Source organism: Macaca fascicularis, chromosome 18, assembly GCF_037993035.2.
Source record: "Macaca fascicularis isolate 582-1 chromosome 18, T2T-MFA8v1.1".
NCBI lineage: Eukaryota > Metazoa > Chordata > Mammalia > Primates > Cercopithecidae > Macaca > Macaca fascicularis.
Genome location: NC_088392.1, coordinates 77,122,863 through 77,411,220, shown reverse-complemented (window position 1 = coordinate 77,411,220; position 288,358 = coordinate 77,122,863). Strand labels below are relative to the sequence as shown.

The 288,358-nt window shown below is 44.9% G+C and overlaps 1 protein-coding gene, 3 long non-coding RNA genes and 1 pseudogene across 51 annotated transcripts; 2 read left to right on the top strand and 3 right to left on the bottom strand.

Annotated features, from left to right (window-relative positions):
• Positions 1-100: 100 nt before the first annotated feature.
• LOC141409062 (small ribosomal subunit protein eS4, X isoform-like) lies at positions 101-1,058 on the bottom strand (annotated as a pseudogene).
• Positions 1,059-71,999: 70,941 nt separating this feature from the next.
• LOC102121719 (uncharacterized) lies at positions 72,000-130,788 on the top strand. 8 transcript variants are annotated; one of them, XR_010582953.2, is made up of 8 exons: positions 72,000-72,286; positions 75,783-75,914; positions 92,898-92,995; positions 96,193-96,327; positions 110,313-110,511; positions 111,075-111,522; positions 111,780-111,931; positions 128,647-130,788. It is a non-coding gene; the product is annotated as an uncharacterized lncRNA (long non-coding RNA). The 8 variants fall into 8 exon arrangements; XR_010582951.2 differs by lacking the exons at positions 92,898-92,995; positions 128,647-130,788 and adding an exon at positions 115,464-116,026; XR_012427336.1 differs by lacking the exons at positions 92,898-92,995; positions 96,193-96,327 and having other exon boundaries at positions 110,401-110,511.
• LOC141409060 (uncharacterized) lies at positions 94,090-128,898 on the bottom strand. Of its 2 annotated transcripts, none has more exons than XR_012427337.1 (3): positions 128,730-128,898; positions 97,878-97,973; positions 94,090-94,226 (listed from the first exon to the last, which is right to left on the bottom strand). It is a non-coding gene; the product is annotated as an uncharacterized lncRNA (long non-coding RNA). The 2 variants fall into 2 exon arrangements; XR_012427338.1 differs by lacking the exon at positions 94,090-94,226 and adding an exon at positions 97,520-97,656.
• A 27,059-nt stretch (positions 130,789-157,847) lies between the features above and the next one.
• On the bottom strand, positions 157,848-283,389 carry MTCL1 (microtubule crosslinking factor 1). 40 transcript variants are annotated; one of them, XR_012427324.1, is made up of 18 exons: positions 282,232-283,389; positions 271,430-271,654; positions 269,588-269,746; positions 212,382-212,441; positions 211,173-211,250; positions 205,517-206,830; positions 204,264-204,419; positions 197,026-197,148; positions 193,500-193,730; positions 191,642-191,839; positions 182,901-183,068; positions 176,754-177,008; positions 171,430-171,726; positions 169,114-169,145; positions 166,141-166,447; positions 164,366-165,899; positions 161,670-161,726; positions 157,848-159,018 (listed from the first exon to the last, which is right to left on the bottom strand). XR_012427324.1 is itself a non-coding variant. In XM_015439859.4 (17 exons), the coding sequence occupies exons 1-16, from the start codon at positions 283,282-283,284 to the stop codon at positions 161,688-161,690; spliced, it is 5,922 nt and encodes a 1,973-aa protein (XP_015295345.3). In that variant the 5' UTR covers positions 283,285-283,389; the 3' UTR covers positions 157,848-159,018; positions 161,670-161,687. The 40 variants fall into 40 exon arrangements, 32 of the variants coding, with proteins under 32 accessions (XP_015295345.3, XP_073878971.1, XP_073878970.1 ...); XR_012427325.1 differs by lacking the exon at positions 161,670-161,726; XR_012427326.1 differs by lacking the exon at positions 197,026-197,148.
• On the top strand, positions 180,880-183,750 carry LOC141409061 (uncharacterized). The gene is made up of 2 exons (XR_012427339.1): positions 180,880-181,284; positions 182,582-183,750. It is a non-coding gene; the product is annotated as an uncharacterized lncRNA (long non-coding RNA).
• Positions 283,390-288,358: the final 4,969 nt, after the last annotated feature.

The following is a 288,358-nucleotide window of genomic DNA, read 5'->3' as shown; positions in this document are numbered from 1 at the left end:
CCGAGTAGCTGGGATTACAGGCACAAGCCACCATGCCTGGCTAATTTTTGTATTTTTAGTAGAGACGGCGTTTTGCCATGTTGGCCAGGCTGGTCTCAAACTCCTGACCTCAGATGATCCACTCCCTTTGGCCTCCCAAAGTGTTGGGATTATAGACTTGAGCCACCACACCTGGCCCATATTATTTTTAATTACATACAAAGATCTAACATGTCACTCAGAGACCATTTCACCCACTGCTCTGTTTGGTCACCAGTCTCTTGTCTGTCTCTTCAGCAATGGTGAAGTGCATACCCCTTCCTTGGGGAAGAGAAATCCAGGGTTTGTTGAGGTTGCTGTTGGCATCTTTCCCATGAACCACATCAAAAGAACCAGGGTGCCTCTCTCTGTTGGTGACCACACCAATTCTTCCCAGGTGAGCACCTCCAGTCACCATACACAGGTTTCCAGTGTCGAACTTGATGAAACCAGTAATCTTGCCATTCTCCAGATCAATCTGAATGGTGTCATTCACCCTGATGAGGGGATCAGGGTAGCAGATGGTGTGAGCGTCGTGAGTCACCAGATGAGGGGTTCCTTTTGTGTCCACAAAAATTTTTCTCACTTTGCACAACTTGTACTTGGCCTCCTCAGGTGCAATATGATGTACAGGAAAGGGAGCCTTGGTGTCATAGATCAGAGGGAAATTCTCCACATCTTGTCAGTGCTCATGACATCCATGAATCCAGCAGGGTAGGTTACATTAGTTCAGACCTTGCCATTGATCTTAATGAAACTGTGCATGCAAAGCTTCTTTGCTTCATCTCGTGTCCGACATACTTAAGTTTTGCTCTTTAGGAAAAGATGAGGGAGAAACACTTTCTTAGCTTGTGGGGATGGGTGGATTGATGAGGAGCAAACACACGGGTCAATTTATCCAGCATCAAATGCTATGAAGCTGCTGCCCGCTTCAGCTGCTTCTTGGGACCACAACCATGACTGCGTTAGGCAAGGAAAGAGCTTTTATTTTTTTTATTTTTGAGACAGGGTCTCTGTTGCCCAGGCTGGAGTGCAGTAGTGCCATCACAGCTCACTGCAGCCTCAACCTCCTGGGCTCAAACGACCCTCCTACCTCAGTCTCCGAAGTAGCTAGGACCACAGGCATGTACTACCACACCTGGCTAATTTTCTTTTTTTCGGGGGTAGAGACAGGGTTTTGTCATGTTGCTAGGCTGGTCTCAAACTCCTGAGTTCAAACAATCCACCTACCTCAGTCTCCCAAAGTGCTGGGATTACAGGCGTGAGCCAACATGCTCAGCCTTGTATACATTTCTTATTCACTTAGTCTTGTGAATTTGGAATAATAAATTTTAAACTTAGTATTTTTGTTTCATTATTGTTTTCTATCTTTGATCAGAGATACTGAAACAAAAAATAAAATGTGCTATTTAAAATTCACAAAACTAAATAAGCGTAAAAGAGATTTATACAATAAAACTTCCAAGTGATGTTTGTAGCATTTATAATTCTGAAGTTATTAATGCCTAAAGTTCCACCAAGGCTTTTGGGTTACCCTATACAGGGTATGCTAACTTTCATTAAGAAAAAAGTGGATTCCATATCTTTGCTATTGTGAACAGTGGAAACAGGGTACATACACACCACGGAGTACTATGCAGCCCTAAAAAGAAAGTGATCATGTCTTTTGTGGGAACATAGATGGAGCTGGAAGCCATTATCTTTAGCAAACTAATGCAGAAACAGAAAACCAAACACTATATATTTTCATATATAAGTTGGAGCTAAACGATGAGAACACATGGACACAAAGAGGGGACAACACACACCGGGGCCTACTTGAGGGCGGAGGGTGAAGGAGGGAAAGGATCAGAAAAAATAACTACTGGGTATTAGGCTTAGTACCTGGGTGATGAAATAATCGGTACAACAAACCCCCATATCACGAGTTTACCTACATAACAAACCTGCACATGCATCCCTGAACCTCAAATAACAGTTAAAAAAAAAAAAAAAAAAAAGAAAAAGGTGGAAATAGTTGTGTTCATTTCCTGTGGTGTCTGTAACAAGCTACTACTAACTTAGTGGTTTAAAATAACACAAATTTGGCCGGGCGCGGTGGCTCAAGCCTGTAATCCCAGCACTTTGGGAGGCCGAGACGGGCGGATCATGAGGTCAGGAGATCGAGACCATCCTGGCTAATACGGTGAAACCCTGTCTCTACTAAAAAATACAAAAAACTAGCCGGGTGAAGTGGCGGGTGCCTGTAGTCCCAGCTACTCAGGAGGCTGAGGCAGGAGAATGGCGTGAACCCGAGAGGAGGAGCTTACAGTGAGCTGAGATCTGGCCACTGCACTCCAGCCTGGGTGACAGAGCAAGACTCCGTCTCAAAAATAAAATAAAATAAAATAAAATAAAATAACACAAATTTATTCACTGCTAGTTCTGGAGGTCAGAAGTCTAAGGAACGCTGCCTTCCTGGAGGGTCTAGGAAACAATCCATTTTCTTGCCTTGTTAACTTCTGGAGGCTGCCTGCATTCCTTGGTTCGTGGCCCCTTCCTCCATCTTCAAAACCGACAGTATAGCATCTGCCAAGTTCTCTTTTTTTTGGACTCTGACCCTCCTGCCTCCCCCTTAGAAGGTCCTCTGTGGTTACATTGGGCCCACTGGGGTAATCCAGAATAATCTCCAATCTCAAGATCCTCAGTTCAATCACATCTGCAAAGTCCTTATTCCACATAAAGTAACAAACAGGTTTTGGGGATTAGCACAAGGACATTTTTGGGAGGCCATTATTCTGACAACCACAGAAGTATATTGATTTTTGTTTATATCTGCATAATGATACACTGGAAGGATGTATTAAAAAGTAGTAGAGGCCGGGCGCGGTGGCTCAAGCCTGTAATCTCAGCACTTTGGGAGGCCGAGAAGGGCAGATCACGAGGTCAGGAGATCGAGACCATCCTGGCTAACACGGTGAAACCCCGTCTCTACTAAAAAATACAAAAAACTAGCCGGGCGAGGTGGCGGGCGCCTGTAGTCCCAGCTACTCAGGAGGCTGAGGCAGGAGAATGGCATAAACCCGGGAGGCGGAGCTTGCAGTGAGCTGAGATCTGGCCACTGCACTCCAGCCTGGCCGACAGAGCGAGACTCCGTCTCAAAAAAAAAAAAAAAAGTAGTAGAAGTGGTTACTTATGGGGGCAGAGAGGAATGGGAACAGAATGGAAGTGAGAATTCTTAACGAATATCATTTTATGAGGATTTGATATCTGAATATATGAGTGAATTATCTATTCAAAAATAAAATGAATAATACGTAGGGTCTGTTTAGTTTCAGGTATCTCTAGCTTAGAGACACTTAGATTTTTGTAAATTCAGATGTCATGGACATAACGCTAAAATGGCTGAATTGATCCTATAGATTTGGAACCACATGAGTTTACTTACATGCAATGAACTATACATTCTATGCACAGCAAGTCTGGAATCTGTCTTCAGTTCCTTCTCACGAAGGAAATGTGAAGTCAGTGTGACTAACCAGTGGCTCCGGTTCACCCTGGGACATCTTAGCATGGTTCAGGCTTCCCAGCTCTTCCTGTGGGCACGGTGTTTCCTGCCTTCAGGATTTCAGGATAAGCTGCAACCCGGGCGTGGTCTCTGCTGTGCACTCACCTATGCTGGGGTGATTTGCATTTTCAGCCTCTGCCTGTCAAATGAACTGCACTGGGCCAGGTTTCAGGAACTGTGGGCCCACCCCACTGAGATAGGGGGAGGGAGGATAGGTCCTCGTGTCCTTAAAGCACTTTAGTCCCTAAGGCTGCTGCTTGGTGTTTGTGTGTGAGCCAGCTCTGACTCACCACATCGAGAAGAAAAAACTTCCACTGAGGACAATTTGCCAAGGAAATGTGCTCAGGCCCACGCGGCAGTGAGTCCAGCAGTTAGGACGGAACCTGAGAGGAGGCAGTTGGGGAAATAAACAGAGCGTCAACTCAACAATCAGAGCCTCTGTGCTGGCAGCCTGCGATGGGAGAGGTTTCTCTGCCTTCATGGCTGCTTGCTTCACAGATTCATGCAAGCAGGTGACCTGCGAGCTCTCACATGCGTTCGGTGGGCGCCCCGGGGACTGTCTTCCTCCCCGCCTCCTCCTTGGGCAGGAGCCTGGTTTGTGTTTATTTTTGGTTGTGCCAGAGGGAAACTGCACTTTGAGGAAGAAAAACAGTTGCTGGTTGTTTAGGAGGGGCAGTCTAATCCGAGACGGCCTTGTCTTCTGCAGAAAACAAGTCGGGCGCAAATCAACCCAGGCGCAGCCAAGGGACCGCGGTCCCGCTGAGTCACAGCCGGCTCAGCGCTCAGCGTGACTCAGGGCCGGCCGCCTCCCTGAGGCATCTGTGAGTGATCCCAGGCAGAGGAAGCGGCAACTCTTTCGTCTACGGCATCTCCAGACTCATTTCCTTCCTCTGGAGGTCAGGTGCCCCGTGGGGCGCGGTTGGGGGTACCAGGCACCTCTGCATGCAGCTCCCAGAGAGCGGCCATCCGGCAGGGCCCTGGGGCCCACGGCCTGGCTTGAGGGGCTGGGCCTGCCTGGCCCCACCTCCGCCACAGGCTGTACCCTCAGACCTTGCCAGCCTCTTTCCAACACACCCATTGGTCTCAAGGTCAAGTCGGGTAAGAGGGCCTGGAGGGATTACAACAATAGAAATGTAAGACAAAGTAGCAAATATAAGAAGTCACGTGTGCTGCTTTCTGCCTGCAGCAGAATGTCACAAAGCCCCAGCCCCGTGGCAACTTGCTGCTCTTGGGGAAAGATGCTTTGAGGACCAAACAGGCTAGAGCACACGACCCCCAACTCTCTTGCCTGAGTCACTATATTCCTCAAAAGATAAATGAGGCCAGGAGCAGTGGCTCCCGCCTGTAATCCCAGCACTTTGGGACCTGAGGCGGGATGATCACTTGAGACCAGGAGTTTGAGACCAACCAGCCTGGGTGACAAAGTGAGACCCCCGCTCCAATCTCTATGAAAAACATTAGCCAGCCATGATGGCCCACACGTGTGGTTCCAGCTACTCAGGAGGCTGAGGAAAGAGGATTGCTTGAGCCCAGGAGGTTGAGGCTGCCGTGACATATGTTTGTGCCACTGCACTCCAGCCTGGGCAACAGAGCAAGACTGTCTCAAAAAAAAAAAAAAGATAAATGGTCCCAGTCCTTGCCTTTTTCTACACATAAGATCATGTCTGGCAAGTTAGTGATTATGCCTATGTAATCTATAACCAAATGCACTTTACACCCAATGCAACTTCTAAGGAAGTTTGATGAGATTTTGCAGAAACAAAATCTCCACACCGGTATATAAGCAGTGAGCTGAAATGCTGCTGCTGTAGTTTCATGGACCTCTCTAGAGGTCTGCTTCTGGGCTGTAGCCCTCAGTGATACGTCTGAATAAAACGGACTTTAATTCTTCTTCTTTTTTTGTTTTTTTTTTTTTGTTTTTTTTTGAGATGGAGTCTTGCCCTGTGACCCAGGCTGGAGTGCAATGGCACTGATCTTGGCTCACTGCAACCTCCGCCTCCTGAGTTCAGTCGATTTTCCTGCCTCAGCCTCCTGAGTAGTTGGGCTTACAGACGCCCACCACTACACCCAGCTAATTTTTGTATTTTTAGTAGAGATGGGGTTTCACCATGTTGGGCAGGATGGTCTTGATCTCCTGACCTTGTGGTCCGCCCGCCTTGGCCTCCCAAAGTGCTGGGATTACAGGCGTGAGCCATCGTGCCTGGCCTCTCTATTTTCAACAATACAGGTGGAATCATGTTTTTAGAAATTTGATTTTATGCAATTTAAAGGCCTTCTGGTGATTTCAACATTTGGGGTCTCCTGTAGTTGTTCTGTCTAATCAATTCCTTCTGAAGAAAAAGAATAAAAGATGACATTTCCCCCTCTACATATTACTTAACCCGGAAAGGTTTCCCTTAGAAGCTAAGAAATGTTCTATTGCTTAATCACTTACCATGACAAACACCCTTTCCTTTAAATGGAAATCTGTTGGACAATAACTGCTTTAAAGGCATCCTAATGGTAGCTAAAAGTGACAAAAATGCTATAGATGAACTTAAATATGAACATAGACTGTGCTTTCCTGACATTCTGGATGCTTAAGTTTTACTCTTAGGTCAGCTGTTTGCACAAAAGAACTGGAGAAAGTGACTGTTCCCCATTGTCCTGAACCTCTAAATCGACCTGTGCTGTTCCACCACCCTGCCACAGAATGACAATAAGGTTAATGAGTGCTTTTGATGACAAGGATAGATGGCAAAAGTCCTAGCTCTATCTCAGATCTCCTGTGTCACCTTACTTACCCTCTTCGAGTTTATTTACTTGTCTGTAAAGAATCTGACAAAAAAATATGAGGCAACCACATTCCAATCCAAAGAGCTAATGCTAGGAAAAAGAAACCAGCACCAAACAAGATTAAAGACGTAGAATTCACTAGGGGCTGAAAGCATCCAACATCAACAGATGCAGAGGAGCCATCGCAGTGGATTAGTGACTGTGAGGTTTAGGGGGCTACGCACTAATCCGGGATTCTAGAAACTAGGGCTGCAACTAAAAGATAATACATGTTTTGCCCTATGCTAGTTAAAATGCTTTTAAGCAGCACAAATATAGAGGCATCTGCAAAATGAGGGCATCCAACCATCTGTTACCACTCCTGATCACCTGAATACAGCATTCCTCTCAGCTCCCTCGAAGCTCGGCAGTCCTGCAGCCTGCAAAAAGAGGAGAGGCTGGGGGAAAGAAGAGCACAGAGAAGAGGTGGTTTCTAGAGTGGTCTGGATACATTTGTGTATGTACAATAAATATTTTTGGCAACTTCTATATGAGACAAATTAATACTGTGCTTCATTTTCCTGGAAGAAGAAGGACAAATATGGTATCGGTCTGGATATACTTTATCTACCTTTACCCAAATGTCACTTACTCATTTACTGATCTACTCATCTATCCAGTCAATCAATATTTATTGAACACCTATTATATGCCATGTTCCATTCTAGGTGCTGGGGAGGCAGATACAGATGTAAAAGATACTCAAATAAAATGCTGTGAAGAAAAAAAAAAAACAAGATAAAGGGGGATAGTAAGTGACAGGGGACATATCGCAGCATAAGGAGGTGGTTTTATTTGAAGAAATATGATATAGATAATGACTTGCATAACAGCTGATAGGGAAAGATTTTGTGTTTTTAAATAACACTCAACTTTTTGTGTTTGTATTCCAATAATTGTTCTATAAAAGAACCAGTTTCCCCTATGAAGAAACATAATACATTATTTTCAAGAGTAATGCATTTATGTGTAGAGGTATATAGATAGTATATCAATTACAAATTAAGCAATTAATTTCCAGGATGTCACAGGTTAGGTATTCTAGAAACAGATGCCAGGTTGAAATTTGATGGGCACTGTGTTTGTTACAGATCAACACTTGTGGAAAGGAGATGAAGGAAGCAGGGTTTCTCTAGGGGAGTGGTTGAACTACAACGCAGATCAGTAATGCTACCCTGTGGAGAGCTCGGGAGTGTCAATGGCTTGCCAGAACAGGACCATGGTGGGCTGAAATGGCTGGACCTTTACACCCTACAACAACTGGTCCATGGATATGGGTCACAGGAAGAGCATACTCTTGGGCAAGGCAGCTCTCTGCAACTGAGGCAAGAGACAGCTGGCACCAATCTTCCTTGAAGGGGTTGTAGGCAGTACATCTTCATGTCCCCCACATAAGGATATCTATGTGGCAAACTAAGAGAAATACTTGCCACATAGTAATAGGCAGATATAAGATGCTTAAGAGCCAAATAGACCTTAGGAATCAATGAATGAAAAAAATTAGCACTACAATTTAACCATGAATATATATATACACAGCATTTGATCAAGAGATACAGAAAACAGATAATAAATACATGAAAAGTGTTCAACCTCACTGAACTTTAAAACTATATAAATCAGAGTAATAAAATAAGATACCATTTTCTATCAGAAAGAATAAAGAATATCAGAAAGAATAAAGAAAAAATGTAGCACTTAACAAGAGGAAGGACTGAGAACATGAGCACTCTTATGCAATTCTTCCTGGGAGTGTAAATTGGCATAACATTTCAGGAAGGCAATTTTGCAATCTACATGAAAAGCCTTAAACTATACATACCTGATAAGCCAGCTGTATTCGTTGTCTATTACTGTGTAACAAATTAACCAAAGCTTAGTTGCTTAAAACAAAAGCATGTATTATTTCACAGTTTCTGTGGAATTTGAGAATAGCTTAGCTGGGTTGTCCTAACTGAGGGTTTCTCACGAGGTTGCAGTTGAGCAGTCAGCTGGGGCTGCAGTTATCTGAAGGCTTGACAGGGGCGGGAGATCTACTTCCATGATCGTGCCCTCATGGCTGTTAGCAAAGGGCCTCAGTTCCTCAGTTCCTTGATGGCTGTTGGCGGGAGGATGCTGTTTTAGGCCCCTCCATAGGGCCACTTGAGTGTCATTGAGACATGGCAGCTGACTTCCTTTAGACAAGTGTTCAAAGAACAAACCAGAAGTCACAATGTCTTTTATGACCTACCCTCAGAAGTCATGCTCTGTCAGGCTGGGCGTAGTGGCTCATATCTGTAAACCCAGGATTTTGGGAGGCTGAGGTGGGAGGATCACTTGAGTCCAGGAGTTCGAGACCATCCTGGTCAACACTGTGAAACCCCTGTTTCTACAGAAAATACAAAAATTGTCTGGATGTGGTGGTGTGTGCCTATAATCCCAGCTACTTGGGAGGCTGAGGTGAGAGGATTGCTTGAGCCCAGGAAGTTGAAGCTGAGTGAGCTGTGATTACACCATGGCACTCCAGTCTGGGCCACAGAGTGAGACCCTGTCTCAAAAAAAAAAAAAAAAAAAAAAAAAAGAAAGAAAAGAAAAGAAAAAAGTCATGCTCTGTCATTTATGCCACATTCTATTCATTAGTAATGAGTCACCAGGTGACTCACTCAAGGGGAGGGGAATTAGCTCCACAGAAGGGAGGGGTGTCAAATAATTATTAAAAACTCCTCTGCCCACTGACCCAAAATTATTTATATTCCCCTACACATACAAAATGCATTTACCCTCTGCTAAGACTTCCCAAAGTCTCATTTCTGAACAACATGCAGTCAAAATAGGACATTGATATCTTAATTCATTCCAGGTGCAGATGAGCCTCCTCAGTGATGGTCAAGGAAATACAGCTTCTCCAGCATAGTTGTTCTTGGTCTGAAGATATGTGAGGTTCTGAGCCAAGTTCTATTTCTGGTAATTTATTCTGTCAAAGCATAATTTTCAAAAAGTTAAAAACATGACTCTCATACAAATATACAATTAGAACATGTCAAATATTTGTTCATTAGTGAGAGATTCAGTAAGGTGGTAAAGCTGGTTGAGAAAGCATTTTGAGGAACTGGGCATTCAAAGGAATTTTTTTTTTTTTTTTTTTTTAATTGAGACAGGGTTTCACCATGTTGCCCAGGTTGGCCTTGAGCTCCTGAGCTCAAGTGATACACCTGCTTCGGCCTCCCAAAATGCTGGGTTATAGTAACATTTTTAAAAGAACGTTCAAATAGGCCAGGTGTGGTGACTCACACCTGTAATGCCAGCACTTTGGGAGGCCAAGGTAGGTGGATCACTTGAGCTCAGGAGTTCGAGACTAGCCTGGGCAATATGGCGAGACCCCGTTTCTATTTATAAAATTATTTCTTTAAAGAAATAATTTTTTTTTTTTAAAAAAAGGATGTTTAAATAACATTGCTAAGTTACATACATAATTGCATCATATGGTGCAGGACAATGGTACCATCACCTTTGGAATAAGACCTTCTACTGGATGGAAATATATAAGGCCACAGAGACCTCCACAGTGTCTGAGTTATATTCAAATAGTAAATACTAAAGGCAAACACAGGGACATTCTGTTAGAGAATTAAATAATCTTCAGTGGGCTTTTTAGACAATGCTCCAGCATGTTGCTGAAAGGACATGCACGCTCCCTATTAATATCCTTAGAATAAAACAATTTTAGGGAAATTTTTTTGCTGACACACATTAATTCAGTGTTTAAGGATGTTCATCACAGTTCTCTTTGCAAAGCATAGTTTGGAAACTGGCACCCGGGAAAAGGAGACTTTTTCTAGTGTGCTAGCTTGAGCTCTTGCCATCTTTACTCCCTGGAACCCTTTCATCTAACCATCTAGTCTCACCAAGCTATTTTCTTTATTTTTGCTTCTATCATTTCTACAAAAAGGAAGTGGATATGGGCCGAATGTGGAGCACTTTTGTTCTTTAGATTTTCTTTTGAAGGTCTTCCTTAAATCCTGAAGAAGCATGGATACTTTTGGATATTATCCCATCCATACCTGAGAGGGTTGCTCTCACCATTGTTTCAGAGAAAGAAAGGCTAAGATTTATTTATTCTGTAAATATGTGTTAACTTGATGTTGGTCACCTTATAAGTGTTGGAGATACAAAGATGAATAAGAAGGTCTCAAGTCCAATACCAGGAAGACTAAGTATAGCAACACACACAATGACTCACATTCTTGCCACCAAAGTGTGGTTCCTGGACCAGTAGCACGGATGTCACCTGGGACATGGGAGCTTGCTAGACATGCAGAATTACTGGCCTCGTCCCAAATCTACTGAATCAGAATCTTCATTTTTAACAAGATCCCAAGTGATTTGTACACACATTTGCTATAGGTTGGATCTGTGTCCCACCCACATCTCATGTCAAAATGTAATACTCAATCTTGAAGGTGGGGCCTGGTGGGAGGTGATTGGCTCTTAGGCGTGGATCTCTCTGTTTAGTGCTGTTTCTGTTCTCATAATAATGAGTGAGTTCTCATGAGATCTGGTTGTTTAAAAGTGTGTGGCACCTCCCCACTCTCTCTCTTCCTCCTGCTCCAGCCATGAAAGACATGCCTGCTTCCCCTTCGACTTCTGCCATAATTGTAGGTTTCCTGAGGCCTCCCCAGAAGCTGAGCAGATGCCGGCAGTGTGCTTCCTGTACAACCTGCAGAACTTTGAGCCGATTAAACCTCTTTTCTTTATAAATTACCCAGTCTCAGGGATGTCATTACAGCAGCGTGAGAATGGACTAATACCACACTCAAATTTGAAAAGCCCTGTTAGTCCATTCTGAACCTACTTGTGTTTTCTACTTATCACCTCTTATTTAAAGTGCAGAGATGAATCCACTTGTTTTTCAATAGCTGGTTTGCAGAGCCCCCACCACCACTGGTCTACAATTTTAAAGCTTATATTTCGACATGGTAATACTAGAATGTCTTACCAGCATGTGAAAATAAGAACTTCCCCTCTTCTTTCCCAAGTTAGTTTCTTGGACCTGTAGGATACAGAGAGAGACTGGAAAAAGAGCAGTAACCAAAATGTAGTAACAGTTACTCTGTTAAGCTTAATTTCCTACAAAGTCTTTTAATAAAGGGTGGTTAATTAAAAAAATACATTTATTTTTATTAGACTTTATTTTATAGAGAAGTTTTAAGTTCACAGCAAAATTGAGAGGATGGTACAGAGATTTCCCATATACTGCCACCCCACACACCCACAGCCTCCCCCGTTGTCAACATTCCCTACTAGAGTGGTACATTTGCTACAATTGATGAAACTACATTGAGATATCATTATGCAAAGTTGATATTTTACATTACGCTTCACTCTTGGTGTTAAACATTCTATGGATTTGGACAATTGCATAATGACACATATCCACCATTACAGTCTCATAGGGAGTATTTTCACTGTCCTAAACATCCTCTGTGCCCCACCTGTTCATCCTTCCCTCCCTGCTAACCCCTGGCAACCACTGATTCCTTTACTGTCTCCACAGTTTTGCCTTTTCCAGAATATCATATAGTTGGAACCATAGAAGATGTTCAGATTGTCTTCCTTCACATACTAACATGCATTTAAAGTTCCTCCATATCTTTTCATGGCTTGATAGCTAATTTCTTTTTGGTAATGAATAATATCCCATTGTCTAGATGTACCACGATTTATATTTATCCATTCATCTAAGGACATGTTGTTTGCATCCAGGTTTTGGCAATTATGAGTACAGCTGCTATAAATGTCTGCATGCAGGTTTTTGTGTGGGTATGTTGTCAACTCCTTTGGGTAAATACCAAGGAGTGCAATTGCTGTATTTTATGGTGAGAATATGTTTAAGTTTTGTTTGTTTGTTTTTGTTTTTGTTTTTGTTTTTTGTTTTTTGTTTTTTTGATATAGAGTCTCACTCTGTTGCCCAGGCTGGAGTGCAGTGGCATGATCTTGTCTCACTACAACCTCCGCCTCCCGGGTTCAAGTGATCCTCCTGCCTCAGCCTCCCAAGTAGTTGGGACTACAGGCATACGCCACATGAAAATGTTGCTTGTAGAACTTTAAAAGCATCTCTGGTATGTCTCTAAAAAACAAGAAACTGTTTCAGGATTTTTTTCCCCCTAAATAGGGCAAATCTGCAAAGATGGAAAGAAGAGGAAATACTAAAAATAACTTTCCCCAATTAGTGAGAGCCGAACACATATGGTAAGATGGAAATAGTTTTAGATGGCCCAAAGTAACACTGTGATGCAAAATGAACTCCCCAGGCAGAGGGGATAATTAGAAACAGCCACAAAAATTTACTCAAGACGTGATGGGAACAACAGCTGAATATGATATTCAGGGGATGTGGAGACCCTGAAGAGGTGAGTATGGTCTTGCAGCTTTTTGGAACCTGGAGAAATTGAGGAACTGGTTCTGAAAACGTTCCTGCCTATTCCTTCCCATGAAGGTTCCTTCTTGGGAAGTCAGACATTCTGGATCTTTTACTAGAAATTCTAAGGGGTATGAGATCAGAGTCGCACATTTCATGAAACCCACAGGCAAGTGGCTGGGCCGCTCCTTCTCTGCTGGCAGGGATTCTGTTTCCTCCGGCATGCAGGAAGAGCCACCTGTGGGCTGTGGGCTGTGGCCTGATGCGAGGGCACAGGACTGCCGAGATCGGGCTGCAAGCCTCAGCACTCTGGGCTCCGGCCCAGCTGGCCAGCTGGCCACCCTGCCCCGGACACGTGGGCTGCCGCTCAGCCAGCCGGACAGGTGCTCGCTGCCAGGGCCACCTTCCCCGGCAGGGAGGGTCACCGGTGGTGATGACAGGAGCCTGATCTGACCTAAGAGCAGCTTCTCCATGCTGTGCCACATTCCCTTTTGTCACTGACTGGCGTGCATGTCCTTTGGTGACCTCGGGTATTCATGTTTCTCTCTCCTCTTGCCTATACCCCGTGCAGACGTTCAGCCAGTGTGCGCCCCGTGAGAGCAGCGGTGGGTAAGACCCCGGGCTGCTCCATCCTGGTCAGGAGCTGGTGCCCTGAGCTCCCGAGGGCTCCAAGCTGCTGGGCACCTCTCCAGGTGTCTGACAATCTGTCTGACTGGCCTGTGTCCCATGCCCACGGTCATTCTTAGTGTGAATTTTTCTGTCTACACCTGTTATTTCTTTCCTTTCCTTCCACCCACCAATCTTTAATTTCCTATCTAATCACCCCCAAACTCTGCTTTTGGGCACCCCATTAATCCCACGCTCTCCTCACACAATCTCTGGGCCAGGACTCCTTTCTCTCAGAGTCCTGGGCCTCACTCTTCACTTTTCCCATACTGACATGATGGTCTTGCTTTCCTCTGCATGTCCCAGCAGCGACCTGCGAGTGCTCAGTCCCCTGCTGAGGAACCTCATGCAGGATGGTGACGATGACTGAAGGTGGAGAACCCGGGACAGCCTGTCACTTACAACATAGCCACACTCCCAAGAGTCAGCAAGCCTGGCCTGGTGCAGTGACTCATGCCTGTAATTCCAGCACTTTGGGAGACCAAGGTGGGCGGATCACCTGAGGTCAGAAGTTCGAGACCAGTCTGGCCAGCATGGTGAAACCCTGTCTGTACTTAAAAAAATATACAAAAATTAGCTGGGCATGGTCATGGAGGACTGTAATCCCAGCACTTTTACAGTACTGGGCGTGGGTGGGGGACGCTTGTAATCCTCAGCCTCCTAGCACCTGTAATCCTGGGAGACTGAGGCAGGAGAATCACTTGAACCCAGGAGGCTGAGGGTGCAGTAAGCCGAGATCGCACTACTGCACTCCAGCCTGGGCGACAGAGCAAGACTATGTCTCAAAAAAAAAAAAAAAAAAAAAAAAGAAGAAGAGTCAGCAAACCAGTGACATTGTTTTCCTTGATGCCTCTACTCAGCCTGCTCCAGGATGGAGCTGACGGAACTCTTTGCTCCCTGCCTGCTGATCAGTTTCCTCAAAATATGTGAACCAAGACTCACTGTTCCCAGGTGGTCCTGCCTCCAGTCTGGCTGCAGGTCTCTCTTCCCCTCTGCCTCTCTCAGTGGTCAATCCCACGTCTGCCTTTGTTACATAGAGCACCACTGGTTGACCATCCTCCTCCTATGAGAACAGATTAGAATGCAAATAACAATTCCCTGGGCTGTTGTCTGACACCAGGGATCCTTATATACCTTGGGAGATACCACCTCAGAATGACTGAAATAGAACAACAAATTGAAGCTGCTGCAATTTCACAACCTGGATGAATGAATCGAGTAACCACCTCAAGTGAGAATCTGTGTGTGCACACACAACACCGCAAAGGACGATGTCCCTCCTGGAGTTGGAGTCTCTGGTTTAGAGAAAGAGAAAATATAATCTGAATGGCATTAGGAGACAGAAAGGAAGTGCTTGCAGAGCAGAGAGATGACACTTTGGCTGGGGAAATCAAGAGACGCTGGATGAGAGGAGGGTCATGGGCCTGGGGAAGAGACCAATTGGGTTCAAATCCCAGCTTTGCCATGGACCAGCTCCAGGACCTCACTGTGCCTCGGTGCCCTTAACCATACCTACCTCAGAAGATTTCTGTGAGAATTACATGAGAAAACACTCATAAAGCCCCCAGCACACGGCAAGTGTTGATTAAATGGAAGCTGTTGCTTCACAAGTTTCATGGAGACCACATTTGATCTGGATATGGACATGTGCACGGGGAGGGTCCATGGCAGTGTCAGGCACTCCCACAGGAGAGGGCTCTCAAAGGAGTAACAATCCCCTTCTTTTGTGCGGAGAAGCCTTAATGGTACCAATCCTCAGTGATACCAATTTTCAAAAATTTATCTTTAAATGTAATAGGCCTTGGAATCAACTGCTAAAGAAAGCCACTAATTAAAAAAAAAGACAGGGCGCACAGGCGTCCATTGTGGGAAGGACTAAGGACTCTCCAAGTTTCATGGTCTAAAGCTACCCACCTGTAAGTGGGCAAACAACATTCAAGTCTGGATGGACTTGCCCAGAGAGGGCATTTCTCCCCGAGGTGGCTAGGTGGCGATAGAAGCACGCTGAAGCAGCGAGGATGTACCGGTCCCCAGACGGCTCTGCAGCTCTCAGGCTCAGGGTAGCAGGCATCCCCCACCCCCCAACACACAGCCCACCAGCACCCCACACATCCCCACCGCCTTCCTCTCCTCTCATCCTGCCTTTCTGTCTTCAAATATTTCCTGAAAGACTAATATGTCTCAGGCAAACACATGCACTACGATGCAGAAATGTATGAAAAATTCTATGGAAGGCCGGGCGCGGTGGCTCAAGCCTGTAATCCCAGCACTTTGGGAGGCCGAGACGGGCGGATCACGAGGTCAGGAGATCGAGACCATCCTGGCTAATACGGTGAAACCCCGTCTCTACTAAAAAATACAAAAAATTAGCCGGGCAAGTGGCGGCTGCCTGTAGTCCCAGCTACTCGGGAGGCTGAGGCAGGAGAATGGCGTGAACCCGAGAGGAGGAGCTTGCAGTGAGCTGAGATCCGGCCACTGCACTCCAGCCTGGGTGACAGAGCAAGACTCCGTCTCAAAAAAAAAAAAAAAAAAAAAAAAAAAGAAAAGAAAAATTCTATGGAAATACCAAGTTTTATGTTTAATATGAATGTTACGTTGTCATGTTTGAGAAATGCATATCTGTTCAGAAGTCTCATCAAAACCCTAAAAGGTCCCCTCAAAGCTTTTACCTACCTAAACGCTGTTCAACGTTGTTGGGACTACACTTGGTTTAAGAAAACAAAACAAAACAAAACAATTTAACAGTAAGTATGGAAAGAGGACGGCTTTGCCAAAACACAGTCTTGAGTTCAACTCCTGGCTGCAATACCAACAGCAGTGTGACCTCAGACAAGCAATCCGATCTCTCTGAGCCTCAGATTCTACAACTATAAAAGGTGATAGATCATTGCACGTATATGGATATGACATTTAGTAGGTGCCCAACAGACTGGAGATCCTTGCACTGTGCTCTCTAGAGTAGGAAAAGCTCAGCATGTGGCTACCTGCATAGAGAAAAGAGGGAAGTGTCTGAGCCAATGAGTAGAGATACTCACTCTCCAGGCTCACCTGGGGAGAGACTGAGGGACTAAATGCACACAGCTCTGCACGCATCAAACATCGGTTAACTTAAGCACCCCCAGCACTTGAAACTTAGGGGGAGAAGATTAAGGTAGTCTGAGATGTGCTTATTACCAAGCAAGAAGAGTTCACGCCAAGATTTTTCTTGAGTGCTTAATCTGGGTGAGGCCCAAGTCAGGCAAGAGAAGAATTATCACCAACTGAGTGGGAAACTGTCCAGGTGGCGAAGCTTTGTGAGCAATGGTGTGATGCCTGGGCAAAGACAGAGCGGGGGCAGAGAGAAAGGAAATAGAATCGAGTCAGGAGATCTGTTCCCTGGCGTGCATGCCATTATTAGTCAATTTTGTCAGCTGGTTTCTGGGTAATTGATGGCACAGGCTCAGAGTTGACTGACTTGTACCGAGGGGGGACTCCCAGGGGAATCTGGGTCTGGATTGAGCCGCAGTGAATTTGACATGTAGTAAAGTATTAGGAACTGCAGGTGCTCCAGATGACCTCATAAAGGGTTCATTTTGAGATTGTGAAGTTTGCTGTTAGAACAGAGCTGTGATGTGTAAGAAGAAACTTAGACTTGTCTAGAAAGGGCTATTTCTCCCCAAGGTGGGTTCAGGACCTTTGCTTGAGGGAAGGTCCAGTGTCACTATCTGTCCCCCATGGGACTTTAGACAGGTAACTCATGACTTCTAAATCAGGCTAAAGCAGGGCTTGTGGTGGGCAGAGTCCTGGGCCTTCCTCCTGGTATACACCCCCTGGATAACCCCCTCCCCTGAGTGTCATGGGACCTGTGAATATGGTGGGACATCACACCCATGATTATCTTTCATGGTATGGCAAAGGTGAAGGGTTTCTGCCACTAGAGTATCCAATCTGTTGATTCTGAGTTAATGGAGGGGAGGTTATCCTGGGTGAACCTGTCCTAGTTAGGTGAGTCTTTGAAAAGAGGGTCCAGAAGCCAGAGACAAATGAGAGTCAGGAATACTCTCCTGATGGCATTTATTTATTTATTTATTTATTTATTTAGAGATGGGGTCTCACTCTGTTGCCCAGGCTGCTCTCAAACTCCTGATCTCAAACGACGCTTCTGCCTCAGCCTCCCAAAGTGCTGGGACTGAAGAAGCAAGATGCCTTGCTGTGGAGACCACACAGCAGAGAATGATAGGCAGCCGCTAGGAGCTTAGAGCAGCTCCAGCTGACAACCAGCAAGAAAGCAGGAACCTCAGTCCTATACCCATCAGGAACGCTGGCTGCCATTGCAGGGGGGGCAGGTCATCTCTGGAACCAGCCACTAGTGGGCTTGGACGAAGACTTCAGTGAGATGAGATGAGATGAGACGAGACGAGACGAGATGAGACGAGACGAGACGAGACGAGATCACAGCCCAGCTGACACCTTGGTGGTGTCTCAGCCTTGAGAGACTCTGAGCAAGGGACCCAGCTGAGCCATGCTGGACTCCTTGACCCATGAAAACCATGAGATAATAAATGGGTCCTATTTTAAGCCACCAGGTTTGTGAGGATTTGTTACATAGCGATAGAAAACTAACACAGGACCTGTACTGCCTACTTTGCAGAGTTGTTTGAAGATTAGGAAAAAAGTATGTAAAGTACCTGGCATGAAGAAGACTACAATAAATGGTAGCTTTAAGTCACGCAGTCCATAATGATCCAGTTCTTTTTTTAGAGGGAATGTAAATTTCTTTCTTTTTTTTCTTTCTCGAGGCAGAGTCCTGCACTGTCGCCCAGGCTGGAGTGCAGTGGCGCGATCATGGCTCACTGCAACCTTTACCTCCCTGGCTCAAGTGATCCTCCCATTTCAGCTTCCCGAGTAGCTGGGACCACAGCATGCACTGCCATGGCTGGCTAATTTACGTATTTTCAGTGGAGATGAGGTTTCTCCATGTTGCTCAGGCTGCTTTCGAACTCCCAGGCTCAAGCAATCCTCCCATTTTGGTCTCCCAAAGTGCTGGGATTACAGGTGTGAGCTACTGCACCTGGCCAAATCTTTTCTTTGCAGAATAAATCTTGTGAAATGCTGAAAACTGTTGAGAGGACTGAATGAGATCGTATGTCTAACATGCTCTAGTGCGGAGTCTAGCACACAGTCAACAGTAGGTAATAGCAACAATGAGGATGATGTTTGTAGTGGTTTTTATCCTGGTAAAAATGAGGCATGTATTGTAATAGACATAGATCTTTTTTTTTCCCCTTAAAACCACTTTTGCCTTGCTTTACAAGTAGCACTTCTTGCAGAAGTTCCAGAGACTGTTACAGAATTATCCACTGTCTGAATAGAAATGAACCTTAGATATAATGTGGCCCAACTTCGCTTTTCAAATGAGAAAACAGTGAGTCTGAAGTCAGCTTGTTTGACGCCACAAAACAAATTAGTAGCAGAATCAGGATTAGAATTTAGGTATCTTGATGTCAAGGCCACTTCTGTAGAACCATATATAGTTGTCCCCTACTATCTGTGGGGAATTGGTTCCAGGGACCCTGAGAATAACACAATTCCTGTATAAAATAGCACAGTATTTGCATATAAGCTATACAATTCTCTAGTATACTTAAATAATCTCTAGACTACTTACAATAAGAAATACAATGTAGGCCGGGCGCGGTGGCTCAAGCCTGTAATCCCAGCACTTTGGGAGGCCGAGGCGGGCGGATCACAAGGTCAGGAGATCGAGACCACAGTGAAACCCCGTCTCTACTAAAAATACAAAAAATTAGCCGGGCGCGGTGGCGGGCGCCTGTAGTCCCAGCTACTCAGGAGGCTGAGGCAGGAGAATGGCGGGAACCCGGGAGGCGGAGCTTGCAGTGAGCCGAGATCGCGCCACTGCACTCCAGCCTGGGCAACAGCGTGAGACTCCGTCTCAAAAAAAAAAAAAAAAAAAAAAAAAAAAAAAAAAAAAAGAAATACAATGTTAATGCTATGTAAATAGTTGTTGTATTGTTTAGGGGAAAACGATAAGGAAGAACGTCTATATATCGCAACCATCTATGTTTTTAATTTTTTTTTTTTTTTTTTTTTTGAGACAGAGTCTGGCTCTGTCACCCAGGCTGGAGTGCAGTGGCGCGATCTCGGCTCACTGCAAGCTCTGCCTCCCGGGTTCATGTCATTCTCCTGCCTCAGCCTCCTGAGTAGCTGGGACTACAGGCGGCCGCCGCCGCTAAGCCCGGCTAATTTTTTGTATTTTTTAGTGGAGACGGGGTTTCACTGTATTAGCCAGGATGGTCTCGATCTCCTGACCTCATGATCCATCCGCCTTGGCCTCCCAAAGTGCTGGGATTACAGGCGTGAGCCACCGCACCCGGCCTTTTATAGAATATTTTTGGTTGAATCTGCAGATGTGGAATGCAGTTCTGGAAAGCCAATTGTATTTATTTCTCTTCTGAAATGTTTCCTCTATTTAAAACTCAATGCCATCTTGACTCATAAGGTATCAATATTCCCTTGTAAAACTCACCCTGCACACAATTTATCAGTCACGAACATTTTTTTCCAGCTACCTCTCCTGAAGTATTTATCATTGAGAGTGATTCATTCCATTAATGTTGATTGAGAGCCTACTTTGTGCTACATTTGGAATCAAGCTTGTTAAACTGCAGTCCCAAATCACTCCAAAATTAGACACCAAATTTATTGCAAGCCCATGGGCCATAACGACCCTATAAAGGAGGTCTGCTGTGACTAGTATTTTGACAGATGAGGAAATTGAGACATAAGGAGATTCAGGGGCTTGCCTGGGCAGGTCCAACAACTAAGAAGACATGGAGTTGGGATTTGTACGCAGAGCTGACTAGCTGCCACTTTTAGCTTCTGTCTACTTTTAATTAGACTGCTTCCCAGAAGCTGGTTAGGCTAACATTTTATAATAATAAGTAGGATGGGTCTAGACTCCCCTCCCTTTGGCCCCATCACTAGTAGCTCTACTGGATCTGGGCTCATGTTGCCTCCTTGGTCCTAAGGGCCAACAGCACAAAAGCTCACAGCACTAAAGACGCATGATGAAGGAGCTGAACTTTGCCTTCAAGAAAAGGTCTTTCTTTGGGCCTTTTCCTCTTGTTGGGAGAAGTCTCAGTATCTTCTTCTTCCCCTTCTCCTTGCAGCTTTGTTTTTATTTTTTATTTTTAGAGAGAGGATCTTGCTCTGTCACCCTGGCTGAAGTGCAGTGATGTGAGCATAGCTCGCTGAAGTGATCCTCCTGCCTCAGCCTCCCAAATAGCTGGGACTACAGGCATTTGCCACCACACTTGGCTAAATTTTTTTTTTTTTTTTTTTGTAGAGACAGGGTCTTGCTACATTGCCCAGGCTGGTCTTGAACTCCTGGCCTCAAGTGACCCTCCTGCCTTGGCCTCTCAAAGTCTTGGGATTACAGGTGTGAGCCACCACACTGGCCTCCCCTGCAGAATTTAAGAGAGAAATCTGAACTCCCCCTGTTCTTGGTTGCTTTGGTTGAAGCTCCTTGAGATTGTCTGAGATTGTCTCCACAGTGGTCCCAGCTGCCTTCTCGGCCTCTCTCTCAGTTAGATATTGAAATACTTCCCCAGAGTTTTTAGCTCCCTTTTAACCAGAATTCTCCTTTTTCCTTGGCAGGCATCTCAGACACTCGGTCAGGCAGCAGCTGGAGTGTCTGCGATGGTTTCCCCGCCCCTCAGGAATGACCTTGCCTCTCTGCAGATGGCCTCTCAGACCTGCCTTCACAGGAGGGCGGCCTTTGTTAGGTAACCATGCCCTGGCTTCAAGGTGGGGTTAAGCTTGTCTGTAGTGAGAGCAGGTGTTCAGGTGTCTGTAGCGAGAGCAGAAAACAAGTGCCAAGGGAAATGCCACTAAAGAATGGAGAGGAATCTTCCAGCCCCAGGGGCTCATAGACCACTCCCTCCTGCCATAGGCCCCGTCCTCTGAACGCGACTCCCAGGGGAGGGGCCCTTCCTGTGAGTCCTGCGTTTATGAACCTGGACAAGTAGGAACAGGAGCAGAGCAAGCCTGAGAATGATTGAAATGTTGTCTTTCCGTCCAGCAGAGCAGAAAACCTGTGCTTGGGGAACTGAAGTTTGAGAAACGCAAAGCGCCTTGGTGTTCCGGGATGAGCACATTGGAGCTTAGGTCCCTCCATTCCTGGTAGTAGAGAAAGCAGTGGAAGGTTCAGCCTGGAGGCAGACAAAGAGCCCAACAATTACAGGGAAGCTCAAGGTCAGCACAGGGATAAGGCCAGAATCTAACCACAGATGCATATGATTTCAGCTTTCCGCATGCACTTGTGTTGAAAGTAACTGTTGGAAAATTGTAGTCTGCTCATTCCAATTGTTCTTTTAAAACCATCCACATGTTGTTCTTAGCAAAGTCTGTGTCTGAAAACCCCTGTGAGGCTCATCACGCTCGAATGCCACCAAGTACATCTGTAGGCTGAATTGTACATAGCGTGTGAGGGCGCTGTTGCCATCTGTAAAACACAGCATTCATTTTAAAATGTCACTTGTCAATCACATCAGTGCACTCCAGCCTGGGCAACAGAGTGAGACTGACTCAAAAGAAAAAAAAATGTCACTTGACAATAGGATTTTTAAAATGAATGATACAAGCGCTGTTAATGAGACCTATGAAGTTTCCTAACGTTACAATGCATCTCATACTTGAAAAGGTGGGGAACCGTTGCCTTAAAGATCTAGCTAAGGCCGGGCACAGTGGCTCATGCCTGTAATCCAGCACTTTGGGAAGCAGAGGCAGGCGGATTACTTGAGATCAGGAGTTCGAGACCAGCCTGGCCAACATGGCGAAACCTCGTCTCTACTAACAATACGAAACTTAGCCAGGTGTGGTGGCGGGCACCTGTAATCCCAGCTACTCAGGAGGCTGAGGCAGGAGAATCACTTGAACCCAGGAGGCAGTGGTTGCAGTGAGCTGAGATCACACCATTGCACTACAGTCAGAGTGACAGAATGAGACTCTGTCTCAAAACAAAAGCAAAAACAAGTCTAGCTGTGGAGGTTTCTGGAACTAGGTAGAACTGCCACTCGTCCACCTTCATCGTTAAGCTACTGTACGGACAAGGGAAGCTACCCCTTAAGTTTGCATCCGCATCTCATGTTCCCTAGTACCTGGTACTGCCCTAGGAGAGGTGTCTCATGTGGCACCTGATATATCTGGTCCCCCTTCCCGGCCTAGGAATTACCAAGGCAAACTATAAAAAAAATTTTTTTTACACTGGATTTATAAGATTTATTATAAAAGCACATAGAAATACATTTATATTTCTGTGCCAGTGTTAGACTGATTAGTCCTCAATGGTACTTATGAGAAGTGAACGGCCAGTGAACAGCAACAAAAGCCACATTAACAGGGAGCCTAAGTAGCTATTGGAACAAAAATCAATGCTAGCCTGCCTGGGTGCGCTGGCTCAAGCCTGTAATCCCTACCTTTGGAGGCTGAGGCAGGCGGATCATATGAGGCCAGAAGTTTGAGACCACCCTGGCTAACATGGTGAAACCCTGTCTCTATTACAAATACAAAAATTAACCAGATGTGGTGGTGCATGCCTGTAATCCCAGCTACTCGAGAGGCTGAGGCACGAGAATCGCTTGAACCCGGATGGCAGAGGTTGCAGTGAGCCGAATCGCGCCAACTGCACTACAGTCTGGGTGACAGAGTGACACTCTGTCTCAAAAAAGAAAAACAAAAGCAATGCTAGCCTGCATTGATGGAGGTGTGAGGGGGTTCTGTAAGGCATAAACTGGTCTGGGCAAGAGATAGTTGGGACCACTGATGAATTGTTTGCTTTCTATTACTGCAGACAAGCATGGATGATTAGCTCCTTATTATTTCTGCTCCCAGGCTGTCTCCAGGGCAAGCTGTTTCTCCCGCTCTCTGTACAGTCCATGAGACTAAGCAGGCCCTTGACTTTAAGTGAGGTTCCCTCAGTTCTCTCCTGTTCCTTGAAGTCTGGGTCCATTGGGTAGACTTGGCCTGTTCAAACAAACCATTAATGAGCACACCTCCGGCAGGGCATTTGGAAATAAAGTCAGAAAGCCAGCGAATGGTTTGGCCTTTTCTTCCCATCTTTCCATCCCCTGCTGGGATTCACCTCCTCCTCTTGCCCTGGGGCCTCCTGTGCCCTTTCTTCTTCTCAGCCTGGTCTTACCCTCCTCCAACCGCTGCTGTTGCAAGTAAATGAACTAGGAGTGGAATCTTTGTTTTCTACCTCAAGGGTATTTGCTTTGAAAACCTTTTCTCTTGCTGTGGATCAAAATGTCCTTTGCTCCTTGTTAAAGTAGGTTTAGGCTCAGTGGCTCTGGTAGAAGAGGTTGTTTAAACTCCACGAATCACATAGTTACCAACTTTCTCTTTCTCTGTGTGCAGTGGTCCAATGGACAAAACTCAAGTGAGTGACAGTGGTGGTGGTGACTCTGTGGGTGTTCATCTGAATCAAGTGCTGTGTTGAGCACCTTGTTCCATTGTGGCTGTGACCCTGAGGCAGGTACTTGTTTCCTTTTATGGAAAAGGAAAGGAGGCCTAGTGAGGTTAATATCGTGCTCAAGATGACTCCAGAATTGAAAATTCCAATTGTCCCACCCTGAACTTTTAATTCCCTTCAGGTTGTCCTCTTCTTTTCTGAGTAGCATTGATCACATCTCCTTTCTCCTTTAACTTCCTTGTTGATTGGTTTATTGCACACGGTCAGTCTCTCTGCCTCTTCCCTGTGCCCCAGTGAGAATCCACCTGCCCTACAGAGGCAGGGATTTTTGTCAGCTCACTGGGGCATCTCAAAGGCATAGAACACACACACAGTAGGGACTGAACAAGCATTGTTAAATGAATAAACCAAAGTAGCCAAGGTAAGATTTTACACGTTAGCAACAACTTAGATAAAATAATGAAAAATAACCTAAAATAATCAAAAGGGTCAGAATCTAGTTTTGAGCACAAAGTTTGAGGACAGCCACTCAGGAAGCACAGATTCCAAAGAATGGGAGTCAGTGTTTCAAAGTACAGAAGTTTGGGATCATTTATATGGTCAAAGTTTAGGGAAGCTTAATAGAATTCCACTATCTTTCTATATAAGGCTGATTGCATAGTTACAATAATCCGATTTGTCAAGGTAATTTTTTTTTTCTTTTTGGGAAAGGTATATTTAACATTCCATACTGCAGATTTAACAGTCAGGGGTCTTTTGCACCGCCTGGTCTAAGTTTGATACAGGATAATAAAGGAGGCAGTTAATCTATAGTGAAGAACAGTGATTAGAAGCAGGGGAGGTCTGGTCTCTGTTCTCTTAGTCATTTACAGAACAAGAACAATGAAGCAGAGAGTTCATCTTACTCTAAGAAACAGAAGTTGCAAGCACCTACTATGTGACTCAGATCACAGTCATAGCGCTCTCAAAACTTAACGTTTTTTAAAAGCTTTTAAATTTTATTTATTTTCAAAGCTATCACCAAAAGCCCTCAGAGTCCTCGTTTTCTTTTCTTCTCCTCTCTTCTCTTTTCTTTTTCTTTCTTTCTTTCCCTTCCTTCCTTCCTTTTCTTTCTTTTCCTTTTCTTTCTTTCCTTTCCCTCCCTCCCTCCCTCCCTCCCTCCCTCCCTCCCTCCCTCCCTCCCTTCCTTCCTTCCTTCCTTCCCTCCTTCCTTCCTTCCTTCCTTCCTTCCTTCCTTCCTTCCTTCCTTCCTTCACTCCTGAAAGATATGCAATTTATTTCTTCTGTCCTGTCAGAAAATAGTGTTTGGAGATTTTACGCAGTTGAAGGAACCCATGTGGCCTTCAGCTGAATGAAGTCACCAGCAGCTTTGGATTTCCTTCCACCCACCTTACATGGAGGCGTTTTCCATTGCTTATGGCCACAGATAACCATATTCATTATAAGAATTGAGCTTGGCCAGCAAGGTGACTCATACCTGTAATCCCAGGGCTTTGGGAGGCCCAGGCAGGATGATCGCTTGAGCCCAGGAGTTCAAGACCATCCTGGGTAACGTGGCAAAACCCTGTCTCTAAACAAAACATGGACAAGAAGAGTTGAGCTCTTTGAGCGTCACTGTGGAATGCGTTGGTGCCACCTAGGGACTCACATTGTAATTTTCAAGACCCTCTTATGGGCATTTCTCCTTTTTGGCATTGGATTTTTCCACACTGCCACTGGCTTATGTATGTTTCTGCTTCCAGTCCCAGTCACGTTTGTAAATAATCTCTCACCTCTTCTCCAGGCCTCCCTGCCAACTGCCTTCCAAAATGAACCTGACTCTGTGGTTTGAACACATTTATCTGTGTGCACGTCCTGTGCTATTTTTCTGTCTGTTCCTTCTATAGGGTTGTTCTAGAATTATTTTTCTCTGTATGTGGGAGTCTGTGTCTGCTTCAATGCTCTCTTACATAATTATTCTCTCTAGTCATAGAGTTCTCTATTCATATCGTTAGCTTCAAAAAAAATTCTGCATACAGTCTCCCATACAACTCTCCCACTGCCCATGGGGCTGGGCAGGTCAGGTACAATTATTGTATTGTTTTACAAATGAGTAGCCTGAGATGAAGGAGGGTTAAGTTTATTTTCTAAGGTAATAACGCGAGGAAGAAGCAGAACGGGGGCCAGAACTCAGTTCTGCGGAGGCCGACCTCCAGGCCCTTCCCACTACACTGGTCCAGCTCCTCATGGCCCCTCGGCCATGCTCCTTGTGCAGTGGTATGCACTGTCAGGTGCTTAGTAAATGCTTTGCAAAGCGGGCGTTTCCTGAAGCTGAAGTAATGGTCCACGTGAACGGTATAAAAATAATCAAGCTAAAGAACAAAAATATGATCCAAGGCAATCAGAGAGGCTTAAGGGCATCATGTGAGATGCAAGGAATAAATAGATAGTAGATCAGGTGGAAAGCAGATCATTCTGACGGTGAAAGGCCAGGGATGGGCTGAATGGGGGAAAAAAGACTTACACTGGAATAGTGATTTTTCACTTTCAGGTAAATTATCTCCTTTATTCCTCAGACCAAACGTGTGGGTAGATGTTAGCAGAATCTCCATTTAATTTATAAAGATTTTGCATATCTTTATACATTTTTATAAAGAGTTTAGTACTTTTTTCTCCCTCCAACACCACTCAACTAATTAGAAAGGCCCATATTCAAAGCAGCCCCTCTGACTCTAAAGGCTGAATTCTTTCACTCTAGGGCAGGACGTAGATTGTTTTGTCCCCCAAGAATGCTAAGTAAGCCTGGGTCCTATGTTAGACCTATGTTGTTCTTCTATAGCAAAAATGGCTACCTCTTTGGTTTCCCCTTTTTTTACAGTAGGTTCTAGAGGGGCTGGAGGGACTTAGTAGTACACATTACAGATATGAGTTCAAATCCCTGCTCTGCCACTAACCAGCTGTGGCAGCTGTGTGAATTCAAGCAAGTTATTTCCTTTCTCTGTGCCTCAGTTTTGTCATCTGTAAAATGGGGATAATCATGTGTCCAGCACACAGGATTATTTGTAAACCAAAAGTAAAATTCTAAGTGCCCGCCAACCAACTGAATGGATCCCTCCTCTTGGCGAAAGGCTTTCTAAAGTAAACCTGAAACAGGCCATGATGAGAAGGGGGATCAGACATTCCTCATTGTACCTTCCTCCCTTTGGAATTCAGGCATAGCTGACCAACAATATTAACATTAACTGAGATGTTAAGACTGACAAAACAGACTCTTTGTAGCAATAAGATACCAACATGACAGATAGTAGGCCCTGATACAGATCAAAGTATTTTACCCCAAAATACATTTCTTTGACATATTTTGAAATGGTCTTGCAATACTGCCTCTGGGGAAAATCTGCATTCAGTACAGGATCTCTTTCCTTTTCCAAGTCTTTTTCCTGACCCAGGAGAGAATTAACTAAGAGTCTAGCACCTTTTCAAGGCTGATAAGAAACATTTACCACCTATTCCCTCTGAGGCCTGCTACCTGGAGGCTTCATCTACATAACAAGAACCTTGGTTTCCACGATGCTTCTTTCAACCCAGACCCTCCCTTCTATTGATTAAAGGTCTTTAGATAAACTCTTTCAACCAATTGCCAATAAGAAAATAAGGAATCTACCTAAGACCTGGATGCCCCCCACTTTGAGTTGTCCCACCTTTTTGGGTTGAACCAATGTACATCTTACATGTACTGATTGATATCTTGAATCTCCCTAAAATGTATAAAACCAAGCAGTGGGCCACACCCGGCCACCTTGGGCACATGTTCTCAGGATCTCCTAAGGATCAAATGAGATGTATATAAAGTGCTCAGCACAGAGTTTAACATCTAGAAAACCATCAATGAATATCCACTGTTGTCATTGTGTTGTATAATAAAGAATGTGTCTAGTTTTTGTTTTAGGTTCCAGGGACATGGCGTCTAAATCCCTGGGGTTTCCTGAGTAATAGCAGTATCTGTTATTCATCATGGGCCCTTGGACCACAGCAGAGTTGATGCTAACAAGGTGACTCAGGATGGGGCCAGTCTTGTGGAAAAGCCAGTCCTGTGATTAGAGGGTTGGGGCTTTGAGTCACTTAATACAGGCCCGACCTCCTGACCCCTGGAGAGGGGTGCTAGAGATGGAGTTTTATAACACGGCCAATGATTCAGTCAGTCATGCCTACCAAATGAAACCCAGTCAAAGCTCCAGACACCTGATGATCTCCCTGGGTATTGGTAAACACATCCATGTGCCAGGAGGGTAATTTTGCTCTGATGCTGTGGGGAGAGGGCACAGCAGCTCTGCATTCAGGACCCTCCAGACCTCATCCTGGGCATCTATTTATATGGCTCATCCTGACTTGTATCCTTCGTAATGAAACTGTAATCCTAAGTGTAGCGCTTTGAGTCTTTCTAGTGAATTATTGAAACTGAAGGAGTCATGCAAACCCTGAATTTGTGGCCAGTTGGTCAGAAGTGCAGGTGGCTTTGGGATCCCCAAACTTGAGACTGGTTCACAGTAAGGGGTAACTTTTTTTTTTTTTTTTTCCCAGAGAGGATCTCTGCTCTATTGCCCAGGCTGGAGTGCAGTGGCAAGATCATAGTCACTGCAGCTTCCAACTCCTAGGCTCAGGCAATCCCCCTGCTGCAGCCTCCTGGGCTGCTGAGACTACAGGTGTGAGCCACCACACCCAGCTAATTTTTTAATTTTAATTTTTGTAGAGATAGAGTCTCGCTATGTTGCCCAGGCTGGTCTTGAACTCCTATGCTCAAGTGATTGATCCTTTAACCTCAGCTTCCCACGTAGCTGGGACCACAGATATGTGCCACCATGCTTGGGTAATTAAAACCCATATTTTTTTTTTTCAGAGACAGGGTCTCACTATGTTGCCCAGGCTGGTCTCAAATGCCTGGGCTCAAGCAATCCACCTGCTCCAGCCTTCCAAAGTACTGGGATTACAGGCGTGAGCCCCTGCACCTGGCCAGTGAGGGCTGTCTTGACGGGGACTGTGCCCTTGGCCTGTGGAATCTGTGCTAACACCAGGTGGTTAGTGTGAGACTTGAACGGCAGTAGCACAGGTTTCTATCACTGGATGAGACAGTGCCTGACTGACAAGAGAAACTAGATTGTTACAGAAAAAGAAACACTTCCAGAGGGCCAGGTCCTAGATTGTAAGGGAAGGAAAAACAGGCCATGTTTTAGTCAGAAACTCAAATTCCACAGAATCAAGTCCTCAGTCTTCTTTGGATGAAGAAAGAGGGTCTCTTCTTGGATGTTTCTAGGAGCGGAGATGGGAGGGTGGGACAGAGCAGGGATAAGGAACAATATTAGAACTGTATCCCAATTTAATTTCTCATTTTTATTTATAAGTAATGTAATATTCTGAGGACACAGCAATTTTTTCTAGAATTAAAATAACTATGATATTATTATCTTATTTAAAAAATTTTAAAAATTCTTGTGAGTACATAACAGGTGTATGTATTTGTGGGAGTCATGAGATGTTTTGATGCAGACATGCAATATATAATAATCAGATCATGGAGAATGGGGTGTCCATCACCTCAAGGATTTATCTTTGTGTTACAAACAATCCAATTACACTCTTTTCATTATTTTTAAATGTATAATTAGGTTTTTGACTATAGTCACCCTGTTGTACAGCCAAATAGTAGCTCTTATTCATTCTTTCTATTTTTTTTGCACCCATTAACCATCCCCACTTCTCATCTACCTCCTACTATCTGTTCCAGCCTCTAGTAACCAACTTTCTACCTCTATGTCCATAAGTTGAATTGTTTTGATTTTTAGATCCCACAAATAAGTGAAAACATGTGATGTTTGTTTTTCTGTGCCTGGCTTGTTTCACTTAACATAATGACCTCCAGTTCCATCCATGTTTTGCAAATGACAGGATCTCCTTTTTATGGCTGAATAGTACTCCATTGTGGATATTATTAATAATTAATAATATTTATATATAACATATATAAATACTATTAATAATTTTAAAATCCCCAAAGTGGCTTATTGAAAATTGAATGTATTTTGAACAATCCGTATTTGCCTGGGCATTGGGCATCCTTTTAGGCTCTCTCATCTCCAAAGCAGGTTCTATTACCAAATGATGGTCCCCACTTCTCGGACCCCTTCCAAATGCTCCTAGTTGTGCTGTATTTTCCAGTCATGCTTCCTTTTAGAGGCCTGCTTATTCCCTGAAGTTGACCTGGCTCTTACTGTGCAGGATGAGGCAGACATTGGGAAGCCTGCTGTTCTCCCAGAGCTTATCCTCTTGCTTTGCTTATTTCTTCTTTTCACAGGGTTTCAGGTCTGCTCTCTGTAGCCTCCTGCCATCCTTGCAAGTTCCTACACGTGGAAAAAGCCTTCTGTGGCTTCTGTGCCAAGTCTCCTGCTTTTCCTCAAGTTCTGCCTTAAGACATGTATCTTTTCTGAAGTCTTTTATGGAGATTTTCTCACCAGAGTCTTCCCATGATTTGTAGCAACTGAGCAGTTGTTTTATCTTTCAGATTCATCTTGGAGGATAAGCAACAGCAAGAGCCCATGGAGGCAGGGAAGAAGCCTCTGTCAAGTGGTGCTGTTTACTTTTGTAGTTCTCTAATAAAAATGAAGTTTTCAATCTCTATCAAAATACCAATGACATTCTTCACAGAAATAGAAAAAACAATTCTAAAATTTATACGGAACCCCGAAAGACCCAGAATAGCTAAAGCTATCCTAAGCAAAAGGAACAAAACTGGAGGAATGACATTAACTGACTTCAAATTATACTACAGAGCTATAGTAACCAAAACAGCATGGTACTGGCATAAAAACAGACACATAGACCAATGGAACAGAATAGAGAACCCAGAAACAGCCGGGCGCGGTGGCTCACGCCTGTAATCCCAGCACTTTGGGAGGCCGAGGCGGGCGGATCACAAGGTCAGGAGATCGAGACCACGGTGAAACCCCGTCTCTACTAAAAATACAAAAAATTAGCCGGGCGCGGTTGTGGGTGCCTGTAGTCCCAGCTACTCGGGAGGCTGAGGCAGGAGAATGGCGTGAACCCGGGAGGCGGAGCTTGCAGTGAGCCGAGATCGCGCCACTGCACTCCAGCCTGGGCGACAGAGCGAGACTCCGTCTCAAAAAAAAAAAAAAAAAAAGAGAACCCAGAAACAAATCCACACATCTACAATAAATTCATTTTCAACAAAGGTGCTAGGAACATACACTAGGGAAAAGACAGTCTTCAATAAATGTGACTGGGAAAACTGAATATCCATACACAGAAGAATGAAACAAGACTCTTATCTCTCACCATATACAAAAATCAAATAAAAATGGACTAAAGACTTAAATCTAAGACCTCAAACTATGAAACTAATATAAACAAAATTGGAGAAAATCTCCAGGGCATTGTTCTGGGCAAAGATTTCTTAAGTAATATCCCACAAGCACAGGCAACCAAAGCAAAAATGGACAAATGGGACCACATCAATTTAAAAAGCTTCTGCACAGCAAAGTATACAATCAACAAAGTGAAGAGACAACCCACAGAATGGGAGACAATATTTGCAAACTACCCATCTGACAGGGGACTAATAACCAGAATATATAAGGCGTTCAAACAACTCTAGGAAAATGTCTAATAATCCAATCAAAAACGGGCAAAAGATTTGAATAGACATTTTGCAAAAGAAGACACACAAATGACATTTGAAACAGGCATATGAAAAGGTGCTTAACATCAGTGATCATCAGAGAAATGCAAATCAAAACTCCAATGAGATATCTTCTCATCTCAGTTAAAATGGCTTATATCCAAAAGATAGATAACAAATGCTCTTCAGAATGTGGAGAAAAGGGTGGGAATGTAAATTAGTACAGCTACTGTGGAGAACAGTTTGGAGGTTCCTCAAAAAACTAAAAATAGAGCTGCTATATGATCCAGCAATCCCACTGCTGGGTGTATTCCTAAAAGAAAGGAAATCAGCGTATCAAAGAGGTATTGGCACTCCTATGTTTGTTACAGTACTGTTTACAATAGCCAAGATTTGGAAGCAACCTAAGTGTCCATCGACAGATGAATGGATAAATAAAATGTGGTACATAAACATAATGGAGTACTATTCAGCCATAAAAAAGAATGAGATCCTGTCATTTGCAACGACGCAGATGGAACTGGAGGTCTTTACGTTAAGTGAAATAAGCCAGGCACAGAAAGACAAACATCACATATTCTCACTTATTTGTGGGATCTAAAAATCAAAACAATTGAACTCACGGAGACAGAGAGTAGAAGGACGGTTACCAGAGGCTGGGAAGCGTAGTTGGGGGAGGCTGTGGAGGGGAAGTGGGGATGGTTAACGGGTACAAAAAAATAGAAAGAATGAATAAGACCTACTATTCGATAGCAAAAATTGAGTGACTATAGTCAATAATTACTTAATTGTACATTTTAAAATAACTTAAATAGTATAATTGGATTATTTGTAACTCAAAGGATAAATCCTTGAGTGGATGGATACCCAATTCTCCATGATGTGCTTATTTCACCTCGCACGCCTGTACCAAAACATTTCAGGTAACCCGTAAATATATACACCTACTAGGTACCCACAAAAATTTAAAAATTAATAAAAAATCACACATACACACACACACACAAATGAGGTTTTCCTTGAAGACAACGATGTTGAGAACTAGCAAAATGCACGTTCTCATCCTAAGGCCAGTCCACCTTCCCTGAGCCCCTGACGAGTTGTTCGGCCGTGAGCGGCAGGTGGGAGACACTTACCATGGAGAGAAGGAGGTCAGCTGTGGCCATACCCAGCCTCCAGCCCCGGGGACAGATGCCTCAGTTCAGCCACAGAAAAACATCCTTAATCCTGAGGGGCAGTCACACTCGTTTGCGGCGTAACCGGAGCCTCTTCACATTAATTGTGAAACCCATTTGAATCTGTTTGACAACAGTACTTTCGCGGCAAAAATCAGAGCAAGGACCAATTTCCAAGAGACTTTACAGTTGTCTCCTCAGTCAAACACACCCTTGAGAACCCACCTTCATGGAGGAAAGTGTTTTTCTTTTTATCCTGCACCCAGCCTTTCTCCTTTAACCGAGGGAAACCTGCTGAAAACACTTTGCGTGAGAGAAGCTGCTCTTCCGTGTCCAGCAAGCAATCAGCGTAGCTCTGCTGTTCCAGCTCTGGCTATCTTGACACAGTTTAAAAGCTGTCTCTGTGACCTCATGGGACCTCACTGAGCCTCAGTCCTCTCAGACGGGGGTGACATGACAGTACTTTCCTTAGAGAATTGCCTGAGGATTAAATGAGAGAATCCACGTAAGCACTAAACACAGTGCCTGGCATATGTAAGCATTTTGTAAATGTTAGGGGGAAAAGGAAATAGCCATTAAAAAACAAAATCCACTCGGGAAGCTGGGGTAGGATCTCTTGAGGCCAGGAGTTCGAGACCAGCCTGGGCAACATAGCAAGGCCCCTGTCTCTACAAAAATAAATAAATAAAATTAGCCAAGTGTGGTGGCAGGCGTCTGTAGTCCCAGCTACTCAGGACGCTGAGGTGGGAGGATTGCTTGAGCCTAGAAGTTCCAGGTTGCCATGAGCTATGACTGTGCCACTGCACGCCAGCCTGGGCCACAGAGTGAGACCTCATCTCTTAAAAACCAAACCAAACCAAAAAAACAACCAGAACTCCCTAAAGTGACTGTTTGGCTTCCACACCTGTGAGCAGTACACGAGGCTCTGTCATTACCCACGGTGTCTTCAATTCTCCTAATGCCTGTCAGGAAATTCAGAGTGGGTGTGATGACTATCACCTGCCAATGAGGAGACCCAAGCGATGAGAACTCATAGATCTTCACCAGAGGGCACACAGCTAGTTAGTCGCAGGAAACCTCTTACCTAGCGTCACCCACCTGAGACTGTGGAACTCCACGCTCACTGGAGAAGTGAGGAACAGAAACAGACAAGTGTGGACAGGCGGTAGAGTTCACTCTGCAGGCCTGGGTCATTCAAACCCTGCACGTCTAAGAGAAAGGTCTGGCCTTTGCCTGGTTCCTGGGAGATAACCTCCAAGCCCTTGGAATATTCTGCCTGATAGGAGTGTCTTTGATAATCTCAGACCTTGGGCCACGCTACCTAGTCTAGCCTAACAGTGTTATCTATGGTGGGACCTTGGGCCACACTGTTCTGCCTCTGGAGAGGCTGAAATTCAAATAGCTAAAGTCAGTAACGAGGCACTCATGCCTGAAAGCCTAAGCCCAGCAAAATCCCTGGACACGGAGGCTTATGGGAGCTTCCCTGGTTGGCGATACTTTGTACATCTTGTCCACAAGGTTCCTGGCGAATTGAGCACCATCTGCATGACTCCACAGAGAGTAAGAACAGGAGGCTCACCCCCGCCACTCTCTGTGCTCTGGCCTGTGCATCCTTTTCCTTTGACAACAGTCTGTATCCTTTTACTGCAACAAACCATAACCACGAGCACAGTGGCTCTTCTGAGTTCCAGGAGTCCTTCCAGTGGATCACAGAATTTGAGCTTTGTCTTGGGGACACCTGGCTAAGTGGGGAAGCAAGGATTTGCCCCCTTAGGATGGGGACGAAAGCTCTGGAATCTGGATGCTGCATTTTGGTTTGGGACCATCTGTCTCCTCCTTCAGCAGTGGGCTCCTCCCTTCCTCCTTCCTTCCCCCCTCCCTTCCCCCCTCCTTCCCCCCTCCCTTCCCCCCTCCCTTCCCCCTCCCTGTCGTGCCTAGGTTGTCCAGCCTCAGGCCAGAGGCAGCCCTCTAGGGTGGTTTTCCTAAGAATAACCATTTTTGAAAAGGGCTAGGGAAGACAGGAAGCCTGCCTTTCTTGCAGCATATTTGGTTTCACTCAGGAAATGGACTAAACTGAATTTAGAGGACATGTATTTGGTTGTTGAGTCAAACTCTGACCCAGGTATTTATTGCAAACATGGTATTTATTTCCCTGCTCTTTGTTGAGGCGTGCAGAGGGAGAACTGGCTCTGACTGTGCAGGCATTGAGAGGATTCAGAGGCTCTTACACCACTGGCATTTTGGCAACCCATACCAAGACGATGTGAGTACTAACCTGCAACCCCAAGCTGTGATATTTATATGGCATGACTGATTTTACTCCTGGGTAACATCTAAAAACAAAAGCTAAGATATCTGTGTGATCTGAACCTCACCCAGCAATTTCCTTGGCTGGAACAAGGAGGGAAATGAGGAATGAGGGGAAGGACGTTGGTGGGCAGAGGAGAATGAGGATTGGGCAGGGGTTGGAAGGGGATGGCAGGGAAGTAAGAAAGATGAAAGGGCCAGGCATGGTGGGACCTGTAGTCCCAGCTACTCGGGAGGCTGAGGAAGAAGGTTTGCTTGAGCCTAGGAATTCGAGGCCAGCCTGGGCAATGTAGCAAGATCCCTGTCTCAAAAAAAAAAAAAAAGAAGAAAGAAAGGTGGAAGGGAGGGAAGGGTGAGGAAGGTGTGACACATCAGGTGAGTTTGGAAAGTGGCTTCTCAGTTTATTGATTTCGATTCACTTAGATGCTAAATAAAAGTGTTATGTTTTTGTTTTTGTACAAGTTTATTCTTTGGGGACACATTTTTCCCTTTTAAAATTCCATTTCCTTTTTAAAGCACAAGATTTTTCCAGACAACGTTTCTTTTAATGGGATTCCAGCACTCTGGGGAATCTCTCCCTTTCCTCCATCCAGCTGCCTCCTGATCTCCTTTGGGCCTTGGCTTAGACGTCACCTTCTCTTTGGAGACCTGCCCCAACTCCAAGTCCAGGCTAGTTTGCCATCTGTGGTGGCTTTACAATGTGTCAGCGTGGCAAGGCAGAACCGCATTTTCCAGAATTCCCTTCCCTCCACGTTTCCAGTCACGGTCAGCACTGAAGAGAGTTTTGCAAAAGGGAGGCAGCGGAGACAGAGCAGCCGCCATTCCCGGGGCTGCCACAGGCGGTCTCGCCCCCACGGGCTCTCCTCCTGGGCATGAGGCCTGGTCTGGGCCTGCCACTCCACCCTCCTGGGCATGAGGCCTGGTCTGGGCCTGCCACTCCACCCTCCTGGGCATGAGGCCTGGTCTGGGCCTGCCACTCCACCCTCCCGGGGACCTCCTTCAGCATCTCCAACTCTGGGGCCAGGTGTGTGCGTTTTGGTCCATGACAAAGAATGCTGGCTCATGCCTGACACCCACATCAAGGACGGGGCAGTAAGGTGGACGTGGACATTAGTCCCTCCTTGTAGGCTCCAGTTTGTGCTATGGGTTCCAGCATGTTCTACATCTCCCCAGTCTGCAGCCATCTTTCCTTCCCCGACTCCCTGCCCCATGGACATTAGACTACAGCCTCAGACGTCAAGGTAACAGCCTCACAATGACCGCATAAGGCCAATCCCTGCCACAGTTCTATTGAAACCTCTTTGTGTCTCCCTTTCTCTATCCATTCACCCACCCACCCACCTACCCACCTACCCCACCTACCTATCTCCTATCTCCCACGGGTTCTCCTTCTCTGAGTGAACTATCCTAATTGCTGCCTAAGCTCTCCAAACTTTCCTCATTTTAACCTTTACAACACCAGGCTTTGATTTCCTGTAATTCCCAAATGTTCCCCAAGCTCTTCAGCCTTCCCTTAGTGTGACATTCTTCGTACTTGACTGAGGACAGCACTTCATGGAGGCAGGAACTATGCTTGGCTTGTTCTCAGCTATAGTCTCTGGGCTAACATAGTCCCAGTCCCTGGCATATAACAGACACTGAATAAATATTTGATGCATGAAACACTGAATGAGTTTTGTTTCTGTTGAATCTTTTTTCCCCCGTTCGGTAGGAATTTGTTTTAATAGGATCTGGAAAATAGGCCCGTTTCTTGTGCACACACAGGGTAAAAAAGGTCAATGTGCAGCAATGGTGGGGAGAGGTAAGCATTTGGTTCTGGAATCTTCTGGCAAACTAAAATGGTTTAAATCATTGTATTGTACTGGAATCACATGCATAAATGATTCCCATGCTGTTACCTTTGGTTAAGTGCACACGTGCACATACTGTTCTGTCCACTTTGCTCTCTCCATTTTCTTTTTGAGACAGGGTCTTGCTCTGTTGCCCAGGCTTGAGTGCAGCAGTGCGATCACAGCTTACCATACTCTTGAACTCCTGGGCTCAAGCAATCCTGTCACCTCAGCCTCCTAGGTAGCTGGGACTAGAGTTGTGCACCACTATGCCTGGCTATTTTTTTCTTCTTTTTCTTTTCTTTTTTTTTTTGTAGAGACGGGATCTCACTATATTGCCCAGGCTGGTCTTCAATTCCTGGGCTCAAACCATCTGCCCACCTCAGCCTCCCAAAGTGTTGGGATTACAGGTGTGAGCCACTGCCCCCGGCCTGCTCACTCCATTTCTTAAGTGTGTTGTAGAGGATGAGTCTAGCCTCATCCTGCCCATTCTGTTTCTTAAGTGTATTATAGAGGATGAGTCTAGGCAGGCAAGTCGAAGTTTAAGTATCATGAGCCATCAAAGCCTGACTTCCCCCACTGTGTGACCTCACTCAGGCTACGTGAACTCTCACCTTCCACCTCTGCAGAATTAGCAGGTAGAACTAGTAGATTTCTAATCTAGCTTAAGACATCCTGGTTCTGCCCTCAGAAAGTTTCTATTTATTTCTTCAGGCTGGCTGCTTCTACCTGCCGGTCTTGCAGAAGAGCATCTCATGACCACCTAGCAGAATAACATCATGTGAGAAAAATACTTTGTGTTCACAAATAGAAGAGGATATTTAAGGGAAAAATCTAAATTTCCGCCCTTGTGAGTTTTCTTTTTTTAATTGCAGTAAAATATACATACCATAAAAATTATCATTTTAATCATTTTAAGTATACAGTTCAATGGCATTAAGTATATCCAGATTGTTATACAACCAACACTATCATCCGTCTCCAGAAATTTTTCATCATCCCAAACACAAACTCTGCACCTGTTTGTGCACACTAACTCCCCATTCTCCCTTCCCTAATCCTAACACCATCGTTTTACTTCCCATTCCTATGAATTCGACACTCTCAGGCTCTCATATAAATGGAATCATACAGTATTTTTCTTTTTATAACTGGCTTATTGCTCTTAGCATAGTATCTTCAAGGTTCAACTATGGTGTAACCTGTGTCTGAATTTCCTTCCTTTTTGAGGGCAAATCATATTCTCTTGTGTGGACACATCGTATTCTGTTTATCCATCCATTCACCCATTGATAAACCCCAGAGCTGCTTCCGCCTTCTGGCTACTGTGAACAAAGCTGCTATGAACATGGGTGTGCAAATATCTGTTTGAGTTTCTGCTTTCAGTTCTCTTGGGTATGTACTCAGAAGTTAGATTGCTGGATCATATGGTAATTCTATGTTTAATTTTTTAAGGAATTGCCATACTGTTTCCCACAGCAGCTAGACCAGTTTACATTCCCATTAGTGATATATAAGGGCTCCCATTTCTTAATATTCTCACCAAAACTTGTTATTTTCTGTCTGCTTGATTTTTAGAGACAGCATCTCCCTCTGTCACCCAGGCTGGAGTACAGTGGTGTGATAATAGCTCACCACAGCCTCGAACTCCCGGGCTTAAGTAATCCTCCTACTTCAGCCTCCCAAGTAGGTGGAACTATAGGCACACACCACCATGCTCAGCTAATTTTTAATTCTTTTTTTTGTAGAGACAGGGCCTTCCTGTGTTGCTCAAGCTGGTCTCGAACTCGTGGCCACAAGCCATCCTCCTGCTTATCTTCCCAAAGTGCTGAGATTACAACTGTGAGCCACTGCATCCAGCCTCTGCTTTTTTGATTATGGACATCCCAATGGATATGAAGTGAATTTTTTCTTTTTAAATTCTGTGGTGTTTCTACATTTCTGAGCAAAGCTGGGAAGTTAGGGTCAGGAAAGCTGTGGCTCTCTGGACCCCAGCTGCCCATTAGAGAGGCTCTCCTTGCATCCACTTTAGACTTTAGACTGGTTGTAGCTTCCAGTTTTCATCTTTGCTAGAACAACCTTCTTAGTCATTGTGTGAGCCATGGCAGCTGTTCATGCAGTAGATTCCGGATAAAAGATAGATGCTCTATTCTCAGAAAATGAATTTGAAAATCAAATTCATCTATATTTATATTTCAGTAGAACCAATGATATCAACCCCTCTATTTCAGAAGCTCTTGCTGGCCTTAATCCTCCTGCAAGGGTATATGATTTACACAACCCATTTCTTTCTACATTCATTTCAAATTTAAATGAATATACTAAATGCCTACTTTGAGCCAAGCACTATGCTAGATGCTGCTGTATATATTATCTCAAGGAATTCTCTCATTAAAGGATGATTATTCTCATCTATAAGAGAGGAAAATGAGATTCAAGTCTGTTGTTTCTCAGAATATGAGCGCCTACATCAGAATTCTTTGGGAAGTGTGTATTACGAATCGGGCACCAGGACCATCTCAGATTTTCACAGGTGCCCCAGTAACTCTTGTGCACTTGGAAGTGTGAGACTTATGGCTCAACTGGTAAGTGGGGGCTGGACTGAAGCCCTGGTCCTTTCCAGAGCCTCCTCCCTTGATGTGGGGTGCTGCTAGCAGCGCTTGATGGGGTAAGGGGTTGTTGACAGATGCTGAGAAAAGCAGCTGCTCTGCAAGGGCAGGAGAGGACACCGCTGAGATGCTGCCACAGAGAAAACTGCATGGCGAGGGGGCTGGGATCAGAGCCAGGCAATCTCAGGGTGGTGGGGACGTTGGGACTGCTGTTGCAGCCATGAAGTTTCATGGAAGAGCATTGATGGGTGGAGCTTGGGAGGGTCTCGGGGTGAGAGTTCAAGCAGGCAGTCTTGCTGCACCGTCAGAGGACAGTGGTGTCCCAGCCTGTACACGTCCCTCTGGAGAGAAAGCTTCTCTTCCACAGGTTGTAACTTACCCTTCCTGGGTGAATATTTGCAGATTTGTTTTCTTTTCTTAATTCAATGCCTCCCTAATACATAACACTCAGGGTACTTGTAGTGTGCACATGCCCTGCTGCTCAGTCGGGTAGATTTTTCTAGGTTTCTGGGAAGGGTTAGACCCAAATAGGCTGGGCAACCCCTGCCTAGCAACCCACACTCATGTGCTAGGTGGAGCCCCTGAGTGCTGCATGCAGTTCCATGATTGCATCTGAAAACAGGCCTGGAATTGATGATGGTGCCAGAGGGAGCTGGAATATCAATCACGTTCATTAACAGGAAGCTGGGATCCTAATTTTCAAAATATTGTTATTGTGATAAAACATATATCACATAAAATTTACTATTTTGACCATTTTTAAGTGCACAGTTCAACAGCTTTAGGAACATTTACATTGTCACATGACCATCACCACTAGCCATTTCTAGAACTTCTTCATCATCCCAAACCGAAACTTTATACTCATTAGACAGTAATTCCTATTCCTTTCTTCCCCTACCCACTGGTAACCACCATTCTACTGTCTGTCTCTATGTATCTGACTACTCGATGGACCTCTTCTAAGTGAAATCAAATAAGAGTTGTCCTTTGGTGTCTGGCTTAATTCATTTAATATAAAGTCTTCAAAGTTCATCCATGTCATAGCATGTATCACAATTTCATTTCTTCCTGAGGCCAAACAATATTCTGTTGTATGGATAAATCACATTTTGTTTATCCATGTATCCATCAGTGGGCATTTGGGTTGTTCCTACCTTTTGGTTATTGTGAATAATGCTGCTATGAACATTGGTTTGCAAGTATCTGTTTGAGTTTTTGTTCCCTTTCTTTTTTTAAAAATTTCTTATTTATTTATTATTATTTTTGAGATAGGATCTCACTCTGTTGCCCAGGCTGGAGTGTAGTGGTGGGATCATAGCTGACTGTAGCCTTGAACTCCTAGGCTCAAATGACCCTCACGCCTCAGCCTCCCAAGTAGCAGACACTACAGGTGCATGCCACCATGTCAGACTCCTGCTTTCAATTCTTTTTTTTTGAAACGGAGTCTTACTCTGTCTCCCAGGCTTATCCCAACTCAGGAATCACAGAAGCAGATTTTGAATAATGAGTGGGATGTCGATTTGTGGAGAGTAAGGGAAAAAGGAACTCCACATAGAAGAAATAGCAAAGCAAAGAGAAAGAGTCATAAAAGTGAATAGCATTGCCGGTAACCACAAGTGAGATAGTGTGGCCAGTGTAGGTTTCACTGGTCAACGTCATGAGAAAACCAACAAGGTGGTTTGGGACTATGTCATGGAAAGTTTTGAACCTGAAGCTGAGGAAATCTTAATATTTTAAATTAATAATCTGCACCTTTTATTTCCAAATTATATTGAAAGTTAGGGGATTTACTTATATTTAAATACAATTTAACAATTGTAGAGTGCATTGTCATAAAAGTTTAAGCCTGATGCTTTTTACTTGGGTAAAAATGATATTTAAATGACAGTAAGAAATTTTTAAAAACCTTTCTTACATAGTCATCTATCCACAGTGAGTCTCTCTGTGTGTATGTATGTGTGTGGTATGTGTGTGCAGTGTCTGTATGTGCCTATCTGTGGGGGGCATGCAGTGTGCATGTGTCCGATGTCCATGTCTGCATGTGTGGTGTGGTGTATGTGTGTGTAGTCTGTGTGTGTGTGTATGGTATAATGTAATGTGTGTGTCTGTGTGTGTGTGGTGGGTGGGTGTTCAATGTCTGTGTGGTGTGTGTGTGGTGTCTGTGTGTGGTATGGTGTGGGGTATGTGTCTGGTATTTGTGTGTCTGTCTCTGAAGGGTGTGTGTATGTGATGTGTGTGTGCTCTGTGTGGGTTTGGTGTCTGTACATTCCTGTGTGTGGTGTATCGTGTGTGTGAGTGTTTGTGTGTGTGTGTGGCAGCTATGGGAAGGTGTCCCTCAGATCTCCAACTGCAGGGAGTGTGACCGGGCAGCCCAGCTGCTGTGCTCTGAGATGCATTGCTACATCCACTCCAAGACCCTCCTTCCTGGACGGAGGGCTGCAGGTCACTAAGGCAGCCTTCCCTCGCAGTCTGATGGGCAAGCTTGGCTCAAGGATTGGGCAACAGCCTTGTTGAGCTCCTGAGCACTGCAGAGCAGCCTGGAGCTTCTGTCTAAACTTCCTCCCTCCCTTCTCCTTCACTCATGGCCCAGGCTTGCCTTGCAGCCTGATGGCTCTTCCTGTCTCCTCAGCTCCCTCCTCACTGCCTCTCACAGGCCTTTCCCCTAATGAATTTCTGGCACGATCAATCCTGTCGTGGCATCTGCTTCTGGGAGGACCCAGAAGACACAGTGGGGACAGGAATGAGTTGAGAAAGTAGGCACGGAGCTGGGATGTGGAACTGGCCCACCCGCCCTAGCAGGTGGAGAGGTTGCGTCCTGGCTGGCAGCTGGGTCACTTCGAGTCCCTGGCCTAAGGCTCCAGATTTGACCAGTAGTGGCCTGGCAAATGTTCTAGGAGGGGACAATGTGGCGCGTGCCATGATGTAGGCGTTTTAAGAATACGGGTGGAAAAATGCCTACAAAAAAAGGCAGAGCGGGCTGGATGTCACTCAGCTGTTTTGATGCACACAGAGGAAGGAGAGACAAAGGCCTGTTCATGCGGGGCCCTGTGACAGCTGACAATGAGGCCTCCAGCTCCTGCAGAGGAAGAACAGACGCACAGCTCAGAGGCAGGCTGAGGACCTGATTGTTAGAGTCATGGAGCTCCAGAGAGGTTTAAATGCTCGGCCAAGGCAGGTCTGTTATGCAAAGGTCAGGGCCCTTGTGGGGAAAAGCTAGGATCCTAAATATGGGACAGGGCTATGTAGGTGCTGGCTGCCAGATCGCCCCTGAAGATCTGGACTCCGCACTCTGCTCAACCCCTTGGGCTTGTGGAGGTGGCCCACCCCTCCCTAGGAAGGCCTAGCCTTCCCACTAAGCTGGCAGATGCTGGCAGGTTCCCCGCACCCACCAAGGCAGCAAGTGCCCGCTGAGGAGCCATGCCTGCCCTCCTCCTGACTTCAGGGAAGTGTATTAGCAAAGACATTCAGTGCCAGAAGAGAAGGTGAAGGAATGTAGTCTGACCATTAGACCTGCTCCTGCGTTAGACAATGCTGGGAGCAATCCTTCGCTACCTGCTCCATTAAATTCTTGCTCTTGGAAGATAACACTGTGAAGCAATTAAAGTGGCTTCTTATGAAAACTAACAGCTTGCTCATAAAGGCTCACTTCAACACCCTCATCTCAGCAGGGCACAGTGACTCACACCTGTAGTATCAGCACTTTGGGAGGCCGGGATGGGAGGACTATTTGAGGCCAGGAGTTCAAGACCAGCCTGGGCAACTTAGTGAGAACCCATCTCTACAAAAATAAAAACTAAAAAATTAGCTGGATGTGGTGCCACGCCCGTAATCCTAGCTACTCAGTAGACAGAGGCAGAAAGATAGCAGGAGCCCAGAAGTCTGAGTCTGCAGTGGGCTCTGATGGCACCACTGTATTCCAGCCTAAGTGAGAGAGTGAGACTCTGTTTCAAAACAAAACAAAACAAAAGACCCTCACCGCCTTGTGTTCACCTCTTCAAGCCTATTATATCTTAATTTTGCCAAATCTCATCTCGTTTCTTGCCTTGCAAGCATGTCTCAAAATCACATAATCTGGGCTGTAACACCCTCCAACACCCTTTCCTAATTTCTCTGTTTTGAGATACTTCTAAAACTCTGACACTGTAGTCTTCTCCCTTACTGCTATAGGTCTCATATACTCAGATTTGCTTGATCAACAGATTTTTCTGGTGGTCCCTTTGGAAAAACAATAACGAACACAAAATATACATAGATCATAGTAATATAGAATAAATGTAACATACTAGCCATTCTCACTACAGTGCTGACCTATTCTACCCATGGTGTGTCTGGCCTGAGTCAGTTCTGATCCGCCCACTTTCTCAACAGGGAAAAGGTAACACACATTTCAGAAATGCATATCAGTCTGAGAACGGAATCTAATCCTGAAATATATAAATGAACGCTCTTCACATTTCAGGTTTAAAGAAATAGTATTTGCCTCACCCGAAGGAGGAAATAATGACTTTTTTCCTCCTGTAAGGGTTCTTGGTTAACTCTACCCTGTTTGTTTTACTTAAAATGTTACATACTTTGCATTTATTCAGTTGATTAAGATTTATCTTGCTTAGTTAATGACTAACTTCTGGCTGGCCTTTTTAGGTTGTGAAATAGTTGTCAGGTCTGTGTTTGCATATATTAGAGATATGAAGAACAGTATCTAGTACACCTAGGCTATTTGAGCACTTAGAGCAAAGATCAGATTTTGACAGGAATGCCCCTGTTAATGGATCCAGAGTTTGGCCCCACTAACAAGAGGCTTCATTGTTCGAATTGGTCATTTGGGAATTATTGTAATTATTCTGACAAATGAAGAAAACAAACCTATCAAAAGACTTTATTTATTTGTTGCTGTTATTTATGATTTTAAAATGTGTTTCTATGTGTTTTAAAATATGTTCATACTATAATAGGTATGAAAACAGACATAATAACTTTTCCCACATACTGCTCCTGTCTCAAATACAAATTCTGCACAAACATATGCAAATTATGCACAAATTCTACCCCCTGCTCTGTAGATACTCCTTGAAAATTGAGTACAGATCCAGGGTTCACAAATCTGGTTTTCGTTCCTCTTAGTTTCCTTTATAATTTCTAGTCTCAGGCCAGGCACGGTGGCTCATGCCTGTAATCCCAGCACTTTGGGAGGCCGAGGCAAGAGGATCACTTTAGGCCAGGAGTTTGAGACCAGCCCGGGCAACATGATGAAACCCCATATCTAGCAAAAATACAAAAATTAGCGAGGTGTGGTGGTGTGCACCTGTAATCCCAGCTACTTGGGTGACTGAGGCATGAGAATTGCTTGAGCCTGGGAGGCAGAGGTTGAAGTGAGCCGAGGTCAAGCCATTGCACTCTAGCTTGGGCGACAGAGTGAGACTCTGTCTCAAAAAAAAGAAAAAAGAGAAACAATGTCTAGTCTTGTCATCATTTCTAATAAGAAATGTGTCCTGAGCATTTGCCATTCATTATCTGCTGCCTCCATCCCAGAGAGTCTGTAATGCAGTTCTCTGGTCCTAGTTCTCATTGCACATGAGATGGAAATTGTAGTTCAAAAGAGTAGGTGACTAGTGCCGGCTGAGTAGCCGGTCGATAAGGGTCTTAGTGCTAATTGCTAACCCTTGAGCTTTGAATATTTGTCTCTTTCCTGATGACCCAAGGCTTTCTGCCAAGTAGCTAATCTGTAAACATATGCTTAAATATACTCAAGGCGTTCCTATAATTAAAGCACTATTTTGATTGTACTCTTGATTCCCTGATCAAAACTTTCCATTGACTACTGAGAAAAGTCCAAAGCACTCAAGCTGAAATTTCCAGCTTTCTAAAGTCAGATCTCTATTTGCCTTTCCAACCTTATCTTCTGCTATTCTCCTGTGCACTCCAGAAATTTCAATCAAAAAGAGCTACTCAATACTCCCTGCAGTGCTGGCATTGCTCTGCCTAACCCTTGCTTATCTCTTTCAATATTTCAGCGCCATCCTCCCTCCCCTGAGAGGCCCGGTCAGGTGAAATGTTTAGGAAGAACCAGCCTGTGGTAAGGTGAGAACAGGGAAGGGGGTGGATCTGCGCTTCAGTTGCGATGGGATAATTAACATAAAAATGCATCACTCTTGAAGATCTTTCTCTACTTCTCTCATGCTCCTGTTTTCTTACTTTCAGTTAACATCGCTTTTTTTTTTTTTTTTTTTGAAATTGAGACAGTCTCACTTTGTCACCCAGGCTGGAGTGCAGTGGCACAATCTCAACTCACTGTAACCTCCACCTCCCAGGTTCAAGCTATCCTAGTGCCTCAGCCTCCTGAGTAGTTGGGATTACAGGCGTCTGCCACCACGCCCGGCTAATTTTTGTATTTTAAGTAGAGATGGGGTTTCGTCATGTTGGCCAGGGTAGTCTTGAACTCCTGGCCTCGAACCATCCATCCACCTTGGCCTCCCAAAGTGCTAGGATTACAGGTGTGAGCCATCATGCCCAGCCTGGTTAACATCTTTTTATCATGATTTTCACAAGGGTCGTGTAAGCATACCTTCAAAACGGATGGGGTGTGCTCAGGGAGAGTGCCTGCTCCTCTCACTGCAGCGCCACCTGCTGTGTTCAGCCTGCTTTGTCTCTGCTCATGGATGGCTCACCCTTCTCAGTTCCAGCTCCTGCCCCCACTGGATTCCCATGAACTTCCTTTGTAACCAGTGGTACGGTAATGAGGTCCTTCACACATGCAAATATTCTCTAAGTATTTCGATTCCTCCCTCACCTGTTGTTTGGGAGCTGGGATTCTGCTTTATAATCATCTGTACCTCTTCATCTCCTAGCACAGGGCTTTGCCTGTGGTACATGGCATTGAACCCATCAAATAAAAGCAACCAAAGAGCAAAATATTTTTGCAATCTGAAGAATATATTTACAATGAGAAACATCACTTGTAGCTGCCTGTAGTATATGGCAAACACTGTTGAAACAGAGCCACATGTATGGATGGTCGAAATGTTTTCCTGTTTGTTCACCCTGTCTCCATTTTTACCTAAGTATGGAAGAAGGCAGGTGTCCGCTTTGGTCCCATTTCATCTGGGCAGTGGTAGAAGTGGCCTGTAATTCATGCAGTAGGTTGCTTTGTCTGTAAAGCGCCAAAGAATTGATATCACTTGTTGTTGTTGTTTTTAATTAATGAGTTGACTTCAGCAAACCGTGGTTTGGGTATCTCAAAACAGCTTGAATCTGACCAAAGAGAAAGACTCACAGAAAAACAAAGAAATTTCATGTAGTGTATGAGGTTTCATCTTTGAGCAGGAAGTTCCCAAGATTTCAAGGCAGAAGCACAGAAGAGTAGGTGTGGAAACGTCAGCAGCACCAAATTCTTATCCTCATTCTGACCCCAAAACTCTTGGGTCTTCATGAGAGGAGTCTTTTCTTTCGTTGAGTCTCTTCTTTGCACAGGCAGTTGCCAGGAGGTCACTTTCTTCTGTCTCCTTTGCCCTTGAAAGGATGTTTTAGGAGGCCACGTCATGATAATCCGGTCCTCCTGAAGAACAGGTCAGAACAACATTAAATGGTTTATTTGCTTCCTGAACCTATGTTTGTTGCCTTCCAAGGCACTGGAAAACCAAAGGTTGCCTTTCTGCTGCTGTGAGAAATTATTCTGTTTCGAATATTTGATCACACACCCAAACAGGTGCCAAATGGAAAATATCATGCTAGATGTCAACCCAGGCAGCAGAAAGTTGGCCAGGACACTACATCTCTGAATTTAAATGGTCCAAAACTTCACATTTTTCCTGAATGGTCTTCTTATGCCAACTCTTCAGAGATCATAGAATCCTAGAGTGCTGAGCAAACAGATATCCTGCAGCTCACTGCATTCATCTTTCAGAAATCCAAACAGGTGAGATGATGTCTCTAGCAATTAATACCCAGTGGCAGATCCAGTTCTAGAAGAAACCTAGGAGAATCCAGGTGTTCTACCTGCAAACTGTGACCAAAAAAGTGATCTCTACTCATATGCTTTGTGTTATTTCAGAGCCTAGGATGGAGACATTTTATTTCAGAAGTGATGACCCACTCCTAGCCAATTTCAGCAGATAACATGGAACAAGCTAAATCTGTTGCAGAAAAATAGATAGTATTTGTCAAATACAGAAAGGGGGGTGTTGAATATGCATTAGGTCAGACTCCAAATTTTTCTCCCCAAATGGTTGGTTGAGAACAGTCACATGTTTTATAGTCATGTATCCCAGAACTGTCTATTACAGCAACACCTTCAGATTCCTCACAGGCTGGATGTGGAGGCTCAGGGCTGTAATCCCAGCACTCTGGGAGACTGAGGCAGGAGGATTGCTTGAGCCCAGGAGTTTGAGACCAACCTGGGTAACATAGCAAGACTCCATCTCTACAAAAAAACTGAAAAATTAGCCAAGCATGGTGGTGTTCACCTGTAGTCTCAGCTACTCAGGAGGGTGAGGTGGGACAATCATTTGAGCCTGGAAGGTCGAGGCCGCAGTGAGGAGTGATGACACCGCTGCACTCCAGCCTGGGCAACACAGCAAGACCCTGTCTCCAAAAAAACAAAAACGAAAACAACAACAAAAAACACTCCTTGCCTATCTTTAAAAGATTAACTACATGAGCAGGCTTTCATGAGCAGCTGAATTTTTACCCTGGATGCATTGTGAGCAAGCTTCTTGGAGTCTGGTGAGCCTTTTGACTGTAAACCAAAAAAAAAAAAATTTTTTTTAAATAAATAACTGAGGCAAGTCTCAATCATTTTTAGAGGTTTATTTTGCCAAAGTTGAAGACATCCCTGAGGGAAAAAAAGGGTAAAAACCACAGGAAACATTTGTGTTCTGTGATTTTTTTCCCAAAGAGGGTCTGAGGACTTCAATATTCAAAGAGAAAAAGAGCAGGCAGTAGGGGAAAAAGGAAGGAGGAAAAGAAAGGGAAAGGGTAGATAAAAGAGGCAAACAGTTGCATTCCTTTGAGTCTTTTGATCAGTGAAGACACTTTTTTCATGTAAGGAGGGAGGAGAGGAATAGTCAATTATGCGTTTGTCTTGGGCTCAGTGAATCTCCATTTTTACATAAGGTAAAATAAACATAGGAAGTAGAGGAAGCAGTTAGATATGCATTCATCTCAGTTGAGCAAAGAAATGATGACTTTTAGTTATTGGTTTTCGTTCCCTCTCTGCAGAAGACTAGCTGTTAATTTATTAACACATTGTAGGGTGAAATTCAACAGAACTGTCTTAGGGTAAAAATCTTGGGGCTCACAAGAGATTTCCTTGTGAGGAAATTGTGAGGGAAGAACGTAGCCTTTTATCTTGTAGCTATCTATTTAGGAACAAAGTGGAAGGCAGGTTGGCCTGACCCAGTTCCCAGCTTAATGTTTCCCTTTGGCTTAGCAAGTTTGGGGTCCCGAGATTTTATTTTCCTTTCAGATGCCACAGGAAACGTAACAACTGTAGAAGCGAGATTTCTGAGCTGGGCCTCTCAAGACCCATTTGACTACAAGGTCAGAGAGAGAATGCTGGTCCTCATAGGCCTGTCCTGAGTCTGCTCTGGACACCTGGAGGCCACAGCTGCAAGAGGGAGGGTGAGGTCAGTGACCAGAAGGAAGGTATCACTAGGGAAAGAGCATGGAACCCTCAATTCCAACTGTAACCCTTACCAGCCCTGTTATGAACTGGAAGCTTGTGTCCCCTGGAAATTCATATGTTGAAATTCTAACCCCCAACGTGATGGTCTTAGGAGAGGCATTTGGGGGTAAGTAGGTCATGAAGGTGGAGCCCTCACAAATGAGATTAACACCCTTGTAAGAAGAGATACGAGAGCTTGCTCACTCTTTCAGCTCTTCACCACGTGAAAATGCAATGAGAAGGCATCACCCACAAACCCAAAAGTGGCCTGGAAAGTCCAAGATCAAGAGGTTGGAATATCTGGAATCTGGTGAGGGCTGCTTCCTGGCCATCCCTGGATGTTATTTCCTTAGGCCCCTAGTCTACTAGTGGTACCCTGAGCCCTTCACTCGGGCACCCCAAGTAGCCTTGCCATCACCTGGTCCTCAGTAAAACCCCTATCCCCAAGATCAGTTAGGTGTTAGAAAAGAAAGATGTCTGATTGAGTGGGTCCACACTCAATAGCTATTAGCTTCAGAGTCCTCTGGGAAATATGCATGTTTTGAAAAAAAGGAGCTCAATTACCAAGATGAATCGCAAATCAGTTGAACTTCAGACAAGATAAAAAGTTCAAAAGGGAGTGTTCTGAGAAGCCATGATGGGCCAGGAGTGATGGTTCATGCTTATAATTCTAGGACTTTGGGAGGTCCACATGGGCGGTCTACTTAAGGCCAGGAGTTCAAGACCAGCCTGGGCAACATAATGAGATCCCCATCTCTATAAAAATTTAAAAATTTGGGCATGGTGGCTTGTGCCTGTAATCCTAGCACTTGGAGAGGCTGAGCCAGGCAGATCACGAGGTCAGGAGATTGAGACCATCCTGGTTAATACGGTGAAACCCCATCTGCACTAAAAATACAAAAAAATTAGCTGGGTGTGGTGGTGGGCGCCTGTAGTCCCAGCTACTCGGGAGGCTGAGGCAGGAGAATGGCATGAACCTGGGAGGCAGAGCTTGCAGTGAGCCGAGATCGTGCCACTGCACGCCAGGCTGGGTGATAGAGCAAGACTCCGTCTCAAAACAAAACAAAACAAAAATCTAGAAATTTAAAAACAATTAGTCAGGCATGATGGTGCACATCTGTGATCCTAGCTACCCAGGAGTCTGAGTCAGGAAGATCACTTGAGCCCAAGAGTTTGAGGCTGCAGTGAGCTATGATCATGCCATGGCTGGAGCTATGATCACTCCAGCCTGGGCAACAGAGCCAAACCCTATCTCAAAAAAAAAAAAAAAAAGAAAGAAAGAAAAGAAAAAAACCTACAAAAACAGAGGAACCATCACGACAGTTTCACTTGCGTCCATGTGAAGAGACTGCCAAAGAGGCTTTCTGTGAGCAACAAGACTGTTCATTTCACCTGGGTGCAGACGGGCTGAGTCCGAAAAGAGAGTCAGTGAAGGGAGATGGGTTAGGGCCGTTTTATAGGATTTGGGTAGGTAAAGGAAAATTACAGTCAAGGGGGTTGTTCTCTGGCTGGCAGGGGCAGAGGTCACAAGGTGCTTAGTCGGGGAGCTTTTGAGCCAGGATGAGCCAGGAGAAGGAATTTCACAAGATAATGTCATCAGTTAAGGCAGGGACTGGACATTTTCACTTTTGTGATTCTTCAGTTACTTCAGGCCATCTGGATGTACATGTGGAGGTCATGGGGGATATGATGGCTTAGCTTGGGCTCAGAGGCCTGACAGACAGCAGATCCAGTCCTGCCTCAGAGCCTAGAATATGTCATCAATCAGAATATTCTTGCTTTTCACATAGTCCTCTTCTTCTCATCCTTCTCTGAACACTGCATCACCCACCCCGCTTTGATTGCCAGGGCTCTGGCAGGTATAGTAAGAGGGTGCTTGCTGAGCCCTTTGATGGCAGGGGTCATACGTAATTCCTGGATTTGCATTTCAGGGACTGTCCAGTCTGTTTTCCTCTGGGCAGTCATTCCTCTGGGCAATCATTCTCCATCTTTTAGGAGACAGATATTCCAAGTGATGTAATTGCTTGAGTATGGGTGGTCAAGGTCTCAAACCTCACCTTTTCCATCCTGAGATATGGTGTCTTCTGATTTTGAGGGCAATTAATGTACTTTATATGCATCTATATCCATCACAAGGTCTAGAATTTAGTACAGGCTCAAGTAAGTGAATGAAATACTAAAATCTGATAGATATTACTAGTGCTCCTCTCCATCAGGCACATGAAAGACTATATGTCAAACCTCCCTGCCATTAAATGGGGTCATTTGAGTAGTCCTGGCCAATGGACTGCAAGAAGTGATATGTGGCCCTGTTGGTCTGAACTATAGATGTGAGCTGTCTGTGCAGGCTTTTCTCTTGCCTAGGCCACTGGCCACATTACAGACAACAAAGCCTCATTTACCCTGGGTTCCTGAGTGGCTATGTGGAGCAGACTACCCCCCCTTACCTGCTCACCTGTGCTGGAGAAATATCATGAACAAAAATTATACCTTTGTTGAAGGATTTCAGGGCCTGTTTGTTCTGCAGCATAACCTAGCCTGTCCTGACTAATACAGCCAATGGCCACTTGAAGGTACAGGCAAAGAGGCTGCATATTTTGTAAAAATCATAAGTGCTCTTGAGGATATTTTGTTGTCTAAACTTTGATTATTGTGAGGCTTCACTCTGTGAGTCACGAAGGATCTAAAGTTTAACAGCCCCTTGAAGAAGTTTACTCAATCTGCAGAGTCTTCCTGGTGTGAGCTGAAAGGCATGCTGCCCTGCAGTGATTGTGAGTCAGTTCCCTGGCTGCACCACTGGCTAGAAGAAGGCCAGATATCAAGAGGATATGCAAGACACTCTGACAACCACTTCATGGCATCCTACTCACATCCTTGGAACCACATTCTCGGTGGATCTGTGCATAAATGTTTGAAACGCATTTTATTTCATTTTTTGGTTTTGAAATAAGTTGACATTTGCAGGAATGAGCACCATATGTGCCTTGTCATTTCTCCTCAGCAGGGCAAGGCCATCCTACTGCATGGTGCCATTTACTTTAGCAATCTCCTGGGAAACCTTGTTTTTCATCCATGGACAGCATTTGGCCAGAGACTGCAAGCAGAAGGGATAGAAATGGGAAGAGTCCATTTTTTGGCAGTGTCTCCAAATTCACCTCACCAAAAATTCCAATTATTTTTGGTTTCTGCATTGGCAATGAATTTTGCTAGGATGGGTACCATATGTTCTAGTGTTTCTGAAACCATTCCAGTTTCTAATATTTTACTTGTCTCTGTAATACAGCAAAATGCCCCAGAAATTTCAATATTTTAGTATACAAACTACATCTATCCGACAACTTTTCACTCTAGGAAGCAATACAAAAATTCATTTTGAGATCCCGTGCCTCAACGTTTCGTTGAAACTAATGCACTTCACCTTCACATACCACAAACTGTATAATGATATGGTTTATTTCTGCCCCAGCAAATTCTGGTCAAAAGGGCAGTGTATCTTAGTCTGGAATATCCATTTTAGAATGTCATCTCCCTGGGTCACTTAGAGCTGTAATCTGTTCTTTAACAGAAAAGTATCTGCCCAGTTTACCATTAATTAGCATATTTTAAGAGTTTTATGAGATGAACCTTTCGGGCTTGAAATATCGCTTCGTCTTTCAGCAGCTGGGTCGGAAGTGTGTGCCGCCTCTCAGTTTCTGCCCGGTGACTGGGTGCGTTTGGTGTTTTAGGCTGATAGTCCTGTCTGCTCCAACACAACGCTTAGCACCGGAAGAGCAGGCCATGGGGCTCAGTGCAGGGTCCAAAGTGCATAGTGAAGACGGACTGCTCATCACCATCCTTAGGGTTCTGTCCCAAGTGTCTGAAGTGCTGTCATTAAAGATTCATCCTCAGGTTGAAAGCTTAAGCCCTGTGAAAAGCCAAGTGCCCCAGGGAGCCCCTCATGTTAAATCATGGACTGTGAACCCCTTGGCTTCAGGGCACTAACGAGCTCCTTCCCAAAGCACATCCTCTAAGAAGGAGCCCTGGAAGAATGGAGCTGGGCCAAGGCAGGAGGGCTTTCCAGAGAAGAGTGGAGAAGGACACATGAGCAGGGCGGTGCAGGGGTTGCAGTAGGATAGGACACGGGCTTCCAGGTGGAGAGTTTGTGGTCATGAAATGCAAGAGACTGAGGGAAATGACCTTTGTTGAGCCCTTATTCCATGCCGGCAACTACGCAAAATGTTTTCTATGTATTTTTATCTGCTTTAGTTCCCTCTGTCCCCTGGGAATTAAAGAACATGTTTCCTTTATAGGTGAAGACAGCACCAGTCAAGGTGGTTAAGTGACTTCCTGTATGGCAGGTGCAACTGATAGCAGTAACTAAAGCATACCCTGAGAATGACCCTGTGGTCTAAGAAGAATGTGTGTCTGGGAGTGGCCAACCCAGAGACTCACTCCTTATCTATGAGGGACATCCAAACCCCTGGTCCATTCCTTGGAACACAGGCGTACAGGGGATTGAAGCCTTTGTTTTCATTTAAACAGAGGTTGATAGACGGAGGGTGCGAAGTGAAAATTGCCACATAAACGGCATGCCTTTTCAAACAATGGCAGTTGTCATGTCTAGCCCCCTGTTCCTGGACTGCCCTGTACGTGGGTCCTCACTTAACTCTTTCTCTCGTCTGCTAGCTCTGGGTCTCTTCTTCAGGCTCTCGGACAGGGTGCCATCTTTGTTGGAATCAACAGGGGTCCGGCACAACACTTCCCCAGAATCATACACCTGGGATGTAATGGAGCCATGATCTGAACCCACGTCTACTTCTAAAACACTTACTGTCCCACCAACTAAATTGGCCTGGACCTCTAAGTCAATTCTAATAGAGTTGGGATGAGTTACTTCTCACTAGAACTATTGCTTCTTACTAGACCTTCTGTCCGTGAAGGGACAGAAGGGAAGCATTCACCAGGCACTTGGAATTGTGTTGGCCACTATCTCAGTCTGTTCCTGCTGCGATAACAAAATACCTGAGGCTGGGTCATTTGTAAAGAACAGAAACTTACATTTCACAGTTCTGGAGGCTGGAAGTACAAGGTTAAGGCACCAGCTGGTTCAGTATCTGGTGAGGGCCGTTGTCTGCTTCAGGTGGCAAACCTACCACCACGTTGGGGATTAGGTTCCCACACCTGCGTTTTGGAGGGAGGGACACAGACATTCACACCATAACACCACCTTCACATATCCCACGTAATCCTCACACCAACCCAGCAGAGCAAGGGCTATTATCCTTATGTTTACTTATTGTATCCATTTTTTATACTGCATAACAAATTACTGTAAACTCAGTGGCTTAAAACAACACACATTTATTATGTTTCTGTGGGGCGGGTGTCTGGGTCCTCAGCAAAACTGCAATGAGGGTCCTGACCAGGGCTGTGTTCTCATCTCGAGATGCTCATAGGTAAAGGTCTCCTTCCAAACTCACCAAGGTTGTGGAAAGATGTAGACCTCATGGTAGCTGGCTTCTTCAAATCTTTCAAGGAGACTAAGCCTTATACAACTACATAATCCTGAGAGTCACACTGCATCACGTTGGTCATATTTTGTTGGTTAGGAGCAAGTCACAGGGGTCGTGGGGCCACCTTGAAGTCTATGCCATACACATACGCACAAGTGCAGAAACTTAACCTCAGCTAGATGCTCATTTCTTTCAGCGTAGTTAGATGTCATGACGGGATGGAGATGGCGTGATGCTGAGGAACCTTTGACTGTGGTGTTCCTTATGTGCATGTCCTCTTCCAAGGCCTGGGGAGGGGCCCGTAGGTGGGCCTAAGTTTTGTCCCTGAAGCTTGTGCGTATACGCAAAATAACAAATATAAAAATTGCTAGTGCCCCTCCCAGGACTTACAGGTGACAGGGCTTACAGCTTAGGTTTCTTGGTAAGTCTGCCCCCTGGGGACACGTCATCACTATTATTCGAATTTCCTTGGGGTTGTTTACCATTTAGTCTATCACAGGGTCTGGAAAATAGCGATCATTCAAAATACTGCACATCCCTAAGTCAGTAGAGGCACTCTCTCCGTGCAACCTCTTCTCCCGCCGTTTGCTTCCCCCACCTCCCCTCTCCGCTGCCACACTGGCTTTTGGTGCCACCTGGTTGGAAGTGGTGCCGCAGCCTCTGTTTCTCCCACTCCCTCAGCCCTCACCTTTCTGTTTTCCTCTGAAACCAGCTAGGCGTTCACAGAACCAACTCCCTAGCTCATTTTTTCTTAGTGTTGTACTCATCTGGCAGAAACCCAATCCCAGATGAGACAAGAAGTATCATATATATGTGTGTCTGTGTGTCCACGAGTGGGGGTCTGTGCCTGTGTTTCTGTGTGTATGTGTGTGTTTCTGTGTATGTCTCGGTGTGTGTCTGTGCATGTGTCTCGGTGTGTGTGTGGGTGTCTGCGTGTGTGTCTGTTTCTGTGTCTGTGTGTGTGTGTCTGTGTCTCTGGGAGTGTGTCTGTGTGTGTGTCTGTTTCTGTGTGTGTCTGTGTGTGTGTCTGTGTCTCTGGGAGTGTGTCTATGCATGTGTGTGTGTGTCTGTTTCTGTGTGTGTCTGTTTCTGTGTGTGTGTGTGTCTGTGTCTCTGGGAGTGTGTCTGTGTGTGTGTCTGTTTCTGTGTGTGTCTGTTTCTGTGTGTGTCTGTTTCTGTGTGTGTCTGTGTGTGTGTGTCTGTGTCTCTGGGAGTGTGTCTGTGTGTGTGTCTGTTTCTGTGTGTGTCTGTGTGTGTGTGTCTGTGTCTCTGGGAGTGTGTCTGTGTCTGTTTCTGTGTGTGTCTGTGTGTGTGTGTCTGTGTCTCTGGGAGTGTGTCTATGCGTGTGTGTGTGTGTCTGTTTCTGTGTGTGTGTGTGTGCGCGCGCGCGCGCGCATACTTTCTCTCCACTCCAGGAGAGCCACACCCCAGCACGCAGGTCCTGCCATGCTCAGGGGTGTGATGCTTGCCCCTCGCTGTGTCTGTGGCCCCCTCGCCCTCTCACTCTGCAGAGCACCCATCGCGCCGTCCCTCTCCTGGCTCTCAGCTGCCCGCTCCTGCCCCCTCCTCCTCCTCCCTCTCAGCCACTGACTGAGCATCCCGCTTCACAGAGAAAATAGAAGCTACCAGATGGCTGTGCCTGTCTTTCTCCTACCGTGTCTGCGAGCCCCCTTTCACCCTCCGCATCCTGGTCTTCCTCTGGGGAGAAGTGGCTAACTCCACACCAGGCTCACTCTCCACCTGCGCTCTGGGCCTCCCTGCCCCCACCCCTGCTGCCTTCTCAGAAGCCTCACTGTATGGAATACCCTTTTCCCCTTCGAATGCTCTGTTTTATCTTTATATCCAACCCCGCCCCCCCGACCCCCGAAGGACTTTCTCATCAGTTTTTAGACATCTGGAAACAAAACCAATCTGAGTCAAAGGAGAGGAAGGGAAAATGACTCTGAGTTGTCCCTCCACACCCCTCACCCCTGCAGCTCCGCCCCATCTCTTTCCACCTCTGCACAGCCAAGTTTCTGGAAACACTTGATGATAGGCGCTGTCTTCATTTCCTTATTTTATATTCATTCTTCAAGGCTCCACTTCTGTGATGCATGGTTCAGCTTTGTTTAGGTGTCCTGCCATCACTAAATTCCGGACGGGTTCATTGTCTCTTTCAACCTCGTCTGACACTGCCAGCCTAACCACTCCCTCCTTGCAACACTGGCCTTCCTTGCCTTCTGAGGAAGATACTGTGGGCTGACTCATTCAGCATTCATTCTATTCCTGCTGTGCATACCTTCTTGACAGTGGGGAGAAAGCTAAAATTGACATTTTCCATATTCCCCCTCCACTCTTTCCAGTTGAGGTTTCAATTCCACCCGTCAGGCGCCCTCTCTGGGACTGTCATTTGAAACTGAGATGCTGGGCAGGCAGGCAGGGCTGGAGGCATCACTTTTTGCTGGTGTGCATTGCAGCGGGGCAGGAAGGTTCTCTGGCCAAGAGCAGGGACATAGCTTCCAGATCGATGACTGCCCGATGACGGCAGAGGCAGCAGCTCCTCTGACCGTTATTCCTGGAAGCTCAGCCTAGCCTCTGTGTCCTTGCTTTTCCTAACAATTCTATGAATTGCTAACGACTTTAAATACATGTATTTTATTTAAATTAGCTAGAGCGTATTCTGTTGTCTGAGACAGCATTGATCAAAGCAACGGCCGTAACACAGCACTAACTTCCTCTTCTTGAGCCTCATGGCTTCTCCTCCTGTTGGTGGCTTTCCGACTGGCCATGTAATGGAGCAATCCTCATGGCCCCGTCCTCACCTCCTTCCTTGTCTTCTTCTTGTCTTTTCTCCTACGCTCAACATTCCTATCCACGTTCATGCTGCAGTCAGCACCTAGATAAAATGATGCAGGGATGCGACGTCCAGCCAAACCACCTTTCTGTAAACCACTCAATTTGTGGCAATTTGTTAAGGCAGCAATAGAAAATTAATACATTGGTAGAAACTAAGTTTCTAAATAACCAATGTATTCGTTTTCTATTGCTGACCTAACAAATTGCCACTAATTTAGTAGCTTAAAACGATATCCATTATTATCTCACAGTTTTGTGGTTTCAAAGGGTGTGTGCAGTGGGGCTCAGCTGGGTCCTCTGCCTAGAGTCTCACAAAGCTGAAATCAAGCTGTCAGCAGGGGAGCATTCCATTCGAGGCTCTGCGGGTGAATCTCTGCCAAGTTCACTCAGGTTGTTGGGAGAATTTGGTTCCTTGTGGCTGAAGGACTGACGTCCCTGTTTCTTTGCTGGCTGCCAGCCAGGGCCTTTTACAGCTCCTTATGGCCACCTGCATTCCTTGTCATCTTGCCCTTTCCTTCTTCAAACCACCAAAGGTGTATTGAGTCTTTCTCTTGCTGTGAATCCCTCTGGCTTCTCCTTCTGCCTTTTTTTTTTCCTTTTTCTTTTTTGAGACGGAGTCTCCTTCTGTCTCCCAGGCTGGAGTGCAGTGGCGCGATCTTGGCTCACAGCAAGCTCTGCCTCCTGGGTTCACACCATTCTCCTGCCTCAGCCTCCCGAGTAGCTGGGACTACAGGCGCCTGCCACCACGCCCAGCTAATTTTTTGTATTTTTAATAGAGACAGCGTTTCACTGTGTTAGCCAGGATGGTCTCCATCTCCTGACCTCATGATCTGTCTGCCTTGGCCTCCCAAAGTGCTGGGATTACAGGCGTGAGCCACAGCACCCGGCTTCCTTCTGCCTTTTTTTCTGATTGCAGTTGGAGAAAGTTCTCTGCTTTTTTGTGTTGTGCTGTCTCTTTTTTTGAGACAGAGTATCACTCTGTCTCCCAGGCTGGAGTGCAGTGATGCAATCTTGGCTCATTGCAACCTCTGCCTCCTGGGTTCAAGGGATTCTTGTGCCTTAGCCTCCCGAGTAGCTGGGATTATAGGCGCCCAGTACCACGATCAGCTAATTTCTGTATTTTTAGTAGAGATGGGGTTTTGTCCATCTTTTTGTTGGCCAGGCTGATCTCGAGCTCCTGGCCTCAAGTGATCCTCCTGCCTTGGCCTCCCAAAGCGCTGGGATTACAGGTGTGAGTCATCATGCCCCATCTGTTTTTGCTTTCTTAATTCCCTTTTTCTTGCAGTTTTTTTATTGAGACAAAAATTCACATAACATAAAATGCATCATTTTAAAGTGTACAATCCCATGGTTTTTTAGTATATTCACAATGTTGTGCAACCATCACCATTGTCTAATTGCAAATCATTTCCATCACTGCAAGAAGAAACCATGGAAACCATAAGCAGTCACTTTTCCCCTCTGCCTGTTCCCTGGCAACCACTAATCTATTTTCCATCTCTTTGAATTTGCCTGTTTTGGACATTTCACATGAATGGAATAATTTGCTACGTGACCTTTACTGTCGGGCCTCTTTCACTTAGCATAATGTTTTTAAGGTTCATCTCTGTTGCAGCATGAATCAGCACTCTGTTCCTTTTTATAACTGAATAATATTCCATTGTATGGATGTACCACAATTTATTCATTCATCAGTTGATGGTTATCTGGGTTGTTTATATTTTTGGCTATTGCAAATAATGCAGCTGTGAACATTCATGTGCAGATTTTTGTGTGAACATACATTTTCAATTCTTTTGAGTATATACGTAGGAATTGAATTGCTGGGTGCTATGGTAACTTCATGTTCAACTTTCTGAGGAACTGCCAGACTGTTTTTAACAGTGGTTACCTCATTTTACATTCTTCCCAGCAATGCATGAGGGTTCTATTTCTCCACATTCTTGCCAACATTTGTTATTTTCCTTTAAAAAAATTACAGTCATCCTAGTGGCATCTCACCATAGTACTGAAGTGGTATCTCACTGTGGTTTTAATGTGCATTTCTCTAGTGAGTAATAACATAAACATCTTTTCATGTACTTGCTGACCATTTGTATAGCTTCTTTGGAGAAATGTCTATTCAAGTCTTTCACCCTATTTTTGATTGGGTTTTTGTCTTTTTATTTCTGAGTTGCGAAAGTTCTTTGTATATTCAGGATACATAGTTTCCAGTAAGTGTTGTTCAATAATTCAATAATGAGCTATTATTGCAACCATAATAGGTTTGTTGCCTAATGCACACAGCAAGTCAATATGCCAAGACACCAGTTGGCAGCAGAGGAAGAGGTTTAATTATAGAGCCACCTACTAAGGAGTTGGGAAGGAACCTTAAATCCATCTCCATGAAGAGTTTTAGACTAGGATTTTTAAGGGTTTGGAGTGAGCCAAAGTGTGGAGATTGCTGATTGGTTGAAGAGTGCAGGGTGAAGTCATGGGACAGGGAGATGAAGAAGCTGTGTTCTCATGCTGATCCCATTCCTCCATGGGGTCTTCAAACTGGTTGGCGTCAGCTGTTTCACTGGAATTTGGGGTCTGAGAAACATCTTAAGCATCCTTAAACAAAGACTTTATGATTCTGATGTCAGCGATCCTATGTCTAGGAGCAATGGAGATGCCAATCAATTCTTAGGCAGTCTTAGGACCTTAATGTCAGCAATCCTGTCTATGGGAGCAATGGAGATGCCAGTGGTCAGGTGACTTTCAGCAGCAAGGAAGTGGACCAGAGTGCAGCCTGATTAATGCTTCATTACAACTATATTTCTGTCTAGAACCCAGCATGCAATTCTTGTGGACCTGTGGGGACAGTGTCATTATGTTGCAGTTGTTGCTAGTGTCTGGATAGAGACAAAACTCCTTAAGGGTGCCTATGAGACCCTGTGTGGCTTGGTCCCTTCCTCTCTCTCAGACTTCACCTGTCATTGTCCCCCATGCTCTGTGTGCCCCATCTGGGCTCACCTTCATCCACACCCTCGTACACCCCATGACCTCGGCCTGGATTTTCCTTCTCTTTCCTCTTCTTCACCTGGTAAACTCTTAAGACTCTTCAAATCTCAGTGTAAGTGCTACTTCCTCGGGGAAATCCTCCCTGGGCTCCCTGACTTAGGCCAACTGTTTTAGGCACTCATGCATGGTGTATGGCGCCTCATCACAGCTGCAATTTTACATTCATTTGTGTAATTATTTAATGTACCAGTGTCTCCCTCACTAGGCTGGAAACTCACCAAATACCTCTAGCCTCTAGCACACTGACTGGCATTTAATTAGATTCACAGTAAATACTTGTTGACCAAATGTAAATTCTTGTAGAATCCAAAAGCATGAGGACACTAGATCAATCATTTAGTCTACCCTGTCTCATGTGGAAATGAATGAAGACCACCCAAATGAGAATGAGCAAAGGCTGTGTAGTCAGAACTTCTAAGGGAGTCAGCCACCATCACTTGCATTTTGGCAGAGATTCAAAGGCAGGCAGAGATGTGGAAAAGCTTTCTAGTAGAAAAAAGAAGGCTTGGCCAGGCACAGTGGCACCTGCCTATAATTCCAACACTTTGGGAGTCAGATACAGGTGGATCACTTGAGGCCAGAAGTTCCAGACCAGCCTGGCCAACATGGCAAAACCCTGCCTCTACTAAAAGTACAAAAATTAGCTAAGTGTGCTGGCTTGTGCCTGTAATCCCAGCTACTTGAGAGGCTGAGACACAAGAATTGCTTGAATCTGGGAGGCAGAGGTTGCAGTGAGCCGAGACTGCACCATTGCACTCCAGCCTGGGCGACATGAAAAAGGACAGCTTCAGATTGGAAGCTGTCACCACGGGGAAGGTATGAGTGGCTAAGTAGGAGTAGGTCATCCCATGCGATTGGTTAGGGGTGCATATTTTATTTTCTCTGATTGGTCCTAATTTGGGAGCAGGGACAAAAAGTAGGGAAGCTGCCAGTTAATTATTACGTCTTGAACATTTGGGGCCAATTGTTACAGGGGGTGATTGTCCAGTTTGGATTGTTTGCTGGAGAGAGTGATCTGACTTTCTCTAAGGGTGACTCGTAAATAGTAGGTTGGCTTCCTGGGCTGGTCACTGCAGATTGCGGGTCAGAGTTCTATGTTTATATGTGGTCTGGCTGTTGTCCATGTTTCTATTCAGTCTCTCACTCACATATACAGGAAACAGGATACAGCAAGGATGTTAACAGACTTGTCCAAGTTCACACAGCTTGCTAAGAATGAGTCTGGGACCTGTGTCTAGTAATGTACACCTTATCCTGCCACCTTTTTCCATTCACCCAAAGGCAATCTGTGCCTAGGACGTAAATGACCAAGTTGTGTCCTGTAACCTCTGAACCAAGGACCGAGAGTCTTTTATGGTACCCTTAAAATTGGCCGGGCACAGTGGTTCACGCCTATAATTAACTTTGAGAGGCCGAGGTGGGTGGATCACTTGAGGTCATAAGTTCAAGACCAGACTGACCAACATGGTGAAACCCCGTCTCTACTAAAAATACAAAAATTAGCTGGGCGTGGTGGTGGGTGCCTGTAATCCCAGCTACTTGGGAGGCTGAGACAGGAGAATCCCTTGAACCTGGGAGGCAGGAGGTTGCAGTGAGCTGAGTTTGCGCCATTGTACTCCAGCCTGGGTAACAAGAGTGAAACTCCATCTCAAAAAAAAAAAAAAAATTGTGGATAAACTATAAAATAAGAACCTTCAAGGTTGATAATATGGTCCTAGTGTTACGAAAAGCTCCACATGTTCCCTTGACAAGTGAGTTAGCTTCCGCTTTCCCTGGTTTGGTGAGAGGGTGTGGACCACTCATTTCAGTGCACTGCTTCCCTTTCTTTAAGCGTGTGAGACTCAAGCTAGCTGACGCTCAGGGCCTGTTGGGCACATATGCCCTTTGGAAGGTAATTGTGCGAGACATGGGAATAGAGAACTATAATTTTTAGACCTGGGAAGGATCATTTTTAGCTTCAGGGAATTTCTCAAGGAAGCTCTTGTCTGGAATGTAGGCTGACCGAAAGACGAGTGTATTGGAAATCTGAGTCCCTGTGATTATCATCAGAGTACGAGTGTCTCCTCGGTAGCCCCTGTGGCGTGGGCTCCCCCTGTGTGAACCACATCACTGGCCCATCCTCGGACTGTGTTATGGAGCTCAGTGGGGAGCAGTGAAGGCATCGAGGGAAGAGGCCCTGCAGGACCCTCAACGGTGTGCCCAGGACACAGCCAGGCCTCTGCTGGTAATGTGGCAACATCAACCTTGTCTGGCTGGCACTAAGGCCCAATGGAGACAAAACATTTCCAGAACTATTAATATTCTCATTTTAAAATAAATATTCTTTTAAATTTTATTTTAAATTATAATTTAATTTATTATATATAAATATATAAAATGCAAACACATAATATACAAATATAAAATTTTAAAATGAATATTTTAAATAAAAACACTATCAGCTCATCTAAATATATTTAAATGAATTATGCTATCAAAAGGAAGCTTTCCAGCGGAAGGAAAGAAGTTAGCAATATGGCAGGAGTGTTGATGTGTAGTCTTAGTCGGAGTAACAAAGAGAACAAAAGATAAAAGAAGCCAAATGCTGCTTTGCATGAGAATGGGCCAGACGTTTAGACTCGTCGGGGGAGACACTGTTTTTCTTAAACCATCTATTATGGAAAATTTTCAAAAGTGCACATTCTTCAGAATATTTTAGAGCAAATCCCATAAGTCATGTCTTTTCACCTGTAAATATTTCACTGCATATCTTTTTAACAGATGAATACTTTTTAAAGTAATAAAAATACCATTGTCACACTAAAAAAAAATCCAACAGTAATTTCTTAATACCATCTAAATCTCAGGCAATGTTTATACTCTACAGATTGTCTCAAAACTGTTTTATCAGGGTTAGTTTGTTTGAATTATGCACCAAACAAGATCCGTGTATTACATTTCGCTACTGTGTCAGTAGGCCCTTTTGAGTCAAGGGAAACGTTTTCTTACATTAGGTTGACACAGAGGATGAAACTCAAATACCTCTGAGAGTCAGGCAGTAACTGTAAATGAGTGAAGTTAGTTTTTAAAAAATAGTCTTTTATTACATGCATGCTTTGCATATTAAACACCTAGGAATACACTTTGCTTCCAAAGAAATCTGAGGAAAACATTTTCTTATATTAGGTTGATACCAAGGATGAAACTCAAATACCTCTGAGAGTCAGACAGTAACTGTAAATGAGTGAAGTGAGTTATAAAAAAAGTCTAATTACAGGCATGCTTTGCATATTAAACATCTAGGAATACACTTCACTTCCAAACTCCCCATCTCATGTCTTGGTCTAATCTTTTTTTTTTTTTGAGACAGAGTCTTGCTCTGTCACCCAGGCTGGAATGCAGTGTCGCAATCTCGGCTCACTGCAACCTACCTGCCACCCCCCTCCCCTGGGTTCAAGAGATTCTCCTGCCTCAGTCTCCCAAGTAGCTGGGACCACAGGTGCATGCCACCATGCCAGGCTAATTTTTGAATTTTTAGTAGAGATGGGATTTCACCATGTTGGCCAGGCTGGTCTCGAGCTCCGGACCTCAGGTGATCTGCCCGCCTCAACCTCCCAAAGTGTTGGGATTACAGGCGTGAGCCACCGTACCTGGCTTATTTTTGGTTTTGATTAAGATGTAGATGCAAGAATTTCCTGATATTGCTGCTGATAGTTAAGAAGCACATTCTTGCACTGCTATAAGGAAATACTTGAGACTGGGTAGTTTGTAAATTATAAGAGGTTCAATGGCTCACAGTTCTGCAGGCTGCTTAGGATGTATAGCAGCTTCTGCTTCTGGGGAGGCCTCAGGATGCTAACAATCCTGGCGGAAGGCCAAGAGGAAGCAGGTGTCTTATATGGTCAGAACAGGACGAAGAGAGACTGAGGAGATGACACACACTTTTAAACAACCAGATCTCACAATAACTCACTCATGAGAATAGCACCAAGGGGATGGTGCTAACCCATTCCTGAGAACTCCAACCCCAGGATCCAATCACCTCCCACCAGGTCCCACGTCTAACCATGGGGATTATAATTCGATATGAGATTTGGTGGCACACAGATCTAAACTGTATCACCCTCTGAAGGTTCACTGAAAAATCAGCTGACAGAAGGCAGATTTAGTCTTACAAAGATCTCAAAGCAATGGCCAAATGGTTGATGCTTTCACACCATTGGTGACCTAAATGGAAGAAGCTCAGGTAAAATGAATATAAGTAGAGAGTTTATTGGGGCCAGGTTTGAGGATTCCAACCTGGAAGCATAGATTCAAGTTGACCTGAAGAGAATCTCTGAAGTGCAGCAGTTACAAGTGGATTTTTATTTTATTTTATTTTATTTATTTATTTTTGAGACAGAGTCTCACTCTGTTGCCCAGGCTGGAGTGCAGTGGTGTGATCTCAGCTCACTGCAACCTCCATCTCCCAGGTTCCAGTGATTCTCCTGCCTCGGTCTCCTGAACAGTTGGGATTATAGGCATGCACTACCACTCCCGGTTTAATTTTTGTATTTTTTAGTAGAAATGAGGTTTTACTATGTTGGCCAGGCTAGTCTGGAACTCCTGACCTCAAGTGATCTGCCTGCCTTGGCTTCCCAAAGTGCTGGGATTACAGGCGTGAGCCACCGCGCCTGACCACAAGTGGATTTTTATAGGCCAAAAAAAGGGGATCTGGCAGTGGGCAAATGCAAAGTTGTTGTCAGGAATTCTCATTGTTTTATAGAAGTAACATTGATTAGTGATGGGTTATAATGGTTAAGCTATAGGGTGTGAGTTTTAGTGTCTGGTGCGATGTTATTAGGTTAATTTATAGCTACTTGTGGCAGTAGCAAGCAGTTTCAAGAGATGATTACATAGCTCAGGCAGGGAGTAGGATGTGATTGAGGTCTCATTTTAATGTCTCTCCAGGTGTGATAATTAAAAGGACTTGCATTCCTCAGATAAGTTCTTTTGTTTTCCTACCATCTTGAGGTTACAGAAAGAACAGAGGCTTGGATCGTGGCAAAACAGGTTATGGTGGTAAAACGAGTTTATGGGAGGGAGAGAAAAGGAGGCCTGGCTAGTAAAGGGGGTCTTGTTTTGTAGATGAAACCTCACAGGTAGCAGACCCCAGAGAGGATAGATGGTAAATGTTTCTCTCAGGTTTTCAAAGGTGTCAGACTCTCAGTTAATCTTTCCTGGATCTGGACAAGGCAGAAAAAGAGAAAGGCTGGCTGCATAAAAGCAGATTTTCTCTACAGATGCAAACCTCACCCACGAAAAACAGCTTTTCAGCTATTCTTGCATTTCTAGCTCTTCTGAAGAGTCATATTGAAATATGTCAAGGAAATATATTTTGGGGTGACATAGTTTGGTTTCCTTCACTAGTTGATTGTCCCAAAGCTGCACCCTGTCTCCACGCCCCCATGCTCCCAGGCTGTGCCTGTGTTTCGGGAAGTCAGGGACTCTGAATGGAGGGACTGGCGGAAGTCGTGGCAGAAGAACATAAATTGTGAAGATTTCATGGACATTTATTAGTTCCCCAAAAATAATACTTTTATAATTTCTTATGCCTGTCTTTACTGAAATCTCTGAACATAAATTGTGACAATTTCATGAACACTTATCACTTCCCCAATCAAAAGACAGGTACAGATGATTTCCTGCACCTGTCTTTAATCTCTTAATCCTGTCATCTTCTTTGTAAACTGAGGGGGATATATGTTGCCCCAGGACCCTGTGATGATTGCGCTAACTGCACAAATTGTTTGTAGAGCATGTGTGTTTGAACAATATGAAACCTGGGCATCTTGAAAAAAGAACAGGATAACAGCAATGTTCAGGGAACAAGAGAGATAAGACTTCTGGCCACCAGTGAGCCAGATGGAACAGAGCCGTATTTCTCTTCTTTCAAAGGCAAATAGGAGAAATATTGCCGAATTCTTTTTCTCAGCAAGGAACATCCCTGAGAAAAAGAATGCACCCTGAGGGTAGGTCTATACATGGCTCCCTTAGGGCGACCGCCTTTTACAATCGAAGAAGGGGTGAAATAAGCCCCGGTCTCCTGTAGTGCTCCCAGGCTTATTAGGACGAGGAAATTCCCACCTAATAAATTTTGGTCAGAGAGGTTGTCTGCTCTCAAACCCTGTTTCCTGATAAGATGTTATCAATGACAATACTGCCTGAAACTTCATTAGCAATTTTAATTTCGCCCCATCCGGTGGTCCTGTGATCTCGCCCTGCCTCCATTTGCTTTGTGATATTTTATTACCTTGTGAAGCATGTGATCTCTGTGACCCACACCCTATTCGTGTACTCCCTCCCCTTTCAAAAATCACTAATAAAAACTTGCTGGTGTTACAGCCGGGGGAACCTCACGGAAACTGCCGACATGTGATGTCTCCCCTGGACACCCAGCTTTAAATTTCTCTCTCTTGTACTCTTTCCCTTTATTTCTCAAACCAGCCTAGACACCTAGGAAATAGAAAAGAACCCACATTAACCATTGGGGGTGGGTTCCCCTGATACGCCTGCAGACCTCACCTCTCTCCAGGAGAACACTTCATCCTCCTTCCCCTGTCTTACTCTCTAAAGTCCTTGCCCTTTGTGAAATGAAATAATTCAAACTTAGAGCTGTTGGAACTTTAGATTCTTCTGAGCCTTGGGAGGAATGTGGCTATGTGGCCCGAGTCACGTGGCATGCAGCTGCAACATCTGCCCTTTTCTTTCCTATAAAAAACAAGAACCCCTTAGATCACTGCCCCTCCTCATGGAGTAATAAAGTAATCTTCCTTGGAACGTAGTGTAAACTAAAAATAAAATCCTAAGTCCCCGACCAACTGAACAGACACCCTCTTGACAAAGGGGACCCCAGAAAAACCTTAAAAACGGAATTCCCAGTCACAATGGGAAGGGAGGTTGGACACCTTTTCTTATACCCTCTCCTTCTGGAGTTTAGGCATAGTAACTGATCAGTATTAACGTTAAAATAGAGATTATACAGCTGACAGAACAGACTCTTTGTGGCAATAAGATACCAAATCATAAACAAGACTAAGGCCATGCAAGGCAACGGTTAAGTCATATCTGCAAGCCATGAATCTTGCTACATAGCATTCTCATCATAAAACATTACTTTCTGCTGACTCCAAGTTTTAGACAGAGCCTTACTCCTTTAACCAATTGCAAAATAAAGAATCTCTGAATCTACCTATAACCCAGAAGTCTCCACTTCAAGATATCCCACCTTTTCAGGCCAAACCAACGTGTACCTTCCATTCACTGATTTATGTGTTTGCCTGTAATTCCGGCCTCCCTAAAGTGTACAAAACAAAACTGTAGCCCAACTTCCTTGGGTGCACTTTCTCAGGACCTGATGAGACTGTGTTTCCCTAGGCTTCATTCATTCATATAGGCTCAGAATGGAACTCTTTAAAATAACTTAAAGAGTTTGACTTTTCCGTTAATAGTAGCAATCTGTAACCAAATTGCTATAACATTGATATAGGAGTTAAGAGGAAATTATCTAGGCAGATAGTGACATTACTGGAGTCCTCAGTAAGGTTTTTTTTTTTTAATGAAAAGCAGCCCCCAAATCCTTTTCTAACAAAGAGCGGCCTGTAAAATTGAGCTGCAGACATAGATAACCAAGCTGGAAGCTTGCACGGGTGAACGCTGGCAGAGAAAGCTACTTGGGATTAGGCATGTTCAAAATGGTGGCTCCATCTTTCCTTCTCCCTTTACCAGCCACTTGTACAGTAAGGAGCAGGCAAGATGGTGCTGGTCAACTGGAAAGCCCATTTGCATAATAAGATTAGGGTGGAGTGGCCAGCCTTCCCCATGCGCTATGTTACATCACACCTGATGGAACCAACCTGTGGGCCCTACGTAAATCAGACACTGCCTCCTCAAGCCTGCCTATAAAATCTAACGGACTCTTCCACCAGCCAGTCTTTTTCCTCTCAGGAGCCCCTCTCTCTTACTAGAGAGAACCGTTTTCCTTTCTCTTTCTTTTGCCTATTAAACCTCTGCTCCTAAAATCCTCATCTGTGTTCATGTCCGAAATTTTCCTGGCACGAAATGACGAACCGGGGTATTTACCCCAGACAATGCGGCCACTTCAACATGTGCACTGGTCTCCTATGGAAAATGTTGTAATCCTGCTAAAACTTCTCTGTCTCTGCCTACATAAGTGAAACCTGAACTTCTCCATCTTGGAAACACTAATCCCCGTCATTTGGAGTTGATGTCTCCCAGGTGGCCATCTTCAACCTTTGGGCTTGAATAAACTCCATACTTAGTCACATTTTCTGAACCTCATTATTTAAAATTGACTTAAAGCCTTATCTTTTACCCAACATTCACCCCTCCCATCTTTGCTTTCTTTATTATTTTGTTTGTTTATTATTTTTACCTCATCCTGGACTCCCCAAAGGCAACCCCTCCCATCTTTAAAGCCACCTTTGCAAAGGTTATGACTGACAGAAGCCTGGCATAGCTGACTCCATCTTGCTGCTAGCCCCACAGGCTGGCTGTCTTCGCTCATTCCTGGACATAGGCCAAGCTAATTGTGGGAGTAATTTAGTTTATAGTCTAACTTTGAAACAAGGATGATAATAGCTTCTCCCTAAAACTAACTTCCTCCTTGTTCAGGGACTGAAAACACCTTTGTAAAACTAATGAAAGGCCACAGGATTAAGATTATGGGCGGGGCCTGAATTCTGCTAAAATTTAAGCATAATTTCTATAATCCCTTACTGCTCAGCAGTCATGTGGCCAGGGGTCATAAGATTTGTGAGTTCCCCAATTGCTCCTATAGATAACATCACTATTGTAGAACCTAAGAATGGCCTTTTGAGGTGTTTTTCAGATTGACCCCACCTGGACCCAGGTCTCCTGATTCAACCGGTCCTGTGGCCCCTACCCAGAGGTGGACTCAGCACACAAAGACTGTTTTCCATACCTCTATTATTACTGGTGGAGGGTGTCCAGGTTCTTGGCATGTTGAACAAAGAATTGGACAAAACACACCAACAAAGCAAGGAAAGAATGAAGCAACAAAAGCAGAGATGTATTGAAAATGAAAAATACACTCCACAGGGTGGGAGTGGGCCTGAGCATAGGAGCTCAAGAGCCTAGTTACAGAATTTTCTTGGGTTTAAATACCTTCTAGAGGTTCCTTTTGGTTACTTGGTGTATGCCCTATGTAAATGGAGAGGATATTTCCTGCCATAATGGAAGCGTTTCCATTTGATTTAGTTCTAGGAAGTCAGCGTGAATTGGCCTTATGTTCCCCGCCTCCAGATCCTGTTCTCCTGCCTCCTTATGATTGCATCCCCAACCAATCTGCAGCACCCATTCTCTAGTCCAGTGCCCACCAACTATCTTTGAAAAACTAGCTTCTGAGCCTGTGGAGAGAGTGACTTGAGTTCTCCTATGTGGCTGGCCTCAAGTTAAACTCTTTCTTTACTGCAATACCATGGACTCAGTGAACTGGCGTTGTCTGTGCAGTAGCAGGAAGAACCTGTTGGGTGACTACATCTTTTTTGGATGTACTAGTCTTCCACAACAAAGAGAAGTCCCAGCATCCTGGTCTGGTCCGTGTCCTGCAAATTCTGATGCTTTGGGTGTTTTAAGGATTTCAAAGGCTTATTTCTCAGCTCAAGAGACTAGTGAGATCTATAACCACACCTATTTGTAGTGTTTGTGTCTTTGGTTTCCTTACTTTGTAATAAAGAAATTTCTTTTCTCTAACCTTTGCTACTCAAAGCGTGTCCATCAGCTGGTAGTATTGGCTGGCCTAACCTGGGAGCTTGTTACAAACACCAAGACTCAAACTTCATCCTAGACATGAAGATCCCAGGTGATCATATGCACATTGAAGCTTCAGAAAGTCTGTTCTAAACAACCAGATGAGGCCAGGGATGGTGGCTCATGCCTGTAATTACAGCACTTTGGGAGGCCGAGGTGGGTGGATCACCCAAGGTCAGGAGTTTGAGACCACCCTGGCCAACATGGTGAAACCCCATTGCCACAAAAAAACCACACAAACGTTAGCTGGGCATGGCGGCAGGTGCCTGTAATCCCAGCTACTTGGGAGACTGAGGCAGGAGAATCGCTTTAACCTAGGAGCTGGATGTTGCAGTGAGCCAAAATTGTGCCACTCCACTCCAGCCTGGGTAAAAGAATGAGACTCTACTAAGAAAATAAAAATAATACTCTGATGTTGAAACTTTTCTTTGAGTTAGTCCTTCATCCTCAAATGACTTGAAACTGACCTTCATGGAACAAACATTTAATTCTGACAGGCATCAGTGTTTTGCCCTGATGTAGTTCACAGAACACCCTTCTGTATGATTCTGGTTCCATGGGAGCTATTTTACAGTTCTGTAAATCACTGTAAATCACCCGCCCACTCCACAGTGTAGGATGCAAATTATGTCCCGTCTGCTGGAGGTTCAATTAACTTCCCTCCCACTGTGGGAAAACCATTGTGCCTCAATTTGCATATCAATTTTCATACAACTGATCCATAAATTTGCTCTTTGGAGTTTCTTTTAAACTGGCTATAGTATTTGTCTGCTTCCCTCATGGGTAAAATAGAATCTTTACCATGGGTTCATTTTTAATATCTGTATGAGAGTCATGATCTTGTCTTTTTTGAAAACTACCATTTAACAGTGATAACTGCCTTTCTTCTCTTAGGTTACAGAGCAATGCTTCTACCTCAACACCACTGATGTTTTGAGACAGATAATTCTATGTGGTGAGGGCTGTCCTCTGCATTGCAGGATGGTAGCAGTCTCCCTGGCCTCTGGCCACTAGATGCTCCTAGCACTGCCTCCCGCCAAATGTCTTCAGACATTGTAAAATGTCCCCTCAGGGGGAAAATTACTCACCCACTCCCCAGGTTAGAACCACTGGTTTATCGTTAATAAACACGACAACACGTGTCACCGCTATTGAACTAACAGGGAAAATGCAGTTACAGAAATAGCACATTACTTTTTGATAATGAAGGAAATAAAAATATTTTACTCTAAAATACATTTCTTTGACATATTTCGAGATGGCTGCCAGAGAGCCAGCATACAGAAGTAGCCCTGCAAAGCTGTCTTTTGTGGGGAAAATTTGCATCTACAGAGAATCTGCATAGAGGAAGCCAGGCTCTCACTTGTCATAATCCAGGAAAGATGAACTAAGAATCTGTCAATTTTAAAGGTCTGAAAGAAACATTTAGCATCTATTCTTTCTGAGGGCTGCTGCCTGTGGTTTTATTTACATAACAAGACTTTCTTTGCTAGCCAGCTCTCATTCCCCTCCCCTCCCATAACCAGATTCATCACCATAGCCTTGTTTTGACCATGCTCTGAGCTCACACAGAAGCTTCTGCAACCCATTGGTGGGTTGGGTAATCACTCTGTGATGCTCCCCATATTTTGTATGCTTTTCCTCCAATTCATCTGACTTTTGTAAGTTGATTTTTCAGTAAACCTTCAGAAGAAGTTTTCCTTCTGCCCCTATAATATTTTCCTAAAAATAGAGGAATGAGCAAGCTGCTGGGAATATCATGTTTCACACATTATGAAAGGTCATGAGCAGGAGGAAAAACAAATAATACTGAAATCCGAAACACAAGCCAAGTGATACCACCTTTTGGCAGAAGTCCTTGGCATAAGGGCAATTTGGAAGCTGTAGCACCCTCAGGTCCTGAGGAACTGGCTGGGGGAGGCCACTGGTTACCACATGAAGGTAAGTGTTTGCTTTGGGCTTAGATGGAATGAAAGAGGCTGAATGTCTGAGGTTGGTGCTGTGGGTGATATTCCTGAGCTTCCCTGTCTCCAGCCGTTCCTACCCCAGGAGACCCCCCTGGACAATAGGTTGATTTAACATGCATTCATTCATTCACTCATTTGCTCACTCATTCATTAGCTGACTCTTGACCAGGGGCCAGGAGCTGTGTGTCTGAGTGAGGGAAAAAGTGAAATCGCCTTTGCAAATGTTATGACAGTGACAGAAATCTAGCAGGGCTGACTCCATCTTGCTGCTAGCCTCACAGTCTATCCTTGCTCATTCCTGGGTGTGGGTCAGCTAACAATGGGAGAAATTTAGTTTATATTTTAACTTTGAAGTGGGGATGATAATAGCCCCTCTCTGAAACTAACTACCTCCTCGTTCAGGGGACTGAAACCATCTTTGTAAAACCAGCGAAGGCCACAAGATTAGGATTATGGAAGGGGCCTGAATCTGCTAAAATGTAGGCATAGTTTCTTCCTTCCTCCCTGCCTTCCTCCCTCTCTCTCTTTTTCTTTCTTTCCTTTTTTCTTTTTCTTTTTTTTTTTTTTTTCAGTCTCACTCTATCACCCAGGCTAGAGTGCAGTGGCACTATCTCTGCTCACTGCAACCTTTGCCTCCCAGGTTCAAATGATTCTCAGGCCTCAGCCACTGGAGTAGCTGGGATTACAGGCATGTGCCACCACACCAGGGCCACACTGTGGCCCAGGCTGGAGTGCAGTGGTGTGATCTCAGCTCACTGAAACCTCTGCCTCCTGGGTTCAGGTGATCCTCCCACCTCAGCCTCCAGAGTAGCTGGGACTACACACATGGGCCACTATGCCTGGTTAATTTTTCTATTTTCAGTAGAGATGGGGTTTTGCCATGTTTCCCAGGCTGGTCTGGAATTCCTGGGCTCAATCAATCTGCCCACTTTGGCCTCCCAAAGTGCTTGGGATTACAGGGGTGAGCCACCACACCTGGCTTGTAGGCATAGTTTCTATAATCCTAATCCCTTACTGCTCAAGAGTCATGTGCCAAGGATCACAAGATTTGTGACTTACCCAGTTGCTCCTATAGATAACATCACTATCGTAGAACCTAAGATTGGTTTTTTTGGATGTCTTTCAGAATGACCTCACTGAGACCCATGACTCATGACTCAACTGGTCCTGTGGCCTCATGAAGGAGTGGACTCAGCACATAAGGGCTGTTTCCACACCCTGATGATTACATCCCCAACCAATCAGCAGCACCCATTCCCTAGTCCCCTGCCCACCAACTATATCCTTGAAAAACTCTTCCCTTTGAGCCTTCAGGGAGACTCATTTGAGTGATAACTCCAGTTCTGTCATGTAGCCAGCCTTGCGTTAATTTAACTATTTCTTTACTGCAATACCACAGTCTCAGTGAATTGGCTTTGTCTGTGCAGCAGTCAGGAAGAACCATCACGCGATTACAAAAGGGGTACAGAGGTAGATATGTTCTTTCTAGGGAGGATTCAGTCTACTGCTATAAGAATAGGGATGTGGTCATCATAGCAATGATTATAGCATTTATTGAGTGCTCTGTGCTCGTTGTGTATGGCCCTTTAATAATGCTCAGAGCAATTCTAAGAGGTAGGAATGATTGCTCTGCTTTCCATATGAGGAAATTCAGGAAGGCTAAGTAACTTGTCCAAAATCACACAGCTTAGGACAGAGCAGGGACTGGAATGTAAGCTGTGCTTGGTCCACTCTGTTAAATCACTGTCCCTGCCCCACTCTACCCTCTGTAATAGACACACAATCATTCCACCAGAGCACAGAGCATGCAGGCTAAGAGAGGAGAGCTTCTTGAAGGAGATGACATTTGAACTGGGCCTTGAAACATGAGTACTCATTCATCAAACATTTATGGGGCATCTTCGTGGGCTCAAGGACCCTGCACTGTGAATTTAAAACTAGGCTTTAGGCCAGGTATGGTGGCTCATGCCTATAATCCCAGCACTTTGGGAGGCCAATGCAGGCCGATCACCTGAGTTCAGGAGTTTGAGACTAGTCTGGCCAACATGGTGAAACCCCATTTCTACTAAAAATACAAAAATTAGCTGGGTGTGGTGGCGTGTCTGTAGTCCCAGCTATCAGGAGGCTGAGGCAGGAGAGTTGCTTGAACCTGGGAAGCGGAGGTTGCAGTGAGCTGAGATGGTGCCACTGTACTCCAGCCTGGGAAACAGAGTGAGACTCTGTCTCAAAAAAGAAAACAAAAAGTAAAAATAATAAAAATAAATAAAACTAGGCTTTCACTCTTTCAGATTTTTGCCATTTAAGAGTCTATTTCCTATCCTCTTCCATTTTATGTGTAAGTCGTATAACTCAAAATTGGTGGTGGTGGGATGGGGTGCTATTGTGAATAATGCTGCAATAAACATTCATGCACAAGTCTCGGTGTAAATCCTTGCTTTCAGTTCTTTGGGTGTATATCCAAGAGTTGAATTTCTAGGTTATATATTAATTCTATGTTTATCTTTTTTTTAGTAACCACCAAACTGCTTTCCACAGCAGCTGTATTGTTTTGTATTCCCACCAGTAATGCACTTGCATTCTAATTTCTTTACATCCTGTCCAATATTTATTTTCTATTTTCTATTTTTAAAAATAATAGCCAATCTTGTGGGTATGAACTGATATCTCATCATAGTTTCAATTTGCATTTCCCTAATGACTAGTGATGAATATCTTTTCATCTGCTTATTGATGTCTATTCAAGTCCTTTGCCTATTTTTTAATTGGGTTGCTTATTTTTTGTTGTTGTTGAGTGCTTTATATTTTCTGGATATTAATCCCTTATCAGACAGATGACTTGCAAATATTTTTCCTCATTCTGTGGGGTTTGTTTTTTACTCTTTTGATAGTATCCTTTGATATGCAAAAGTTTTAAATTTTGATGTAGTCCTATTTATTTATTTATTGAGAAGAAGTTTCACTCTTGTTGCCCAGGCTGGAGTGCAGTAGCGTGATCTCGGCTCACTGCAACCTCCGCCTCCCAGTTTCAAGTGATTCTCCTGCCTCAGCCTCCTGAGTAGCTGGGATTACAGATGGCTGCCACCATGCCCACTAATTTTTTTTTTTTTTGTATTTTTACTAGAGACAGGGTTTCACCATGTTGACCAGGCTGCTCTCAAACTCCTGACCTCAAGTGATCTGCCTACCTCAGCCCCCCAAAATGCTGGGATTACAGGCATGAGCCACTGCACTTGGCCTGTTTATTTTTCATAGACTATGCTTTTGGTGTCATACCCATGAAATCATTGCCAAATCTAATGTCATGAAGGTTTTCTCCAGTGTTTTTTTCTGAGTTTTATAGTTTAGGTCTTACATTTAGACCTTTAACCCATTTTTAGTTAATTTTTGTTTATGTTGTAAGGTCTAAGTTCATTCTTTTGCATATGGATATTGTAGGTGTGGAAAAAAGTATTTTTCTCTACCCATCTTAGGTTCTCCAGCTGGGGTCCCGCAAATAAGACTGGACAATGGCAGATTAACAGAGGACCAAACAGAAGTTCATTAACGTGTTCGTTGCACAAGTACACATGGAAGCGCCTAGAGATGAATTACTCAAAAAAGAGGTTAGATCATGGTTTCAAATATCTTCTTAGGCTAAAACGAAAGGGGCTTTGGGCTTCTGAGTTGGGGAGGCAAGTTACAGAAACAAGACCAGTGAAATTATCATTGTTTAGTAAGGTATGTTATACAGATTTAAGTTGGTGCCATCTCCATTGATTAGAGTAAATGTCCTTTTCTTTCTGGTATAGGAGACTCAGAAGTCATCTCTGCAAGGGGAAATTTCCTTTAAAAAATAAAAGAAAAACTTGCACACTGTTTTTAGAGCTTTTCGTGTGTCTGTGTGTTCTCACTGGCCTTAGCTTGAGACAATCCACATGCCAAAAAGGCGTATTTGTGGTGGTATAATGCCACACTAAAATCTAGTGCCCTTTAGTGTCCAGCTTTTCCAGCATCATTTGTTGAAAACACTGCCCTTTGCCCAATTTAATGATCCTGGCACCCTTGTCAAAAATCAATTGACCATATGTGCCTGGGTTATTTCTGGGTTATCTATTCTCTTCTGTTAGTCTATGTATCTGTCTTCTTGCCAGTACCATATTGTTTTGATTACTGTAGCTTTCTAGTAAGTTTTGAAATTAGGAAGTGTGACTTCTCTAACTTTGTTCTGCTTTTTCAAGATTGTTTTGGCTACTCGGTGTCTCTGAGATTCCATATGAATTTGGGGATGAGTGCCACTACTGGTTTTAATGATGTAATTCCTAGGGTACTTTTTAGTATTCAGAAGTTCAGCTCTCATTTGATGCTTTGAATTCTCTCTACTAAATCATTATCAGGGCTCAGAAAATGCAACCCCAAACTTCTTTGAACTGAAGATGATGGGGTGGATCTCAGAAGCAAGAAGGTTACCCCAGCCTTTCTGTGTGACAGCTGGACATAAAGGAATTCTCTGATCTACCTTCCCTGGAAGGAGATCTTAAGACCCTCATGTGCAGGTGGCTTGCCCTGTACCTGGAGGAAAAGACAGAGAGGCCAAGAAGTACCTGAACAGACAAGCCTTGCTGAGTTCCCTACAGTTTAGTACCATTAGGTCATACCTGCTTTTTGTACAATCACATTTCTATATGACTGTCCATTCTTCATAACATCCAAGCATAAAAATACACTTTTCTCTGGTTCTTTGGGTCTTCCTTTCTGAAGGTTCCCATGTCATGTAAAACTCTGTTAAATAAATTTGTACCTTTTCTCTTATTAGCCTGTATTTTGCTATAGGGGTGTCATTTTGGTGAACTAAGGTAGCGTGAAGCTTTTTATCATTTGAAGAAATACAGGTAGCAAACAAGGGAGCAATAAGCAGGTTTCTATTCCTATTGTAACTCCTATTATAAGAGTTTTAAATCTTTTTAGCCCTGGGAACCATTTTCCAAACATGGCCCCAGGATCAAATCCATGCCACACTTGCACGGGCACATGTACCAGTTTTGTCATCTCTCTAACTATGTCTTCAACTACTTGCCCTTGATCATCTATGTGTAGACAGCAATTAGTAAGGTTAAATTTTCTACAGACCTCTCCTTCAGATGTTAGCAAGTAGTTGAGAGCCAATCTATTCTGATAGCATTTCTCATCTGAGCTTCTTGCCAGGCCAGAATAGTCAAGGCTCTGCCAGTCTTATTAGTGATTACTTCTAAGACAGTTTGTAACCGCATGATTTGGTTGAGCGTGTAAATGGGGGTCTGGCATCCCCATGAGCTATCTTGTGCCCAAGTACCAGGCTTGTAATATTGTATTATTCTCTCAGGGGGCCATTCATCATCTTTTTAATTTTTTATAACTATGCTTCTCTTTTTGCAGGAAGCCCAGACAGGGAAGCCCAGCAGTTCACCTGTTTTTATGGGCAGTAGGAAGAAAGATGGTTTAATAGTGCCAATAACACAACTACTTGCCCACTGGTCGGGTAATTTGGTGTAAGCTCCATGCCCACATGTCCAGTATAATCCAGTGGGGGCTGTCCAGTCCCGGTGGGACTCCGGGTGGGTTCACACAGTTTGCAACTTCGGGAATTTACTAAATGGATTTTTCTTAGTGTGGTTTGAACTCCACTAGGTGGCTGTTTTTGGAGTATTATTGTACAGTTTTTGCCTAAGGCAGCTGAATCTTCCTACAGGAAGGGTGAAGTCCTTCCTTACTCTTGCTATATACAGTATTGTCTAATGATTGAGGCTTTTAGGACCTAGAAGTTATCAGGTGATTCTTCTGAGCTGGGAATTCATCAGGAACTGGGTCTGTAGGTACAAATTCTCGGGCTTCCCATGGCCATTGATCTCCTATTACAGTTCTTCTACATACATAAAATGAAGTGACATTGAGAGACTGGGCTACATGCTCAGCTAATTGCAAAAACAAATTTTTTGTTTTTCCTGGAATTTCTGGTACTGGCACATTCAGTTCATCATAGAAGGTTTGACATATTGGCTCAGGAGAGCGTTTATAAACTTCTCCTCAAACCACGATATTTACTCGAGGATCTAGTCCAGCCCTCTCAATTTCTAGGGTTATACGCTCCCCTTTTTTCCAGCAAGAATCAAAGGGGTTGGTTATTACTAATTCTGAGGGGTTACACTGACCACTGGTACAGGAAGGGCCACTTTTCCTTTTCTGAAGGTGGACAGGATCTTTTTTATTTTTTATCCAAGTAGCCTAAATGACACAAGACCAGTATCCACATTCATTTCCACACAGTCCTAATTCTGAAAAATGTACCTATTTTCTGCCATATAGCCTCTTTCCTAATTAAAAGAATTGCATTCTATCCATAACTTATTACTATGAATGACAGCACAGACATCAAACTTCAAGGTGACTTGTTTGGGCACCCTTTTTTCTTTCATTTTGGCTAACACTTTACTCATATCATTTATGAGCCTCCACAAGTCCTCAGTCCTTAATCTTATTTAAAAAACTGTGGTCATGGGAGGCTAAGATGGGTCAAAACACACATCAGGTTGGTCATTTCCTGGGCTACATACCTTGCGTAGAATAGCATTATACAAACAAGTTTTTTTTAGAGTCCCGGTACACTTATAATGATCGTAAAATTATAGGACTGCAGCAACTTTTTGTCCTACCTCCATGACTTGGTGTATACACTGGGAACAGTCCTCAGTCTGAGGAAGGTCAGTTAAAGTCCTTACTGTACAAGTCTAAATTTTAAGGAAAATGAGTCCTGCGATGAGTTTTCTCATGCTTTAGCCGTGCGTGGACCAGTGAGCTTCTGAGTGTGACTGGAGCAGGGCATGTTGTCTTCTTCAGAGTCACTTTGCAGGGGTTGGCGAGGCTGCTCCCGTCCACATACCACTCACAGTCTACTGATGTTCAAGGATGGTTTCAGAGGTTGGGCCTACTAGAATAAACTGAGTCCAGCACTTCTACACAGCTATGTTCACCTGGGGTCTCTGATACTGGGAGCAAGGTGGCGGGGTTTAGGGTGTTACAAACTTCAATGGTTATGTGGGGATTTTCACATAGCAAGCTTTAGTACTTGGTTAATCTAGCATTTGTTAACCAATGATGTCCTTCGGTAGTCATTAAAGTTACCACAGCATGGGGGGGGCCCTTTATATTCAGGTTTTGCCCAAGGTTTAGTTTATCTGCTTCTTGTGCTAACAGGGCTGTTGCTGCCAGGGCCCTTAAACATGGGGGCCAGCCTTTGGAAACCTCGTCTAGTTGTTTTGAGAGATAGGCCACTGGCATTGGTCAGGGCCCCACAGTCTAACTGCCATTTTTTCTCTTTCTGACACATAGGGTGTAAAGGGTTTTGTCAGGTCAGGTAGCCCCAGGGCTGGGGCCGACATGAGTTTTTCTTTTAACTCATGAAAAGCTCTTTGCTGTTGGTTGTAATAGATGTAGTTTATCTAATTTACATTTTTATTAACTCTCACCTACCAAAATATTGACTCAAATCCTGCAGCTATTTGATTTCAAGCTTTAAATTGATCTGGTATTCCCCATGAGACTCTAATTGTGTCTAAATGGACGTGAGAGTCAAAAGACCCATAAGGGGCTTCTCTTGCTTTATGACATCTTATTTTTTCTCCCTCTGGTTGATGAAATGCCAAGGTGAAAGGGATAACCAACTGGACTAAAGCACAAGTGCCACTCCAGTTATTCGGCAGAGTGCCCAGTAAAGGTCCACCACAATACCACCACACATCACAGAAAAACTGGGTGATACCTCTTTAACTTTAGCTAATATGTTTACACACAGAATGTTTTTTATAATTAATGTTTTAAAGATTGCTTAAACTTTCAAAACAATTTTTTTAACCTTTTAATGTAGGTAAAAATTTACATTCTTATGCTGTTGTAACCAAGCGAGTTAGAGAGATGCCACACTTTGAGACAAATTCAGGAGTCCTTTATTAGCCGGTGACCGAGAGACAGCTAATGCTCGAAATTCTCTCGGCCCCGAAGAGGGGGTTAGATTTTCTTTTATATTTTGGTTTAGAGAGGGGAGGGGGATTTTAGCTGTAGCAATCTTACAGAAGTAAAACAGACAAAAAAGTTAAAAAGACAAATGGTTACAGGAAAACAAACAGTTCCAGGTGCAGGGGCTTTAAATTCATCCCAAGGTGATAGTGTGGGAGCTCTGGATGTTATCTGCTGGACACAAATGTGGGGGCTTTATGGTACTATCTCCTGAGCAAATTCCTGGAAACTGCAGGCATTACTTGCCTCAGTACCTTATCAGTTAATTACACTCTTTGATATGCTGAGAGTCAGCTTGCACAAGTTAAGTCTTTGAGGAAAGGGATGGGTAAGGAGCCCTTGATGTCTTGCAAATGAAGGAGCCAAATGGAGTCCCTCAGGTTTTCTCAGCTAAGGGTGAGTCTTTTTACATTAAAACAAGGTGAGGTATCTAACAAGGTGTGGTTTCTAAGGGAGAGTCTATTCATGTTAAAACAAAGTTAGGTATTACAATGCCTCCTTATAATCCTTTACCAAAGGTATATTTTACTTTTCGTATACACCTTGCACACAAACTGTTTTTTTCCCAATAGTTTTACATTCAGGAGGCCTAGTTACTTTTAAATTATACAATATTTCTTGCATAAATTCTTTTTTTATAACATTTTTCTCTTTAACGACTTTCATAGACAATTCTTCGACATGCCTCAACTTTCTGACTTATTGCAAACATTTCTTTCTTTAAACAACCAGTTAATTTATTTCAGGACAAGAATTTACCATATAACACTCTTTTTACATAATTCTTCCCCCCCCTTTCCCCACCTCCTTTTTTTTTTTTTTCGAAGATGATAACCATTCTTTTCTAAAGCAAACTTCCTTTATGTCTGTGGACTAGACTGTCTAAGGCCACAAGATTAGAAGTTACTATAATACATGTTACACCGTTAACTTTTAGCAAACTTTACTTCTGTTGAAAACCTTGTAAGTTTGGGATTTTAATTATCTTTTGCTATTAATAAGACCTCGTTTTGTCCAAATTAACTTAGATTTGGTATAGATGGCTTTTCTTTTTTCCCTCAATTACCTGGGAGGAACCATCGATCGTCCTGTCCTGAAGGGAGTTCCTCCTAGGTCTGGTCAGACCTTTTTATGGTAATTAAGATTTAGATTCCCTGTTAGGAAACCTGCTGGGTTAAGGGAATTTTCAGTGGTTAATGTTAAATCATCCTTTTTCCCCCCCGCCACCCCCCGCACCTTAGGATACTTCTGAACTGGTGAGGGTGAGGTGTACTCACAATGAGGTTTCCTCTAAAAGTTTTTTTTGTACTTTTTACTGTTAGCAAAGCAGTTGCCGCTACAGACTGAATGCATTTGGGCCACCTGTGGGTTACCGGGTTAAGGATTTTTGATAGGAAGGCCTCAGTGCTTTCAGGATATGCCCTTGTTTACACTGACAGCAGAATGGTATTGGAGTGTTATAGGGTTATGGAGAATACCTTCAATTATTAATTATAGGTTTTAAATTTAACTTGGCTTTTAAAGGAATAGGGTACACTGTTTTTTGGTTTTTGTTTTTTTTTTGAGACACAGTCTTGCTCTGTCGCCCAGGCTGGAGTGCAGTGGCATGATATCCACTCACTGCAAGCTCCGCCCCCCAGGTTCATGCCATTCTCCTGCCTCAGCCTCCCGGGTAGCTGGGACTACAGGCGCCCGCTACCACGCCCGGCTAAATTTTTTTTATTTTTAGTAGAGACGGGATTTCACCATGTTAGCCAGGATGGTCTCGATCTCCTGACCTAGTGATCTGCCCGCCTCGGCCTCCCAAAGTGCTGGAATTAGAGGAGTGAGCCACCATGCCTGGCCTGGTTTTTTTTTTTTTTTCATTACTACTTGTATATCTCTCTCTTTCTTTTTCTCTTTGGTTTTCTGTCTCTTCTTCTCTTTGACTTTCCTTTTGCCTCTGTCTCTTTCTCTTTCTCTCTCTCTCTGCCTCTCTCTCTCTCTCTCCCTCTTTCCTTGAGTTCCACTTTGTCTCTCTGTCTCTTCCTGTTTCTCTGTCTGCTGGTCTTTCCTTGCCTCTGTCAGCCCCTTATGCTGCTGTTCTCTCAACCACTGTTGGCGGAGGCTAAAACCAGCTGTAACCAAGTGTCTATGTATGGAAACTGGTCTAGGTACCCTGGCTTACAGGTTACCTTGTGCCATACCTTTGAAACAAGGGACCCATCCAGGCTTCCTTCTGATTGCCAACCCATCTCTAATGCTGGCCAGTCTATCTTACACAAAGTTTTAAGTTTTCCTGGTGTCATAGTACTCTATAGCCTCCCTTAAATCCTTTCTTGAAATTTTTCAGCATAGTTCTTAGTGGGGTGGGCTTACTTTGTGCCTGACTTATGCTTCTTCGAGACAAAACACCACGCTCACACCATAGGCACACCACAAAACAAAGAACGGGTAAAAAGGGTACACACACACTCTTACAGTTTATACCAAACCAGAATCAAAACCAAAATCAGAGTATCAAGAAATCCAAGCCAGGTCAAAACCAAAACCAAAGTATCAAGCAATCCAAGTCAAGTCAAAAACAAAAACCAAAGTGCCGGTACAGGCACACTGTGGGTGATCAGGCCACGCTTCCACTCAAATGGAGTGGGCAAGTTCCAAAGAGTAGTCTTACCAAGTTTCAGATGTCCGGACTCCAAGTACCAGTTCCTTCCAGGTGTTCAGCCACTGCGCTGATCCTCCACAGGGGCCTGCCATGCGCTGCTCTGGCGAGGCATTCCACTGGGGCAATTGTCTACTCAGGAGCACTCTCAGGATCTGCTTCGCTCAAGCTGGCCGGAGTCCCTCGCAGGGATGCTCCATAGGGCAGGCCTAAGCAGCCTAAGGGGTTGCCTCGACCATCCGTTAATCACCTCGTTTCCCAGTCAGGGAACCAAGAAATGTAGCAGGACAAGCCGCAGACAAAACCCCTCAGACACTGAGTTAAAGAAGGAAGGGCTTTATTCAGCAGGGAGCTTCAGCAAGACTCACATCTCAAACAATCAAGCTCCCTGAGTGAGCAATACTTGTCCCTTTTAAGGGCTCACAACTCTGAGGGGGTCCGTGTGAGGGGGTCTTGATCGATTGAGCAAGCAAGGGGTGCATGACTGGGGACTGCATGCACCAGAAATTAGAACGGAACAGAACAGGACAGGGATTTTCACAGTGCTTTTCTATACAATGTCTGTAATCTATAGATAACATAACCAATTAGGTCAGGGTTGAATCTTTAACTACCAGACCCAGGGTGTGGCTCTGGGCTGGCTATCTGCTTGTGAATTTCATTTCTGCCTTTTAGTTTTTACTTCTTCTTTCTTTGGAGGCAGAAATTGGGCATAAGACAATATGAGCGGTGATCTCTTCCCTTATTCCGAGTAGCTGGGATTACAGGCATGCACCACCACCACGTCCAGTTAATTTTTTCATTTTTAGTAGAGATGGGGTTTCACTTAAAATTTTTAGTGTATAAATAGGAAGGCTGAGTGTGGTGGCTCATGCCTGTAATCCTAGCATTTGGGGAGACCAAGGCTGGAGGATCACTTGAAACCAGGAGTTTGAGACCGCCCTGGGCAAAATAGCTGGACCTTATCTCAACAAAAAAATTTAGCTGGATATGGTGGCTCACACCTGTAGTCCCAGCTACTAGGGAGGCTAAGGAAGGAAGATCGCTTGAGCCCAGGAGTTCAAGGCTGCAATGAGCTACGATTGTGGCACTGCACTCTAGTCTGGGAAACAGAACGAGACCTTAACTCTTAAAAAATAAAACAATAAATGGGGAAAGTTGCACTTCTAAAAATAACCTCATATGTATCTACTTGTCAGATCTGCTAAGTATTTCTACTTGTAAGGGCATAACTATCCTTTTTCTCACTCATACATATATTTAAACACTAAATTAGTCAATGCTACTAGGCCTGCCTTTTATTTCCCAGAATAGTGTGTGTTTGGAGAAAATCTAGAGGCATCTGACTCTTACAACAAAATGCAAAAACAAAGCATTCTTAGGCCACTGGGTGTTTTAAAAAAGAATGAAACAACCAAACACAACTGTGGTCTTTGGCTAACTTTCTAGAGAAAAGAAAACAAGCCATCTGCCGGTAACAGGAGGCTCTGGGGATGGCTGATCACAGGGCCGAATGAAACATTCATAGTAATTAGTGGCAGCACCAAAATAGAAACTTCAGCAGTGCTTTTCCCGTTGTTATGGTGACAGCCCCCCAACAGCCCACCTCCCCACAAAGGGCCTGGCTTGGTGCGTTCTGCGGCCTTCCATCTGGTGCCCTCCCATTGAATGCAGGGAAACTAAACTCACTGCTCATTGGTCCCCTCGGGGTTCTGTGTGTGCTGGGCTGCCAAGAGGAGGAGGGCGTGGACTGGAAGATTCCACAGGGCTGGGCCAAGGCTGTCCCCTGTGCTCAGCCAGAGCCACAGGAGAGCAGCTGATCGCCCAGGCCGCCAGACAGGTGCTGCCAAGGGGCCGAAAATTCACTGATGTCAGGAGACGGCACCCGGGTGATGATGAATGAGGCCTGGCCTGTGGCCAACAGGTTCTTAACCTGCCGGTGCGGCAGGGGGGAGTGCTCCCTAGGGCTTCCAGTTACCTGAGCGGCCCACGCATCTGCACCCTCTCGTTGAGCAATTTCCGTAGGTCCTTCAGAAGTTGTTAAGTGTCAACATTCTTGTTGCTCTGCTAAAAATCTAAGAATTTGGCCAAAAAGTCTGGTTTGCTCCTGCTCAAAGATTGAAGAAATAGAAATTGGGCTGCTTATTTTCCTTAGTCTTATTAGTTTTGGAGGTCAATGTTTAAAACATTGACTTGAGCATATCAATATCACATGCTGCTGTCAATGCCCTGTCTCTGGAGTCTCCAGGGGCTGCAAATCGAGGAAACTGTCTGCAGTATTTGTGTAATGGATAGAATTGATATAATTTGTCTGCTGCCTAGTGAGATGATCTCATGACATTTCTGGGTAAAGGCTACTGACAGGAAACACACACTTTCTTTTTTTTTTTTCTCGAGACAGGGTCTCATCCTGTCACCTAGCCTGGAGTGCAGTGGTGCAATCATAGCTTACCGAAGCCTCAAACTCAAGGGCATAAGTGTTCCTCCTACTTCAGCCTCCTACATAGCTGGGATTACAGGTGTGCACCATCACACCTGGCTAAATGCTTTATTTTAATTTATTTTTGTAAAGAGGGGGTCTGGCTATGTTGTCTAGGCTGGTCTCAAACTCCTGGCCTCAAGCAATCTTCCCACCTTGGCCTCCAAAACTGCTGGGATTACAAGCATGAGCCATTGTGCCTGGCCTCAGGAACACAGGCTTTCAAGCCACAGCAGTCCCTATTTATATAAACCACAGCCTCAGGGTCTGCAAAGTAGGTGGCTAGCATTTTTTCTTTGCCAGAGCCTACCTGGGGGTTGATAATCTGCACATAGGCTGGATACAGTCCTGTGAAATAGAATCATTTTGGGTAGCAATTTACTAGATGATCGACTGTTAGAGCTGGAAGCTCTCAGGAGTTATCTAGTCACATTTCTCAGAAAAGCAAATGGGTCAGTGAACTGCTGCTTACAGGCAGAGCAGGGCTTGGGGTCCTAGCACCTCCCTCCATCCCAAAGCCCTCTATAGTCTAATTTAATTGGAGATGCTTGCACGTGTATAGTGTGTGTGTGGCGGGGCGGAGGATGGGTGTGTCAGATGGACTAAAAAGAGAATAGATGTGGCAAATTCTGGTCTAGTAGGAAAGATGAGACACAGGAGTATGTCCCAGCTGGAAAGTGTTCTAAGGCTGATGAGAAGCACATGTGGTGTCATGTGACCCTCTCCTCGGTGGGTCCCCCGTATGGTGCTGGAGAAAAATAGTGACAACCATAGGTTCTTAGTTGGAACAGATTCCAGTTATAAAAGACAGATTAACAAGAAAAAACCCAACAGTTTATTCACATGTTTGTTTCACATACACATGGAATCACTCAGAAATTGAGTAGTTCTCAAAGAAGTGGCTTTGATTTCAGCTTATATAGCATCCTCAACAAAGAACACTAAATTCATTTAAAAGTGAAAGCAAGTTTATTAGAGAAGTAAAGAAACAGAAGAATGGCTCCTCAATAGACAGAGCAGCAGTATGAACTGCCTGACTGAATATACTTATGGTTTTTCTTTATTATATGCTAAACACAGGGAGGGCAATTCATGGGTTTTTTTTTGTCTCTCCAACCCCCACTTTTATTAAAAACCAATCATGGTAGACTGATTTGTTTGCAAGATAAGTTTTAACCTGACTACACTTGGCCTGATTATTTGTATAAAGTGCATGAAGAATAATTATTCACCATACAGGCTCTTTTAAAACTGGCTTTGATGGAACTTTGTTCCACAAGGAATCTCAGATTGGACCTCTCAAAGTCTTGAGCCCAGCCACGGGTTTGTACTTGCAAATAACTGCCTGAGGGGTAAATTCCTCTCCTCTTGAGGTCCCAAGATAACTTGCAGCTCCTGGGCCTGTCAGAAAGTGACATTCTTTATTCTTTACCTACCGCAGGTCAGGAACCTTGTACAAAGACTGTGTAGACAAGGAATGAGACTAGCTTTCCCTAGGGGCTTTTATTGGCTCTATAAGTCAACTTTGATTCCTTAAAGCAGTCTGTTTATATTTAAAAGAATACCATTCCAGCCAAGGCCCTGGTAAAATAACCAGTTTCTCCAACTGTGTCCTGTTACAAAGAAAACAGATTTTTATTGCACTTATGCAAATAACTATATTGCCATAAGTTAAGAATACTCATGAATAGTTTTGAAATTCTAGAGAAATCAGGTAGAAGGAGCTACGCTCCAAATTTTGCTCATAGGTGTATGCTCCACTCAATTGCCAAAAGCTGTAAATAGTAACCCCCCAAAAGTTTTCTTGGCTCTGAAAAACAAAACAGAAAGGATTGACAATATTTCAAGCAGAAACCCACTCTGTGCGTTATCTGTTTACTGATTATTTCTTTTGCTGTAAAGAAACTTTTTAGTTTAATTAGGTCCAAACTATTTATCTTTGTTTTTGTTGCATTTGTTTTTGAGTTCTTGGTCATGAGCTCTTTGCCTAAGCCAGTGTCCAGAAGACTTTTTCTAGTGTTATTGTCTAGAATTTTTATGGTTTCAGGTCTTAGATTTTAGTCTTTGATCCATCTTACATTGATTTTTGTGTAAGGTGAGAGATGAGAATCCAGTGTCATTCTTCTACACGTGGCTTGCCAATTACTTCAGCACCATTTGTTGAATAGGGTTCCTTTCCCTACTTTATGTTTTTGTTTACTTTGTTGAAGATCAGTTGGCTGTAAATATGTGGCTTTCTTTCTGGGTTCTCTATTCTCTTTTATAGGTCAATGTCTTTATTTTTTATACCAGTACCATGCTGTTTTAGTTACTATAGCCTTGGAGTATTGTTTGAAGTCAGATAATGTGATGCCTCCAGATTTGTTCTTTTTGCCTCGTCTTGCTTTGGCTATGTGGGCTCTTTTTTGGTTCCCTGTAAATTTTAGAATTGTTTTTTCTAGTTCTGGTGATGGTATTTTGATGGGAATTGCATTGAATTTGTAGATTGCTTTTGTTAGTATGGTCATTTTCATAATACTGATTCTACCCATCCCATGAGCATGGGATGTGTTTCCATTTGTTTGTGTCACCTATGACCTCTTCTAGCAGTGTTTTGTAGTTTTCCTTGTAAAGATCTTTTACCCCCTTGATTATGTATATTTTTAAGTGTTTTTTTTTTTTTTTTTTTGCACTTGTAAAAGGGGTTGAGTTCTTGATTTGATTCTCAACTTGGTCATTGTTAGTGTATAAACAGTGTTACTGATTTGTGTACATTGATTTTGTATCATGAGACTTTGCTGAATTCATTTATCAGTTTGTAAGAGTCTTTAGGGTTTTCTAGGTATACAATCATATCATCAGCAAACAGTGACAGTTTGACTTCCTCTTTACTGATTTGGATGCCCTTTATTTTTTTCTCTTGTTGGATTTCTCCAGCTAGGACTTTCCGTACAATGCTGAATAGCAGGGGTGAAAGTGGACATCTTTGTCTTGTTCCAGTTCTCATGGGGAATGCTTTCAACTTTTCCCTGTTCAGTGTCATATTGGTTGTGGGTTTGTCATAGATGGCTTTAATTACCTTGAGGTATGTCCCTTTATGCTGATTTTGCTGAAGGTTTTAATCATAAAGGGATATTAGAATTTTGTCAAATACTTTCTCTGCATCTATTGAGACATTCGTATGATTTTTGTTTTTAATTCTGTTTATGTGAAGTATCTCATTTATTGACTTGCATATGTTAAACCATCCCTGCATGTCTGGTGTGAAACCCACTTGATCATGATATATTAGCTTGTTGATATGCCATTGCATTTTGTTAGCTAGTATTTTGTTGAGGATTTTTGCATCTATGTTCACCAAGAGTATTGGTCTGTAGTTTTCTTTTTCTGTTATGTCTTTTCCTGGTTTTGGTATTAGGGTGATACTGGCTTCATAGAATGATTTAGGGAGGATTCCTTCTTTCTCTGTCTTTTGGAATAGTTTCAGTAAGATTGGTATGAATTCTTCTTTGAATGTCTGATAGAGTTCAGCTGTGAATTCATCTGTGTCCTGGATTTTTTTTTTTGTTGGCAATTTTTAAATTACTGTTTCAATCTTGTTACTTGTTATTGGTCTGTTCAGAGTTTCTATTTCTTTCTGATTTAATCTAGGAGGGTTGTATATTACCAAGAATTTATCCATCTCCTCTAGATTTTCTAGTTTGTGTATAAAGGTGTTCAGAGCTTTGAATGATCTTTTGTATTTCTGTGGTAACGGTTGTAATATCTCCCATTTTGTTTTTAATTGAGTTTATTTGGATCTTCTCTTTTCTTTTCTTGGTTAATCTCACTAATGGTCTATCAATTTTGTTTATCTTTTCAAATGACCTGCTTTTGTTTCATTTATCTTTTGTATTTTTTTTGTTTCAATTTCATTTAGTTCTGCTCTGATCTTTGCTGTTTCTTTCCTTCTGTTGGGTTTGGGTTTGGTTTGTTCTTGTTTCTCTAGTTCCTTCAGGTGTGACATTAGGTTATCTATTTGTGCTCTTTCAGACTTTTTGATGTAGGCATTTAATGCTGAGAACTTTCCTCTTAGCACCACTTTTGCTGTATCCCAGAAGTTTTGATAAGTTGTGTCACTATTATTGTTCACTTCAAAGAATTTTAAAATTCCCATCTTGATTTTATTGTTGACCCAAAGATTATTTAGAGGCAGATTATTTAATTTTCATGTATTTGTATAGTGTTGAGGGTTCCTTTGAAGTTAATTTCAAGTTTTATTCCACTGGGGTCTGAGAGGGTACTTGATATAATTTCAATTTTCTTAAATTTATTGAGACTTGTTTTGTGGCTTATCATATTGTCTATCCTGGAGAATGTTCCATGTGCTGATGCAAGGCATGTATATTCTGCAGTTGTTGGGCAGAATGTTCTGTAAATATCTGTTAAGTCCGTTTGTTCTAGGGTGTAGCTTAAGTCCATTTGTTCTCTGTTGACTTTATGTCTTGATGACCTGTCTAGTGCTGTCAGTGGAGTATAGAAGTCCCCCACTATTATTGTGTTGTCATCTATCTCATTTCTTAGGTCTAATAACAATTGTTTTATAAATTTGGGAGCTTCAGTGTTAGGTGCCTATATATTTAGGATTGTGATATTTCCCTGTTGGTCTGATCCTTTTATCATTACATAATGTTCCTCTTTGTCTTTTTAACTGTTGTTGCTTTAAAGTCTGTTTTATCTGATACAAGAATAGCTACTCCTGCTCGCTTTTGGCTTCCATTTGCATGGAATATCTTTTTCCACCCCTTTACCTTAAGTTTGTGTGTCTCCTTATGCATTAGGTGAGTCTCTTGAAGACAGTAGATACTTGATTCGTGGATTTCTATCCATTCTGCCATGCTGTATCTTTTAAGTGGAGCATTTAGGTCATTTACATTCAATGTTAGTATTGAGATATGAGGTACCATTTTATTCGTCATGCTAGTTGTTGCCTGAATACCTTGATTTTTTTCCATTGTGTTATTGTTTTATAGGTCCTGTGAGATTTATGCTTTAAAGAGGTTCTGTTTTGAGGTTTTGTTTCAAGATTTAGAACTCCTTTAGCATTTCTTGTAGTGCTGGCTTGGTAGTGGCAATTTCTCTTAGCATTTGTTTGTCTGAAAAAGACTTTATCTCTCCTTCCATTATGAAGTTTAGTTTTGCTGGATACAAAATTCTGGCTGGCAATTGTTTTGTTGGAGGAGGCTAAAGATAGAAACCCATCCCTTCTGGCTTGTAGGGTTTCTGCTGAGAAATCTGCTGTTAATCTGATAAGTTTTCTTTTATGGTTTACCTGATGCTTTTGCCTCGCAGTTCTTAAGATTGTTTTCTTTATCTTGACTTTAGATAATCTGATGACTATGTGCTTAGGTGATGATCTTTTTGTGGTGATTTCCCAGTTGTTCTTTGAGCTTCTTGTATTTGGATGTCTAGATCTCTAGTGAGACCAGGGAAGTTTTCCTTGATTATTTCCTCAAATAAATTTTCCAAACTTTTAGATTTCCCTTCTTCCTTAGGATTACCAATTATTCTTAGATTTGGCCACTTGAAATAATCCCAAATTTCTTGGAGGCTTTGTTCATTAAAAAAACTTTTTTTCTTGGTCTTTGTCTAATTGGGTTAATTCAAAAGTCTTGTCTTCGAACTCTGAAGTTCTTTCTTTTACTTGTTCCAGTCTGTTATTGACACTTTCCAGTGCACTTTGTATTTCTCTAAGTGCATCTTTCATTTCTGGAAGCTGTAATTGTTTTTTCTTTATGATATCTGTTTCTCTGGAGAATTTTTAATCCATTATACTGTATGTTTTAAAATTTCCATAAGTTGGTTTTCACCTTTCTCTGGCCTCTCCTTCAGTAGCTTAATGATCAACCTTCCGAATTCTTTATCTAGCAATTCAGAGACTTCTTGGTTTGGATCCCTTGCTGGGGAGCCAATGTGGTCTTTTGGGGATGTTGTAGAACCTTTTTTTGGTCACATTACCAGAATGACTTTTCTGATTTCTTCTCATTTGGGTAAACTACTTCAGTGGAAAAATCTAGAACCCAAGGGCTGCTGTTCAGATTCGTTTGTCCACAGGGTATTCTACACCATCTTCCCCTAGGGATGGGGCTTCCTCAGAGCCAGACTGCAATGATTGTTACTGCTCTTCTGCATCTAGCCACCCAGTGGGGCTCCAGGCTCTTGGCTGGTTCTGGGGAATATCTGCAAAGAGTCCTGTGATGTGATACAACTTCAGGTCTCCCCGCCATGGATACCAGCACCTACTCTGGTAGAGGTGGCAGGGGAATGAAGCAGACTCTGTGAAAGTCCTTGGTTGTAGATATGCTTAGTGTGCTGGCTTTCTTGAATGTATGCTAGCGGTGAAGTTGTCATGTGGACAGACTCAGGACCCCTGGTTAGCCAGGATGTTGCAGGCAGTAGTATTAGCTATTGTATTCTCCTTCCTTGGAGCAGGGTTATTCTGTCATGAGTTGCTGTAATGGCCTGAGTTGGTTGGCCTCCAGTCAGGAGGTGGCACTTTTAAGAGAGCACCAGCTGTAGTTATAGTAGGGAATATAAGCTTGCCCTGAGTTGACCACAGGAAGTACTCTAGTTTCCCAGGTGATGGGTGGGGCCATAAATCTCCCAAAAGTTTATGTTTTTTTATGATTGGGCTATGGGGGCAGGTAGAGAAATACCATTAGGTGAGGCAAGGTTGTGGGGGTCTGAGCTCAGACTCTCCTTGGGCAGGGCTTGCTGTGGCCACTGTGGTGGATGGGGAGTGGTTCTTGAGCCAATGGAGTTACGTTCCCAGGGGGGATTATGGCTGCCTGTATCACCAGGGAATGAGGGAAAGCTGGTAGCAATAGGCATCACCCAGCTCCTACACAGCTGGCGAGGTCAGTCTTGCTCCTGCTATGCCCCAATAACAGCACCAAGTTTATCTCTAGGCAGCTTACATGCAGGACTCAGACCTTGCCCCAGGCTATAAGCTTCCCTTCTGAGAAAGCAAGCATTGCTTTCAGCGTTCTTTCCTCCCCGTCTACTCATACTGTCAGCTGTGGTTCCTGCACTCCTTTCTGTAGCAGTTCCTGTTCACCCCCCGGATTCTGCTCAAGAGAGTTTGCCCTTGTCAAAATTATTACAAAGTTCATTTGGGAGCTTTTTTCGTCCTGTAACCCCTCCCAAATTCTGCTGGCTGCCTTCCCCGAGGGCCCGTGTGAGATAGAGTCAGGGATGGTTTCCCCTGGGCTTGAGCTGGAGAATGGGAGTGCCTACAAGGCTCTTCCTGCCACCGCTTCTACATTTATGTTTCACACTGAATCCGTTTCAGCTCCAGGTAAGGTTAAATCTTTCTCCTGTAATCTGGATTTTCAGATTCCCCAGTGGGGATATGTGTTCAGAGGCAGGTTTTCCCCCTCTTACACTTTGAGGACTCACAGTTTTTTACGTGTCTTTCAGAATTTGAAGCAGCATGCTATTTACGTCAAAGGATCCGTGAATTCTTTCAGTTTTCCTAGTATGTTCCTGCAGTGATTCTTGCAGCAAAAGTCCACAGTGTGAGTCTCCACATGCTGTTTTGTCTGTTCCACAAATCTGTCTGATTTTAATCAGTTTGACCATAAGGCAAGATTCTCATAAACCTTTTATAACCCTTCACAATTTTCTGAAAATTGTAAAATTTACAGAAAATTTACTGAAAATTCTGTAAACTGTAAAAAAGAGCAGATTAGTGTTTTATGATAATCCTGTTGTGCTTTTATTTCAATGTTCAATTTGTGTAAAAACTAAATAATACCTGTTTAACTTTAACTAACGTAAGAACAGTAAACTTTTAGAGAACTTACAGGACAAGGAAAAAGACTTTGATTTTCTGGAGGTAAGATCTTGGAATAAGACAAATAAATGGCAGCCAAAGGTTGGTTAGCAAAGCATTCTTCATGTATCATCTCCAGGCCAATAAGAGTCCAAAGTTGTCTTCAGTGGTTAAACTTTGTTCTCTGTAGGAGAAGTGGTGGGTGGCCAGGATACCTTTTGTCTTTGGAAATCTATGTGTTGATTTTAGGCAAATAGAGGGAGAGCAGAAAGCTTTCCTGGGTCTGTTTCTTCCTAACTGCCTTCAGCTCAGCAATACTTCATACTTCGGGGCAGCATGTGCTGGTCTGCCCCAGTGTAGGGTCAGACCGCCTAGGTCCAAGTCACCATTGCACCTCTTGCTAGCTCTGTGTCCCTGGGAAAATAACTTGACTTCTCTGTGGATTTCATTTTTTTACTTGTAAACTGGGATTCGTAATCCTGAATCTTCTCTGGAGTTTTGGAGATTCGATGAGGTGACACAGAAAGTCTGGGCACACTGCTTGGTATGGAGTAAATATGCAGTAGATCAGTTATTCCCATTAATCAAGCAAATTCCTCATTGCTCCTTCCTGCCTGGCTTTTGCTCATGATTTCTTAGATCTGAAGCTTCCCCTTCAGACTCTTGGTGGAGAGATGGCACGCTTCTCCCTGCTAAGCAGCTGTTCAGGTTCCAGTGGCAGATGGCCAGCGTCCTCATGTCATTAGCATCTGACAGCCTTTGTGAACAGCAACGGCCTAGGCCTGCCTTGACCAGTAAGGCCCAAAGCATCAAACCCAGGGCTCCACGGCAGCTCCTGCATGATGGATGGGTCCTGCTGGGGAGGGAGAGGGCTCCCGGTGGCAGGGCCAAGTCGAATTTCTGAGAGTCTTGTTCTCTATGCTGCCAGCCTTCCTTCTGGAGGCCTCCCAACCTTGAGCCTGTCTCATCTTTACCTGTCAAGAGAAATTGATTCAACAAACATATCTGAGCACTTACCACATGCCCAGCCCTATGCTCAGCGCCAAAGACACAAAATCAAAACAATAGTCTGTCTTTGAGTTGCTCACAATCTAGTGAACTCGATGCCTACATAGCAAGATGGTAAAGACAGTCAGTGATACAAATTTCGTGGAATTATCATAGAAGGAATGGACACTCCTGCCACATTTAGGGCTGACCCTACTTCCAGCACTGTTCTGGAGAGATCTTAGTTCATTGAGTCCTCACCAAGTGGCTCTGATGTAGGTACCAATATCCTCACTTTATGGATGGGGAAGCGGCAACCTGGGGGGATTAATGGCCTGATCAAGGTCACCCAGCCTGAATGATTGCAGTGGGAGTTGAAATTTATGCAGTACGCTTAGATGTGCAAAACCAACATACCTCTATTATTTCTGTTTGAGCTCATCTGGATCTGGGTGAGATTCTTGCTGATGGGACAAACTTAAATGTGTCCTTTAAATGTACTTCTTCCAGCCCTTTGCAGTTTAGAACAGTCAATTTGAAGGACACTCCCTACCTAGCCTCTTTCCTCTATCTTCCTCCTCCTTCCAAAGGTGCATCTGAGTTTAAGGAAGAACTTCCTCCTGACATGTTTTTCTCTGTTGGCTCCAGCTGACCCCGGTATTGAAGTGATGGCCTGTGGTCTCTGCTCTTATATGGTGGCCTCACCTGATTTTTTTTATGTGTTGTTGTTGTTTTGAGACAGAGCCTGCTCTGTCACCCAGGTTGTTATGCAGTGGTACAATCATTGCTGACTGCAGCCTTGAATTTCAGAACTCAAGTAATTCCCTTGCCTCAGCCTCCTAAGTAGCTGGGACTGTAGGTGCATGCCACCACATCTGGCTAATTTCTTAATATTTTTTGTAGAGACAAGGTCTTGATATGCTGCTCAGGCTCTTCTTGAACTCCTGGACTCAAGCAATCTTCCTGCCTTGGCCTACCAAAGTGCTGGGATTACAGGTGTGAGTCATTGCACCTGGCCCCCACGTGACTCTTTTGGTAGCTGTGCAGGCCCTGGGCACTGATATATCTGAAGCTTATCTGTAATAAGTTGGGGTCTGGTGTCTTAGCACAGAGTCTGGGGCTTTTATAACTCACCTGTCTGACCCTACCCCAGCTCTGGGGAGCTGCAGGGTCTTCCCAGCCTCAGCCTGGACCTCCATCTGACCCCAGTGGTAGCGACTGCCTTGCTCCTGGTCAGCTCACCCATATGCACGAGCCCCATGGCAGGCTCCCCAGCTCTCTGTGAGCCTCCCCCGAAAGTCAGTAGGACTGTCTGGACCCCAAACTGTCTAGTTCAAGTCAGCCTGTAAGGGGAGTCTAAAAATCCCTTTTTGTCCCCAAAAGTCTGAATTGTTTGATTGTTGTCTCATGACAGGCTCCAGAAAGTCAGCCTTGACTTTCTGGTTCAAAGCAGATCAAGGACTTTTCTGTTCTAGGCAGTACCTGCTCATTCTTTTTACTTGAGTGAAATCCCTGACGGCTGAGCTTCTTCAGTGGTATAAAGCAAAGTGATGAGTGATAAGGGAGAGAAACATCAGGAGACACATCAAAGACACAGCTACCCCATGGCATGCAGCAGAAGCTACTGTGCCGTTTGTGTGCATGTGCTGTTCACCATGCCATAGCCCTCACAGTGTGTGTGGCTGTTCTGGGAACACAGGGGAGAAGTGGGGTGAAGAGCAGGGAGACACCAGGAAAAGGGAACTTCTAACTCTGACTTTTTCTTTTCTTGAGACAGGCTCTCGCTCTCTCACTCAGGCTGCAGTGCAGCTGTGCCGTCATAACTCACTGTAACCTCAAACTCCTGGCACAGCGATAATCCCACCTCAGCCTCCCCAGTAGCTGAGAAAGGTGTGTGCCACCATGCCCAGCTAATTAATTTTTTTTTAATTTTATTAATTTTATTTTTTTTAGAGATGGGGGTCTCATTGTGCTGCCTGGATTGATCTTAAACTCCTAGCCTCAAGCAATCTTTCCAGTTCAGCCTCCCAAAATGCTGGGATTACAGGAGGTTTGAGCACCACACCCTGCCCTAGCTTGGTCTTACAGGTAAGGAGTTAAGCTAATTAATTATAAGAGGGATAGTGTTGGGAGTAAAAAAGGCAGCATGAGAAATGGAAATATGAGAGTACAGGACAATTTGTGGAATGGCATCTGTTCGTTCATTTATTCAAGTGTTTTATCAGAAGGCCATCATTGCTAGGCCTGGGTATGTATTATCCCAGTCATCTCAGCTTTAAACCTAATGAGTTTCTCCCTTTCGTTCCAGAGGGCCACTGGGCAACTCTGTGGATGGTGGTACAGTCATTGTTATGAGGGCCACAGGAGTGGAGAGGGCATGGGGGAAATGATTAGTTCCATTGTGGGCAAGCTGAATTTGTGATGCTAGTGGGCAACAAGACAGACATGCCTAGCACATTTCTGATGAAATTGGTCTGGATCTGTGTCTCAGTTCTTTATTTCTGGGTAACAAACCACCTCACAACTCAGTGGTCTAAAGCAAACAATGTTTTATTATCTCTTGTGATTCTGACTGAGCTCAGCTGTGTGGTTCTTCTGTTCCATGTGAGGCCAGTGGCTTGCTTGGGCTGAAGAGGTCCAAGATGATTCATCCACATGCAGCCTTGGAGGGAATGGCTGGAGCTCCACTGGGCCTCTTCTCTCTCTCTCTCTGTCTCCCCACACACACACACTGCCTCTCTCCCTCCAGTCTTGGGACTTCTCTCCATGTGGTAACTTTTCATGTGACTTTTCACATGGTAGTTAAAAGTTCCTAAAGGCATGTGATCCAAAAAATGAGAAGCGGATGCTGCCAAGCCTCTTAAGGCTGGGCCTGGAATTGGCATGTAAGATTTCTACCAACATTCTCTTGGTTGATGTGAGTCACAGGCCAACAGAGATTCAATGTGGGAGAGGACTCTCCAAGACATGAATATCAGAAAGTGTGGTTCCCTGGAGGTCATCTTTGTAGGGTAGCTATATGTAGCTAAACTTGAAAATAGTACTCCTCATTCTTTTTTTAATTTTTATTTATTATTTTTTTGAGATGGAATCTTGCTCTGTCGCCAGGTTGGAGTGTAGTGGTACAATCTTGACTCACTGCAACCTCCGCCTCCAGGGTTCAAGTGATTCTCCTGCCTCAGCCTCCCAAGAAACTGGCACTACAGGCACGCACCACCACACCCAGCTATTTTCTGTATTTTTAGTAGAGACGGGATTTCACCATGTTGGCCAGGATGATGTCAATCTCTTGACCTCGTGATCCACTTGCCTTGGCCCTCCCAAAGTGCTGGGATTGCAGGCATGAGTCACTGCACCTGGCCTCCTCATTCTTTGAATCCATCACCAACTATTTCAGAGCTTGTGTCTGGGATAAGCCTGTTAGTAAAGTTGCTTTGATTAGTTTAAGTATTCCCTGAACAGGCTCCTCATCTCTGTCTAGTCCATAGGCAACTCAAGTGAATTCCTGGTGGTATAATCACAAACAGATCTTTCACTTGGAACCAAAGTGAGGGAGTGTATTAGTCTGTCCTTGCACTGCTATAAAGAAATACCTGAAACTGGGTAATTTATAAAGAAAAGAGGTTTAATTGACTCACGGTTCTAGAGGCTGCATAGGAAGTATGGCTGGAGAGGCCTCAGGAAACTTACAATCACGGTGGAAGGCAAAGGTGAAGTAGGCACATCTTACATGCCTGGAGGAGGAAGAGAGAAAAGCGGGGAGGTGCTATACAATTTTAAACAACCAGATCTTGTGAGAACTTACTTGCTATTACAAGACCAGCAAGGGGGAAATCTACCTCCATGATCCAATCACCTCCCACCAGGCCCCTCCTCCAACACTGGGGATTACAATTCAACATGAGATTTGGGTGGAGAGATAAATCCAAACCATATCAGGGAGTGAATATTCTCAATCTGCAAATGCATTCATTATGCTGTGATAAGAAGAGTAGACCGGGACCCTGTCAGGTCCTCAGAACCTTGGAGAGTGGCTGTCCCATTCAGCTCTACATAGCTGATGGCTGAATAGTTAATTTTGGAGGGGAAAGAAGAACTCTTTCATGTTCAGTTACTGTCTGTCATTGGAATTCTATCACATACTTCAGTTTTGGACTTTGTGGGTTTTTAGGGTAATCTGCAGATATGTATTGAAATATTCAATAGCATAGGCAGAAAGTAACACAGTCTTTATATTATTAAATACATTATATTATTAATATGTGTCTTTGAGAGTTTTTAAAAATGAGAATTTTTCTGTGTATTTCTCATGGTAAAGATAAAATGAAATAAAAACTCTCGGTATACTGCAATTATTGCTCAAAAAATAAACAAATATGTACTGTCTAGGAGTTCTTGTCTTCTCTTGCATGTTTTTTAACTTCAGGTTTGGTCCCTGAATCACATTTTCTTGGTATAAGGAGGACCCATCAGCCAATTTAAGAATGGTCCAATTTCTCTAAATTGGCAATATCTCTAGATATAACAAATACCACACAAACAGTCTGTGAATTTCATGAGCACTCAGAATCGATGCTGGCCATTTTTGTGCTATACCGCCTCATATTTTTTTCATGTATAAAATATGAGTCAAAATTTATCTTCAAATAATAGTTGGAATAAATGAGCAAGTGAAAAGCACTTTGAACATATATAGCACAAAACAACTGCACCACTAGTTATTATTACTATTCCTCAAAACATGTAGTATTTCTAGTCCTATTGTCTATACTTCTTTCACCTTTCTAAGAGGTGTTGGGAAATTTATTCTTAACACTGAGATTATTAAGGCATAGCTATTATTCCCCTATCTTGTGGCAATAAAGTATGTATTATTTCAGCTATAGCTACCTTATAAAAATGTTCAATTACTTATGTCTTAGCCCAAGTGAACATACATTATTATGCTACATTCTTTACTATTTGTAAAATAGTTGTCAGCTACAAATGCATTATCTTGCACATTGAAGTTAGTGATGGAAAAATGCTGCTGTCACAGAAAATTGGATTGTGAAAATAGATAAATGCTCAGGTGCTTGTCTTTAAAATAGGAAGCATTCATCTTGTGATAGTATTGGCTTCCAGTAGGTTTATCTCCATTACATAAGTGCCAGGCAGACAATTACTATCCTGGAAGAGTGTGAGGACTTGTTATTTCATCAGCAGATACACAGTCTTCCCACCAGATGCCATATATGGTGTGAAGTCCTGGACTCCAATCCAACTTCTTCATTTAAACAATTTTTAATTTGTATATTTTTAAATATAAACAATGATCCAAAATTCAGACACTTCAAAAAGGCATATAATGAAATGTCGCCCTTCCCTCCTCTCCTCCAGCCACTCAGGGCTGCACCTTGAAGGCAAATGATATTAATGGTTTCTTGTGTATATCCAAGATATTTTATGCATATATAGACATAGATCTGTATATCTATTTTCCTTATTGCGCCCTGTTATGAACTGAATTTGTATTCCCCAAATTCTTATGCTGAAGCTTTAATCCCCATTATGTCCTGCATTTGGAGATAGGGCATTTAAAGAGATAATTAAGGTAAAGTGAAGTCATGTGGGTGGGCCCTATGCCAATATGATGTCCTTATAAGAGGAGGAGACGAAGACAAACACATGCAGAGGGAAACCACGTGAAGATACAAGGAGAAGATGGCCATCTGCAAGTCAAGACGAGAGCCTCCAGGAAAAACCAAACTTGCTGACACCTTGATCTTGGATTTCTAGCTTTCAGAATTGAGAGAAAATTTATGTTGTTTAAGCCACCCAGTCTATGGTATTTGTTATGGCAGCCCTAGCAGACCAGTACGCCTCTGCTATTCTTTTTAAATTTTTACAAACTAGTAGCATACAACACCCACTTTGCTGGACCCCTCTTTTTCACTTACTATATTTTTCACGAAGTACATAAAAGCTTCCATTTATTGCTATGGATATAGGAATTATTTTTATTGTATGGTTGTCACGTAACTATCTGACCACTCTCCTATTGATGAATATTTAGAATATTTCCAATATTTTACTACTAGAAACAATACTGTCGTAAATAATTTGTATATAAATAATTTTACACACGAGCAAGTATATCCATAGAATCAGTTTTGAAAACTAACACAACTGCATATAAAGACATTTGCAGTAATATTTTGGGTTTAAAATTTTTTAAATTTTTTTTTTTTTATTTTTTGAGATGGAATCCCGCACTATTGCCCAGACTGGAGTGCAATGCTGTGATCTCAGCTCATGGCAACCTACGCCTCCCAGGTTCAAGTGATTCTCCTGCCTCAGCCTCCTGCGTAGCTGGGATTACAGGCGCCAGCCACCATGCCTGGCTAATTTTTTTGGCATTTTTAGTAGAGATGAGATTTCACCATGTTAGACAGGTTGGTCTCGAACTCCTGACCTCTGGTGACCCACCCACCTCAGCCTCCCAAAGTGCTGGGATTGCAGGCATGAGCCACTGCATCCAGCTTGCAGTAATATTTTGATAGTTATTGCCAAATTGGCCTTCCTGGAGGACATACAGACTTATATACTTCCTCCAGAAGGAATGAGAGTGCTTACTTCCTACTTCTTCCACACACAGTTTGTCATTGAACTTTTTGATTTTTACTTATCTGGTAAAAATTTTACATCTCAGGAAGTATCATTTTGCAATTTTTCATTGTGGTGATGTTGAACATCTTTTCATAAATTTAAAAGACATTTATATTTCATTTTTTGGTTAAGCTTCTTTTTTCACTGGGCTTTTCATCTTTTTTGTATTGTAGATGTTCTTTTTTTTTCCTTTCTATTTTGAAACAGGGTCTCACTCTGTCACCAAGCCTGGAGTGCAGTGGCACAATCACAGCTCACTCCAGCCTTGACCTCCCCGGCTCAAGCAATCCTCCCACCTCAGCCTCCTGAGTAGCTGGAACTACAGGTGCACACCATCATGCCTGGCCAATTTTAAAACAATTCTTTGTAGGCATGAGGTCTCACAATGTTGCCCACATTAGTCTTGAACTCCTAGGCTCAAGTGATCCTCCTGCCTTGGCCTCCCAAAGTACTGATGTTCTTTATTTGTTAGAAAAATTAGTCATTTTCAGTAATATGAGTTGCAAACATTTCCCCCAGTTTGTATTGGTCTTTTTACATTACCTTCTGAGGAGGTTGTGTAGAAAATTTTGAGTTTAATATTATCAGCTTTATCAGTCCTTTTTAAAAGAGTGCAATGGCTTCTGACAATAAGCATCCAGAGTGAGGATAAACTTCCTGGGGACCTAGGGACCCCTGGACTTGCAGCTGATGCCTGAAATGAGGCTCACGTCAGACATCAGCTGCAAGTCCAGCCCAGGGGTCCCCAGGCCACCTTCACTCTTGACCAACTGGTTACAAGTTCAGGGTTCCCACAATCCTCTCAAGTTTCATAATTCATTAGAAAGATAAATAGAACTCAGGAAAGAGCTATACAATTTTTAAAATTACAGTTTTATTATCATAAAAGGATTATGAATATGAATCAATCAAAAGAAGAGACAGATAGGGAGAGGTCTGGGAGGGTCCTAGATGGGAAGCTTCTGGTGGCCTCTCCCTGCAGAGTTGGGATGCATCATCCTCTGAGCACATTGGTGTGTACAATATGCAGAGTACTGTCAATCAGGATACACACTTGAGCCTCAAGTTCAGAGTTTTTGTTGGGTTTCATTATGTGTGCATGATTGATTGAAACACTGGTCACTTTCTGAACTCAGTCTCCAGTCGCCCCTTTCCCCTCCCTGGAGGTCAGGGCTGATATCACTTGGCTCAAATTCTAACCCTCTAATCACATAATTGGTCTTTCTGTCACCGGCCAGCCCCTGTCTCGAGTCATCTCTTAGAAACTGTCTAAGATCCTCCTATGAGTCACCTTATTAGAATAAACTATCAGGGCATACCATGAATAACAAAGACATTCCTATCACCCAGGAAATTCCAAGAAGTTAGATATTAACTCCCAGGAACCAGGGACAAAGCCCTTTATTATTTTTTCTCTAAACTTCTTTATTCTTTATTACACACGATACAGACTCCGGATTTGGTATCACACAGAGAAAGCTCTTCCTTTTCTAAGATTATTACAAAAACAAATTACCCCATGATTTCATCTAGTACCTGAATGATTCCATTTTTTTCCAACACAAAAGTGTGATTACAGATTCAAATATTTTTCTTTTTCTTTTTTTCTTTTTCTTTCCTTTTTTATTTTTTTTCAAGACAGGGTCTAGTTCTGTTACACAGGATGGAATACAGTGGTGTTATCACAGTTCACTGTAGCATTGAGCTCCTGGGCTCAAGCAATCCTTCCATCTCTGCCTCCTGAGTAGCTGGAACTATAGGCATGTGCCACCATGCCAGGCAAATTTTTAATTTTTTTTGTAGAGATGGGGTCTCCCTATATTGCCCAGGCTGCAAATTGTTTTCTTAATAATTGTCCCCTAACCATTTGTTGAATAAACTGTTTTTCTTCTACTGATTGAAATGCTAACCTTATCCTTTAGTAAATTTCTGTGTGTATATGGATCTATTTCTCAACTTCATAATGTGTTCAATTGCATTTTTAAATGTTTACACCACATTAATTATTATAATTTTATAATTTATTATTCAAATTAATATTAATAGTAAATTTCTTAAACTTCTAAAAAACATATTTTTGGAAGTAGATTTAAAATCAAATACCAATTAGAGGTGGTAAGACACAAATGTAGCTGTCAGAGGAGTAGACAGCATCCTATTGATCTGGTTTGTCAGCTGGTTAGCAGCTTAGCATAGGAATTGTTCCAATGAATTCACTTACTTTATTGCCAGAATTGAAGAAAACTTACAAAACTGTGCTCCATTTATTTGTGTTTTATAAGCAGTTATTCAGAATCAAATGGAAAATTTTCACTGCATTGGAAATAGTCTGGCCAGCTCCTCAAACTCCACGGGAGCAGTTTAGGTGTTTGGTCTTCTCAACAGTCAGCTGTTGGATGAGTTGGGCACGTGCTTTCCTCAATGACCACCTCCTGTACATCTTGACCTGGAGCCAAGCTACTCACTTTCTCCTAGCAGAATTAACTGGGCCTGACTCTGTTCTTGACCAAGATGAGTTCAAGTCAGCCAGTGCAACCAGATCCAGTGTAGACAGAATCTGGTTCTTTGATCATCAACGCTGGGAGGAATTATCATCTTCATACTAGTCTTTTCCTTCAGTCTGGGCAAAGAACATTTGTGGAATAGACCATATTTGTGGCTCTCACTGGTAAAAATGTAGCTTTGTAAGCTTGCCTGAAAACAGCATGAATGTCTGATCCTGGCTCAGCTGCACTGCCTAACTTGGGTAGATTTAGAAGTTACGCATCAGCAAAAAATGTCCCTGTCTGACAGCTTTGAAGAGAGTAGTGGTTCTCCCAGCACAGATTTTGAGATCTGAGAATGGACAGACTGCCTCTTCAAGTGGGTCCCTGACCCCCGAGTAGCCTAACTGGGAGACACCTCCCAGTAGGGGCTGACTAACACCTCATACAGCTGGGTGCCCCTCTGAGACGAAGCTTCCAGACGAACGATTAGGCAGCAACATCTGCTGTTCTGCAACATTTGCTGTTCTGCAGCCTCCGCTGGTGATACCCAGGCAAACAGGGTCTGGAGTGGACCTCCAGCAAACCACAACAGACCAGCAGCTGAGGGTCCTGACCGTTAGAAGGAAAACTAACAAACGGAAAGGACATCTACATCAAAACCCCTTCTGTATGTCACCACCGTTAAAGACCAAAGGTAGATAAAATCACAAAGATGGGGAGAAACCAGAGCAGAAAAGCTGAAAATTCTAAAAATCAGAACACCTCTTCTCCTCCAAAGGAACGCAGCTCCTCGCCAGCAATGGAACAAAGCTGGATGGAGAATGACTTTGACGAGTTGAGAGAAGAAGTCTTCAGATGATCAGTAATAACAAACTTCTCCAAACTAAAGGAGGATGTTCGAACCCATCGCAAAGAACTTAAAAACCTTGAAAAAAGAAAGATTAGATGAATGGCTAACTAGAATAACCAGTGTAGAGAAGTCCTTAAATGACCTGATGGAGCTGAAAACCACGGCACGAGAACTACATGACGCATGTACAAGCTTCAGTACCCAGTTTCATCAAGTGGAAGAAAGGGTATCAGTAATTGAAGAGCAAATGAATGAAATGAAGCGAGAAGAGAAGTTTAGAGAAAAAAGAGTAAAAAGACATGAACAAAGCCTCCAAGAAATATGGGACTATGTGAAAAGACCAAATCTACGTCTGATTGGTGTACCTGAAAGTGACGAGGAGAATGGAACCAAATTGGAAAACACTTTTCAGGATATTGTCCAGGAGAACTTCCCGGAGCAAGGCAGGCCAACATTCAAATTCAGGAAATACCGAGAATGCCACAAAGATACTCCTCGAGAAGAGCAACTCCAAGATACATAATTGTCAGATTCACCAAGGTTGAAATGAAGGAAAAAATGTTAAGGCAACCAGAGAGAAAGGTCGAGTTACCCACAAAAGGAGGCCCATCAGAATAACAGTGGATCTCTCAGCAGAAACTCTCCAAGCCAGAAGACAGTGAGGGCCAATATTGAACATTCTCAAAGAAAAGAATTTTCAACCCAGAATTTCATATCCAGCCAAATTAAGCTTCATAAGTGAAGGAGAAACAAAATGCTTCACAGACAAACAAACGCTGACATATTTTGTCACCACCAGGCCTGCCTTACAAGAGCTCCTGAAGGAAGCACTAAACATGGAAAGGAACAACCGGTACCAGCCACTGCAAAAACATGCCAAATTGTAAAGACCATCGATGCTAGGAAGAAACTGCATCAACTAATGAGCAAAATAACCAGCTAACATCATAATGACAGGATCAAATTCATACATAACAATATTAACCTTAAATGTTAATGGGCTAAATGCTGCAATTAAAAGACACAGACTGGCAAATTGGATAAAGAGTCAAGACCCATCAGTGTGTATTCAGGAGACCCATCTCATGAGCAGAGACATACATAGGCTCAAAATAAAGGGATGGAGGAAGATCTACCAAGCAAAGGGAAAACACAAAAAAGCAGGGGTTGCAATACTAGTCTCTGATAACAGACTTTAAATCAACAAAGATCAAAAGAGACAAAGAAGGCCATTACATAATGGTAAAAGGATCAATTCAACAAAAAGAACTAACTATCCTAAATATATATGCGCCCAATACAGGAGCACCCAGATTCATAAAGCAAGTCCTTAGAGACCTACAAAGAGACTTAGACTCCCACACAATAATAATGGGAGACTTTAACATCCCAGTGTCAACATTAGCCAGATCAACGAGACCAAAAGTTAACAAGGATATCCAGGAATTGAACTCAACTCTGCACCAAGCAGACCTAATAGACATCTACAGAACTCTCCCCACCAAATCAACAGAATATACATTCTTCTCAGCACCACATCGCACTTATTCCAAAATTGACCACATAGTGGGAAGCAAAGCACTCCTAAGCTAAGCAAATGTAAAAGAACAGAAATTATAACAAACTATCTCTCAGACCACAGTGCAATCAAACTAGAACTCAGGATTAAGAAACTCACTCAATTTGGCAGACTGAATTGACCAATTCTTAGGACCTCAGTTGCACACTTGAGTCAAGTTAATGTCCATCTTGGGCATCCTCTTTTCAGTGGAAGAAAGAGTAGCTCCACTTCTGCCTGTCCTTCCCATAGGGGAAAGGGAAGGAGAGGGAAGAACAGCAGCACAAGTGGCTGACAGAGGCAGGGAAAGAACAGCAGAGAGGAAAGAGAGAGAAAGAGAGGGGAAAGAGAGAGAGAGAGCAGAAAGAGAGAGACAGAAAGAGAGGCAAAGAGGGAGAGGAAGAGAGAGAGACAAAGAGGGAGTCAAAGAGAGAGAAAAAGAGAGACAGAAAGTCAAAGAGAGAAAGAGAGATAGATGTAGTAAAGAGAAAACAGTGCAATATATTCCTTTAAAAGCCAGGGTAAATTTGAAACCTATAATAGATAATTGAAGGTCTTCTGCGTGATCCTATAACACTCCAATACCACCTTGTTGTCAGTATAAACAAGGGTGTAGCCCGAAAGCACTGAGGCCTTCCTATCAAAAATCCTTAACCCAGTAACCTGCAGATGGCCCAAATGCATTTAATCTGTAGCGGCAACTGCTTTGCTAGCAGAAGAAAGTAGAAAAATAGCTTTTAGAGGAAATCTCATTGTGAGTACACCTCACAAGTTCAGAACTACCCTAAGTCAAAAAAAAAAAAAAAAAAAAAAAAGGCCGGACGCGGTGGCTCAAGCCTGTAATCCCAGCACTTTGGGAGGCCGAGATGGGTGGATCACGAGGTCAGGAGATTGAGACCATCCTGGCTAACACGGTGAAACCCTGTCTCTACTAAAAAATACAAAAAACTAGCCGGGCGAGGTGGCGGGCGCCTGTAGTCCCAGCTACTCGGGAGCCTGAGGCAGGAGAATGGCGTGAACCCAGGAGGCGGAGCTTGCAGTGAGCTGAGATCCGGCCACTGCACTCCAGCCTGGGCGACAGAGCGAGACTCCGTCTCAAAAAAAAAAAAAAAAAAAAAAAAAAAAAAAAAGCAAACATGTAGCTTACTAACTCAAAAATCTTACAGTGTGGGGCTATTTTCTGTTAGAAAAACATGATTTAACATTAACCACTGATAATTCCCTTAACCCAGCAGGTTTCCTAACAGGGGATCTAAATCTTAATTAATTACCACACAAAGGTCTGACCAGACCTAGGAGGAACACCCTTCAGGACAGTTCCCGAGAGGACAGATGGTTCCTCCCGGTGACTGAGGGAAAAAGACACAATAGGTATTCAGTAATTGACAGGGAAACTCTTGTAAAAGCAGAATTAGGAAAATTGCCTAATAATTGGTCTACTCAAATGTGTGAGCTGTTTCCACTTGGCCAAGCCTTAAAGTACTTACAGAACCAGGAAGGAACCATCTATACCAATTCTAAGTTAATTTGGATTAAACAAGGTCTTATTAACAGCAAAGGATAATTGAAATACCAAACTTACAAGGTTTTCAACAAAAGTAAAGTTTGCTAAAAGTTAACAGTGTAACATGTTATATCTCTCTGCTGTATCCCAAAGTCTGGCACCTTGTGACTCAGCCCCCGAGGGCCATCCAGCTTCCATCTCCCAACTCTTACGTTCACTTTGTTTCTCTCACGACAGGGAGGAAACTTAGCGTTCCTCGGAGACCTGAAGGGATGCAGTGAGCATAAAGAATTTTCTAGAGCTTATCAGTCAGTCAGCCCTTGTTCACCATTGAGTGGATGTGTGGTGGTATCGTGGTGAACCTTTACTGGACACTCTGCCAAATAATTGGAGTGACACTTGTGCTTTAGTCCAATTGGCTATCCCTTTCACCCTGGCATTTCATCAACCAGCGGAAGGAAAAATAAGACATCGTAAAGCTAGAGAAGCCCCTTATGGGTCTTTCAACTCTCATGTCTATTTAGACACAATTAGAGTCCCATAGGGAATACCAGATCAATTTAAAGCTTGAAGTGAAATAGCTGCAGGATTTGAGTCAATAGTTTGGTGGGTGACAGTTAATAAAAATGTAGATTGAATAAACTACATCTACTACAACCAACAGCGATTTATTAACTACACTAGAGATGCTGTTAAAGAAATAGCTGTACAATTAGGGGCTACTAGCCAGATGGCTTGGGAAAATAGAATAGCCTTAGACATGGTATTAGCAGAAAGAAGAGGAGTTTGCATCATGATTCAAATTCAATGTTGCACTTTCATCCCAAACAACACTGCCCCTAATGGAAGTATAACAAAGGCATTGCAAGGTCTGACTGCTCTATCCAATGAGTTAGCTAGCAACTCAGGGGTAAATGACCCCTTTAGAGGACGGCTAGAAAAGTAGTTCGGTAAATGGAAAGGAATAATAGCCTCAATTCTCATTTCCCTCGCAACTGTAATAGGATTATTTATTCTTTTCGGGTGCTGTGTCATACCATGCATCTGTAAGTTGGTGGAGGGGCTCATAGAAATGGCACTTACTAAAACTTCCCTTAACTATCCTTCACCTTATCCAAAGAAGCTTCTTCTTTTGGAAAATCCAGCAGAACAAATAAGCCAAGACATGTTTTAAAAGTTTGAACAGCAAAATCTGTAAGGAAATGCAAGAGGAGGGATTGTTAGATATAAGTTCTAAATTTCTCTTCAAAGATTCAGTATGTCAGTATGTTTAATTCTTTGCCTCCTACTTTTAAACTTAACTTCCTCATAAAGCAACCTTTTTCGATTACCTACTCCACCCTGGCTCATTCTGATTACCTGCTACCTGCCCTGCTCTGACTCATTCTTCACCCTGCATAACCATTTTTTTTTCCCTCCAAAGCACTCACCCCGTCACTCTCTTTAGCCAATTGGAATTAGTTTAGCCTGTGTGGTCTAACCCTAGCCAATAGGGGAATGATACAGCAGCAGGGGCCACGTGCGTCAGGGATGAGGACTTATTCCTCTCCCTTGTCCAAGTGTGCACTCGCTGCTGCTCCATCTGTAAGGCGCACCCTTATACAGAAGCACCTTGCCTTGCTGAGAAGTAAAAGAAAATTTTATATTTGAGTGCTATTTATTTTGTGGCACTGAAACTTTATATATAACATTAATCTTATTTGTGTATGCATATATTTATTTTTATCAGACATTCATTCACTGCCAAACACCTACTACAAGTCAGCAGCATGTGTTGGAGATACAGGGGTAGTAAGACAGATGGGAATTCAGGCTTCCCAAACCTTGGGTCAATTTGGGTAAATTAATGGGGACTAGACATTTAGAAAACAACCCCTATTGTATTTTATGGGAAGAACTGAGTTGGTAGTGTTATAAATAAAGTTTCGGTGCCACAAAAGAAATTGTGCTCAAATATAAAATCTTCTTTTTAATTCTCAGCAAGGCAAGTTACTTTTTTTTTTTTTTTTTGAGACAGAGTCTTGCTCTGTCGCCCAGGCTGGAGTGCAGTGGCCAGATCTCAGCTCACTGCAAGCTCTGCCTCCCGTGTTTATGCCATTCTCCTGCCTCAGCCTCCCGAGTAGCTGGGACTACAGGCGCCCGCCACCACGCCCAGCTAGTTTTTTATGTATTTTTAGTAGAGACGGGGTTTCACTGTGTTCGCCAGGATGGTCTCGATCTCCTGACCTTGTGATCCGCCCGTCTCGGCCTCCCAAAGTGCTGGGATTACAGGCTTGAGCCACCGCGCCCGGCCAAGGCAAGTTACTTCTATAGATGGGTGCACCCTTGCAGATGGAGCAATGGTGAGTGCACAATTAGACAAGGGAGGGAAAGGAGTTCTCATCTCTGATGTATGTGGTCCCTGCTGCTGTGCCGTTACCCTATTGGCTAGGGTTAGACCGCACAGGCTAAACTAATTCCAACTGGCTAATTTAAAGAGAGTGACGGGGTGAGTGCTTTGGTGGGAAAAATGGTTATGACAGAGCGGATAATCGGAATGAGTCAGGGTGGAGTAGGTAATTGGAATGAGTCAGGGTGGAGCAGGTAATCGGAATGAGTTAGGGTGGAGCAGGTAATCGAAAAAGATTGCTTTATGAGGAAGTTAAGTTTAAAAGTAGAAGGCAAAGAATTGAACATACTGACATATTGATTATTTGAAAAGAAATTTAGAACTCATATCTAACAGTAGGACTCCAGGTGTAAAATAATCCATGAGAACACATGAATATTTGATGCTTTTATTTCTCACTGTGTTCCAGAAAAGATGTGAGGGGGCTTAAATGTTTTACTGACATGAAAACACCCAGTAAAGTAGTATATGCACAACTAAAAAATCAACGAAATTCTATTATACATTAAATTAATAATAATGGATACTATGCATTTGAATATCCACTTTCCTGTGGCAGGATGGTTTGTAAAATATGAAGTCTTTTTTGCTAGCTCATGCATTGAAAATCCAACGTTCTTGGCTTATATATTCAAAAGGAAAGGCCCAATTGTGATGTGGAAAGGAGAACAGATGGGTGGAGTGGATATTGTTGCAGCGCTCACTGGTATCCCCTCTTCTGGACAGAGGCACCCATTTCCCAGCAACTGCGAACAGCAGGTATCTCTCAGCTGGGTCTGTCATCAGAAACTGCCCTCAGCCACAGGGAACTGATTAGGCATCAACCCCTTCCGTAAGGTAAGGCCTCACCCCCTTCCTCCAAGAAGTGGCTTGTGGCCAATGACTGGGCAATGTGGGGATATAAAAGCCCAGTCTCCTTGTCTCAGTTTGGGCCAACTGTGAATGGCCATCGGAGTTGGAGCTGCAGTTTACAACACACTGGGGGACAACTTCTCTTTCAGCCCCCAGTCCTGCCTTTCTCACTTCTGGAGGTTAGCTGGAGGTTACAGAGAGAGAGAGAGAGAGTGAGAGAGAGAGAGAGACAGAGAGAGAGACAGAGAGAGAGAGCAGGACTCAAGACTGGATGAGGAGACCCACCATCAGAAGGTATGGCGTGGACAGTTAAGGATGCAGCTGTGTCTCATGGAGACCATTGTAGGCAAACTTCTGAGACCCCATCGCCCCACCCTGGTTCCAAGTCCCTGGTATATATGCACCTAGAAGCTGCTGTGATGGCATTTTGCCGATGCCATTAAGTTACCACATCAGTTGGTGTGAAGACAGGGAGACGATCTATGGGGAGGGGGAAATAACCTAGTCACATGATCCCTTTAAAAGCAGTTTTCTCCCTCTGGCTACAGATAAGGGAGTCAAGTTTGAAGCCCATGGAAGATTTGATGCAGCCTTGCTGGCTTGAAAATGGAGGGGTTCATGTGTAAGGATGTGGGTGACCTCCCAGTTGAAGGCCAGCAAGGAAACCAGGACTACAGTCTCACAACCAAAAAGAATTGGATTCTGCCAACAACAGGAATGAGCTTGGAAGTGGATTTTCCCCCAGAGCCTCCAGAGGACTTTGCTCCCTTGAGCAGTGAAGCCAGCCATGCTGTGCAGAATTTCTGACCTACAGAACTCTGTGCTAACAAATGAGTGTTGTTTTAGTCTGCTAAGTTTGTGGCAGTTTGTTACACAGTAATCAAAAATTAATGCAGAGGGGGAAAATGAAATAGAAGGAGCTCAGATAAGCTCCTCCCCACCACCACAAGCTGCATTTAAGTGGATCACACCAGCTCCAGGAGGAAATCAGGGAAGGTATGTTCTGAATGTGATTAAAATGGAAATTTCACTGCATTTGATTAAATTTATCTGAGGCTAGGTTGAGTTTTCAAACTAAAGACAGAATGGGGGGGCTCAAGTTAAAAATTGGTAAAATGAAGTTACATTTTTATGCTTTTGAATCTATGACCTGTGAAATTTATACTCACTGTTATTGGTTGCTGAAAGTGGTTAAGACTGTCCTTGCCTACAATTTCCACGGGACAACACACATTTATTTTGCTTTGTTGCAGACGACTCATGTGCATTTCTCCTCGTGCCTGGATCTTCATTGGAACATGGATTAAAAGACTCAAAGGGAAACATCTACCAATTACAACACATGAAGCTTCATATAAGTTTTTGGATCCTGATCCAAAAAACCATCAGGAAAACAAATTATGAGGTAATGGAGAAATTTGAACCTGGTTGAATATTTTATAATGTTAAAATTATACACACACACACAGACACACATACAGATATGGATATATACATATACAACGAAAGGCTTGTAGGTGAAATAATGTAATGTCTGTGATTTTCTTCCAAATAATCAGAGGTGGAGGTGGGGGATTGGTGGGTTTATAGATGAATTGATCATGAGTTGATGATTGTTGAATCTGGGGTGGTGGGTTCCTGGAGGTACATTGTATTTGTTCATTATGACAAATATGTATTTTTAAAATTTGGTATATTTGAAACTTTTTGCTAACAAAAAAAGAAGCCCATTTTGGTTTCTTTCTGATTTCGATGCCTGAAGCCACAGCCAGGCCATGCCCTGCTGGGCACTAGAGTCCCTCAGCAGGTCCCTCCTCACCGAGCAGGAGCTATTCAAGGCACAAAAGGCCCTGCCGTCAGCTCCCTTCATTTCTGTCAAGGTTTATTCGCAAAATTCCCACTACTCTTCTTTTATATCATCTCTTTTCTATTTCCAAACTCCACTTTATGCTTTTTCTAATTATTCCCAAGAAAGAAGAAACTTGATATCCACATATGTTGAGACTAAAGATTGCATTGCCGAAAGGGCATACAGAAATAACCCAAAGATAGAATTCTTTTCAAGGAAAGTAGCTGGGAAAGGACTTCTGCCTTATGTTTCTTTAAAGTAAGGTTATTTAACATAGGTCTGAGGAAAGCATAGTGGGCCACATTTTGTTTCCCTGCTGACTGCATTTGAACTGAGAAACAAAAGTAAATAAAACGAAAAGTAAGCTCCTTGAAAATATAAATTTAATTTGTTAGACCCTATTGGAGCAGGGCAAAGGAAAAGTCTTTATTATGTAGTTTATTTCCAGTTGATTAACTGTAAAATAGCTAAAGTTTAACCAGAAGCCTAAAACTCCTACGTAGTTTGAAATATCTGTGTTCTATCTTAGAACCATTAGCAAGGAAGGCCTTCTTAGTACTGAAAAAACAGCAAGAACTGTCCCTTACAATACCATCAAAAAGAATGGAATACTTGGGTATATTTTTAACAAAAGAAGTACAAAACTTAAATGCTCTGAAGACTACAAAACATTGTTAAAGAAGATCTAAATAAATAAATAGACACCTCATGTTCAAGAATCAGAACACCTAATATTGCTAAGATGGCAACACTCCCCATAATGATCTGTAGAGTTATTTAGTGCAATCTCCATCAAAATTCCAGCTGGGTTCTTTGCAGACATTGATAAAATTATCCTAAAATTCATATGGAAATGCAAGAGACTCAGAATCGCCAAAATAATCTTGAAAGAGAAGAACAAAGTTGGAAGACTCAATTTCCTGATATCAAAACTTACCATAAAGCTACAGTAATCAAGATAGTGTGTTAGTAGCATTAGGAATGATATATAGACCAATGGAATACAATTGAGAGTCCAGAAATAAACCTTCAAATTTTCAGTCAATTGATTTTCAACAAGGGTGCCTAGATAACTCAATGGGGAAAAGAATAGTTTTTTTAATAAATGGTTCTGGGACAGTTGGATATCCACATGTAAAAAAATTAAATGGACGCCTTACCTCACATCATATACAAAAATTAACTCAAAATGGATCAAAGTCTAACTGTAAAAGCTAAAACTATAACATTTGTTAAAAACAATAGATGTAAATCTTTGTGACCTTAGATTAGGCAATAGTTTCTTAGATATGGCACCTAAAGCACAAGTAGCCAAAAAATATATAGACAAATGGGACTTCATAAAAATCAAAAACTTTTGGGGTTCAAAGGAGACCATCAAGAAAGTAAAAAAAGGGCTGGGCACAGTGGTTCATGCCTGTGGTCCACACTACTCAGGAGGCTGAGGTAGAAGGATTACTTGAGTCCAGGAGTTTGAGGCTGCAGTGAGCTACAGCTGTGCCACTACACTCCAGCCTGGGCAACAGAGCAAGGCCCTGTCTCAGAAAAAAAAAAAAAGACAACCCATAGAATGGGAGAAAATATTTGCACATTGATATTTAGAATATACAAATAACTGTTAAATATCTAGGATATACAAATAATTATAAAAAGACATACAACCCAATTAAAAAATGGGCAATGGATCTAATAGACATGCACCAAAGAAAATATGCAAATTACCAATAAGTGCATAAAACGACGCTCAATATCATTAGCTATCAGAGAAATGCAAATCAAAAGCACAATGAGATACCACTTCACTCACACTAGGATAGCTCTAAGCAGAAATACATATAATAAAATATGTTGGCTAGGATAAAGAGAACTGGACTCTTCATATATCATTAGTGGGAATATAAAATGGTGCAGCCGCTGTGGAAAACAGATTGGCAGTTCCTCAAATGGTCAAATATGGAATTACCATATGGTCTAGCTATTCTACTCCTAGGAAAATACCCAAGAGAAGTGAAGACATATGTCTACATAAAAACTTGTAGATGAATGTTCACAGTAGCATTATTCATAGCCTGGGGGCTAGTTGACTACTTATAAGATGGCTCACTTGTAGGGCTGGCACATTGGTGCTAGCTGTTGGCTGGGAGCCCAGCTGGGGCTATGGGCCTGAGGACCTGGGTCTCCTCTCCGTGGACCTCTCCATGAGCTGTTGAGCTTCCTCCCAGCAGGATGACTGGGCGCTGAGAAGGAGGAACATCCCAGGAGACAGCAAGTAGAAGCTGCTGGTTTCTTAAAGTCTGGGTCCAGAAACTGGTACCATAACTTCTGTTGCACTTTATTGGGTAAAGCAGTCACAGAGCCTAGATTCAAGCATAGGGGACAATGGACCCCAGCTCTTGATGGAAGGAGTGTTAAAATTTTGATGACATGTTTTGTAACTTTCACACCCCATGGTGATTTTCAGAGCTGGGATTGAATCTAGTTATGTCTGACTTCAGAGTTCAAAATCTTAAAAATTCTGCTTTGCATTTCAAGTAGGAGGGGTGAGAGACCCTCGGATGGAATAATGAACAGGCTATTTCAAATAGAATTCGTTGGTATTGAAAGGGGTGCTTGTTATGGCTATGCTACCCTGCTCATAAACCAGATCATTTTGAAAAAAGTGCTTGTAGTATTTATGGCAAATTTCAATGATGTCACTTTAATGCTGAGTTTCTGGAGGTGGGAAGGCTGCTTACATCAGAGATGAGGCTATTAAAGAACAAACAGGAGATGGGCTTGTTTTCCTTTTAGCAACAGATCTGTGGCTAGGAGTTGCCATTAGCGGAAAAAGCTCTGTCTTTGCTTTGGTTTAGGCAGAGAAGAGCATTCTCTTTACTGCCTTAACTCAACACCAGGTAACTCAGCAGGACTTTAATCCTTGGGCTACAATCAAGCCACTCAAACCCCCATTATTCCACCTGACAGATGGGCATGTGTCAGCATGATTCAAACTTGGTAGCACATCAAAACGGGGAGTCAGGGCTTCATTCAGCCGTTGGTGTTAAGATGCAAATAGAATCCAGCCTCTTTTTTTCTTCTATTTTGTCAGTGTTCCCAAAAGTTGCTGCCCACAGGATGGGGAAATTCCAGCCATCGCCTACATTTGATTTAGAGATCTTGGATTTTGATACCCTAGAGATGAAGATGTGCATAAGTCACAGCTGCTAAAAGATGGGTCTAAGAGAATACAACGTGGCAAATAGGATCTTGCTGCCTGGATAATAAGAGATGTTCCTGAGTGAACCTGTGTGGAGGGACTGGAGCCTTACCATGGAAGTGACCTAGGGAGTAGGTCCAGGGATGCGCTATCTTCCAATGGTACCCATTAATAAGGAGAACATAGTCATCTTTGCTAACCATAAAGCTTATTTTCTAGAATAAGGCATCCTTACTGGGATTTCCAAGAGCCATAATCCTGGAACCACACTGGGATGACCCCCTCCCAATGCAGCACGGCACAGGCTGTATCTATCCAGATGCTTCCTCCAGGTCCTCATCCTTGGAGTGGTCCAGCTTAAAGTGCTCTCTGAGGATAATTTGCAGAGTGGCTACAGACTTTGGGAGAAGGATGACTGTCTACAGACAGTACTATTACAGTAATAATCAAGAAAACTACTTTATGGGATGACTGCAAGGGGTTGTGTCCCTAGGACTAGGAAGGACGAGGAACCTGGCATAGGACAGAACCGTCTGTCAGAGGGCCCTGTGACAAGGTTTTTCCTTCTACTGTGCCCTGTTCTGAGTGACCAGAGAACTACCAAGGAATATTCCCAGAGTCTGTACCTGGCAGAGCTGATGGTGCAATTCGCTGCAGACTTGCACAGGCTGTAACTCTTCCACCTCTAATGGACCAGACGCCATTAGCATCATCGATCTCTGGCCAGGATGCAGACTGAACCCCTCCCTGGCTGATTTATGAGAAAGGTACTCAGACAAGAGCATCGACAGACTGGCTCCTGGGGTGTGGTCCAGGCTGTGGCTGGAATCCTTTCAACACCAGCCTTTCATCAGGAGCAAAGACCTCAGAAGTGAAGAAGAAGAAAAAAGCAGAGAAGTCGAGGCCGACAATTTGTCATCAGTTGGCAGTCTAAGGCAGCATAGGTAGAAAAAGCAGCCTGGAGGTTTAGGAGCACAAAGCTGGTAGAATGAGGACCATCAGGAGAGCAAAGGTTTAGGTGAGCAGCTCATCTGGAGAAGTCAGGGTCAAGAGTAAAAGCTTAAAGGCATCTGGTGGCCTCTGCCTTCCCACTCCTTGCAGATGGAACTTGCCTGTCATTTTCAGATCCAGCCCTGCAGAGTTCCTGCATCAGTCCTCACTGACCAGACAGTATTTCAGCAGCAATCTCAGCCCCTGACCCAGGGGATTTAGAATTAAGTCAGTGATCTGGGATACAGAGGCCTGGTCACAGTGGGCAGGCTCCCTCGTCTCTCTCAGGTATGATTCTCTTTTGCTGCTCTGCTGGCCCGAGCCCCAGAAGAGGTATGCTGTGTGCTTCCAGATTGGCCTCGTACATGACTTTGTGCCTTCTTTCTATCTTCTGTCTGATTATGTTACCCAAGGCCTCTGAATCGTACCCTGTGGGGGTTTGTAACCTGCTGCCTCCCATCAGCCGCCCATCTCCAGGCATTCATGGATCCCTGGGGGGCCCTGTGGTGGTAAGAGGTGTGTGCTGACTGTTACCCCCCTGCCTGACTGGCAGCTGGATTGCAGCCTGCAAGACCCTGAGCTGAGGACCCAGCCTGCTGTGACCAGGCCTCTATATCCCAGATCACTGACTTAATTCTAAACCCCCCAGGTCAGAGACTGAGATTGTTGCTGAAATGCTGTCTGCTCAGCAAGGACTGACGTGGGAACTCTGCCCCGGGCTGGATCTGAAGGTGACAGGCGAGCCCCACCTTCCATAGACTCCAGACCCATGGACGCTGTGCGATCATAAACACAGGTTGTTTTAAGCTGGTAAATATCTGATAATTTGTTACCCAGCAATAGAAAAAGAACCACCATGTTTGAGCTTTCTGCTGCCTCCTCTGGCCAGGCTGTCTTGTTTGTGTGTGACCTGGTCCCCCCAGTGTCATGTTCTATCCTTCCAGGGCAGAGTGTCCTTCCAGCAGCTGCTCTGGAGTCCGGCTGGCGGGACTTGCGCACCTCAGTGGGTGAGCTCCGCTTCAGACGGAGGACCCTGCTTCCCAGGCTGCCTTCCCCTCTGTTTGGGCTGAGATGAGACCCAGAGCATGACAATGTCCTCAGAGGAATGTAGCAACTCAGCCCCTGGTGGTTTCAGGAACACAATGAGAAATGATGTTTAGATCTCCGAGCCTCCCGCCGGTATTGCTCTTGCCACCCAAGTTCTGAACGAATTGAGAAAAGACAAAGGAGTTGGCAGACAGAGACCAACCTAGCACGTTTCCTACCGATGAGGATGGTATGTGAGGAGGAGGGTTAGATCTACAGGCATGGGGGCTTCTGATCACAACAGCCCAGCAACCAGGCAGCCCCAGGCCGAGGCAGCAGGCACGGGGAATGTGGAGCAGAAGGTGGGCTTCCTGCAGTGGGACTGCTCCCAAGCAGATGCAGACAGCAAGGGGCTGGGTACACGACGCTCTCCCTCACGGCAGAGGCCACTCCACTTTTGCTGAGCAGAAGTGAGGAAGACCAGAGGCCAGAATGGCCTGGTTGTTAAGATTGTTTCTGCGTGGAAGAAAATACCAGGACCAAAGAGGCATCTCCCCGACTGCCACTATTGGTAAAGGGGAGAAGCCTCAGACACACGAAGTCCTCTCTGGCTAACCTTGCAAAGCTGGGACAAACCATCCCACCCGCAGCTCAGCTGACAGGCTGGGCATCTTCAATTCCAACGGAAGCGGAGGCAAAGCCAAAATGGCCACAAAACACACCAGTAGATATACTTGCTGAGCACATAGTTCTTAACCTAATTGAGCTGTTTGGTCAGAGATTTCCTGGTGAGGGGAATGTCTATTAGTTACACAGTACCAATTCTTAAAAAAAAAATTGTGGTAATACATATGTTATTTTATATGACATAAAATTTAGTGTTTAGCCATTTTAAGTGTGCAGTTTAGTGACAATAAATACATTCACATTCTTGTGCAAACATCACCACTATTCATCTCCAGAACTTCTTCATCTTCCCAAAGTAAAACTGTATCCATTAAACACCAACTCTGTGTTCCTTCCTCTAGCCCCTGATTATCACCAATCTACTTTCTGTCTCTCGGAATTTGACTACTCATATGTCTGAGTCAGTTCAGGCTGCTATATAACAAAAATACTATAGATTAGGTAACTTAAACAACAAATACTTATTTTTCACAGTTCAGGATCTGCCCCCGCCTGCATTCATAGGTACCAAATACAGAGTAGACTTTCACAGGATTCAGGTTGTCTGGCCAGTACATGTGGTAAAAATTGCACACTGTTAGTATTGCCCCCTTGAGCTGAGCATCGGATGCAGTGTTTGACTTGCGTTTAGAGGCCATTTTATATGAAAAATTTGAATCTGTATCAACAAAATCACCTTCAGGATGGCAAGATGCTCACCAGGTGAACTGCCCCAGATGCTGAGACTGTCCTCGAAGATAGCAGAGCCCTAGCTCCACTCCCTGCTCATGCCAAGGCACAGGCCCACTGGGTGCAGGAGGTGGGTGGCACGTGCTGTGACATGGTCTTTTCTCACTCTCTGCAGGTCATAATGGGTTTAATTTGCATATTCACTCTTAAAGGGCATATAATGTGGCTCCACTCTCAGCCACAGGCAGCTGGTGGCAGCTGGTTTTCCTGCTGGTTCCAGAGTCTATCACTGCCTTGCTCCTCTTTGGTCCCATTGGCTGGGAGCACCTTTGCTTTCTGATCTCAGTGTGGCTTTTGGCCTTGGTTCCCCTCCTGGATTAACAGCTCCCAGTGATTTGGCTTCTGGATTGTCGGGGCTGTTTAGCCCTTACGTTGTGGTCTTTTGTGGCGTGGTTTGCTCTGGGGTTAACTTTTCAGCTTGGACTCGTGGACTTTGGGGTTCAAGTTCAAAATGAAGTGCCTTGTCCCCACCTCAGAGTGTTCCAGGCCACCTCTTAGCAGGGGCCCTCTCCATCGGAGGGCCAGGTCAGACACTGGAAAGTTCTCATTCTTCTGGAATCTGCTTACTAGTTTGGTCCTGGTTATTGCTTTGAATTTCAGGTCTGCGGCTGGGTTGCTCTTTCTCTGGGATATCCTGGCTCCACTCGAGTGAGGAAGGAAGTTTTCCACATCACTTCGGAAATATCTTCTGGGATCTAGGTTGTTGTGTGTACTCTGATGGAGTGTTGGAGCAGTGCATGAGGTTCATTTCCTGAACATCTCTGTGCGCTATTGTTATGCTCCATGCTTTCCCTGCCCAATGGAGGATGGCTCATCATCACAACTCCAGGAGCGTGGCGTTAATATCTCCCCACTGTGCTCAGTGGAAACAGATCCAGATAGCTCAAGCAACTTGCCCAGGGGCTCACAGCTGGTGACCAGCAAATCCTGTTCTGCCTGATTCCAAAATTCATACCTTAACACTCTACCACACAGTGCCCAGCAAAATCCTAAAAGTGGGTAAATCTTATCTTAGTTTCTGTCAGCATCTTTCATCCCTCTACACTCCATCCATGAAGCCACAGCTCAATACGGTACCACATGTTGTCCCAGGCTCTTGGGCAGAACCCTATAGTTTATTCCTTAATTTCTTCCCTCATTCTCAAATAATTTGCCCTAAGGCCATCTCAGCAGGCTTGGCACTGGGCTGAGTAATTTATAGGGAAAAATGACTGCAATGTTAGTAGGAATCTGTGTTTCCATACTCTTTCCTTCTGTTAAAATGTTTGCACTTTAACGAAACTCTAGCTCAGAGGACCAATGGTAGGAATTTGAAATGTGTCGTAACCCTGGAATGGCAAATACTTTTGGATAGGTGTTGCAGCCTGAACTGTGTTCCCCCAAAATGTGTATGTTGAGGTCCTAATTCGCAGTACCTCAAAATGTGGCTATATTTGTATTTAAAGAGGTAATTAAGTTAAAACAATTAAAGCACTAATCCACTATGACTGGTGTCCTATAAGAGAATATTACAACACAATTTGCACAGAAGGAAGATGATATGAAGACATAGGGGGAAAAATGGCCATTGCTAAGCCAACTCCAAAAATGGCCATCTCCAAGCTTAGGTAGGGAGAGGTGTCAGAAGAAACCAACGCTGCTGACAGGGTTGATCTTGGACTTCCCAACTTCCAGGACTGTGAAAATATAAGTTTCTGTTGTTTAAGCCAAGTCTGCAGTCCTTTGTTACGACAGCCCTAGCAAACTAATACAATAGGTCTTGTCAGTATACAGCAAATATCAAGTCATGCAGCAGAGGCTAATGCATATGGGCGGGAACCGCAAGCTCCAGCGACCCCTTGGCGGGGAGGGGAAAGGTACTAGCTCCTTCTTGGCTTCCCACCACTAAGTGCTGTAAGGAGCCGAGAAGAGCTTTGTGGTCAGCACATCTAAGCACTTTGATGGGATATATGAGATCAGAGACATCGTAATCACCTTCCGGGAGCCAGACAGAAAGGCAGGGTGATGGAGTGGTAGGAACAGCTTGGAGCCAGGCCTGTGTAAATCCAGGATCTGCCATTTGTGCTACACAACCAGGAACAGGTCAGCACCCTCTCTGGGCTGTGGTTTCCTAAGACAGGAATAACAATGCTGACCTCATAGGGCTGCAAGGGTTATGTGGGCGTTCCACATTATTAGGAACACATGTCCTTCAGGAGCAATCAGGAAATGAAATCCCATAAAGTGCAAAATTGGCTGGGTGTGGTGGCTCATGTCTGTAGTCCCAGCGCTTTGGGAGGTCCAGGCAGGAGGATCACTTGAGGCCAGGGGAGTTCAAAACTAGCCCCAGCAACACAGTAAGACCCTGTCTCTGCAGAAAAAAATTAAAAATTAGCCAGGCGTGATGGTGTATACATGTAATCTTAGCGACTTAGAAGGCTGAGGTGAGAGGCTGTCTTGAGCCCAGGAGTTTAAGGTTGCAGTGGGCCATGATTGTGCCACTGCACTCCAGCCTGGGCAACAGAGACTCTGTCTCAAAACAAAAAAAGTGCAAAATGGCAGAGTGACCCTATGGCTGTCTTTCCTTATTCCCAGATTAAGATAATTCACTGTGGGTGGCACCTGGCGTTTTGCTCACATCTCAGCCATACGTCCCAGTGTCAGGAGGTGCAGGCCTGGCCTTCCTTTTCTGGAGCCGCAATTTAGGACTTGTCCAGTCTGGGCCTCATTCTCACCCTATCAGTCACACATAGACCCGGAGAGGCAACTCTGACCTAGACAACAGCGAAGTTAATAAAAGATATGAGAATAAGCCCTTTGTGACTACTATGATGGGAAGGAAGCAATGCTTGCTCTTTTCAGCCCAACATACACTAAGAACCAGACCAAGCATGAGTCTGTTAGCCAGGAATGGCCTACTGCCATTGTCACCACTGCTGGGCCATGTGGCCTGGCAGAGGGGAGCAAGCTGACTTCAGGTGAGGTCTGGTGAGAATTCCCAGGTCGCAGCACGCAGGAGACTCCAGGGCCAGCAACCCACTGGGGGCTCCAGTTGCATTTGCCTCTTGCCAGAATTGATATGAGCCATAGCAGGTCATGGGTATGGAGGACACTGGATGGGTGACTTTGGCTGAGCCTCAGAGGGTGACCCACCCTCATCCTCAAAGAAGAAAAGCTGATTGGCAAAAACAAAAACAAACAAACAGAAACCAACAGTGGAGAGCACATCTTTTCCAACAGACAGAGCCAATCCGAGGGAACACAGAACCTTGAAGCTCAGCAACAGAGTCTTAGGGAGCTGGTAGGGAAGGCAGTCGGGAGACAGCCCTTTGCTGGCAATAGTGGGAAGACACATGGGCACTGTGGAGGAGGCAGAAGTGCTGGCAGAGAAAGAGCGACAGGGCTTCAAGGAGCTTCAGTAATTTAGTGAACAGGTGGACATCAGGCAGGAAGCAAGCACAGAAAGTCCAAAATGTCCTTGAATTCAGGAAAGTCCCCAGGCCAGTCTGATTTCACTAAACCAACGCTTCCATCGCCCCCATCAGTGAATTATTTAAGAAGCTATTTCCAAAGTGTGGCAGCATGGACATTATGTTGAGTGGAAGAAGCCAGATAAAGGAGTAGGTTTTCTATAATTCCACTTATGTAAAATTCAAGAAGAGACAAAACCAGTTTATGCTGGTAGAAATCTGAACAGTTATTTTCCCAGTTTATGCTGGTGGAAATCTGAACAGTTATTTTCTAGCTAGGGAGGGGAGCTGTTGCAGGGGATTGGCTGGAACAGGAAATAGAGTGTTCTGAGGTGATGGAAAAGTTTTCTATCTTGATTGGGTGGTAGTTGCTTGGGTACAAAACTCAATGAACAGTACAGTTGAAATCTATGCATTTTATTGATTTAAATCGTACTCTGATAAAATTAACTGATATACACACACATGCGCACTTACTTCCAAGTACCTGCTATGTGTAATTCATTGTGATAAGTGTCTATATGTTACAAGCAAACCAAAACAGAACCTGCCCTAAGAAAGTTTACAAAGAATAATAGTAGAGACAAGATAAAAGACATGGTCCACAAGTCATAGTTTAAGACAGATAGTGATAGAGTCCCCAAGAGACATAGCTATAAAGTGATATCAGTAGCCAGAGGAAGGAAGAAGGCCTCTGGCTGGAGGGACTCATTTGGCTTCATAGAGGAGGCAGCACTTGAGCTGGGCCTTGAAAGAGGTGGGCAAGAACATTCCAGGTAGAAGAAAGAGCAAAATAAAGGCAGAGTGGCAGTATGTCTGGGAAGCAGCAATAGTTCAACCTGCTTGAGATGCAGATCATGAGAAGAGAGCAATGACAGAAAAGGTTACAAAGCAAGTAGGATCAGTTTGTACAGGACCTTGAATGTCAGGCAAAAGAGTGAATTTAGCTTGGCCAACATGGCGAAACCCTGTCTTTACTAAAATATACAAAAATTAGCCAGGTGTGGTGGCACACACCTGTAATCCCAGCTACTCCAGAGGCTGAGGCATGAGAATCGCTTGAACTGGGGAGGCAGAGGCTGCAGTGAGCCCAGTTCGTGCCACTGCACTCCAGCCTGGGCAACAGAGCGATACCTCGTCTGAAAAAAAAAAAAAAAGAGAGAGAGAAAGTGAATTTGAGCAGAGGTGTGATATTGCTATAATGTACAGGTTAGACCCGGGTGGAGAGAGTCTAGAGGGTGGGCCTACTTTTCACAGTCATGTAGTTCCTTGCCTTCCAAAGAGTGATCCATAGACCAGGACCATTGGCATCACCTGGGAGCTTGCTAGAAAGGCAGAGTATCTACCAATAAGACCTAGTGCATCAGAATCTGCATTTTAACAAGATACATGGATAATTCTTAGGCAAATCTAAGTTTTAAAAGCACTGATCTAGATGTTAAAAGCACTGGTATGGAAGTGAGATAATGGATTTGTCTTCCATACCAGCAGGGGGATCTGAATCAGTCCTTTGCTACCCCAAACGCTGAGCCCAACAGGGAATATAGGTAGATAATTGATCTTCATGTTGCTGTTTGACGTAGCAGGAAGAACAGTTCACTCCTGGAGGCCCGCTGAAGAGCATGTGAAATCTCAGGGTGAGGAAGGGGTAAACAGTCTAAAGCAGAGATGCTGTCACTCCTCCATTTCATGTTGGCATCTCATCATGAAGACCTCTGTGGATTGGTGATGCTCATCATCATTAGTGATGATGTGGATCAATGCTCTTGGGCTGTGGTGAGTGGAAGCCAAGATTATTTCATCTGAATAATTTATCATCCCCTAGCATTAGAGACTGAAGATGTGGCCAGGTACTATTGAGTTCTTTCAAAGGTTATAGACCCTTCTGATAGTTTCTTGGCTGCCATTTTTAGTTAGGTCTCCATATGCTTTGCCAGACTTGGTCAAGATAATTCCACTTAAGGAAAAAAAAAAAAAAAGCTACTTTTGTCCGAACCGTCTGTGAATTCTCCTGTTTTGAGTCTCCACTTAGCCAGCACCTTGACTTGTCAATGATGAAGAAGCAAGAGGCAAGGAAACCATGGGCCCATCCCACTCAAAGGCTGACTCCCTTCTAGCTGCTTTCCAGTGGTTCTGCTTCGTTGATGATCTTACATCACGTTCCAGAGAGTGATGGAAGATTGACAGAAAGGATGTAAGCATGAGCCATTCCGAATATACTAAGAACTTAGTGAAGACATAGGGATCTATAACTTCTATCCTATTCAGACTCACAGGGAATGTTCTGGAGATAGGTCATGGTTCTCCTTTAACTACAAATCTGGCATCAGGTCTCAGGGAATGCCTGACAGCTTCAAAATAAGTCATGAATCTAAATAGCAACAACCAAACATGCTGAGTTCGGACTCCCAGGCTATTCTTGTGACGAGTATTAGCAGGAGTGCTTTAATTGCTAGCACCTGGGAAAAACAGGCACTCAAGTTCTGTTGTGAAAAGACCAAGCTGACAGTCAAGAGACCTCACCTGGGCATGAAGATCAGCTCTCCTTCTCTTGTTCTTCCTCGTACCAGCAGAATGACGTTGTGAGTTATTTCATCTATTTGAGTCTTAGTTCCTCATTTGCACAACGTGAACAAAAACAACACTGCACCACTGGGATTTTGTGAGAATCACTGAGTGTTCTGAAGCGGTTCAGCCACATTAACACCAGAACCTACTGATGAATTCCAGTTCTGTAAAAGAATCTAAGTAGCCCAAAAGGCCCTCAATTAAATACATAAGGAATCCCATTCCTTTTGAACAAAGAAGCAAATAGGCTTTAATCTCATTGAAAGAGTAGTTTGGGAGCATCGTTTTTAAAGAAACCAGAAATAGAAAATTATTTTGAGTGTGTCTTTAGGCGAGGCATTCTTTTTCCATTACCCGGCCTACCATATAGAACTGTCTTCAGAGCACTTAAGAAAACCAAATCTAGAGACGGCACAGGCAGACCTGTCTTCTCTGGAACACTCAGAACCTGGACCATGCCTGCTCTGGCCCCTGGCCTCTCATAAAGCAACTCTCTCCCACAGATTAAGAATCTTTCAAGAAGAGATTTTTGTGGTTCTCATTTGTTCTATTGCTGTCAGGTTAGAATCTTTGCTCTTTCTCCTGCAAAGAGGGAGAAAAGTGATTACAAGACTCTTTTACTATCCTGTATTTGGGAAGCTGCTAGCCTGAACAACCTCTAAAGATCTTCCAAAAGCAAGATTCTGAGACTGTTCACAACTCTTACAGACTTCTTGGCATACATTAGAATGTGCAAAGAATACCTCTAGTGTCAGCAAAAAACAAACAGACAAAAAACCCAAACAAAAACAACAACAAAAAACCTTTCCAGGAATAAGCCATTCAAAAGAAGTTGCATTCTTTTGGAGAATCTCAGAAGTAGTTTGAGAGAATTAAGATTGATCTAGAAAGATGATTTTCCCACTCACGTAGTCACATTCCTGCTTGAGAATTTATAATGATCTGTCTGGTTTCCTATTTCTGTATGTATTTATTCATTCACCAGTAAACATTTGTGGAATGCCTATAGGTATATAACCTATATAACCCTGTAGGTTTATAGCAGGAACATGAGAGGGATATGGTCCCTGCCGCACAGTGTATACTGCAGAACCTCAGTTCTGGTAGCCCTCTCCTAGACCCTGGAGTTCATTCTTTGCCCAATCAGAAGGAATTTAAAATATAGTCCCATAAGATTATAATGGAGCTGAAAAATTTCTATAGCCTAGTGACATTGTAGCTGTTGTAAAGTCATATCACACTTACTGTATTTTAAACATAACTTTAGCGTAGCTGGAGTGTACAGAGTTTGTAAAGTCTATTGTCGTATACAGTAACATCCTAGGCCTTCACATTCACTCACCACTCACTCACCCAGAGCAACCTCCAGTCCTGCAAACTTCATTCATGGCAAATGCTTTATACAAGAGTATCTTTTTTTTTTAAACTTTATATCAAATCTTACTGTACCTTTCCCATGTTTAGAAATGTTTAGATACATAAAATATTTACCATTGTGTTTCAATTGCCTACAATAATCAGTACGGTAACTTGCTATACAGGTTTGTGTCCTAGGAGCATTAGACTATAGCATATAATCTAACTGTGTAGTAGGCTACACCATCTAGGTATGTGTAAATGAACTCCATGGGTTCACATGATGATGAAATTGCATAAGGATGCAGTCTTGGAATGTATCCCTATTGTTAAGCAACACATGACTGGACTCTAATATTCCAGTGACTCATCAAATCAGCCCTGCTCTAATCTTAAAAGCTGTTGGTTCAAGTAAGTAGCTCCAGTCTTCCCTTTGAAGTGTAGCAAAGGAGGAACAGCATGATGGATAAGCTGCCTGGGATCTGATAGGCCAGGGCTCAACCTTGGCTCACCCACTTTCTGGCTGTGGGGTGGGGTTTAGGATGAATTACATAAGTTCTCTAACCTTTAGTGTCTTATCTGTAAAATGGGTATGTTAGAAGGCTTAAGCAAGCTGAGTTTCGAGAAGTGCCCTGTTCAGGGCCCCATACAGTGAGTATCCAATAAATAAATGATGGCCATTATTACTATTATTCCCCTGTTTAACTGGTCTTGTCCTATAACCTTGTACTTGAGTCCCCGTTCTAGTACTTTGGCCTGTCTAAGACGAGCATCTTGCCCTATTCATTTAACACAATTTTTCTCATCACTTTATATTATGAAATTTTCAGGCACAAAGAAAAGTTGAAGGAATTTTAAAGTGAACATCTATATACCAACCACCTAGACTTTACTATTTTTTACTGTCTTTGTTTTATCACATATGTATCTATTTTTCCATCCCTCTATTCATCCATCAATCCATTTAACTTTTTTCTTTTGAGGTAAATTTTACAATCAATGCAATGCTCAAATATTTAAGGTTATCATTTGTTGAATTTTGGTAGTTGCCTAAATCTGTATAACCCAAACCCCTGTCAAGGCATAGAATGGTACTGTAATCCCAGAAAGTCCCTTATGCCAGCTAATTCCCACCATTCCTTCCTCCCCAGAGGCACCATCAATCTGATTTTTTTGGTATCATCATTGTTTTGATGGATAGCTCTCTTTTTTTTGTACATTCATTTTGCTTATTCTAGATTTCAAATAAATGTAATTATAATGTATAGACAGTAGTACATACTCTTTTTTATCTGGTTTCTTTCACTTAGCATGGTTTTGAGATTCATTGATGTTGTTTTGTGTATTAATAATTTGTTCCTTGTTATTACTGAGCAGCATCACATTATACGAATATACTGCAGTTTGTGTATCTGTTTTCCTATTGATAGATACCTGGGAGTTTCCTAGTTTTGGATATTACAAATCTGAGCTTTTTAAATGAATATATATTTCATTTCACTTGGATAAATGCCTAGCATAGAACTTTTGGGCCATAGGGTAAGTGTATGTTACCTAGCAAGAAATTGCTAGATACCACTATACCTCCACCAACAATATATGAGTTCCAGTCACTCCACTTCCTCACCAACATTTGTGGCTGTCAGTGTTTTTAATTTTAGACATTCTTGTGGTTATGTAGTGGTATGTCTTTTGGTCTTAATTATTTGCTGCTCCCTGATGACTAATGGCATTGAACAATTTTTTACATCCTTATTGGACATATGTATACCTTCCTTGTAAAGTATCTGATCATATTAATTGACCACTTTTTAGTTGTCTTTTTATTATTGGATTGTAGTAGTTCTTTATTCATCCTAGATAATCGTTTTTAGTTGTGTGAATGTTTTGTCCAAGTCAGCAGCTTGCCTATTTGTTTTCTTAACAGTCACTTGATGAGCAAAAATTTTCAATTTTGATAAAATCTACCATTTTTTTCTTTCATTGTTGTTATTTGCTGTATCCTATCTAAGAAATGTTTTCCTACTCTTAAGTTTTAGAGATATGCTTTCCCTTAAAAACTGTATTACGTTTATGTTAACTGCTACGTTCAGGTTATGCACCCATCATGTAACATTTTCTGTTTGATGGGAGGTAGGTGCTGAGGTTTATTTTTTAGCATGTGAGAATCTAGTTGTTTCTATATAATTTATTGAAAAGGCATTCTTTTCTTTATTGCATTGCTTTGGCACCTTTGTGGAAAATCAATTGAACGTTTGCTTCTGACCAAGATGATGTAACAAGTACCAGACGGACCGCTGAGACTTAAAACACTAAAAACCTTAAGGAAAATCTATGAACCGATGGCTCTTACCCTGGGCAACAGGCAGCATGAGAAAGTCATCCCCGTGACAGGAGAGGCGAGTGAGGCGGCCCGCGACGGCCCCAGCTGACTGTCTGGAGAGTCTCTTGAGCTGCAGCGCTGGGTGGGGGACCCATGCAGAGCCTGGTCGTGTCACAGCTGAGGAGGCCGCATGGAGGACGGACGCAGAGGAGCGAGCGCCCGGGACCCGGAAGTGACCCGGAAGTGGGCGCTCACAGCCGCGGGGGTGGGGCAGAGGCCTTCTGGGCGGGTTCCCGGTGCTTCTTGTGGGGCCCGCGCTGCCCTGAGGTTTCTCAGTGTCCCTTCCCCACCTTGGCCTTCATGGGCTGACTCTGCATCCGCGCTCGTTGCTACTCTGTGTTAGGCTCGTGGTGGCTTCTCTGCTCTTCCAGTCCTGCCTCCCAGCCTCCTCAGGAGCCCCGACGGAGACCTTGGAAAAGAGCTCGCGTGTGAGTACGAATGCCCGCTCCTTGTGTCTGGGACTAACGTTGTTAAGCTTAGGCCACACTTAAGAATTTATTACCATTTTAGCTGTTTCCTTCCAACCTGCTTTTTCGGGCAGCCATGTCCTCCTCCATCTCTGACAAAGGTGTGTCCCCTTTGGTCGGAGGCACTTGTCAGTGTTTGGAATTGTGTTCACTTCATTGTCTCGTAGCCTCACCTCCTCAGATGGGCTCAAGAAAAGTTACGATGTTTTAGAATGTCAGGCTTTTTCTTGTTGTTAGAATGGAAGCCACATCCTCCTAAGCGAAGTGGAACTCGGCCTCATTCATTTTAACAAACATTTACTGAGTGCCTTGCTTGTCAGGCTCTGCACATGCAGACAGATGAAACATGGCCTTCTCTGTTCGCAGACCATCTACTGAACCAGACGAGGAGCTGTCACCGCAGGATGTGGTCATTGTCTTTGTTTATGACAATTGGGCACCTGAGGCTGTCTGGGACAGCCAAGAGCACTTTCACCTGGAAAGTAAAGCTCATGTGAATGTCTTGCAGAGAAATAGAGGTTTCCAGGTGGGCAAAGGAGGTGAGGACATCCTAGGCAGAGAAAACACCACACCTATAGTCACAGTGGGATGAAAGAGCAAAGCTGTCCTCATGAGGGCCTGGTCCTGAACCCCAAGTTTGCTGCTGGAGCTCCCTGACAGTCACCAGCCATCTAGATTTTATACCAGACAACTCCCCACCACAAACACAAGCCTATGCAAGTGGGCCTTTCAGGGATCCTGTTGCCCTTGTCATAGCTTTATTATACCCTCCCATGATGCAGGATCCCTGAGTCTTTGTCAGCCACTCTCCTAGACCATGAGCTCCTCAAAGGCGGTGATGGTTTTATACATCTCTGCATTCCCTGCACCCAGTTCAGTAGCTGGCTCGGTAGAAGCTCAGGAAATGTTGGATGAACTGAAATCAAATAATGTTCCTGAATGCCCCATCGGGGTGTTGGATCACTCTCTGGCTGCTGTTCCTCAGATCTGAATGCACCCCTAAAAAGCAGGGTGTCTAGGAGGTCAACATACAGATTTCATGGTCATTTTGTTTGTTTTTAATTGAAGCAGGTGGCAGACGGTAGGGACCATCTTATTCCAGGCTCTCATTACCTCCTGGAATTTGCAAGTCTGGTCTTTTCTAAATGTTAACTTTTAGTGAGCTGAATTATTCATTCATTCCCCTACCCTGGTGACATTTTGATTGCTGCATTCACTGTTTAAATTTTGAATGATCTCAGATTCTATTTGAGCCTGCCTCGGACGCAGTAATAACTGCCACAGGAGAACAGAGAATCTCTTGCTCTGCAACAATGGTTTCAACTGTAATTTTACAAAGCAAGTAACTTCCGCTTAAACCAAGGAAACAACGGAGGAATCTGTTTTCAAATGTGACATTCTTTCCCATGGGAAGTGCTTTCAAATGTGTTTTGGTTCTGCCTTTTGCTTTTGCCTGCCTTCTTGTCTCTTACCAGGAGAACAATGTCATATTTTGCTAGAACATAACTCTCTTGGGTACATGGGATAAAAGGATGACTTGAAATAAAAAACACTAAAATTTTCTATTTAGTAGTTAATTGTGGGAAAGTTAAGACTATCAAATGAAAATATAAAGAATAGTTTATTTACACATGGTTTAGTACTTACTCAGATGTTTAAAATAAGTAAAAAACCACACTTATAGTTATGTTTATAGTTTTGGTTGCAGAGCTGAGGGAGAAATGAAATCTGGAGCATTCAGGCAGGAAAGCCTAGGAATGGCTTCAGATAAGTCACAGTGAAGCTGGTTCTTGAAGGATGTGTGAGAGCTGACAGGGGAGGGCTGTCCAGCGGAAGAAACAGCGAGTGCTACGGTGCAGGATTAGCTAGTTTCTCTAGTTTAATCTAACCAATTGTAACTAAATACCTATTTTTGTCATATCTCCTTTTTATGTACTTCGAACGTTTCCCTTTGTTTTTAAATGAAACTACTCCACCACCTCAAACAAGAACTCTTCCCAGATGATGGGTCTGTGTTACTGTCTCCTTCCCTGTTTGAACTCTCAGCCTCATTTCTGTTTGACTCTCATTCCTTTTGTGATTTGACTTCACATTCTTTCTCACCACCCTCCTGAAAACTTCTTTCCCCTCTTGCTGCCGTCTGGCTTCCTCTGGCCCCTCCCTGTCTGCTGGTGTGCAGTGAGCATGCAGTTGGAAGGCTCCTTCTGAAGATGGATGGTGGCAGGGTCTGAAAATGGAACAGACAGCAAATAAGCTCACGAATCTCTGTTTGTATTTTCATCAGTAATACACGTTTACCAAGTTTTTGTTGAATACCTACTATTGAGACAGACATATGAACAAAAATTCTCTAATATGTTGTCCAATTATGTGGGCTGATAAGTTATACTAAAACATATTAAGTATTAGACATAAAGTGCTCTGGAACCTCGGAGGACTTCCCTTTCAGGAGGTCATGGAAAGCTTCACAAAAGTGATGATCAGGGCAGATCCAGGTTTAGAGGGGTCTGAAGCGTTTGAAGGTTGTCAGAATCAAAATGGAGTCACTTGAGTTAAAATCCTGACAAATGGGGGCAGAGAAGGCCATGAAGGGAGGGTTCTCACGCATGTGTGCCTCATAACAAGAACAGTTACAAAAGATGGCAAAAACTGCAGCCTTGCACAAAAGCCATAGTAACCTTACACAGAAAATACTTCTGCATGGACGTCTATCCAGCAACTGCCTGTCTCACCTTGGACTGATGCCACCCTTGTTATTGAACCTTGTAGGCAAGGATACTTGATTCAAAATACTTGATGTATTTCTTCTCATTTTACCTTTAAAAACTTCCCCTTTGGTTGGGCGCGGTGGCTCATGCTTGTGATCCCAGCACTTTGGGAGGCTGAGGCAAGTGGATCCCTTGAGGTCAGGAGTTTGAGACCAGTCTGGCCAACATGGTGAAACCCCGCCTCTGCTAAAAATACAAAAATTAGCCGGGTGTGATGTCATGCATCTGTAATCTCAGCTACTGGGGAGACTGAGGCACGAGAATTGCTTGAACCTGGGAGGTGGAGGTTGCAGTGAGCCAAGATTGCACCACTGCACTCCAACCTGGGTGACAGAGTGAGACTCCATCTCAAAATAAATAAATAAATAATAAAAACTTCCCCTTGCTCCACCCTTCTCGAATATGCACATAGTTTATTATGACATTCACATTCTCATTGCAATGCTATTCCCAGATAAATATAATTTTCTTTAGAGAGTCTCCATCTCTGTTTGTTATTTAGTTTAAGATTATATCATTTGGATGGCCCTTTAACAAAAAAAAACCTTAATCCTATGATTTTACAAAAATACAAATGTCCACATGGATACCTTGCTAAATCTCTCCCGTGGTCTTTGTAGAGACCTGTGGAATTGAGAGGCCTGAAGCTTAAATTTCATTGGCTTTGAAGTAAATCTTCCTCTGGAGATGGCATTTGCATTGAGTTTGGAAGGTTGTCTAGGAGTTTGCCAGACAAAGAAGGAAAGAAATAACTTACCTGGCAGAGCTAATAGTATTTGAAAGGGCCAAAGACATGAAAAGCATGTATACCACAGCATAAATTGCATGGGGTTGAGTGATGGGAGATGACATCAGAGAAGTGGTCCTGATTGAAGATGACATTGATGTACTGAGGGGTTCTGATTATATTCTACATCATATTTGATTTAACAAAAGACTATTGTGACCACATTTGTTTAAGACAACTTTTTAGGTATAGGATGAAGAATACGTTTTCACTGGAAGTGCTTGAAATTCTTGGTGATTGATATCATCCAATTGCTGAGTCTTGGAATTACTGTCCTGAAGTTTCAATCAATTAATTAAATCTATATGTTTCAATATAAATAGATTTTGGAAACATACAGTTAAGTGGAGGAAGCAAGTTGCAGAATATTGAAATGGTATGATATGTTTATGTAAAACATTTTATAAACCCTACACAACCATACCACATTCTGTTCATGGATACATATGCCAGAGGCTCACAGGAAGCTAATCTTATATTTCCTCTAGGAGCAATGGTTTGGTATTTGAGAATTCAGTGTTTGTGGTAACTCTGTGGGACATAAATACCAAAAGTAATGCGAGCCAATTATAATTTTTATAATATATAAATGTTAATAGATTTTAACTATTCATTCTGATGGTGGATACATAGGTATTGTTAATTATTCTGTTATCTATATTTGGTTTTTGAAAAGAACATTTGCTTTGGAATGTAAGCTTAGGATAACTTAAACATTTTTTCTGTCTTGCTATGGATATTAGCTAGATAGGTACACTCACAGTTCTCACCAAAAAAACAAAATAAATAAAAAGGAGGGGGCAGTGGATTTCTAATCAAGGGTTTCAAGAAAGAAAATTGCTAAGGTGGTTATCTCCTGTACTGCATGAACCTTGCAGTCTCTGCATAGTCTCATTAGACTTGGATCTCACTTGCTTTTGAATCTGTGTTTAGATTGGCATGAGGTCCTTGCAGGATTCTGACCCTGTCTCAGCTGGCGGAACTTCACCCATTTGTCTTCCTCTTTGTAACACTGAGTAGATAAAAGTTCCTTGGAGCCAGCTTTTGGAGGGAAGAAGAGAAGGCAGACCGAATGAACCTCTCCCTTGTGCACCAGCCAAGACATGGCTTGTGGCTCAGCATCCCTGCTGCCGGTGAGGGCAGCAGTCAGACACAGGACTCTTGGTCCCTCCAAGCTGCTTAGATGGTTGCCTTTTAAGTGCACAGTTCATATGGAAGCCAGCAGGCTGGCTTTTCATCTTCACAGGAAGGAGAAAGAAGTTGCTCTGTCTCTTACTCCCCAAATCAGTGATTCTTTTGAGTATTTAGTAATGAGAATAGGAAGAGAATTCCCTTCTGTCTGGCTGTTTTGGAAACAGATGCTGCACTCTCTTAAGTCTATTCTCAGTCTCCTATATAGTAACACAGCACACATATAACTTCCTTATTTTTTCTTGTTTTATATATCTTTTTCCCTACAGTATTTTCAATCTTCAGAGAACAGGTAGTGTGTTTCAAATGTGCTGCTTGTTAAACTGGGCAGTTTACCAAAATGCTGCAGCACAACAGAAAGAATATTTGTCATTTTCCTGATGCCTGAGTCAGCAAGAGCTTTTGGGGGATAGAATATATTTGGTTATCTTCTGGGGTCTAGTGAGGGTTTGTGATTCCTTTGCACAACTTGTATTTATTAAGTGTGTTCAATGTCTCCAGTACTATGGGAAATCAAAGGCAAAAATATCAGAATGTTCCTGATTCTTTAAGTTGAAATAATTATAGAATAAACTTAAGTCAGTGGTTCATGCGGCTGCAAGGTCTACCATATAACTACAATATCATAAGTGGCCTCCGAATCTTCCTCTTCACCCTAATTCTTCAGTTAACCTATGTGGCTTCATCTTCTGCATTGTTAATGATCCATTCCATAAGTAAGCCTCACTCTCCCTTGACTTTAATATGTCAATGACCTTCACTTTGACTGCCTGTCAACCACCTGTTCCTGGGGTCATATTCGTCATTGTGTCTTTACCTGGAAGTGCTCCATCTCTGAGATCTTAAACTTGAGTGTTTACACAGGCCTTTTGCAGAGACTGCTAGAAAGCCTTCATTTGCCATTGAAGGGTACAAAGTTGTTCAGAATAAAGCCTGTATTTTCCAGCCTCCCTACTAGATGGCTGTGGTGATCTGACTAAATTCTAGCTCAGTGGGATGTGAGCAAAAGTGGTGTATGCAACTTCTGAGAACTGTCTCCATAGAAAAGGGGCAATCTGTTCTTTACTTCTTTCTTCTTGTGAGGTGGAATAAGGATGTGATGACTGGGTCTTTTTTTTTCTTCCTGTGGATTTTATTTTTATTTATTTATTTATTTTTATTATACTTTAAGTTCTAGGGTACATGTGCACAATGTGCAGGTTTGTTACATATGTATACTTGTCCCATGTTGGTGTGCTGCACCCATCAACTCGTCAGCACCCATCAACTCGTCATTTACATCAGGTATAACTCCCAATGGCATCCCTCCCCACTCCCCGCTCCCCATAATAGGCCCTGGTGTATGATGTTCCCCTTCCAGAGTCCAAGTGATCTCACTGATCAATTCCCACCTATGAGTGAGAACATGCGGTGTTTGGTTTTCTGTTCTTGTGATAGTTTGCTGAGAATGATGGTTTCCAGCTGCATCCATGTCCCTACAAAGGACACGAACTCATCCTTTTTTATGGCTGCATAGTATTCCATAGTGTATATGTGCCACATTTTCTTAATCCAATCTGTCACTGATGGACATTTGGGTTGATTCCAAGTCTTTGCTATTGTGAATAGTGCCGCAATAAACATATGTGTGCATGTGTCTTTATAGCAGCATGATTTATAATCCTTTGGGTATATACCCAGTAATGGGATGGCTGGGTCATATGGTATTTCTAGTTCTAGATCCTTGAGGAATCGCCATACTGTTTTCCACAATGGTTGAACCAGTTTACAATCCCACCAACAGTGTAAAAGTGTTCCTGTTTCTCCACATCCTCTCCAGCACCTGTTGTTTCCTGACTTTTTAATGATTGACATTCTAACTGGTGTGAGATGGTGGTATCTCATTGTGGTTTTGATTTGCATTTCTCTGATGGCCAGTGATGATGAGCATTTTTTCATGTGTCTGTTGACTGTATGCATGTCTTCTTTTGAGAAATGTCTGTTCATATCCTTTGCCCACTTTTTGTTGGGGTTGTTTGTTTTTTTCTTGTAAATTTGTTTGAGTTCTTTGTAGGTTCTGGATATTAGCCCTTTGTCAGATGAGTAGATTGCAAAAATTTTCTCCCATTCTGTAGGTTGCCTGTTCACTCTGATGGTAGTTTCTTTTGCTGTGCAGAAGCTCTTTAGTTTAATTAGATCCCATTTGTCAATTTTGGCTTTTGTTGCCGTTGCTTTTGGTGTTTTAGACATGAAGTCCTTGCCCATGCCTATGTCCTGAATGGTATTACCTAGGTTTTCTTCTAGGGTTTTTATGGTTTTAGGTCTAACATTTAAGTCTCTAATCCATCTTGAATTAATTTTCATATAAGGAGTAAGGAAAGGATCCAGTTTCAGCTTTCTACTTATGGCTAGCCAATTATCCCAGCACCATTTATTAAGTAGGGAATCCTTTCCCCATTTCTTGTTTTTCTCAGATTTGTCAAAGATCAGATGGCTATAGATGTGTGGTATTATTTCTGAGGGCTCCGTTCTGTTTCATTGGTCTATATCTCTGTTTTGGTACCAGTACCATGCTGTTTCGGTTACTGTAGCCTTGTAGTATAGTTTGAAGTCAGGTAACGTGATGCCTCCAGCTTTGTTCTTTTGACTTAGGATTGTCTTGGCAATGTGGCTCTTTTTTGGTTCCATATGAACTTTAAAGCAGTTTTTTCCAATTCTGTGAAGAAAGTCATTGGTAGCTTAATGGGAATGGCATTGAATCTATAAATTACCTTGGGCAGTATGGCCATTTTCACGATATTGATTCTTCCTATCCATGAGGATGGTATGTTCTTCCATTTGTTTGTGTCCTCTTTTATTTCACTGAGCAGTGGTTTGTAGTTCTCCTTGAAGAGGTCCTTTACATCCATTGTAAGTTGGATTCCTAGGTATTTTATTCTCTTTGAAGCAATTGTGAATGGAAGTTCATTCATGATTTGGCTCTCTGTTTGTCTGTTACTGGTGTATAAGAATGCTTGTGATTTTTGCACATTAATTTTGTATCCTGAGACTTTGCTGAAGTTGCTTATCAGCTTAAGGAGATTTTGGGCTGAGATGATGGGCTTTTCTAAATATACAATCATGTCATCTGCAAACAGGGACAATTTGACTTCTTCTTTTCCTGACTGAATACCCTTGATTTCTTTCTCTTGCCTGATTGCCCTAGCCAAAACTTCCAACACTATGTTGAATAGGAATGGTAAGAGAGGGCATCCCTGTCTTGTGCCAGTTTTCAAAGGGAATGCTTACAGTTATTGCCCATTCAGTATGATATTGGCTGTGGGTTTGTTATAAATAGCTCTTATTATTTTGAGATAAGTTCCATCAATACCGAATTTATTGAGAGTTTCTAGCATGAAGGGCTGTTGAATTTTGTCAAAGGCCTTTTGTGCATCTATTGAGATAATCATGTGGTTTTTGTCTTTGGTTCTGTTTATATGCTGGATTATGTTTATTGATTTGCATATGTTGAACCAGCCTTGCATCCCAGGGATGAAGTCCACTTGATCATGGTGGATAAGCTTTTTGATGTGCTGCTGGATTCAGTTTGCCAGTATTTTATTGAGGATTTTTGCATCGATGTTCATCAGGGATATTGGTCTAAAATTCTATTTTTTTCGTTGTGTCTCTGCCAGGCTTTGGTATCAGGATGATGTTGGCCTCATAAAATGAGTTAGGGAGTATTCCCTCTTTTTCTATTGATTGGAATAGTTTCAGAAGGAATGGTACCAGCTCCTCCTTGTACCTCCGGTAGAATTCGGCTGTGAATCCATCTGGTCCTGGACTTTTTTTGGTTGGTAGGCTATTAATTATTGCCTCAATTTCAGAGCCTGCTATTGGTCTATTCAGGGATTCAACTTCTTCCTGATTTAGTCTTGGGAGACTCTAAGTGTCCAGGAAATTATCCATTTCTTCTAGATTTTCCAGTTTATTTGCATAGAGGTGTTTATAGTATTCTCTGATGGTAGTTTGTATTTCTGTGGGGTCAGTGGTGATATCCCCTTTATCGTTTTTTATTGCGTCTACTTGATTCTTCTCTCTTTTCTCCTTTATTAGTCTTGCTAGCGGTCTATCAATTTTGTTGATCTTTTCAAAAAACCAGCTCCTGGATTCATTGATTTTTTTGGAAGGTTTTTTATGTCTCTATCTCCTTCCGTTCTGCTCTGATCTTCGTTATTTCTTGCCTTCTGCTAGCTTTTGAATGTGTTTGCTCTTGCTTCTCTAGTTCTTTTAATTGTGATGTTAGAGTGTCAATTTTAGATCTTTCCAGCTTTCTCTTGTGGGCATTTAGTGCTATAAATTTCCCTCTACACACTGCTTTAAATGTGTCCCAGAGATTCTGGTATGTTGTATCTTTGTTCTCATTGGTTTCAAAGAACATCTCTATTTCTGCCTTCATTTCGTTATGTACCCAGTAGTCATTCAGGAACAGGTTGTTCAGTTTCCATGTAGTTGAGCAGTTTTGACTGATTTTCTTAGTCCTGAGTTCTAGTTTGATTGCACTGTGGTCTGAGAGACAGTTTGTTATAATTTCTGTTCTTGTACATTTGCTGAGGAGTGCTTTACTTCCAACTATGTGGTCAATTTTGGAATAAGTGCGATGTGGTGCTGAGAAGAATGTATATTCTGTTGATTTGGGGTGGAGAGTTCTGTAGATGTCTATTAGGTCTGCTTGGTGCAGAGTTGAGTTCAATTCCTGGATATCCTTGTTAACTTTCTGTCTCGTTGATCTGTCTAATGTTGACAGTGGGGTGTTGAAGTCTCCCATTATTATTGTATGGGAGTCTAAGTCTCTTTATAAGTCTCTAAGGACTTGCTTTATGAATCTGGGTGCTCCTGTATTGGGCGCATATATATTTAGGATAGTTAGTTCTTTTTGTTGAATTGATCCTTTTACTATTATGTAATGGCCTTCTTTGTCTCTTTTGATCTTTGTTGATTTAAAGTCTGTTTTATCAGAGACTAGTATTGCAACCCCTGCTTTTTTTTGTTCTCCATTTGCTTGGTAGATCTTCCTCCATCCCTTTATTTTGAGCCTATGTGTGTCTCTGCATGTGAGATGGGTCTCCTGAATATAGCATACTGATGGGTCTTGACTCTTTATCCAATTTGCCAGTCTGTGTCTTTTAATTGCAGCATTTAGCCCATTAATGTTTAAGGTTAATATTGTTATGTGTGAATTTGATCCTGTCATTGTGATATTAGCTGGTTATTTTGCTCGTTTGTTGATGCAGTTTCTTCCTAGCATCGATGGTCTTTACACTTTGACATGTTTTTGCAATGGCTGGTACTGGTTGTTCCTTTCTATGTTTAGTGCTTCCTTCAGGATCTCTTGTAGGGCAGGCCTGGTGGTGACAAAATCTCTAAGCATTTGCTTGTCTGTAAAGGATTTTATTTCTCCTTCACTGATGAAACTTAGTTTGGCTAGATATGAAATTCTGGGTTGAAAATTCTTTCCTTTAAGAATGTTGACTATTGGCCCCCACTCTCTTCTGGCTTGGAGAGTTTCTGCCGAGAGATCTGCTGTTAGTCTGATGGGCTTCCCTTTGTGGGTAACCCGACCTTTCTCTCTGGCTGCCCTTAACATTTTTTCCTTCATTTCAACTTTGGTGAATCTGACAATTATGTGTCTTGGAGTTGCTCTTCTCGAGGAGTATCTTTGTTGCGTTCTTTGTATTTCTGGAATTTGAATGTTGGCCTGCCTTACTAGGTTGGGGAAGTTCTCCTGGATGATATCCTGCAGAGTGTTTTCCAGCTTGGTTCCATTTTCCCCCTCACTTTCAGGCACACCAATCAGACGTAGATTTGGTCTTTCACATAATCCCATATTTCTTGGAGGCTTTGTTCATTTCTTTTTCCTTTTTTTTCTCTAGACTTCTGTTCTCGCTTCATTTCATTCATTTGATCTTCAGTCATTGATACTCTTTTTTCCAGTTGATTCAGTCGGTTACTGAAGCTTGTGCATTTGTCACGTATTTCTCGTGTCATGGTTTTTATCTCTGTCAGTTCGTTTATGGCCTTTTCTGCATTGATTATTCTAGTTATCCATTCTTCCATTCTTTTTTCAAGATTTTTAGTTTCTTTGCGCTGGGTATGTAGTTCCTCCTTTAGCTCTGAGAAGTTTGATCAGCTGAAGCCTTCTCCTCTCAACTTGTCAAAGTCATTCTCCGTCCAGCTTTGATCCATTGCTGGCGATGAGCTGCGTTCCTTTGGAGGGGGAGATGCGCTCTGATTTTTTGAATTTCCAGCTTTTCTGCCCTGCTTTTTCCCCATCTTTGTGTTTTTATCTGCCTTTGGTCTTTGATGCTGATGACGTACTGATGGGGTTTTGGTGTGGGTGTCTTTTCTGTTTGTTAGTTTTCCTTCTAACAGTCAGGACCCTCAGCTGTAGGTCTACTGGAGATTGCTTGAGGTCCACTGCAGACCTGTTTGCCTGGATATCAGCAGCAGAGGCTGCAGAAGATAGAATATTACTGAACAGCAAGTGCTGCTGTCTGATTCTTGCTCTGGAAGCTTCGTCTCAGGGGTGTACCCAGCCGTGTGAGGTGTGAGGTGTCGGTCTGCACCTAGTGGGGGATGTCTCCCAGTTAGGCTACTCAGCGGTCAGGGACCCACTTGAGCAGGCAGTCTGTCCGTTCTCAGATCTCAACCTCCATGCTGGGAGATCCACTGCTCTCTTCAAAGCTGTCAGACAGCTGTCAGACTCCACCCAGAGGTGGAGTCTACAGAGACAGGCAGGCCTCCTTGAGCTGCGGTGGACTCCACCCAGTTCGAGCTTCCCGGAGGCTTTGTTTACCTACTTCAGCCTCAGCAATGGCGGGTGCCCCTCCCCCAGCCTTGCTGCCGCCCTGCAGTTAGATCTCAGACTGCTGTGCTAGCAATGAGGGAGGCTCCATGGGCGTGGGACCCTCCAGGCCAGGTGTGGGATATAATCTCCTGGTGTGCTGTTTGCTAAGACCCTTGCTAAAAGGCAGTATTAGGGTGGGAGTTACCCGATTTTCCAGGTGTTGTGTGTCTCAGTTTCCCTTGGCTTGGAAAAGGGATTCCCTTCCCCCTTGCGCTTCCCAGGTGCGGTGATGCCTTGCCCTGCTTCAGCTCTCGCTGGTTGGGCTGCACCAGCTGACCAGCACCAATTGTCCGGCACTCCCCAGTGAGATGAACCTGGTACCTCAGTTGAAAATGCAGAAATCACCCATCTTCTGTGTTGCTGGCACTGGGAGCTGGAGGCTGGAGCTGTTCCTATTCGGCCATCTTGCTCCCGACGGATGACTGGGTCTTGAGCAGCCATTTTGGACCATGAGTTGGAAGCTATCATGTTGAGGGTGATAGAGCTACAATGTAGAAGGAGCCTGGGTTCCCTTATGATCATAGCACTCTGTAACAGCCCTGTGTTGCCTACGTTTCTATGAGAAAGAAATAAGCCTCAATCTTGTTTAAGGCACTCTTCTTTTGAGTTTTCTGTCCTGCTAGCCATTTTCAATCCTAATGTCTACAGCCACAATCTCCTGTTGAACTGTCTTTTCTCCATTTTGTTTGTATTTCAACCTCCTTGAGACCTCAGTCCTGCTTCTTCCAAATTCTATCATGGTATAATTTCCTTGTTTATCCATACTTCTTTCCACCCTCCATAGTCCATGCAATATACATCATGAAGTGATTCAGTGTTACATGGTGACCTCTCATTCCATGGGCTACACAGAAATTGTTTGTGTCTTTGTGTCTATGCAATGGAGGGTCCCTTTGCAGATCGTATTTCAAAGGGAAGCCCAGTTTCTCTCATCACAGCAGCTACAGCCCAGGAGGACACCAATTTTTTCTTTCTCTGCAGAATCATCTCTTATTCTGAGTTGGGAGGATGCACTGGGGATCTCTTAATAACCAGTGCCCTGGAATGAACGAGAGAATGATGTGAATGGAAGATGGATGGATGGATGGATGGATGGATGGATGGATGGATGGATGGATGGTGAGGTTGGGGCTGGACAGAAAGGTGGCTGAACAAACAGGAAGAAATAGTAATAATAAGAGTGAAACTGAGAATTGAGGCGGAGACATTGAACATCTCTATCATCTGGCTTGGCTGGCAGGATAGGCACTAGAGTTATCAGAGTCCAACAGTAGTTTCAAATACAGTTGGGGGCCGGGCGCGGTGGCTCACGCCTGTAATCCCAGCACTTTGGGAGGCTGAGGCGGGTGGATCACAAGGTCAGGAGATCGAGACCACGGTGAAACCCCGTCTCTACTAAAAATACAAAAAATTAGCCGGGCACGGTGGCGGGCGCCTGTAGTCCCAGCTACTCAGGAGGCTGAGGCAGGAGAATGGCGTGAACCCGGGAGGCGGAGCTTGCAGTGAGCCGAGATCGCGCCACTGCACTCCAGCCTGGGCGACAGAGCGAGACTCTGTCTCAAAAAAAAAATAAAAAACAAAAAACAAAAAAACAAATACAGTTGAGATTTTATGCATACCCTACTCCAAGCCTGCTCATTCATTATACACTTATTATAAGCTCTTCATGATAGCTTTACCTGCACAATTAATAGAAGAATGGATATTGGAGGGTAGCGATGAGGATGGGAATGAAATATGTGCCTATTGTATTTCTTGGAAGGTTTTGAGAAATGGGCTCATTCACACAGATCACCTATTTTTAACAAAATGTCACCTTACAGAAGCACACTGCTTGGCAAACATCAATGTGTTACGGCTCTTGGCCCTGGGCCACTGCAGATACTGGCCCTGCCTCTGTCCTTATGTCACCCATAGCATCTGGTGCAAGGGCTCTGACTTAAACTAGTTTGTTTGCAACCATGCATGTGCCCGCTTTTCAAATTGCACCACAAAAAATTCCTGTTAAGAGTCATTGCATTTAACAAATGCCTGGGCAGGTTTTTGGTGTGTGACAGGTCTGGTGACAAAGCCATTAGCTCCATGAAGCTAGGAACCTGGTCTCCTCTGGTTCCTGCCGTACGTCCAGCCCCTTGCAGAGCACCAAGCACAAGGTAGAGCTGAAATACTTGCCAAATGATTGCAGACAAGGGGCCACTGTGCAGGGACTGGGACAGGATTTGTCTCTCAGGACTAAGGGAGGTGTCTGTTTATAAGGTCTCCAGGTATGAACCCTTGATATACCACCCATGGGGCTTAATCGGTCTTACTTGAAGACGATGACAGGATTTGAATGTCTTATCTACTCTGTGATGTCATTGCTGAGCTACCAGTAGAGTGGCCACACCTTTCCCCAAGCCTCTCGGGTGTCTCCCTGTCTTGTCTAACATGCTCTTCTGAATGTATTTGCTTGGATATGTATCTCCTTCTTTTGAGTACAGGAACTAGGTTTTCTTTGACTTTGTGCCCAGAGTGTAGAAGAGTGGCCAGTAAGGATGGGTACTCCTGAAATGTTTGCTGAGTGAATGAATACATGGACATGAAACCTCTCTGCCACCTTTCACCGATGGCCCCCAAGTGGGGCATGGGTAGGGAACAATAGTAGTAATGATGTATTTCTGGAGCTATTCAGAAGTGCTGCTGGGAGATTTCTGTATGGAATCAGGGAAGAGAGGCCGAGTCGCACGGAAGGAGCATGAGCTGGCTTGACTACAAGCATGGGTTTTGGGTCTGACGGTCTAGGATCTGAACTGCTGGTTCCACTCTTACTCCCTATAAATGACCTCACCTCTCTAAGTCTCCATTTCCTCATCTACAAGATGCTTAGGGGGAAAAAAAAGATGCTTAGGATTGTTGTATTATATGAGATAATCCGTGGCACATGATCAAGTGCTTAATAACTAGTTGTTATCATGTTTATTATTGATTAAAAGACATATTTGGCTTAGCCAATAATTCTGGGGACTAAGTGGAGGCGGTTTACTGGCGGTAGAGGGGAGAGGTGAGGTTTCTGACACCTCCTTTTCCTGTCTCCCCTTTCCCTTTAGTCTGGAATAGCTCAGGACCTGTTTTGAGGTTTTCTGGAAGCCCCTCAAGGGGACTCTGAGGGTAGTGAGGCCCTCTGAGAGCCTCCCAGGGAGAGCAGGTAGTAGCTTCGCAAGCACCTTAGTGACAGGGAGAAGGCCTGAGCAAGGGAGAGTTGTAGACAGTGTTGAGAAAGTGACTGAGTGTGAAAAGTACTTCATTCAGGTCCCCAAGTCCTGAACAGTCAAGGAATGATGTGTATAAAAGCACTTTGTGAAACCGTCAATTAGCATATGCACTGTAGTTATTAGCATTACAATGTGCTTATTATCATGTCTGTGTTTATGCTAGGCAATGAGTCTTTCAGGTTATATGGCTTAGGCTATATTCTTGACATTTTATGATTTTTTATTTTTATGTTTTAATTGTTCTTTCTTTCTTTAATTGTTCTTTAGAGACAGGGTCTCTCTGTCACCCAGCCTGGAGTGCAGTGGTGTGTGATCATAGCTCACTGCAGCCTCAAACTCCTTGGCTCAAGCGATCCTCCTGCCTCAGCCTCCTGAGTAGCTGGGACTACAGGCACACACCACCACTCCTGGCTAATTTTTAAAATGTTTTTTGTAGAGATGGGTTCTTGCTATGTTGCTCAGGCTGGTCTTCAACTGGGGCTCAAGCAATTCTCCTGCCTCAGCCTCCTGAAGTGCTGGGATTATAAGCATGAGCCACTATGCCCAACCTATTTTATATTTTTTAAATTGACAAGTAAAAATTACATATATTTATGTTGTACAGCATGATGGGGTTTTTTTTGTTTTGTTCTGTTTTGTTTTTTTGACAGGGTCTGGCTCTGCCACCCAGGCTGGAGTGCAGTGGTGCCATCTCAGTTCACTACAACCCCTGCCTCCCAGGCTCAAGTGATCCTCCCACCTCAGCCTCCCAAGTAGCTGAGACTACAGGTATACAACACCATGCCGGGCTAATTTTCTGTATTTATTTACTTTTTTTTTTTTTAGAGATAGAGCTTCACCATGTTGCCCAGGTTGGTCTTGAACTCCTGAGCTTAAGTGATCTGCCCGCGTCAGCCTCCCAAAGTGCTAGGATTACAGGCGTGAGCCACCGCATCCGGTGATATTTTGATATATGTATATATTGTGGAATGACTAAATCAACCTAAATAACTTGTCATTTACCTCACGTACTTATCTTTTTTGGTGTGATAAGAACATTTAAAACTATTATCTTAGCAATTTTCAATTATACAGTACGTTGTTCCTAACCACAGTCACCATGTTGTATAGTAGATGTCCTTAACACATTCCTCCTAATTCCTCCTGATGTTATAGTTTGATCAACATCTCCTCAACCCACCACCACCTCTGCAGCCCCTGGTAACCTCTATTCTATTCTCTGCTTCTATGAGTTCAACTTTTTTAGATTCCACATATAAGTGAGATCATGTAGCATTTGTCTTTCTGGGCCTGGTTTATTTCACTTAAAATAATGCACCAGGTTCATCCATGTCTCAAATGACAGGATGTCCTTTTTTACATATTCCTTAAATTGTAATGTACTGACTCCCCCAAAATTAGGAATGAGAGTATTGGATCCAACAAGCATTTATTGAAGGTCTCCTAAACTTATGCAGAGCACTGTGAGGTCACAAGGAAGAGGCTGCTCCTGTTTCCATGGTGTCTACAAGCCAGTGTGCCCATGAAGCCATAATTTGTTAATTCATGGTTCCAGCCAGGCCAGTAAGTTGCCTTAGCTTTCCTGTCACTGCACGCGGCAGAGCGGCATCAGCCTGCGGAAGCCGGAAGCGGAAACCAGCCTTCCCTGGCAAGTGCGCAGCTGCCTGCTAGGCTGCACCACCTGTCTGGACGCACACAAGGTGCGCTTCCGCCCTGGGGAAGGAGATCTTGTCATCTTAAATGCAGAGGCAGAGGTAGGTGTTCTGGCCTCTGACGCACATGCCCCATCCGCTGCATTTTATCTGCCACCTGGTGCAGTGATTTAAAGCTCATTTTATGCTTTGTTGAAATGCCAGAGTAATGTGTTAACCGGTTGTGGCTACTGATGCTTCTAAGTGACGTCTGCACGACATTGCTAGGCAACAAGGCGGGCTCCTGCACCTCACTGGGCCACTTGCGTCACTGCCCTGCCTGCAGCCCCCTGGGTGCTGCTGTCATGCTTAGGTGTTAACTGCAGCCTTTGCTTTGACTGCCACGGATGCACTTTTCTGCCTGTCTGATCTCACAGATGGCAAGTTAATCATTGGATTGAACCTTGAAACTATTGGTTTTGAGGCTGCTTTATGGGGCATTTGTGCCTTGAATACAGTGTCCCAAATTTCGTTTTTAAAACATCGGCTTGGTTCTGGCTCCTCCCCTAAGTGGGCAGGGTAAATTTAGACGAGATCTATCATGGCTCTGATAATTCAATTCAGTTTAGATTTGACTTTTAGGGACACAGCGTTCTCAGGGGGATGATGCTTTTGCTTTGTTATTTGGAGTGTTTGCAGCCAATATGGTCTAGGGGTGACCTTGTTCACATTCAAGGTGGAGCCAACAAGGCAAGAAGTGACTGGTAGGTCTCTTCTATGGCCAAGAGAATGGTGACTTTCCATGTGCAGAAATCCCTTCTACATTCTTGGGGGCATCAAAATTACCAACACAGGCAGTTAGTCCTGCAACCCTGTAGCTCCTCGCCTCTGCAGGGGAAATTTTGCCTTAGCTCAGTTGTGGCTGTTCCAGAGTTCCTAGGTAGGGGCAGCTTAGGGGTTTCATTCTAATTGAATGAGGACGAGGGAATTTCTGGAAATGGTAGTGTCACTCTACGTAGCGGGGAAAAGTCAATTGTTCATGTCCAGCTATAGGAGTAAGAGGATGATGGAGATGAGAGAAGATGAGCTGAATACTTGTCTTCCTTGCCCTAAGGTTTCAGCCCTCACACAGGGTGAGGCCTTGGTGGGGCACCTGGGGCGATGCACTGGTGACATCTTGTTAGTGATGAACACACATTTTAAGTAAACAAAGTAAACCTGTGGTCCTAAGGGTGCTGGGTACCCCATCTAGTACTGTGGTTGTATACTTTTTTTCACACATTGGGTCAAAGTATTATATATACTTCAGGGTGTAGAAGTGCTTTAGGCAAATTCCCTATCTTCTCCATAAGCCATTCAGCAAATATAATGATGTGTCAGTAGTGTCTGAGTTCATCCTTCTGTGTCATGAGTTATGTGAGGATTTAACAGGCCATGATCCCTTTAGAAATGGTACCACATTAATAAAAGAAACAGTCATCAGTAGCTATTGCTTTTCTAGAATACACTGAGGAAAGGATTCTGGTCAAATAGGTCATTTGGGGCTATTTTGCAACCTTGAAAAGAGATGAAATTAAGTCAATGAAATTCAAGACATGATTTAGTCTACTGAGCTCCAGAGCAGAAGCAGGTGAGCTGAGATGGGCCTAGGTCCACCATGACAGCCTACATGTGTCCTTTAGTGAGGCTGGTTCAACAATGCGCAGCCTGGCTCTGTTTGCTTTCCCAGAGGGGTGGTTAGTGCAGTGGGTTTGGGTCAGTTTGCAAGTACCTGGTCAGTATAGCATTGGTGTGAAAGCCTGCTTTGCCAGTTATTACTGCGTAATCTTGAGACAGCCAAATACCTTTCTGATTCTCAGTTCCTGTAGCTATAAAATAGGGCAGTCACCTTGATTGGCAGTTGACTGGGAGAATTCAATGAGACAATAGTAACTTGGACTTGTTGAGCAGTTCTCATGTGACAGGCCCTGCACTGACTCACAGCCTCATTAGTCCCTCAGAGCCACCTTGGAAAGGTGCTGTCATTCTCCCACTTGACAACATGAGAAAACTGAACTCCAGAGAGGGCAAGGAACATGCCCAAGATCACACAGTATGGTAGGGAGAATTTGCACCCATGTTTGTCTGACCAGACCTCAAACTCTTAAATCTGCTTGCCACCATGGCTCCCAAATGTTGCTGCAAAGTAGAATTACCTGGGGAGTTTTAAAATGTTCTGATGCCCAGATCTCACCCCAGACCACTTACATCAGGAGGTCTGGGGTGGGGCCAGGCACTTATTTATTTATTTATTTTTGTGTTTTTTTTTTTTTTTTTTTTTTTTTTTTTTTTTTTGACAAGGTCTTGGTCTGTCACCTAGGCTGGTAGCATGATAGTGTGATCATTGCTTACTGCAGCCTCAAACTCCTGGGCTCAAGTGATCCTCCCACCTCAGCCTCTGGAGTAGTTAGGACTATAGCTATGCATCACCACACCTGGCTAATTGTTTTATTTTTTGTAGAGATGGAGTCTCACTATATTGACCAGGCTGGTCTCAAACTCCTGGCCTCAAGGGATCCTCCCAAAGTACTAGGATTACAGGCATGAGCCACTGTGCCTGGCCTGGCATCAGGGGTTTTTGAAGCTCCCCTGGTGATCCAGCGTGCATTATAGTTTGGGAACCACTTGCTTAAGAAATTATCCTCTACTGTTGATCCTAGCTGCTCATTAGAGTCACCAGGGGAAACATTTAAAATATTACTAAAAGCCACAGCCAAGAGATTCTGATTTGCTTGGTCTGGGATGGAGCCTTAAGTCACTCCAGATGATTCTAAGATGCAGCCAGGTAGACTGCTGTGCCACATTATAGGGAAAGCACCTGGCACTAGTAAGCAGCTAGAGAATGTGGGCAGTTATTGAAAGTATATATAAAATGAAGATTTGGTAAGGATGTTCTTAAGGTCCATTCCAACCTGCATTTGTAATTCCCTAGGAAAATTGCTGTTCACCTTTGTCTCTGTGTTCTGGCTCAAGGGAGGAAGGCAACCTGTACTTCTCCAACAAGTGTTTGGAGGAAAAAGGAATAAGGGCAGGAGCAGCATCCTGGGAATATTTAGCCCAGTCTCTTGTGCCTCATACATGTAGTTAGTTCACTAGTGAGCTCAATTCTACTTTCATCTACCTTCTTAGCCAAAGGAACTGAAAGTTTCTTTTATTATGAAGTCAGAGAATTGAGTAAGGGAGAAAAAAACTTTGGAGAGCTTTAAATTCTTTTACCTCTGTTAATCTGAAGTGGCATTTTTATATGCTGTGGAAATTCTGTCTTCTGCTTTGATTTCTTTCCCTGATGTTACTTACATATGTATTTCCATTTTTTTTAGACAGTTATTCAGTCAGGATTGGCCAAGTTATGCTGCATTAATGAACAGTTCCCCAAATCGCAGTGGTATAACGCAGTAAGAGCTCATTTTTCACTCATGCTTCGTAAAGTGGGTCCACGTATCCCAGTCACTGAGGGATCCCCTCATGTGATGCTTCTACAATTGCTGAAGCAGAAAAAGGAACATGGTAAGTGGGCATTGGCTCTAAAAACTTCCCGCAGGAAGTGACAGTGGCTACTGTTCACATTTTATTGACCAAAGAACTGTACCTCACTTCAAAGGGCAGTGGAAAAGTGTGATTTTATTATGTCTTCAGAGGGAGCAAATAGAATATTTTGAGCCGCTCTAATGATTAACACAACAAAATTTATATATATATCTCCTTTTTGTTAGCACTACCCTGAGAACTTTGGCACCTGTCTAGAGTGTTTCTCGCAAGTAAACAGCCACAAACCCACAAGACAGTATGGATGTTGCTGCCGATGTCAGGAGGACACGCTGGGGGAAGTTGACATGAACTGATGGGAAGCAAGGAGGGAGAGTTTTTTTATGGGACTAGGATGAAAGATGACTCTTCCTACAAAATGCCATAGAAGGTGGTATGCCTGGAAAGGAGTGAACTGGTGTTCTGCTAGGGCATGCACTGCACGCCGTCAGCTGTTACCAAGGGATTTCTATGTGAGGATGGATGGCAGGGTCCTGGGTATCAGGAGGGCTGAGCTCCTTTTCCCCACTCTGGTTTTGTATTTATCTTGATAACCCCCAAAGGAGTAAAATGCATAACCTACGTAGTACATTTGAAATTTTCTCTCACTCTTTCTGTTCCCTCCCCATTTCTACCTGCAGAAATCTTATGCGTTCAGCAAAGGACTCTTACCAAACAGGTCAGTGTAAGGTCTTCCTAGACCATCCTCCCAGACAGAATGAAGCCCTTCAGGTGCTCACTGTATCCTTACATATACTATTATAGCACTTATATTGTGTTATAATTTGCCATTTATACCATTACTTCATTTAACAAAATTTAGTACCAGGTACTATTCTAAGTGCTTAACCAGTATTATCTTGTTTAGTCCTCATAACCTGCCTAACAGTGATTACTGTTATTACTTCCGTTTTGCATATGAGATAATTCAGGCTCAGGAGTAGGTACTTTCCACAAGGCCATTGGGTGAGAAAGCACTGGAATAGGATTGGAGCCCAGGTAATTGGACTCCCTCAACTAGGTCAGGAGCCCCTGGGGAGCAGGTAGGTCATGGTTAGCTTTGTTTCCTCACCAGGCTAGCTCAGTACTTGGCCATTAGGAGTGTTTATTAGGTGAACAAGCACAGTAGTGAAACCTGTTGATGGACCATAACTTGATTAGCCTGTTTCCAAATTTTACGGTATTGTACTGCTACAAATATATTGTATAAATTAGTTTGATTTCATTGGGGTTATTTGGGGTAAATTCCCTTAAATGAAATGACTCAAGAAATATAAGCAGCAGTTTTATAGATAATTGCTTACATCACCCTCCTGGGATTTGGAATTTATCATTCCAACAGCTACTTTCCGGTACTTTTATCATTGTGTCCTCAGTGCTTTGTTCTTATTCTAACAAATTTGAAATGATATTTATAGGGGACCACATGGGCTGGGATTGGCCTGTAGACCTGGGGCCACTGATGACTGATGAGTTCACTCTAGGATTACCATGGGAATTATAAACTTTTATTTGGATTCCCGGACCCCTGTTGAAGTTTATTAGCTCACTGGGAAGTTAAGAGAAGCCCCCGTCTTTGAAATGGGGTGGGTTTTTTTCAATCTAATACACAGAACTGGGGCCTTTCAATCTAATAGACAGAACTGGGGCCTTTCAGTTTAATAGACAGAACTGGGCCTAGGAAAAAGCAGCAGTCTTTCTTTGTGTTCCTTTTCTGTTCTCTCCGATTAGATTGTGCAGTAGCACCGAGAGCTGTGCCTACCAGCCCCACCCCCCACCCCCCACCCTACCAGCCCCACACCCAGAGACCTCAGTTGTCCCCTCCTGAAAAAAAAATTAAAGAGAAGGAACTCATTTTTACCAAATTATAAATGACTGACGGTAGTTTGGAAGCACCAACCTAAAAGTTGGAGAAGGGGATCGCACCTTAAATGAAACAAGGCAGACAGGCCTGTGAACCTTGCTGTGTAATCCTGTGCCCTGAAAACAATGGGGTTTAGAAGGTTCTTCTTGGCCCAAGGCCATTTGCAGGAAGCCTGGCCTGGACTGAGAGGCAGCAGCAGAATAACCAAGGGCTTCCTTCAGTTTCTGGCTGAACAGCTGGGGTAGATTCTGGAGTTTGGCAGCGGGGCCTGACAGAGCGTGGTTCCCGCCAAGCAGCATGCGGCTGGCCTGGTGGTGGTGAGGCCGATAACAGCAGCAGAAAACCTGTTCGAGCCATCATTGGTGCTTCCCTGGGTCAACACCACAGCCTTGTGTCTGGAAGCCTTCCAATCTCATCTACTTCTAATCCTTAACTGTAATCTAAAAATGCAGATCACATTATGTAACTCCTTGCTTTTTATCTTCCAGTGGGTTTTTTTTTTCCCCTTGCCTAGAACAAAATCTAAACCCTTTACTGTGGACCACTAGGCCTCTTCTAAGCCCCCTGGCCCCTCCTCCTGCCCCTCTCTGGTGCCCTTGCCCACCTTGCTGTGACCACAGTGGCCTTTGTCCACTTCCTGGAACACACCAAGTTCATGCCCCCCAACCCATCTCCACTTTGCACCAGCTCTTCCCTCTACCTGGCAGACAGATTCTTGTTCATAGGCCTCAGAGCAAACGGCACCTACCCAGGAAGCCTCTTAGTTCTCTATCCCACTTAGCCTTGTTTGCTGTGTGTTTCTCATAATTAAGCTCCACAAGGCAGGGAGCTTGTCTTTTCTGTATATATCTCTGGTGTTTGCAATTCTTAGAATGGTATCTTGCACACAGGTTTGTAAACAACAAACCTTAATCCTTACAATAGCCCTGGGAAGTATTACTGTTGCTGTTTCTCAAATAAGTCTTGGCTGGGTGCAGTGGCTCATGCCTGTAATCCCAGCACTTTGGGAGGCTGAGACGAGTGGATCACCTGAGGTCAGGAGTTCAAGACCAGCCTGGCCAATATGGTGAAACCCTGTCTCTACTAAAAATATAAAAATTAGCTGGGCATAGTGGTGCATGCCTATAATCCCAGCTGCTTGGGAGGCTGAGGCAGGAAAATCATTGCTTAAACCCGGAGGCGGAGGTTGCAGTGAACTGAGATTGCGCCATCACACTCCAGCCTAAGCAACAAGGGCAAAACTCTATATCAAACAAAACAAAAACAAGTATTAAAGAGATGGCCTGAGGTTGCATTACTTTAAGTGTGTGAACCAGGGTTCAAATCCAGATTTGTCACTCTCAGTGCCACTTGATTTTAGTGAACCAGAGTGTACTAAAGACCTACAGTCATCAAATTCACTCAAGTGACCAGTTTGTTTATGATTCAGAGCCTAATTTCCTGCTGTACTGGATTCTGATACACACTGCATCCAAAGAATGATGCTGAAAGGACCAAATGCAATCAAAGAAGAGCATGACAAGTATAAAATATCTACTGGTGGTCTCTTGAAACAACTAAGATGAAAGATTTAAGATTAAAGACACCAAAGTGCCTTAATCATGTAAACTGATTGTTGATTCACTGTGAATTACCTCCTTTGGGGGGAATGCTTAAAGATGTTTAAGGTAACCAGCCAGGTGCAATGGGTCACACCTGTAATCCCATTGCTTTGGGAGGCCAAGGTAGGAGACCAGCCTGGGCAACATAGTGAGACACCCTCCCCCTGCTGAAACAACCCTCCTCCCCTACCACCCCTGCCCACAGAATACTTTTTTTTTTAAAGTTAGTTTGTTGTGGCAGTGTGTCGCTTGAGCCTGAGAGCTGTGATAGTGCCACTGGACTCCAGCCTGGGTGACAGAGTGAGACTATCTCTAAAAATAAGTAAATAAAATAAGGTAATCAAAGGTTTTGTTTTAAAAACAGACACATACCATCACCAATGAATGGATACATAAAAGTGGAATATTACCCAGCCTTATGGAAAGAATGATACATGCTACAACATGGATGTGATAGTGGCAGGAGGCAGGCACATGCCCAGGCAGATGGGGCAGGTCCCTGGTGAAATCCCACCTCCAAATCAAAGACAGTTAAAGCCTGAAAGCCAAGCTAAAAGTCAAATCCATGAACCGGATTGAGAACCTGTCTTCCCATTTGGCATGCTTTCCTTTGATTGATCCCCACCTTTCACCTATTTTACATATACCTACCCTTTCCTAATTGGTTTTCTACACTGTCATGCCCACCTTTGAGCACTGCCTTTGTTTTGACATTTTTTGCAAACTCACAAACCAGTCAGCACACATTCCCTATTCTGAGCCCATAAAAGTCCCGGACCCAGCTACACTGAGAGAGAAATCACCTAACCATGGAGGTGGGGGACCACCCCCATGTCCCCTCTCTGCTGAGAGCTATTCCATCACTCAATAAAATTCTAATCCACCCTCCTCCCCTTCAAATTGTCGGTACATCTTTATTCTTCTTGGACATGGGACAAGAGTTCAGGAACTGCCAAACATGGGTATAAGCTATAACACAGGCGGGCTGAGTGGGCGGGGCACCTCCAGTGGCAGGCCCAGGCTGAATGAGGCCTGGGCAGCAGCAGGGCATCTCTGGCCATGGAGGTCCCTGGTTGGCAAAGTGGCTGAGAAAAATCCTGCATCAGATGAACCCTGATAACTTTATGCTAACTGAAAGAAGCCAGACACAAAAGGCTGCGTGGTACATGATTCCACTTATATGAACTATCCCAAATAGGCAAATCCATGGAGACAGAATTAGATGAGTGGGTGCCAGGGGCTGGGTGCACTGACTGCTTAATGCATATGGGGTTTCCTTTCAGGTGATGACAATATTCTGTAAGTAGATAGTGGTAGTGATTGTACAACATTGTGAATGTACTAAATCCCACTGAATTATACACTTTGAAATGGCAAGAATGATAAATATTATGGGTATTTTACCTCAGTTTAAAACCGTGAACTGGAAAATAGAAAATGATAGTTGTACTTCTTAGTTGCTTTTTATTTATTTATTTATTTATTTTTGAGACGGAGTCTCGCTCTGTCGCCCAGGCTGGAGTGCAGTGGCCGGATCTCAGCTCACTGCAAGCTCCGCCTCCCGGGTTTACACCATTCTCCTGCCTCAGCCTCCCGAGTAGCTGGGACCACAGGTGCCCGCCACCTCGCCCGGCTAGTTTTTTGTATTTTTTAGTAGAGACGGGGTTTCACCGTGATAGCCAGGATGGTCTCGATCTCCTAACCTTGTGATCCGCCTGTCTCGGCCTCCCAAAGTGCTGGGATTACAGGCTTGAGCCACCGCGCCCGGCCATTAGTTGCTTTTTAAACAAAATACATAAGCATAACTCTATCATGCTTAATAAAATGCAGAGATCTAACGTACAACATAAGGACTATAGCTAATAATACTGTATTGTATTTGGGATTTTTGCTAAAAGAGTAAATTTTAGGTGCTCTTGCCATAACTATGTGAGATGTTAATATGTTAATTGCCTAGTCATTTTACTTTGTATATGCATATCAAAACATCATGTACACCTTAAATATATACAATTAAAACTAAATTAAATTTAAAAAATAAGGAGTTTGTAAACCTTACATTCATTGTACAGGAACAAAAAGGGTGAAACAAACGTATTACATAAGAATTGCAAGCCATTCTACAGGAAAAAAAGGTTGAAGCAAATGTGTTTAAGAAATAGAATTATGATATACACAGATATAAAACATAGATGCATAATACTGAAAATGCTAACATGTTACCTCCTGATAAAAAGAGAGGGTGAAATGTGGCCACTATTGCCCAATTTGGCTGCAGTTGGACCAGAAATGTCTCTGGGCTGCTGGTGCTGGCTATTACCCAGGGGGCAGGGCACGCCTGGCGTGTGAGGTCTGTGGCTATGTTTGAGGAATCTTTTGCTGCTTTCTTTAGGGCATAGAAGCAACTGGCACATTCATGGCAGCTCATGGAGCCATTCCCTTCAGGCAGCTGCTCCCCTTTCACAGCCATGTGTGACCCACATAGCAGCCTTGGCATTCATCTGGACAGTGGTGTGGAAAATGATTTCATCCTACTGTCTTGCCTGGCCTTTAACAGTTGGAGTGCTTCCACCCTAGACTTAAGAATACATATGCCCAACTTTTAGAAAATGAATGCTAGGAAGAAGTTCCCAGATGGCTTTCAAGGCACTGGTGCTGCCAGATGTGGCTTTTTTGATGAAAGTTCTGCTGCCAGCCTAGTTCCTGCATCACTGCCCAATGCGACCTGTGTCTATTCCTGCCCCTCACACCTCTGCTCCTCCCATCTCCCACTTGCTTCTCTTCCTGCACATTGAAATGCTTCCTGTACTGCCAAGCCCAACTCAAGCCCTACTGTACTTAGAATTTCTACCACACCATTTTTGCATTTTATTGTTTTTGTGCCTGGGAATTTTACCTCTTCCAACCAACTGGCAAGTTCTATGGTGGTCAGAGCTTTTTCTTTGCAATTTTGGGGTGTCCCACAGTGGTATATAGCCTTTACTGCCTTCCTGACACCCTCTATTGTAATTGCACCCTGATTTTCCTTTGCTGGGTCTTCCTGTCACCATGATTGGCTCAGAGCCAGACATGAGATTTAAGCCCTACCAAATGAGAATCATTGGTCCTGGGCTTTCACTGCAGCTCCTGGTAAGAGATCCCCTTTCTCTAGGAGTTGCTAAACTAATAGGAGCAGCTGGGGACCATCGTTGCCAATTTTTGTGATGCTTGTCTGAGAAGAAAGCCACACAGAGTGTGGAGACCGAGCAAAGTCCTGATAGCATGGTTTGAGGCTCTCAGGCATGAGAGCCACAACTTCCCGTCTTGTTGGTGGCTGGTTGCTTCCAATTGAAGGACTACCAGTATACCTCCCGGCATTTGCAATCTGCACAGAATGGGCAAAGAATATTTACTGACTGATTGTTTGCAGGTATATCTAGAGTGGTAAAGTGAAATATTTATATTTTGCATTTACTGGAAGTTTTTATAGGCACAATGGCTCATGCCTGTAATCCCAGCACTTTGGGAGGCCAAGGCGGACGAATCCTCTGAGGTCGGGAGTTTGAGACCAGCCTGACCAACATGGAGAAACCCCCTCTCTACTAAAAATACAAAATTAGCTGGGCTTGGTGGCAGGTGCCTATAATCCCAGCTACTCGGGACTGAGGCAGGAGAATCTCTTGAACTCGGGAGGCGGAGGTTGTGGTGAGCTGAGATCACGCTATTGCACTCCAGTAGGGGCAACAAGAGCGAAACTCCATCTCAAAAAAAAGTTTTTAGGCCAGGTGCGGTGGCTCATGCCTGTAATCCCAGCACTTTGGGAGGCCAAAGCAGGCGGATCACGAGGTCAGGAGATCAAGACCAACCAGCTGACATAGTGAAACTCCGTCTCTACTAAAAATACAAAAAATTAGCCAGGCATGGTGGCGGGCGCCTATAGTCCCAGCTACTCAGGAGGCTGAGGCAGGAGAATGGTGTGAGCTTGCAGTGAGCTGAGATCATGGCACTGCACTCCAGCCTGGGTGACAGAGCGAGACTCCGTCTCAAAAAAAAAAAAAGTTTTTGTTGTGGTAAAATCTATATGCCATTTATCATTTTAACCATTTTTAAGTGTACAGCTCAGGGGCATCAAGTATATTCACTGTGCACCATCACCACTGCCCATTTCCAGGACTTTTTCATCACCCCAAACTGAAACTGCGTACCCATTACACACCATTCCCCATTCCCTCCTCAAACCTTGTAACCACCGTTTTACTTTCTCTCTATGAATATGACTACTCTTGATATATAAACAAGATACATGGAACCATACAATAATTGCCATTTTGTGATCGGCTTATTTCACTTAGAATAATGTCCTCAAGGTTCATCCATGTTGTAATATGTCAGAATTTACTTTTTTTTAGGACTGAATAGTATCCCTTTATATGCATATACCACATTTTGTTGATCCATCCATCCGTCAATGGACAACTGAAGTGTTTCCACCTTTTGGCTATTATGAATAATGCTGCTCTATTGGTTTTTATTTTTTGAAAATATTTCAGTTTAAGGATGAAGCTGTGGTAATGCTAGGATAGCCTATTACATTAGCTCATCTAGATAAGAAGAAAACTGTTGGGTTAATGAAGCATTCAATGAAATATTAAAGCCAGAAGCTTCAGCCTGAAATCATTCTTTTTGGGCTCTTCAGTAGCCTCACTTCTTTGTAGGCTTCTACTCCACCAAACACTGAGAGGTGGGCGACATCTCAGGATCAGCCGTGGAAAGGCCTCTCCTGGCGTTACCGGCCACTCCCTCTCTCCTAACGAGCAAAGCCGGGAGAGAGGCCGGGCACACTCGGACTTGTAGGTAACCAGTTTCCTCACATCCCTGCCCACACCACAGTTTTGGCTTTTCAACAATAAAGCCGTCTCTCCATCCTAGGACTCTCTTACAGAGAACAGTAAAACTGCAACATGATCAGGTACCCAAAGCGTGCATTCCCCGCAAGATAGATCAGCAGCTGTTGTCTCTTTCCATGATCTCTCTCCCTCATTCCTGTAGCCACGGAAAACTTTCCATCCGAGTCCTTAGGAAGAGATGGAGGGTGTGTGAAATGAGAGCCCGAGACACGCTGCCATCTCGGAAGGGCTTTATTTCTACTTCATCACGGTCTCATACAGACTCAGAGGCACCAGCACATGGTTCCATTTGGTATCCTCGTGCCTTTTTGTCGTGTTTTCCCTTAAGAAAACTTGGAGTAAACTCTGTACACTGCCAGTTAATCTTTTCACAATAATTTAAAAATGTTGCTGTTGGATCATCGATGCAAGAAGACCAACAATAAAAGTACAGTACAAGGAAATTCACAACATATTACAGTGGAACAGACTGAGTCACATTTAGGTGATGGCGAGGACACAGTAGCGGTATATACATGCACCCGAAGACGTGCAAGCCAAGTAGCATAATACAAGGATCATACAATGAAGTTTCTAAGCCCACTGAGGGCTTTGTACCTTTTCAAAAACGTCCTGTATCCCCTCCAGTATACAGAATATCTGTCTTGTCTACTAGCTTCATGGCTTTTTCGCTACAAAAAGTTCACTGAATCAGACAGTCTGAAGCATTAAAAAAGTCTTAAAAAACAGTAACACTGACAAAATAAAATTAACTTAATCCACTCTAATTCAACATGGAAATAAACTGAACCAAAATGTAACAGGGTAAATTTAACAGAGAGGCAGTCAGGTATTGACAGCAAGGGTGTTCAGAATCTCTTAAAATGTACATTTTTTAAAACTTTTATTTTTTAAATCTATTTATACCTTATTTACCTTTTCATTTAATATACTGTGTGTAAAAAAGATGGAGACAAAAATAGTTTTCTGAGCTATGAAAAAAATTAAGTTATTACAGGCACATTTACTGTTTCATTCTAGAAACATCTCAGTTTCACAGGTTGAACATTCAGCAGCTGTGTGTTTTTAAAAAACATTCTTTGACCTTGAGAAAACTAGATCTCTCCTTTTGGGCAGAGTTTTGTTCATGGCGATGGTGTGGTTATGCAAATTACAGTGAATTATACTGTGATAATCCATGCAAGCTTGCATCACGGTGTGGCTGCTCCTCGGGCGGCTCCTCGCCACCATGCTCCTCCAAGGACGTCGGGTCTCCGGGTGACTGAGGCTGTGAGGCAGTGGGGGAATGTGGGGCCCACCGGGACGGAGGGCGACGGTTTGCTGGTCTCTCGGGCCTGGAGAAGCAGGGCTCTAGGGATGGAGCTAGTGCAGAACAAGGTAGTTCCTTCAGAGCCGAGAAAGGGAGACAGGGTTACTCAGACCGGCAGTGTCACCAGCGGATGATTCCCCCAAACACACTTCTCAACAGACTCAAGTGAGATGAAGTACACACCACAGGCAACTCGTGAATATTAACGACGTTCTATGCTCATGCAGAATAACTTAAAATAATAAAGAATTCAACACATGTGACATGATCAGTGACATGAATGGGAAGAGACCAGTTATGATTAAACACAGCAATATTGTGAGATGAGTCAGCTTGCAAAGCTCCTTTAGAATTGGGTCGGGGTATACAGAAGACATGGCAGAGTGACTGTGGCAGCGGTCTCCACAGGCCACTTCAGCATATTCCCATCTGGTAGATCTCTTCATTTGGTCCTTTAGAATGATCTATTTAGCTACAGTGGACAAATGAACTGGTCCTATAGGGCCTGGATCTACTGGGAGCCCACAAAGGGACCTCTGATTTCATTCAGCTGTGTTAGCAATGGCAGTCGTCTTAAACGAACTCTGCTACTGTTTATTTGAAATTGACTGGCAGTAGATTAAACAAACTCCCACAACATGGCAAAGATGCTGCAGGCAGAAATTTTAATTTGGGTCTAGTTTTCTTTAATGACTCTTCAATTACAGCAGCATTTTAAAAAGTAGAATCAGAATGTACTGGTGGTTTTGTTTCAGGCATCCTAATGTTCTGAGAACAGGTGACGCAAGACACATTCAACCATGTGCAAATCACCTAGAATCCTTATTCTCAAGCTACTTTGTTTTTAAAGAATGTTGAGTTCCTTGTCCTTACTCTACATGTTACAAAACCAGGACACCCAAACTTGGAATTTGCTGATACACAGAAATGTAAAAAGCTGTGGCATGAGGAAACTGAGCTGCCCAGCGTGAAGCCCGCTGGCTGGAATGACAAGACACTGGACGCTGAGGTGAACTGAATGGAAGGCACAGGAAGGATGACAGAGAACAAGGACTCTCAAAGAAAGGAAGTGAGTTGGAGGATGTAAAAAGATGTGACAAGCAACTGAAAAGACCAGGATGAGGACAGCCCAGCCAGTGGTGCAGGGGAGCAGCAGCGGGGGGACAGATGGCTGCACGGAATGGGCAGTGTCACTCGGGAGAAGATGGAACATGGCAGAGACAGCATGGCCCAAGGAGAGCGTGGGAGCCACAGGCTTCCAGAAGAGCAATGGGGCGAGTGGTTTCCCTGCCTCCCTCTGGGGTCAGCAGACAAGGAACAGTGGCCCTGGAGACTATGCTTCATGCTCCTTGCTGCTTTTGTGGCTGGCACTTCACACGGCCACAGGGAGAAGGTTCTGTTCCCAAAGCATTATGCTAACAGTACCGTGACAACCAGAAACACCTCTCCAGTTAAAACTCCACCAGCCCCCAAGATGCAGACTAACTCAGGGTGCTCCTGTGTCATCTCACCACAGCCCACAGTGCTTGGCTGGGACACACGGTTTGGGAAATCTGTATCTGTTTTGTGTCTGTGCTCCCCTTGTTGTAAGAGTAGTGTGTGTGTTGTGTATTGTATATCTGTTCTGTGTGTGTTGTGTGTCGATGAAGCTGCTGTCATCGGTTTATCTGACACCACTGTATCCTGTTCCTCCTGGCTGGTGCTAAAGAGCAGGCTTTGTATGAGACCATTCAGTACCCCCTTTGCCAGCCTCTGCTTGTGAAGGAAGAAACGTTGTGAGTCTGCATTCAAGGGAATGAACCTTTTCCTTAGTAACACGCCAGCGTGTACAAGCAAATGATGCTGTGCTTTCCTGAGAAGCCACTGTGGTCGCTGCATGGCATCTTGTCCTGGGATGCCGCACCTGTAGCACGTTTCTGGGAAATGGCCCTCCCCCTGTGTTCCTTGTCATTTTTTTCACGGGGACACGTCTGTTGTATTTGACAACAGATACTTTTGTACTTAACACTTCGAGTTAAGGCCAGTGGATGAGGTGAGTGAATGACTATATCATCCTTGATCAAAAACAAAGTATATCTTTTCTCATGTGCTTTGACTCAGACTCTGAAAGCAATTCTGAGAGACGTTCTCAAGATATCTGGAGTGGGGATGACTTTGTTCTTTATTCATTCAACAAATATCTATTGAGCATCTACTCTGTCACCTACGGTGCTCACTTGGAAGGACAAGATATATTTGGGTTTATTCCTTGTGGTATGATTGTTGAAAAATGAAAAAAAAGCCTTATCGCATTAGGGTCCCACCTCATTTCAGCACATGCCAGTGCACATATGTAAGCAAAATGTTGGTAACCAGTCCTGGGTGGCTGGGCCCAAAGACCCCCTCAGGCAAGACCCCTGTGCCTAGGATGTCCCCTCCTGGCCAGTATCTACTCAATTCTCTGAAAGCAAATTGGCTGCAAATGTACAAAAGTACAGAAATCTCAGCAGAATCTCTATAACCTAAAAACCCTTCTCTGCACTGAGTGGTCAACCCTCTCGCAGGGCAGATGAGTCTCTGGCCCTGTCAATCTGTTGCTGGGTTTAGGGGAGCCTCCTGGAACCCGGGGTGAGCGAGGGTGCCGCCACCGGGCAGAACTCCCTCAGGCGATGAGTGTCGGGTGCCAACTGCGAGTTACACAACACGAGCTCTCCAGGCAGTGGGGAAACAAGGAAGAAAGCACTTACAGCGTGAGGCAGGCAGGGCTAGAGTCCCCAGGGGGCAGTTAGTAAGACAGTTTGGTTCTGGACAGAACAGACAGAGAAAGAAGAGAAAAGCAAGAAGGTTGGAAAGTGTTTTTTAAACAGGAGAACAATAAAGGTTTCAAGTCAGCAAGCCCGGAGGTAGAGGGCCGTCCCTCTCACTCAGGGACAGCCACCAGGAGAGACTTGCAGGCTCTCAGATCTAGCACATTCACTCCAAGGCAGGTGTGGGGAAGCGGCCGGGCGCTGGGCAGACAGGCCTGCCCTCTGCCATCTGCCCAGAGAGATGGAAACTCCAGGGAGGAGCCACAGACCTCCCTCTAGTTTCTATGCGGAGCCACCCTTTAGCATTTAACATTTCCAACAGCATTCTGGCAAACGGAGGTATGGAAATTGCATGACTGTTATCTAAAACAGAGACCTTTATTCGGCTGCGTTTGTTTTGGTCAAACCACCAAGCTACTGCCACTTACTCTAAAAAGTTCCCCTCATATTTTCCACTTAGGGGAGGGAGGAATAGCATTCCATTTTCAGATTGTTCTCTTCACACTAGAACTCCTCCTCACGGCTTCTCTCTGCACTGCTGAACTAGTGCCATGGTGTCGTGAGAAAAAGAGGCCTGAGTGGTTTCCGGAAGAGTGCAGTGAGAAAGGGAGATTGCCTGTCACCTGCGTCACTCCTGGGTCTGGATGCCTGAGTGAACATTCAGGGAGAGATTCCGCAGCAGGGCACGGGGTGGGCTTGGAATCAGAAGCAGTCCCAGGGATTTGGGAATGCATACCTAGAACTACTGCATAATTTATGGGGCAATGGGAAGGGGCTGCAGTGGCCCTAATATATTACATCAATTCAGGAATAATCCCACTGGAATCCAGAACAAGCAAAATTCCAACAGAAATGGAAAAAAGAGCCCGTGGCATTGAGATGCTGCCGATGAGTGCTCCGTGCCCGCTCTGAGTCCCTGCAACTGCGCTCCCTTCACGTAATCTCTTTTGGTGGCAAACACACCAAGTGAAGAGAAAATCTAAACGAATACTTTACGGAGGACAAAAGGGGTTGGGCCACTTTGTACTGATAAAACCATTTTCATGCCATGATGCTGGGATCCCATCATGAACCTGTTTTTGCTTGCAGGATTCACTATTAGTAATTCAAAGAATTTTTTGGTTCCTAAAAAACAATTTCTATTTGGTGTGTAATATAAATAGACAACACAGGCACAGCCGGTTAATGCTTTGTGACATAGCCTCAATGTCAACTGAAATCAGAGCCCTCGGGAGCCCTAAGAAGGCAGGGCATTCCCATATAAACAGACCCTTCTGCGGCAGCAGTACTTACCTGAGGACCCCAGAAGGATGGGGTGACAGTAGCCCAAAGGAGACACCATTTGTCACCTGAGAACATTCAACCAGCAGTTTGTCCTCAGAGCATGCAAACAACTTTATCACAAAGACTCAGATCTTGGAACATGTAGACCATGTAGCATCAATATTTATATTAGGTGTGAACCATGCGGAATTGCTGTTTCTGTAAGTCACTGGCAGTTCCACAGGTTTGACCTATTCAGATTTGCAGCCTGCATTCTGAGTTAAACATTCACTAGTGGGCCGGACTGGGAAGCCAGCCATCATTTACCCTCTTGTGGGAAACATGGGCCAGGTGAAACAGGCAATACACCTTCTTCCTCTCCCTGCCCATGAAGCCAGGGCTGCTCGGGTCCTGGCGAGAAAGCAGCGGGCAGCCCAGGAGCATGCTGCCGTCCTCCTCCTCTGACCCCTACCATCTGCGGGAGCAGCCTGGCTGGGGGAGTGCCCATGGGGCCAGGGGTTCCCAGCGTGGAGCCTGTTCATCCAGACTCCAGGTGAGTTGGACTCACTCGCCAGACAGACACGTCCTCTCTGTGCTGCACAAACCACAAAGTGGCATCCCCATAGCCGTCACCACCAGCATATCATCAGGCTTTCATTTTGCTCCCTGTTTGTACAAAAACACCACATGTAGATACGTATCAGAACCCAGTTCACAGTGGATTGATTTGTGAGTAGTATCAAGGGCAATAATGATAATCATATTGTATTAGGGCAGGATTTTGATTTTGCCTATTTGTTTCACTTGGTTTTATTGCTCAGGGGGCTCATGGCCACAAAGAGGGTAAGTGATTTGTGAGCTGCCAGATGGCTGTTTTGTAAGGAAGCCAGCCCAGGAATCGAGATCTTATGGCTCCTGATGAGATGTGCTCGTGCCCACGTTGTCCAGACCCTCTGCAGCTCACCTCATGCTGTCCCATATGAAGGTCTGCAGTATGCAGAAAGCCTGACACAACCATCCCATAGTTTGTACACATGCACAAATTCACACAGAAAGAAGGCAAGCTATGACCCCAAATGAAACGCCCTGATAAGCAAGGATCAATCACTTAGACTGGTGACAGAACCCACATCAAATCGTGTACTATATGATTTCCTGAGGACAATAAAAGAACATTTTCTTTAGAAAAGTTCCTCAGGGTTTTTTCTGCCTATTCTATTCTCCCATAAACCCAACAGCTCCCCAGCTCCCGACAACCAATCACGGACGATTCCTGAGATCAAATGACAGAGCACAATCCCAAATCCCAACCTGCCCCACAGCTAAAGGGAACAGCTGGCGGGGGAGGGTGTGGGGCACTCGGCGTTCATTACCTCCATGGGCCCTGGCTCGGCTGTGTCCCCCAGCGAGTGGCTGTCACTGTGGAGACCCGGGGGCCCGTAGGCAGCCTGCCTCCTCTCCTCCTTTAAGGCATGCTCCAGCAGCTTCTTGTTGAGGATCCGGGCCACGTTCTCAGTGAGTGTGTAGCCAGGGGGAGCAGATAAGTCCTGCCTCACTGGCGTGCCCTCTCCCCCTTCCTCCCTGCACATCTCTGAGCCCACCCCAATGGGGCTAGGTGACCTTCCTCGGGAATTGGTGCCTGTTTCCTGGCCTGGGGCCAGCTCCGGTGGGGGTTCTGCTGAGCGAGACCGACTGCCGGCCCGCAGCCCCTTCTGGAAGGGGTCCTGCACCACGGGGCTGTGGTCGATGATGTTGAAGAGGCTGGAGAGGCCATCATTGATGGTGGTGTGCACGGGGCTCTCCCTTGTGGTGGTGGAGCGGGCCCAGGCTGACTCACTGTACCCTTTCTGGGCCATCCCTGGTGACGTCCTGTTATTTGGCTGGTCAGCTTTGGGGAGGGGCTTCCTCTGCAGCTTGGGAGAACCATACTTGGGGGAGCAGCATGTGCGTTCAAACTTGGCCTGCACCTTCTCGATGGCAGGGGCCACCTGTCTGCTCCTAAGGCTTCGGGAAGGAGACGACACGGGTGTAGCACCGCCCCCAGCCTTCGGCGTGAGACACTTGTGGGGGCTGCTGGTGACACCGCTGCCACGCAGGGCTTCAGTCTGCAAGCCCACACTGATGGTCTGAACAGTCTGGGTCCCCATCGTCCGGGACCCATTGGTCTGGCAGGCCATGTCCTTGACTTGTGGCTCACCAGGGCCAGAGCAGATGGCATTCCTGACAGAGAAGGCCACCTCCTTCATGTCATCACTCAAGTTCTTGGACATCTCCAGGCTGTGCAGTGGGGAGGCAAACCCCAGGGAGGTACAGAGAGGGCTATCGAGGGGGCGCCGTCCCCCCTCCACGTAGTCCCGGGAGTGCCTGGGGGAGGTGCAAGGCCACCTGCTGAGCATGGGTTCTGGAGGGCCCCCCTTGGTGTCTCCCAGGCTCCCTCTGGCTCTGCTTGTGGGAAAGGGACTCTCACCACCCGCCACCGTGATGCTGTCGACCCTGCGCACGGCAGGCGGGCTGTGTAACACGCGCACCCCCGACTGCTCGGTGAGGACGTGGCTCCGCAGCGGCTGCTTCTGGCAGTGCTCTGGGCTGGTCATGGTGTCCGTGGTCATGGTGACACTTGTCGTCAGGTACCAGGAGGAGTCGGGGAAAGCCTCCGTGCTGTCCTCATGCCCTGCCCGCCCCACCTCGGTCCTGTCGGCCCAGAGGTCTGGCCCCCCACCATTGTGGCCCCTGGTGGGTGTGTAGTCCCAGCTCTTGTTGAACTCCTCAATGTACTTGAGGTCGTCTGGAGACAGGGGTGGGGTGATGTCCTCCTTGCTGCTGGTGGACGGCAGGCCCTTCTCAGGCAGGAACGGGGAGATGTCCATGAGGCGCTGGAACTCAGACATGGAGGACACGGACACTGCCCTGGGAAAAGCAGAAAAGCAGATGTCAGCCCCCCCACACCACAGCACCTACGTCCTGCCCTGCGTGGGAAGTGTCGGGGAAGGCGCCTGCTTCCACCCACACCAGGAGAACACTTTCAGCTGCTCATGTGCTGCACTCACGGGCTTATCCTGCGGGCAGCTATTGGACTCTGTGTGGCTCTGGAATTGTTCCTGAAGCCCTGCATTGGTCAGAATTTAATATAACCAACTCTGGCTCACACCTGTAATCCCAACGCTTTGGGAGGCCAAGACAGGAGAATCACTTGAGGCCTCAGTGCCTCAGTGAGAATTCTCAGGAGACTTGCTCGGACCACAATTGAAGGGTGAAGACGGTGAGTCACGGCGATGGCCAGGTTTTGGCAAGCCGCCACCTGACAGACACAGATTTGGTGTGGATTCTTCCATGTGTCAGCACTTTCAATCTGCCATGAGTTCGCTGAGTGCCTCTCACACGCCCGGCAGGTGCTGCAGGGGTGCCAGCAATGCTTCCAGGCTAAGACAGAAAGTGGCCGGAGTGCTTGGGCACAACTACCACCAGGGCAAAGAAGTGGTGGTCAGGAACGGGGCTGGGGCTGGCTGTGCCCGGTGTCTCAGGCAACAGAACCTCTTTGGCCTGGAATCCCTCCAGCTGGGGTGGGATGGGGAGGTGAGGTGTCTGCAGACTCACTGTCCAGATTCTGATAGGACATACTGATATTCCTTTCACCCCACAAAGCACAGGCTTAAACCTAGGGATCTAGACTAGTGCAGGCCCTGTGGAAGGGGTCCCAGATTGAGTGTATGGACCACTCCTCCACAGGACCTATTAATATGATGAGGCCAGAACTGGGGTCTGCTCTGAGCAAGTCCCCATACCGTGTGCACTGGTACACAGAACCAGCAAAGCTCTGGGCAGCTTTGCTGACAGCTGGCTTCACCGTGGGGGCAAGGCACCCACCCATGTGGTCAGCCCCATGGGGTAAAACAGCAGGCTAAAAGTGACGTCGTTAGGCATTCCATCTTGTTATCTTTTTGTTGTTGTTAGAAATAATCTACCAACTGTCCAGTGGTGCTGGCTAGATCCAGGGCCGGAAAGGAAGGGCAATGGTAGGGATGGGTTGATTTGTCCCAAGGTCATGAGCTTTCCAGCAAGTATGAATTTCCTTCTTCTCAATTCAAGGAGTTGCTGAATTAATAATGAGTTTCAGAACACTGTTCGCTGGGGACTGTAAGTGCCAAACACATGCCGACACCCTGGTCCCTTCCACATTTCTGTGGACATAGCTCATCTAACCCCCACTTCTGCCCACAGAGGAACTGTCTCAGAGTTAAATCAGTGGCACCTACCTGGGTGGGAACTCAGTGCCTCTGGGGCATGGATGGATATGGTGGAACAGAGATGATAAAAAGACAGAGAGAGCAGAGGCATTAACCTCAGCAGTGGCCAAAGCAAACAAAGCCCATGAACCTCAGCAGTAGCCAAAGCAAACAAAACCGTGATGAGAAAATGCAGGACATGTCTGGAGCACGTGTAGGCGCTTCCGGGTGCATCGAAGAGAGTGGTGCAAACATACCAGGCAGCTGGAAGCCAGAGGAAAAGGGACCGGTGGGGAGGGCACATCCAGTTTTCACTTTGGACATTTCGAGATATACATATATATATATATATATATATATATATTTTTTTTTTTTTTTGAGACAGAGTCTCACTCTGTCGCCCAGGCTGGAGTGCAGTGGCGCAATCTCAGTTCACTGCAACCTCTGCCTCCCAGGTTCAAGCAATTTTCCTGCTTCAGCCAATGTTTCCATTTTATAACAAGCATGTGTTACTTTTGAAAGCATAAAGGCTGATGGCTTGAGTGGTGGAGTACAGTTGCTCCAAAGCCTAACCAGAAACACTGATGTGGCTGCTTCTGTGAATGGGGAAGGTGGGAGGGTGTAATGACTAAACTCTGTTTACTGCTTGTTTTGTGCCATGTGCTGCTTTCATTATGTGTATTAACATACATACGCTGCAAAAAAAAAAAAAAAAAGATAATCAAAATACCTCCTGTATACAGATAAGGAAACGGAGGCACAAAGCAGTTGAGTAACCTACGCAAGGAGGCAGAAGTGATTTAAACCCAGGCAGTTTGGGCTGGGCGCAGTGGCTCACGCCTGTAATCCCAGCACTCTGGAAGGCTGAGGCGGGTGGATCACTTGAGGTCAGGAATTCGAGACCAGCCAGGCCAACATGGCGAAACTCTGTCTCTATTAAAATATAAACATTAGCCCGTTGTGGTGGGGTTTGCCTGTAATCCCAGCTACTTGGGAGGCTGATACAGAATTGCTTGAACCCAGGGGGCAGAGGTTGCAGTGAGCCAAGATTGTGCCACTGTACTCCAGCCTGGGAGAAAGAGTGAGACTCCATTTCAAAAATAAATAAATAAATCAACCAACCAATCAACCCAGGCAGTTTGGCTCTAGAGCCTGAGCTCTCAAGTACTGTCCTGTACCACCCAAGAAGGACGAGAGAAGACAGTGTGAAGGACTGAAGTGTGCCACAGGCACGGCTAGGTGCTGCGGAGAGCAAATGGGAAAGGGATGGTCATTCACAGACTCAAAGTTCAGAGGGAAATCAAGGATGAGGCGATCTGGAAATGTTGAATTGCCTGAGAAGAAATTTCATGTAGTAGAAATGGTATGTATTCATTTGGAGAATGAAGAAAAAGTAAAACTGGAGGAAATTAAACTGGGGAGGAAAAAACTGGTGTATAACTAACATCCACACCAACCACTATATATCTCCTTCTAGGACTACTGCCCGAAAATATTTTAATAAATTCTCTTAGTGGAGCTTTTAAATACAGTGTATAAAACATCTCACAGCATACGAGAGAGATTTCCCAGACTTTAAAAGAGAAAAGAGAGGTTTCCATGGACCTTTCAATAATCACTAAACACAAGCATTCCTTTGTATACATAACACAACTACAACTGGAAAGTCTACCATAAAACTCATACACCCATGACACAGCATGTCTAGCTTCTTTGTTGTTAACAATCAAAAATACCACGTTTATGAAATGAATAGTAAAGCAGCCACTTCTTCAGAAGTGGCATAATTTTAAGTCATTTTGGAGAGAGTGGTAAAATAGACTGCATTGACAAAACAGAATTTTAAGACCAAGACATTTTTATTCCAGTAATCTATTTTTTTCATCAATCTTACTTACCTTTGAAGATTCCCCTTGTGATTTTCTTCTTCCTATAAAGAAGAAATGACTTCGTCTGAATCGGTTAATTTTGGTTGCCTAGAACTAGGCCTGATTGTACTTAAGTGATTCGTTTGCTCTGCACCCCCAGGAAAACACCATTTAAAATGTACACTGAGGCCAAGCTCTGGTTAGGAGTGCTACTGCCCTGAGGCCTTTGAAGTACAATAATCAAAGCGAGTCCACAGCATGATGAGGGGTTGGAGCTTCTGCAGTCCAGGGAGGAGCCCACATGAGTGAGAACAACTGGCTATAAACTTTGTCATGGAGGAAGTGGCTCTTCTGTGCTTCCTCAAAGGACCTCACCGACTACATGAATTTCAAAGCCAGCTTTTGTAACAACCTAAGTGTGAGAGTGAGACTGAGAGAGAGAGAGTGTGTGTGAGTGTGTGTGTGCTGTTAGAGAGGAAGATGGAAGGTGACAGAATAACCTTAGGAGACTGGTGTCCCTTGGTCCCAGTCTTGCTGTAGAAGTTGACGTGACATCCTTAGGCTCGGGCACTTGATTTTAAACATTCCCATTTAGAATCAGAGGCAAAGTACAGTGCCTTCCCCTTTAAGAAGAATGATGCTGTGTTTGTAGAGAACAACAGAAACCCAAGGTTGTCTACTGAGAAAACACTCTTGTGCTGACGTGGTTGTGAAACAGCAAGCCTCTGACTAACTTTAATGGAAGCATATTTTTCAAGACAGTAAATAGCAAGGGGTATTTATCACTTCCCCTTAGTAAGCATGCCCCTTGTCTCTGCCATGCAGGTTCCAGTGGGCTGGAACCCAGCCACAGGCTCCCGACCCCACCCCATGTTACCTCTGCTATGTAACTGGACTGTACTAGATTGCCAATAGATCAGACAGGGTGGGACTGCAGCAATGTCCTGTCAACCTGATACACATTGCTGAGGATAAGGCATTTGACCTTACTGATGTGAGTGAAGTATAATTTCCGCATATTTCAACAACACTATTTGATATGAACTCGTCTAAGTCTTAAGTGTTTAGGAGACCAAATGATACGTGCAGCAACTGTTGAACTGCTTCACAGGTAATGATTCCTAGAATCAACTTTTTTTTTTTTTTTTTTTTTGAGATGGACTCTCACTCTGTCACCCAGGCTGGAGTGCAGTGGTGCGATCTCAGCTCACTGCAAGCTCCACCTCCCGGGTTCACGTCATTCTCCTGCCTCAGCCTGCCAAGTAGCTGGGACTACAGGTGCCCACCACTACGCCCGGCTAATTTTTTAGTATTTTTAGTAGAGACGGTGTTTCACTGTGTTAGCCAGGATGGTCTCGATCTCATGATCTCGTGATCCGCCTGCCTCAGCCTCCCAAAGTGCTGGGATTACAGGCGTGAACCACCACGCCCAGCCCTGGAATCAACTTTTAAAACAAGGTTTTAAAAATCTTAAAGCCAGAAAAACATAACTGACGCTGTGCCATGGAAATGTCTACAGCCTAGCTCACTCATTTGGTGGTCTAATTTATGTAAGGTTTCTAAGTGTTGGATGTTTTCCCTTTGCGCAGAATTTTTTTGGTTATATTAGTTTTCTAGAATCAGAAGACTGTACTATTATTTCAAGAAAAGTTGAGGCTGGGTGTGGTGGCTCACACCTGTAATCCCAGCACTTGGGGAAGGCAAGGCAGACAGATCACTTGAGCCCAGGAGTTCGAGACCAGCTTGGGCAACACAGGGAGACCCTGTCTCTACTTAAAAAATAAAATTAAAAAAAATTAGCCAGGCATGGTAGCACGTGCCTGTGGTCCCAGCTACTTAGGAGGCTGATGGGGAAGGATCAATTGGACCTGGGAGGTCAAGGCTGCAGTGAGCCGTTATCGGCCACTACATTCCACCCTGGGCAAGCGAGTGAGACCTCCAGCTCCAAAAAATCAAAAAAAAAAAAAAAAAAAAAAAAAAAAAAAAAAAAAAGGAAAAAAAGAAAAAGAAAAAGTTGAGCATATACACGTCCCAGAATTACTTACTTCCTCTTGTGTGTTTTATGGGACACACTCATTTGTGAGACCTGCCTTCTGTATAGGACTCTAGTCCAGTATTTCTAAACCTGAAACAAGGGGCAAAGTTAAACTGACAGCAGGGCATGCTAATTGAGGGTCAAGCAAAACCCTTGGTGTTGTGAAGATTTCATTTTTACTCAGTTCGGAGGTTGCAGTATGCAAAAGTGCTGGAGCCCGCCAGGAGAGGAATCTGGCAGATGCCTCTTAGGCTTCATGACGGCTCCCTTATTCCATAGTAGTCAACTAGGATGGAGAAAACCTGGCTGACCTCAGGGAGGCGATTCCTGAACTCCCTCTCGGGCCTGTGGGCTGGTGGCTCCTCTGGCTCGTCATCCAGGGACAAGGCATCCAGGTAGAGATTCTCACTGGCCGAGCACCTGTCCGACTCCTTCAGCTTGGACAGCGGCTGGTCTTCAAACGGGATGGAATCGGCGTCTGCACAAGGCCACATGGCCACAGGACGGGGCATGCGGTGGCTTCCCTGGTGGGGAAAGGGGCGAACGTTGCCGTCTTTTTGATCACAGAGGAAACTGCCACCTCTCCGGGGACTGTTCTCTTTCTGCAACTTGAGAATTTTAAAAATGAAAATAATTAGCCTCACTTTTCTGTCTGATGGTCTCCCTAACACCATTGTTTCTCCACAATTTGGAATTACTCATAGGTCAGTTTGGAAAACATTGTGAGAAGCAAATGTTCTTAACGTTCTGATCTTAATTTCAAAAGGTAACACAACATTACAGATGCTTTACAAAACCCACAATTTTATCTGGCCCAGAAAATCTGCATTAACCACACACAAATAGGGTGAACTCTTTCTGACACCAATATATGTGTTACTGTACATAACTCTGAGAGTTGTGCTCGTGGGAAATTCTACATTTATTACTATTTTTAAATCTAATGCTGTTAAAGAATATGTTTAAAATGCTCTTTGGAACTTCCTTCAGAACTGAAGACACTCAGTGGAATACTGTCAGTGACAGCAAACTTCTAAGTGTGAAGCTGATTTTCCTAACTAGTCCCAGGGCATGTGGAACAGGTCCTATCAATAACTCAAGTGAGCAAACTTGAGTTTGTAACCATTTGGTGTTACAAACTCAAATGGCTGTTAACCATTTGGTGTTAAACATAACTTACACTTTGAGATGATAAAAACTTAGCTATAAAGGCAAGTAAAGATCTGGTATGACTGAGTGAAGAAAATTTTAAAAAGCCACTTTACATTATAGTCATACTTCTTGCCTGACTCGGTTGAACTCAAGAAGCGGCAGTGGGCGAGCACAGGGCCACCTGGAGTTAGAAGACCTGAGTCGGAACCATTGATGTGTGGCTTGCTGGTTCGCAGGCAGGTGCAAGTTCCCGACTCTCCTGAGCTCAGCTTCCTTATCTGTAAGATGGGTTGTGCACGTGGGCTCACAGGAGTCAGGCTGGCTAGTGGGGGCCCAGCCCACGTAAAGGCATTATGCCTTTCTGGGCCGTTTTGGGCCACTAGATGGAGATCTTGTGGAGGTGGCTCAGGAAGGGGCCCATACGAAATCACAAGGAACTGCTGAGGCAGGCAGGCAAATGGCTTGCAGGGCGCACGGCCTCCCTCCCCACAGGAGCCCTCACCAGCTTCCACTCCATTCTCCTGATCCCTCCTCATTGCTTCTCTTTCTAAAACGGCCACAGAAAGCACAACTGAGACCTGAAGCTATTTCTGCCTATGAGTCTTTAACGGAGCCTTTATTGGATGACAAGCTCACACTACAGGATTGACTGCTCTTCTGAATAAGTAAAGTATCTGAACGATGAAAGTGACATTTGGATTTGACCTGAAGGAGTGGCCAAACAATGATTTAAAGTCCTCAAGTGCTGAGACGGTGCCAGGAAATTCTAAAACCTCCTTGAATGCAGATCAATTCATTTTTTTTAAGCATCACTTACAAACTGCATCTCTGTGTCCTAATCTGAGCATTCGTCCACACGTTGGATGCAAACATGCTTTCTGTATAGTCAGGAGAAAGCCATGGGAGACAGGAAAGACAAAAGGACGCTGGCTCATTGTTAGTAATTTCTAAGGCGGCGGAACAGAGATTTATCTTTATCTTTGAGAAAGATGGAGTCTGATGCAGCCAAAGCTTACATGTTAGCATCTGAGGCAGTTCACAGTCAAATGAAGGACCCAGCAAATCCTAAAAACTCTACGTTTTAGCTCTGCCCCTCTGCTCTCTCCTCCTCCTCCCTGATGATGACACAGTTCTTTGCAGTTTTCTTAAAGATGCTAACTGCTTTCTTTAAAAAAAAAAAAAAAAAAAAAAAAAAAAAAGGAAGGCTTTTTATATGTTCATTTAATGCATGTCGGCACAATTTAGTTTCAACACATGATCATCTCTAAGCTATTTTGGGCAAGAAATTAAAATGCAAGAATCCCATCTGAAGCTGCAAATGTGCGCCAAGGGTGTGGAGTGAAGGGGGAAAAGAATGACTGAAGAGGAGAGCTATGAACAAGCACCTTCTAACTCAGTAAAGTGGGATTTCAAAAATAAACGCAGGCAGCTAGGAGCAACTTGTACTCAAGCTGCTAAGCGTTAGGTTTCCTAAAAATGAACTGGAGTGCTTGTGGTGGAGAAATCTGCTGCTCAGATGCCTCTGGGGTGTTGTAATAGAACGGTCCTCAGAGCGGGAGGGCTTCCTACAGGAGTCATTTCAGCCAGCATCAGCACCTACTTGCAATCTTGGAGTAAAACAACTTTTAATGCCCGTCGAAAATGTTAAAGATTCGTATTTTAATACAGGAAACAATAAAGGTGACCTCAAGAGTGTCACCTTACCCAGACTGATAGAAAGAAAAAAGGCCACTTTGTAAACAGGTTTTAAAAGAATGGATTTTTTTAAAAAGAATGGCAGCTGATTTAAGAAAGTTACTGGAAGGAGAATGCATGGATGACACTTTTTAGCTTGGTAAGTACCGCAAATATAACAGCAAGTTTTACATCATCTGTATGTTAACTGGGAACTCAACAATTCTAAGGAGAAATGTAATGTGACTCCATAAAGTCTCCTACCCCCACCCCGCAATCAAACTGGGATTGAGACAAGAGAGGCTGATAAGATAGATAAAATGTGTTACATGACCTTAGCCACATTCCCACAGTCATATATCACATAACATGCCTCATGTGGTGCAGAAATTATGTAGGAATTTAATGACACCGGACAAGTATGAAGCATGTGTTCTGAAAGTGGAAAATGGATTTAGTGTTACTTGTTTCACCATCTGTATTAGGTTATCACAGTCAAGGTTATATTATATGGCTTACCAAGCAGTCAAATGTTGAGAGGATACATTGTGAAGAATGTTCAGTTACATTTCTCATTTACCTACGGCATATGTAGCTAGAAGTTAAATGAACAAGCAACCCAATGACTGATAAAGGAACCAAATCTACACATGCCCAGACACACTGGAACCAATATCCTCTTTTCAGGAAGTTGAGATAATGCCTATAATTGCTTTCCCTCATTATCAGGATGGGGCACTGAGATTTAAGAAATCGTCTTTAAAAATGTTTACTATTTTGGAGAAAAGGCCAGATTTATTTTTGAAAGCCACAATTGCATGTCTGAAGCGTCAGTTCATTTGTAACCAATCGTCTTCTAAAAACAGCAATGACATCATTGTACAAAAACTGTGGGATCCATCAAACAGATTTCAGGAACAGATGCATGCCCGAAACTCACGTGTTTCAGATCCACGATGCTCAAAGATGTCCACCTTGAGGACTGGGTTCTGAGGCGGTCAGTGTGGCCAAACTATTCCAATACTGACAACTCGGAATTGGAGGTCAGCTCCTGATGACTACTACCTTTCCAAAATATAGTCTCAAAATGAGGCTGTGGCTCATCTTTAAGTCACTGACTTTTCAAAAGTTGAGTATCACCACAAGTGTCTAATTTTTCCTTTAGCAGAAATTCTTCATTCCCAAAAGTAAAAATAAAAACCTAAAAGACTTGCTTAATTTATATCCAAGGTGTGACTTCCCAAACAAATGAAGCCTGTGACTAGTCCAACAAGCCACCATGGCTAACAGGCGAAGGGCACCCTAAAGGGGCCATGGCAGGGATCACGATGGCCTCACCGGGGTCAGGAGGGACGTAAAAAGTGAGTGGCCCTAGAGCATGGGCCAAGAATGAAGCTCCCTGGCGACAAGTTGCCTGGAGTTACTGTGACACCGGTCAACTAAAGTTGGATATAATAAATTAGTGCCACTTCTATCCCTAAGATTTCCACCTAACCATAGAGCACAGACACACAGGAGATTTAATACAGGAGACTCTTCACAAGTGCTGCATTTCCAAGCCAGAAAGGAAGTGGCCAGCATTCCTCTTGATAGGATTTGGGGAATATCAAAGATTAGTAAGGTGACTCATTTGTGTAAGTGGTGAAACCTGGGAAGAGTTTCAGCTCTTCTATATGCAGTGTACTTTCCTTCTTTTGTTTTTTGGAGATGGGGTCTCGGTCTGTCACCCAGGCTGGAATGCAAGTGGTGATCAAAGCTCACCTGTGGGGATTTTATTCTTCTCAGTGGTTTCCAAGCCAAAGGCTCTTGGTCTTTTTTACCATTTAGTTCATTCTGCCTCCGTCCCTATCCAACATATGCATACGCTCACCTTTGTCATTGTACCTGCATAACACAGGCACCATGTCTATGGATAATAGAGCACATTTTTCAAAAGGCTCTATGGGTATTTAAAATAGAGTAATGAGATTATTTTTCCTGAGCTCAATTTCTTAGTGATTAATACATTTCCTTGAGACTGCATAAATTTGTAAGTGTGTGACTGGCTGAAATAAACAAAATGTATACTATGTAAAAATCCAGCCAGGGAAGAATTCCAGATCTTCATCAATTTAATTTGTGTATCCCTCAGGAACTACTGCAACTATGCAAACTGTTCTAAGTCTGATGCAATGCAGAGAACGGTTATATTGGCAGAAAAACGACTACCCCCGTCCTCCCCAAATTCATCTGAGTTTCTGAATTGTTTGTTTAGCTAAGATGATGAGCTACCAGCTACCTCTCTTGACTATGGTCCATCTAATCACAGCTCAGCAATATCCACAGCGGGCACACTCACCAGCAAACAGCCTGACTTCCAACTGAATTCAGCAATTTCTTTTCTAATGACAACAATTCCATTCAAGTCGGAGCAGTCACTGTGACCACATCTTTAGTGGCAATCTTAAAAGTTATAGTTTGTTTTCAACTGAATAAGACCTGAAATAACCTCCTCTTTCCAGTTTAGTCTTTAAATTCCTTTAAAAAGTTATCCCCCCTCCCACAACCCCCACCCACCCTGCGCTGCCACTACCACACGTACACACAGGGGAGTTACCTATGAACTTTGCAATGAAAAGATCTGTGTCACGGAGAGGCAGGAGCCTAGGTCTCCAACACAAGCGATTCTAGTATTTCTCTCTCATCCTTTGGAAGCCCATGCATCCTGATGCTGCAAGGACCACAAAGCAGCCTAATGTTTTTGCTTTCTGGGTCCATTGAGTAGTCTACACTCTGTGCCTGTGCTCCAGGGCCCGGGGTGCCTCCTTACCTGCTCTATCCTCCACAGGAGTTCCTTCTTCTGCCGCTCCCACTCCTGCCGATCTCTGTCCAGGCGGTCGAGAAGTTCCACCTTCTCCCGGTTCCAGTTCTTCTCGCTGTGGTGGATCTGCCAGCGCAGGTCCATGACCAGGCTGTGGCTGTCGGCCAGGAGCTTCTGGTGCACCTCTCTCTCCTTCTTCAAGGCCCCCTTGCTCTCAGCGGAGGAGCCTAGTTCTCCCAACTTGTTCTCAGTCTTCTCTTCCAGCTGTCAAGGAGAAAAGACTTAGGAATTCCCTCTCTGACAAGTCTTGCATTCAAGGATGAAGTCTCAGCACATTTACATGTGATCCCTGGAAACATGTTTAAACTGAGGTTTGACCAATCCCATAGTATAAACAAATTTTATTTTTAAAGTCCTAATTAAGAGCATTTGACACAGACAGTCACGAAGAATGTTAAGCGGTGAGTAAACTGAGCTTCCCATAGCCAGCTTCCCTGCTCCACTTTCCTAGTCTAAGTCACCACTGTCTCTTGCCTGTACTTCTGTGTAACTCCTTGTGGGCAGGTACCACAAGGTACCTGTCCCTATATCCTTAGCTCCTATATGGAACCTAGGGATGGGACAGTTTTCAATAAATACTTGTCAAATACCCAGGAGGTTAAATATCAAAACCAAACAAGATTCTACATCTTATGTATTCAAACTTGTGAAAACCAAAGAGAAGACCTTAAAGACAGGGAAAAATGACACATGCCATAGAGGCAGGAAGACGAGAATTCCAGGAGACTTCTCATCAGAAACTTTGCAAGTCAGAAGATGATGGAGTGGCATCTAAAGTGCTGCAAGAAAAAAGATCTCAACCTAGACTCAATTCTGTATGCAGAAATGGTATCTTTCAAAACAGAAGGAAAACACTTTTCAACAAATGAAAACTGAAAACAAAAACAAAAACAAAAACAAAAAAAAACATTGCCAACAGACCTGCACTTCAGGAAATGAAAAAGGAAGTTCTTTAGACAGAAGGAATATACTAACAGACACTTTGATCTCTACAGAAAATAAACACTGGAAATGACATCTGTGTAAATATAAAACTCATTATTTCTGTTTTAATTATTTTTAATATTTGATTATCTAAAGCAAAAATTGTTACAATGTGTTGTGTTTGCAGAATATGTAGAGGTAAACTATGACAGCAATAGCACAGAGGATGGGAAGGAACTGGGAATATACTGTTGCAATTTCCTCAGGCACCATGAAAAGTAGCCTAATAGGATTTCAAGGTAGACTCTGAGTAATTAAATACGTATATTATAAACCCTAGGGCGAACACTAAAACTGCACGGCAAACACTAAAACCACACAACAGCTTGCTGTTCAGTGCCTTGTTTTTACCCTCACAAGCAATCTCTTATATTTTATTAAGTGCACAATTTTAACAAATTGTATACTTTTCAAAGAAAGGCCTTTCACACAGATTGCCTCACTTGGTCTCTACTGCAATCCTCTACGTATAGGTATCCTTATTCCCAGTTTATTTGTGAAGAAATGGCAGCTCAGTGCTTCAGGGACTTGCCAAAGGGACATGCTAAGTCAGTAACCAATATTCATATGTAGAGTTCAATTAACTTTCTTATAATGAGTTACTTCAAGACCCACTAAAATAATTCATGGCTGATTATCCATGTCTAAGCAGATTGTTTTAACTTTTCTGAGACACTATATATGTATATAAAAATATAAAGATTAATGAGTTAAACCAGCCAGTATTATTACATTTAGAAAGACGTCTCTATCAGTGCTGTAGTTTGGATGTCTGTCCCCCAAACTTCACGATGAAATTTGATCCCCAGTGTCGGCGATGGGGCCTAGTGGGAGGTGTCTAGGTCATGGGAGTGGATAGATTCATGCCCTGCAGCAGGGACTGAGTAACTTCTCCCTCTATTATTTCTTTATGAGCTGGTTGTTTAAAAGAGCCTGGCACCTCCTCCCACCTGCACTTCCTTTCTTGCCCTATGATCTGCACATATCGGCTCCCCTTTGCCTTTTGCTGAGTGGAAGCAGCTGGACCTCTCCAGTAGCAGGTGCTGGCACCATGCTTCTTGTGCAGCTTGCAGAACTGTAAGCTAAATAAACCTCGTTGTTAAATAAATTACCCAGCCTCAGGTATTCCTTTACAGCGACAGTAAATGGACTAAGACAGGCTGCTGAGTGTGTGCTCAGTTAAACTGAAAGTTCTTGCCCACCAGGGACTCACTGGGAGAGAGCTAATATCGAATCTCGCCTCTGTAATAAAGGCAAACCCTTCATTAAGTGGGGAGAGCACACTGTTTTGTCCCTGAATCTGAGTGGGACTCCGGCCTTCTTGGAGAGAAAGCAGGGAAAGGCCTGAGGAAGCAGATGACAGCCACGGGCACGGGTCAGTGGTGACACTTCTTGATCAATTATAAAACGCAAATCTGGGGAAAATAAAACTTTTTTTAAGTAGAAAGAATGCAGAAACAAAAGAGGGGAGAAACCTCCAGTGTTAGCTAACCAGAAGACTACCAGAAAAGCACCAAGCACCACAAAATCCCATTTTAAAAGAGCTGCTGGAAGCCCACATAACCCAGAATGAAAGGCCGCTGAGCCCCTCGCAGGTACGTCTGTTCACCTGCAGATGCTTCCAGCCACCAACATGTCCTCTCTTTAGAATCTCCTCATGCAGCGTACCCCTTCCTGGGCCCCACATCGCCTCTGCTCACCTGCTTTGTGAAGACAGTGAAGGCACATTCCTTCTGCCCACAAACTCCTCTGTCCACACCTCTCAGGTCTCTCATGGTCAGGGTCACCCCCACCCCTCAATGCTTAGAGCCCAATCCCCCCGCCTACTGAGGGACCTCGTGTCATCAGTGTCCCTACACTGTCAGGTCTCACTGGACACGCATCCCCGTGACCCTGCGGCTCCTGTTACTGCACTGTCTGTGCTCCCTCTTTCCCCTTCCCTGCCCAACTCAACTTCTGTCCCTCCGCACAGTGCTACAGTGCTTCAGCCCCACACCCCGACGGCAACTGCTCTTGTCAAGTTTTCCAGTGACCTCCTCACTGCCAAGTTCAACAAAGCTTTTTATCCCTCATCTGTCCCGTCCTCTTCAAAGCATCTGATATTGCTGAACTCCACTTGGAACGCCATGGTGTCTCTCCTTTTGGCTTCCGGGACGGCATTTGCTCTGGATGTTCGTACATTTCTCTGGCTGCTCCTTTCCAGTCTCTTCTCCCTCTACTCATTTCTTGAAAATGAATATTTTGGTTCCTTCTATGAGTTCCTCTCACTCTGTGCGGTCCTGGCGAGTCCTCCATGGCCCTGCCTCCCACCTCATTCACGCCCAGGTATATACGTCTTCAGCCCAGCCCCCAATGCCTGTGATGACACATACCTCAACTCAAATCCAGCCTGTTCCCTTTCCATCCCAACTGGTTCTCTCTGCGTTCCTGTCTTGGTGATGGTGCCATCGCCCAGGCGCCCACACTAGAAACCTGAGAGCCCCGCGAGGTGCTTGTTGCTCCACGGTGTCTCATGAACCGGCCACCAGGCCCGGCCATTCTCTACTTGCTCTGCTTCTTTCAGGTGTGTGCCCTCCACTCCTTCTCCACTGCTGCTGCTTTACTTCAGAGTCACCCCTCTCACCTCCAATCTCTGCAACCCAGGGCTCCTCAGTATTTTTACTGTGGACCCAGGTGGCAGCCTGGTGAAGCCAAAATTCTCCTCCTCACTGTTAATTCTGGGATATCCACAACAATTGTAAAGGGAAATGGAGAGATGTGTGATTACTTCTTATTCTTTCATTCCATATTTCCTTTCAAAAAGATCCGTGATTTCTGCTGGGCTTGTTGCCTACATTTATAACTGGAGGACACGCTCAATTTTGGTGGAAAGTCAGTGATCTAAAGATGCATCTCTTTCCTATTCTAGTTCGGCAATTCCCTGATTTCAGTCTATAGACCACTAACCCTAGGTTAATCCGTTCAATTCTAATGGCTCCTAATCCATTCTCTATCTTGAAGCCAGAATAATCTTTTGAAAAAGGGAATCTAAGCTTTCATGATAAAATCAGAATTAAAGGATCAATTCCTTAAATATTATTCTTTCCCCTCATACCTAAGCTTATCAAATGAGCCATGCTCCTTTCTTCACGATACTCTTTTTTTTTTTTCTTTGCCTGAAACTTCCTTTCTTTCCTTTTCCACATTCCAGTTCTTGTCCATCCTTTGAGATTTTTCTCAGCAGGACTTTCACAGCCTTCCCCGAATTCTCAAGCCAAGGCATGTACCTTGCATGTTCCTGTTCCCTGACAGCCCTATGTGCAAGCCTGGTGGGCACTTTCCACGCTTTTATAAAGGACAGCACTTGTTTGGGTCCCCCGCTGCACTGAGGACCCCTTCAAGGAACATCTGATTTGTTACTGGATCTTCAACATTTAGAGCAAGGCCTGACTCAGGAGTCTGCTGAAAGAATCGAGGACCTGGGAAGTGTCATCAACATGGGCTCCACTGAAGGAAGGTAACTTGTAGCAGAATTAAACTGTTTTGCATTTAAGTAGAAGAGAGTAAATATGGGATTATTACAAATGGGCTAGCATCATCCTATATTCATTGCTTCCTGGGTTGCAAACGTTTAAGAAACTTCCTAAATGATTTGGGCAGAAGATAAACTCTCTACCTATGACCACCTGCTGGCTTCTGGGTCTGAAGTTCTAGCTTTATGTTTTTGGTATTTAGGGACTCTCCCTAAGGGTTTATTTGTAGCAAACCTGTGGGTGGATACTACGTTCCTATAAAACAAAGATGAAATGTTTTGAAACTGGCTTGCATCGAAGATTACACCTCCCTTCTTTAGCCACAGTTCGGGCTTTGAAAACATTTAGCTCCCTCTATAAACATATTTTTTAAATAGGGTTAAAGGCAGCTCATCAGAGACTGTCCTTAGTCATTTCTCCTTCGCTGCTGACGCTGCAGGCGGGGACTTAGATAAACGGAGCATCTAGGTCAAATCTCCCGCGGGCAGCAGGCAGGAGCCACAACCAGGCCAGCTGCTCTCTCACTTGATGCTCAGGCCTGCAAAGCTGTGTCCCTGCCCCACCCAGGGCTGTCAGCCCAACATCGCTGCTTGCTGTGGCCAGGTGGAAATGCAGGGGAACTTGTGGGCACCAGGAGAGCTAAAGTTTATTTTTTTGTTTTTTATTTATTTATTTTTTTTTGACACATCAAGCCTTTTTCATCTTTTATCAAGACCATGTGACAGGGGGTCTCCTTTCCAGGCAATTCTGTTCCTTTCATGACCAGGCCAATTCCTATAAAATTTTACTTACTTTATGGTTTGCCTCAAAATAGAATCTAGGAAATAGATTACCAAGGATACACAGATCTGCCCTCCCTCCTCATGATCAAGGGGCTAGAAGAAACCTTGAGAGCTGCTCTCAGCAGCAGATGCCATGTAGGAAGTCACATGACATTCAATGGTTTCCAAGGAAGAAACACTTAGGAAAGGATGTTTCTTGCTATGTCTGATCTTAACTCCTATGCTGGGGCTTCCCTCTGGTGTGCGGTGGAGGCAGGAAACCTGGGCGATCTTCCTGCCCTAGCACTAAATGGCTCTGTGATCTGAGCTGAGCTGTTTCTTCTGGGCCTCAGTTTCCTTTGGTATAAATAAGGAGACTGAAATTGATTAGAATTCTTGGGCATGCAGTGGGAGGTCTCGAAGTTCTTTCTGATATTTTGAAAAATCTCAACGAAAGCATGCATTTACCTTTTTCAAAGACAACTAAACCACAATCTGCTTTTGCTTTGCTCCTGTCTAGAGCAATGTCAGCTCAGTGTGATGACAGCTTCAGCTTGGCCATCCTCTGATGGAGCTAAATACACGCTTGTTTAATGCAGAATGGGAGAATACATGCTGCTCTGAAAATGCTGCTTGGTGGAGGCCGTACTGCATACGTGGGAGAGGGGACATCAGGGAAAACGAGGCCTCTGCACTTTAAGAAGAGACACAGTCACTCCTCTCTTTTTTCCTGGACAAGAAGCCCATGGTTCTGAATCTCTCTGTGCCCACTCCCCTCCACATATCCTGGACAGCAGAGACACATAGTCAGGATCAAGAGAGACCTGGGAGGGTGGTACCTGTTCCAGACGGCACTTGAGCACGGCCCACTCCACGTCCCAGGCCGCCTTGTCGCTGGCATACTGCTGCTGCAGCCGCAGTCGGGCACGCTCGTCCTCCCGCAGCTCCGCACGGAAGTCCTCCAGCAAGGTCTTGAAGGCGCTGAACAGCTGCTGGTTTTCCACCACCTGTGGGAACACTGAGTCAGGCTCCACCACCTCCTGCAAGCGTACTTTTTAGGTCAGAAGAGGAGAGGATCTGGCCATCACGGTAGGGTGGGGGTTGTCTCCCAGGTGCTGTTGGCAGTGGGTGCAGGGCGGGTGGGGAGTCTGCAGTTTGCCAGGGAGCAAGGGGTCCCTGTTGCTGGCCATCGGTCTCCTGGGCCTGAGACCGAGGACCTGTTTGATCGGCAGGAAGGTAGAAGGAAGGCTGCCCTGGTGACCTGGCAGCTGTGTTCAGAGGCTGGAACCTGGGCTGGCGCTGTGGGAACCTGCCACAGAGGTGCTCTGGGCCCTGAGGAGCAGGAGCAAGGAAACTCTAGGAGGCCACAGGGAACCGCGAAGCCAGGGCTGCCAGTCACTGTGTGACTTCAGATGTCCAGAACACTGAGTTGGGCTGACAAGACTACCATGGGGGTGCAGATATGACAAGATCGATACACCCACTCATATATATGCTGCCATTCTAGTGCCAGATGTTGTACTAGAGGAAAATTAACAAAGGCCAAGGACTCCTATGCACAAGTCAGATCAGACTCTGACTTGTGGTTACTAAAAGGACACAGATATGACACGCATGGCCACTGTTGGTGGGTGGGTTTAATTATTAAACATTTTGATGCTTAATAATTAAAGCCAAAGGTGAAATGCGCAACCTGTTCATGAAGGCTTTATTGTGGTTCCTTGAGATGGAACTACTAGCCCCCACTTTTCTGCCTCTCAGAAAGGGACAAGCCAGACCCACCCTCACATTTCCAGTATTTGGCACAATCCTTGGCTCATGTTAAGCATGCAAATGTGTCTGGTAAATGAAGAGTGCATTTTTATTACTAATGTGCTTATATCTAACTTAAAATGGTTTATATGTTCTAAAACCTGCCCAGCCTTTTGAAGTCAAATTTCAAAGCCATGATTTCTATCTTAGTACATTTCAGCAAGGGCATTATATCAGAAAGGTTTGGCCAAATGAATGAAACATGCGGAATCAATTATGGTACCTTGACAATAAAAGCCTCGTGAGCCCATCTCTTCCAATCAGCACTGAAAGCACATCACAAGCTCTCTGGGCGGTCTCAGGGCATTTTTTTTGGTGCATTTATGAAGCAGGAGTTATAAAAGCCCTCTTAAGTCCCATTGGATACAGACAAGCTCTAGTATGGAAAAACAGAGCCCCACCCTCTCAGAATTCCTCATCCCCCAAACTTGATAAACCTCTCCTCCCTGGTTCGGCAAGCACACTGGGGACCCCTCCTTCAGGTTCTGCGCACACACCGGCCTTCACTCCGCAGTCATGCTTCTAAATCCATCTAGTTGATCCACTAAACATACACAAAAATGGTTAAACATATATGGGAGGAATTTAAGATACTTTGGATGGATGTTTGTATTTATATAAAATTGTACAGCCACAAAAAAGAATGAAATCATGGCTTTTGTAGCAACACGGATGCAGCTGGAGGCCATTATCCTAAGCAAGTTAACGCGGGAACAGAAAACCAAATACCGCATGTTCTCACTTATATGTGGGAGCCAAACACAGGGTATACTCGGACAGAGAGGGGAACAACAGACACTGGGGATTCCAAAAGGGGATGCAAGGAGAGGGGCAAGGGTTGAAACACTACCTATCGGGTACTACGTTCACTACTTAGGTGACGGGGTCATTAGAAGCCCACACCTCAGCATCATGCAATATACCCATATAATAAACCTGCACATGTACCCCCGAACCTAAAATTATATATATATTAAAATATATATTATATACATTTATAATTATATATTTTATATAATTTATATATTCAAAAATAAAGTTGTATTAAAAAGAGAAATTCTTTAATATGAGCAGATTTATTATAGGGATCTCCATAGTTGTCGCCAGTATTTAATCGAGTAGACTTTTTTTTTTTTTTTTTTTGAGACAAAGTCTTGCTCTGTCTCCCAGCCTAGAATGCAGTGGATCACGGCTCACTGCAGCCTCAACCTCCTGGGCTCAAGCAGTCCTCCCACCTCAGCCTCCCAAGTAGCTGGGACTATAGGCGTGTGCCGCCACACCCAGCTAATTTTTGTATTTTTTGTAGAAACAAGGTTTCATCATGTTGCCCAGGCTAGTCTCAAACTCTGGTCTCAAGTGATCCACCTGCCTCAGCCTCAGAAAATGTTGGAATTGTAGGCATGAGCTACTGTGCCCAGCTACAATGGACTTTTGATGGAGTAGAAAGGCCTGTTTGTTCATATTTATTGCTCTTTTTCTCACAGGGAACAATTTTTACTTTAATAACTCCGGGACAAAAGGCATTAAGAGTACAGTTCAGTTAACATTTGAAGAACTCAGAAGCTAGGGAACTATCTATGAGTCTTATATATTCTTACCAACCAACTGAATAGAAATAAATTAGCACTATACTCAAAGACATGCTCGTCAAATATGTGAAGCTGTGACAAACACAGAACAGTTTTTAAAACTCCACGTCAAAAAGTACCTAAAAATTAGCCAGGTGTCATGGCTCTTGCCTGTAGTCCCAACTACTCAGGAGGATGAGATGGGAGGATGGCTTGAGCCCAGGAGTTCAAGGTTACAGTGAGATACGATCACACCACTGCCCTCCAGTGTGGGTGACAGAGCAAAACCCTGTTTCAAAAAAAAAAAATCTAAAACTTATCTAAGTACAGTTGAGTGATAAGACGTGTCACAACAATCTTTTCAGAAATATACATCTTCATATAGAATTTGTTTGCTGAATAATCACATATATTTTGTGGTAGATTTGTTTGGGAGTTTCATCTTTGGATTTTAATTAAAAATCACTGCTTTTTGAGTCAAGAGTATTTCAAGCAGAAAATAATGGTAATAATTTTGATCCAGTTTTTGGAGAAGTCATTTAATTTTTACTGAAAAGAAAGCAGAAAACCATATAATACATTGTTATATGTAATCAATAGTTTCCTATGAATGCCAAGTTACATATGGTATCAGACTATGCTGTTCTTGGCCCATACACCACACGACATTAGAATCAGAACTGTACAGTCCTCTTGCAGATTGGAAACCTGGTTTCTCTGGTAGCAAGTACTTTTTGGCTTTAACAGATACTGAATTCAATAAAATTTAAGCCTTAATGATTTATGCACATTTGCATCAGAGTAATCAAAACAGTGCTCTATTAAACCAGGATAATATTAATCAACGTGGAATGAGCTCCAGAATTGCTTTGGGGTGAAGGTGGCCAAAGGGAGCAAAAGAGCCCAGCTCAATGCTGTTGGTACCTGTTATCATCATTCCCCAAGAGCAGCATGTGGCACAGCAGGAAGCCAGGCCAGCTCCTACCATTAGCACACAACGGCATAAGTAGACGTCCATGTCAACATTTCTGAAGACCCAGAATGAGCTGTAGATGGCCATGATTTTTCTGATGACTTTCACACACATGAAAAAAAAAAGTAACGATAATTACTAATATTATAGGTGTTTCCTATGGCCAGGGGGTGTACTAAATTACCACCAACATGACCTTATTTATATGTCACATCAATTTTGAGTGCATACGCTATGTTCCCCATTTTACAGAGGAGGAACTACGGCTTGGAGTGGCTGAGGGCCAAGGTTCTACTGTCAAGGAAGTGAGATCCTGGACTGCAGTGCAGGTCGTCCCCTTCCAAGGCCAACAAACGGAGCCAGGAATATTCGAATTCTGACATTATACCCTGCCAAGCCTTTTTCTTCTTCTTCTTCTTTTTTTTTAACTTCACCTTGCAGAAGCCATCTAATCCCCATGAAGCTAATTCCATTTCCCATATCAAGGGAAATTAATGATAGTGAGTCATTCTGAGAGAATACCTAAAAGTTAACTTCTCTTATTTTTTTCCCCCTGGTGGCACCCCTTGCTGGGCTACCTTTTGGGTAAAAAGATGACCCAAATCAAGTCAAGAATCAAATGAAGACTCAGGTCCATTAAGACGTCTTTATGATGTAAGTCTTCTTGGACGTGGGACTTTCTGAACCTTTTGTGCCGGGGTCTAGGATGCAACCTTTTAGCTTGTACATGTGTTGAGTGTAGGTCAGTTTCAACTCAAAAATCGGGCTTTTCATTCAGAGATCAGCTGGCTGATTTTCTAGCAAAGCAGCAGGATAAAAAGCTTCCAACTATTTCCCTCTCCTCCACCTACGGGCATTCCAGCCTCACCTAGCTCAGCTCTCTTGAGTGAGACTTACAATGTGCTGTAATACGTCAAACTTTTTAACAGGTTCAGAATTGGTCTTTGGTCCATCAGACTGCTATCCAAGTCTAATATCCAAGTCTATTAATAAGTATTACTAATAGAAAGTGAAATGGAAGTTTGTAGATAAGGTAACGTATCAAGGTATGTGTGATGCAATGCTGGCTATTTTTCAAAATTGTTCTTGCCTAAGATTTCTAGGATTTCATCAGGTGAAATCACAGCTCTACAAAAGAGCTAAACCACCACCAACTACTTTGCTTGCATCAGAGCCACTAACTTTATAACAGATTATAAGCTTAATCTGAAGCTGGAACACACATACTGACCTGCTGCTATGGGTTAACCCACAAAACAACAGTCACAAAATAGAGATGACAGCATCCACGTTTATTTAGGCTCCTTGACAGAGGCAGGGGAATTCCGGAATGATGCAGTAGCTGCTCAGACCCCCACAAGGCACGCATAGCTCCTTTTAGAGACCTCACTTAGCATTCAACACAGACAACTCCTCCACCAGCAGGAGTCCCTGGAGAAATTCTTTACTGTGAGATTAGCTAGAATTGATACGTTCACACAGCCGGCAACATTTTTATAAATGAGCCATTTGTTGTTCTCCTCAACGTAACCTTCACTGTTACATCCAGAAAAGTTCTTTTCTAAAAACCATTATCCCCTACAGAGAATGGGCCACTGAAGACAGACCCTGAAAATATAATCGATTAATATCATGGGAATTAGAGTCATTTAGACACGGAAGTCCTCTGCCCTCTGGCCAAGAGTCTGCCCGGCGATCCCGTCCAGGAGGGTTCTGGGCTGCGGTCTCTACAGATGTCACCGAGAGCTTCCCAAGAACGAATGTGGATCCGGGAAAGAATAGATGAGGCACATATTTTATAAGCTGTAAACACAGTTTTCAACCCAAAGGCTTAGGAAGCCAGGGCAAGTCTGATGAAAATCAGGTGGCCACTAGGGAAGAAACTTATTTGTGAGGTCCCAGGTTGAGTTAGGCACTTTGGAAGGCCTGTGGCAAACTGCTGGCCATGGTTGACTCTGGGAGGTAGGACGGGGCGGGGAGAGTCCTTCCACCAAGGACCCATCTGTGCATGTGAATTTTTACCTCACGCAGGGGCTACTTTCGGAGTGACAGAACAACTGCCACCACAAGTACATGGCAAAGATAAAACACTTCACGATCCCAAGCTCTGGTCTGGTTCCTTTTACAGAAAGAGAAGCATGCCTTATAGGGGAGGCCTCCCAGTTGCAGGATAAACTGAAGAATGAACCACAGTATGACGTACAAAATTGAAATGTAAACACCATCTAGGCTCAAGAGAACTTTCTTATTAAAAAAAAAAAAAAGTCAGGCAGATCACAGTTCTGATGTGAGGCCTCCTCTGGCAAGCGTGCAGTTTTTGCAACTTGGGCAAGCAAAGGTGGGCAGCCTGCATGGCCAGAAAGGAAGACTCCTGGGGCCTGGGAGAGCCACAGCCCGGGAGGCCCAGGGAGCCAAGGGCTTTCTGTCTGCAGGAGAAAGGCTGACTTTTCAGGCAGCCCCTGGAGGCCCTAATGCAGCACAGGAGCCCCGACAAAGAGCAGAGGTCCAGGGAAGTGGAGTCTACTCACTTCTGAGGCTGGACTGGGTGAGGCTCTTTAGTGACCTGTAGCAGGTGAAGACTGAAATATGAAATACAATTCCTTCAGCTCTTGCTATGAATTTTATATTAGGTTCTTCATACTTTTTTTTTTTTTTACTTAGTTGTTTTATTAAATGATAAAGAGAATTAGGTCACATCCCTGAATGAGAAAGTAACTTCTTTTTAAATCAGTTAACCCAAGTAGGGAAAAGGAGCTGCTGGCGCCCCAGGGCCATCATTCCCACACCATTCATCACCTTGTGTGAAGAAGCTGGATTCCAGGAATTACGAATCAGTATGAAATGCATAAACAGCCTTAGGAATGCTGGCCCCAAATGCTTAAGGCAGTGGCAAGAGTCTTGGAGCTCAAGGAGAACTAGACGATTCCCTCTGAAAAGCATTCACTGTGGCTCTAGAGCTACCAGGTCATGACCATGAACTCACGTAGCTGAACACTGGGAAACAGGGAGTGTCTGCAGAGCCAAATGTCTGCCAACCTGATGATTTGTTATGAGCCATCCCAAGGTTGATCAGTGTATGCAGTTGTTTTTTAAACCTCTGCGGACATGATAAATGTTGCCATCTACTTGAGTTCAATTGTGAGAATGTTCCATATGTCACAAAGCAAAGACCAAGGCCTGAGGAACACTGTGACTGAGAACTTGTCCTTGGGAAAACGGCTTGGCTAGGTTTCCCATGCTACTAATCGCCTTGCGAGGTGCTCGGCGTTTCTGGAATGGCCCGGCTCTGTGCAGCTCTGCGAGACACGTGCCCTGGCTCTTGCATCCCAGCTGCCTGGCTAATACTCATGCCAGTCACAGAGAGGCAAATCCTCTAACTGGGAATGTTCCCTCCCAGAGAACCAGCTGTCGTTACAGTAGAGCTCGTCCATCTTCCGTCCTTGGACAGATGAGTGTTGTGCACGCAGTAGTGAGCTCCTTACTCACTACTGTGGACACTGGCCCACTCGGCAGACCTGGGTCTCAGTGTCTGGACCCCACCCGGCCACCTACCCACGTGCTTCTATAACACGCGGCCCGCAGTGGAAGCTCACGGGTCCATCTCTCGCTAAAAACTAGTGTTGGAAGAAGCAGGAAGCAAAGGGAAACGACATTAAAATATGCCGAATGTAAGGTTCCAGCTGAGTGACTTCACATTATTTTCCACCCTGAGAGTAACATTTTCCATGACTGTTGTTTAGAAAACCAGATGTGCGAGGTGTCTCCTTGTCCAGAGCATCTGCGTGAGTGCGTGAGAAACACGTTGTCTTAGATGCAGCAGGTCTGCGGTGAGGTGGGAACAGTGGCCATCAGTGGCAATATTATGGGAGGCAAGCACACATGCTTTATGAGATTGAATGACAACATTTCTTTCAAAAAAGTAAAATTAGTAGATTTTAAAGCATTATTTGCAAAGTAGCATTTTCATTTCTAACTAGATTATTGCTGGAAAACTCATTCCATGACCTAAATTCTCCCATGAACAATGGCATAACGGCATACTTTCTGATGGCTGGGAATAAAAGTTCCTTTGAAAGTATCATCTCCTTCTTAAGTCACGTTATTCAGGGAGAATGAAGGGGGGACGGGTGTACATAGGAAACAGCTGTTTAGGTATGAAAATCTGATTGTATAGAGAGGGAGCAGGGGGAACCCAAATTCCCCTCAGCCTACACTCAGAAGGTCGCCGCCTGTCATCTGGATCCGAGCCAGCGCTCTGGCGACAGCCCGCTCCCATTAGAAGCAGCGGCTCTGGGCCCCGGGAGCCCGGGCCAGGGAGGAGCAGCAGTTGCGGCGTCCAGTGCAGAGGGAGTGCCCCAGAGTGTCTACAGCTGAGAGGCTAGAGCCGCGCCCATATGACTGCCGCCCCCCACGGCCACCTGGCCCTGCGCCCTCAGCCCAGAACGCAGGCCTCCTAGGGCAGGGGCGTCCAGCTGCACCCCAGGAGCCTCCTGAGAAGCTTTATTATCATTAATACATAATAAAGCTGGGTTAGAGGGGACTCAGAAGCCTGGGAGCGACAGAGCGTTAACACAGGGTCCTACTCAGGAGCTCCTTACTCCAAATCCTCCGTCACTCACATTTTGGTATAAAAATGCAGGCAGTTTGGATGTTATCAGTAGTATCTTTTGGTTTATTAAGTAGAGTCTATTTCTATGGTGTTTGGCAACAATAACAGCTACTTAATAACACTGAAGTCTCACCTCTCATTCTACATACTTTAATTTTTTTCAAGGTGTCATCAAATACTTTTATCTGGGAGCATTATGTTTCAAGTGGGCCAAAGAGAACTTGAAATATTTCTTCCACGTTGGGGGATTTTTTTTTTTAACTTGTCCTTTGCTCCTTATATGTTATGCTGCCAAATGAATGATGCTGCCAATGGCAGACTCTCTGAGGTAAATTCACTGGCCCCAGCAGGGACAGCACCGCTGATCTGGCCTTACAACAGTCCGTATTTATATGGGTAACTCAAATGAAAGGGTGGGCTGACAGTGAGATGAAAGGCTTGATGAGGTGATTTCTAGGAAAAACCCAGCATCACAAATGACAACAGGTGACCGCAGTCAGGCAGTGGAATTTTCTGCTACCTGAACACCAACATTGGAAACCAAATGACACAAATGTGGCTTAGGAGTCTCCTCTCCCTGGTGTGGGCAGGGTGACGGGCTCGGGTTGAGGCACCCACCTGCTTGTGGGACTGTCCCCTGTCCGTGGTCTGCAGCCGTAAGCTGTGGTCTCCTATCTGCATCCGGGAGTGTGGGGAGTGCTCCCCGACTGGAAAGCCACAGCCTCGGTCACTGTCGTCGTGGTCTGGGCCATCCGCCTGGTGACTCCCCTGGACTCCAAGCTCCCCGAGCCCGGAGAGGGTCTCTGGATGCTCACCCTGAAACAGGCAGGAGGTGACGATCACAGTTTCAGCCAAATCCTTTTGCTGTAGAGCCTGATTTTCACTGTTTGAGGATAATGATCCATGTTGTGGATTATCAGCGCCTATACTTCTCAGTCCTTACCCCTAAAATGCTCATTTTGGCCATTTCACTCATAGGCACTTTCTGCATTTAAATAGCACAGGGTGGGTGCTCAACTTATTAGAAGACATTAAGAGAAGACATTAGAAGACATTAAGGAGAAATTTTAATTCTACTGTTTTTTAAATTAGTATTACTAATAGCTATGGTTTTGTAAGTTAAAGGAGGAGGAACTCCAGAGTACTAATCAACAGGAAACTTTAGAACGATTTCTAGGCTTTGCTTAATAATGGTTTTCTATGTCACGGATAGTTGGAAGCTGGCGGAGTCAGTTTTTGAGACTTTCTTCACCCTGAGGAAAGAGAAGCACTGTATTTTCCCATTCCTAGGATGAGAACTTAGAATTACATACACTGTTCCCTAGAATGAAAACCAGACAAAAGGTCTTCGGGAGCTAAAAAGAAACCATCTATTCACAATGCCTCGCAGTAGCTGGCCAAGAAGCCAGGGTCGTGGATGTACAGAATACACAGAACACCAGTGGCTCCCGCCCCGGGTGCACCAGGAAGCAAGGCCAGGAAGGAGCCCGCAGTGCAATCAGTCACTCTGACGTAATCAATACAAAAGCAATCAGAAGGCAAAGATCTCTGTTCTGTTTCTATTATAAACCTAGGAATTGAGGCATAACAGGAAGAACATATACAAATTCCAGAGGTGGCAAAGTGAGTCATCTGAAGCTTAGAAAAGATCCTTTTAAAACTGTGTGGGCAGGACGGCTTTTCACATCTAGGAACAAAACTCAAATAGAAAGAAGAGCAAAAGTTTTAGAAACTAGCTTTTACAAACCAGCCAGGTTGAATGAGATGGTGCAGGACCTCAGGGTGATAACATCAATGAATTTATAAACGAGCAGCAAAGGAGACAGGAGCGAAACTTTGCTACAGCGTGGAGTTATGGACCAGGGCACTCTTAAAACTAGGTCAGAGCGTAGCACGGAATTCTTAGTTTCATATATAACTGGACAAGCTGCTGCATTTCCATTTCTTGGATCAAAATTGACAAAACAATTTAAAATAATAATGACTTCACCACAACGCAAAATATCCATGTGGCAAAACTGCAATTGTATCCCATGAATATGTACAAGTAAAAAAAGAGAGAGTAGATATTGAGCAGGCAACCAACAGCACCTGCCTCTGCCAGTCCCTCACTCACTCACATCACGCAAGTTTCATAGGGAAGTCTGTGGTTTTCTTCATGTCGTTCCTGCACTATTCTCAGTAAGTTTATGCCTAGCACTGCATACCTGTTCTTGCTACTGTAATGTTACTTCTGTTATATTTGCTTGTGTATAGGAAAATGATGGATGTTTCAGTCACCTGTGTTCAATTTTCTCTTATCTAAGCGTCTGTATGAATTGCTCTAAATGTTTTTTGTAGCAATATTAGATGTTAATCAAATATTGAGAAATAAAATAATAGAACATGACTGTGTGTAGGGTGCGTGGGGAGATAGCAGTGTCTGGGGTCAAGAACAAAACAGATGCAAATAAAAGGAACTCGACAGTGGAGTTACCTCAGTGAACTCCTCTCCTTCCTCCTCCATCTGCTTCCCTTGCCGCCAGTGTTTCAGCAGCCACCTGAGTTTGACGTAGAAGAGGAAAATGTTCTGCTTCAAGGACCGGAGCTCCTGCTGCATCAGATTCTTCTCATCACTCCAGGTTCGCTCATGGAGGCTGTTTTGCAAAGCCAGGCTGTGCATTTCCAGTTCTTTCCACCTCAAGGCATAGAGGTGCTCCTCCTCCATCTTGAACGGAACAAGAGACAGTGTGACAAGCGGCTAATCCAATCCGCCACCCAAACCAAACCAAGAGTCCCTGCAAACTGCCAGTCAGTCTCTGTCATGCTGCATATAAGATATGAAACACAGGAGCCCCCAGAAGTTTAGTTTGATTAAGGGCTTCAGACGTTTCCTGTTGACAAAACCCCATGAATCTTGTGATTCAGAAACAAGTGCTATTTCAAAATAAGGTATTGTGACAATTTTTCATTGCCAAGTCTCTCATGGTGTTTTATACGTCTCGGAAGTGCGGCTTACCACTGACTTAAATCCCATGTAAGCAGATTCCATTTCCCCTCTGTACATGGGCTGGGCACTCAAACGTACATTAAATTGTAAAGAAGAAAAGAAGTGGAAATCCTTCCCCTCTACTTCCTGAGCCCCCTGACTCCCCACAGCCCTGACAGAAGAGAACCCCAGCTGGTGGAGAGCACAGCAGGCTGGGTGGAAGGAATTCTTCCAAGTACACAGGCCTCGACTGCATACAACAGCGAGGAAACAGAAAAGTGGGTCTGAGAGCCTATTTCCATGCTTAAAGACTTGACGTTCCTATTAGATGTGCATATCTCTTAGGAAAAGAAAAGTGTCACTGAAAAAGTATCTTGCATCTCCACATTAAATTCCCGTTTTTTAAACACCCCTGGTATAGACACTCTTCTAAGCAACAAACGATAATTGTGTATCAACAATGAAAAGCAAAGGAGTGAATAAAATACCGCTTTGCACATAAGGGCACAAGAATAGTATCTATAAATAATATTTACAGTAGCTAAAGTGATACTATGGGATCAAAGCTTTGTGTTCTATAGACCAATAAAAGGTTCGAATGCCAGCCTGAAGGTTATCAGCTGTCCTCTCTTAACACTCCTTCTTATGCCAAAAACCAAGGAAGGGATTTATTTTTCTCTTTAAAGTACTAGATTAATTCTCAGAGGCCATGGGAATAGAACCACAGCTGCCGGAGGCCAATGCGCTGAAGGCCAGTGAAGAGTCAGAGGCAGCTCTGCAAAGGTCCACAGGTCTAGACAACGACCTGGTGGCTGTTCTCCTAATACCTGACCTTTATTGTAGTTTTGGCCGAAATAACAGAAAATAGGTGATTTTATTCACCATCTCAGCAACCCTCAGCATTCCACCACTGTTCTCCCCTGTGGACACAAGGGCAGCCTAGTGCACCAGACACCCAGCATCTGCAATTTCCTACTGGTAAGTCAACGTGGTATTTTTTTGGGTGGGGGAAGTGTATTTAACATTTCACACTGAAGATGTAACAGTCATGGGATCTTTTGCACCATCTGGTTTGAGTTAGGTACATGACAATAGAAGAGGCAGTTAATCTATAACAAAGATCAGTAATTAAAAAGAAGGGCGGTCTGGTCTCTGGTCTCTTGGTCATTCACAGAACAAGAACAATGAGGAAGAGAGTTCATCTATAATCTAAGAAACAAAACTGCAAACATGTTCATGACTCAGTCTCCAGGACTTAACTTTGCCCTTGACATAATCCATTTAGAAAGTCCTGTAGTTTTATTTTCTTTTACAAGTCTTAGCCAACTGACTCCTGCTAGGCAGGCTTCACTGGCCTCAGGGGCCATGTGAAGATAATGTGAGCCCCTTCCCCGCCTGGCTCTGGAGAGGTGCCGGGCCCGGCTCTGGAGAGGCGCCGGGCCCGGCTGTGGAGAGGCGCCGGGCCCGGCTGTGGAGAGGCGCCCGGCCCGGCTGTGGAGAGGTGCCCGGCCCGGCTGTGGAGAGGCCCCGGGCCCGGCTGTGGAGAGGTGCCCGGCCCGGCTGTGGAGAGGTGCCCGGCCCGGCTGTGGAGAGGCGCCAGGCCCGGCTGTGGAGAGGCCCTGGGCCTGCCTGTGGAGAGGCGCTGAGACACTCGGACCCGCCTCCAGCACTGCGCCCAGGCCCTCCTGGAGAGCCTTCTTTTCTCTCCCTCACGTCTCCACTGCCCTTTCCAGCTCCTTCTGTTCCACGACTCCGTGAACTCCCCAAGTCTCAGAGCTCAGTCCTCTGCCCTCTGGGCACCTTGGGGGACACTTTCCCTTCCCTTCTGAACAAGCCTGAAGGACATCTCCTACCATTCGAAGGCTCTCCCACAATACTCCTCCATCATCAACCCACATACTAGAAACACGTGGGCCCCGGACATTGTGCTAGCAGCATCTTCAGTGATAAACTCACTTTTCAAACAATTTTTGGTGCCATGCAAAACTTTTTTTGTTTAATTACTTAGGAATCTATCTTTCAAGTAACATGGAATTATTTTCCTCTGATAATAAGATGTGCAATTTGACCCCTAAATGAAACACTTAAAAATTGAGTCATGCATGTAGTGGTAGAAGTTGGCAGAAAGTATTTAGATCTTGGCATTCGGCCCTGCCTTCCCTAAGCTGCAAGGTACAGAGAAGGCACTCACTCCTTTAATCAGTTTGTGACCCACTTAAATCACATGGCCTCAGTCAACATGGGGGCTTATGTGTAGCACACATTCCTTGCCAAAGTAAGTTCTTAGATACACCAGGACTTTATTTGCATAGGATATTTATTTTAAAACACCAAGGTGCTCTATTCAAGATCAACTGCTTTGCTTTGTTTGGTTTTAAAGACACAACTATCTTTCAAGAACAAATACACAGGGGAAGAGCAGCTGCAGCAATTCTGAACCTAGATATCTGTCCACAACTTAATTAGGTTTGGGGTGGCAGGGATTGGGCCGTTCTCATGGATGTCCAGGGCGATGAGTGCCCACATCTGCGAATCCCTTCTACTGGGAACTCTGGGGAAGGATTTGCAGATAAAAGGTAATTAGCGAGAGTAACAGAGGTTAATCAGGCCACAGCTCAGGTTGCGGCAGTTTTCTGAAGGCAATGGCTTAGGGTGAGGTTGCTGATTTTTCTATCAGAAAATTCACCCAACATTAGCAGAGGTGACAGACACACTTTGCTGTCCAGTTGCATTTAGGCTCTTACTTGATGTTAGGCTGGTACTGCTGCAGGACAGTTTAGATTAGGTATGAGGAAGACCTTGCTGTGACCACAGTGTAGATGCCGAAAAGCATGTGCTAGAGCAGAACGGTAGAGTTATCTTTAGGGGCATCTGAGGGGACAGCTCTACTGGGTGACCTTCTCATAGGTGCCCGGGAGTCTAGCAGCCTGTACGCAACAGACAGCCTTCTTTGAAAATGCATCGTGGCATTTCTCCTTTGGGGCTGTGCAGTTCACGAAGCGGTTGTGCTGAAAAATCCGTGTTAAATATTTACCTTATGGATCTTGTTTGTAAATGTCTCTGTCTCCTCTTGATGCAGTCTGGCCGCCTGCACGAGCTGACCCTGTAGCTCCTCTATGGATACACTCTGCTCAGGTAAAACAGAGGGGCCCCTGAGCTGATCGGTGGGATAAAGGAAGGGGTTTAGTGGAAATGAGAACTCTGCCTGAGGTGATGACGCAGGACAGACATCTGCACAAGCCAGGGACACACACGGAGCGACACAGCATGTGTGGGCGCTGCAGCAGTGGAGTGACTGTGGCAGCTCCCCTGGGGTTTCTCGCTAGACCCCACCGCTCCCTGAGTTACCTGGGGCGGGACAGCTCCACCTGCCCTGCATCTCTTATCCAGGACGGGAGTGGGCAGCGTCACCCGCCACCATAACCACAAACCAGACTGAGAGAAGGCGGCCAAAGTACACCAGAGGTGACCTTGCTCCCACAGTGGCTTCTGGACGCTGGGATGGTCAGAGCTGACTATGACCGAGGCAAGCATGACCACCTATTACACATCAGCCTCTTGGATTCCCTCCCCAAGTCATGGGGTCTTTCTGAGTTGCATAATTAATTTTTTCATATGCTTTCTTATTAGAGTTTTTCCTGCTCAGCCGAGGGTGTCTTTATCGAGGTGATCTGACCCCGATGCTCAGGGCAATAGGGTGGGGGTTCATCAATGAGCAGAGATGCACGGCTTCAGGCCTCCCAATCGCACATGTTGCCTAAGGAGAATCGCACAAAGATGTACTTACTACATTTAAAGACAGGTGGTGGAATCCGTATCATGACTTTTATTGGTAAAGTCTACCTTTTATGTTCTAATGCCATGATAGAGGAGTCAGTGTCACTACTTTTGAAATAAAATGTGTTTAGAGATGGAAACACTGTTATGCTAAAAATCTCAGGCATCATCAAAATTTAAGCATGACAGTTTACCCACTGGATTATGCTACTTGAAGACAGGTGATTTATAAAACTGGGAATTCGAGTAGATTGTTGCAATAAAATATGTGCTGTTTCACTGGTTCACTCTGAGTCCCTTTAACTCATCTACTACTTCTCCCTGAGGATACTGTTTGCTCCTCCTAATCTGCTGGTACCTGGGTAGTCAAGAGTGAAGATCACACCCTAAGAACAGAAAATGCAAAAAATAAAAGAGAAGAGCACTTTTCTTAGCACTGGGGATATGAGAAAGGGGTATTAAGGAAAGAAGAACAGAGACAGAAAATCAGACACTGGGGATTCACCGAGTTTGGCATAAAATTTTGAAAACTAGAGATTTAAACATCCTATTTTCAGAAAACTCAAGAACTTCTGAGAGCATTAAATGCTTCTTTGATTTGCTAGTTGTTCGAGACTATTATAGTCTTTTATACATACGAAGCATTGTTTGGGGTTCTCGGAAAAGATGCATTTCCCTACATGTTGAATTGACCTCAATGACTAATTTTTCATTTCTAAAAGTTCTATTACTTAAAAAATATGTGTGGTCTTTTATGATAGTGACATATTGTTGTCCTGTTTGGTTGCCTTTAATAACTGTGAAAGCACTTATCTGATAGCGTCCATCTGAAAATTCTATTATCTGCAGTCTTAGGGTTGGATCCCATTTGTCGTGTCTGCCAACTCGTGTTCCTGCTGGACGTTACTGGCTTGTGTGACCTCACCTCCTAGGGGCACTTACCTATGGATCTGGTATGGATCTGGGTGGAGGATGTGCCTCCAGTCTGGTTTCCTGTTTGCTGGAGCTCGCAATATTACACAAATCCCTTTCTCTGGGGATTCCCGGACCAAACTGGTAACATCAATTCAAAGCCTGACCCTGGGTGAGGCCAGCTCTAACCCTCCCACTCCTGATGCAGAGCTCTTGCTGGGGAAACAAGTATCCGCACTGCCTCCTCGCTCCTTGCCCCAGGGCCAGCAGGCAAATGCTTCTCTGGTTCATTCATTTCCTTTCTTTCCCTGCGATGTCAGGCCCCATCCTCTGTTCCTTTGGAGCTGCTGAAACCCAAGGCTCCCAGTTACCAGTTCTGGCAACAATCTCCCTAATCCACCCACCCAAGGGCCACAGAGACCGCTCTGGTGCTCAATCGTTTGTTTGTTTGTTTTTGTTTTGAGACAGGGTCTCGCTCTGTCGCCCAGGCTAGAGTGCAGTGGCGCAATCTGGGCTCACTGCAACCTCCACCTCCCAGGCTCAAGCGATTCTCCTGCCTCAGCCTCCCGAGCAGCTGGGATTACAGGTGCATGCCACCACACGCGGCTAATTTTTGTATTTTTAGTAGAGATAGGGTTTCGCCATGTTAGTCAGGCTGGTCTCGAACTTCTGACCTCAAGTGATCCGCCCGCCTCAGCCTCCCAAAGTACTGAGATTACAGGCGTGAGCCACCATGCCGGCCTTCTGGGTCCCAATTCTAAAATCAATTCCAACTCTTGAAGGTTCCCCTAAATTTCCTGGGAATTCAGCAATGTATTTAAGAGGATACTTCGTATTTTATGCAGTGTTTTATTCAGTATTTATTGAGCACCTCCAGTGCTAGGCACCGTCTAAAGCGTGGGGGATACAGCGTTCACACTGTGGCCACACCTGCCCTCGGGGCTTCCCTCCTGTCTCAGGTGTTCCGTGCAGGACTGTTTCCAGGTCACCTAGGCTGCTCTCCTGCCAGCTTTACTTTCCAGCTACACATTACTCTATAAACTCAAAATGTAAAAATCCTCCTTATTTAATGCATTAGGTGCTAGCCAAAAGCTTTATGAGGTGTAAAAACAGACATCCTAATCAAGCGTATTGTTTAAGAAAAGCAAAGATCTATTAGTTTAGTTTCTATAGATTGCATGACTGTTTGAACCACACCTTTGAAGAGTCACAGAAAAGGAGGTCCTACGAGTCTGTTCACGGGGGAAGTCGGATTCACCTGCGAAGGCTCCAGTGTCCTCTGTAGACTGCTGCCTGCTCACAAGCAGACACGCTTAGATTCTCCTTATCTATCAGAAGTTTCATTTTCCTTTATTGTCCATTTTTGCTAATGCAATACTAAAACTCCCACGGACAACTGCTCCTAGCTGGGATGCCAGCGTCACTCCAATGTTACAAAAAACAACATACAAACATGCTATGGCAACAGGTTCAGCCTAGAATTACTCTACTGCCACACAACTGCATACGACCACATACATCTGGAGAAAAGTTTCACATGACACATAAATATCTTCTAAAAAAATAAGTATTTCCCTTTACCACCCAATCCCCAAAGATTTGATTCTTAAAAAAAAACCGTTCTTTGTTCACTTACCTAGGATTCTGATTATACATCAAATTCATTTTGATCTCCCTATTAAAGCAGCTCATCTAAACCAACACCACCCTCACTTGTTTCCGAGGCTGCTGAGACACTAGTCTTGACAACCGTAACCATTCTCCCCACATCAGTGTTCTGAAACTCCCGCCCATGTCTTCCCCAATAGAGCTGCATCCCACACTGATTGACAAAGGCTAACTTCCCCAACTCCAGAGAAAGCGGCTTATAAATTACTTCCCACACCTACGAAGATTATCTTCACAATCTCAAACACAAACAGAAAAGCAAAGCTTTTCATGGCCGTCACTAGAGTGCCTAGCAATACTACTCCTGTATTAGGACAATTCCATCACCAAGACCACGGCTTCATTTTCTGGAGGGTTCCATTTTGTCCTGGCCAGTTTCGCAACCACTTATTTCAAAAGCAGTACATGAGGCCAACACGTGTGCAAATACTTGGCATAAAACCCCATGTAACTTCCTTGGGGCTGGCATTTCACAGCTGAGGCACGTGGGATCGTGAGTGCTTTGTGTGCTTCCTTGATTGAAGGATAAAAGCAGGCACTGAGGAGAAGAGCTCTTTGAGATTTCTGACCCAGAAACTCAATCCTCTGGTCACAGGCCTGGTCTCCTTTATATCTGAAATCCGACCAGCGTCCGTGCATGGTTACTTCTCATTCAGGACTATTTTTAAGGTGCCTCACACATTCCAAACCATTCCACACACCACTCTCTCTTAACAAATGCGAATGTCTCACGTTTGATGGGAACCCCAGGGAGCCAAGTCAGGGAAGAGTCCAGTGCAGTGTGAGCATCTCGCTAATATCTCCTGAGAAGAGCAGGCAGCAGGAACACTTGTCCTGAAGTCTGTTATTTTTTTAGCAGTTCATTTTTGCGTGGTTGCATTGATGTGTTAGTGGGTGTCCGTGGGTTCTGACTTCAGTTTGCTCTGGCTGTGGCTGTAAGAATGCTGGCCTTGGAGAAGCCGCCCCTTTCCCGGGTTTAGTGAATGACGGCGTTGGAGCAGCAGGGCTCCTCCACTGCCCAGATTTGCAATCTGCTAAAATGTGTCATGTGTAAGAATGCACTTCTCTTTCTCCTCTTTAATGTTATAACTGCTGTGGCTGGTACAACTATGAGTAGCAGTCACAGTTTTGGTCTGGCCAAAATGCCTCCATCTTTCAAAATAATAACTTACCTTCTTTCCCCTTTCCCCAAATACAAAAATCCTTAAGGCAAAAGACACAGAGGTGTTTTGTAAGTGCAGCTGGAGACATGAATCGTCTTTAAAAACTTCTGCTCAAAGCCGGGCGCGGTGGCTCACGCCTGTAATCCCAGCACTTTAGGAGGCCGAGACGGGTGGATCACGAGGTCAGGAGATCGAGACCATCCTGGCTAACACGGTGAAACCCCATCTCTACTAAAAAATACAAAAAAAAAACTAGCCGGGCGAGGTGGCGGGCGCCTGTAGTCCCAGCTACTTAGGAGGCTGAGGCAGGAGAATGGCGTAAACCCGGGAGGCGGAGCTTGCAGTGAGCTGAGATCCGGCCACTGCACTCCAGCCTGGGTGACAGAGCAAGACTCCGTCTCAAAAAAAAAAAACAAAAAAAAACTTCTGCTCAAATATGGAAAGTTTCTTCTTTGATGCCCTGATACTAGGTGTGCTATTGGGCCCCTCCCACACCTCCGAGGAACTACGGGCAGAGAGCTAAAGGGGATCCACACAGGTACAGTCGTGGCTGGCCTGAGGGCAAAATTGGTGGTTATTTCAAGGGAAACGTAGAAGGGAGCAAAGAGAGCTACCGGCGGGACCTGCAGCTGCAGCCCTGCCTCAGTCTGCGTGAAGGTGTCCGTGTTGTGTTTCCCTCAGTTACTCCAGCCGGGTGTGCACGAGTCTCCGGCTGGGCGGCTGGGCTGACTTACGGGGGCTTTGTGTACTGTTTCCATTAGAGCCTCATGGGAAAGCAATTGTTGGCAGCAAATTCAGGGATGTTCTCATTAAAAGGCTTTTAAGAGTTCTGCTCCCCAGAATTATCCATTGTACAATTCCTTAACACAATGTCATATTCAAAGACCAAACTAACAAGGCTGTCAGAGTGACATTCACACCAGGGACGGGGCTGCCTCTCCCGACCCAGGCTCTGCGACAGATCCACATCCAGCTCCTCTAATAAAAGGAAACACTGTGGAGATTCCAAGTGGCTCCAGAACATGCCTTATTAAAAAATAAAATAAAATAAAATAAAATAAAATAGGATGTGTTTGCAGCATAATTGAGTTTTCTCTCCTGTGTGAAATGTCTTTGTGAATAAAAAACATCAGAACGAGGGATATTTGTTTAGAACTCCTGATTCATACTGCTTCCCCTTCTAGGAAATGACGCTCCCTAGATCTGGCCTTTCACTATGGAGATTTTTAGCTTTCTTGTTAAAATATACAAAATTAAAGGAAGCTAGATGGATGTGGTGCCATTCCATGGCAAGACTGCGGCCGTACAATTAGTTGTTAGAGTGACTCTTTAGAAACGCACGCAGGGGTCAGTGCAGGGCTCTCCCACCGCTACAGATCAGGCCGCTCCGGGGATGTGCTGGGGAGTGGGGGCTGCAGCTGGCTGAAGGCTGTTCTAGACCCAGTTCTGCCACCAACCAGGAGGGGAGTTTACTGGCAAGCCGCTTCACTTCTCGGGCTTCCTTTTTCTCATCTGCAGAATGAGAGCCTTCATCTGTAGACCTGCTGTTCCCTTCCGAGCTGCACCGTTTGGAGATCCTGTGCTGCCCCGTGGCACCAGCTCACTCTGCTAATCTACTTCTTGTGAAGCTTTATTGTCCCTCAGTATTTGGTTTGCTTCAACTCAGTATGCTTCTCTCTCCCAAATCACTCCCAGTTTCTGAAGCTATGCTATGCATTCACGATGGTGACCACTTATCACTGCTCCAGGTTACACAATAAGGACCTAGGAAGAATCCGGGAGGAGAGCTGTCTGACACAGGCTCTAACTGCACACAGCTATGTGTGACACACCTTGAAGGGCAGAACACTTGGAAAGGGAGATGCAGTTCCTGTAAAACCAACCATCAAAGGGAAGGGGGCCGCCCTGTGTAGCCGGAGCTGTGGTTCCAGAAACAGCCCATGGCAAAGAAGGAAGAGCTACAGTGGGAAGGGAAAACTGGCCCCTGACTAGGGGAGCTATGACATACTTCCCCCTTGTAAGTCCCCAATGGCAGGACATTGCATTCTCTATTACTAATCATACTTTACACTGACACAGCATCTGGACTTTTAGAGGTGTTTCCTCATTCAACAGCTCCTTGGGAACCCCCTCTTTCTCTCCCGGGTGGGGTGGCCTGTGTCTAAGAGCTTTCACTCTCCCAGGCTTCTGACAACAGTTCCAACCATGGTCCCTGTGGTGGCTGCAGCCTTGTGTACACCGGGTTACTGTGGTGAAAGAGCCTGCTGAGGGTGCCCACAGGTCAGGAGTGAGCCTCCCTGACTCTACCAACCGGCTGGCAGTATCACTCGAGACCGTGGGATGGTCACACGAGACACAGGCAACAACTGAAAAAGGGGAGCCCTAAGGGGAGTTTCCTCCAGAGCAGGGAAGCCCGGGCTGAGTTTTCATCCCTGTTCTCTGCAACTGCACAAGAAGCCACTGCGCGCTCAACAATCGGCCTGCCTCCAGGGGCTCCCGGTCTGCGGAAACAGGAGGTGGACAGCGCCTGCGGTGAGCTGTCCCTCTGTCTGACAAGCACAGCAGTTCACCGCATGCACCTGCACACACCTGCCTGTCCCAGTGCACGCAATGGGTTTGCTGCCAAGTGAGTTCCACCTAGTTCCACATCCTCCTGCCATGTTCCCTCAGGGCCTTGTCCGGGACAGAAAACGTCAGGCAGCCAGCCACACAGAAAATGGAAGGGGGGCGGGGATTGCTTGCCCACGCTGACCTCCAGACTGAAGCAGGTCTGGCCTCCCAGCCCATGGCTCCCGGCGTCCCCGTCTGCGCGGCGGTGCAGCTCCCGTGCAGTTCGGAGGCGCAGGCTCTCCCGCTCGTCCCCTCGGGCCGGCCCCAGCTGCCACTCTAGCTGCTCTCTCAGTCTGGACTGTTAGGTGCACGGGAGGGATTTTTGTTTTTTTTAAATTTTAAACAAACAAACAAAAAACACAAAGGACAAGAAGGTGGAGGCAGGGAGAGGGGATAAAGAAAACAAAAATGGGTAAGGGAGACGACTGAGAAAACGACCAAAGAACAGCACAAATAGAAACACCAGCTTAAAGACAGCGGTGGACGAAAGTGAAGAGAACAGACCCAAGATGAGAATGAGCAAAAGGGCGGGTGGACACATCCGAAAAGCAAAAAGAGAAAGTGGGGGTGCAAAACACTGGTTACGGGGCACATGCGATGGCGATGCGTGAATCCGGAACTCAACCGCAAGCACGCTACCCGTGAAGGAAACGGAAAACGAGGCTCTTCCTTCCTTACTTGTGGGTCGAGCAGCCAAAGCCACAGTCCAGGGCGGCAGCTGGGCCATGCACCCAGGCGAGGCTAGGACAGCAGTCCTCGGAGGCCCTCCGCGCCCTCCCCAGCGGCGGCAGGGCGGCACGAGCCAGCAGCGCTTTTCCACCAAAACCATCATCCTTCTCAGCACCGCGCTCCTCGCCCGCTTTGGCTGATCCTCCAGCGGGAATGGGGGCCTGGGCTGCCTAGGGCCTTGGACTGCACTGTGTCCCTTGAAACACACCCAGGAAGGGACGTGCTTGGTAGCGAGTCTGCTAATTATCCTGACTGTGACATGCGTTTGTCTTAGCCTCCTCACGGCTTCTTCAGCGTGTGGCTGGTTGGTTGAGATACCAAGAGAGGAGCAAGGCCGGCCTGCGTCGAGCCCTATCGCTTCCACTGGGCTTAGCCTCGTGTCTGGGAGGGCCTCTAAACCATGAGCCGTGGCGCAGTTAAAAATAAGACAGGAAAAAGGAAAAAGAAACAAGGCAATACAAGAAAACTTAAAAAAAAAAAACAAAAAACAAAAAAAACGGAGCCCAACCAAGAGAGAGGATCCGGTTGCCCCGGAGGCTTTAGTACAATGCAGGTTTGAAATCATAACCAAGCAGCCGTGAGCAGCGTGAGCCCGAGTGCAGCAATGCCAGCGAGAAGGAGGAAGAGCAAGGCGGAGCAGGGAGGCGAAGCCACGAGCCCCCTTACCTGCAAGTCTGGGCCCAGCTCCTTCCCCAGGTTCCCGATGGGGGAGTCCCGGGACACGGAAGTCACAGTGGAGAGGAAGCTAGAGGACTCTGTGAGGTGGGGCAAGGGGGATAGGCCATCCCCAATGCGGTTCACCTGCTCCAGGAAGGCCTGAAGCTCTTTCTTGAAAGACTTCATCTTGGCGTTGATGGTCCCCAGCAGGTGAGGCTCCTGCCGGTCCCCCTCGCCCCGCTCCTCTTCACCCTGGAGGCCAGGCCCCGGCGAGGGTGCACCCCCCTGCAGCCCCGCGTCACGGAGGAAGCTGTCGGTGTCCGCGATGAGGTGCTCCACCGTCCGCTCTAGCCGCTGGGCCTCGTGTTTTAGGGTCACTAGGCACTCGGAGTCCTCCCGGGCCTTCAGGAGCTCCGTGGCGCACGGCTCGCTGGCCTCCGATGGCTTCCCGCTCCCGAAGCCCGACGTCTTCTCGAACATCTCCTCCGAGTCACTCTCCCCGCCAACAGGGCCTTCCCGCTTGGGCTGGGGCAGGCGGCTCTCCTCCCCTTCACTCTCCTTCTTGCCTGCATCGCTCTCGGCATCGCTGTCCCGGGGACTGGGGGCACGCAGCCCCAGGTGCGCTGCCAGGTCGCAGCGCTGGATGTTGGACAGCAGCGCATGGTTCTCGTGCTGCAGTTTGAGCACCTTGCCGCTGAGCTCGCTGATCTGCAGCCTGGCTGACTTCAGCTCCTCCTGCAGGGGTGCCCCTCCCCCGGCACCAGGACTCGCACCCTCCCCGAGCCAGCCCGGCTCCCGGGGAGGCTCAAACTTAAACTTGCTGAGCTCATGGGTCAGCTGCCGGTTGTGGTCTTCGATCTCGGAGATGGACCTCCGGAGCAGCTCCGCTTCCTCTTCCACGAACTGCAGGTGGCGGCGGAGCTCAGTGGAGGACTCCAGGGAGTCGCCGAAGGGTGAGGTAGGAATGCTGGGTGCGTGGTCCCGGCCCAGGCCCTCCCGCTCCTGCTGGCCCCGCATGTCCTCCATCTCTGCCTTGAGGCCACGGTTCTCCACCTCCAGCTCCACGATCTTCCGGCCCAAGATGTTGGCTTCCTCCTCCACCAGCTTCAGCCGCAGCTTCAGCTCGGCCTCCCGGGTGCTGGGGGGCCCGCCTGCTTCCCCCGTGGGCAGGGGGCTGTCCACATCTCCATAGAGGGACTTGTACTTCTGGAGCTCCTGCTCCAGCTCGTCCTTCTCCCGTCCTAGCTTGGCCATCTTTTTGCGCATCAGGAAGGCTTCCTCTTTGGCAAACTGGAGCTGGCACCTCAAATCGGCACTGTCATCCTGCCAGGAAAGAACAGCCCGGGAGAAGGGTTATTTGAAAATACCAAATGTTCGTGTTTTTCATGATTCCCCTCACACCTCGCCCCCAATGCACACAAACATCAAACACCGATCTTCCCGTCGGTGCCGTTGAGTTACACAGAGAAAGACCCAAGACAAAGCAGGGGTGGGCCTGGGGCCTGTGAAAGGCCTACAGTTTGTTGCTTTGCCACAGAAACAAAAGAAACAAAAAAAATTAGTTTGGAAAAAAAAATGCACGTGGAAATCATCATACAAGTTATGAGCGAAGTAGGCAAAACGAAATGAGGCGCAAAACCCAGCGGGAATGCGCAACACCTCATTGCTCTGTGGATCCCACCTGGTTCCTCACCGGCACCAGTGAGAGCCAGCAGGACCCCTCACCAAGGCCTGGTGCAGGCAAACAGGGTTCAGAGCATCTTCCACCCTGCTGCACTCACCACCTCCAACGTGTGGACCTCCTTCTTTCAAAGTGCCCGGCAATCCATGAGGTCTGACCAGGATGGGGAAGTCAGGCCACCCCAAATAAGAGCTCAGCTTTCCCCTGGTTTCCTAAGGTACCTGAGACAGGGCAATTCGCTTCTCCCCATCCCGGTCTCCCCAGCCCTAAGGCCCCACAAGAATGATATGACAAAAAAAATGAGGCATGAGCATGAGGGTGCTTGGAAGTCTAGGCGTGTACTGAGTCAGTACCGAGCTCTGGGTACACACTGGGTACTGCACACCCAGCCACCTGGGCTCCTTGCAGCCTCTCGCCATGCAAGTGCAGCTGCAGAACCTTTGCTTATGTTCCTTTCCCTTTAGTTGCTATGACACAGCAGGAAATTAAACTCGGAGACCCAAGGCAAGGAGTTAAATGTTGGATAGTCAAGTGTATCAAAACCTGAGAAGTGTCCTCATAGGCCTTCCAGAGGGTTCTGGAGGATCCTCAAAGCTGACTCTGCTGTTCACAGCCTGCAATGCTTGGCTGAGGTCAGAACGGCACTTTTTGGATCCACTGGAAAGTCAACTCTGCTTTGCAGGGCTGGTCTCCTTGTTTTGAAGCCAGATAACTCCCCATTTTGGTTTTGCAAAAACATTTTACTGTTCACATCCAGCAGATGGGAAAAATAACCGATTTCACAAATCACTCCTCTTTGATCGGCCATCAAAAGTTCCAAAAGGCTTCAGCAAAGGTTTCCCCCATCACACAGAGAAACTGACAACAACAGCTCTACAGGAGTCAAATCCCACAGCCCTCGTAGAGGAAAAGGCATCAAACTGCTCTCCAGGCCTGTCGCCCTTCTCTGGAACAAGTCAGCCCCCGGGGGAGAATTAACCCCTTCAGATCGTCACGTGTGCTCACAATGCAGCTTCTACACTCAGAGAGCATGGCTCGTTCTCTGCCGCAGTCTGGTCGCACACTCACAATTTGATAGAAAGAGAAAGCCTCCCTCGGCACCTCCCAACTTTCCTCCTTCCACTCTGCCTGGTCCCTCCTTGCTCACCACAAACCCCATGGAAAGGGAAAAAACGATATGACCAGGAAGGCTCAGGTCCACACCTACGATAAAGTGTGCAGCCACTGCCACAGGGAAAGCTTGCCCTGGCGCTATCTGTGCGTCCTCGGGAGGATGACATGCCCATTGTCATCTCTTAGCTGAGGACAAAACCAGGCCTGCTGGACTTGGGGTCAAACACGCTGCCCGGAGTCCTAGCTTTGCCCCTCCTACTGTCCAAGGGGCCTGGGCTAATCACAGACCCGCAAGGTTGTGATGAGGGTCAAATGAAATAATGGTCTGTATATGATAAATCATAAACCTAAAAAGTGTATTTTTTATATATAAACTGGTTTGTATATGATAAATCACCATGCTCTAGCTCCCTGAAATTATCTTATTTGTCTGAAACACAGTTAGTATTGGGTAAAGGAGCCAGTAAAGAGTTTTTTCCTTCTTTGCACATTAGGAGAATAACATATAAATGTCACATGGTCTTTGAGTCCTGAGAACTTATCACATGAAGGATTTGGTTGGGTTTGGGTTAGGCAGACATAAAAATCAATCCTGTGACTAACCTGAAGTAAGGCTGTGTGCCCTACTCACAACTACTGAGGCGAATGGGCTATCATCGCCACTGGGGTAATGACATATTTTTTGAAAGAACCTACACAGAATACATGGACTGTAAAAGACATACATTGTTATTTAATACTAATACTAGAGGAAAAGCATACTTGTTTATCTGTTCATTCATTCTTTTTTATTATTATTATTTTATTTTGAGATGGAGTCTTGCTCTGGTCACCCAGTCTGGAGTGCAATGGCACAATCCTGGCTCACTGTAACTGCTGCCTCCCAGGTTCAAGCAATTCTCCTGCCCCCTGCCTCTGCTCCCGAGTAGCTGGGACTACAGGAGCATGCCACCGCGCCCAGCTAATTTTTGTATTTTTACTAGAGATGAGGTTTCGCTATGTTGGCCAGGCTGGTCTCGAACTCCTGACCTCAGGTGATCCAGCACCTCAGCCTCCCAAAGTGTGGGATTACAGGTGTGAGCCACCGAGCCTGGCCTTGTTCATTCATTCTTTCAAGACATATTTATTAAGTACCTACTATGTACGAGAAGTTGGCAAGTTACTTTTAAACAACCCCAGCTTCTTAGAACTTTCGAAAGTAGAGCAAACAAAAAAGCACCTTTTCAATTTTTGTTAAACACAGATTTGTAAGAAATTCAAATACACAGACAGGTCTTTGTTGTTCCCATGAAGGAACGCAGTTTAAGCTAAAATACTTGTCAACAGAGATGGATTGTAAATACTTAAAAGCTTGGGACCAGAAAACAGGGGAGTGCCCTCAGCCCCATTGTTAATTTGAGAGCCAGTGTCCGTCCATTGTCAAAAATCATCTAAATGATCCCATCTCCACCTCTGAAGCACAGAAATCCACAGCAGCAGAGATCACAGAGGGCAGCGTCGTCCAGCTACGGGGAAACTCGGCCCACTCTCCACCCTTCTGGAGCCTGGGACGCGAGACTGGGCAGGACAAGGTGGGGGCAGGGCCGCCTGCTGTGACCAGCGTCCACAGAAACTTGCAGCTGGCGAGGCCTTGATGTGGTGGAGCCAGGCCAGGAGGGGCAGGCAAGGGGCACTGTTGCCTGCATGGTACGGGAAGCTTTTGGCTCAAACAAGCGCGTGGACCAGGGACTAAGGCAATCCCACTCTGCCTGGTCCCTCCTTGCTCACCACAAACCCCGTGTAAGGGGAAAAATGATATGACAAGAAAGGCTCAGGGAAATAGCTACGACCAGCTCCTTGGGGTCTTCCCCAACAAGTTGAACTGAAACATTGGGGGAAGAGGATCATCTCTGAGAAGGGTCCTGAAACACGCCGGAGGTTATACATGCTTATCTGCACCCCTCATGCAGGCAGAATGTCCCCATAGAGCCCTCAAATCACCTCGATTTCCGGAAACCTTCAACCTCACACCATTCCCCTCTGTCCACCATCCACTACAAATCTATCATAGAACAATTCTCTTCCGTCTCCTTGAACCTAAACCCAGGTCAGTTAAAGCAGCAAGATCCTATGACATACTCTAACGAGTGTCAATGTGTAGATTACCTGAGGATTGATAAAATGTCCAAAACGTCTTCTCGTTCCTTAAAGAAAAAAGCTGTCAGTATGACAGCATGCTGTCATTTCGACTTGACAACCATGCATGCACTATGAGGCCTGCCACCAAGACTAAAGCAGCGTTGAAAGACTGTCCTGGAAGCCATGGGAGAGTGTGTATTAAATGAAGTCACACGTCCTCGGTGAGGTCGAGGCAGCTAGGGCAGGGCCCGCTGCACCTGCGGGGTGTTGTGTGCAGGAGAGGGGCGGCCTGAGGGAAGCTGAGCTCGGCCTGTTCTGAGTAGGCGAAGCCACTCCTCATAAGATGGGGAATCACAGCTTCAGCTCAGGCAGTGGGAGGCTGGATGCCCATCTTATGTGTAACCATAGACTTCTTAAAACTCTGCCAAGACTCTCGTGGGGCGGTGGGGGCGGGGAGCAAGGCCGAGTCTAAACTGAAGGATATCATTTCTGGTTTCAAGAGATCATTGGATAACCCCAGGAATGTGGTATGAAAGCAGGTCAAGTCCAACTTTCCATTTGACACACGATTCCTGTTGCAGGCAGAGGGCAGGCTTGGCCAGGAGGGGAGACACCCAGGGGCCCACCACCATCACCACCAGCGGGAAAGGCCTTGTCAAGCCACAGAAATATATCGCTCCCTGTATATATTCTTTGGCTTGCAAGTCAGCCGTCCAGCCAGCACCCCGAGCGGGTGACTGCCCGCGTGCCTACCTTGCGCCGGGGCGCCAGCTTCCTTTGGGTTTTGGTTGCGGGCCTGCAGTTCCCAGCGCGCTCCATTCCACCATTCTGCTGAACAGAAACTCCTTCCTCAATCATCCCGCCGGCTGGGCGGGCGTTCAACGCATCCCAGGTACCAGGGTTTCGGACACGCGCCCGAGGAGCGGCAGCTCCTGTTCTTGGCCCGTTTTACCCACGGGGCGAATGCTGTTCATTTCACAATGGGGCAGAATTTCCCCTTTTAAGGAAAAGATCTTCCCTGGGCAAGAGCCAGTCGACTGAAAACACTCTCAGTCCAGGAGAGTGTAAGTACCCAGCAGTGGGTGGCAGACTTTAATTTCCCTATTATTAATGGATTCCAAAGTGAGGCTGGGAGGCTGGGGAGGGTGGAAGCAAACAGTTGAGCTTCCGCGTTCTGCTGCTGCAGGGGCCTGCCCCTCCTTGAATGATGCCCTGGGGATTAGTGAGTTTGGAGAATGGAGAAACCCAGGGGATCCTTAAGAGGGGAGTTCACAGGGACAGGGCCGCAGGAGGTCGGTGGAGGTTGCTGAGCTCTTAGTTACCCCGACTCATTGTGTCTCTCTAATTACCACTTGCTCTCAGACTGCAGTGAGCTGATATCCCAATAACACCTTTGTTCTCTCCACCACCTAATGCTAGCAGCAATTTAAAAACAGAATCCAGTAAAACAGATTTACAGAAAAGCTAAGAAAGTTTTGAAGAATGCATACTGTGCATCTAGAAAGGGCTGAGAATAGTTTACCTTCAATGAGGACCATTTAAGATATTGTTCAGCTTGCACATTAAAAAACAACAACAACATTCAAAACAGTGTCATATGAATGACTCGACTCCATAGTGGCTGTTTTATTTCACTGTGTGGATGACTTTGAAGGTCAAAACACTTTTTACCATTTATAAGTACCTCAGGCCCCCAAACTACACTTAATTCTGTTTCACACAAAGCCAGTTCTTTTTCCTGAAGAAATCACCAGCTTGTCAGCGTCGGGGAGAAACAAGAGGGAGGATCTGTGGGATTGCAAAGAAAATGTTCACACTGTGGAGGTTAGGAATGAGTCCACGTGTTTGGACAGGTAATGTTTCTTTGAATGTATTAAAGGCAAAACTAACACTGAAAAAAATTCAAAATGAAGTGACTTCACTTACAGGAGATGTAACATTAGAATGAAAACGTCTGCTTACCTGGTTAAAGGTTTTCTTCTCCTTGTACATTTCCCGAGTGCTTCTTCTTTTTAGGGAACTCTGAAATAGATCCAAGTGACATTCTGTGACCAAGGGCTCACATATGACAGCCAGCATTAGCAAACATCATCCCCACAGGTGGGGACACACACACTGGACGGAGGCTGTTTCCCACCAAAATCAAGAAACAACTTAGAGTCGATGTGTAAATGCAGTCGGAGAAGTTGGAGGAGGTCTTTGAATCTTAAGATTCTTGAAATCCTAATTATTGTATTTGGGGTATTCCTTAAGTATTCAGTTAATGAAAAAGGAGAGTGGCTGGGATAATTTTAACAGTGTAGAGAAGGCAAGAAGAGGAGGAGAAAGGCAGGAAGTTTGGGAACAGATAACTCATATTTCTGGAGCTGGTTCACTTTCCAAATCATGTTTTGTTTGGGCTAATATGAGAATTAATTGGTGTTTCCTGGCCAGGTGCAGTGGCTCATGCCTATAATCCCAATGCTTTGGGATGCCAAGGTGGGAGGATCATTTGGGGCCAGGAGTTTGACACCAGCCTGAACAACATAGTAATAAGACCTTGTCGCCACAAAAAAGATTTTTTATTTTATTTTCAGATGGAGTCGCTCTGTCTCCCAGGCTAGAGTGCAGCGGCGTGATCTCAGCTCATTGCAAGCTCCGCCTCCCGGGTTCACGCCATTCTCCTGCCTCAGCCTCCCAAGTAGCTGGGACTACCAGTGCCCACCACCACGTCCAGCTAATTTTTTGTATTTTTAGTAGAGACAGGGTTTCACTGTGTTAGCCAGGATGGTCTTGATCTCCGGACCTCGTGATCTGCCCACCTTGGCCTCCCAAAGTGCTAGGATCACAGGCATGAGCCACCGCGCCTGGCCACACAAAAAATAATTTTTAAAAACTTAGCTGGGTGTGGAGTCGTGTGCCTGTAGTCTCAGCTACTAGGGCGACTGAGGCGGGAAGACTGTTTGAGTTCACGAGTTCGAGGCTGCAATGAGCTATGATCAGGCCTATATACCCCTGTACTTTAGCCTGGGCAACAGAGCAAGACCTTGCCTCAAAAACAAACAAACAAATAACTGGTGTTTCCTGAGTGGCCAGATAAAAAGTGCTGTGAAGGAAGAAGGGCGGCCCTTGTTTACAGACAAAACCTAACTAGGTTGTGAAATTCTCAGAAAACCCACTCTAATTCATGGCTAAACCTCCATCTTAAAGATCTTACAAAGCTCATAACTTATTCCTATGTGAAATGAAGGCCTTGGCTATGTCCTTCAGTGCCTGGGAGCCCTGCCTAGTTTTACATTATAGACTCCAGGCAAGAAATTGCAAATACATCTGAAAATACAAACAGAAGTATGAGTAAAGGGGCCTAGGGGTGTCTGCAACACACTAACTGGGAGATACACCAGCTCCTGCAAAGGGAAAGTGTGAAGGCAGAAAGAAATGAGGAGTGAGAAGCCGCCTAGAGGAATATGAACGGATTTGTAGCCTCTTAATCTGCAAAGATTAAGTTAATCCTGAGGAAAGCTGGGAGGAAGCAGGTGGGAAGCAGAGCTCTGCTGGCCCTAGACCTATAAGGCAAGTCTGCAAAAGGAAAGAGATTGTCCCCAACACCCACCTCCCTCCCCTCTGCACCTCCACCTCGGGGTCCAGGACCTCATCTGAGATCTGCTCAGAGCCCGGACTCTCTCGGCTTTACTCCTGGGTGCCCACCCTGTATCAGAAGAGTTTGCAAAGGAGGCTATATGCAAGTCACTTACATCGCAGTTAGAACTTAAGTTCATTAACTCAGTACTGTTCACATTTTAAGTGTCTCACTCTCAGAATGCCAGCCCTTGCCATTTATTGGAAGAATCCTAGGTTAAGAAACAGTTAAAATTCTAGCTGCCCCTTGGCCTCTAGGAGGCTGGAGACCCGGAAAATATAAAATAGATAATTGAGAGAAGGCCCTCAGGGCAGAGGGCTGAAGAGGGCCACGGAATCACCGTGGAGCAGGGGCGGCAGGCTCCCTGACTAACAAAGGTGGAGGGAAGCCCAGCTGCAGAAGGCTTTATTTCCTTTAGCCTTTTTGGTAAAGCAGGTCACACTACAAAGAGAACCAGTCTCCACCAACAGGTAAAGGTAAGCCTGTCTTAAGGACAGCTTGAATTTCTCCACTCTTAATAAGAAAGTTCGCCAAGATGTTCACCTTCATGCTTCAGTTAAGAGGTTTCTTTTGTTTGTTTTGCTTTGAGACAGAATCTTACTCTGTTGCCCAGGCTGGGGTGCAGTGGTACGATCTCGGCTCACTGCAACCTCTACCTCCCTGGTTCAAGCGATTCTCCTGCCTCAGCCTCCCAAGTAGCTAGGATTACAGGTGCACACCACTATGCCCAGCTAATTTTTTTTTTTTTTTTTTAGTAGAGATGAGGTTTCACCATGTTGGCCAGGCTGGTCTCGAACTCCTGATCTCAGGTGATCCACCTGCCTTGGCCTCCCAAAGTGCTGAGATTACAGGCGTGAGCCACTGTCCGCGGCCAGAGGTTTCTTTTATTTGAATGAGCTGAGTGAGATAAATCCTGATGATTCAGCAGGCTCTCTCCCAAGCTTTAACCTAAGGGACTCAATTCCAGAGCTGTAATAGCGATCAGGGCCCGCAGTGAGTGCAGAGCCTGCTGTCCCTGGCTTTCATCACATTCTCCCAATGTACACCCTGAAAGAAAACTAAATAGAAGTAAAACGAAAGCTAGAACTGGAGACAAAATCTATGCAGAATCATGGGCTGCTGCGTTTCAGGCTGGAGGCTGGAGCACATTCTGGGTGGGAGCCCTTGGATGGACTCTTCTAGCCACCCCTACCCACCCCATGTCTCCCCTTCCCTTGCTGATGGGCTGTCAACTGTAGCCCTGAGTCCTGCCATCCTTCTAGCAATTCACAGAACAGGCAGGGAGTCATGGGACGCTCCTCCTCCACTCACAGTGGCAACTAGAATGAAAAACACTGCAAGGGTTAAAGTTTTAAAGTTAACCAGAGGCCAGGGGCGATGGCTCATGCCTGCAATCCCAGCACTTTGGGAGGCCGAAGTGGGCAGATTACTTGAGGTCAGGAGTTTGAGATCGGCCTGGCCAACATGGTGAAACCCTGTCTCTACTAAAAATACAAAAATTAGCTGGGCGTCGTGGCTTACACCTGTAATCCCAGCTATTCGGGAGACAAAGGCAGGAGAATCGCTTGAGCCCAGGAGGTGGAGGTTGCAGTGGGACAAGATTGTGCCACTGCACTCCAACCTGGGCAACAGAATGAGACTCCCTCAAGAAAGAGAGAAAGAAAGAGAAAGACAGACAGACGGAGAGAGAGAGAGAGAGAAGAAAGAGAAGACAGAAAAGAAAGAAAGAAAGAAAGAAAAAGAAAGAAAGAAAGAAAGAAAGAAAGAAAGAAAGAAAGAAAGAAAGAAAGAAAGAAAGAAAGAAAGAAAGAAAGAAAGTTTAGTTAACCAGAAAGGAAACCATAGAACACTGAAGATCAACATAAAATAATGCTTAATGCTGCCTAATGGGAAGACCTTGTTATAAAGAGACCATGTTTCTTCCGAACCATTTTGTAAGTATGTCATTTTAACCAAATTCCTTAAAATACACACACACACACACACACACACACACACATATTCGAAAACTGTGTGTGTGTATGCGTATTTATACGTACTTTTTATGTGTTTGTGAGGGTGGTAAGAATGGACAAAATAATTCAAAAACTCATCAAGAACAGAAGTTGGCAAACCATAGCCCTCAGGACAAATCAACCCACAGCCTGTTTTGTAAACAAAGTTTAATTAGAATACAGCCTCATTTCTCACTGTCTATGGCTGCTCTGCACTGCAAGGGCAGAGGAGAGCACTAATGACAAACTGTTAGGGCCTGCAAAGCCTCAAACTACTTTACTGATCCCGATTTAGAAAAATAAATTGGTGAAAATTGCCAAGAACACTTTGAAAAGGAAAAATAATGACAGTATTTGTGCTATTAGATATAAAAATACAATGGTTCGGTGCTGGTACAAGAACAGACAGATTAATGAAACTAAACAAAAGGCTCACAAATAGATTAAAGAATATATGAGATTTTAACAATTGATACAGGTCATATTTTGAACTAGTGAGGAAAGGATGAACTATTTGGTATGTGTTGGTGAAATAACTATACACACTGTGAGATCAAAAAAGATGAGACACATACTATATCAAGATAAATCTTAGACAAATTAACATTTTAGATGCAAAAAAAATCATAAAGGCATGAGAAAAAAAAGATGAACTGATGTTTGTTCTTGGAGTATGGCTTTTATAAACACAGAAACAAAAGCAGAAACAGCAAGAGAAAAGATTGATAGATTGGCAAGATTTTTAACTTAAAAAAAAAAATACATCAAAAGAAACCACTTACAGTATTAAAAGGCAAATGACAAACCGGAAAAAAGATGTTTCTAACACATGACAGACAAAAGAGTAGTATCTTGCAAGCAACACAAAACACGTCTTAATAAAATAAACAGACGGCCAATAAACACAATTACTGACAATTAAAATAAGTTTTTTTTTCACTTAGAGATTTATAGATTCAAAAAAGTAGGGCACTCAGTGTTAGCACGAACCCAGGAAGACGGGCACTTCTGTGCAGAGGAAGGGGCGGGAGAAACCCACAGCATCTGGGGTGGGGGATGGTGGTGCAGCTCGGCCTTACAAAGGCATAGGTTGAGAGGCGTAATTCCACCTCTGGGAACATACCCTAAGGACAAGAGACACGCACCAAGATTTATGAATGAGAATGCTCTTCACAGCACCTTTTATCATCGTGAGTACTATGGAGGTATTACAATTTTTTCCTTTTTTTTACTGTATATATTTAAGATACACAACATGATGTTTTGATATGCTCATCTCAGAATACACAGAGTGAAATGATAGCTACAGTTAGGCAAATCAACATAACCATTATCTCATACAGTTACTTTCTTTCTTTCTTCTTATTTTTTGTGGTTAGCATCCCTAAAAGCTATGCTCTTGACAAATCACTAGTACATCATACAATAGGACTCATTATAGTCCTCATGTTGTATACTAGATTTCTAGATACAGTCATGCTTTTGAAGACTATTTAAGGATACGGGAAATGCTTACAACACACTATAAAGAAAATACAGGTTACAGACAGCATATATTTAGTGATCTCAAAATGCTTAAAATATATTTATATTTAATATATAACATGTATTAAATATATACCATATATTAAATAATATTAATATATAACATATATATATGTTAGGAAAGTGGCCTGGAGCAGGATACCCCCAAATGTTAATGGTCATCATGTTCAGATGACAGAATTACTAGTGATTTTCACTTTCTTTTTTTGTGGCTTTTCATAAATGATCTACAGTAAGTATTATTTCCTTTAAAATGGAAAAAAAAAAAAAGGTCAGGAAAATAAAACTTGTATTTTAAAGACGTCAGAGAAAAGAGACTATCACAGATCTCCTATGTGGGATTGCAATAACGATTCAATGGAAGTTATTCACCAGTTTCTTGGGTCTCTTCCCATAGGCTGATACTGTTTTCATCAGCTTGGTCCTTCGAGTATAGCCTATGCATATTTGGTTGGTTAAAAAGACCAGGAAGCCCCCTGGGGGTTGGGGAAACTGGCCAGGTACCCCACTGCATTACACATCTCCAGGCATATGGTCCCCTTGGCCAAGTGCCAAGCAGTCATGAGGAACAAGCACTGTGCCTCCAGCATGGAGCCGTGCAGGCTCCTTAATGGCCACCTGCCAGGGTCTTGTCCCGTGTCGAGTGCTAGATGCCTCCGGACCCTGGGTGAAGTAACCGCGGGTGTAGGACAATTTGTGTGCACATCAGTCATGCCCAGTTTATTCCTCTGGATGCCTCAGAGATCCAATGGAGAGTCTCTTCCAAGGAACAATGAAGGGAAGAGGTAAATGCAGACTATTAAATAACATGAATCCCCCAGTGGGGGCTTTGCCTGGTGACTAATTCTACTCCCTCCTTTTAGCCTGATCAACTGCCAGCAAATCAACTGCATATTCCTACTGAAAACAAAAAAAAATTAAGTTTGTGAATCCAAACTGAATCCATCTAAGGCTGATACTTTGCTGAGTACTGAAAATGATTAAATAAAATACAAAGTTAGGCAATTATTTGGACTTTCATGTCAATTCTTAATGCTTCCTATTTTAAGTTGGCCAATTTCTTCCAATTTCAGAAAAATTAATAAGCTCTCAATTGCTAAAATATGTCAGAGACAGACTTTGAAAGTCTAAATTTTTTTTAAAATTTAGATTGGTAATAAAAGGAGACAAATAAAAATTAAGATGCTGTAAATTATAAGTCAGTATGGGAACGAGGATGTAGACGCAGACTGATAATTTTCAGAATTCTTACAGATTCTTGTTATTTAGAAAGTTTGTAGGTTTTTTGGGGGGAGTTTATAGCACACACAGGTATAAAATCAGATTAACGAAATGAAGGTACAGAGGTCTTTTTCTCCCTTTTAGAAGGAAGTTATTAAGATTCCTTTACTCATATTAAATTGGTCATGGGAGCTCACACCTGTAATCCCAGCACTTTGGGAGGCTGAGGTAGGGGGATCATTTGAGGCCAGGAGTTTGATGTTGCCTGAGCCACATTGCAAGGCCCCATCTCTATCATATAAAAAAGATTATTTTACCCATATTAAAGTTGTCATGTAAGTGCTAGAAGATGGATGTGAAGGATGTGAATTAATCAGCCTCGCGTTCAGCCAGAAACACTACATCCTAGCAGGAAGATGCCCCCTCCCCCTTCCTCCTCTTCACTCATCCCTTTATTTGTTTCTATTCTAAATATTATGCCGTAAGAGGTATTATCTATTTATGTTTTCACCTATCCCTTTAACAGTTCCGGGGAACCTGCTTCCTTTCACACCATGGGGCTGCTCGCTTCACCTCGCACTGGAATTTCACAGCAGGACCCAATAAACACAAATCCCCTTCTCGGACCCAGCGGAAACCCTCCTTAGCCATAATGCAAAGGAAACCCTTTCTCCTTGGCCCCGTTAAGAGCACCGTAATGATAATGATATTAACAACTACCATATGTGCTGGGCACTCACTCATGGCAGGCACAATGCTAAACTCTCTTTACACATCTGTTATGGACTAAATGTTTGTGTCTCCCCAAATTCATATGTGGATGCCCTAATTCTCAATGTGCTGGTACTAGGAAGTGAGGCCTTCGGGAGATAACCAGGTTCCAAGGAGGTGGTGAAGGTGGAACCCCCACAGTGGGATGAGCGTCCTTATAAGACGAGGAAGAGGCACCAGAGCTTCCTCTCTCTGCCACGGGAGGATTCATCGAGAAGGCAGCTTTCTGCAAGCCAGAAAGAAGGTCCTCACCAGAACCCAACCCGACCTTGGACTCTGCGGCCTCCAGAACTGTGAGCAACAAATGTGTTCTTTAAGCCCCCAGCCTGTGATATTTTGTTACAGCAGCCCAAGCTGACTAAGACAATATCTAATCTAATTCAATACTGACGAGAGCCTGGGGACACATTATGTTATTACCACTGAGTAACAGACGAGAAAACTAAAACACAGTCAAAAGTGGGGTAATGTTTCAAGATCCCCTAAACTTGGAGATGGGCTACCAACCTGGGCCCAACCCTAAGCCTACATTCAAGGTCACAGCCCTCAGACCCTCAGAGCCACCTTCCAGGGCTCTCATAGCCCGATCGCCCATATTTGGGCTGTTTTCTGGTTTCTTAGCCCCAAATTGCCAATTTTTCTCATCCAAAAAATCTTTGTCTTTCTTTAGCGAAAGAGCACAAAGGACTATTCTAGGAATGGTTACAAGTTGCTACATTCGCAGGTGCCTGATGGCTATGAAATAATATTTGTTGGCACTGATGACTTCTCAAAGGATCTGAGACTGCAGACAGCAGAATTCCTTATTTGGAAAAGTAAGACACAAAACTATTATTAGAGGACAAACGTTGTAAGTAAATGAGAGAAAGAAGAGGAAAATTACATTGAGACACTTTGGCTAAAGAAGAGTGGAGCCATGAGCCACAGCATGGTTCAGGATTCCCAGCAGCCAAGTCAACGAGTTTGGGAAGGTCCCAAAGGCAACAGCCTGTCCAGCAAGTGGAAGGTCAGGGTCACCAGGCCACCTGGGATGGACACAGGTGCCCAGCACACCCCCCAGCAAATGCCACTTTCTCCTGGAGGAAGAACGCTGCACATGCAAACTCGGGAACATGACATACATTTGCTTTGCAGTATGAGTTGGTTGGCTCATTTTAACCTTTGTGATATGTACCTTGAAGCCTAGTTTTTGGAAAAAGCTAGGTATGTTTTGCCTAAAACATACTATCATATAGTACTCTGAACCAACATTGCAAAATAAACTAAACCAAAGGTAATGAAGTAAAACTGTAAATTACAATTACGGTGCAAAGTAAAATTGAAACTGATGACCATGACAAAACTATAATGATGACTACACCCAAAACACAAGGATCCTTCCCCCAGAATCCAAACTCTGTGCACATCCCTGCAGGCACTCAGCAATACCATGGAGCATGGTAGGAAACACGGAATCAGAATCGTACATTTGAGAAAACCCTACAGATGAGCCCTTGGGCATTTACAAAAGTTGAAAGTCTGTAGAAACACATGACATTTGCCTGTCAGACTGAATATAAGGCTGTGTCTTTTAGAAAATAATTTGTTCCTGGCCTGGCGTACTGGCTTATTCCCCGCACTTTGGGAGAGTGTACTGGCTTATTGGCGTACTGGCTTATTTGGCGTACTGGCTTACTCCCCGCACTTTGCCTGTATTCCCCGCACTTTGGGAGGCCAAGACGGGTGGATCACCTGAGGTCAGGAGCTCAAGACCAACCAGGCCAACATGGTGAAACCCTACCTCTACTAAAATATAAAAATTAGCCGGGCCCATGTGCTAATGCACACCTGTGATCCCAGCTACTCGGAAGGCAGAAGCAGGAGAATTGCTTGAACCTGGGATGTGGAGGTTGCAGTGAGCCAAGATCGTGCCACTGCACTCCAGCCTGGGTGACAGAGCGAGACTCCATCTCAAAAAAAAGAAAATAATCTGTTCCCACCTCTGCCATTGGTCTAGTGGAAGGAAATCTACCAGTCCATCAAGAGAGGCAAATTATTTCCTAGTTTGATGAAATAATGCAAGAGAGTTAGAACTACTTTGACAACAAAACAAAGCTGAAAAATCATACAAGTAAATGATATATTAAAATGTTGCCCTCTTTTCAGAGAAAACCCATCATCAGTTTTTCAGATGCATGTAATGTGAAAAAATATTTAACTGTCAAAGAGCACATAAGAAAGTTCTGAGTTACTCCTGATACTATTTTATACTAATCTGCCAGTGTCCCTACAGACCCTCTGATTTGACTTTAAGTATCATTCTAATTATAGAGTACACCATTACAGTAGTAAAACTTTGTATATACAGGTGTCAAAACTCAGTAAATGTGAACTAAGATCTGTGCATTTCTGTCCACGTGAGTTTACTCAAAACCTATATAAACAAAAATTTAGCTCTAGGTAACAACGTGTATTTTGGAGAAAGCGAATAGGCATCTACAATTTATTTTCAAATGCACCAAAAAATAAGATGGGTGAATGAATAAAAAGATGTGTAGACAGACATGTGATAAACCGAGTATAGTACAATGTTAACACACAGTGTGAATGGTGGGGATAACAGGTGTGTTCACTACAAAATTATTTTTGCTATCTGTTTGAAAATTTTCACAACAAAATATTGGGAAAAACAAAATCAGGCACATAAATTTTCATTTGCATTAAAAACAGTTAATATTGTGTAGCCATTAAAAATTGTGATTACTAAAAAATTTTAATGACAAAATTTTTTATAAAAGATTCACCTTTTAAACACAGGATTAAAAATATATACTTAATATAATCTCAACAAGATTAAATATTTTTGTCTTGGAAATGTTTGGAAGCAAATACACTAAAATGCTAACAGGTCTTATCAATGGGGAACAGAATTATGGATGACTTTATGTTTTTGTTTATAGATTTTTTTCCATTCCTCCAAATAATCAAGATTAATATTATTTTTTTTTTTCAAATCAGAAAGGTTCTTATTTTTTAAGGACAACGGAATTGACCTAGTGTAATGCAAACATCCCACACCTTCATTAAACCTCTGCTCCGTCTCACCTGGAAATGATGGACAAGAGTGATGGGCCCTGGGTACTCAAGCCAGACAGAAATGAACAGGAGATTAAACTGCAGGATTAACCCCCAGGCAGGATTAGCTCTGTGCCACTGTGGATCATCAAATACCTCTTTGCACAGAGGACAAAGGGCTTAATGTATATCTGAGGACAGCAAATAAAACTCTGAAACCCTAATTGCCTTCCCAGGCTGAAGGCTTCGTATCCAAGAGACTCTCCCACTAGGCGAGGCCTAATAACACCCTGTCCGACTTACTGACCCACATCTGCCTGGGATTCTTGTTATCTGGAGCCACTGCTTGGTTCCATAAATCATCTACTAAACTGTACTGAAATATCAAAAGCATCACTGGCTAGCATTACTGCACAAAAGCTATTGATGCCCCTTGGGCAAATCCTCAGCAATTCTCATCTCCAAGCACCGGCAGCTTGGATCCCTAGCTCTAAGCCCCAGGGCACGATACTTTAAGTGATTTAAGAGGAGGGGGTAACTTTCTGCTCCATGATTTCATGATTCTTAAGGAGCAAAAACCCTCCCTCCTCCATCAGCCTCTGCCACTGTCCTGGGAACTACGGACGATTTAATTAGGCAAGAGCAGTAACAGCTGCAGGGAGAGGTACAGGATGCAACCTGCTCCTACAACAGGACAAACCCCTGGAGGCTAGAGAGCTGCTCTGACGCTGCGGAAGGGGCTGGCCAGCCCTGGTCTTCGAGGTGGGTCAGCCAGTGAGGGCTGGGAATGAACACGCTTCTCCTAAAAGGCAACCTGGAAACAGAAAAAAAATCATCAAAGAACAATACCCAGCCCTGGGACTCAGGACGGGCACAGAGCAGAACAGAGGGAAGGATGTCCCAGCTGCACCTGCCCACCCTCAGCTCTGTCCTGCCGAGCCCTCTCCGAAGAAGGCGGCTGGGCCAGGGCTACAGCTGGAAGCAGGCATTCGGCAGAAAAATAAACAGCTATGCTTTCATGTGATGAAAACCAAAGCAGCCAGTTTGATTATCTCTGGTGCTGTCTGGAATGAACACACAGGCTAAGAAGGTTAACACCCCCAACTGTGAATATCTCTGCTAGTATATTATATTTATGAGACAGAACATTGCAGACAGTGTTGAAAAGCAGGATCAGTTGCCAGAGCTGGTGTTTTCACTGCAGCCTTTCAACAGCTAAAGCCATGGTCTGCAAGTCCCCACTGGGACCCTCCGGGCCCCAGCCTCTGATGCAGACCAGGACACAGAGCCTACAGAGTGTCTCTGCAGCAGCCACCGGAGAGGCAGCTGCTCCTTTCTCCCAGAGCTCGGACAACTCATGCTTCATCTAGGTGGGAGCTCGGTGGATCAGCTCACAGAACAGACGCTCCATGGAGGATGAGGGAGGAGGCCTCGTGAGGCATCATTCTTTGGCACACCCCTGCTGAAATGCAGGCCTGGAGTGCTCATTACCCACGCCTTTCTTGTGTGCAGCATCTGCTGCATGCTTTTAAAAACACATCCATCTCATGCTTTGTCTTCTAAATGACACCGATCTATGACCAGCTTCTCACATCTGAGAAAATCCAGATGTTGCTGGATCTTTATTTGCAAGCTATAAAAATCCGGAAGGCCTCCTGTGGGTACATGAGGGTGAGTGTGTGCATTATTCAGACTTGTGGCAGCATTGTGTCGGGATGGCTCCTCCTGGGGCTGTCTAGATCCATTTGTGCAATCAGGCTGGTTTCCGAGTGGACAGAAAGAAAGAGGCCCAGTCAGGGAGCTCTGTTTGCTGGAAGCTCTGCCTGCTTCCTTCTCTGATGTGGCTGCTCCCTGCTGGGACAGACCTCACATCTCCCAGGAGCCCGCATGACTACTTCTCTTCTATCACTGTTCCCAGGATGAAAGTACATGTCCTGGGTCCTTCTAATGCTTAGGTTCTCTGATTTTATTATTCAACAGAATCACTCCCACCCAAAAGAGAAGAGAGAAGCTTCCTTGAGGAAGCATGGGAGGAGTGGCTTGCCCGAGTAGCTACAGCACCCTCCTGTTGGCACTTCCATCCCTCGTGTGGTTGGGTCCACTTCTTCCTGAGGACGGGCAGTGTGAGTCACTACCCCAGAAGAAAATGGAGGCGTGCGAAGGTTAAGTGACTTGCCCAAGGACTTGCTGGGGGAAGGAGGCTCTCGTTCGAGGGTGCTCTGCTTGACCACATCACAGCTGCCTCTGACGCGCACACAAGCAGGCCACCAACAGTGCAGAGACTTGGTGTGCAGGTACTTTTGCTCTTTCAATCAGTCGTCTGTTCAGCCAGTCATTTCTTGCCCCTTGGGTTCACTGGGGAAGAGCGTGGGTGTGTCTCTGGCATAGTTGCCCCAACTTTCCATCCTCCTTCTACCTCCGCCCCGCTCACCGGCTGCATCAGGCTTCCTAGGGCACACAGGCCTGCCACCATGACATCTATCCTGAGGTGCAAACGTGCTTCAAAAAACTAACCGGTGTTCAGAGAAGGAGCCTCTTGGAGATCAAGCAGCAAATGGCCTGCAGGTAGGTGAAGGCCAAGGGGAGAACCTTCCTTCATCCCACCGGGTATCAACTCCCTTGTTCTTCTTGCCACAAGTTCAAGCTTTGAGGCAGCCCCACGGTGCCCTAGTCACATAGCCACATAGGCCACTATTTTGTTTTGACTCTTCTGGGCATTTTATTTCTCTCTTTTGATCATTGGGAGTAATTGCACCTGTCAGTGCCTCTCAGTGCTGACTGTGTAATTTTAACTGCTTTTTAAAAGCCTCCATGATAATGCCTTTAGAAAAACTTTGAAAATTCAAAGTATAGTTTGTTTTGCATTGGATAATGAACTTTATTCCAACATCCTTACAAAGTCTCAATTGTCCAGCAACCATGTGAAAGTGCCCAGGCTATGCGGGTAAAATGGAAAGATGAATTAAGGACATGGACGCTCACGTCCAAATTCAGACACATCGAGCCAGCCTGTGGTCTCAATTTCCTTACTTAGAAGTGCAGGGTTGGGGACCAGGCCTGGTAATCCCAGCAGGGATTACATGCCTGTAATCCCAGCACTTTGAGAGGCCGAGGCAGGCAGGTCACCTGAGGTTAAGAGTTCGAGACCAGCCTGGCCAACACAGTGAAACCCTGTCTCTACTAAAAATACAAAAAATTATCTGGGCATGGTGGCAGGCACCTGTAATCCCAGCTACTTGGGAGGCTGAGGCAGGAGAATCACTTGAACCTGGAGGCAGAGGTTGCAGTGAGCTGAAATCGCACCACTGCACTTCAGCCTGGGCAACAAGAACGCAACCCCGTCTCAAAAAAAAAAAAAAGTGAGACTAATACCTTCCTTATATAAAGCATTCTTTTAAGGATCAAATGAAGTAATATGCTTAACAAGTGATAACCATAAAAAGCAATAGTACCCTGCCAATTATGATTCTTTTCTTGCTTAATATTTTTCAAGTGCTAATCACCCCCTCCTTTTTTTCAAAGTAGAGAAAAAGACCCACTATTAATCACTTTGGCTTTCTTCTCTCTCTAGGAGAAAAATCAATGTTTAGAAAACAGGCTTTTTCACTCTGCGTGGAAAATGTGTGTTTGAAGTATGAACTTTTTTAACTGTGTGATTTCTATCTATTCTACATATAGAACAGAATTAATTTAGAACCCTAACTTCACATTACGAGTATATAAAGTCTGAAATAAAAATCCCAATCTGTTAATTCCTAGGAAAAATTTTCACAACAAAATTCTCTCCCACAGTAAGAGGACATTATTTCTATCATTTCAGGGAGATAAGTGGGTCAGATTTTCCACAATGCAATTAAGTATGCCAAGAGCCAATGGCAGAAGTGATTTCACACACAATTTACAGGATGAGTCAAACCACCAGGAGAAAACCGATGATGTGTGCTCTCTCCCCTGCTATTAGGGCCTCATTATCAAAGGACAGACACTCCTCTTCGGAACTGACAAGACTTTTTGTCAACATATTAAAATCAAATGAGCAATAAGGCTGAGAGAGACCTGCTGAACCAAAGGATATATAGAAGCGTGAAGCAAAGGAAAGGGAAATAAAAGGAAAAGAAGTTAGGAAAGTGTGAAGCAAAGGAAAGGAAAATAAAAGGAAAAGAAGTTAGGAAACCTCTTCTATACAAGAGTTTTGGGTTTGGATGGAAAGTGAGACGCTTATAGAGTGTGGCACGAGCTGGGCTGGAGACTCTCTGCTTCGGTGGTGGTGTGAGCCAGATGTGCAGGCACGTGACATCTCATTTGAAAGTGAACTGGCATCCAATTGGAAAAAATGAGGACAGACTTAGATTATGTTCCATGGGGACTTTACAGCAGGTTGGACCCTGGAGTCTGGGCGGGCCCGTCAGGGAAGCCCCAGTCAGCCGGCGTCATTCCTACCCCAGGATGGCCACTTCACAGCTGTCCCTTTCTTGGACATCGCTTTCCTCCTCCTTGATTTCTAACCCCCTGGTAACTCCTGGTTTCAGTTTTGTTTTCTTGCACATAACTGAAGCCAGACAGAACAACTCGGCACATCTTGTCACAGGCCCCCTTCCTCCAGACAGACACGGGACATGTTATCAATGAGGACGTATTGAGCGGGCTTGGTTGTGAACTACCATTCCAGGGGGAGAAGAATTTCTTCGTGCAGCTAGCAGGTCATTTCAGCCTGTAGACTATATAGAAGACTTTATAGAAGCTACCAAACAATAATTAAGAATGAAATTAACAAAGAGGAGACAGAGTACACGGAAACGGAATCGTAACTCAGCCCAGAAACAGCCACTGTGACAACAGATGGGTGCAGACGCTGCTTCCCAAGCCTGAGCGGGCACCACACTAGCCCCCTTCTCCCTGTGCTCTCACGCTCATCTCCTCCTTCCCGCCTATCCCACAGAGCCTCAGACCTCCTGCTTTTCCTGCCCCTCACCGAGAGGGGCTCCCCGCTTGCTTCCTTCCTGCACACCCCGTGCTGCGCATGCTGACGTCTTCTCGTACCTCCCTTTCAGCTGCCAGCATGATCGCTCCTGTTGTCATCCCTGTGGGGGTTCTGGCAGCGGCTCTGTCCTCAAGGGTGGAAGCCAGGAAGTCATCATCGACTTCCGTCCTTCCTCACTCCACGTAGGAAACTGCCTCCTGTGGGACAGCACCTTTTCTCTATGTTCTTCTGTTCTCCATGGCCAAGGAAGACTCCGTCATCCCGACTGTTCATTCGAGAGCCTCCTTAGTGGGGGCGTCCCCCCAGGGTTGCTCTCCTTAATCAATCCTGAACATTGAATAATGTTGGGCTGGGAGCAGTGGTGGCAGCTACCCTAGTTGAAATGTCCCAGCGCACGCCGCGTGGCTGCTTCTCGGCTGATGCATGGGTTCTGTACTGTGCATTCACAGGCAGGGGTGCAGCTTTACCATGGAGACCGCACAGCAACATGCCAGGTACCTGCCCTCATGACAGCAAGAGGATGCCGTTCAGCGAGGTGTCCTCGAACCTTCTCTTGGAAAATCTAAACTTACAAAAAGACGTATTTTAAGGCACTAATTATCAGGGATTCAAACCTATACCAATACTCATAGCAGCACGATTCACAATCACCAAAAGGTGGAAATTACCCACGTGTTCATCAACACATGGAAGGATGAACAAAACCTAATCAGTATGTCCCATGGAATTCTATTCAGACATAGAAAGGAATGAAATTCTGATACATGAATACACCTTGAAAATGTTATGCTAAGTGAAATAAGCCAGACAAAATATGAACGAATACTGTACGGCTCCACTTACATGAAAATACGGTTAGGCTGTGTCCCCACCCAAATCTCATCTTGAATTCCCACATGTTGTGGGAGGAACCTGGAGGGGGGTAATTGAATCATGGGGGCAGGTCTTTCCTGTGCTGTTCTCGTGATAATAGTAAGTCTCACGAGATGTGATGGTTTTATAAAGGGGAGTTTCCCTGCACAAGCTCTATTCTGTTGTCTGACGCCACAGAAGATGTGCCTTTCACCTTCCACCATGACTGTAAGGTCTCCCCGGCCATGTGGAACTGTAGGTCCATTAGAGCTGTTTCTTTTGTAAATTGTCCAGTCTTGTGTATGTCTTTATCAGCAGCACGAAAATACACTAATACGTATGAGATACCCAGAATAGACACATTCATAGAGAGAGAAAGAACAGAGGTTACCAGGATGACGGGCAGGGAGGGGAGTGAGGGATTATTGTTTAATAGGTACAAGCTTCTGTCTGAGATGAGGAAGAAGTTCTTGAAATAGATAATGGTGATGGTTGTCCAACACTGTGAATGTACTTAATGCCACCAAATTGGTGCTTAAAAAAGGTTAAAATGGTAACTTTTATGTTATGTATATTTATCACAATAAAAAATACTAATTACACCAAAAATTATCTATTTTCAGTCAGAAGCACCCCAAACAAAGCTCTACATGTGACTCAACCTGGCTTACATTTTGGGCATCACTGTGCAATCTGTGATTTATTGCACCTTCCATGTGAACAGCCCTATACGTTCGCTTTTCTCTCCTTTTATGGCCAAGAAGCTAAGACAGGCGAGTACTGCCTTTAATCTGTAAAATACACATCCAGATAGACCCAGACTGTTTATAAATTTTGTGAGGGCAGCCTTTAAACAGCGACCAAAGCTTTAGCAAGTTTTTTCTCCAAAGACCTTACTTTTTAAAAAAATGATGACACACATTTAAAATTTTTATATTATTACATCTCTAAAGGCAGTTTCTTCTCTCTGGACATTTCAAGGCAATATATTTTAATCAACCATTACACGCATCGTTTCTTCATAAGAAGTCACCATTTCTCAATCCTTATTTGTGGAAAAATATTTCTAAAATTTACCAGAAAATACTAGAGGAAGAAATTTTAATTTTCTAATAGAGTTGTAAAATCTTAAAATTGGTCAGAAATAATGGAAGAATGCCTTCTACAAAAGCCCATATTTGCTTTATGTAAATGCACATATACATACACGCAGAAACACACACACACACGGTTTCTTATGGAAACATGGGAAGAAAAAAGAATGAAAGGAGTAAAGAAAGTTGGAAATAATGGAGGTAAGGAAAAAAGGAATGAAAAAAGGAAAACATTGCAAGCATTACTTTCTATTCCTGATATAGCTCTAGTTGACCCTCTGTATTGACTGAGAAGTCAAAATCCTAACATTTGCTTCCTAGCAGGTCAGTGGGACCACCTGCTGAGATGACAACACATCCCCCAAAGTGCTGTCCTAGAGAACGCCAGGGGAGTTAGCAAACATGGAGCTTGCATCTGCGTCTAACTTTAGATGGCCAACACTTTGTATTCGAGATCCCCAATCCTAATACCACCAGTATGAGGTGGGGACTCTTGTTCTCATTTTCTGTATGAGAAAACAGGCTCAGAGGAAGTAACTTGCCCACCACATGGCCAGGATTTGAACCCGTTCTCCTTCCCCACAGCCTGCGACCCTCCACAGCCCGGCACTGCCTCTCGGAGAAGGGACTTACAAGGAGGCAGGTTGGAATCACTGAAGGACCGTCCACCTCCTGCTGACCGCTCTCGCGTTCCAGATGGACACGAGGTGAGCCCATGTTTCAGAAGAAGATATGACAAGTAATGTGCTGTGGCTTTGGGATTTTGGTGACTCCCAAAGGGGGCAAATAGAGGTCCAAGCGCTTCTCATACAGCTGGAGTCGCTTCTGACCTACTTTACAGCACAGCCCGATGTGCCATGGTGGAGCAGACCCACCCTCAGGACACCAAGGCCCCATGAGCATGAGCCCCCGGGGCCCCTTGGAGAAACCTGGAATCGCAAACCACGCCACCCTCCCTCGGCCAGGACGTGCACCTCTCCCTGTCGGGTGCCACCTCTATCCCTCCTCAAGCTCTGGGACCCCCCGCAGACCCAGACCTGGCATTTTCTAGATTACTGGCAGAAACAGAAAATCGATTATAATAACAGGTTGACATTTGCGGCCATCACACTTTTTTTCTGGAAATTTATGCCAATTATGTGCTTCTCTAAAAATCCTGGGCTTGGAAGGGCAACTCCCTTGTAATAACAGCCTCATCGTGGCCTCCTGCTCTTTGAAAAGGTTTCTTCCCACGAGATTGTTTTTGGGTTGTGACAAATGAGAACCTCTCCGACTCTGCTGCCAGAAGGGTCTCGGAGTGCCCTTGGGAAAAAGCAGCCTCAGAATGAACTAAGCACACAGGGAAAGGATTCAGGTTGCATATTCCTAGCTGTACGGAAGAAAACATAGTCAACTCTTCACCCTCAAGCAGTTAATGTTCCAGCAGTCTTTGAAATCAACAGGATTCTTTCCAAATTCCTCCTGAACTCAGCTCAGATACCAGCTAATGACCAAGAATGAACAAAGTACTGAGCCCCAGGAAAGATGCTGAAAATACTTCACAATGTTTTTCTGCTTTGAGAGGAACCAGCATTTACTTTCAGACCGAAGTCATACAGATGATCTCTGCAGAGGACATGCTCGGTGGCCTGTTAAGACATCAGTAAGTGTGGAAGCATTCAGCATCATCGTGCATGTGATCTGCTACTTAAGTCTTTCCACACGAAGACTTTGCTCCCAGGCAATTTTCTTCACAGTGTGATCACAAATGCAGAATTACAAACAGTAACAACACCCCCGTTTTCCTCCAGGATGCTCTCCACACCCCCTGCTGTCCTCTTGTCCTTCTGTCCCTCTGCTGTCACTAGCTTGGACTGAAACTTCGGAGGAGGTGTTTCAACTGGATTTCACTAGCTCCAATAAGTGGAGGGGGAAAGGGAGGAATTTTTTAGAGAAATCTGCAAGATAGATGTATTTGGTCCTCTCATCTCTATTTGGACTCTTGTCATCTGGTTTCCCTGGTTATCAGCAGAATTTGCAACAATAGTTTTGTTTCCTTGTGCCACCCATTACTGTGTGATCACAAACTCATGATAATCCCCGGGCCCTTGGGAGATGAGAGAGCGCCTGAATATGGGATAAACACAAACTTTTCTCAGGAAAACTTCAGCACAAAGGAATGCAGTCATATAGCTTATGCAAGACCAGGCTGTGTTAGATTTATCAAGTCCTAGAGCCTACCTAGAATCCTAAAGCAGAAGCACGACACTAATCACAGGTGAGATTAATCAGCCTGAAAAAATGTATCCCTTGCCTTCAATTACCCCAAATCCTATGGATGAAGGAAACCCCAGGTGAAGGACACTGCTGAAATCCATAGAAGAAAATGTGTGAAATTATTTCCACCTAGGAAACAAGGAGTGAGCCATGACTAGATGAGTGGAAAGATCTCCTGGTGGTATATCTGGCATAACTCCGGTGGGATTAGAAGAGTGGGTGCAGCTGGGCACGGTGGCGCACACTTGTAATCCCAGCACTTTGGGAGGCTGAGGCAGGCAGATCACCTAAGGTCAGGAGTTCGAGACCAGCCTGACCAACAGGGAGAAACACTGTCTCTGCTAAAAACACAAAATTAGCCAGGTGTGGTGGTGCATGCCTGTAATCCCAGCTACTCAGAGGCTGAGGCAGAAGAATCGCTTGAACCCGGGAGGCGGAAGTTGCGGTGAGCCGAGATCGCGCCACTGCACTCTCCAGCCTGGGCAACAAGAGTGAAACTCTGTCTCAAAAAAAAAAAAAGAGTGGGTGCTACCCATCGACTTTGAGTCACTAATGAAAACCCTTCACAAAGGAGCGGATTGTGCTTTTCCCTTTTATCTGTCTTGGATAAAAAAGCTGACAAGTCAGTCTTTAAAACCTTTTCCAGCCAAATCCAAGGTTCTAAAACCAAAGGAAGAAAAATTATGTCATAAGAACCATACATTTTATTGATAGCAATAACAATAAAAGACAATGAGAGCATTTAACTCACAGTAAGAATCTATTGCTTTCAAAGAACTGTGAAACTTGATCAGATCACCTTTATTAGACAATATTCGTGAAAAAAACCCTCAAAAATGCAAATGTATCTCCAAACATACCCTGGCATTTACCATAGATGTGCTTCTGCAAGGGGACGTGGCCCTTGCACACACGCCCCCTTCCTGTTCTAGATCCCTGCCTGGGTCTCGTCACTGCTGACTGATGGTCAGTGACAGCATATGCTCACACGTACGACAGGTCTCCCTGCTCCCCAGCCCCTTCTATCTTTGTTTTTAACCTGTTTTCTATAAAAACTGTATGGAAACTTTCTTAAAGGAAGAACTGAATCACCTGTTACAAAGTCTGGGGGGTCTCCTTGGTTGCCGGGACACACATCTTTTACCCTACGCTGACTGCTCTTGATCTGGCAACCTCAGGAAAACAGGTTTCCTATGTTTCCAGGGAAATGAAGCTTTCTCCTATAGAAGCTAAAACTTAAAGCAAGAATTAAACACACAGAGTCAAGCATTATAGATGGCTGTGAAGTTCTAGACTCCCAAATTCTGAACGTGGGATGAAAACAGCACCGCTGCCCACGGCATTCAGCAGTGGCACAGCCAGTGTCTCTCATTCCCAGGTACTCTTTCCGAAAAGGCGCAGGCTGTCTCCTGCCTTCTTATATGAACTTCACAGAATGCAGGTCAACATCTTCCTTGTGTCTGGGGTCCCCTTACCAGTCTTTGGGGACCCTACCTTGTAGCTCTCTGGCTGACGATTCCACGGTGCTAATGCTGCTCCCCTCACTCATCACTGGGGTGTCAGCAGTGCCCTTTGCTCTGCAAGTGTCAAATCCACTAGGGGCTGGGGCCTTAGACAACCACAGCCACTAGAAGATGATACAAATCCAGCTAACTTCACAGGGAAGGGCTCTAAGAGGAGATCCTGCCCACTAAATATATTGCTTGGGATTCCCTGCAACTTCTTTGGGAACTCAGAGGCTTTCTGAAGCACCCTGTGGTTTGGCCACATCCCAGATGCTCAGAACTGATGATGCCTGGACTCTGGACATCACTGCGTAAAGAAATACAAACACTCCTATTTTTTCTTTCTTCCTCGCCTGTAAAGGCTCTAAGTTTTTCTTTTCTCCAACAAGTTTGCCTCTCCCCTTCAATATTCCTGAAACTCCATCTAAGTGAGAATTTGGATATCTTGCCTTTGATGTATACACACTTCTTTTTCATGGCTAAGGCTGAAATCTCACACTGTTCTGTAGTGGAAATGTGACATGGGTTAGAAGTCACCAGGTGGTCTGACAACCTTCAAAAAGGCCCTGACCCTACAAGAGAGACCCCAGTATGAAAGTGCTAAAGCTTCTACACAGTTATTCTTTATTTTTTTTTATTTTTTAGACAGGGTCTCACTCTGTCTCCTAGGCTGGAGTGCAGTGGTGTGATCTTGGCTCACTGTAGCCTCAAACTCCTAGGCTCAAGAAATTCTCCCACCTCAGCCTCCTGAGTAGCTGGGATTACAGGTGTGCATCACCATACCTGACTTACTTTTTTATTTCTAGAGACAAGGTCTCGTTATGGTGACCAGGCTGGTTTTGAACTCCTGGGCTCAAGTGATCTTCCTGCCTTGGCCTCCAAAAGTGCAGGGATTACAGGCGTGAGCCACCATGCCTGGCTCATAATTCCTACTCTGAATACAGACCTAACAAAATAGATGAAAAGAATCACATGTGTGTCATGCTTCATAACTTACTGTAGAACCTCCATAACCACATCCTCCTCCTTGCCCCACTCCCTGTGAAAAGACATTCTGTTGACTTGATTGGACTGTATTCTCTGAAAGAGGATGATGGTCTGTCTTTTAAAGGTGGCTTAGACTCTAAAGATAGTCATGATCTGCCACAAAATAGGTCAGGTTCTCGTGGGGCCCCCCTGAGAGATGTCCTGGAACTCAGAAGCTGCCCTGGCCTCAGGAAGGTTTTCTGGGACAGACCCGGTCCCAGGGAGAGTGAGGAGAAGCATGTGAGATGTCCCTGAAGTGCTCCTGGGAGAAATGGCAGCTGGCTCGGTTCATCACCGTTTCATAAAGAGTGACACTCACACACTCTGCAAGATTGGGGCCAAGGAACGACCTTGCCACCACCGAATCTCTTGTTAAACTCCAGCCTGCTGAGGAGAGAGTCAAGGACTAAACACGGTGCTTTGTGCTGATGTGGTCATTTTCATCTCAAACCAATCCAGGGTAAAACAACAAAAGTAACAAACGACACCCCAAATAGCACCTGCGACATCGGCAGGAGAAGGCCTGGGTCTTGCACCTTGTCCTGTCACGTGTGTGACCTTGGGCAAGTCCTTTGGTGGCCCTGAGCCACAGTCGTCCCATGCATTGAGAAGTTACCATCTAACTCAGAGTGGCAGCGAGAGCAGCCGTGGCGCGGGGGCATCTGGTGCAACAGGCGGTGTGACTCAAATGCACTGTCGCCAATGTAGCCATTTTCACAAAAAAGTGACCGAGGGACTCCAAAGCATTATCAGTGATTCAAGATAACCCCTGCAGGACCAAACACACCAGGCTGCTCACATCAGGGCTCTCTGATGCCACTAGGTAAAAAGGACTCTCAGGTGTTCTCCACCTGCAAGCTATTTTCTTCCCATCAAAAAGCTTGAAGAGCTAAGTCCTCTTTCCGCTAATACTCCACACATCAGAGAGACAGGGACCAAGAAATGGAGAACAACAGAGAATATAAAACAGAATTGAGAAGAAAAAGGCAACATTAGATAGCAGGCATTTTGCAGAACTGCACACATCTACACTAAAGCTATTAGGAACCTGGGTGGCTATGGCTGCAAAAATACAAATTTAAAACTCTGCATCTATCATAAGATTCTATCAAAATCTTACAAAATGACTTGGTTCCCTTTTCCCCTGACATTACTGGTGTCTAATTACCAGGCACTTGATGGATTTCCTTTGCTTGTTTCCTGTAATGCTGTTTCATCACTCTAACATGTTATAAAGCCAAGGGCAAGAACTGAACCATTTACTTCTTCCATATTCCCAAAAGCTCCTGGTAGAGTATTATACACTTATACACATGGGGTTATTTTATAGATGCTTGCTTAAAAATAAAGGAGAGGCCAGGTGCGGTGGCTCACGTCTGTAATCCCAGCACTTTGGGAGGCTAAGGTGGGCAGATTGCTTGAGGCCAGGAGTTCAAGACCAGCCTGGGCAACACGGTGAAACCCTGTCTCTACTAAAATTACAAAAATTAGCCAGGCATGGTGGTGCACACCTGTGATCCCAGTTACGGAGGAGGCTGAGACACCAGAATTGCTTGAACTCAGGAGGTGAAGGTTGCAGTGAGCCAAGACAGTGCCACTGCACTCCAGCCTGGGCAAAAGAGGAAGACTATGTCTCAAAATAAATAAATAGGAAGTAGGGGAAAAATTGCAACCAGTTGCTTGTCATGTAAGTCTGTATGAAAAGCAATAAAATTTTCAGTTTGTGATAAGAATTAACATATATTTTAAATTTGAAGTATATCACCAAATGGTACGAAATGGTCCCATATTAACAGTCACAAACTGGAACAGTCCCCTCAGATTTTTACCTACAGTATCATTGTTTTTATAGATTTATGTCATTAGGAGACAGTCTTCATGGGGCTCTTCACTCCTATACAGCTTGCTGGGTGTGTCGTGAATGTAAGGCTGGAATCATACACTACCTGGACCATTTCTTAGGACTGTGTTTGCAGTGAGAAACCTTACGGCTGAGGTGACGTCTCCCTCTGCAATGAAGAGCAGGCTTGCTTACTATAACGTGGTATAAAATGGCTATAACATGGTGGGTTCTCCAGGCTGTGTTCCTCAGCTGTGACACCACAGCTCACATCAGGGGCTCTCTGACGCCACCAGGTAAAGGACCAGTGAGTCAGGGCAGAGCTGGACTGTTTGCATAGCATCCATCTGGCCCACTGGGTCATGCTCACTGGACGTGGGGATAAGGAAAACTAACTGTGCTGATGCTGCCTGCTGTGCCCTGAGTAGAAGTCCTTTGTCTCTGAACCAGGAGTCTCGTGTCTTCTGCCAGCATCCATAGAATGGTAGGAGGGTAGCTTGTTAGCTTGTGAGTAGAGTAAAATCAAATCCCAGATCTGTCAATACCTTTATTTCAAATAAGAAATGTCTCCCATTTTTAAAAAAATTGATATTATAGTTGATTCACAGGTAAACAACTGGATTAGAAGGCCATGCCTCTAACAATGGAATGTAGCACTGGCTATTTTAAACAATGATTTTAGCATTTTATGAAAACATTCTTGCCCATGTTGGGCTTCCCTGGGTCCAGGTATGAATGTGCATGAAGGTTTCTGTCTGTGCCATGCACAGATGCAGCCGGCAACCCCACTGCCTGACCAGGAGTTTGGGCTTATTTGTTCTACTCTCATCTTTTTCTGTGGGCTCCTGTGGCTCTGCTTGAGGCCACCTGATCTTATAGCCTAGGGGTCTATAGTAAAAATCATCCCTGGCTTTGGCCAGTTCCATCCTCTCTCTTTATACAGGAGCAGGTCAGGATGGCCATGTTCGATAGGGCGACGTCTTCATGCATTTGGCTGTTTGTCCACCGTATTTTCTGAGGTTGCTCATGTCCAGCTCTTTGTGGCACTGAACTCAGGCCTCATTATGGCTCACTGTGCACTGTCCAAAGCTCCAAAGCCCAGAGCAACCTTGTGTCATTCCTCTTGGAGGCAGGGGATATGCTGTTTGTAGAAATAGCCCACGCACCCAGCAATAGGGTGCCTGAACCCCAGGAGCAACTGGTAATATCTGATAAGTGGCTGAATTGATTCTTCATCATTTCTAGACTGTCTTTATGACAATATTTTTCAATATCATTCTATTGTGTTTAACAATTGGGATGGTAACAAGCAAGATTTTTAAACAGTTACCTCCCAAGAACCTTGGAAATACTCTGTGTGTCTGCGGCATAAAAACTCAGCCCTCTAAGATAGCAGACATTTGCACTCTTTAACGTGCTATGCCACGAGCATTCCTCCGGGACAAGTGCCAGGCCAGGCCTTCGTAAAACTTTCCTTCAAATCAAACATGAAAAAAAAAGAGGCACAGTCGCTAAAGAAAGCAATAAAACTTTTTAAAAAAATCTATTTAAAAGTTAAGTTAATAACGATCAGTTCCTATTCAACTAGTACATGGAGGTTTAAATAGTAAAAGATAAAACTTTAACAAATTTTTCAAAACCACTGCTCTGTACTTTGGATAGGCAGATGACTTTTTATAAGCAGTCACAATATTTACACATCTTACTCAAAATAAAACTTTTTAATGTTCTAACTTAAAACATTGGATTGTATTTAGTTTTATCTCATACTCAGCAAGTCAGTGCTGACCTGGTCCTCTTCTTCCCAGGTCAGCCCTCTCTATTTCTGTCCTAGAGTCAAAGCTCTGGGGTCCCTTCCATCCCACTCCTTCTTTACCTTTCAGCCTTATAGATTTATCAACAACCTGCTTTCAAATCTCCTTCTGGGGCCTTCTTTTGACAGAACACACACCAGCTATGTCCAAACATGCTAAAATTCCGAATAAACATTCAACCGAAAGTGCAGTCTGCGGCAGCTTGGCCTTACAAATCTCTTTTCCACGTCACCGCTGCCCTAACCTAAATCTTCAACACCTCACGCACAGGTCAGTGAAACAGCTTTCACAGGTGAATCCCACTGGCTCCATCTGTCCCAACTCAGAGCATTTCTAACCTCATCTAGTCTTCATAACAGCAAAAAAGGATTTTTTTAAATTGTGACGTCTCCCTCTTCTGCAACAGCAGCCAACCTCCCTTCAACTATACCCCTCACATCTGCCTCGCATGTACCCCGTCCTGCACTGGACCCATGTGACTCAGACCGATAAGAAAATTCACTTCAGATTTCCTTGACTGTTGAAGGGAATGGAGCTAAAACCCTCAAAAACAAAAAGCATTTGTTTTTAGAGTGTTGATGACATGAGTGTCAAAAATAGCAGCCCAGGGAGAAACTATGGCACAAAATGTCAGTTTTCTCGTCCCAAAACACCACCACTCTATTCTGGAAGGATTTAGGTCCCCACTTTCGAGCAGTAACAGTAGCAGCAACATCACTTACATCCTCAGAAGCATAGATCAAGCATCATATTTCACTCCTGGGTGGTCACCAAAACAGGCATGTTTAATGTCTGCACACGCAAAACTTAAAACAGACAACTGAGGGCCTGGTGAAATATCCTTGTGGAGCCTTCTTTTGACAGAACACACACAAGCTATGTCCAAACATGTCGAAAATTCTGCATAAACATCCAAGTGAAAGTGCAAAGTCATCAGCAGCCTGAGCCTTACAGATCTTTTTTGCATAAATATTTTGTTCTCAACAGAATCCAGACAGTCCATGTGTGGGTAACATGTGTGCATGAGTCATGCACATGTGCAGTCAGATGCCCACACCCACTGGTCCTTCTGGGGGCCCGCTGCCCAGGGCACTGTCCGCCCCATCCTCCTCCTCCCTGGAGCATGAGAGGGCCTGGCCACGGTGCACACTGTGCATCTGTCCACCCCACCCAACACTCAGGCCGGCTTGCCAGTAACTTTATCAATGCATCCAGAGAAGGCAACTACAGGCCTCATTCCCAGCCATGCCAAAGGGGGACCAGCTTGGAACTCCCGGAAATAAATTCAGTTTTATCAGCAAGTCATTTCCCTGTAATGAAGACAAAGCACTCTTAAAAGCCAAGACTCCCTTAAATCAGACACATAATCTGATTATAATTGCAATGCATTCAAAAAGCATGTTCATAGTCTTATTACAACTTTTCCCATGCCTAGAAAACTGTTCTCAAGACGGTTCCAGGGCAGTGTCCTCTGGATATAGGCATTTGGAGTCCAGGTTTGTAACCCCAAGGAAGAACTGGTAGCATTCAATACCTCCTCCCTGCCCTCCATCTGATTAGAAGATAGAAACTTCCTTCCTTCCTTCGCACCTCCAGCCAGCCAGGAGACAAGCGCAGGCTGCACTGGCCCCAGCTGCCCAGTCTTTCCTGCACAGTGCCCAGGGCACAGAGAGCAGCAGGCGGGGCCCCACCTGGGAGGAGGGACACCCTCCAGGACTGGGCTCTCTCCAGGCGTATTTGGCTTAGGCAGTCACACCAGGGAAAGTCATAAAATGACACTGCCGGCCGGGCTCAGTGGCTCACGTCTGTAACCCCAGCATTTTGGGAGGCTGAGGCGGGCAGATCACTTGAGGTCAGGAGTTCGAGACCAGCCTGGCCAACATGGCAAAACCCTGTCTCTACTAAAAATACAAAAATTAGCTGGTGTGGTGGCATGAGCCTGTAATCCCAGCTACTCAGCGGGAGGCTGAGGTGGGAGGATCACTTGAACCCAGGAGGCAAAGGTTGCAGTGAGCTGAGATCAGGCCATTGCACTCCAGCCTGGGTGATGGAATGAAACTCTGTCTCAAAATAATATAAATAAAAATAAAAATAAATAAATAAAATAAAATGACATTACCATCCAGCTAACAGCAACTTTCATATTCCCTATGGGTTAACAGAAACAAACTGAAAATACAGTTTTATGTTAGTCTTAGTAGTAAAGTTACTCTTAGAGCAAAGCTTTGTTTTACTGAAACATTGAAACAAGCTTACAGCCGGGTCCCAACAACTCAATTTTACAGGTGCAGACACTGAAGTTCAAGCCATTACGCAACCTGCCCAAAGTCCCATAGCTGCCAAGGAAAGAACAGGCTCCCAGGTCTGCAAAATCCAGGATCATGCCCCAAGTCCTGTTCGCTAGGGTCCAGGGCCAGGGCCAGTGGGAGGCGCTGTGCTTACAGGTATTTACAGGGGGCCAAACCCCATCCCTGAGCTCCTGTCACTCTCTCGGGCCCACCATTGATTGCATCTGCCCAAGCTCAGGCTCCGCTTTCTTCTCACTTAGGCCACAGCAACAGCCTCTTCATTGGCTCTGTCTCCTCACTTCACTCTTCCTCTGCTTACTTTCCAAAGATACAACTGCCCATGTCATTCTTCCTTGAAAAACCTCCTGTGGCACCCACTGCCTTCAGAGTGCATCAAACACCCTGAGCCAGGACCCCAGATCCATGTGGTCCATCCTCAGCCAGCTTGGCCTCTCCATACACTTTGTCCTCTGCTATGGTGACAGCATGGCTTGCAGCCCCAGGCTGGCCAACTCTTAACCTGTACCCACTGTCCTCCCCACCCTGATACAGTGTCATTACTGGTAAGGCCTGAGGCATCGGCAACTGCATTCGGGGGTGCCACAGCACACCTGTCATTCTCCAGTTGGCTCTCCCATGCCTTTATGAAATGAGCTTGCAGATGCTGCATAAGAAGGGATGTCCCAGGAATGGAAAATGCTGCTGGCTGATCGAAGGCTCCACCTTTTAAAGCTGCCAAACAAGTAAAATATCTCACAAGGTCATCTGAGGCAAGTCCAGGGTCTCCATTTATAACAGAACTAAAAGTAGAGATGATGTGTGCCATTTTGACGGCAGCATCATGTGCTAACAGAGTGAACAGAGGACACCCCGTCTGTCCTTGTGCACAAGAAACTGCTTTGAAGGAACTCAATCTCTTAGGTGATTGTGATGACCCTGAAGAAGGAGCTGTGACCACCTGACCGTAAGATACAAAGGTCCCCTGGCAGTTTCATTTTACAAACCACGTGGCTTCCTTCATTGAAGTCTTGCCTCAATCCAGTGACTCCATCCCGAAAGACGGGACTGGCTGATATCCTGAACTAATGTTAACATTAATATTAATGGTAATACAAAAATATACATGTATATACACACACACGTAGAGTCTTCAGAACTTACTTACATATATATAAGCTGAATTTATTTCGGGGAGTCAAGAATATACACATTCAGAATATATATATATGTGTGTGTGTGTGTGTGTATCTATGTATGTATGTATATTTTTTTGGAGACAGGGTCTTGCTTTGTCACCCACCCAGGCTAGAATGCGATGGCACAATTATCACTTACTATAGCCTTGATCACCTGGGCTCAAACAATCCTCCCATCTCAGCCTCCCAAGTAGCTGGGACCACAGGCGTATGCCACCATGCCTGGCTAATTTTTAAAATTTTGTAGAGATGGGGTCTCACTATGTTGTCCAGGCTGGTCTCCAATTCCCAGGGGCTCAAGCAATCCTCCTGCCTTGGCACCTACTAATATATTAATACATTTAATGTTGTGAGGCCTCTTCAAGCAGACCTACCTGGCAGCTTTGTGCAAAACTGACTGCAGGGGAGGGACGAAGCAAGGGGTCCAGCTTGGTGTGAGGTCTGGGCGCCTCGGTTCAGGGGAGGCAGAGAGACTGGAAGGCAACAGGGCAGAACCAGGAAACTGTGTGAGGGAGAGAGCTGACAGGGGTGTGGGGCCCCAAAAGAGGCGGCCACAAGCAGTTCTGAGGGGCATCGTCTGGGGACGGAAGACCAGGGGCACCAACATGACCTGGAAGGAGGACACAGAGCTTAGGTGTGTAGGGGACATCCAGGCAGTTTTTCTCACAACCTGCCAGTGAACTCCAGCATGGGGCACACAAGGAGGACACAGCGAGGACAGGAGCCTGCACAGGGCTGCTGAGGCTATCCTCTGGAGCCACTCAGGAAAAACATAATGCAGATAATACTAACAAAAAATAGAAAACGCGAGCCCATTGATCCTGTCCTCACAGGGCAGGGCAGTGTCAGGTTCCTGCAAAACTTCCTCAGGGCTCACTCAGCTTCTGTGCTTTCCTCTGTGTTGTAGGCTAAACTATTTCCCAAGAAGATATGTTCAACGGCTACCCCCAGTGCCGGGGAATATGGCCTTATTTAGAAATAGAGGCTTTGCACGTTAAGAGGAGGACCCACTAGACTGCATGGGCCGGATCCAGTATGACTGGTGTCCTTATAAGCCGAGGACGGGAGACACACACAGAGAAGTCAGCTGAGACTCAGACACACAGAGGGAAGTGGCTATGTGACGACAAAGGCAGAGGCAGAGATTTGGGTGGCTCAGCCACAAGCCAGGGAGCGAAGCACAAGGCATGGAACAGACTCTCCCCTAGGGCCTTTCCAGATAGTGTGCCCTGCAGGCACCCTGATCTTGGACCGCAGTCCCCACTGCTGTGATAGAATAAGCTTCAGGTCCTGAAGCTGTTTAGTGGGGGGCCCCTTGGTTGCAGCCATCCTAGGAAAGACAGAGTCAGTGTCTGTGAGGACCAGTGGTGTCCAGACCACAAGAGGCATGGTGTGGGCTCTGACCTGTCTCTCCAAAAGGCTGACCATCTCTGATGTCCACATGGAAGGGCCGGGGCAACACAGGACACCGGAAGGGTGAGCATCGTCGCGATACCCAGGCCCAGGTGACAATGCTCAGTGGAGGTGGAGAAACGGAACTGGCAGTCCAGGTTCTCCAGCTAAATCCTAAATGGGCTTCCCTGGCCCATTCCACTTTTGTCTCCTTTCTCTGAGAACAGAACTGCCCCCTCTCCCGCCACCCTTTTTGTATTTATTGTAGGTACACGTGGTCCTCAGGTATATATTCATGACTGTTTGATATAATGAGATAATTATCTGTTTAATAATCCCACATCCATAACCCACATCCATCACTGCCCAGGCCTGGATCCAGCACGCTGTAGGGACTCCTCTCTCTCCTGCGCCCACGTGGGCAGGAGATGGGAAGCAGTGCAGGGACCCCTGTGAGCAGGGTCTGCAGACCCCACAATACAGCTTGAGAGAAGGCTGCTGCGCAAGAAGGAAAACCAATTTATCCTCAATCTTATTTTTACTCTACATAGGACAAGAAAGTGCCCACTTCAACATATCCAGAGTTTTCTAGATTCAAATCCATGGGATTCCCCCTCTCCACACTTCAAAGAATGACAATGCTGAGAAGAGTGACAGCCCGTTTAAGTAGCCTCAGCACTTTAGATATTTCACCTCAAGCCCTCACGACCAACCAGAAAACAACCAGAGTTGGCAAGGATGTGGAGAAACTGGAAGCCTTGTGCAATGCTGATGGGAGTGCAAAACGGTGTGCCACGTGGAAAACAGTGGGGCGGCTCCTTAACAAATTCAAAGTAGAGATATCATCTGATCCAGCAATCCCACTTCCGAGTACACACCCAAAAGAACTGGGAGACGTGAACAGACATGTGTACGCTCACGTTCACTCACAATAGACAAAAGGCAACCTAAGTGTTTATTGATGGATAAACAGATCAGTGTGGAGTACCATGGAATATTATTTAGCCTTAAAAGGGATGGAAATTCTGACACATGCTGCAACACGGATGGAGCATGGATTCAGGACATTTATGCTAAGTGAAATAAGCCAAACACACAAAAACACAAATACTGTCTGGTTCCCATTATACGAGGAACACGGAACAGCAATTTCATGGAGGTAGAAAATAGAATGGGGGTTGCCAGGGGCTGGGAGGGGGTTAGAATGGGGAATTGTTGTTTAATGGATACAGAGTTTTACTTCTGCAAGATGAAAGAAGTTCTGGAGATGGATGGCGGTTGCACAACAACGTGAGTGTACTTAATGTCACTGCACTGCAACTGAAAGTTGGTTAAAGGGATACATTTTATGTTGTGTATGTTTTACCACAATTAAAAATAAAAAGATAAAAGTTGAGCATGTGCACGCCCTACGGCCCTGCACATCTACTCCCGGGAACACGTTGGAGAACTTACTGCATGTGGGCACCGGGAAACGAACAGTGACACGTGTTCATGGACACATGTTTTGTAATAACAAAAACCAGGAAGCTCCTGAACAACCCAAAACACAAGAGAAGAGACTAATAATGTGTGGTATATCCAGACAACGGAATGATAAAGAACAGTAAAAATGAATGAACTCCAGCTGCAGGCATCAGCATGTAAGAATTTCACAAACATGTTGCCAAGTGACAGAAGGATGCCGCAGACGGACGGCTACAGTGTGACTCCGTCTCTTGGCTTATTCAAAAATAAGGAAAACTAAACAATATGCATCCGAGGGATACACACGATGTTGGCAAACTGTAAAGGAGAGCAAGGAAAAAATTAACACCATTAATAGGGGGCAGACATATCTGGATTTTGCAACCAATTGATAATGCTTTATTTCCTAAGATGGGTATTCTTTTTATGATTCTTTAAATTATATAGTTTACACAAAATATACATTCTTTTTCTATGTAATGATTATTTTTTAATCATAAAAATAATTAGGTCCTGAACTTTACTTATAACTGAGACTCTCCAATTCCCAAAGCCTCTCAAAATCAGGAGGTGGCAGGTGAACTCACCGCTCTGACCCTCCATTGGCGGCTGTAATGTCTTTACGGATCACGGGATTTGTGGAGACCACAGAAGGCCACGGCCGGACAGCTCAGGGGGGCTGGATGCCCTGCTCAGGGCCACCCCTCCCAAACACTCCCTGCATAAGCCTCTAGACGTCAGAGCCAGGGAACTTCTGGGAGGTGGCGGGTGGGATGGAGGACTCTTGTACAGAAGTTTGGTGTAACCCACATCCTTGCAACAAGCAGAAGGGACAGAAGAAAACCACCAGGTGAGTGCGCCCATCTTGAATAAAGGGGGCGGTGGTGGTTACTCAAAAAACCTAACAGATGCTACTTGAAAAACCTAACAGATGCTACTCAAAAAAAAAAAAAAAAACATACCATGCTTTAAATGGGACAGTTACAAATCAGGTTGATACGCTCTAAAAAAAAGTATCCAAACCTGTGAAAAGAAAAGAATTAAAAACAGAAAGAAGATAAAAATAGAAAAAAATATGGGACGTAGTCACAAGCAGCAGCAGGAGGCAGGGTGAGAAACGAAAACCAGGAGAAGTTTTTATCTCAGAATTTCCACAAAAATCTGACGTGTTTGAACTGAGTAACTTACAATAGAATTAATGTTCCAAGAGGATGAAGAAAATACAGTGTCCATTAAAGAAGGAAGTCAGAAGCTACAACAATTTAAAAGGTTTGATAACACCGATGATATTTCAATCTTTCAAAGAGAAGTTCTGGAAAATGTATTATTACTCATGTCACTGGAGGAAAATGTGAGCGAGCAGAATGGCAGAACGGGAGAAGAATGCCAGATGGGAAACCGGAGACCTGGCAGCTAACCGCATGCACCTAGCAAGCGGCAGAAAGGGCGCCAGTGGGCCCGGGCAGCTGCCAGTCACAGCTGTGAGACTCAGCTCTCTGTCACTTGCTAGCTATGGGACCTAGGGCAGGTTTGCTAGCTACTCCAAGCCTCAGTTTTCTTATCTTACAAGACATATAAAAATGGAATATAAAAACGCCCACTTCAAAGGGCTGTCCTAAGATTAGATGAAGATTTAGGAGCAGCCAGCATCCAGTTATGCACCATAAATGTGATGCCCTGGGCCTCAATTTCCCCACCATGCAAATATAAGACAGAATAAATGAACTCCAACCTCACCAGCTCTCAAGTTTTGCTTTCCTACTACAGTAGCCAGAATAATGCCCTTCAAATGTCCACGTCCTTGATCCACAGAATATGTGACTGTATCATGCTATACGGCAAAGGGAGTGGAGGTTGCTAATCAGCTGACCTTGAAATAGGGAGATTATCCTGGATTATGTAGGTGGACCCAATGCCATCATAGGGTTTTTAAAAATGAAAGAGGGAGTCAGGAGAGAGTATCAGACAAATGGCAGGGAAAGCTCTCAGCCCGCCATTGCTGGCTTTGAAGATGAAGAAAGAGGGCCTGAGCCAAGAAATGTGGATGGCCTCTGGAAGCTGGAATGAGCAAGAAAATGGGTTCTTCCCTAGAGCCTCCAGAAGGAACACAGTCTTGCAGAAAACTTCCTTTTAGTGCAGTGATGCCGATTTCAGACAACTGAACGACAATGACACAATAAATTTGTGTTGTTTTAAGCCACTACATTTGTGGTGATTTGTTACAGCATCAATAGTAAACTAATATCTTTATCTGTAGTACTAAGACCTTCTATGCTTAGGACTGGACCTCTACTGTGCTGGGAAAGACAGAATCACGCAAGTAAAAGGAAAAATAAAGAAAAAAGAAAACATAAAACGCCAATATGTAACATGTGATTACATTTATCAATTCATTTATGTATGTTATATATTTGCATGTGTTTACGTCATTTAAAAACTGTTTAGCCTTACCAGCCTGCTAGAACAATGTTCTGTACTAAGGAACCGGAACCTATCAATGAATCAAAATTAGACTACCTTCTCTAGCTCCTCCACACGGGACTTCTCCATCTACGGCTCCACCAAAAGCAGTTTAAAGTAACTTACGCAATTTTCCCTAAAGTAACTCATTCAAATTTTCTAAATAGTTTTAATAAGGTGATACAGTTTTAATTGTGATGAGTAGAAAAGTAACAGTAATAACTTCTATTGCCAACCTCAAAGTGAAAGTCAAAGGCATACAGGTCCATGAGTAGCGCACGTGTTTTCAAAGTCCACAGTATTACTGTAGTCATATTATTGGTGTCACACTTCCTCCCTAAAGGTGAGCTTCGTTAAGGGAAAACTGTATAAACCATGGACTTCTGTTTGTTATACGCTTTACATTTTCCATAGAAAAATAAGAAATTCAGAAGTACCAAATAACGTGTGTGTAGGTATTCGAGATTTGCTTAAAGATGGTCAGCATAAAGGAAAGGAAGGCGATATGGTTTGGCTGGGTCCCCATCCAAACCTCACCTTGAATTGTAATAATCTCCACGTGTCAAGGGTGGGACCAGGTGGAGACAACAGAATCAGAGGGTGGTTTTCTCCATACTGTTCTTGTGATAGTGAGTGAGTTCTCAGGAGAGCTGATGGTTTTATAAGGGGCTTCCCCCTTTGCTCGGCTCTCACTTCTCCTTCCCGCCACCATGTGAAGAAGGACTTGCCTCCCCTTCTGCCACGATTGTAAGTTTCCTGAGGCCTCCTCAGCCATGTGGAACTGTGAGTCAATTCAACCTCTCTCCTTTATAAATTACCCAGTCTCAGGTACGTCTTCATTAGCAGCATGAGGACGCACTAAGACGGAGGGAGAGAGGGAGAGCAGGAGAGGGAACAGATAAAAGCAGTCTGTGGAAAGGTTGGAGACAGGTATCTCACGCATCCTTACATTATTCTCTGTATACATTTGAAACTCTCCATAATAAACAAAAGTTCTTAACCAGGTATGTGTCCCACCTGCCCACATACACCCACCAAACTAGGATTTGTCTTGTCCTATCTAGAATTGGCTTCTGCCTGTCTGAAGATATTAGGCTTGGCTCCACAGCACAGTGCTTTGTTTTCTGCCCTGCATCAGAGCTCCCGAGGACACCAGGGCAGGTCTGAATAGGATCAAGGAAGCAGGCGTTTTCTTGGAGACACAGGCAACTGTTTTCCAGCAGCTTCCCCTCAGACCCGCTCTTCTTTGCGAAAAACAAGCTCTTCTACCAGCGGATGCGCACCCTGCGGGCTGAGCCACGCTAAGCCAAGCGAACACAGGCCCTGGCTCCCAGCTGCCTCAAGCCAGCTTGTTTCAAGAGCCATTTAACTCTCCATTAAGTTGATTTGATGAGTTCCTGGATGGCCACCAAGTCCACCGAGAAAAAAACTCTCAAACAGCAAGCACATCATCATTTACCGTACCCATTAACTGATTTGTGAGTCTGTGCTGCTTGGCACGAAAGTAAATCATTTTTGTTTTCTTATTTTCCTTCCTGTCCTTCCTGGGTTGGGTGTGCATGAGTTGGTGCTCAGTCGCAGTTTTCTATTTAGCTGTTATGTCCCTTTTATGTTTCCCATCCCATAATCTTTTACTTAGCTGCACAGTTTGCTCTTGCCATTCAGGTAATTTTTGCCCTGGAAAAGCAGCCAGTTCCTTCTATTAAGGAATCCAATTGAAACCCATCCTTTAAACATTCTCAAGTGTTAACAATAGAATAAAAGGTACTTGCTATTAAAAGCAATTTATTTGCAGTTAGGAAAGCAGAAGCTGAACAAAGAACACTGATGAATGACTGAAACAAGAGTGTTCTCATTAATTCCACATGGACGGCAGGGAAAAGGACAGCCAGACAGCCAGACATAATTATTCCTGAGTAATTAATGCCACTGTAATGAACCAAGGTCCTGCAGTTCAGACATCTAACTTCATGCAGACCACCTTCAAACTCCTTCTACCCATCCCACTTCAAAGTGTTCCCCATCCCCAAGTACCTGCATGCATGAACCTGTGTAGTAAGAACATTTGATGGGGACTCAAGAAAATCCTGGCCATGTCCCTTAACCATTCTGGGCTCTGGTACTGCCCTATGTAAAAGGGGTCAATTTAGGGTTGCTCTGTGGAAAGAATGGAGTCTGCGGTGAGAAGACCTAAGAGGCAAAAGATCTGGTCTGGTGTTCACTTTTCAACTCAACTCAACAAATGTAAGGGCAACTAGGACATCCCAGGTGCTGCCTTAGGCTATGGCTGTGGATTCAACAAGCAAGACCACACAACCCCTGCCCTCAGGAAGCCTAGAGTCCCACAGCTTCATAACAGGAGTAATCTAAAATTGAGTTCTTTCGGCCAGGCGCGGTGGCTCACCCCTGTAATCCCAGCACTTTGGGAGGCTGAGGCAGGCAGAAGTTAGAAGTTAAGAGACCAGTCTGGCCAACATGGTGAAACCCTGTCTCTACTAAAAATATAAAAATTAGCTAAGTGTGGTGGCGGGCACCTGTTAATTCCAGCTACTGGGGAGGCTGAGGCAGGAGAATCACTTGAACCTGGGAGGTGGAGGTTGCAGTGAGCTGGGATTGTGCCATTGTACTCCAGCCTGGGTGACAAAGTGAGACTCTGTCTCAAAAAATTAATTAATTAAAATAAAAAATTGAGTTATTTCATTTCCTTGGGCCTCATGGTATTTGTCCCATGAGGGTGACAAAATAATCCGCCTGCCTCACAGGGCTGTAACACAGTTTGGCCACTGTCTTGCTTCTTATGGATTTCCAAATGCTTCAGAGGATTGGTTCCTGCGTCCCTAAACACATATGAGTAACAGAGCTCTAAAGACTGGATTTTGATTAATGGGAAAACAACCTGCTTTAAAAACAACTTAAAGATAAATGAGTAAAAAGAGCAATATACAACTGTTTCTTGACTAACCAATTACTATGATGCCTGCCTCCAAATTCACTCAGCAGGATGGGCTGGAGGAGACATTAACATCTTTTACAAGGACAAAGCAATTGTTATAATTACAGCCAGAAAAGAAATGTTACTCTCATTTCCTCTTTACAATCTCCTTGGCCGGGCGCGGTAGCTCACGCCTGTAATCCTAGCACTTTGGGAGGCGGAGGCAGGCGGATCATGAGGTCAAGAGATGGAGAGCATCCAACATGGTGAAATCCCATCTCTACCAAAAATACAAAAAAATTAGCCGGGCGGGGTGGCATGCGCCTTTAGTCCCAGTTACTCGGGAGACTGAGGCAGGAGGATTGCTTGAACCTGGGAGGTGGAGGCTGCAGTGAGCCGAGATCAGGCCACCGCACTCTGGCCTGGTGACAGAGCAAGACTCCGTCTCAAAACAAACAAACAAACAAAAATACAAAAACAATCTCCTTAATGCAGATACTTGTGGCAGCCCTCCTGGTATCAGCACTTAAACCCACACACAGGCCTCCCCTCCTAGCAGAAGGCTGTATGACCAGACAGTGCTGTTTCACAGTGTTCTCCCTGAACTTGTCAGTTTCTCAATTACTCTGACCTCTCTGAATATGAAAGACGTTGTTGTTGATCTCCGAAAGATGCATTCTCATTATTAACATGAGAAGAAGAATCCTAGGCAGTGTAGGGTATCTCATAAACACCACAGATATGCACAGGAACTCTTTGTGGGAAGCGCATTCATATTCTAGCAGAAAACCTTTCTGTGTTGCTTCTCTTCCACCGCGTATGCACGCCCACCCCAAACGTGCTTGGAGGGTGTGCTTTCTGGTGACACAGTCCCCTGCCTGCTCCTGACTAGTATCCTCACCCCTGAGCATCCCATATTTCAGGGTGTTCTTTAATTTTTATTTTTTTTTCTTACTCTGTTGCCCAGGCTGGAGTGCAATAGTATCATCAAAGCTCACTGCAGCCTGGAACTCCTGGGCTCAAGAGATCCTTCCGCCTCAGGCTCCCAAGTAGCTGAGACTGTAGGTACATGCTACCACACCTGGCTAAATTTTTTAATTTTAATTTTTGTAGAGGCAAGGTCTTGTTGTGTTGCCCAGGCTTGTCTTCAATTTCTGGCCTCAAGCAACCCTCCCACTTTGGCCTCCCCAAGTGCCTGGGATTACAGGCATGCTCCGTCATGCCTGGCCAGGATGTTTTTTTTAGATGAACAAGCGACATGCACCAAAATATACTAAGTCCAGACTTCAGGGATGTCATCTATGAGTTAAGTGAACTCTCACTTCAACATAGTATTGGCTGTCCAAGGTTTTAACTTGGGTTTCTTACTCTGTTGAACCTAGTTTTCAGATGTCATAGACGCTGCAGAGGGGAGGTTAGCCAAGGACTGTGTGAGCCTCCCTATCCACTCTCAAAGCAGCGCGTCCTTATCAATGCACCAGGTAGGTCTAACCTGACTTTAAAAGGCAGTTATTCCCTATAAAAAGCAAAACTGTATTGTGCGGAGGAAAAGGAAGAGAAACTCAAAAGAAGTGTCTCTATTTTCTATTCTGAAAGCAAAAGAAATGCCACACCATTGTTCTCTGCTAATTATAGGAGGTCAACTGGACCTCCAAGTCTCTCCCAAAGTCGTTTTTAAATTATTAGTGTCCACTGGCCAACATGTCTGTCTCAAAATATGAAAGAGCACCACCTAAAAAATTATGCTATAAATCCACAGGGCTTCACATTAAAAGTACCTATAAAAATGATTTTACAAAAGAAGACAGAAATCACCTCCTTACTCATGAGTTTCCCACCACACGTAAACTGGGAATTATATGTAAACACATGTGTCATACCCATAAATCCAAAGAATATTAGTGTATAGAGTAACTTAACAAGAACAACAAACATTGTCTTCTAGCAAATGATTAATGCATACAATTATTTTTAAAAACTGCACCAATAACCTCAGAGCCCAGGTGGGAACGGGCCCCTAAGCTTTGCGGTGAGAGGAGGCCCACCCCACCGCGTAGCCACCCAAGAGAAAGGAGAGGCGTTCTGGTTTGGAAATGCAAGACCAGGCAAAACTTTCGGAAGGAAATGATATTAGCTATGAAATTATTGACTAAACTGTTGCTTCTTAAATACTATTGAAGGAGAAATAAGAAAAATGAAAAAGTATGTTGTTGATTCTTTGAGACCAACACACTCCAGTAAGACTGACATGATGGCTGCCTAAACCAAACTCACTTTTTCTCATCTTGCTGACATGGCCCCAAAAAGCAACAGACAGGAAAGCCAGCCCACCGGCCAACTGGAGTCATGGGTCAGATGGGCCATGACCTTGGTTTAGTAGCAGATTCTGTCCTGCAGTTGGTAACGGAGCCCTGCACGACCCCAGTCCTTGAGCAGTTCTGAAAGCACTGAGGGGCTACCTTCCCCCATGTGTATGTCATGGGACTCGAACCCACTGCTCAATCCTCAGCCTGCACTGTTTATACAGCATTCCCTCTGTCATCGCCTCAGCCCTGAGGAAACTGAGGGAGACCCCAGGTGCCTGGCTGCCCTCGCGTTGCTCACCTGCTTAGCATCTTAGATGGTTTCTACTCATTTCACTTGCTGTCAATCAGGTTCTGAGAAGAGTTTCAACAACACGCACCCTGATGGCCAGCCCAGACCCCACGGCCGTGACATGCCCCTCACTGCCCAGCCCAGGGTTTGTTAAAGATACAAGAAGCTGTTGGAACCAGCTGTGAATTTTAAATACAGGTACGAAGTGAGATTACTACAGGAAGCTTCTTAATGCTTTCTCTAAACCCATCCTTAAAACTCGTTAAACTTCCCTGTCTCTGTTTAAGCTATTTACTAAATGTCAAAACAGAGCCTAGTGCAAGAACTCAAGAAAACTTTATCATGAACATCAGCGACTCTCTTAGTTTGGTTCGTTGCTGCGAAGATGAAAGTGAAGGGTGGTGCCAGCGTCCTGCGTGTGAATGTCCCGTCCAGAACTTCACTGCACAAGGGAATACGCAGAGTTACAGGCAATATCCAGTGCAGCTCACAGGAATCCTCCAAAAAGGTGTCCTCTGGAGTCAGACATAGTGGCGAACACCTCTTCAAATCCCCTCACGCCTCCTGAGGTTTCTACTCAGGTAGGAATATTTGGGGCACAGGACATAACAGGGCTTATCCAAGGGAACTTTAAAAAGACATGGATATAGACAGCCCCCAATGTATGATGGTTCCAGGTATAACTTTTCAATGTTACTGGTGGAAACCTGACTGTACAAATCATTGTACAGTCATTCTGTTTTTCACTTTCAGTACAGTATTGCAATCGATTACATGAGACACTCAACACTTTATTATAAAACAGGCTTTGTGTTAGAAGACTTTGCCCAACTGTAGGCTAACGTAAGTATGCTGAGTTTGTTTAAGGCAGGTGAGGCTAAGCTATGACATTCAGTAGGCTAAGTGTATTAAATGTATTTCTGACTTACTATAGTTTCAACTTACAATGAATGGGCTTGTCGGGATGTAACCCCATGACAAGTCAAGGAGCATCTACACATACCATATTTCACTGAATTTAAGACGCACGGTGTCACATTTTAACATCTCTGAACTCAGGCTGCATGTTATGATCTATGGCATGTCATCATGTAATTGGCAGCATGCTCTACTTTCTCCTAACGGTGTACCTTTCAATCAATGGCAGAGCAGGTGAAATATGCTTTGTCCATAGAAGCAGCTATACCCTGCCTGCTTATGTGACACAGGATTAAAAAGTGAGGAGAAGGACTTTTATTTGTCTTCTTTATTTTGTACACACACAGCCTTAATATATGATAGTAGACAAATTTATACATTTCACACAAATACTGCTGAATTTCCCCATTTCTTTTCAGAAAAGGAAAAGTGATTTTGGTTAAAAATAAATACATAAAGTATTTGCTCTGTCCCCTACAGTCCATGGCTCCTACTGGCGCAAGGTCCTGTCTGCCATTCACAAGTTGTATGACCTGGGGCATGCCACTTACTCTCCCTGAGCTTTGATTTTTCTCAAGGGGAAGTGTGCCCTGACACTGGGTTGCTTTGAGCACTGGAAAACACTCAGCCCGTGGCTCTGAGCGGGCCCTCACTCATTCAGCTCACATGCTCTTATCTCCCACTTTCATTCAACTCCCATCCCTACCTCCACGCCCACCCTCCAACTAGAGGAATTTCCAGAAGTAATGCAGAGTAAGCCCGCCCAGGCTGGCAAACTCCCCTGAACCTCCTCCTTTATAGAAAATGTGTTCTACCACCCCTAGAGCAGCAGGGATCAAACGAAACCCGGCCTTTGAAGGGGATGACTTGAAAAAGGCAGCCAGGAAGGACAGGTCAGAGACCACCCACATTCCAGCAAGGGTTCCCGTCCTGTTAGATTCCGTCTGCCATTGACCCACGGAACAGAGCCACACAGATTCAGTGCCATCTTTCACAACAGCCAGAACAGTGTGCTCTTCAGCTGAGCTAAAGGGGAAGAGGACAGAGGAGAAAAGAAACTGAAGGTGGCGGAGGAGTGGAGTGGAACTGATGAGTGGCAGGTTCAAATCCACCGTAGACAAAGGCCATCTTCATGCATATGCTAGAATCTGACCTCAGATTTGCTTTAGGAAAACTGTAACAGGAAACCATATAGTTATTGTCCTTTACAACTTCTGTAGTCCTGGAAATATAAAACTCATGATTGGGAACTTACTAACTCATTAATTATATATCATAGCTAAATTGTCTGGGGCCTTGGCTTTCATGGAAAGAGGTCATTTGTCCAAACAAGTGACTCCGAAGTCTCATGTTCACAAAATGCCAGTTTGGGAAACTCCTACTTTTACCCTTCATTAATCTGACCAACTCCCAGCCCCTCTCCTGGTGGAAAATTGTTAGCTTCCGTGAAGGAGATGCTGTAGGCACACTGCTGCTGACCTGAAACCACCGGCGAAGTTCTAAAAACCACAGATGCCGGGGTCACCAACCCAGGGTCTGATGTAAGAGCCAGGGTGTAGCTTGGGCAGCAGGATTCTTAAAAGCTCCCCAGGGATGCTACCGTGCAGCCAGGGCCTGGCATCACTGGCCAAAGGGCTTGATCCCGGGCACGCACTCTACAATCTTTCACCGCCTCAATAAAAGCAATGGCACAAGAAACCACTTGTCAAAACCTGCCCCTGGCACTGCCACCCTCTAATCTTCCCACAGAGAAGGGCCCAAACATCTATAGAGTCACTTAAAAGGGTGTTTTGCAAGAGGTTGAGAATGAAGGTGAACATGGGTGTCACCTTCTACCCATCTCATCAATCAGCTAGAAAATGCAGGATACCCTTCAGAAAATACATAACGAGCCAAGCTGGAGACTTCACGGCGATGGCTCTGGAGCAGGTGTGACCCGAGACAGTAAGAAGGGAGAGACGAGAGAGTTCTCCTAGGTGCTAGAACATACCTTGTGCAGCCAACCCACAATCTTGTCAAACACATCCTTCAAGACAGTTGAAATTCTTCAACACCAAGTACTCGGGGTCAAGCAACGACTCTTCCCTCCAAAGCTTCAGGGGAGTTGGAGGGGAAAAGAGTTCTTGATTGTCACAAATTGGGGAGGGGGGTGCTACTAGCATCTAGTGGCCAGAGGCTAGGAACATCGTTAAGCATCCTGCAGTCCACGGGACAGTCCCCACAACGAAGCAGGACCCAGCCTACAACAGCAGCAGAGAAACGCTGCTCCAAGCGGATTACTCAAGCGATTCCTCTAGCAACCCTCACCTGTGATGTTTCCACGAGGGTTAGATGACAACTGGGCCTTATTACTTAGGTGACCCTGTGAGTAACCTTGTTTACAAATAAGTTCAAAATAATGTTTATGGCTCTTTCTCAAGGGAAGATAAAAATGACACATCCAAACCCAAACCAAGATTTCTACACGAGAACCCTTGGAAACAAACAAGAAACTCTGAGTGTTACTTCAAAATTGAAAAGTAAAAAGGGCCTGGCCAAGCCCCAACTCTGCCCCAGCCGGCTGGCCGGCCCACTCCCACCCGCGAGGACGCTCCTGTAGCCGCCTCGGTACCAGGGCTTGAGGCTCTCAATTATTAACAGGATGCTAACGGCCAAGCACAGTGGCTCACACCTGTAATCCCAGCACTTTAGGAGGCGAGGTGGGTGGATCGCTTGAAGTCAGGAGTACGGGACCAGCCTGGCTAACATGGTGAAACCCCGTCTCTACTAAAAATACAAAAATTAGCCAGGCATGGTGGCAGGCATCTGTAATCTCAGCTACCGGGAAGGCCGAGGCAGGAGAATCGTTTGAAGCTAGGAGGCAAAGGTTGCAGTGAGGCAAGATCACGCCACTTCACTCCAGCCTGGGCGACAGAGAGACTCTGTCTCAAAAACAAACAAACAAACAAAAAATGAGGCCAACAGAAATAGGGACTTGTTGTGAAAAACTGTATCATCTTTAAATTTTAATGTTTCCTATAATTTACAAAAACAATACATGGAAGATTTTTCAGCAGTGATTTTGTTTCTCTCATTTATGAAAAAAAAGCTTTACTAATCCCTATGAATAAACACAGAGGACCAAACACTCCCCAGCCTCATCTCACCTCGGCCCACCAGGTGGTCTAACAGTCCCGAGGCACTGCACCCTCAACTCTCACCTTCCTCCCTCCTGCCAGGAGAGATGAGCCACGTGTGATGGGAAAACAACTGGCAAAGGTCTACCACAGCTGTTCAGCACTAAACGGTACACAGATAGATGCCTGCTAAATGAACACGGCTTTGCCTGGGCGACCACAGCACATCCGCACCCAAAGATGAACAGTGTCTACGTTCAAATGCCAACTGCCTGACGAACGCCTTCCCCATTTCCTGCTTCCCTTGTCCCAGGAACACTGCTGAAGGTCACACAAAAGCATATCTAGGACGCAAGGAATAAGCACGCACCTAACTGCCCCCACCCCCAACATTCTTTCAGGGGAGAATGACCACCCTGTACAAACAGCCATGGGGAGCGGCGCCCTGCCAGCACCTAGGGTCCGTCCTCTCTCTGGGGCTTATCCTCAGGTCAGAATTCAAGTACCACCTGATTACCTGCCCAACAGGGACAGACACTCAGTTGGGCTGTGTAACTGTGTGCGGGTAACTCGGCGCCTTTTCAGTGCTGAATGATTTTGTATTACTAGGGAGAAAAAACAATACAACTGCTTATTTGGCTCACAGTCATACCATTTCAGTGTACAACGGCTCACCTGAGTCTGAGCAACACCAAGAAAGAGCACTTGGCCAGGCGCGGTGGCTCAAGCCTGTAATCCTAGCACTTTGGGAGGCCGAGACGGGCGGATCACGAGGTCAGGAGATCGAGACCATCCTGGCTAACACAGTGGAATCCCGTCTCTACTAAAAAAATACAAAAAACTAGCCGGGCAAGGTGGCAGGCGCCTGTAGTCCCAGCTACTCGGGAGGCTGAGGCAGGAGAATGGCGTAAACCCGGGAGGCGGAGCTTGCAGTGAGCTGACATCCGGCCACTGCACTCCAGCCTGGGCAACAGAGCGAGACTCCTTCTCAACAAAAAAAAAAAAAAAGAAAGAAAGAAAGAGCACTCAGGCCGCAGAGAATACCACGGAGTATTTTCTAAGCATTTCTATTTCTCTGACTCTTGATTTTGCGCTTGAAGATAAGTTACCTAAACTAGCCAAACACAATAGCTCACACCTGTAATCCCAAAACTTTGGGAAGCTGAGGTGGGAGGACTGCTTGAGCTCAGGGGTTTGAGACTAGCCTGGCAACACGGTGAGACCCAGTCTCCACTAAAAAAAAAAAAAAAAAAAAAAAATTAACAAAATTAGCCGGGTGTGGTGGCACACGCCTGTAGTCTCAGCTAGTCGGGAGGGTGAGGCAGGAAGACTGTTTGAGCCCAAGAGGTCGAGGCTGCAGTGAGCCATGATCCCTGGGCAACAGAGCGAGACCCTGTCTCAAAAAAATGAAGATTAAAAGAATAAAGTTACCTAAATTATATTACATCAATAACATGACTTATAGCATATAAATTCAACAGACCCCCAAGAGATTCAAATATAAATTTTGAGGCGGGACACAATGGCTTACGCCTGTAATCCCAGCACTTTGGGAGGCTGAGGCAGGCAGATCACTTGAGGTCAGGAGTTCAAGACCAGCCTGGGCAACATAATGAAAACCCGTCTCTACTGAAAATACAAAAATTAGCCAGGTGTGGAGGTGCGCACCTGTGATCCCAGCTACTCAGGAGACTGAGGCAGGAGAATCACTTGAACCTGGGAGGCCGAGGTTGCAGTGAGTTGAGATCACACCACTGCACTCCAGCCTGGGTGACTGAGCGGGACTCCGTCTCAAAAAAAAAAATGTGTTTTTGAGAACAGCAGTAGTTTCTATTTTTCCCATAGAACAGACAATGCTACAAATTTGATGCAGTTGACTGCCTAGTGAAAGTCTAAATTATTCAGAAATATGTGCTGTCTATATTTTAATGATTATTATTATTTTTTTTTCTTGAGATGAAGTCTCGCTCTTGCCCCCGAGGCTGGAGTGCTACAATGCAATCTTGGCTCACTGCAACCTCCGCCTCCCAGGTTCAAGCGATTCTCCTGCCTCAGCCTCCCGAGTAGCTGGGATTACAGACACCTGCTACCATGCCCGGCTAATTTTTGTATTTTTAGTAGCCTGGCCACCATGTTGGCCAGGCTGGTCTTGAACTCCTGACCTCAGGTGAGCTGCCTGCCTTGGCCTCCTAAAGTGTTGGGATTACAGGCGTGAGCCATCGCACCTAGCCTATTTTAATTATCATTATTATTTATTTTTATTTTTTTTTAGACGGAGTATCACTCTGTTGCCCAGGCTGGAATGCAGTGGCACTATCTCGGCTCACTGCAAGCTCCGCCTCCTGGGTTAACGCCATTCTCCTGCCTCAGCCTCCCGAGTAGCTGGGACTACAGGCACCCGCCACCATGCCTGGCTAATTTTTTGTATTTTTAGTAGAGACAGGGTTTCACCGTGTTAGCCAGGATGGTTTTGATCTCCTGACCTCATGATCCACCCACCTCGGCCTCCCCAAAGTGCTGGGATTACAGGCGTGAGCCACTGCGCCTGGCCAATTATTTTTAAGAAAAGCGACTGAAGCACAGTGCCCGTTTCACTACAAGTCAGAGGTTCCATTCTAACATGAAGGTAAAATGTTGAAACGCCCTGCACATTATCAGAGATTCGCATTTTCCAAGAAAGGCTATCTTAGAGAAGGGCAGAAATAGATGGATCTTCAATCTCTTGGGAAGTCTGCAAAGTAACAGGTTGCTCACATAGCATAGCTGTGTCTGATGCAGCCATCCCAAGGGTGCCATAATCTGCCCTAAAAGGTCCCCCGGAGCCTGCAGTGCTGTGGGTGAGACTGCACAGGAAATAAAAAGAAGGCAGCTGTACGGCACACAGGGCACAAGCCGGTGTTGTCCAAGCCCGGCGAGGAGCCTGGCTGACGTTCGGGAAGTTGACGAACAGAAGCGGCTTCGCTTATCACTAACCAAACAGGGCAATTTCATGACTCACAGTCATTGTCAAAAAGCTTGACCTACAGTGGAATTACTGGCTTTTATTAACTATCCTGAGGTAATGATATAAAGAATCAGAAATTCCTCAGCAAGAGATTTTTAAATGATGTTTTGGCTCTTTCTCAAGGGAAAATAAAGATGATAAAACCTTCACCCATGGAAAAAATATTTATCCAGCGTTTCATAAGGATGAGGCTATGTAGAGACACACAGACATACCGAAAGCAAAGAGGTGAGGGGGCCAACATGCCACTGAGGGACCAAATGAGACTGGCATGGACTCCATACCAAGAAAGCACTTTCAGGACATACACAGCTAAGAGATCAAGGCTGTGTGGCTCTGGCAGAGATCAATGGAACACAGCAGAGAACCCAGAAATAGGCCCAAACACATGTGCCCAACTGATTTTTGACAACAATGCAAAAGTAATTCAATGGAGGAAAGGTGGTCTTTTCTTTTTTTTTTTTTTTTTGAGACGGAGTCTTGCTCTGTTGCCCAGGCTGGAGTGCAGTGGCCGCATCTCAGCTCACTGCAAGCTCCGCCTCCCGGGTCTACGCCATTCTCCTGCCTCAGCCTCCCGAGTAGCTGGGACTACAGGCGCCCGCCACCTCACCCGGCTAGTTTTTTGTATTTTTTAGTAGAGACGGGGTTTCACCGTATTAGCCAGGCTGGTCTCGATCTCCTGACCTTGTGATCCGCCCGTCTCGGCCTCCCAAAGTGCTGGGATTACAGGCTTGAGCCACCGCGCCCGGCCGGAAAGGTGGTCTTTTCAACAAACGGTGTCAGAGTAACCGGATGTTCACAGGCCAAAAAAATGAAACTTGACCTAAGTTTCATACCATATACAAAAATTAATTCAAAATGGATCACAGACATACATGTGCAATGTAAAACAATAAAACTTTCCGAAAAATACAGAGGAGAAAATATTCAGGACGTAGGGTTAGGCACAGAGCTCTTAAAATTGATACCATAAAAGGAATCATTCGTAAATTGGGCTTCATAAACTAAAAACTTTTGCCCTGAGAAAACCCTGTAAGAGGATGAGAAGACGAGCTACAGAGTAAGAGAAAATATTTGCAAACCATATATCCAACGGAGGACTTGAATCTAAGATACGCCAAGCTCAATGGCTCACACCTAAAATCCCAACACTTCGGGAGGCCAAAGCAAGGGGATCACTTGAGTCCAGGAGTTTGAGACAGCCTGGGCAACACTGCGAGACCCCAGCTCTACAAAAGATTTTCTACAGTCAGCTGGGTGCGGTGGCGTGTAACTGTAGTCCTAGTTACTCAGACGGCTGAGGCAGAGGATCCCCTGGGCCCAGGAGTTCAAGGTGGCAGTATACCACGATTATACCACCGTACTCCAATCTGGGTGACAGAGGGAGACCCTGTCTCTAAAAAATTTTTAATTAATTAACTAATTTAATGTACAAAGAACTCTCAAAACTCAACAATGAGAAAAAAATATATAACAGGCAGGCCTTACGCCTGTAATCCCAGCACTTTGGGAGGCTAGGGCAGGAGGATCCCTTGAGGCCAGGAGTTTGAGACCAGACCGAGCAAAATGGCAAAACCCTGTCTCTCCAAAAAATATGGAAATTAGCTGGGCATGGTGGCACTAGCCTGTAGTCCCAGCTACTTGGGGCCAGGGGTGGGGGTGAAAGGCGCTTAGGCAAGAGGACTGCTTGAACCCGAGGAGGTCCAGGCTGCAGTGAGCTGTGATCACACCACTGGACTCCAGCCTGGGCGACAGCAAGACCATGTCTCAAAAAACAGTACAATAAGCAAGCCATCCAGCTGAGTGTGGTGGTTCACACCTATAATCCCAGCACTTTGGGAGGCTGAGGCGGGTGGATCACCTAAGGTCAGGAGTTTGAGACCAGCCTGTCCAACATGGTGAAACCCTTGTCTCTGCTAAAATAAAAAAAAAATTACCTGGGCTTGGTGGCACGCGCCTGTAAGCCCAGCTACTTGGGAGGCTGAGGCAGAAGAATTGCTTGAACCCCAGAGGTGGAGGTTGCAGTGAGCTGAGATCGCACCACTGCACTCCAACCTGGGCGACAGAGCGAGACCCTGTCTCAGAGAAAAAAAAAAAAAAAAAAGAATGGGCAACATAAGAAGGCCCCACATGAGACTAGCATCAGTTTTAGAAAGAATACAGGTGATGAAAGGAAATACGATTTGAGAAAATTTCACTATCGAACACTATTTGGAGTGAAAACTCTCCAGATTTCATGACAGATTTAATGAGACTGATGGTGAATGCTGAGCAAAATAAGAATAAATCTAGACAAAGCGGACAGAAACTATAGAATACCAAACACACACAAAAAAAGTATAAGAGTCATCAGGAAGTAAAGACAGATTAGCTACAAAAATAAAAATTATGCTGACAGCAGACCTCTCTATAGCAAAATGAGCCAAAAGATAATAAAATATTATCTTCAAAGTGTTGGAATTACATGCCCAACTAAATAGATTTCAAGACATTATGAAATGAAGGCATTTCAGGCAATACTGTTTACTGAAAAGAACCCCTGAAGGATGTATTAAAAGATCAGCAAGAAGGAAACCGAACTCAGAGGAGTAACACTCAAGAAGCAATGATAAGTAAACAAACTGGCAATTAAATTAACTGTAAATTAAACAAGCATTAGCTATTAAATAAGTTTTTAAAAGGTCATTTTAAAAAGATGAAACTAAAATGATATAAAACATATGAAAGACAAGATTTGATTAAAGTTGAAGCTTTCTAAGATGGTTGTATTCTTCAGGAGGAGAATACAGTTAATGATTAGTTTTAAACCAATTCAAACATGCATATTAAATATGTGAGTAATCATTAAAATAACAAAAATAGAATGTATAACTTCCCAACTAAGACACAGAATTAAAAACTCAAACAGAAGTCAAAGAAAGAAAGAAAGGGGAGAGGGAGGGAGGGAGGGAAGGAAAGGAGGGAGAGAGGGAAGGAAGGAAGAAAGGAAGGAAGGAAGGAGAGAAAGAACAAGCAGGGAAAATAAAGAAATAAAATGCAATGATAGAAATAAACTCAAACCATCAGTAGCCACAATGCATATACATGGATTAAATTTATCAGTTTAAAAAAGAGAGAGTCTCGGATCGCATTTTTTAAAAATGTAGCTACATTCTATTCACAAGAAATACACAGAAAACATAATGACATAGAAAAATAGAAACTAAAGAAACCATAGAAAAGCTATCCCAGGCTATGCAAAGGACATGAACAGACATTTCTCAATTGAAGACATACAAGTGGCCAAGAAACATGAAGAAATGTTCCACATCACTAATCATCAGAGAAATGCAAATTAAAACCACCATGAGATATCATCAAACACCAGTCAGAATGGCTGTTATTAAAACACCAAAAAACAGCAGATGTTGGCATGGATATGGAGGAAAAGGAACTCTTATACACTGTTAGTGGGAACGCAGATTAGTACAACTCTATGGAAAACAGTACGGGGAATTTCAAAGTAGTAAAAATAGAACTGCCGGCCGGGCGCGGTGGCTCAAGCCTGTAATCCCAGCACTTTGGGAGGCCGAGGCGGGCGGATCACAAGGTCAGGAGATCGAGACCACAGTGAAACCCCGTCTCTACTAAAAATACAAAAAAAAATTAGCCGGGCGCGGTGGCGGGCGCCTGTAGTCCCAGCTACTCAGGAGGCTGAGGCAGGAGAATGGCGGGAACCCGGGAGGCGGAGCTTGCAGTGAGCCGAGATCGCGCCACTGCACTCCAGCCTGGGCAACAGCGTGAGACTCCGTCTCAAAAAAAAAAAAAAAAAAAAAAAAATAGAACTGCCATTCAACCCGGCAATCTCACTAATGTGCATCTACCCAAAATAAATCATTATATAAAAAAGACACCTACGCTCGTATGTTTATTAAAGCAATATGCACAATAGCAAAATCATGGAATCAACCTAAGTATCCGTCAATAGACGATTAGATAAAGAAAGTGTGGTATATATACACAACGGACTACTACGCAGCAATAAAAAAGAATGAAACCCTGTCTTCTGCAGCAACACGGATGGAGCTGGAGGCCATTATCCTAAGTCAAATAACTCAGACACAGAAAATCAAATACTGCATGTTCTCACAAGTGAGAGCTAAACAAACAGTGGGTGAACATAGACACAAAGACATAAATAATAGACACTGGGGAGTCCTTAGGCGGGGAGAATGGGTGGGATGCTGGTGAGGGTTTAAACAAATTATCTACCGAGTACAATGTTCACTGTTTGGGTGGTGGGTGCACTAGAAGCCCAAACCTCACTATTGTCCAAGATACTCATGTAGCAAACCTGCACACATGCCTCCGAATCTAAAACTGAAAAGAATTTTTAAAAGAATTACCAAAACCCTGGGGTTCAGATCACCACCATCTCTCTCAAGGATTTACTGGAGAAGCCTCCTAACTTGCCTCCTCTTCTCTCCCCTTTTTATGGACTGAGCATTTATGCCCTCCCCCAAATTCATATGTGGAAGCCCTGACCCTCAGCGTGATGTTCTATGGAGGTGGGGCCTTGGCCCCATGATGGGGTTAATATCTTTATGAAAAGAGGAAGAAACACCAGAACATGTGCTTGTTGCTCGCTCTCTCTCTTCTCTTATTCTCACTCTCATGCTCTCTGCCATATGAAAACACAGCAAGAAGGCAGCTATCTGTAAGCAAGGAATAGGGCTCTCACCAGGAACCACACTGACTAGCATTTTGATTTTCAACTTCCCAGCCCCCAGAACTGGCAGAAATAAATGTCTGTTGTTTAAGGAAAAAAAAAAAAAAAAACAAAACAGAAACAAAAGCTATCCCAAGCCAACACTACCCAAAAGAAATTTGGTATAGATGATGAAAGCAGATAAAAAAGACTTTACAGCAAAAAGCAATACATTAGAAGAAAGAGGTCATTACCAACTGATAAAGGGAATAACTCATCACGAGGAAGAGTCCTAAATCTGTTTTCACTTAAAAATTTGGCATCAAAATACATAAGGCAAAGTTTGACAAATTACAAGAATAAAATTAAAATACATAATTATAATGGGACAAAAAGATATAAAGGATATAGAAAATTTGTATACAGTGAACAAATGAGTTAACACATTTTCCCAAATTCCAACAATACACTAATGAACTATAAATCAATCTTATAACCACCATTAAAAATTTTTTTTAACTGAATGGAAAATATCAGAGTGCACCCCAAATGACAAAGGTAAGCATTACCTTGTTAAACTTTTGTTTATAGTTGTATATTGAGTGATGATGCCCTTTTTGCTGTGGGTTACAATTGAGGTTTGAAGTCTTCAATCTAATAGATTTAAATCAAAGTCTGCACCCCAAAACACGCTCCTCTCAAGTACACAGGAATTATTACAAAATCTGATGATTTACTATGCACAAAAGAAGTCTCAACCAAACCCAGGGAATCCATGTCATTTTCTGAGCTTGAGAAAAGGCGGCCACAAGAACCATCTCTTAGTTGGTTCCCTGGGACTCTTTTCAATAACCTGAGCTCACCTGAATGATCTAGAACATGTCTCTCATCCCTATAAGTGCTGGCTAACCTGGCTAGTTGTTATTTGTGTCTAGCATGTAATAGAACTCTAAAAATTGGGGGTAGAATGAAATATTGTTCAGTGAAAGAATTACGGCAATCTTAGAAGTGGAAACTAAGCCAAGGTTAACCATTTCCTACTTTTTGAGAGACTCCGCTATACGTAGAGTTGAATACTAGAAGAAATATATCAGGAAAAAAAAAAAAAAGGTTGAAAATTGTTTGAGCTTTGGTACAAGCAGAGGGCATGTGGGTGCCTGGGGTCACAGACTCCAAGAGTGAACAGGCACAGGATGCCAGCGAGAAGCTGGCTAGTGGGAAGGGACAATTCTAGCCAGATCAGCCCTTTTTTATCAATAGAGAAAGTAACTTTTCAAAGACACACCTCTAGCAGTTCAAAAAGAATCAGAGTGCACAGTCCCAACAGCCTTCTAAACCGCTCTTCCATTTCAGGCCAATGTCTACAGCCCTGGAGTGGCAAACCCAACAGCGCGCCAGGGATGGGTCAGGGGGTAATAGGCTGCTGTGTCATGTGAAAGAGTTAGACAAGCCAAGGCAGGTCTGTCTGTCTAAGCAGAGTGAGATGGTCAGAATTTTGGCATGCAGCGAGAAAAGGAAAGGACTAGAAATCGTGTATACATTCAACGTGCGTGGTCAGCCCACACTGTCAGCTCTCAAATACTCGTCTGAGGTGGGGGACTGGTAAAAGTATGGATAGGCTGGAGAAAGAAAAATCTTTTTTTTTTTTTTTGAGATGGAGTTTCGCTCTTGTTGCCCAAGTTGGAGTGCAATGGCATGATCTCGGCTCACTGCAACCTCGGCCTGCTGGGTTCAAGCAATTCTCCTGCCTCAGCCTCCCGAGTAGCTGGGATTACAGGTGCGCACCACCACGCCTGGCTAATATTTGTATTTTTAGTAGAAACAGGATTTCATCATGTTAGCCAGGCTGGTCTCGAACTCCTGACCTCAGGTGATCCACCCACCTCAGCCTCCCAAAGTGCTGAGGTTAAAATTCACATAACAGAAAACAAGCCATTTTCAAGGGCACAACTCAGTGGCATTTAGTACATTCACGGGTTGTGCAGCCACATCTATCTCGTTCTAAAACATTTTCATCACCCCAAAAGGAAACCGCCTGCCCATTACGCAGTTGGTTCCATTTCTCCCCTCTCCCCAGCCCCTGGAAACCACGAATCTGTTTTCCGTCTATATGAATTCATCTACTCTGGATATTTCTTATCAATGGAATCAAACAATATGTCTGGCTTCTGTTACTTAGCAGATTTTCAAGGTTCATCCATGTTCTATCAGGTATCAGTGAGAAAGAAATGTCCAAAGCCTGCAAAAGCCAAACCTACAGCACTGAGCCAGCAGCTGAAGAAGGGAGAAGAGGGTTAAGGGTAACGCCATTGTCAGCCTTGGGGACTGAAAGGACTCAGGGACCGTTACACAAATAGGAGACAGAGAAGGTGCAGGGTGGGGCAAGGGGCGATTAGTTTCTTCTGGACAGAGTCTACAGTGCTAGGAAAAACTCATATTGGAGATGTCCACTAGGCAGCTGGAAACAGTCTAGAGCTTCAGAGAGAAGGGAATGGTGGCTCCAGAGGAAAAAAAGCACGGAGATGCTGTCTCACAGACCCCTGAGGCCGAGGGGATACACACACACCTGCGACAACTGCTGCTGCTCAGACACACAGCCCATGAACTGTCCTTGCCGTTTTCAGGAAGTCACACATCCATTTACAAAACTCCAGGGGTGAACAACAAAAAGTGAGGCTCAGGATAGAAAAAATATTACCCTCACCCCAGAGCAAAGCTTAGCCTGTTTGTACTGGCTTTTGCAAAAAGAACCAATTCACAAAGACAGCAGTTGGCATTTTCCAATAAATATTTCCTCCACCCCCTTTGAACCTTGTATCACGAGATGCCATCGTTCTCTGCTTCCAGTTTAATCTACCAGCATCTAACCCTCCTGGGACTCCTGTCAGTTTTATGATTCATTTAGAAGTCTGGTGTAAATATACGGTCCCACCACGCTGACTGCAATTCTGGAAGTAAAATACTTATTTCATCCTAATTGAACAATTCCTCTCAGTAATTCTAACCTACAAAGGGAGGGCTGATCCCTCTCCATTCTCTCCTCACATCCACCCTGAGCCGGCATCAGGCTCTCTGAAGATCCTTGTCTCACCCTGGCCTTGCTTTTGAATGTCAAGAGCAACAATAATTGTTTCTTCCTCCAAAGAGATGCCAAGTCCTACACAAATCCATTTAAATGTATGCAAAAGAATCTTCACCTACTTAAAATATAGATTTATATGTTTATGTATTTATACACAAATGTATACACATATAAAATTTTATAAAATATACTTCTATGGTTGACTCTTGAACAACGTACGTTTGAACTGTGAAGGTCCACTTACACTCAAATCTTCTACCTATGCCACCCGAGACAGCACGACCAAACCCTCCTCTTCCTCCTCTATCTACTCAACGTGAAGACTATGAGCATGAAGACTTTTACGGTGCTCCATTTCCACTTAATGAATAGTAAATATTTTTTCTCTTCCTTCTGATTTTAACATTTTCTTTTCTCTAGCTTTATTATAAGAATACAGGACATAATACATACAACATACACAGTATGTGTTGATTGGCTATTTTATATCAGTAAGGCTTCCCGTCTACAGTAGGCTATTATTAGTTAAGTTTTAGGGGAGTCAAAAGCTATATACATTATTTTCTCTTTTTTTCTTTAAGAAACAGGGTCTTGCTGTGTTGCCCAAGCTGGCCTCAAAGTCCTGGGCACAAGCAATCCTCTCGCCACTGCCTCCCTAGTCTCTAGGACTACAAGACATGCACAGATTTTCAACTGCACAGGAGATGACCCCCATGCCCCCCATCCCCACGTTGTTCCAGAGTCAACTGTAAACTATTTTCTCTACCCTCTAACTGTTAAGGTCAGGCTCAAACTGAGAAAGGAAATTATTCCAGCAAACTTAGAACAAAGGAATGGGAGGGAAGTAAAGTACCAGCAACTGGTACTTTAATTGAGGCAGAGCTCCTCAGTTAGAGGACAAATTCCTGGAGTCCTGGGGGCAGATACAAGTGTAAGTTAAGGGGTGAGGGTTACCTGTGATGAAAGCAAGCTCCCAGAAGCTAACCTCTTCCTCTGGGAGGCCACCTCATCTCCCAGGCACGCTCTGATCACACAGCTCTATGCTCTGCTCCCTCATTCATTCCTCCACCCAGCATGTTCCAGGCACTGTTCCAGGCATGAGGACCCCACAGTGAGCCAGACAGACAAAGCCCCTGTCCCTGCCCCACAGAGCTTGTGATCCGAAGGGGCACCAGTAAAGGAGGGCAGGGATGAAAGACAGAGAAAGAAAACACAGCATTGTCAGATAAGTGGTGACAATAGACAAATAATGTCCCAGAATATGTATGTCACATGGGAAGGTGAACAGGGCTGGCCAGGGTGGAGATGGGGACAAATTTCACGAGTGTTGAGGGGAGGGGCTGAGTGAATCTCAGGACCCGAAAGAGATAAGGGAATGAGCCACAGGTGAGTGCCTGGAGAAAGAACCTTCCGTGAGGATATGCGTGGGAAGAGCAGGGAGGCCTAGGCAGCTGTGAGCAGAGGGGTGGGGGCAGAAGCAGAGAGGGGCATGCCTGCTACTTTGCTGTGATTTGTTTATTATCTATGCACCTGATTGAAATGGAGGCGCCCTGAGAGCAGGGCCTGCACCACACACGCACAACTCCACCCAGAGCCTTTCGGGCCAGAACCAGGTGCGGCGGATGGGAGGGAGCATGGATAGGGAAGAACCGGGTGAATCAGGAAACTTTTCCAAAGGAAAAATGAGCCGCTAAGCAAGGCTGTTGGCAGGTGCAGGTAACGTGCCAGAATTCACTGTAAGCTTAAAGCCTTCGCCAAAGGCTTTTAATTTCAACACATGCAGGACATTTTCCAAGAAAACACTCTGCTTTAATCTTATAATGGAAGTCAATAACAAAACAGGATTCGCATTGCTGTATGCACATGAGAAAAAAAAATTCATTTTCCAGACTACTTTGCTAGAAAAATCACTCCCTAAAATTTAAAAATGTCTATATTTAACTCATTTTAGCTACATAGGTGGCATACATACATTGTCTGTTTACACAGCTTTCATAGACAACCATAACATACTTTCCAGTTCACTGGAGAAGACTCTGGGGAAAAAAGCTACTTCTTAATTCTGTATTCTAGCAATAATAGCCTCCACTTGGACACATCAAAGGAATTAATGGTCAGCTCATCTGAGTGGTAATTACAAAAACTAGCTTTAGACCAGGCCCCAATAAGCCTTTTCTATAAAGGGCCAGATAGTAAATATTTTAGGCTTTGTAAGCATCACACAGTATTGAATCCATAGCCTTCTTTACTTTTGGAGGCTTTCTTTCCTGCGAGTTTTGCTTGTTTGCTTGTTTGTTTACCATGCTAGGGAAAAAATGTAAAAACAACCTAACTTCTGAGCCAAACAGGCCACGGTTTGCCAACCCCGGCTTTCGACCACAACGAGAAGGGGGCACGTGGAGTTCCAAGCTCCTCCTTATTAAATCCAAAGGGGCAGGAGCCCCACGGTTCTGGATTACCTCTTTCAGTCTCTCCAGCTCATTCTGGAGGGCCTGTTTGGATATTTCCACTTCAATCATCTGCTGTCGGAGAGTTTCGTTTTCATCCTCAGCTTTAGCGCGCTTTTCCTCCACCGTCTTCAGTTCGTGGTGCAATCTGACAGATACATCTTTGGCTACCTGCATCGACCCACAGAGATCATTATGAGGATATGAGGCTTTGTGTGTGCTAAGGGTACTATCAGACAACGTCAGAGGCAAAAACATTAATATGATATTGCACCACATAGCAAAGACCCTAGCAGTACATAACCGACCTATTTTTAAAAGGAGGAGGAGATTCGTTTAAAAATGAAATCAACATCTGGACTAAAAGGCCACTCCGGCTGGTCTGATAGTGGTGCATTATCAGAACGTGCTAACATTACTGTCACTAAAGTTGGTATACAACCCCCCCAACTGCTAAAGTTAAATGGCTTTAAAATAAATAGTTTTTAAAGCCCACTTTGGATAACCCTCCTCCCCCAGAGATGGTCACCACGAATGCCAATTCTGCCCAGGCTCACGGGCTTTAAGCGAGAAATTTAAATAATAGTAAACAAATAAACATTTCTATTCACTAAAGTTATACCGAACCCACCTGCTAACAAAACAAATAAGTTGCCTGTAATCCCAGCACTTTGGGAGGCAAAGAAAGCAGGATCACTTGAGGTCAGGAGTTTGAGCCCAGCCTGGGAACCACAGTGAGACCCTGTCTCTAAAAAAATTATAAAAATAAAAAATAATCCAGGCATGGTGGTGCCTATAGTCCCAGCTACTCTGGAGGTGAAGATGGGAGGGTCGCTTGAGCCCAGGGAGTCTGAGGTAATAGTGAGCTATGATGGTGCCTCTGCACTCCAGCCTGAGTGACAGAGCAAGATCCTGTGTCTAAAATAATAAAAAAAAAAATGCTGCATGCTTAAGATGTTCAATGTAGTCAAGTTTTAAATTTTGTACTGTGGCTCTGGTATGGTAAACCATTTGAATGAGCAAAGCAGTTAAACATGTTTACTTTCTAAAAGCAAATGAGGAAAGAGGCCTTGTAAGAGAAATATAAATCACCCTTTATTACACCGAATGACATTTTGTTAGTGGTTTATAACTTTGGTAGAATTACAGAGGTTCTTTTCCTGTTATCACACTGAAAGGCTAGATGAGATTTCACAAGCACTCTGGTAATAAAGAGAACAGTATGCATAATTCATCTCTAGATAAATGATTTGATAATCAGGTCATGAGGGCCTCACTGCCCACGGAGAGACAATGGCATAAAGTCTGGGATTTCTTCCCATTATTCCCACTTCTCCCAGTGGTTCTCAAAGACACCTTAGACAATTTGTGATAATTTCTCCTGGCGTTAGATCCTCACTACACAAGTCTTGCTTGGGTTATGGGAATGTCAGGATTTCTGCATCCTAGAAACCTAAATAACAATAAAAAATGTGAAGTGATATGGTCAACTTTTACGAGTGGCCTTTGACTACACTGATAATAGATTTTTTTTTAAATAGATTTTTTTTTAATTTCATATCTTTCAGAGTTTCTGCAGAATTTCTATCCAATTGTCAGATCCATTGGCATGTATTAATTCTTTGTTATCGCAGATTATTATCATTTTTTAAAGTTAACATTATGACAAATTTAAACCTTGGGCTGTCAAAGTCACACAACTACACACACTCTATAAGCCATAAAGCAAACCAAGACTGTTTCTGCTGCAATCTGTAGAGACAGACACAAGCAGGGAAAAAACACCAGGGCAATGTGCACGTGGCCAGCCAGTCCTGCAGCCTCGGGGGTGCACGCACCACCCCTCTCACTCACCTTCAAGTCCTGCTCCAGGCTTCGAATAAGCTCGCCATCCACCTGACCTGTCTCAGCCACTTTCAGGCTTTTCTGCTCAGCTTTCCGAAGACGGTACTGCAGGATTCGGCAGTTTTTATTAGCACGGTCCAGTTCTCGCCGAAGTTCCTGCAGCTGGTAAACATCTTCCTCTAAATAACTGTCTCTCATCTCTTCCATCTCAGCACGGAGTTCATCTAACTCATCCTATGCAAACCAGACAGAGAAGATTTATGAGCCAAGTACATCAAAAAAGGATGGTGTGTCTCTCCTTCATCCCCGCTCCTCAATACTAAATATCGAAAACCTGCACGCTTACCCATCAGCTCAAGGCCACGCCTGTGTGATAGGCAGCAGAACCTCTGGAAATTTGCACGAGATAATATAACTGAGTATCTGTTCAAATCTTATGTAACCAGAAGCTAATAAACTGGATTATTCACTGTGGCCTCTCAGAACTTATCCCACTCCCAACATCTCCGTACATAATCAAATAAAATCAACTCTGCAGATAATCGAACCTTTCGATTCAAACCAAACATTGACCTAAGCCTTTATCTCTAAGGCATAATCTAGGTACTAAGATGAATCATAGGGACCCTGCCTTCAAAGAACATACACTTCAGGCCGGGCGCGGTGGCTCAAGCCTGTAATCCCAGCACTTTGGGAGGCCGAGACGGGCGGATCACGAGGTCAGGAGATTGAGACCATCCTGGCTAATACAGTGAAACCCCGTCTCTATTAAGAAATACAAAAAACTAGCCGGGCGAGGTGGCGGGCGCCTGTAGTCCCAGCTACTCGGGAGGCTGAGGCCGGAGAATGGTGTAAACCCGGGAGGCGGAGCTTGCAGTGAGCTGAGATCCGGCCACTGCACTCCAGCCTGGGTGACAGAGCGAGACTCCGTCTCAAAAAAAAAAAAAAAAGAACATACACTTCAGTAGGATAACAACTGCTAATTGCCCTGGAACTGTAACATACCTGCAAATGTCCCAAAAATTCTGTTCCACAAGACGCATCTCAGCATCAACTAAGCGACTCTATCCACAAATGAGACATTTTCCATTATTTTAAATACACACTGGGTATGTTTCTTCCCATTCACCCATCCTGTATTTCCCACACCTCCACTCTTTGCTGTCCACAGGAATGTACCGTGAATACAGGAGAACCCAAGGAGTCATTCCTGGCTCTCCCTTCCCTCCCATTTTGCAGCCAAGCCCTCAGCCAGAGCTGTGCCCCTTCCGGATGGATCACCCTGGTCCAGGCCTCCATCCCTGGGGGAGGGGAGCCACACACAGATATAAGTGGAGACACACAGGTGCCCACTGCCCAGCTGGCCCTTTAATCCTCCTATAGTCTGTCCCCCACCCAGCAGAGTGATCCTTTTAATGTGCAAATCAGACCACCTCACTCCCTTCTCAAACCCTCCAGGGGTTTCCTTCTTTCCAGGCCTCCTAGGGCCTCCTGGCTACACTCCCTCCCTGCCCACGACTAGCCTTGCAGGGTCTGAGACTGCTCGCACCTTTGCTTCTTCAGGCCTCAAGACCTTACCTGCTATTCCCACTTCTGAAAACACTCCCCACTCTAGATCTCTGCAGAGTTCATTCCATCATATAACCTGAGGTCATGAAAGCCTCCCCTGACCACCCTCATCAGCCCCCAAGTCTCTAGTCTCTTGCTGGCTCTATTTCCTTCCCACCTCTGAGTGCCATCTAATAGTATTGGTATTTTTTCCTACTTACTGTCTGTCACCTACACTAACAAGGTAAGCTTCAGAGGGGAGCAAGCTTGTCTGTCTTGCTCCTCTCTGCATCCAGAGCAGCATGGAGCACACAGTAGGCCCTCAATAAATATTGCTGAATGAACACACAGGTGCGCCAGTGAACACTTACAAACACCAAGTCAGAAAGCCAACTAACATCAGACACAACTGCATGCTCGCTTTGTTCCAGTCTTGCAGCCCAATGATGAAAGCTTCTTCCCAAACCTACAGACGTAGCTGCAGGTATGAGATACTCACGCTACTGAAGTGTTACACAAGATTTAAAGGAGGAACACTTCGGAAGGAGGAAGATTAAGAAAACACTCTAGGGGTTTTCTTGACTGGTTTCATAATTGATGTTTTAGATGCCTCCAGAATAGCATGCACTCAGTTATTCCCATTTACTTTATTCACCTAATATTAAGGTTCAAGAAAAAAAAGTATCGCCTACACTTAGACACCCTAATTGTCCATTCTTGTCCTGCTATTTAGTTTGTTCCTGGATTCTTACCACTCATGCTAATCCTGTATTTATTCTTAAAACCAGGAATTGACTAACAATATAAAACAACATGCCCAACATCTGAGCCTCAGACAAAAAAAAAAAGAACAAAAAGAAATCTCCTGAAGATGTGTTTATCCTAGGTAAGATTAAGTACAAGAAACACAAGAAATAAAATTGGGAATCCTTATGGAAAAATAAGAGTTGGCACAAAATGGGGTGACAAAGATGCTTCGGTCAACCTTAGCTATACACAATGGTCGACTGGATAGGGCACAGATATGGCAACTCATCCCCCAATCCAGCCTGTAGGTTCTCTCCACTCTGCCTACACTATCCCATCAAGAGAATGAGCTACTCGCTTGACCAGGACTCAACTGGAGCCTGTTTCAATAGGCTACCAAGGAGAACAGATGTTAAAGAAGAGAGCTTCACCAACTTCCCAGTAGTCAAATGCATAAAATGTTCTTCTTCTTGGCTCCTAAATGTTCCTACAGAATTTCTATACCAATGATGAAAATATTAAAAATATAAGATGTCCTAATGTGTCCTAAGAAAGATCAATCTTAACACCGAAAATGTTGTGAACTCTAACTGAGTTTCATTTCTTTTTTCCTCCATGGAAATCTCTCCTGGTAAATCCTGGTCCTTGTGGTAAGATCTGCTGGAACTGGAAGTTACTGAACTGAGCATAGGAGGTGATCAGCTGAACACACATAAACAGAATGGGTGGTCTGGGCTCTTCAGGGGACCAGAGAACACAGCTCTTTCAGGACAGTGCTTGCCAACCTTCCAGAAATCTTCCACAAAGAGTAGGCTGTTACTGACGCCTGATCACTGAGGCTTTGATGACGCCCTATGGGAGCTGTACCCCTACACTACCCACTCCTAGAGGAGGTCAACTGCAGACTGAACGCTTTAAAATGAGCCTTGTGGTTGTCACTCTTTCAATAGAGTGGGAAGTTAGTTCTGAATCTTCAAAAATCAACATCAAGTTTGATTCACACCCCATCCATGAAACTAATGGATCAGACTTTAAGAACCTAATAGCAATGCTTGTTTCTGAGTAAAGAGGTAATTGTTTCACTGAATCATTAATACAAATCGGTTCAATACAAGCAATAATCACTAAATGTTCAACACTAAGTCAATATATGTATATGTATATCCCTACATACAAATATACAGTGACTGTGGCCATTCTGTTCATGAGAAGAATGGTTTGTGGTTGCTTTTCCTTCCAGAAAGCCTTCCAGAGTCATTAATGCCTGGGATTATCTTAACTCAGACAAAAGTTTTTAAAATGCAATATAGCCCTAAGATGCAAGATACAGCTTCCAGGTATAAAACCTCTCTAGCTTTCAGACTTTGCAATAGGAGAACCCACATCCACCCTAATGTTAAATGCTACATTTTCATACATATGTTACAGGTGATGAAAACTGTTCAAGGGCTAGATGCAACCACGCCTCCACATCATTGAGCAGGCCAGATGTAAACAGCAATATTTTTTGGCACAAATATCACCAACATTAGTTGTACTGAAAAGAAAATTAGGGGCCGGGCGCGGTGGCTCACACCTGTAATCCCAGCACTTTGGGAAGCCGAGGCAGGCGGATCACGAGGTCAGGAGATGGAGGCCATACTGGCTAACACGGTGAAACCCCATCTCTACTAAAAATACAAAAAATTAGCCAGGCGTGGTGGCGGGCACCTATAGTCCCAGCTACTCGGGAGGCTAAGGCAGGAGAACGGCGTGAACCTAGGAGATAGAGCTTGCAGTGAGCAGAGATGGCACCACTGCACTCCAGCCTGGGTGACAGAGTGAGACTTTGTCTCAAAAAAAATAAAGAAAAGAAAAAAGAAAATTAGGGAGAGACCATATGATATGGTTCCCCATACCATATGGATCCCCACTCAAATCTCATCTTGAGCTACAGCTCCCATAATCCTCATGTGTCATGGGAGGGGCCCAGTGGGAGGGTAACTGAACCATGGGGGCGGGTTATTCCTGTGCTGTTCTCGTGATAGTGAGTAAGTCTCAAAAGAGATCTGCTGGTTTTATAAAGGGCAGTTCCCCTGCACGGTTCTTACGGGCCTCCATGTAGTATGTGTCTGTGCTCCTCCTTTGCCTTCCACCATGATTGTGAGGCCTCCCCAGCCATGTGGAACTGTGAGTCCATTAAACCCTTTTATCTTTATAATAATTACCCAGTCTAGTGTTTCACAGAAGTATAAAAATGGACTAATGCACCATAACTGCACGTATTTAAATAACTGCTCTTATAATTCATATTTTATCTAAATTTACAGAACAGGCGTCGTTTATTAAGCACCTCACCCTCATTACCAACCCTACAACAACCCTGTCAGGAACATATTACACAGTTTCTAGACAAAAAAACAAAACCGAGGCTAGTTACATGTGTCCAAAGCTTCACATCTAGTAAACGGAAGCCACACTGCAAACCCGGGCCTGTCTGTTTTCAAACACACACTCTTTCAAGTAAATACTATAAATTATTTGCTTCAACCTGGACGAATGAAACAATAACAGACCTTCAATTGTACTTTTAAAAGCCGATCATCAGTGTAAACCAATAAAAGCAGCCTAACATTTACAGCTCGACAAGTGACAACACACAAGCATATCCATTAGAGCAACTGGCTCTTAGGAAGACACTGCAATGTGCGGCAAAGATATCCATGCCTCTTCCCTCCTTTTTTTAAAGAGACAGGGTCTTACTCTGTGACCCAACCTGGAGCACAGTGGTGCAACCATGGCTCACTGCCAGCCACCTTGAGCTCCTGGGCTCAAGTGATCTTCCTGCCTCAGCCTCCTGAGTAGCTGGGATTACAAGCACATGCCACTATGCCTGGCTAATACTCCCATCTTTAAAATGAGGAAACTGAGATTCTATAAGTATAAATGGCTTTCTACCACTGGTCTGTTGCAGAGATAGGACCAGGGCCAGTATTTCAACTCTCCCCAGAGAGCCTAGAAAAACGCAATTTTCAGGTTCAATGAAAAGCAGTTAAACAGAAGCAAATTATAAACCATGTAAGCTGGCAGCAGCCATCTGAAGAGCAAAAACTATGATTATTGGAATTAGGGTCATGATGGATAGCGATTTTCAAACTAACATTACATTAATTTTCTTACAGCATGCTCCAATGTAGAAAACTGTATTGCAGAACCTTAACGACATCTGCCTACTAAAAGTTTACGTACACCAAATCTAGCAGAGCATATGATGTTTCTGACAGGTGTAACTTAAAAGATAGTAAATAAAATTGGAAAATTGCTATTGTCTTTTTATACACGGAAATAAGAAAAAAAAACTGTCCTTAATAGTTTTTTACCGAATTAACACCAAGTCTAGAGGATACTTAAGTGTTAGATCATTATCTCATTGAAAAGCTAGTTTTAATTAAGTATCTTTTTTAAGTTTTGTATATAAAATGAAATCTTGAAGTACTGTGAAGTCCGGTCAACTATTCCCCTTTGCCTGTGGCTGACAAATCAAGCCTTATCATGTATCTCAAATTAGAGGAATAATGAGGTACCACGTGTGCACTAGAGTAAACCAAGATTAAAATTACATGTTTCGATGAAAACCTCTAACAGGATAGTTATTCATAAATATATAATAAAAACCGAATCCATGTTTCTTAGTAAAGTGATGAAAACTCTTAATCATGTTAATAACTATATGAAAATCTGAATCTCTTTTAAATACCCAAAATCAGTAACTATCTCTATTTTAGCACCTCCTCTTTAAATAGACCCAGTTTGGATGGTAGAAGCAGTCATCTGGCTACTGCTGCAATAATTCTATCTTCTGGGCAGACAGAAACTACTGTCTTTTGTAACATACGAATAATCCACCTCACTTCCCTCCGGACAAGGGAAATGTTCTCCTCCAAGAGTTCCAGCTGTAACTAAGGAGGTGCAGGGCCACTCCCACTGTCTACCAGGTGACGGTCCAGCCAGCAGCTGGTGGCCGCAGCTCTCGCCTACATTAGCTGCCACTGAAAATGATCACAGCCGCTCTCTTTCACTGGCTGAATACACAGCGGGTATGGACAGCGAATATCGGGAAAGAATGGGGAATACTGTCCATGTTAACCCTTCCGAAAGAGAAAGGAGTAGGAGGCGGGGAGCAAGGAGGCGCTGAGACACATCAGCAGCAGAGCACCGCCTGCGCTCCTCTCCAAGTGCCCCTCCACCCCCAGGCCACACTGAGCCCAGGTACCTGGGCAGCCCGGCAGCCAAATGTCACTAACCAGGTCAGGGCCTGAAACTCCAGGCCCTGGCTAACTCCAATGAGAAGCAGGATGGTAAACTTGGATCGGCAGTGAGACACTGCAACCCATAAAACCAAAGCTCAACCTCTCCCTTAGGAAATCACATTCCTCTCCAAGAAGCCAATTTTATCTGCCCTTGTATCTAGCACCAACTTGTTTTCTTTTAACAAAAAACAATTCCTATGAAATAACTGAGAAAGCAAAGCAAAAAGAAACAGCTCTTCCCACCCCAATCCTCACCCACCCTGCGGAGGTCAGCATGACAAGAGGACACTCTTTGGGGGTGGGGGAGGTGTGAGATTATGGCCACTAAAAGCATTTTCAAAATAGGCTAGTAAATGCCAACTGATTAAGTCCTCCTGAAAAGCCTGTGGAAACAGAGAACATAATTAATATGTTGACAATGAGCATTCCGGCTTGTCTGATTGTCTCAGAGCACTCGAGCAAAACACAGGCCTGGCAGCCTGGCAGGGAAGGAACACACCAGCACTTTACCCAAGGTCCTCAACATTAAGGAAGTGCCTGGGTTTTATGAGAAGCCCAGGCCTTTGGATAACTCAACTGAAGCGCTCACCTGAATTTCGGAATACTTCCAAACGTATTTGAGTTTATCAGAGGTCAAAGGACAACAAGAGTGCTTTTCTGTCTGTGTTTTCCCACGAAAGCCAGCTACCTGGATTGATTTTGCATTTTTCACCTAGTCACCCAGGCACCATTTGATGAAGGTGGAGAAGGAACAGAAAGCAGAGTCAGAGATGATGAAATTGTGCTCTGTTACAGCACAACAGAAGGTGTCTACCTCTCTGTTGACACTGGCTATTTTAAAAAATACAGGCCAGGCCGGGCGCGGTGGCTCATGCCTGCAATCCCAGCACTTTGGGAAGCCAAAGCAGGCGGATCACCTGAGGTCACGAGTTCAAGACCAGCCTGGCCAACATGGTGAAACCCTGTCTCTACTAAAAATTCAAAAATTAGCCAAGCATGGTGGCAGGCACTTGTAATCCTAGCTACTCAGGAGGCTGAGGCAGGAGAACTGCTTAAACCTGGGAGGCGGAGGGTACAGTGAGCCGAGATCATGCCACTGCACTCCAGCCTGGGCGACACAGCAAGACTCCATCTCAAAAACAATAAATAAAATAAAATAAAAAAATACAGCAGCCTGGCTAAAAGCCAAGATAATTCCACTTAAATGTCCTGATCCATAGGACATCCTCCTAAGGTTTTGCTGGACTTATTTTTCTGCTGAATTGGGCTTTGGTCATTCTAGTTCAGAAACTGCAACAGTCTTGTACAATGATGACAGCACTTACTTGGAATCCTCCAGAATACAGCAACATAAAATCTGTGGGCCAAGCCTCTTGTCAGATACAATGGAATAGATGGATGCTGTATCTAATCCTGAGAGTTAGTTCTGTGCAGCTCCCTAACAAAGCAGCAGGTCAAGGATGTACTTTTATCTACCCTCTTTAAAAAGTACCCCTACGGAGCACAGAGGCTCAAACTTGTAATCCTAGCACTTTAGGACGGCAAGGAGGGAGGATCACTTGAAGCCAGGAGTTCAAGACAAGCCTAGACAACATAGCCAGACCCTGTCTCTATAAAAAATTTAAAAAGTTAGCCCAGCTTGGTGGTGTGTACCTGTGGTCCCAGCTACTTAGCAGGATGAAGCAGGAGGATCACTTGAGCCCATAGTTTCAAGGTTGCAATAAGCTATGATCATGCCACTGCACTCCAGCCTGGGCCACAGAGCAAGACTCTGTCTCTTTAGAAAAAAGAAAAGAAAAAAACCAGAAAAAAGTACCCCTGAAAACAACAAAAAGAGAAGTTTTGATTTATAAGGGGCACACGCTAACCACCACTGCAAAGGCATGACTACTGCCTGTGCCCCATGGGGTCCCTGAAGCTCTGGACCCAATTTTGCACATGTGGGCAGGCTCCATGACCTGTAGGAAAAAAGTCCATTCGGATCCTTGCGTTTCTTTCCCGAACTGAACTATTGTCATTTAAGCTTCTGAGTGACCAAGTGAGCACCTCACATGCATACACGTCATCATCTGGTTTGCTAGCCTCCTTCAGAACCCTCTTCTCTCCCCTGCTGCTGGCCAGAGGAAGGGTGGGGAAGTGGGCTCAGGCAGAGTAAATGGATGCAAGTGACTCCTCCTCCACAGTAAATGGCAACTGAACAGTCCTCACAACTGAAACACTGGCAGTGGGATTTATGTGACCATTCGTACACAGGCTAGTGGAGAGACGGTTATGACGGCCCTCTCACCTGAAAACAGAGGGCCCCTAGAAAAGCTCACCACAAGGAACATTTTGAGCTATGAAAACAACTGAGAAGCAGTGTGCTCAGAGGAAAGCAGCCTCGCTGGAAATACGGCTGCATCCCGGTGCAGTAAAATGGGCAGAGGCGCTGGGGAAACACAGGTGCCACCAGTTACTCATTGCATGACCTTGGCCATGTCACTTCTGTTTTAGGTTCTCAGCATCTCCGTTTGTGAAATAGTAGTTATGACCATGATACCACCACCACCACGCTATGTTGTTGGGAAGATCCACTGAAATACCAAATACACTATATGAGACTCCAGGCTCAGACACATTTCATTCATTGCAAAAAAATAAAGCAAATAACCAGTTGCACCAAGGATGAATTTCAAAATAATGGATAGCCTACCTTAAGATCAAAGGTATAATGAGAAACTTCTTTAAAGAAATACAATTTTCCCTTGCATAGCAGTCATTTGGATAAACACCATTCAATCAGAAAGTAAGTCAGGGGTTATGCTAAGAGCCCAGGGTACAGAAACAAGATTATCTTTGTCACCCTCAGGGAGCTTACATTTGTTGGAGATTTACAAAACAGCTGCTTTCATGATGGAGTCACCTGCAACATAGTTGCCTTTGAACTTCACTCCGTTGTCTATTACCTAAGAGTAAGTGACAAAAGCAAACATACTATCTGAGACATCTTGCTGTAAGTCCCAATCTTTATTTTGTCACCTCTCTTTCTCTGCCTCACTGTTACTTCTTGCACAAAGTAAAATAACTACAAGGCTCAGCTGGTTGGAGCAGCTCCATAAGAAATTTAGGCTTGGGACCACCCAGCAGTGTTAACGTGCTCTGATTGTGAACTGCAGACTTCACCGTTCACCTTAAAACCCAGTCCTCAATCCCATTAGCCAAAAACGAGAAAACAGCTCAAATCACATAACCCTCTGAAGACGCAGGGCCACACCCCTGGGTTTGAAGGCTGCTCACTAAGACTTAACAGATACACAGATTTATACCACCGGAGTTGTTTACGAACCTGAAGATTACAATAAATAAAACAGTTGCTACCAGTACAACTCCCCTTATTTTCTCTCAAGTCACCTGGATCGTCCTGACCCCGGGAACCCGGTCTGCAGCGTCAGCCCCCCTCCGTGGAGAAAAGATGGAGCCGGATTAAGCACTCAGTGCTAAGGCCACTGCCGGCAGGCCCTGCCGGAAAATACTCAGAGAGTGCAGCAGGCGCCGCGATTCCTTAGAAAGTGCTGGCGTGGCCTCTCCTGACACAGAAAGCCGGCTCCTGGATGCTTACAAAGGACTGGCCGGCGCAACACTGTTGCTCCTCAACCCGGGCCACACTCCAAGGACCACTACTGAGCTTCAGCTTGGTCACCGAAAACGGCGCGGCCCCCTCCACCCGGGATGTCGGAGCCCAGGAGACCCCGAGGGCCCCCAGCTCTTTCTGTTATTGCAGAAGCGGCGGGCGGGTCCGCAGCCGGGGCCCCCCAGTGGCATTGTCCTGAACCGCCACGCCTGCACGTGGCCCGGCTAGAGCTCCCTGGCGAAGGATCACCTGTTCCCACAAGTGAGGCTGACACGTTCTGAGCGGGGACGGGGGTGTCGGCTGATGTCCCCAAAACGATTACAGCCTCCTAGGCCCCAACAGATCAACAAAAGTAAAAGTAGCAGCGAAGAGAGGCAAGAGTTCTAGACGCGAGAACAGCGAAGTGGGTTGCGAACTGGCGGAGACCCCCAGGTCTTGCTGCTCCTTCCAGAAGTTTAGGCTTAAGTTCCCAATGCCTGACAATGCGGGGGCAGGACCGTGGAGGGCAGGAGGGAGAAGGCGCTGGACAGGCCCAGGAAGGCGGGGTTGGCGGGTCCCCGCCGCAGCCAGGCCCTCCGGGGGCGCCCCGGGACACCTGCGGCCGAGGCGCGGCTCACCTTGAGATAGTCGTTCTCCGAGCGCAGCTCCTCCATCTCCCGCAGCAGCTCCTCTTCCTCCGCCGCTGGCACGAGCCGAGGCTGCTCGCCCAGGCTGGGCTCCTTGGGGGTCCCGGGGACTGGTCGCTCCGGCGGTGCGCGACCCCGGGCATCCTCCCCCGCGCCGGGCCCCGCGAAACCCCCGGAAACCCCGCCCGGGATGCTCCGGCCCCCGGGACAGGAGCCCGCGGCGAGGGGCGCGGCGAGGAGCGCTGGGGGCTCGGGGCTGCCCGGCGGCGCTCCTCGGGCTGCGGGGCTCGGCGTCGGCGCTCCTCGGGGGGGTTCTCGGTCGCTGGAGCCCGTGCCAGATTCGGCGTCGCTGCTGGCGGCAGGGAGCAGGCGCTGCTCGTCGGACAGGGGTTCGGAGGGGCAGTCGGAGAGGTCGGAGCTGCTGTCCGTGTGGCTGATGCGCGAGCAGCGGACCGGAGACCCGGCCACCGAGGTCACCGCGAGGGTCACGGCAGGGATCCGGGCGGCCGGGGTCGGGGGAACGATGGTGCGGGCGGGTGGCGCCCGGGAGCCGCGCTTGGCTTTGCGGCCCTTGGCAGCGGCGGGCGGCGGCTCGGCTCCGGGAGGCTTCCCAGCCCGGGACAGCGGCTCCGCGGGCGCCACGCGCGCCGCCCTCCTGCTTCCCAGGGCAGCCTTGGCACCGCCCGCCGCTCTGGCCCCGGCGCCCGGCGGGGGCTTGTCCTTCGCGCCCGGGACGCCGCCGCTGCGCCGGGAGAGGCGGCCGGGCGCGGCCAGGGACCCCGGCGAGGGCGGCGCCTTGCCCGCGAGGTTGGGCGAGCGCGGGGCGGCGGACGCCGGGGCTCGGCCCGAGGAGGGGACGGCCGGGCCGGGCGCGGCGGGCCGGGCGTGCAGGTCCTTAAGGAAGGGTCTGGCGGGCGAGGGCGCTCGGTGCAGCCGCCGCCTGTCGGCCACCGGGTGGAGGTGGTGGTGGCGGTGGTGCTGGCCGGGCGGCTGCAGCTTCGCGTCCGGGGCGCCTCCGCCCGCGGGGCCGTTCAGCGTCTCCATGGCGGGGTCCGCGGGCAGCAGCTCAGGCGGCAGACGCTCCGGGCGGCGACGGCTGCGGCGGCGGCGGCGGCGGCGTGCAGCCTCCCCGCGCACTCGCTCATCACTGTCCCAGCCCCGCCCGGGCTGCGCCCCGCGCTCCCGCCGTTCCCCGCCCCCCGCACCCCGGCCCCAAGGATTCCCGCGGGGTTCGCCGCCGCCGCGCTCGCCCCTCGCTGATGTCACCGTGGATCGAGTTCTCCCGGCTCAGCAGCGCGGCGGCTCCTGGCCGCTCGCATCCCCGGACCCCGCGCTCCGGGTTCGCGGTCACCGGTGCCGCGGCGGCGCTGGCGGCGCGCGCCCGGCTCCCGCGTCCCGCTCCCCGCCCACCGCCGGCCCGCTACGGCCCGCGCCCGCCCCCGCCGCTCCCGGCTGAGAGAAGCCGCACGCGCGCGCCCCGCCGCCCCGCGCCCTCGCCCGCTGCCCGTGCGCATGCCCCGCCTCCAGCCAGCCGGCGCCGCGCGGGGGAGGGGCGAGGGAAGGGGCGGGGCTTGCGCTTCCCGGGGGGCGGGCGCCCGGCAGGGACGGGGCGGGGCCTGCGCGCCCTTGGGAGCAGGCGCAGGCTGGGTCCACGCGCCCTCGCCGCCCGGGACCTCCTTGCTTTTTGAGGCCCTAGAGACGCTGCCAGGAGCTAGGGAGGAAGGGAAGAGGCGGAGGCGAAGTGGGGGCAAGGGGCGGCACCGGCCACTTGGGGAAGGCATGCGCGGCGGCTGACAACGCCCCCCTCGTGCCCCTCCATCCGCCGCCCGCTTCCCCGAGGCCCGTCCCCTCCCCCGCGTCCTGTCTAAGCTGTGCCCCTGGTCCCCGAGCTCCTTTAAGGATCGCTGGTACCAGACACAGCTCTCGCGTCAAAATGGCACGGCGGGCGCTCCACAGTTGGCACCCCTGTGGCCTCGGGAGTTCAGAAGAGGAGGAGCTGCTGCCCAAACAGGAGAAGCCTTTGCCAAGCTGGGGTCAGAAAGGGAACTCGCATTTATAGTTCCGGCTGCGAGCCAGGCCTGCTGGCCACTTACTGGGCATTGTTTTATTTAAACCTCACCACAGTCCCGGATTGGAATTGCTGTCTTCGGTAAAGACTAGGGCACCGGCGCAGGGAGGTGAAGTCACTTGCCTGCGATGCCTCACCCAGTCCCTGGATGAGCGGGCTTAAACTCAGGTCCTCAGGATTCCGAGTCCTGCAGGCTCTCCGCTTAGACAGCCCGGAGCCCGGGCACCGGTTCTACCTCTTGAAGGCACTAGACCTTTCTGAGCCCCAGTTCCCTCGCCTGCATCATTAAAACGTACTGCCACCTGAGTGTGTGTGAAGATTGAGCAAATACCAGAACACACCGTGCAAACTGTAAAGTGCAGTTCACATCCCATTGGGTGCAGTTTATGTCCCAGGCGTTGGATGTTGGCCAGTGTCCATAGGAATAAGGGCCAGCCTCTCCTCTAGCCCTGGCGTTGCAGGAGACAGAGGGTCAGGTAATAATTACAAGGTGGAGGGCGGGAGCGTAACCCCGCCTGGGAAGGCTTGCATTTTCCTGGAAGGACGGGTTGGTCTCGCAGCTGAGGGCCCAGGACACAGTAGAGCCTGCAGAGACCAGGGCCCCTAGGCGGGGAGGCAGGTGGGTTAGGGATTAGAGGGGAGACTGGAGGGTGTGTGGCACCGAATATCCTACCAAGGCCGTTGGGCATTAAACTAGAGGCGGTAGCCAGGGCAATTCTGAGCAAGATGATCTGATGTGCTCAGAAAGACCCCGGGGGCACCAGCCTGGAGGAGAGGGAGGTGGGCCATGGGAGCTGCGAGTGGCTGTGGCAGTATGCGCGGTGAGGGGGCCGAGGGAGCAGGGACAGAAAAGTGGGGGGGGGGGGGGGCGACTCACAAAAATAAAGAAAAAATCGACTCCAAAGTCTGTGATCTTAACCACAGATTTACCCTACTTAGCCATCTCCTTCAAAAAATGCAGGATGAACCCTTTTTTTGTAATCCTGTAAGTCAGGAGAGCCCTGCCCCGAAGTCGTCCTGCCTGGCCCTGGCTGAGCTCTGGGGACACTGAGACCTCGCCTGCTCCGCTGCTGTTGTGCTCTTTGTGAGTCGTTTTTCTGGGAATGCCTCTGAATGTGAGACGGCACGCACGAAACCCAATCTCCACGAAATCCAATTCCTTAATCTCCTTTGAGGCTAATGCCCTAGCCGTTTCTCCCGCGCTGGGAGAAGGACACTGTGGGCTCCGCGGTGGGCGTGGATGACCGCGCAGCCCGAAAGGCTTGAGAGGTGTCGGCCGCCGCGCGCGCCGGGCCGGCTGTCCCCAGAGGGCGCTCTAGCGCTCCCCTTCCGCGGGAGGGGGCTCGCGGTCCGGCCAGAGCACAACCGATCTCCGCCTAGAACTTCCTCCAGAGACCCTGAAGCCTCCCACACCCTCACATTTCCGAAGAATTATGGCCGGGACTCGCAGCACAAGCTTGCCAGCTTCTCACACCAAATACACTCAAGGAAAGGGCCCCCCAACAATGTTTCAATACGTTAGTCTTCCAAAGACAGTAGCTTGATGACCGTAGGATTTGCAGCCAGCTTCTCTTTCTTTCAGGTAATAAGTCAGATAAAATTCATCTTCCTTATTACTTATTATTTGCCCGGCAAATGGGACTACTAGCCCTTTGTAAGGAAGTATTCAATCAATGCTTTCCCTTTTTTTTTCTCTCTTCCTTTTTTTTTTTTAAGAGATGGGGTCTTGCTATGTTGCCCAGACTGAAGTCAAACTTCCTTGGCTTAAGCCATCCTCCCACCTCAGCCTCCCAAGTAGCTGGGACTACAGGCATGCACCACCCAGCCCAGCCAATAATGCTTTCTTTGTTTTCCAGTATTCAGTGAGTTACAGGTATAAAGAGATACCTGCTTGCATAATAGATGTTTTTAAAGTCATTCAAAAAAAAAAAAAAAAAAAAAACCAGAAAAGAAAAAGTAGCCCAGGTGTGGTGGCTCACGCCTGTAATCCCAGCATCTTGGGAGGCCAAGGTGGGCAGAGAACTTGAGCTCAGGAGTTTGAGATAAGCCTGGGCAACATGGCAAAATCCTGTCTCTACCAAAGAAAAAAGCAAAAATAAGCTGGGCATGGTGGCGCACACCTGTAGTCCCAGCTACTTGGGAGGCTGAGGTGGGAGGCTCCCTCAAGCCCAGGAGGGGAGGTTGCAGTGAGCCATGATCACGCCACTGCACTACAGCCTGTGTGATGGGAGTGAAACCCTATTTCAAAAAAATGGGAAGGAAAGAAGGAAGGAAGGAAGGGAAGGAGGGAGGGGAGGAAAGGAAGGGAGGAAGGGAAGGAGGGAGCAAAGAAAGGAAACACGTGATTTTAAGGTCTTTTTCTGTTAAATCAAATGAATCTAAAGGTAATAGGGGATTTACTATTTAGGGGAACTGTAAAGTGCTTATTCCGTGAAATAACAAACCCCAGCATGGGCATGCCTGTTTTCATCTGTGTGCCTCAGATCCAGTCTTGCCCTTGCGCTACTCTGCGGTGAGCAGAAGTGTGGATTTCCAGGCTGCTGGGTTTGCTGACTGGGTTTGGCCAGTGGAGGTGCTGTCAGGAGATGGGAGTGGACCCAGAAGGAAGAAACCAGGTTATTTCTTACCCTCTTTACTGCAGGCGGCTTCTCCGGCAGTGGCTGGGTCTCCATGAGGAGTGGATTTCTGAGGTTCCAGCCATCACCGGATGGCCTGCTCCTCCTGGTAGCTGTTCGTCCTCCACTGCCTCATGTCCAGGGTGGTAGTGGCTTCCTGTGCCTGCAGATCTCCGGGTTGCTTCACTGTGGCTGATTCCCTGCATTGCAACCCTGGGTTGTAAATGCTGGCACAAGGCCCAGGGCCCCATCGTCTCATTCCTCTGCAGAGGCCCAAGTACCGTCCGTCCTAGGGAGCCGCGTGCAGCAGTGCTGTGATGAGTAATGTTTGTGTGCTATGTTCACAACCTCTTTGTCCAAGAACGGTGTGGTATGGTGACAAGACCTGAGACTTCGACACTAGGTAAATCTGGGTTCAAATCTTGCCCAAGTCATTTGCTGTCTGTGTGGCCTTGGGTAAGGTATTATTATCAATGTTATCATCATCATTATTTAACGCCAGTGAAATAATCTTCAAAACTCTTAAAATATGAGCAAACCAGATTTTTCACTCAGATTCCAAACTCACTCAGAGAGTTAGAAATCTATTCTGTATCTATACAGTTATATAAAGAGAAATGAATTCTTTTTTTACTTGGTTTGACTCATAGACCAAAAAAAAAAAGTGACTTACTCAGGACTATGCTTCACTCTATACTCCCAGGCAGAATTACATGCAGAATTTCTATACCTTTAATACATTGTCCAAACCCAGGCATATATGTATCTTCCCGTTTTTCCCCTTATTTTAACAGAAAGGCACATTTAAAATATGAAAGCATTCCTGGTTGAAGTCATGAGAAATCATCCTCTTTGAAAAGAGTGGAAAGAAGAGGGAATTTTTCAGAGTGAGTGGCTGTTTTGGGCGCTGCAGGAAAGTTACGTTTGAAAAGGGACAACCGGATGCTTGATCCCCCTGCCTCCCCACCAGCCGCCAAGGTTGAAGCTGGAGTCTACATCCAGCACTAGGGTCTGTGGGGACCTCCCAGCTCTCTTTGCAGGGGTGATTGCCAACATGCCACATGGGACCTGAAAAAGGCTTCATATCCACATTGGCAGCTGTGCGTGGTGTTGGTGGTGACAATGACAATAACTTAAGAGGCTCTTAAACCTTGAGGACATTAAAATCTCCTGGTGAGACTGTTAAAAATGCACATTATCCGGTCATATCCCCAGGGATCTGATTTAAGAGAGATTAGCCTGGAAAGCTGTATTATTATTATTATTATTATTATTATTATTATTATTATTATTTTGAGGTGGAATCTTGCTCTGTCACCCAGGCTAAAGTGCAGTGGCGTGATCTTGGCTCACTGCAACCTCTGCCTTCTGGACTCAAGCAACTCTCCTGCCTCAGACTCCTGAGTAGCCGAGATTACAGGTGCCTGCCACCACG

What these genes read in the sequence shown, in the direction of transcription:
- MTCL1 (XM_015439852.4), bottom strand. Translation starts at nt 283,284, where the DNA reads ATGGAGACGCTGAACGGCCCCGCGGGCGGAGGCGCCCCGGACGCGAAG. An exon ending in AGCTGGGCCCAGACTTGCAG is followed by an intron (nt 204,420 to 205,516) that starts GTAAGGGGGCTC and finishes TGCACCTAACAG; the next exon opens with TCCAGACTGAGAGAGCAGCT. An exon ending in TTACAAACAAGATCCATAAG is followed by an intron (nt 193,731 to 197,025) that starts GTAAATATTTAA and finishes GTTCCGTTCAAG; the next exon opens with ATGGAGGAGGAGCACCTCTA.